This window comes from Xiphophorus couchianus, chromosome 20 (assembly GCF_001444195.1).
Source record: "Xiphophorus couchianus chromosome 20, X_couchianus-1.0, whole genome shotgun sequence".
Classification (NCBI taxonomy): domain Eukaryota; kingdom Metazoa; phylum Chordata; class Actinopteri; order Cyprinodontiformes; family Poeciliidae; genus Xiphophorus; species Xiphophorus couchianus.
The window spans coordinates 21021221-21246487 of NC_040247.1; the positions used below are offsets into that span (position 1 = coordinate 21021221).

General features: G+C 37.2%; 2 protein-coding genes across 9 annotated transcripts; both read right to left on the reverse strand.

The window, feature by feature from the left end:
- Nucleotides 1-5390: 5390 nt before the first annotated feature.
- cpne5b (copine Vb) lies at nucleotides 5391-132857 on the reverse strand. 3 transcript variants are annotated; one of them, XM_028003692.1, is made up of 22 exons: nucleotides 132714-132857; nucleotides 132283-132558; nucleotides 101571-101611; nucleotides 100838-100884; nucleotides 94218-94321; nucleotides 91903-91942; nucleotides 90033-90047; nucleotides 86189-86265; nucleotides 46550-46613; nucleotides 34147-34250; nucleotides 32093-32197; nucleotides 25621-25662; nucleotides 25361-25436; nucleotides 23978-24031; nucleotides 23346-23407; nucleotides 21780-21826; nucleotides 20523-20704; nucleotides 20115-20242; nucleotides 15678-15780; nucleotides 12428-12485; nucleotides 10998-11071; nucleotides 5391-9847 (listed from the first exon to the last, which is right to left on the reverse strand). In XM_028003692.1, the coding sequence occupies exons 1-22, from the start codon at nucleotides 132722-132724 to the stop codon at nucleotides 9656-9658; spliced, it is 1902 nt and encodes a 633-aa protein (XP_027859493.1). In that variant the 5' UTR covers nucleotides 132725-132857; the 3' UTR covers nucleotides 5391-9655. The 3 variants fall into 3 exon arrangements, with proteins under 3 accessions (XP_027859493.1, XP_027859494.1, XP_027859495.1); XM_028003693.1 differs by lacking the exon at nucleotides 90033-90047 and having other exon boundaries at nucleotides 132714-132855; XM_028003694.1 differs by lacking the exons at nucleotides 5391-9847; nucleotides 10998-11071; nucleotides 12428-12485; ... (10 more) ...; nucleotides 46550-46613; nucleotides 90033-90047 and adding an exon at nucleotides 74102-74814.
- Nucleotides 132858-146062: 13205 nt separating this feature from the next.
- Nucleotides 146063-216273, reverse strand: kif21b (kinesin family member 21B). 6 transcript variants are annotated; one of them, XM_028003047.1, is made up of 35 exons: nucleotides 215855-216273; nucleotides 191536-191758; nucleotides 190175-190357; nucleotides 188983-189132; nucleotides 187658-187792; nucleotides 187182-187361; nucleotides 186972-187087; nucleotides 186680-186875; nucleotides 184979-185168; nucleotides 184799-184862; nucleotides 184478-184708; nucleotides 182401-182524; nucleotides 182189-182327; nucleotides 181825-182013; nucleotides 181551-181750; nucleotides 181355-181462; nucleotides 180359-180675; nucleotides 179839-180016; nucleotides 179226-179429; nucleotides 179039-179140; nucleotides 178284-178449; nucleotides 177215-177275; nucleotides 176997-177045; nucleotides 176388-176632; nucleotides 175208-175276; nucleotides 174994-175104; nucleotides 170418-170456; nucleotides 164368-164504; nucleotides 163353-163533; nucleotides 162951-163115; nucleotides 161869-161986; nucleotides 160596-160766; nucleotides 156004-156203; nucleotides 155091-155225; nucleotides 146063-152966 (listed from the first exon to the last, which is right to left on the reverse strand). In XM_028003047.1, the coding sequence occupies exons 1-34, from the start codon at nucleotides 215893-215895 to the stop codon at nucleotides 155126-155128; spliced, it is 5082 nt and encodes a 1693-aa protein (XP_027858848.1). In that variant the 5' UTR covers nucleotides 215896-216273; the 3' UTR covers nucleotides 146063-152966; nucleotides 155091-155125. The 6 variants fall into 6 exon arrangements, with proteins under 6 accessions (XP_027858848.1, XP_027858847.1, XP_027858849.1 ...); XM_028003046.1 differs by having other exon boundaries at nucleotides 179839-180019; XM_028003048.1 differs by lacking the exon at nucleotides 170418-170456 and having other exon boundaries at nucleotides 179839-180019; nucleotides 215855-216272.
- Between the last annotated feature and the right edge of the window lie 8994 nt (nucleotides 216274-225267).

Sequence of the window (225267 nt, forward strand, 5' to 3'; positions counted from 1 at the left end):
ATCTACTGGCAGTCACTATGGGTCTGAATGTCTTAATAATTTTGAATGAGAAGTTTTGAAAGGTAATTATAGGATTATAAAACACACAACTTCAATTATTAAAATAATAACTGGGTTCATCAGTATGAATTCAATGTATGTTTTCACACTGTTATCTAGAAAAGCTTTGAAATGTTCATACATGCCAATAGCATTTGGTCACTCATCCCTTTGCAAAGTGTGCCTTTTGCAACTTGCACCTTCACCACATACTCTTACTTCAGTCAAAAAGCTCCTGGTATAAATATATCTGGATATTGGACGTAACAATTATAGCAGAAATGATACTTCTTTTACATTTATCGATTTCCTGTCACAGACACATTTTTGGGGCGTAGTGCACAAGAATTGAATAACGTTGAGGTCAAGTGCTTTCCAGAGCCTTAATGAACATCACAGGGTTTTTAAAGAAGGCCTTAGCTGATCCCATTAACAAAAATATTAATGAAGGATAAATAATAATAGATAAACATGAACTTCAGAACTTTACTTAATGTATAAAATAGACTAAAATAAACTAATAAATATTTATCAAGCTTTATTTTGAGCTCTACAATAAGATTGATTTGGAGTCTTTTGTTTCAGATCTGGCCTTACATTGATTTTGAATTAGGAAAGCAATGAGCCAATCAGAAGTTATTATAAGCAGATAAAAGACAAACCTTGTTTACTCCGGGGTTTTCTGTTTCTTGTCCAAATATCTGTAGTCTTAAAATGGATATCAACATAAATTCTAATCGTTGGTTTGATCAGCAAACCCCATTTAGATTTATGCTTATCATTAAACTGTTGTCAAACACAATTTCTCTCAGCTGGTAAATAATTTACTTGCTCCAGATTTTGTTCACACTTGTATGAATCACTGAGTAGAAAACAAACCTAGAGGCACAAATGAAATTTTCTCATAAGGGAAAAAAAGGAAAAAATGTTTACTTCAGCTGCACATCTGTGTGATCAGCCCCCCATCTGAAGAGTTCAGTGCCAAGTCATATATCAGACATTTTTGGCAATGAGCAGATAACTTGCCTCTCTGAGATCACAGACTCATCTGTGTGAGAATGCAAAGACAACAGCAGCAACAGAGAATACAGAACTGCCTCTGACTGACTATGGAGAGAATGCTAACAGATGCCCACCATGGGAAGAAACAAGAGAAGGGCCAAAAGTCATTGCCAAGAATTTTGACAGTGGCACAAAAGTTTTACACATTTAACATTTTTCAGATTTTTTTTTTCTTAAAGTCGTATTTAAATGAAAGAAAAGCATACATATTTTAGCCAAAAATCCACCCAACACATGAACAGTTTATCTTAAAGTTAAACTTCTTGTTTATACATAAGCTTCAAAAGGTTACTCTGTTGTTCCCATTCTTTGTCATAAGAATTGTGAGTATGGGTGTGAAGCAACCCAACACATGGACTGCATCAGAATACTTTTCTGTTCACACAAGGACTCAAGATAATTCTCAGCATATACAGAACAAAGCTGGTAGCACTGCTGCTCCACAGCAACAACGTCCTGAGTTTTGAATAATATCCTCTCTGCTTCTTTCCACAGTCCAACATTATTACTGGTAGGTTAATTAGTCTTTCTAAAACACTGCTGGGTGTAATATAAATATATGTGCATGGTTGTCTGTCCTGTGATGGACTGGTGACCTTTTTCAGTGCAAGGTAAGTTTATTTACATGGCACTTTTATGCAACAAGACAAGTGTAAAGTGATCCCCCCTCTCAGATCATAGCGGTTTGAGATAGACAGTGATAGACCACCAAAACATATAAGGTGGAAAACAGAATAAGACAATAAACAGAATAAGACATTTGCAATAAATAAATAAAAATATGGTTTGCATCTATATTCAGCCCGCGTCACTAAATACCGAAGAGCCGTCTCCCACTGCTATCCCATCTGCATGTACTTTGGGGGTTTTTCTCTCTGACAGTCTTATTAATCTGTATTAAAATATCTATGCTTTGCTAAGTTAATAATCAAACATCATTATAGTATTTTCTACATAAAATGGGCTAGTATTCCTACCACATACATATCTGTTCACTGTAATTTTGTGCATTTTTTAGGCAATTGCAAAACCGTAACATTCCTGCTGTTTTAAAGGCAAATTTACCATGACATATTGGCGCATGTCTTGATTCTGACACTGATTGTGACCACAGTAACTTCACATTTCTTGACTTTCTTGTGAGACACAGATCAGATGTATAATACATCTGATCATCTTGTGATGATATTCTGCCTTCAGACACTGTAAAAGGTGCATTTGAGCAGTAGATCATCTCAATTTTATATAAATTAATCTCACTTAATTCTTTTGCTTTAGTTATGACAACTTACATTTTTGCATCCAATTAAATTAAAAGTTACAAATCTTTAACCTGAAAAAACCTTTTACTTTGACTTTACTTAAAACAACTGAGTTCAATGCTAGTTCCTACGTCTGATCAAATTATTATATTTTAATCATAAAGACTCAATTCATTAGGTTTATCTAATTTAGAGTGCACTCTCAAAAGTGTATACTTTTGAGAATTAAGTGAGACTAATAAGTCTACAACATGAACTGCAATCCAAATACACTTTTGAGAGTATTTGAAATGCGCACTCTCAAAAGTGTACACTAAAAAGTGCTTTCTCAAAAAGTGTATCCTTTTGAGAGTGACTAGAGCATCTCCAGCTCTTCAAATTCAAGTGGTCAATGTTTGATTCTGCACTTGAACCATCAAATATTTACTGAAGTCTGCACTAAACAACGGAAAGTATCCTCCTGGAAAGGTAAGCTACTTATCCAAGGTTTGGTCTGCATGAATGATGGTACATCAGTAACTTAGCCGTCTTATGGGAAATTTTGGCTTGAGGCACTTTGCACTTATCACTGCAGAAACGATGGTTGGAGAGTGTGAAAAAATATATTTTTGAAGAAAGAAACTTGGGAGTACAATAAAATCAGTGATATACTGGAGACAAGTAAGCATCGCCTTGTCCATTTCTCAAATGTTTAACAACCTTATTATATAGTCACCTGCAGCTCTAGATGAAAACATGACCATTGTTTCTGAATTCTTCTTTGTGCTAATCAGCTTCTGGCTGTCATCCTTACCTTCTGTTTGCAGAGGCTTTTGTCTCTATTCTGGCAGGAAATTGGTCTCCTAACATGACAGACTCCTTGAAACAGTCTGGTGTGAGACCACTGTTGGTCTTGACTCTTGTTTTAATTAGACAGTTCTACAGCATGCTGAATGTCAAGCTGAAATCACATTTATTTATTACAAATGCTATGCATGTAAATCAGCTGAACATTTATATTTGGCATGAGCAACATTTTGGTATCACAGATACTTGTAATTACTATTGTTGCTTGTTAGTAAAAACTGTTTTAAAATGAAAAAGGAAAAAAAAAAATCAATGTTTGCGAGCACTTTACAATGACATTGTGACAGGTGTGACCAAAAGGATCTCAGATAATAAAGACATTTACATCTCTATGCAGCATAACTTTAAAGAAAAAAAATCAAACCTTTACTTGAATGTTTATTAGTATCAGCCTGTGTAATTTATCCATGTGCTGGAATGATAAGTTGTCAAATCTTTTGAAATAATAGAAAAAAAACTAAATCCAGAAGTTTTACATTCTTTCTCCACCTTGTTATTTTCTCTTGACCTAGAAGCTAAAAATATTCCCGTGAATCTCTCTACACTCAGGTATTTCAATTTCAGAAAGTAAATGACTCCCAAAAAGTGGCCAGCAAAGCCCAGGTAGGTGCCAGACCTTTCAGAAAAGAGAAGAGTGGGTGCATGAAGATTTCTTTTTAGAAAATAAATGAGCAAACTGTCTATGAAACAACATATTTGTTAATGCAGCAACTAAGTTATTATTTTAGCTACAATGCTACTCAGGATTTTATGAGCAGCAATGGTGAACATATTTTTTCACATTTGTTTAAAGGTTTGATTTATGACAGCTGTCACTGCTGCCACCCCCACTGCAGGTTGTCACATGCATATCCAGCATAAACTGAATAATTTAAGGAAGACAAACTTGCATGTGTAAACTGATGATATTTATAGGTTTCCATTTAGAGAAACCTATAAATGGTTTCTCTAAATGGTTTCTCTAAATCTATTAGAGAAAAGTAAGTCATTCAACATTCATAAGTTAAATAGCAGTCTGAGAAACTAATTATGTGATCTTTAATAAAAATGTGAAGAAATGTTTACACTGAACAAAAATTAGAAAATCTAGCAAAGCAATTTATTGAAAAATGTTACATTTATTGAAAAGATTTTGAATTTTAATAAAATACATTAAATGAAAGAAGCATTCCTAATTTTAGCAGGTAAAAAATTATATTTACTTATAATCTTTGCCGTTGTAAACAGAAAAAAGGTGTGAATTTAAAGGGAATATTTAGTCTCATCCTAGAGTTAGACTTAGAAGACATAAAAACTTTAAAAGTATGAAAACCTGGCAGCAACCCTCCTCTCCGCATGAAACATCCTTCTCAATATTTCAACTGGCTGACAGATGCTAATCTGACCTCTTCCCCAATGTGTTCCTGTGTCCCGTATCTCATCCTGTAAAGATGAATTCCCCCAACCACCAATTCTGCCTCCTTCTCCGGCCTGAATGTGCTGTACAGTCAAACTTGTGATGCCATCAACACATTGCTTAATTTGGCGCATTTTGCGAGCTTCTTAACCTTTTTTCATACAGCTTTTCTGCAACACCCCTGTGCTTTCTTCAGTAACTCCAGTAATCTCAAATGACAAAATCTGGTAACTTTGGTCAAAGAGGAGGCGAGGGGCTATGAAGGACCGAGGGGTTTCATCAGATTGGTCCACAGTCCTTCAAGTAAATTAACCAATGGGCTTTGGCAATACTTTACCGCGTCTCAGCTTATTGTTTTCTATTACTATTTGCCATAACATCTGTCAGATGAGCCTGAACAAAACTGAAAAGGAAAAGCTGAAAAAACATATCTGCCTGATTATAGAAAATGTAAGGTACTGCAGTTTTAAGGAGAAAAATATAGTAATAAAAAATTGTGCAAAGAACTACGATGATTTTTTTTTAGAAATAATGATCAACTTTTTTCAATGAAATTATGAAAAGGACAGAGACAAACAATGCAATTAGACTGAAACAAATAAGTCTGCAGCAGTTTTTCAGATTATAGCATTTTTATGACATCCAACTCACAGACTCAATTAGTTGTCTCCCACCCTGCTGTTCACGCAAACAGGTAACACACTGCGAGACTTAATTTTCTCTGCTGATTCGAAGCCATTAAACTGCAGTACTGACAAGTGACATCAAACAAACTCTTCACCAGCTTTTATAAAAGTAGTCAGGTTTTAATAATTTTGATTTAAGGCAATCCAATACAAAGCATTTCACAACCCACCATATGACACTAATCATGTACAATAAAAACTCTTGAAACGTGAAGCCGAGTCATGCAGAACAGAGAACTTAATAAACCTAAATAATAAAGATATAAACAGTGGAATCAGACCAAAAATAATGATAAACAAATAACAAAAGGTGTTAACTGTAACATGCAAACTAGCTACAGCTCTTTTATTTTATTCTTTATAAACACTGATGAGACGGGAAAGTTTCAGGAGTCAGGCACAAGAGAGAACAAATTCCTTGCAGTCCATTTTCACTGCCGCATTTGGTGCAGAAATACTGGTATTCTGGATGGACTGTGTATTTTTTCCTCCAACAGATGAAGGCATAGAAAAAAGAATGGCATGCTTTTGATAAAGATAAGAATTATCAGGGCTTGAAAAGATAAAAGGATCAATGGCTTCTCATGTTCTAAAAAATTTAACAAATATTTGTAATACAGCAATCTTTCCAAAAAAATATATAAAAACATTTACAGTTAGCATTCATTTTAGAGATTAGATGTTAATGGCTGTAGGAAATTTATGTTTTTAAAGTGTTTCAGTCAGACAGCAATTTTAAAGTGTGCTTTTTTTGTGTTGACTGTTTGAGCCCAAGACAGTCTTTTGCAAAGATGATTTAGATCCTAACCCTAAGAAAACTGCAAAATAACAGAAAATATATTCATTAAAAAGTCAAGTAGTGCAAGAACTTTTAGAGGAACTCACACTTTCCTACTAATGATCACTCTTGTTCATGATCGTGTCAAACTACTTTTGTTACTTTGTGTTTGTAAGATGTTAAAAGATTTGAAGGCAAACCTTAGTTCCAGTAGGATTTATACTTAATTGACTCTATATGCAAACCAGCTGTTGCTCTACTCCTCTGAACCTTACCCATCCATCTTAGCTGCGTATCAGGACAGGACTAAATAGGATGGAGTGACTACTGTTCAAATGATTAAGGCCTTAATAGTTCGCTACATTAAACAGTTCAGCCCAAGCCTTTTGAATTGAAATATATTCTGTTCCTTCAATACTTTGGTGTGTTTCAAAGAAACGGGGAACATTTTGTTTTATGGTCCATCAATCAGAGCCATCAGAGCTTTGACACAAACTAGAAAATGTGCTGTTATTTAATTCTTTCACTGCAACACAAAATAATTGGAAGTGCAGAATGACTACTATGTATAATAATGAGACAAAAAACAAAAACAATGGGATTAAGCACAAAACTAATACGGCCCCAAATTAAACATTTTCTAATTATCTTGTTTTTGCTTCTTCTTTTGGAGAACAAATTTGCAAAAAACAAAATTAAATTAATTTACCATAGCCATAGTTACTGATGCCAAGTTTTGTCCTCTAGATTATTCCAACCTGCAGTAAATTGTGTTCCAACACTTGAAGGCATTCACATACTTCTCAGGAGTGGTGGCTGAATACCACTGGAAAGAAAGAAGAATATATATATATATATATATATATATATATATATATATATATATATATAATATTGAATAAAAAATCTTAAATTCAGCAGATTATCATTGCTTTATTTGCAGAGCTTCTGCAATTGGTACATAAAGATTCATAGAATTTAGAAACAGATGTAGAAATCTGATGAAAAGCTTTTGCTGAAATATCTCAGCATGGCATTGACCTACATTTCTGCCTCTGAAGTCTGCATGCTGAGGAGGTTAAAAATGGAGCATCTTGCTTTGCTGCATATTTCCACCATCTCAGTGGTTTAACATCTGCAAAATCCTCATTATAACTTTTTTTAATGGAACCTAATAAAAGACGCAAGCTGAAATAAAAAAAACATAAAAAGTGAAATAATGTGTACTCATTATTATTATTAAATGTCACTTTCTTCTGATATTGCTCGTAAGAGAATGTTTTTTTAATTAGTCTTAACTTTTCTTTGAATAAAAAAAGATTTTCTGCTCCTCTTAAGTTCAAAGTCAAATGTCAAAGGTCTATTACCAGACAACATACAGTAGTGCTCAATGTAATGCTATTTATATACTTTTTTTCCTGATGGGATGAAGAAAAAAAACCTGCACCAAATGGCTTTTACTGAATTAAAGTCAATTTGAAAAAAACAAAAAGATTAGAAACTGATTTTTTTCTGAAATTGTTAAGTTTTTTATTAACTTGTTCACTCACTGAGGATCTAATTTATTTAGTTAGACATAAGTTAGAATGAATGAATGAATGAAATCCAGTTCATGACAGATTGTTATTTTTGTATGGTGTCTTTATTAATAGGTGTAGCACTATTTTAGGGTGATACTGCCAGGAGATATCAAACATTGTCATAGTTTTCTGTATGAGGCGTCCCTTTATAAAAAAAACTAACAAAACAAAACAAAAAAACCTATTTTACTTATTCCCATTAATATGATTTTGTAAATGTTTTTAGTGAATTCATTTGCATAGAAAATAAATAATGGCTTTCACTGTAAGAGTTTGAGTACAAATGATACTTTTTTGAGCTATAATGTGATTTTTTTCTCCACTTATCACAAGTCATCGCTTTGGGAAGATTTTCACTTTGTGTTTTCCTGTAATGAGCAACTTTAAAGCAATCCAGCACCACAATGCCATCCAGTATCTTACTTTGAAATTACATCTCAGTACGTTTTAGCTAATTCAAACTCTCATATACTATATACTCAAGCTTAATTCAGAGAGCTGCTCTGGGCTATTGAATGTAATCCTACTCACACATTGATGGCAGAAAGGAGAACATCTAATGACGATAACTTTCATTTTAACTTCTTTATGGGAACGGTTTGACTTTTTCATCCAGAAGCTTGGTCAGTGTAGTTTTAATATGTTGAGTTTAAAGTTTATTTGGATCTAAGTTTTACTTAGTTGTGTGTGCCGCTGACTGTAAAGAATTGACAATGATTTTTTGAAATGCATTTGTAAACAGTGGCAGTGCATGAAATATAAATCCCACTTCAGAAACTTAACAGAAAGGATTAGATTAAATAGTTCCTATGTTAAAAGATGTTTCTTTGTATATTATATACAGTTAGTATCTTTACTACTTCTGCTAAGATTAAAATATAACCATAACATTTATTTGTATTTTTTATGTTAACTCAAAATCTCTTGAAAGTCCTGAGACAGTTTGTATTACTAGTATGCTCACTGTCAAGAAAAAGAAGAAAAAAACTAAGATCTATGATCAGTATGAGAATTCAACAGATGCACTCCTGGTGATTTTGGGGCCCTAAGCAGCAGATTATTTTTGCATATGCCTTGGATTTGCTCTGCACATGTTTGTATAAACACTTTCAATAAACGTCCTACAAACAGTGTAATAGAAGCCAGTTTTTTTCATACTTAATTCTCCATGCTTTGTATTAAATGATGGTGATGGAAGTAAAATATTTGACAAGGATGAATGACTTCCTCAAAATTAATGATTAGCAGCACTCCAATAGTATATGGCCATCTGGTACAGTCATAGTAGTTGTGCTAGCTTTCATATTCAGTCACTTAAAAATAATTGGCTTTTGCTAAAATTCATTAGGTTTGTTTTGTTCAAAATTAGATGTAAAAAATATCCATGCCATTCTAAAAAATGCAAGTAAATCTCATACGACATGCTCATACCAACATTTAGTATTAAAGAGGAAAGGAGGCGGTGTCGTTTGGAAAACGCTAGAACTGTGATATCATCAGAAATTGAGATCAACCCCCAATACAAAACATATTCAAGAAGGAGAAGGTGGCTAAAAAAATATTACTGCATTAGGCCACACTGATGATTGACAAGAAGAGCCTGGGTCAAGTTCAAATGTCCTGATACACTTAAAGAAACAAGCACAGACAGGCACAAGGTTTAACCACAACATGACCTCCGAATCAACCTGCTGTCAAAAGTAGGCGTGAAACAGTCACTGCCCGAAAGGCTTTCAGCAACAAGTCCTGAAAAATTAGGTCAGCATCTCCTGAAGAGAGCCTACAAAGAAATATATCACAGTAGAAACAAAACCGAACAAATAGGAAAAGAAAAATACTGCTTCTGTAGTCAATAGGAGAGTACAGCACAACATTCTACACCCATTGCTTGGCCTCCTGTTCACAGCAAATTAGGTAAAATAAAATCAGGAGGTAGAGAGTTCCCACTGGACTCTGATTGGCTGCTGCATGCTATCTGTCCTCAGTGAAATGCAAAGAAAAAGGTCTCAGATTTGTGTGTGGTGGTGTGTGTGTCCAGGCGGAGTGTATGGCGGCGGCGCAGGATTGGGTTTGATCCCTCTGCTCTTCATGTACGAGATAAACTGGTCAGGGATTTCTGCTAGCACATCTTTGGCGAGCCGTGCCATGCTCAGCACGTGGTTTCCTGTCCGGTCCATGTAATCCCTAAAAGGAACAAACTGAAGAACAATGACAGACAGGGGAAAAAAATACAGCTTAAAAGTAATGCAAAACATGATGTAAAATGCTTAATAAATATGAAATTTGTTCTTTCATACAAGTTATATCATCACCTAGCTTTGTGGTGCATTCACACCAGCCCTGTTTGGTATGCTTTAATCGAACTTTAGTCCATTTGCCTAGAATGTCCCTTTCATTTGGGGAGGTGTGAATGCAACCGCACCAGATGAAAATGTAACATATTTTGCTGTTTTACTCTCCAATCAAGCTGACTCTTCTGGGCTATCAGAAGAGCCCAGAAGAGTCTCTGAGTGAAGGGACTCAGTCTGAGTCCCTTCACTCAGACTGAAATACTTTGGATAATACTTTAAAAAGAAATATCATTGAGTAAAAATGTTTTTTCATCTAGATAGGAATTAGAAACGCTGCCAAAAACATTGAAACATTCAAATAACAGGGACAATCCAACCAAGTCATTCAGGATTTTGTACTGGAAATACTGAATCCATGTCTGACGCTTCACTAACACCAATGTTTGTAAAGACAATGCCTTTTAACAGGACATTCATCAATGATGACAGAATGATCATTTCTGTGTGAGAAACCCAGATTACTCAGTTTAGCAATATAATTCGAATGACCTGGAACATAGATTAGCAAGCCGTGCACCTGAAAATGTGCTTCTTTAAATTGAGTGGTGGCATTGTTACGAGCACAAAGTCACAGTCTGCAGAATAGCAGCAGGCATTGGGAGTCGAGTTTAGTTTCACTGCAGATGAAACAACTTGACAGGTAAGACGCATCATGTTTCCTGGATTGGCATACAATACAAAACATTTGCAATGATTTGACCCACATGTAATCACATAAAACAAATCGACTCCTCATGTTGTCATCTGCCATTAGTGACAAATGATGTTTTATGGTATGCGCACGTCAGTAAGCACATGTCAAAACTAAGGAACATTGAAAGCACCACTGTTGCAACAATTGCACAATTACAACCCAAATATGTTGATACAAGGAACACATGCAAAAAAATATTAATTTACTTTAATTTACCACTTCGCAATTAGGTCTAATGAAGATTTAAATATTCACAAGTTTTCCCATCTGTGAGAATAAAATCACTCTATCTCCCACAGTCACCTGAACAATGTCTCTCTCTGCCAGTTTGCCCCGGGATGAGATCCTGATGTCGTCACCGTCCAGCTCCACCATAGCTGCAAGAAACAAATCATAAGCAGGCATGTATAAAATCATGTGATGTTAAGCATATTTCAAAAACAGCTTTCATAACAACAGAGATAAGGCAGATCCATACTTATGTAAAGATGTAGGTGACACTGTATTCATGCATCATAGTATAGCTGTAGTAAAGCTTAAACATATGTTGAGCTGTGCAGGTTTTATTGGCGGTCTAATCTTGTAATAAGGCCTTTATTATAGACTGTGCAATTTAGAATCATCAGCACTAAACATTGCAAACCCAGCAATTAACCTTAGTCGGTTCTTCTGCAATTATGCCTGCATCCACCTACACAGTCCCTTCCCTTCAGATTTAAGAGTTTGAACAGCAGTTTTCTCTGTAAAATACAGTCAGAGAGGTTAGCAACCATTACAGACTCAGAACATGGGTGTGTGTCTGTATGTAAATACACACACACATGCCATCATACTTACATATATATATACTGTATATATATATACATCTGTTCAAACATAGGCTCTAGATGTTAGAGCCTTTGTTTTCTTTTTCAAACGTGCGTTAAGCTACTTTGGTTTGCTGTTTTATGAATATTTTTCAGCTGCAGCCTTTGAACAAAGTGAGAGCAGACACGAGCCAGTGACAGAACGTCAGGGTGAGATGATAGTAGGCTGATGAGGAAAAACTCCTGTCTCTTTAATCTTTTCTTTGTTTTTGGAGACATCTGTGCAACACACACATTCAACTTAAAATGCTGCATTGAGTTTAGTTGTGCTTCTTAGCTCTGAAAAATTATATTGCATTACTTAGATTTTGTAGTGAATATGGCTGTATTTTTTATGAATCCCACTTTTGAAACTATTATAGTCAAAGAAAAGCCTGTGGAAAGCTCCATTTGCAATTGTCTGCATTTACAAACTTTTCAATTGTTCTTATGTTAAAGGCTTACTATTAATCTTTATTGTTGTGCATGTGTATTTTAATATCTTCTTTAACATTATTGGTGCATTGCAAATGTATTGATAATCCTTGAATCTTTATCACATTTTGTGACATTACTCTCACAAACTGAAAATATATATGGACTTTATATAATAAACTCGAAGAAGTGCATAATTGTGAAGTGAAAGGGAAATTATGCTTTATTTTTCACAAAAACAAATCTGTGAAACATGGCATATCTTTGTATAACATCTGATGCTATAAATTACCTTCAGACATCAGCTAATTAGTAAAAAGTCCACTTTTTGTTGATCTTGGACTTAGATTTTAAAAGGCCACATTAAAGTTTCTGATTGTCCCTAGAAGCGCAAAAAGAATACAAAGTTTGGCAAGGTACTGTATGTTTATAAAACAATCAAAGTTATTTTACCGTCAAACTCAGCTTGACCAACTCCTACGATGATTATGGACATAGGAAGTTTGGCAGCCTGTGAAGAAATCAAAATACCAAAAATGTAAAACATTGTTCCCAGAGAAAAACAATGTGAAAATGTTCTGTATGTGAGGTCTCCATGATCGGATTACATTAATATTGTGTGTTAACATATTACATGACAAAAGACCCCAATTTTACATAAAAGAAAAAAAAGAGAGAGATTGACGTTACTACAGTGTCATTATTAGGTAGTAAACAAACTTGTTCTCTAAACTTGGTTTTTACTCCTCTTGGCAGAAACATTAATGTTTTTATATTTCCAAGTAAACAAACTATTTCCTTATGAGCAGGACACTGAATGTAAGTTATCAGATTCGAGATAGTGGCGTAAATTGACTGCTCATGGTAAACGTTTAACTTGAAATGCATGGGGAGATTTTTTTTAAGTATTTATTTTTTTTGTGGCTGATGCTGTTTAGATAACTACACAACCAATCTAACTGTGGCAAGTCACTCACATAAACTGTTTTCACCTAAAAACATTATGATCTTATCTCGCAAATGACAGCCCGCCTTAGCAATATGTTCACCTCTAAGAAAGATGAGTATGTGGGGAACAAAAATGCATGGCTGGTTGGTTGAGATGCCAGCTTAGGAAAAAAAAATTGACAAATTTGTTGGCAGTAAGCTTGAGCATTTTGCAGCGGATGGATGAGCCATGAGAGGAAGGAAGGGGGGAGGTGCTGGACAAGTAATTACAGCCACCTTCCCCGTCACCTGCCAGTCGATTCCAGGCTCCACCTCTAATCACACGAGACAATGGTTTGGTATGCGAGATCGACATTTTGTAAACAAACATGAAGCAGAATTAGCAGGACTACGGTAAACCCCAAAAATTTAATATGAAGGGAAGATAAAATAATACACGGTTTTGAAATAGTTTTTCAAATAAAAACCTGATAAATGTATTTTTCATCAGTATTCCCCTCATTTAGTTTAATTCTAAGGTGAACTAATTGGTTCCAGATGTCACCCAATTGTTCAACAGAGACCAACTGTGTGTGACGTCATCTCAGAAGAAAAATAAAAATACAGCTGTTCTGCGAAGGCCAAAGAGTTTTGTTAGAGAAAATCATTTAACATAACAGAATGATGAGAATCACGTGACACAGCTGACTGTTCTGGGATTAAAGCTGCAGGAAAGCTTAAAGAGTGCTTAGGCCATAAAGCTATTTCAGAACCCTCCACCAAAAATTACAGGCATGATGAAGCAGAAAAGAGTCTATGGTAACTCTGAAGGAGCTGCAGAAATCCACAGCTCAGGTGGCATGACGTTTTGACCAGAGAGGGATTAGTTATGCATCCTACAAGTCAGTTCTTTGAAATTAACTTTCTTCTTCCTAGTCTTTGATAAATAAAACAGCTCTTTGCATATCAGGGAGTTCAGAAGGAACAAAATCCACTGTAACACAAAAGAAATCCTCATATTAGTAAATCAAATACAAGTTTGTGCATATTGTGATTATTACAGTACTCTAAAAAAGCAGATAGTTTTTTCAACAAATTTGCAAAAAACTCAAAAACATTTCGCCACATTGTCATAATGAGGTACTGGTGTAAATAATTTTGAGGAAAAAAATATTAATTTAGCACAAATATCCTGCCTCATGCTAACAACATAACCAAACAGAGTGGCGAGTTGTTTACAGAGTTGGGCATGTTTAGATTTTCTCAAACTGTGTCTGCTCTTATTTGAAAAATGAACTCAATCATGATTTAGTTTGAAGCACACATAGTGTATAACCTCAGCACAGAGATCGCTCTCGTCCCGAAGCCGTGGAAAGTAAAAGGGAAAGAGTGGAAGTGGCAAGCATCAGGAGTCCACAGGGCTGGAGGCTGTGAGATAGAGCAGCAGGCAAGATCTTAAAAGGAAGGTGTGGCTGTTCTAATGTTTTGATTAACAGTCGCAAATTCCCTTTAAATCCAGTCTGCTGGGTGTTCTGTGCCGGCAGCAGGCTGAGGAGGTGCAGGAAGGATGGAGGATAGAGGGACATACTAAAGAAAAAGAAAAGAGTAGCACACATTTGCCATTTACAGCTAAAAGACGAAAAAATGTGAGTGACGACAAGTTTCAGGAAAGCCTCTTGAGAGTAGCTTTATTTTTGTGTTTATAGAGGCAGCAAAAACTTCAAAGATCTGTAGCATATTTTGTTTGGTAGGAAGGTAGTAATCTTCAGATGAAAGTAAAAACAAATACTCTATATCCACTCTACTGTTCTTGTTCCTGTTGACACTGTTATACGAAGCCGTGGCTTTAGGGCTTCTTTTCTACATATTGCAGAACAGCTGTTGTTGCAAAGCTCCTGCTGTGTCTGGATTTGTGTGAAAACAAGAGAAAACTGAGGAATGTTGAAATTCACAGCTGATATGCTTTTTTTTTTACATTTGTGCATTATCTGCTTTTCTCTTTGCTTTTATATGCCAGCTAGTGTTTTTGTAAATGTGATTTTTGTTTGCTCAAGAAGTTCTACAGAGAGTTTTTAGTGCATAGTCTTCTATATGTGAGTTGCACAACATCTTCGCAATGTAGGCATGTTCATTAGTGATGTTACAAAATACTTTTTGAAATGCAATATTTGTTGTTGTACGTCATATATACACCTTTGCTTTCCAATGAAATATTCATTTCATTTGACAAAGTCTGGCAGTGGTAGATTTCATCATCTGACAAGATTTTGCTGGTAAAAGTTGGTGCTAAACGCATTCATATCACCGTCTCATTTGCTAACATTATTCAGCAATTTCAGCAATGTTACTTAACTAAATAAATATTAATGTTTCTAAAGGTAAAAGAGCTCTATTAGTTGCAAAGAGACTGCTGAATTGAGGGATGACAGCAAGAATTAAGACTAATTATACAGTTGAGAAAAATAATTAAGATTTTTATCACTTTTAACTGCTTTTGTAATAAATAATTATTTAAAACAATATCATCTAAAGCTTTAGTTTTCAATTTGCTATAGCTTTTTCAAGTCAGAATGACTATTGTAACCAGGAGTTTATCTTAATAAATACTCTGTTTTAGAGTTACTAAATTCAGTAGAAATTCACTGAGAAACATTAAGAAAAGAATATATGCCCACTCCAGCCTCAACACAGCTTCAGTACCTACAAATGTGTATCCTTGGATATGTTTAGCTTCACATAATGTAGGAGAGAATGAAGAATTGTCTTTATTTCTTACATTTACGATGGCTTCTTTGGTCTGGGCCATGTCTGAAATGACACCATCTGTGATGATTAGGAGGACAAAGTACTGAGAGCCGTCCTGCACTGCCGCTGCATATCTGCCCACAGATAAAATCGCACATTAGGAGATCATTTGTTATTCACTATAGAAACCAAACAAGTCTGAAATTTGGATTTACTCACACATTTATCAAAACAATCAATAAATCCAAAATTCTAATTCATCTGAAGAAGAACTTGTTTTAGTTCTTATCACACACAAAGCGTTTTTTGTGCTGATGTGTGAAAAAAGAAAAGGAATAGTCAAATATGCAATAGTCAGATAACACAGACATGTTTAAAGCAGGATGTTTATATTCTGGTTTACAAATTAGATTCATAGATCAAACAATTATTGGTGCATTGGTGCAAATTTTAAATACTGACTATTATTCTTTTAGTACCACAAAAGATTGTTGTGATTTTAGAAGTACAACTTACTTTAAAAACTCAAGTATCAAAAAACAAAAACAAGTTCAAATGATAAATAAATGTTCTTATCATTTTTGTGATCTAAAAAAAGATTAAAATAAACTTATAATCTGGCCGTTTTTCACATTTTGAAAACTATTTTAAAATGAACTAGTATTTCTGGCAAACACAATCAAAGAGATGGCTCATTTTCTCATTCTGAAACCAGATGTCCTCATCAAGGCAAGAGCTCCAAATTACAGACAGGCTGCCAGAGCGTCCAGGGCACATAATCCTGCTGTGGGAGGACACCGCCAGTGATGGGCTGCTGCCATTAGATGGATGTGCTTGATTATTAAGAGTGTTTTGATAGAGTGAATGTCGTGTCCTGAGACTTCCCAGCAGAGCATTTAATCGAAATGACCAACAATATAGTTTTGCAGAGCGGAGAAAGTGAAAATAATGACTTGCATTCATGGCTCAGTTAAAGCCGTTGACACAGTTTGATTGGAGAAATCAAACTAGATTAATTTCCTGTAAAATGGTTACACGTTTTACAAAACAAATCTTGTAACCTGGTTTCCATGGTGTTTTCTCATGTCTAAAATGACCTAGAACCTGGGAAAATATGTAAGCAGGGTAATTAAGATGCAAGTAGACGAGTTTAGCAAACATTCAGAAAGAGTATTTACAAGCAAATGGCCACATCCCTCAGACAGCTAAAATACTGTATTTGCAAAACCTTGATCGATTTGAACAACACTTATATTCAGATACATTCATCAGAGTAACATTTTCATGGACTGTTTTTGGCAGTAAAACTCTTGAGGATAACAGGGAGCGATAAGAGAATTATAGCAGACAACATTATGTGACACCTTAAAAAAACTGATGATTTTAACACAGCAGAGCACTAAAGCTTTTGAGAGTTTTCTGTAAGCTGCTCCACATACATTTAATATGCATGTACCATGTAAAGTTGACACTAATCCAAGTACAGATTACACTAAATTGAGAAGATTTTACAATGCAGTGACCACAGTGTTCAAAATAAACTTCATACTACAAATCTCTCACTCACACTGCATCCTGATATCTATCGATCAATAAGAGCTAGACTTGTGGAAGCAATGTTAAGAAAACAAAACAACAAATTTGTGTCCAGTCAGAAAAATTATTTTAACAAGGCTACTAACAGAACATTTTCCTTTTTTCTTCACTCAGATTTCAGGGAAATAATGGTTCATTAGTCATCACTCGCATCCTAAGCCGAGTGCTTTATGGTAGGATTTGCTCATTTTTCTGATCCCAGTCAAAGCAGTTATGCAAGGCAATAATATGTTTCTCTCTGTGTTCTGTTTTCAAGCACTGAAGAAACATGTTCACAAATATAGGTTGTACATCTCTATGTGTGACACTGGTTCAGTGTACATAATACAAAATAGCACCAATCAAATTTTCAACTTTTGCTTCATTTAATACATGTGGCAACCATATTGGCTACAAAACCCAGCCATATTTTCTAAATTAGAGCTCAGACTGTGTAAAAGGTGACTGGGAATAACATAAAAAAAACCTGACTTTATTCGTTTATTTACTAAACTTTATTTCACCAAGAAAATCCTATTGAGATAAAAATATCTTCTGGAAAAGAAATCCTGGTCAAGACTGGCAGCAGAATACAGAGCTGCATTCTGCACAAACACAATGCAACACAACAATCCTGCTTCAGGAGAGTCATGTCAAGTCAGTAGGCAGTCCTTCAGTTTGAATGTGTGAGGATTGTTGTTTAGACTGCTTAAACTAAAGCAGGTGCAGTTGTCACAGACCACTTCTGAAAGTGATCTGAAGAACTCTGACCTCAAATCAAGTTCATGCACATCTGGATAAAGGCTGGAAATTATTTGAGGCTAATGGACTTTAAGACCTTTTACCAATAGAAAGTCTGGGAGACTATTACTAACCTGGAGCTCTTGCCAACATGTGTCTGATTATGATGAAATATTTTTTTTTCTCTTTTCACACAATTGTATTTATTTATTGTTTTAATTTATGAAACCAAACTCAATTTACTTTTAATTTTTATAACTTATTTTGAATGAAAAAGAAAAGGCGACATCACTTCACTGGATATTTGATTTCAAAACAAGTCAAACATCAAATATTTGTTTAATTTGTACTCCAGTTTAGTGAGAAGAAAATTCAATTACCCAACGGTGCACCAAACAACAAATTGTGAAAATGTGTTTCTTCTTTAAAGAACCCAGAATCCAGATTGACGCATGATTTAAACAGATTTCTGCTGCTGACTGTTGGATGTCACTGTATGACTCTGTGCTTTATATTTCATTAATAACATATTCCTAATAAACAATTTGAGACAATAAAACTGCATTTTTTGGCAGATTGCAGAAAATAAATGAAAGTAAAATCAAAGTTTAAAAATGTTAATGTGCATGTATGTTTTTATAATTTGAACAACTGAAATGCATGTAGACTACTAATGACGGTATGTAAGACAATATAAATTACTCACATGTCTATTTAACAGTCTTAAAACCTTAAATAAAATGATGTTTGCTGTGTAGTGTTTCTCATGATGGTAATAACATAATTTAACTTATGTCAAAAATAATAGTCAAAGGAGCCACAAGGTTTAGCTTAGTTAGATTATCAAGTAGAAGTTAATTTATTTCAGTCAATTAAATGAAAATTTTAATTGCTTATTCAGTACACACACATTATCTACTCCAAGTCTTTTTTTTTCAACTGTGATAATTATAGCCTACAACTGATGCTGATGTGAAATTCAGTTCCACTGAATACTGACATGACAGACTTGACAGTCGTCCAGCAGGCAGCCATTGACACCCTCCTCAGGAACAGTTAACCACAATAATCATGATTAAAGAACCTGGTAGCTCAAAGCAAACGCTACTGATCTACATCTTAAGAGCATGAATGTAATGAACAGCATTGGCGTTTTGTGTTGGTGGATCATAACCAGGTTGTTAAAAAAAGAAAAGACCCAGAAGAAAATGAACAAACAGAAGAAACAAACTGAGCTGACAGTTCAAAAAGAACTGAGTGAAATGTCAAGCAGGCTTTTCATTGTACAAAAAGTTAAACTCAAGTGGAGGCTGCTTGACACAGGGAGGGCTAAGAGTCAAACATTTGATGCACTGAAGCGCAGGTTGTTTGAGTTTCTATTCAATTAATTACCTACTCAAAGCTTTTTTTCTCTCAGTTTCTTCTTTTAGCATTTTAAAGTGACTCTTGTGATGTGTTTATAATTAGTGCAAAATATAAATACTGTTTTTCCAAACTTAGGACTTTGTTATGAACTGTTTTATTGACAGGTGAAGCTGTAGCAGAGCTACAGACAGCCTGCCTCTATATCACACTGCAATAATCCAGCAATTAATTCATTTTATACAATTATTACTTTTTGATAGTCCAATACTTCTGTATTAAAATTTATTTCTTGTTGGTTTCATATGAACTCTGTATTCTAAACCTGAAATTTGAGTTGTCAGCTGTAAGCCACTATACACTAAATTAACTTTGTAAAGATATTTTAATTTATTCAGTTGCACTTGTCAGAACAAAAAACCTAAAGGAGCAGCAATACTGAACAAGAGCAAGCACTGAACAAGCACATCATATTTGTATTTGTAGGGATTACAGAATTCCTTTTAGCTCAATAATGATAAGCTAAACAAATAAAAGGGATAACCTTGGTCTACTTGCAAAAAAGTTTCCCACATTTTTATGGCTAAAACATCTATGCAGTATTAAATATTTGCACCAAATGAACTGAAATTTAATAGTGTTTTTCTAGTCATGCTGACTTGCTTCACCCTTGAACAACATGCATCCAGTATGCAACTTTTGTAAAAATTGCTACTCTACCCACTGAGTCACAGTTACCCATGAACAGCAGCAATACAAACAGGTGAAGATGTCACAAATAGTTCAACACCTGGCAACATGGTTCACTATTGGAGCAAAGTTGGTTGGCCCGTATAATTGAACCGTCTTCAGACTTTGATGGTATGCCTCTAGGATCCCTTCTATACCATTGCAATAAGGATTTTCTATGTTTCCATTCTGAAAATGATAAAAGCAAACACATGGTATGTGATTATTAAGACCTACAGAAACAATTCTGAAAGAAAACAAATCTTCACAAACTATTTCAGTGTAGATACCTTACACAGGTTCGTTATACTGTATATACAATATACAAGAGCTAACAATAGACCTAATAGATTAACTAAATATTTATGGCAGAAATAATATCCAAATCAATCAATTAATGTCTACAAGAAACTATTGACAGTTTGAAAAATCAAATGAATGGAGTTATTTTGAATAAAAGGAGATTCACCAGTGGAAACTCGTGAGACACTCGCCCATCAGGAGGCAGTTTTGCTCCAAAGCCTAAAGCTGGAAACATCTTGTCGCTGTCATAGTCCTGAATGATTTCCCCAACAGCCTTCAGGGCCATGGCATAGGCGTTCAGCTGGTAAGGGTTCATGTAGTGCAATGAAGTAGATTGGGAAGGATTACCTGTGGATAAATGAAACAGAATCCAATGATCCCCTCTGAAAACCCTATTGTTCGTTGGTTTGGACCTGTCCTAGTTTGTGGATGAGCTAAGCCATACAACAATAAATGTGCACTGGACAGACTGAATAATCAGCTCCCATTAATGATTGTTCCTCTTGAGTTGCTGCAGGAAGTAGAGTCTCTGCTGTAAGGTAAACCACAGTATAGTGTTGTCAAATATTCAACCATAATAAATGACAACAGGCTCATACTTATGGCTTAGAAATGCATTTTGGCAGTGAAAGGTTGTATGTACTGCAGCTGTTGATCCCACATCTTTGATAGGCCAGTCATGGTCTTATGGTGTATTCACACCAAATGCGTTTTGGGCGCCAGGTCTACATTCAAAGTCTATGTGGAGCATCGGACGTGTCAAACGCTCAAAATGCTCCAAAAGGCTCAAATTGCGCCACGCTAGAAGCTCAAAATGCGCCGCAACAGCCCTGAACGTGCCTCCACATAGAGTTTGAATGTAAACCAGAGGCGCCTGACACTCGAAACGCGTTTAGGGGGAACGCACCATTACACTGACCACCTGAATGATTCCTTCAGTGATGATATGCCACTAGGTTTTTACAGCCCAGCATTTCTGATATGTGTCAAATACAACCACTTAGATTAAAACTGACAAGAGTTTCAATTTTTATCGTTTACTGATCGGTAAAGAGTTGAAACTTATTTGTCTAATTAACTTTATTTTCTAATCGGGAGAGCTTTTCCCACACATAACTTCCAAGATAGAAGTACCTGTAAGAATTAATTGCATTGGTATTCAGTGGTTCCACAGTGTGAGGATTAAAACTTGTAACATCATATCCTTCTCCCTGATGAGTGCACCAGCAGAACATTTAGCAGGAGGAAATCCCCAGAGAAGGCTTTGACTTACTGAGCAGTGATTGTATACAGTGTCCATGACAGCACCGTCTTTCTGTTTGCGAGATTGATTCTAAATACGAACATGTCACAGTCAGATATTCCCCTCAATTTATTCCTGCCCTCCTTACCAAACACACGCTTTGAAGTTGTAATCACTCACCATTAGATGCTGTGAAATCAATGGCCACAGTGAAATTGATCTGCGTTCTGGAAGCGGCAAAAAAAAAAAGCAAATCAACAGGACCAGACAGTCGTATTCAAAATTAATGCACTCTCTCCCCCACAATCTGTGACACAATAGAAACTATTTTCCTCAGAACAATTAAAAGGGTATTGTACAAACCAGATAATAGCTTATCCAACAGGACTTTATTTATTATTCACTTTCCTACACCTATAACAACACTGTTACAGCGCAAACAGCAGCCACTCATTTGGCAATTAAAATTTAGGACATGATATCCAAGGTATCTGACTTTCACCTTCTCAATGAAAGACTAGAGGAGCATGTGAGAGACCAAGCCTGGTAACAAGCTATTAGACTGATGGAGCACTTAAGAGCAAATCATAATCCAATTTTCCCTGCTGACGAAGCTTTCCCCCTCTACGTCTTGCTAATTTACGACAAAATGAGGCCCTAAGGAGCTTAAATGACAGCCTCTCGTTATCTAGAAAAGTCACCAGAGAGAACAGCAAAAGAACGATGATAAAATGAACGTGTTTAATATTCCCATTAACCTTTCAGCTTGGCGTGAGGACTGTAATGTTCCACAGCCTGACCGTGCCAACATAATTAAAGTTAATTTTATTAATTAATTAACTTTTTTCTGAATGAGGTTAGCAAATGGTTCATCTGCAAGAAGAAATAAAAAAAAGTTTTCCCAGTGATTCTCTTTTTTTTTCCATCTGAATTTTCTTTCTTTTGCAGCTAACGGTTACTTTATACCATCTTTCTTTGAGATTTTTAGGGTTTCAGTTTTTTTTTTTTAAATTTACACTTTAAAAGTAATGTTTCTTTTAATAAGGATTATTTTTATGCATTTCAGAAGGGGGGAAAGCTAAATATCAACCAGTTCCCCATAAGATCAATTAACTCATGTTAGATGTTTTTTCTTTTTCATCCATTTGTATATATATCTGAAGTGAGGTCACTAAAGCTTAAGATTATTGTATCATAAATCCACCAAAGCTGAAAGCTGTCAGCAAAATCTGTCACACTTGTCAGTTCTGCCACAGGACATAAAAACCACTGACAGTTTCCCTGCTGTGAAGAGTCAGCTGAGATCAAAGCACCGTCCAGCCTGCTTGGAAAGTATCACTTTACCTGAGAAATACTTCATATGCACAAGCTATCTCTAGCGCTAAAGCTAACCTGAGGTTCAAGGGCTGCTAGACCCTTTAAGGAGAATTTAACTTTAATTCATAAAAATGATATATACTGTATATTTATGTGTACTTCTAAATAGGACCCACAAATTCAGACAAAACATTGTCAGTACAGCAGCATAGTGCCCTGCCTCTTTTCTCAAGAGTATGACCAACTGTGAGAATACATCTTAAGTCCAGATTGCCTTGCTCTAAGGCGTCACTGTGCAGAGAAAGATGAGGAAAAATCTGCAAGTAATAATGTGGATATCATTTTCCTATCATAGGCACAGCTGGAAAAAAATGTCTATTTGATGTTTGCTTTTTTTTTCCATTTGTGCAAAAAGTCATTCCCACTCACCCTCCTTTGATGTAATCTAGGAAGGTGAACTCTGACTCAACAGAGAACGAGAGTAGGGTCACCTGTGAATCATAAAGAAGGAGAAAGAATTGATTAGACTCATTGGCATTGGTGTTTTCCTCCTAATACATCCTACACCTCCGCATATTGACTCAAATCATCCCATCGAATCAGAATGAAAGGAAACTGCCTTTCAAATAATTGAATTATTTGCAATGCCAAAGGACAAGTTTGAAGAGTAGATGGGATGCATTTGTATGCATTACTCACTCCAGCAGATGTGTTTGGGTAAGCTGTGTGAAAAGTGATGTCTCATTCATCTTTCTGATGTCTTTCAAGTTCCTCAAAGTTTTCCTCAATTTGTGCCTCTTACATGTTTTTTTCCCCACAACCAGTCACATATAATTCACCATAATTTTTTTTCCCACGTAACTTTCTTTTCATTCAGCCTTACTGTCATATTTTCTATGCAATAATACATCTGAGCAAATCAACCCTTTAATCTTGTACATACTTTTTCCCCAGACAGAAGAAAATGTGCCTCTTTTAAGACTTATCAAATACAACAAAAGAAAACCAACACTGAAAAGAGGAAAGAGAAAAAAAGTCTTCGTTTCTGAAGCCATACTCACTGTCCCTGAGTTAACATATTTCTTTTTCTTCATTTTCTTCTTGGTGTTAATCACCTAAGTAGATAAAAAGATTAAAAAGCATTAGGTGCAGGTGATATTCTTTTACAACTCCTTAAAACTTGATTTGCAATACTATAAATATGTATACATTTTAGATATAATGATAGAAGTGTCTATCTCTACACACACACACACATATATATATATATATATATATATATATATATATATATATATGTCAGAAATAGTTCTAGATGATAGAAGTCTGAAAATTCATAGCTGAATGTTAAGTTAAAATGGATTCTCAAGTGGAATAGGTTTAGTGCACGCGACTAACATTAAGCTGCATTCTTGCGAATGAAGAACAAGAGAGAAATGCCAATTCAGACACCAAAGACGTCTCAGCTCATTACCTCAATTCTCAATAGCTGCAAGGCATGGAAGTGACAGCCCCTAATTTAACATGGAGGGATGGCAATTTGTCTGACACACCAAACAATCTGCTGATGCAAAAACTAAAGGGCCTTTCAGTCTCACTGGGAGGTAAAGAAGAATCAAATGCAGAGCATAATGGAGCTGACATCTAAAAGACAGGTATTTGTCCTTCGCTGAAGGCCACCAACCCACAGGGGCGCATAAGCATCGACACGTCGTTTATTCTTGGTAAGATTCTGACTTTTAATTCCCGCTCAAAGATTTCAGCTCATTTTGATTGGTAGATTTTAAAGCATAGCTCAAAGAATTGTGGTTGTAAAACCATCACATAATGTGATAAATTGTTAAATGTATATCAAAAGTCATGGTTTGGATAAACATGAAATATACTCATGTCATTTTTATGTCCTAAAATGGGATTTTCATGAAAGATTTTCAGATCTAAATTGCATCCTAAGCTTTCCATTGAAAAATAAAATACTCAGAAATGAACATTTAAAGCATCAATTAAATCACTGCATTGTTTTTCTATTAATTTTGCTTCATGCTGCTGATAATAATTATATTTATATGCAAGTAAGCAGACCACCAATTACAAAGAGAAAAACAAAAAAATAAAGTAAATCAGGTTTTATTGAATGTATTGCAGATCACGGAAGGTGGAGAGACATTAAGACTGACAATAAAAAAGCTCAAGAAAACACTAATAAAATTTTTCTCAGTGTTTCTCTTTAAAACATTTATTTTTTTTGGTTCATTTCATAGAATAGAGAATGTCCATGGAGAGAAAAGAACTAACGTTTATGGAAAGCAGTGTAACCTGGCTGTCAAATGATGGAAGTGTCAAACATATCGGTCACGAGATCCAGATATCTCCCACACTGGGATTCTGTGTTTCAGGATCGAACAGACATATTGCTGAACAGTGGGAACAGCGAGATGACTCACCTCATACACATTGAACTGACTTTGCCCTCGAGCTAGCTCTCGGTAGCTGGTCGTGAAATCCCCGATGAAGTCATGGCTTGGGAGGAAAAAGTGAGAAGAAAACAAAACAAAGAAAAACAGGAAAGGAAAAACAAACTTAAACTCCAGAAGTGAAGTTTTTATTCTGATCAGGGGGTGGGGGGGTTGTATTGTTTGCATGTCAAAGCGTGTTGTTGCATTGAATTGTTTGTGAATATGAAAAATAAGTATTTTACAATCACCTGCCATCCCGGTCCCAGTCATACACCTCCACCTTGATTGTTCTGTGCAAAGAAAACACTCAAGTCAGAAAACATTTGCACATGATTGTTTTCAAAATAGCATGTTCTTCAGCTCTGTTAGACATCTAAGGTCGAGCATTACATTTTATGCAAAGTTTTTGCAAATAAAATATATAATATTAAGTTATTTAATTATTATTTTACATGTTGGCCATGATATCAAAGTACCTATTCCCACATGATTAACAGTTTCCTTCTTAGGAAGCACTTGAACATTTGTTATTTTGTTAAATTACAGTCCATACAGCGTAAATTTACTTTATTCTGATTATATGTAGTTGAGGAATATAAAATAATGTATAATTTTTGATTGTAGGAAAATTTATACAAGCTTTCTAAAAAAAAAACCCAACAAAATATGAAAAGTGCGGTGTGGATTTGTATTTGGTTACTGTGATCCAACTCAACATTTAAAAATAACCTGAGAAGAAAATAATTCCTACTAAAACCACATATATTATATGAAGGCCTGAGAAGTGTGTTTTAGAACATTAGCAACTAAACATCCTCATGAAGCACAAAGACCATAACAGAGATGTAAAAAATACAACTAACAAAGCAAAGGTACATCTGGAGGAGCTTTAGAGAGACACAGCTCAGGTGCAGGAAACTACTTAAAGGACATCCACTGGTTGTGCACTCCAAAGATCTGGTCTTTATGAAACAGTGACAAGAAGAAAGTTATTTTTCTTGATAGAAAGCCAGGAGAATGTGAGAAGTGTGGAAGATGGGTCGCTGAACAGACCGTCCCCACTATGAAACATGTTGTTGGGAGTATCGTTCTCTGCAGCAGGGACAAGAAACCAGCAGATGATGGACCCTAAACATACAGCTAGAGCTACAGAACACAGGTTTATATTGAAGGACATGTAACGTGTAATTGTCTTTAATAGACTTTCTCTATCCACTCTGACAGGCTGAAGTTACTGTGCAAGGAGATCAGACAGAAATTTCAGTCTCTAGATGTGGATCTATAACTCAAGCAAATGTTTATTCTACAAAGTACAGATTCAAGTAGGTATAAAGTAGATGCATGTGTCACACACGCAAAATTAAACCTTTAATCTACTTTCCACTCATGTTTGCCTGTCACATAAATTCTCACTAAAATACACCAAAGTGACCTAACAATACTTGAAGACATTAAAAGGAGTATGAAAACTTTCCCAAAGTGCTGTGGAATGCTTCTAATCTTCTAATCAACAAAGACATGAAATGTTCTGCTGCAGCTGCAGAATAAGGCTGAACAGCAGGGTGCATCATGTGGGGGGGTGAAATTATATAAAGCTGTTGCTCTGCAACAGACTCTGCAGCACATGCTTGCTTCCACCACTCAAAACTCACATCAACATTTTACACAAATGCTGCAGAAAGTGCTTTTGCAGACATAAAAGGGACAAAACTTTACTTGGCACTTTCATTCTATAGTCATATTGATCCCGCTTCTGCTTCCCTTCTCTCTTCTTCCGCCTCAACCAAGCACCAACACCTTCCAGATCCAAAGAAACCAGAATCAAGTGATACATCATAGAGGCTTTCCTGCAACTAAGGGACTGAGATGCCTGTTAGAAGCTTAGCTTCCTCCTTACCATCTGGCACATGCTGTTTCACACTGAAGGTTTGTTCTTTTGAGGATGTGAGCTAAAGAAAATCCGCTTGTCATCCCAATACATACGTGGCCCTTCTCCACCAATGTGGGAAAGGAGAACATACAGACAGTGACAGCAGGAAAGAAGTAAAAATAACAGACTGAAGCATATTTCCTTTCACGAGCCTAAGCACAGGAACAAATCAAAAGCAGGTGCTGATGTTTATTCGCACACCGATATGTTAATGAAGGACCTACAGTAGATACTTCTATCGTCACTCAAGTCATTTATCAAATTTTCCTTTTCTAAGATCTGCGTATCTAATCTTACAGGTGCTTAGAAGTACTCTTGAGCTTAGATCCTTGAGTCCCTGTTGTGGATCCAGAAGATAATCTTCTCTAAATTTTTAAGACATCTTTCATTAATCATGACTGAAGTTCAATAAAAGGCACCAGTTGAAGGATTATATTCATCGGTGGCATCTATTTCCTTGTTTTTGTTTTTTCTTCTTGAACCAAAATGGTTTATTTGAGTAATCCAAGAGCGCATTATGTAAAATATTTGTTCAGAGTTTGCAGTGAATAACTGTATCACCCACACTAAAAGCAAGTAATTCTCCAGGTGGTTGACAATGGAGCTATAAAAAGATCCAGAACTTACTCCTTTCACTTGATAGTTACTGACCAAAGTAGTCAGCACTCTGAAACACTTCCAGCTTCGATTGTTTCTCTTCACCCTCCCACATGTATCTCCATTAACTCATCTGCAACAGGGTCTGTGACATATTGGATTTCTTTATTTCTTCTGTAACAGAGTAAATATCCTTGCCCTTGTTGTGTGCGATCTATTACTCCCCTCTCATTAGCTTCTATCTCCTTGTTTCAAACTCAGTCAAATCCTTTCCTGTCTTCTCTTGTTTAATACAACAGCAATGCACATCAAGGCAGTGTAAACACCTGAATGAAACATGCTTCCTTAAAACGGATAGCTGTCTACTATTGCACCTCTCTCAAACCATTAATATATTTTTTAATTATTCTTCTAATGAAGTCTAAAGTATTTCTAAACAAAACTGAAAGCCAACATAACAGAAAACAATTTGTGCATCAAATGTAGTTCCTTGCAAAAGTATTTAACTTAACTTCTTAGCATTTTGTTTTATCACAGCAACAAAATGTTATGTATTTTGTTGGTATTTTATATATTTCACTGACACAATGCAAAAGATCCCAAACATGCTGTCAACTTCTTAGTAACTTTCTTTTTGACCTGTCTGATGTGTTCCTTAGTGTTCACGATTCTGTTTTGTCTCCATTTCTCAAGGGTTTAACAAACGTCTAAGGCCTTCACAGAACACCCGTATTTACGCTGACATCAGCTTGCACTTTAGGAAGACTCTGTTTGCTAATTAGGTGATTTTAAAAGATAAAATGCCCAGAAGTATCAGGCCAACAATCTTCCTCAACGACTTAGGGGTATCAGTGAACAGATGGCAGATTGCAAATGTTTAACACTCTTCTGACGTGTAAAGATTTTTATTTGAAGCAAATTTGTATTCACTTCATAATACTGCAATGCTTTGTGTTGCTCTATCACATAAAATCCTAAGAGAATACTTTGAAGATATCAGAGCAGCAATGTATCTACTTTGAAAAATGTAGGGCACTTTTTGTTAACTCGTTCAAGCCTTAGATCTTACTCTTAAGTACCAAAAATAAAAGAGGCAAGTCCAAACCAAAGTATATCAATCTGTGCAACTCACTGCTGGGTGATGCAATACAATTGTGTGCAGCCTTGAATTAATTTGGTACGTATCTTTATTTTCTATTGAACATATCAGCGTTTTCAGTCAAAATTTGATTGTTTTTATTTGCATAGGTATGATGAAATAAAGGTGAGGACTGGTGAAGTCATAGCATGACTTATTTGATGAAGAGGTCATATTTTGATTCCAGAGTTTACAAGGACGAGACGGCATGTTTTGTTTGGTAGATTAAATTGCTTTTATGAAAACAGTCTGCATTGAACACATTTTTCACCTCTGCAGGGGAAACACAAACAGAAAGCTTTCCATTACTTGACAGACGTGAACAGCAATTATGCAGCCTAAAAAGCTGTGTTTGGCAAATACCTATGGTGTGTATATTATACACAGTTACAGTATCTAATGCATATATATGGACGGATAGACATCAAAGTAAAGAATTTGTGAAAATATTGGTGCAACATCTCAGGACATCAGCCAGTAAATTGAGAGACCTTGAAATAAATGAGACCCTGATCACACCGTGTACTGCGCTGCAACATTGCTTAAGGACATTAAATAATGTTTTGGAGTTTGACTGCATCATAAAGCCACATTATAAATGGGGTGTGTGAGCAGGGTGGCCTACAAACCTACTTCAGCTACAACAGATCTGGTGGGAAGAATGGGACAAACTTTCAGCAAGTAATATGAAAACTGTCTCTCTGTAGTTATTCTGGCCTCTAGCACTTTGAAATGATTATTGTAATCCTATCAGATCTAAAGCAGGAATAGTAAGTAAGAAAAAAAACCTTCATGTCTTCTAATACAGTTAAATGTACAAGTCAGGTATCATCTTTGTGCTTATGTTAACATGAACAAAAATATAACCAAGAACCACCAGGAAATTTAATCACAATCACACAAATTTAAAACTTCTCTTAGCCAATGTACTGATGTTTCAAGATGCTCCATGTCAAATTTCTTTCCACAGTGTATGGGTATGTGAGCATCTTAAGCATTTTTTTAAGTGTGTTTGTTTGGCACAGAAACATTTCAGGAAGAGCCTTTTATGCCCATGTATATCTGGATCTGACAAAATAAAAACATTTTGGGCTGGTGTACGATTTACCACCTGATACGTTTCATCCATTTTTACCAAAGCTTCATGTTTCCTAAATGTGGCAACCCTATATATCCATAAATTAAGTCTGTTGGGGATTTATCTCAGCTTTCTTTCTCGCACACCAGGCTCTCAGCAGTTTCCGTAATTAGTTTGACTGCATACAAACAAGATAAGGCAGACACCTTTGAGAGAGACAGAGATGAGAAAGGAAAGTTAGAAAAATGGGTTGAATATTCCTTGTGAAATATGTGCCCCCATAAAGGCAATCTGCCTGTCACTCTATCCTTTCATCTATCCTCAAAGTTCCTTCAAGATTTATCTTGTTTTCTTCACATCACTGTCTTTTTAAATTAGAAATATGCAGATAAGCTTTGAGAAAAGTGAATTCTTATCATCATTGACTAAACAAGTTTGCATTAATAATGTGCCTGCTGGGAAAAAAGCAACCCTGCATTTTCATTATTATTATTATTATTAATTTTTTTTTTTTTTTTTTTGCTGTTTTCAGTGACACATTAAAGCAAAACAACATTTAATAATTCTCCTCTGAACATTCAGCATATGCCGCTATTAAAGTATTTAACAGAGTGGGTTGAAAATGTTTCCTTTTCCATTAAACTTTTCCCTATTTTCTTACTTTACCTCCAAATGTCAGGGCATTTTACAAGATTTTGGTAATGGTTCAATAGAAAGCAGTTTCTGATTGTGGAGTAGAAGAAAAATATTCACTGGTGTCACAGAAACCAGTGAATCTAAAAAAATATTTTGCACCTCTGAGTAAATACTGTAGTAGAACATCAATTTAATTGCATTTACAGCTGCATGTTTTATAGTAAGTCCACACATAAACATATAAAAATGTCTGTTGAAACGTCAAAAGAGCTGCAAAACAACTCCATCCAGTCAGTCAGACTGGATGGAGCACGTCTCTGATTATAAACTACCATGTTCTGTCTCAGGCTCTAAATTTGATTTAGAACGTGGCTTTGATTGGAAAAACATAATGAGCTCCTATGTCCCTGTTAATGATTGGCATACCCACAGCGTGATGCCACCACCATAACGGTTTACAGTAAGGATAGTGTGTTTAAGGAGATGCCGAGGGTTATTTTTCTAGTTGGATTAGACTAGACAGACCCCTGAGGTGTTTATATGTTGTTTAACAATCAGGATTCTTTGGGTTGCACTTTTGATTAGGGGTATCAGAGTAAATGGGGGTGAACACAAATATATGTCATCATTTTCAGATATTCTTTATTAGATAGGCAAGACATAAAACACTTCAGGAAGCAACAGCTGATTATTTAAATGTAATGTCTGTCTCTTATTTTAAAGAAAGTAGCTTAGGATGTAAAAACAGCTAAATCGTTTTATGCACTTTACCTCAATCTTTCCTACTAGGCATGGAGACAGAGAATAGGTAAAACCATTAGCTTCTAAATTCATTCTAAAGAAAACAGATATTTATGGCTTGTTCTAATGTACCAAGTTGTAAAAAAAACTACCAATGCACACAGTTGTAGCAAAAATTCATAGGTTTGGATTCTTTTCCTTTAGTTAAACAGCATTTTCACTTAAAATAAAACAACAACAAAAAAAACAGAGTCATATAGACTAACAGATCTGAAATATATGAATACATAGCACATAGCTACTTTGAGGTAAAAATGGTTGCAGAATAATTGTTTAACAGGTACAGATTCCTACTAGCTAAAGTATTATTATATTTGAACAGAGTGTGCTAATCACTCCACTTAGTACACTCACTGTCAGTTAGAAAACGTTAATAAGAGCTTTAATGACAGTCGACGGACTGAGCCAGGAGGAATCAGTGACAGTAGACACCATTCATGGTTAAAATGTATTAATAATGTGGTAGAAGTAAAGGGGAAAGTGCAGTGTCAAATGAAAAAAACAGCAGAAGAGATAGAGCAGGGGGCAACTGTGTTGTACCTGTCATAGTCTCCATTGCAGAGTGCTCTCACTGGGATGGTAAAAGGCTGCCACACTGGATTTAATGTGTTCTTCACCACCTCTGTTTTGTGGCAGATAGTAAACCTAGAGGCAGAAGAGAAGGAACATGAAAAAAGGATATCGTCAAAAAGAGTGTCGGGAAGAAATTTGATTCTTTGTTGCCTACAAAACCTGGAGGGAATGAAAGAGAGATACACTAAATATGCAAAGAAGGGGGAGGAGTGTGTGGAGATACAGGGAAGAGATCAATCAGTCATATCTTGCAGTGACAGGAGAAATGCTTTAAATAGAGTTTTGTTTTCTTCTGGTCCCACGTCTCAGACCACAGAGACCAATTTAAAATTCTGCCCTGGCTTTTAAATTCTCCCTGTGGAGAAGAAATGTGACAATGACCTGCAAATGGATTTTTCAGATATGTAAAATATTTTGCAGAGAAGATACCACCCAAATACCCCCTTGAAAAGCAACAACATGTATCATGCTTTTGTTTTTGCCTTAATCCAAATCCCTGGCTTAGGTTGTTTGTGCTTGACTGAGTGGCTGCAACCTTTTAATGTCCAATGACTCCTTTAACCACACAACTCTCCAATTTACACCGTTGTCTGGGATTTGTAGGAGACACACTTTCAGCAAGACTAGGGGGTCTATTCATACCCTGGTAATTTCTATTGAAAAAGGTTTTAGGAAAACCTGCAGATGATCTTTAGCCAGATACAGCTGACTTTGCTAGAAATACAAAGCCCTATGATCGACTGGGGAGTACTCTGAGAGGAGTGCTCCTCCTGTGAGGAGATTGGAGAGTGTTATGCATCTCTTAGTAAATTGCTTCTGCAATTGGCTGCTTTTACCTCATTAATGTAAAATGCAGATGCCGAGGTTTTGTTGTCCCCTCTTTCCATACATTTTTACATTAATTGCCTCTTTTTCACGTTTGCAGTCCTGGATTCATTTATAAGTTGCACTATGAAAATTTTACTTGTGATTTGAAAAGGATACACAGGTCTTTTTATACATCCTCATATGATGTGCATGCCCCAATAACCACCGCAGATTTCCTCTCAGATTGTGCAAGAAAGGAACACAGTTTAGCACATTAAATTTCTTCCACTTCACTTACTTTTATAATTTTTTTATTAGAGACATTTGAAAATAGGGCTGCACAGTGGCGCAGTTGGTAGCACTGTTGCCTTGCAGCAAGAAGGTCCTGGGTTCGATTCCCGGCCGGGGTCTTTCTGCATGGAGTTTGCATGTTCTCCCTGTGCATGCGTGGGTTCTCTCCGGGTTCTCCGGCTTCCTCCCACAGTCCAAAAACATGACTGTCAGGTCAATTGGTTTCTCTAAATTCTCCCTAGGTGTGAGTGTGTGTGTGCATGGTTGTTTGTCCTGTATGTCTCTGTGTTGCCCTGCGACAGACTGGCGACCTGTCCGGGGTGTACCCCGCCTCTCGCCCGGAACGTAGCTGGAGATGGGCACCAGCAACCCTCCCGACCCCATTAGGGACAAGGGTGAACAGGAAATGGATGGATGGATGGATGGACATTTGAAAATTTAGAATTATTTTTTGAAAAAAAAAAAAAAACTTGTAAGGATATGATTTTTTTGTTGGAACAAAGTCCATAAACTCTTTATATTCTGAGACAGACTAGCTGAAAGTAATGCACAACTGTGAGCTGGAAGGAAAATAATTAATATTTTCAAATCCCTTACAAATAGAAATCTAGAAAGTGAATACATTTTATAAATAAAATTAAAGCCGCAAGTATTTTGGGATGTGTTTCTACCACCTCTGAATGTCTAGCGACTAAAATTATTGCCACTTCTTATTTGTAAAATAGTTGGCCTATTAAATTCAGGCCTATACTTTGATTGGGTGATTCTAACACACCAAATATTGCATTGTATCCTTTCACTTTATTTGTAGCTTTCACCATATCTAATCTAATGGTTAGAAAAGGGTTGCATGACATCCTGAAAAAGACAGTGATGCCAAACATTCTGACAAAGCAGAAAATGCCAAAATCAGATGAACTTACGTGCCATCCTCATTGCTTCTGTAGAAAACCATGAAAGGATCAGACTTGCCAAAAAAGTCCTTTTTGTCCAGCTTGTTGGCACAGAACTGCATGGTGGCACTGTCCTGCAGAAAAGCATAGACATTAGTGAATGAGAGGCTCTTTAAGGTGTTACATATAGTGACCTATCTTCCTCTTAGGTTCAAAATATCATGAGACTAAAGTGTATTAAGTGTCATCTTCTCAACAATCACACATTACCTAAAAATCTAAACAAAACACACATGTCCCACAATGTATTTTTAATGGAAATAAGCATTTTGGGATTTCATAATTTAAAATGCAAAAGCAACAAAAAAAAAATGTTTTTTACGACCTCAGATTGTAAAAAAACAATGTGAGGTCCTTGCAGGTTTCTGTGCAAGGATTTTACATGTGGTCCCTGGATTCCCTTTTTAAAGAAAGAGAAACTTCTCTATAAAAAACATGTCTATAACAAAGGTAATGTCTCCTGTGCCACTGAGCAGAAGGATAATTTGGATTCCCACCTGGTAGTCAAAGCTGTCTCACCAGGTAAGTGTGTGTATGTTCACAGATGATATTTTGTTTTGGCTGAAGTTCTGACAAATCTAATTGAAACATAAGCTTGTCATCTTTTATTTGTAGCTGATTACCTGTGTGTGTAAAACATCAAACGAAATTTGAAAGATAAAGGTAATTTTATTTATATAGCACATTTTCAGCAGCAAGGCAATACAAAGTGCTTTACAGAATTTAAAAGGAAATACAAACAAAATAACAAACCAAGAAGAGAACAAAAGAAGGAAAATCTAATAATGTTGATCCAAAGGAAATAAGCTAGAAATGGTTTGACTGTCCAGAACATCTCCTCAAACATGACAGACTTTAAAAGGCAAACAAAAACCTACAATTTCTTACCCAAAGAACTTTTTTGTGAGATGTTTGTCAGAGTTAGCTTGCACACTATAAATGTCACCTGCTTTTAAGCCTTTGCTTTGTAGACTGCAGGCTCTCAGCCAGAAGACCACTCTAACATTATCTACAAACACGATCCAAGAATCCACTAGTTATGTGTGTGTTTGTGTGTGTATGGCCTTTTATTTGTTACATTGTAAGGACTATTTTCCAAAGACACTTACTACGCTTTATGGACTGTTCCTTATGGAAAGACGTACTATGTGTATGCAGGGGTGTGCATGTGTGTGTTCATGTTTACCTAAACATAAAGAAGACATTTGAAATTTCAAAGCAGGCAACTTCATACACCAACCGATGGTCTTGCCAACATTAGTCTAACTCCATCATGAGTAATAGTCATCATGCTAACTCTTTCTGATGCAGTGCGTTCACGGTATCATATTCACTCTGAATGCATTAGATGCTTCTAGAGGATCTTAGAGAGAAAAACACAAAGCAGTGAGGATTTTTATTTTCTGCACCGAGTTCTCTTCTTGCATGTTAGCTTTTAGGTACAGTACTTTCCACTAAATGTTCGCAGTTTCATTTCAGGAATAATTTATGCTGGTAGGTACTTGTCCATAAGAGCTTCCGGAAAAAAGTAATTGTGACAGTTAGCATTATTTTAAAAATGATCAGGTTTTTAAAAAATGCTAATAGGACAAACTGATGTACTTTCATATGGTAGAAAAATATTCAAGTCACATTAAAATTTTTAAATTGAACAACTAATTTAACTTTGCACTATTGTAGTTGATAGCAATTCTTCATAAACACCACCACATCTTAAAAAGTAAAATACCTTGAAATGATCAAAAAATATATGATGGGTCAAATCCAATATTAAGCCTAGAGGAGGGACTTGAGGCTAATTAGAGCATAATGTGTCCATTTTAAATTTTACCTGGTGATCTGTTGATCTGAAACTTTAAACCAGATTTTGTTTCAATTAGCAAATCAACACAAACCAATGACTACTGGGTCACAGAAGCATTGACACACCCCATTGTAGAAATTAACATGACGTTAACAATGTTTACTTGGTATTGGTATCGGTAATTTGTTTAAAGATGAAGTCAAGGGAAGAAAATAAGCTGAACAAAGCTTATAGAAAAGTGTTTTCTACAGAGCTTATTCCAGCTATTCTTTCAGGCTCCAACAGGGCGACATTAACAGATATAGCAGGAAGCTAGATGCATTCCAGTGCCCCGTTTTATCATTTTTAAAAGTCCAGTTATTTGTTATGAAACATGCTGGATTAGAAAGATATAGGAAGTCATTTCAAAATCACAGAGCAAAGCAAATGGCCGTCTTTAGCTAGAGAATACACAGCAATGCTAAATATGTGCTAATTCTTAATGTAAGATGAAAAAAACTGCTTAAAATCTTTTAAATACTTACAGTTAATATAAAGGAATGAATGAATGAGAGACTGTCACTACAGATAGGTGGAAGACAAATGTTATTTTTGAAAGCGATCTTTGAAAAAAAATAAAATAAAAATGCATTGATACATGATATGCTGCTACATTTTGTGGTGTGTAAAAAAATTTACTGAGGTATAATCTGTCTAATAAAAGAGGTTTGTGCAGCTCACTGGATTTTTCTTTTACATTTGTCTCTACCCCTAGAGAATATTACTGAGTTTGTTGAGTCATGCAGAGTAAGAGAGCTCTGTAATATTATTTCACTAAAACATACATTTATTAAGAAAGTTACCATTTATTAAAAGATTAGAATTCTTGTTTAAATTAGGATAGGTAAAAACTGGAACCAGCATGTCAGAGATTTAGAAAATTAACAATGAGGAATCTAACACAAAACACTTACAAACTAAAGTTTATTCTCTTGTGGTACATATGCTCTTGCAAACAAATGAACCTCATGTGAGTTTTTATCTACATGTCTTTTTTAGTAAATGCTGCGTTCCAAATATACGCCACTTGGTTGCTGCTGAATCTCATCGCACTTGTCTCCACCCCTCCCTGTTTGTTTGGCTCACCCTGTGTAATGGCATCTGACTTATCTCTGGCTTTTAACCACTAATCTTTGAAACTCATTAGCTTGTTACCATACATTTAGATGTTGCATCACTGTGGATTTCTGTTTATAGCCTTAAAACATTTCCTTCTTGCCTGTCAAGTGTGGCTTTGTGTCGTGGGGCAACTCAGCAATGCAATGTCCAAATGAGTGTGTGACGGGGAGCATTTCTACACACATATACTGTACCTCGATTATTATTTTAGAGCCTGTGCGCATTTTGCTACCGTGTCTGCTATGTGTCTTTATCTGACACAAGCAGACACCGAGCAGCATACACTCCTGAACACATCACATCCACTCAGCTCCAGCAGAAAGAAGGGACCTATATCTGCATTCATGCCCTCACCCCGAGGACACGTGCACTCTACTTGACTGGCTTTTGACACAGCTCGCCTACGCATACTTCACTCTGGCTTGCGGTCTAATTTTTTTTTTTTAATTCTCCTTTAATCCATTGGGAGTCTGTAGGCTGCCTTACTGCTCAGTGATGGATGAATATGAATATTTTTTTTGCCTATATGTATGAAAGTATTGAAATATTTGCTGTAGCAACTGTTCTGATTTAATAATAAAAAAACTTGCACCGCATTAAGTAAACTGCTGAATCAAATGCCTGTCAGCTCATTAAATTGAAGCCTTGGCTTGGTGAACCTCAGAGAACTTGACAAGAAGGAGTCCCTTTTTTGTTATTTGTAAGTATTGCAGAAAAATCTACACCAAGGGGATAGTTGGAAACATAGTAACCCAGAAGACCCCAGGAAGAGAGGCAAAGTTGCCCACTTGCATGAATGCACCAGATCATCACAACATTGGTCGCAAAAAGCCAAAGTTTATTTATATAGCACATTTACAACAGACTGAGCTGACCAAAATATTTCACAACATCACAGGTAGACAAATGATAAAATAGAAAATAAAATTACATTTACCGTATTTTCCGCACTATAAGGCGCACCTTCAATGAATGGCCTATTTTAAAACTTTTTTCATATATAAGGCGCACCGCATTATAAGGCGCATAGAATAGACGCTACAGTAGAGGCTGGGGTTACGTTATGCATCCATTAGATGGAACTGCGCTAAAGGGAATGTCAACAAAACAGTCAGATAGGTCAGTCAAACTTTATTAATAGATTACAAACCAGTGTTCTGAAAACTCTGTTCATTCCCAAAATGAATAAACAGCTGTTTTATTATTTTCCCTGAGGTAAAGTAAGTGACGTGGTATTTTCGTGACACAGTTTATCTTTTAACAGCAAGGTATAACATATAGTGGAGGGGAACTTTTCCTCGATTCAATAAACACATAAAAAACAGTCTGATACTGTTACGGTAAATCAAACTTTAGTGCAATCACAATATATATCCACTTCCGCACCTTTGATTCGTTCATGTTAAATTCTCTCGCTGCTGCTCTATTCCCGTGTTCTACTGGGTGACTGATCGCCTTGAGCTTAAACTCTGCGTCGTAAGTGTGTCTCTTAATAGGAGCCATTTTAAAGTCTTTACACAAAACCCAGCGTGCACCGCGCGCTTCTTCTTCTACGGGGGAAAATGAAGTCGGCGGCTGCTTACCGTAGTTGCGAGACCTGTTGTGGCTCAATATTGGTCCATCTATACGCACTGGATTATAAGGCGCACTGTCAGCTTTTGAGAAAATTGAAGGTTTTTAGGTGCGCCTTATAGTGCGGAAAATATGGTAGTAAAGATAAGATACACAAAAACAAAACCAGTGTATACCATCAAGGAAAATAATAATGTATTGTTCGTGATTTCTTTTTTTCTCAGTGCAAAGTGTCTGGTGTTTAAAATCCTAAATGGTTAAAATGTAACCAGTTGTTTTAAGTCGTAATAGAGGTGGAGGTTAGATCGTGCATTAAGCTGTTACAAAACTGTAGAGCTCCTTCTGGGACAGACTGCTGCATCCTAAGTGCACAAAGGAGCGTTACTACAGATCCTTCCTCCCAACAGCTATTATACTTTATAACTATCTCTGCCTCCAGCAAAAGCAAAGAGTCTTTGCATCTCTGCTGTTTTCTTTTAAAAAAAAAATCATGCAGTTACATGGGAAAGACTCATTTAAATCTTTGGGCCCAACTGGACAAAGATGGATAAAACTCCCTGATATTAGATGTAAATGAATGTACTGTAGACCTGATTAACAATGTTCTAACCAGCTTTCACTGGCTTGCTTATTGGGAATTAATTGGACTTACACTAACTTTCCGAACACGCTGGTCACATGAATTTGGTTGTTTAACAGTGAGAGTTTGGCTTTGTTGCTGCTCTGAGTCAGGACTCATGAGACAATCTCCGCAAAGTTGATGGGGACATAAAAGCATTTATGGTGATGGAATGTGTTCGGGGTATTAAATATGCATCTGCTTCATGCTCATTAATGTTCTGCAGCACGTACACACACCCTCACAAAGCTCTGTGATCAACAGCCATTTGCTAATATGGAGAGAATCAGAGTATCAATATTTAAAGAGGGGGCAGGAAAGGTAGATGCACATTTAACCCCCTGGGGATGAATGAAAGATTGTTTGTGGCAAGAGAAAAGAATGTGTGTCACTGTACAGAAGTAAAGCTAAACTAATTAGGAAAGAAATATAGGGAGAAGACAGAATTAGTGCGGGTCTATGTTCTCTAGGGATTAAATGCAGAAAAAGGGGTAATTGGCAGATACAAGGTAGGGGAAAAATAATGAATCAGTTAAAAGCTAAACTGATAAAGTAGAAAGGAGATAAATAATGAAGGTGGACTTAACGGGATAGACAGGGATGAATGATATCATGCTGATTGTGTAGTTTTTCTGCATGCTGTGAATGTTTGAGTGCTCAGTCAGAATGATGAGAACAAACCGCTACGATCTCAGCTGGCTCTGAAATAAGTCTGTGGATTCTACTCGTGGGATTTCTGCATGAAGCTGTTTCTTAGCCAGCATTAGTTTACTCATGTCTGCTTGGGTTTAATGTGACAAGAAATCTTTATGTGATTTATATACAAAACAAGACTGTATATTAGTGAAACAGAGCAACTGTTGCCAAAACCATTGTGGCTTCCTTTCACTAATCACTGCATGACCAGCCACATTAGACTTTTTTTGCCTTTATTGGATATTTTTCCAACCTTTTACTTATTCTCAACACTCAGTGTGAAATTCTGCTCAGCTCTGGGTCGTAAACAATAAAGTCAGTGTTGTCTCTCAGACGCATAGCGCAGTGAGAAGCCAACTTTAAAAGCTCCCAATAGGACAACAAGTTCAATGGAAATACAGGAAGAGAGGCAAAGAAAGCAAGGCTTGGCATTTGAACACATCCAGATACAGTCCTGTTTAATATAAAAAATGTTTCATTGTCAGCAAAATGTTGTGGTTTTCCAGAGCTGTCAAAGACTAAAAATATAGGGCATGTACTGTATATGTCAGAAAACTTAATATATAAATTAACAAAACTTTACTGTTTCTTCTGCCTAAAACAAATGTCTATATTTTCTACACCCCAGGTTTTTCACAGGCAAACCCACAAATTGATATACAAGTAAACAAATAAAACTAAATTTATCTATTTGGTTTGTAAAGTCACTGTGTAGATTGATTATGCAGTGATGCATTTTATTTGTTTTCCTTCTTGTTAATTTTAATAATTATATCTAACAGCTCATGTACAACCCAAACTTCAGCTTGGTGACTTAAAGGACTTTCAATTGTATATTTTCTAAAGTATGTTATGTGCACTCATGCCATGGTTAGGCCTACTTTTGCCTAATTTCCTGCATCAATTTTTTGTAGCATGGAAATGGTTAGTCTGTGACTCTGCAGAGGTGCAAATGGAAGCTCACATTACTTTAATTGCAGCCTTTGGGTCATCTACATTATTGGATTTGGTGTCTGTCATCTTCTCTTGGCAATAATTCTCCATTGCTGACCATAAATGCCATAAAAGGGTTGGGACAAGGAAAGGTGGTTCACCCACGGCGTCAAACAGGCTAGGGCCGCCTCTGTTCACACTGGAACTTAAGCAGCATGTAACATGATCTCTCTACTCTTCCTCCAAACTCTCTGGTCCTCATTCCACAAAAAGCAAAATTGACTTTAATCTAAAAAGACTTGACTACTGAGCAACAATCCAGTCCTTTTTGTCCTCAAGACATTTCTGATGTTGTTTCTGGTTTAACATCGACTGCAACAGTTGTGGATACATCTCTAAGTTGCTTGTCTTGGCACACCGACTCAGTCTGCAGTGCATTTCCTGAAAATCTCCAATAAGCCTCCTGGACTGAAGTTATCCCTGTTGCTTGTGAACAAACTTCCCCTACGACCTGTCCTTCCACTCAACTTTCCTACAGTAATTTTGGAAATAATCTGGAAGTAATCTGTGAAGAACTATTTTATTAAGAAATGATTTTTAGCGACTTAACTTCTTGTCAATGAGTTTCGCTGGAGAACTGTCAAGTCTTCCCAGTTTCACTGACTTTAAGCCAATTGTTTGTAATGCATAGAAATACATGTTGGAAAAATTCACTCTGTGTGAAATAAATCTATGTAATTTAATTGTAACTTTTTGAATTCAATTACTGGATTAAACTTTCTGATAATATTCTAAATTATTGAGATTTACTTGTATAATGGAATCTTAAACGAATGTCACCAAGGAGATAAAAATTATTATCTAGACAGCATTGTCTTATGAGAATCAAAGTATCAAAGCCTATCAAAGTAGCTTTAAATTGCCTTGCTGTAACTTGGTTAGGAGTCATTTTAAGTGGGTTAATATTGGAATGAGACTTTCAATAATATTTCAACAGGAGCTCAAAATGAATTCATTAAACCTGAGTTATAATGTGACAAATGTATTTGTCACAAATCTCAGAAAATGTTTATATTTGCATAAAATCATTATCAGTTGTGCCTAGTGTTTGTTTTGAGTTAGTTTTCATGTGATTAAAACGTACAAATTGATCTATTTTGCATAAGCAAATATTTTGTTATTTACAATCCAAAAGGTTTGAGTAGCTTTCATGTTGAATTTGAGAATTGTTCAGATAAACTTAAATTGATACTTTTACTGCTCGGCTCATAAACCAGATCAAATGGGAGAAAAATATCCCTCTCACTGCCACCTGTGTTCCTCACATTCTCGTTGGATTGAAGCCATATGGTTGTCATTTATCACAGTCATTCTGCTTTGGAAATAATGTGATTCAAAATTATCTGAGGCATTTTGTCCCAATCTAATTTCGTTTGTTGAATCTACAAATCTTTAAGGATGGATGAGCTCATAATTAGAAAAAGCGGCAGGCAGGGACTAAGGGGTTGAATAACCATAAACATCTGGAGTTATTTACTTTGAATTTGTCTCACTAGTCATTTTCAAAAACCTTATTTGTGTTCTGGTGAAAATTAAAAACAAAACTATTCATTACCCTGACTAAGACTTAAAAATCAGTTGCTTATCAAAATCAGATGTATCAAATGTACAGTAATTATTGTGCCCCAAAACAATTAAATAATCCCATCAAAAAGTTTGAAACGTTGTCCTTAGAGGTTTTTTTTTCATTCCTATATATAATAGTATGTGAGAGATTGTGTCAGTGACATTCATTAACTTAAAATACTTTGCAGAATGGCACTTTACGAAGTTTGGTCCATTTACTTGTATTAGCTTGCTGGCAGGTAAGCCACTTTCAATATGGCAGACGCTATAGCGTATCGCAACAATGGGCCGACCGGTTCAAAAACACCGTCGTCCAATCAGCCATTTCTCAGGTCTCCAACTGGGACATACCCTTTCCATTTTGTTAATGTTGTAGTGTTTTTGGAAGTTGTAATTGTGCTTCGTTAATGTTGTTGTGTTTTTGAATTTGTTGAAGTGGTTTGCACCTCAGGGCCACCGTAGATCAGAGTATAAAACACAATAATGTAAAAAAGGAAGATTTCATTTCATAAATTGATGCTGACTAAAACAACAAATTGAGATGCTTAAAAATAATTATTTTATATTTTCTGAAATAAGTTTGTCCTCCTGAAATTAAGTTGTTTTCGAGTTTTGGTGTCTTGTAACTTGAATCAGCTGTTTTTATAATGACTATCACACAGCCTCAGATTGTTGTGAAGAAATTAGGTCTCACTTCTTGCAAATATCCTAAAATCATGGAGGTTTGCAGACATTAGTTTCTGCATAACCCTCTGCTGTAGCCCATTAATTCAGGTTAATGTCTAACTTTTGACAGGGTCATTGCCACATCTCAGCTTGTAGCTGGTTTTTGAAAGAACCACTTTAGTTTTTTCATAACTAAACTAAAACCCACAGTCTGGTGTCCCCATGAGCTTCTCATTCAGTATTCTTGCTCCTCCTCTATTTTTGTTCTTGTATAGGATCACAGTGCTTGGAGATACTTTAACTTCTCAGACAATATTTTCTCTGAGAAAGTCTAAATATCGCCAACATAATAAAGTAATGAGTACTGCATGTTGTTTTAAACACTTACTACTCACAATCAGCAGATCTCACAACATTTCAATTGGTTGGCACTTGAGTGGCTAATAAACTGATGAAAAAGCTTGGCAGTGTTTTCTCCTCTACAGTAAGGTTGATAGTAAAGACACTGAATCGTTAAGCAATTTCATAAACATTGTGAAAAGTTCTCATCTCAGTGGCAGACAAACAAATTTATGAAAAATAATGTTCCAAAGTGTTGGAACATTAGTCTGTTACATATTTATAGTCATTAATGTGATGTACTACATTTTTAAATAATGTTGTAATAGGACGATATGTGCAGAACTATGTGTCCTCAAATTCCATTTAAATACAATTTCAGTGCACTGCGGTGTCTCTTCCTTTTAATGATTTAGCGATAAAAAAGGTGCATAAAATCTGGTTCAGAAATCCTACTTTACTGCAATCAGAACTGAACTCTCACCAGACACATCTGAATATATCAGATCAAATTCTCGTGACATTCTCACAATTCTTAAATCAGAAAAATAGCAGTATTGATCTCATCTTATAGAGCATGGAGCAATTTGGGTTTTTAACACAAAATGTTATACTTTAAATATAAATGTTGAATTTACAATGTAAACACTATGAAAAACCTAAGGGCATAAATACTTTTGCACAAGAATAACAGTTGTTACCTGCTACTTTTCACCTAAGAGTAAAAATTCTAAAAAAAAAAAAAACTAATAATAATAATAATAATAATTAAAAAAAGCTATTCTAAAGTACCGTCTTACACCTACTCTCTCCTATTGCCTGACAAAATTAGAGAGTAGAGAATAACACGAGCTACTAAATGCAAAAATGATGTTGACCTCTCTAACCTCACCAGACCTGCTGGCAGTGCAGAAAAGCACCTCACATAACCTTGAGATATAGTTTATATTCTATTCAGGAATTAAGCATTCGAGGAAAACTGTTTCCAGCTAAATGACTGAGGGACTGGAAAATATGAATAATTATTTAAAATTAAAATAATTAGCATAGTATGGAGGTGGTAAAGAGGAATGTTTATAAGAGATCTTTGTTAAAACTTTTTCCTGATTCCGATATTGACAAATTATTTGCCGTCAAGATCTTCATGTTTGATGGTGGTTTGAGTGAGGAGTATTCAGTAAGGTTTAGCTTGTAAAATGCTCTTTATCTAAGAACATAAGAGAGGGTTAAGACCACAGACCTGCACTATGCTCTGTTAACTATTTATTTATCGTTTTAGTTGCTTAGTTTTGCTGTTTTTCAGCCATAGCAAATTTAAAGGTTAGAGGTTATACATGTTCTTTTTTTTATCTAATCTTCCACATTTCCAAACTTGGTGCCCTTTTAAGTTTTCTGCTGCCTCTGCTTTAACTGCAACATGTTAGGTGTGGACAGGGTGAGACCTGGAGGCAGAGGAAGGAAGTTGTAGCTTTTGTCAAATTGAAATTTTCTCTTGGTCCATCAAATGGGTAAGTACCCCCAAAATCAATATGAATGTTTCTAATATATTAAGAGAGTGACCAATTTGTCAGCTGATATGTTTGAAGAGAGTCAGGATTTTGTCAGAGGGGCAGAGCAACCTTTTTGCACATTGTACAAGGACTACTTTGGACTACTTTTACAGCTGAACAAGTAGTCCTAATTTTTAAATCAGAATTTCAGTGTTATTTTGATATATTACAATTTAGGTAGGATCATGCGTAAATGAGAGCACTGTTATTGAGAAGTCAGGCAAATTGAAATACATATTACAAAGAGAACAGTACAGAACTTTTAAAAATGTCAAATGTAAATAATCTGTCAAAGGCCAGTTTACAATTCAAGTGCTTAGAAAGCTAATGCAGAATTTATAAATGTTTGAATTCTTCAAAAAAAAAGGAAAAATTTTATGTTTGGACTCTTAATTTAGCTCAGTTTGTTATCTAGTAAAGTCTGAAAACGTAACCTGTGCAAAACAAATGAACACCATTATCCACCTTATTTCAAATTCCTTTCAGACAATCATTATTCTTAAGTTTATTTGATAGAGACAGAAACGTAGTAAAACAGTAGCCCCATGCCCTTATCATGGTGCTGATAGTGTGAGCTAACTAGCAGCATTTGTCCTTAGATAGGCTTTAATAATCTGTAATGTGAGAAAAATGTTCAGGCTCTGCCCTCATGTAGCTCTGTTTGTAAGCTCCAAATCAGAGAGAGGAGGTTGTAAGAGAGAAAGATGCACATCAATGTGTGTGTTTATCATCCAGCTGCATTCAAGTGTGTATGGGCCACAGGCACATATACTCATCCAGTTGACCATGCTGTGACTACCGAGACAGAATTAACACCAGCAGAAAGCAGAAGACAAGGTCGCACAGTTCTTCCTGGTAATTAACCTATGCTCTTCCTCCAAAACCAGCCAAGCATTTTATTTTTTTTTGTGGCTGGTTCACAGTGGCATGAAATGATCCTGTGCCAATTCCTTTTCGTGTTACTGTATCTCTCTAAGCCTATTTGAATTTTCCACCTTTTCTTTTCCACATAGACTCGTGCTCCTTTTGTTCCAGCTTTCTCTTTTGTTGTGCTCATTAGTTTTCTCACTCCTTTACATTTTTAATTTTGCTTTTGGTTCAATTTGATCCACATAATTTTGTTCACTATCCTACCCCAATGTGGTGTGAGAGGAGTTCAGTGTGGCATTCGCAGGAGCCCACCTGAGAAAATGGCACACATGTAAGGTTGATAGGGGGCTTTGGGTGATGTTTCTGCACAATTTCATTACACAGCAGGTCACTGCATGGAGTGAGGAAAGAGCTGCTGTATGCCTTATACAGGAAAACTCCAGTGTTGCCGTTTCTTGCCCCGACGTTAGGAGATGTTCGTGTACAAGCAATATTTTCTTGTTAACATGTATATTTGGGAGATTATCACAATTTACTCACTCGACAGTTGCTGAGCTCTTCTGCCGTCAGGATGATTGTGCCACATTTCTTCCCAGGAATCCCTCTGTGAGGAAAAAAAAAGAAAAGATGGGAAATCTTAATCCAAATTACAGAAAAAATAATCTTCTCTGCAGGATTTGTTCTTAGAGGACTAACGCAGAGCATTACATTAATTACTTATACTAACTGTGTCTTAATTCTCCTGACATTACTGTAAAATCCAGCAGAATGTGATATACCGTTAAAAATTAAGTGCTTTGAAAGGTTTCATGTGAACTAATCAAAACATTTAGAAATCTGTTTTTATTTAAATATTTACAGACTTTGAATCTTAACTTATAACCAGCAGATCTCGTCTATGGTGCATCAGTCATCACTGTAGTAAAAGTGTCTAAATATGACATTTTTATATGTTTTGCAACATCACTTGTTTCAAAACACATAATATCCTCAGGATTATTTTGTCCTGAGGATAAAACTGAGAAATGCACTTCAAACAAATAAGCTCATTACATGTGCATAAAAATCCTATTGTACCTATTCATACTTTGCAGTTTTACCCCAAACTGTTTTATTGCGACTATTGAGCCATGTATGTACGAGAAGAGTTAAATAGGGGAAAGTGAGGAAAAGTGAAAACTGATTTTGTTTGCTCCATCACAAACAAGAGGGAACTGAAGCTTCAACAAGTTAGATCTCCATGACAGCTGCCTGTTTAAAAGAGTGATGGTTTTGACGCTTTGGGATTTTAACTCAACACACCAAGGTCAGAGGCCCGAATAGTGTTTTCCAGTTGTGTAAAAAATTGTCTTAGGCTCCTCTACCAGGTTTGAGTGTTTTTCAGCAGAAGATGGAGACCTTTGATTCACACACTGAAAGACTCCAATCGATCCTCAGGTGAGAAAAACTGAGCTGTTCACACAAGTGATGGATGCATGAAACCGTGTGAGCGTTTATTTTTTTTTCCACCCAAAGTTTTCGTGCACACCATCTCAGACCCTTGGCACCCTGTCAGCTACAGATTCAAACACAAATTTATTTTCTCACCCTGCATGTCAGCCTATCAATTTCTTTTTCGAAGAAATTGCTTTTTAAAGTGAACCTATTAAGCTTCCTTAAACAAGTTAGAATAGGTCTGTGGGCTTTACAAAACATGGTCCTTAAAATTTTTGCACAAAATCACCAAATGGCATTTCACCTGGTTAATTCTGCTTATTTTGATCCCATTTCAGAATGAGCTGCATCACAATTATATAAATAAGCAGCAACTGACCTTGGCACCCCACAACTTTTTTGTCAAATATTTTAGAAATCATATATCAATTTCCTTCGACTTCAAAATTAGGTTCTTCTCTATGTTGTGGTTTAAGTGTGACAAAATGCAACAAAGTGTGCAAATGTTTTTACACACTTTGTATTGTACATTGTATAGTTTTGGCTGTTAGTAAACAATAATATATTCCTTGTTGTATGGAGCCCTTCTTATTTACCTTTTGCAAAAGAAAAAAAATAATTAAAGCTGTTTTTCTAAAGAAATGTATTTACAAAGATTTAATTTGTAATCTGCACTTTTAATTATATTGATTAAAATAATATGTAGAGTCCTTGGGAAGGTGCCACAAAACACACAACTGCATATTTGAAATAGTAACCAAGTAAAAGCACCTTTGAAAAAGCTGAAAACTATTTTTGAATGAAGCTGGAGCAACACAAAATAAAGGAGGGATTTATTTTTATTATATTAGGAATAACAAAGATCTTAAAAGACCAGCAGGGCACACTCTGAACGTTTTTGACAGAAAAACAGGAAGGAAGTGCACTAATAGATACTGCATGACACATAAGGAGAAGCAGAATATATCTCTTATGTGAAGATTCAAGATGAGCCAAGAAACTAAACTCACTATTCACACATACAAGCATGAATACTCTATTTTTACTCCGTAATGAGAACCTGCATTTAGAGAAGCCTTCAGGGAGTCACAGACCTGAGCCAATGCATGAAGATGCTCTGAGTAAAACTGTTACATTTATTTAAAATGGTTATTAGAAGCTAAGAAAAGAACATCAGGGAGCTGCAAGGATGGGCCCCACATGCAAACTGTACATTATTTCTTCCAGACAACAGTTTTCTCTGAAAAGATACTTATTTAGTGCATCTCTTAGACATGCTCCAGTCTAGATGAAAGGACATGCAAACATAGCTACAGATTTTTATGTGCGATTTTAAATTAGACTAATATAAAGATATAAAAGTGATTTAAAATAAACTGTGCTGAATGATTAGCAAGAAACATTGTATGGTTTTCAAGTTCTGCATTGAATGTCCAAAGTTTATTATGAACAAGTGTTTGAATATTTTCCTGACAACTTTCTTCTAGTGCAGCAGTTAAATGGCGGCACAGTACTTTCAAACAGAGGTGGGGACTCGAGTCACATGACTTGGACTCGAGTCAGACTCGAGTCATTAAAATCACGACTTGAGACTTGACTTGAAAAAATGCTCACAGACTCGGACTTGACTTTGACTTTCATGCCATTGACTTGGGACTTGACTCGACTTGAAGCTGTTTACTTGAAAAGACTTGATATTTTTTACTCAAAGTCTTAAAATTTAAAACACATTATTTATAAAGTGGCGTCATTAATTAATTTCACTCATTCCGTATCAATATGCGCAGACCGTCACTATGGTTTTCCTCTCTCCTTATGTATGTATGTGTACGTAGCTGCAGCACAACCAATCAAATTAACAGGATTTGGACGTTTAATAAAACGCGGCAAAGCTACAGAGCTCAGGGAACGAAATACGAAATAACCGCTCGAATATGCTTCCGCGAGTAATTTCTTTTGGCTACGTAGGTTATGAACTTTCGACTAAAAAACGAACTGCAACTTGTAAAACATGCAAGAAGAGAATATCGGATGGAGATGCCACGACGTCCAACTTTGTCCGGCATTTGAAGCTTCACAAAGATCGGTAGGTGGCGCTTTTCTTTTGCTGTAAGATAGTTGACTTTAGCTAACTTCGTGTTAGCATGTGTACTCCGGGTTAAATTGGTGATTATTTACCATAAATCCGGTCCTTCAAATGCCTCCACTAATAATGTGCACCGTGTTAGCTCAGGAAGCCGGTGGATAGTGAGCGGGGCTCCGGAACAGAAAGCAGATTCTGGACCTGAACACAGGGAACAGAGTCTCTCTGTCCCATCATGATGATGAACCGGGTCTAGTATCATCTAAGGATGGTTGGTGTGTTTGAAGACATCTACGTTGGGATATTATATTGACAATATATTGTTTACTGCAGTCAGTGCATTAAGTCAACTGTTTTTGACTTAATGCACTGACCGGCGTGACTGTCACATGTCGCACAGAACCCATTTCCAGATTTCTATCATTTGAGATAAATACATATTTTAAAAAGAACAAATGGTCTATTATTTGAATTTTATGTATAATTGCAAATTATAAAAAAAAATAAAATAAAAACGACTCGAAATGACTTGAAAATAAAGGTTCCTGACTTGAGACTTGACTCGACTTTTGCCTGTCTTTACTTGAGACTTGACTCGGACTTGAGGACAGAGACTTGAGACTTACTTGAGACTTGCAACACAGTGACTTGGTCACACCTCTGCTTTCAAATACAAAAGCTTGTGTGTAAGGTCAAATACTGCTGTACACATTCAGGCCTCTTGAGACACAAGGTGAACTGTGAGGAATCCAGGAGCACTCTGCCAAACAATGGCTCCTCATTGATTCAGCTGACAGACCTTGATCAATATTCAATAGATCAAGACTGAAAAATGAGAAGTGTGATCTGAGGGTGAAAGGCAGAGCGTTAAGGAAAAAAAAATACTTTAAAGGGCGTTTAAAGTCGAGAGACACAAGATTTGGCTAACTACATTACAGGATTATTTTTCAATTTGTTACATCAGGAAAGAAAATACAGCTTGCTTTTTTCAGAATACAAGCATATAATAATACTGACAACAGCAAAGCATAGAGCCAATATACCCAGTTGCATTTGATAAAAGAGCACTTCCTTAGGTGGTCTGATAAAATCATTTTCTGTCTTATTCTAGATGCATACGAAGATTATAAACAAGAGTCTTTAAAAGAAAAAAATATGTTATTTGTTTGAACTACAAGCCCAGGAATAATGGATGTTCTGGAATACTGACTATAAAACTTTTGCAATTTATTTATTTAAAATGTATTCTCATAACATTTCTCACTCAAGAAAAAAAAAATCTTAAATACACCCATTGCCTTAGACGAGACATTGAAATACTTACTGGCATACTACTGATAGATTCATTTTCATTCAGCTACATTTCTTTCTGACAGAATGTGATATAAAATTCACTCAAAAAAAGAAGAAAACAGTGTAAAAGTGGTAATCATTTTGAAAAAAACATGTTTTGACTATTTATTTTTAAATAAAATTGAAAAACACGTAATAAAAATGACCACATCAAGAATTAAACATACCCTTTTGAATAATCAAAGGAAACATCTGTTTGAGCTTTACACCATCAGAATTGCTAACCAGTTCTTTGCGCGTTTCCACAAGTACAGATTTAACTTTGGTGATAAATTTTCTGATCAAAGTCAACGCTTCAAGGAGAACGAGGCCTCCCTACCATTACACTAATACTCAGCTCACTTCACAGATTTTCTCAGACTAAAGATGGGACTTTGGCTGGGCAACCCCTAAATTTAATAATGAATCCATTCACAAAAACATCTTGGCAAAATGACCATAAATCTGTATGGATTATGAATAATTTTGGGTTTAACTATAAACACTGACTATTTGTAAAAAATGTTAATATTTGGGGGATTTTAAGGATTTGTTTGAACCATTCACTGTGTGTCTGCACTAAAAATAGTCAAAAAAAAAATATATATATTTTTTCTATTCAATAATCACCAACCGGATGATTGCTCATTTATCGTTGAGATTTGGTTGCTTGTGGGTTGTTCCTGAGCATGGTTTTCAGGTTAACATTAAGAATGGGCTGAATCTGCAGAAAAATTTATTGATTTTCCTAAAAAGCTGAGTCAAAAAAGTCAAATGTGTCCTAAAAGGAAAGCTGTCACATTTTCACCCAAAATTGTGTCAGAAGTTTTTAGTTGGTCAGAAATGCATTTAATTTCTCTGCAACTCGCTGAGAGACATTTAAGCAAACCTTAGCATGGGGGGTTAGGCATATTTGAACCTGTGAAGTTTCACATCCTGTCAGCCATTGGCTAGATTATCAAGACATGCGCATCGCCTGTAAAGATCACATCAATAACATTACTCAGCCCACTAGCAGGAAACAGACTTCTCACCATAACAGTGGGTTGCCATCATCACTTCCAGCTGAACTTTTCTGGTTTTCAGGCACTAATTAGCTTGCAGTAGATGGCTTCGTGTTCATTTACAACTCAGGAACAATGGTCATTCTGAAGGAGAAGGGTGATTCATTTAAGAGTGGGTCTGTGAAGGACTAGCATTGACTGCAGTCAGTAGAGTGGAAACAATATCTTTCTCATCAGGAATCAGACTTTTCTTTAGTCGCAACGTTAGTGCCGATATAATCAGTAATAAATATACAAATTAAAATGAATTGAAAGCTGTTTATGCTCCTGTGTCACGTTGTGGCGTTACAGCGGCTGCCTACCAATAAAGACCTGTGTGAGTCGAGTGTAGATAGTGATGAAACAGAATAGCTTGACAGCAACCTTTGTCAAGAAAATCCGAGCTCATCCCACTTCCCCATGCTGGAGATTTTAGTTTAACAGTAATAATAAATAAAGTTATCTTTAAAATGAATCACTCAAGTGACATCAAGGCCCAACAGTAGACTTAAGTGTCAATAAAGTTAGTTTAACAGTAATAATAAATAAAGTTATCTTTAAAATGAATCACTCAAGTGATATCAAGGCCCAACAGTAGACTTAAGTGTCAATAAAATAAATCTGGTTGTGTGTGTTGTTTTTGTCTCATGCAAACTTTGCTTTAATTCTACATTTTTCTATCTAATCATAAGAAATCATAGTCAGTCAGAGAGATTCATGAAACAAGAAAAGCAGGTTTCCTGGAAAAAGAGGAAGTTTCCAGCCTGCAGATTTATAAAAATAGCTGAGACTATTCCTTAGTTTAAAGTATGAAAGTTTTAAAGAATGAAATCTAAACATTATTAGTAATTGGATAAGATTCAAAGTAAAATACTTATATGAATATTGGTTTACTTGTAATAATACACTTATATTTGTGGGAACTACAAGAAAAACAAGTAACTGTAACTTTAGTAGTAAATAATTAGAATCATGTATTATTCTTGGTTTCTTTTCAGAAAAACATCTGTAATAACTCACATTAAGATTATAATAAGAATAATTAATAAGTTATGGTTATAAAATCATAAATGAATGATAGATCAGAGAAGCTGAAGAAAATAAATGTGATATAAGTTATGGTTATAAAATTATAAATGAATGCTAAATCAGAGAAGCTAAAGAAAATAAATGTGATATAAATGTGATTTTGACATTAAACTTGAAATGGTGTAAGAAGGTGTAACTGCAATTAAACATCACTGATATGTTGGAGGTAGAGAGTAGGTGAAAGGTTGTGCAGGCAAGGGACACAGGAGGTTGAGCAACCCTGAGACATTGGCACAGACATCAGGAAATGTCTGTAAGACAGTGATGGATATGAGATCATCTGTCTAAGCAGACAGCAGGCGCACCAGGGGGGTGGATGAACCCTATATAAGGTGAGTGCAAAAGAGGAACCGTTCGTTGGATCCTCCGGGCAGCTTCGAGCCAAGATCGAGATGGACAAAGAACTCTGCAGCTGAAGAAGAGCCGGGGCCACGGAGCCGGAGACTGTCCTGCACATGGAGACCAACCCGTCTGGCCCACAATCTGTGGCTTCGAATCGCACTTCTCTCATCGGCTGGGTTCTGACCCCAAAGACAAAGATGAAGACAAAGACAAGGAAGAAGAACTGGTGCCTTTTTTCCTGCCAGCACCAAGTCCTGTGTGACCTCAGCATCCATGCGGAGAGGAGGTTCATCAGACCTGCGGAGATCCTGGCCTTCATCGATCAACTTCCTCCTCCTGCTGCCGCACCTTCTTCATCATCGTGCCAGGTCTGGGGTTCGAAACGCCAAACTCCGTCCGTCTCTCTCAAAGGTTCCCTTTTTTAGTACTCAGTATCAGCAGTAGGGAAAGATAGACTAGATGATTGATTTTACTTATTTGATTATTTCTGCTACTGAATTAAGCTGTACTGACCCTTGCAAAAATGCCTTACTAATAAAATATTTAGCATAAAGAAAATCTAAAGATGTTGTGGACATTCAGTTAATGAGTCACCTTAAAGTTCTTTGATGGTTGTAAAATAGCTGTGATGTTTGATTCTGGAGAGGAAAAAGTGGAAAATGTTTTTAGGTTGCTGGTAGCCCATATTTAAAACATCATCCTTGGGACTCGCCCGAGTCACTAAAACCTACCTGGTTCAATAACAAATGCAAGTTGCAAAATAGAGAACGAGCGACCGTTAACAGGTGTGCTCTGTGAAACTAGTTGGCTATAGGCTGCTCAGTCTGGCTAATTCACAGGGGGAAGAAGGGTGGGACACCTGGATGTAGGCCGTCAGATAACCAGGCGAATCGTTTCTCGAAACCAGCTTAAACAGAGTTTACTTCAGTTCTGGACAGGGTAAATCCCAGCAGATTTAGGAAACTCAACGGACCCGTTAGACGGAGAGCTGGTAGCACATCTCCCCTCTCAGAAGAGGAAGTACGAGAGTGAGAGAGTAGAGACAGAAAGGAGGGGGGGGGTGTTGCGCAACAACACCTTATAGACAAACATCTGTTGCTTATTCCCTCCAGAGGGGCTGTATGGATGAAAGAGGATGCCTCCAAACTAAAGACAGCTTCATTGCAAGGGCTGACATCTATTCCACTCCCTAAAGGCTTTCAATTTCTCCTCACATCACACAGAGAACCATCAGGAGACAGATGCTATAGCTGACTTATTCATGCATTGTACTGCCCCTCAATGCTGCATAATAGATTTTGTCTGAATATCCAAGCTAGTGTACATTTAAAATTGAATTAATAGGAAATACTCTTAGGAATTTGGTGCAAATGCGGAGAGGAAAAATAATGAAGTATATTAAAAAAGTGAGAAACTCCACCATAACAAAAAAATGAAAAATGTATAATATTAATACTATTTATATAAGAATAAAAGATTTAGGTCAAAATGGGAAATGGGGGAATATTGGATAAAAAAAATTAGGCGAGCAGTGCTCAAAGAGTGCAGTCAGCTCTTTTGAAATCTGCGCTAAGCTTTCATCTGCAAGTTACCAAATTCTTCACAATCTACATGTCTGTTTTTCCAACTGGATGAAGAAGGCTAATGAGGTGATGTCTTGTGCTTCTCTTCAAGTCACAAACAGCTCGCCTTTACTGAACACCATGAGACGGAAGAAGTATTCAGTGAGCGCTCATAAGTGGTCTTAATAAAAATCTTGACGATTAAATATCATTAAAATGGACCAAATGCTCATCCGTATATGTTTTAGAGGACAGAAAGATACAAAGACAATCAAAGTGACGTTTTTATTAATGGCTGAATTAGCCTGCACTTAGCCTCCACTGACTTGTTTATTTGACAATGACTCCAAAATGGTCTTACGGTATCTTAATGAAGAAAGAGTGAAAAACACTTTAACTTATGCAAATTTTCTGTTGATATTGGGAATATTGAAGACTATTTGAAGCAGAACAATTTCAGCACAGTTCCAGACAGTGAAAGATACAGAGGACTTAAGGTTTAAGGAGAAGTAAGAAGTAGGTTACTTATTACCAAAGTGGAGCCCTGCATATGCTATTGCTTTCAATCTTGCTCAAGGCGAAATACAGACATGAATTTTTTACAGAAGAATGAGTAACTAGAGACAATAAGACTTTGTCAAAGCTAGTTCAAGAGTGTCTTGACAAGGTTAAAACACATCCAACTCATCTTCTATCATCAGATCATTTCAGGATCACACACAGGTCTGAACACTGTCAGGTCACATTCTCATTGTCCAGTCTGATGAGTGAAACCACAACAGTGGACACTTTGCACAGTTCATTGTCCTGTTGCCTGTGCAGGTCATCCAAAGTGAAGCATTAGAAAGATTTTGTGCAATTAAAAATATATGAATCTCTTATTAACTATATTTTTTATATTATTGATTTTATTTTTAATATTATACTGAATAGAAATAGAAACATCCAAAGACTCTTATTTAAAAGCAGACCAGGACACACCGATTTATCAAATATTGTTGACTAGTGTACGTCCATCTTTTAACAAGTCAAAAACACCAGACCCTTATAATGTTTTGGATCACAAAAGTAGTACACATCCATTTTCTACACAATCATGCTATTTCATTTGTTTTATTAAATGACTATATGTTTCAATTTATTGTTGAGATGGAAAAAATTATTGACAAAACAATTACTATCAGTTTATTAAAAACTAAAGTGTGAATTTTCGTTGCTTGTGAGTGCTTTCATCTTAAATGTTTAACTCGATGAGGGAAAAGTTTGGACACAACAGCTTTTAAGTGAAATGCAAAAGCGGCAAAGGGTGCTCTTAAATGTAAACAATTATTTGGTATCAGACTAATCTTACTGTGAATACAGTAACTCTGTCTCAGCTTACATTTTTTTCCTACACATTTCTCTTTCTACCAAAGTCAAAAATGTCAGAGTTTTATGCTTAATCCTGAAACTTTACTTGAGCATTTTTTAGTTTGTGTTTGAAATTGTCCATGCATGAGGAATTTTAAGTTCAGACAATATACAAATAAGAAAAACTGAGTAAAGACCAGAGTTCCCACAGAAGTTCTGTCATTAAAGTAAAGATGGTAAACATCAGGTGACTAGAAGAGCAGCTGCTGGACTCACCTGTTACCCAGAACAGAGTTGATAAGAGTTAATAGTTAAAAAGTTCATCAGTGCTTTCTTGTGTTAATCTAAATATACACTTAATTCAACTATTCTATTGTGAAACTTACTCTAAAAGAAAACATTGGTTGTTGCTGACTTTGCTTGAACACAAACAAACAAACATATGTGGTTGCATATTGCAACCACATATGCCATGTAAAAACTTACCAAGCTGGCAACAAAGGTCTAACATTATTTTCAGGACATTAATAATAATACCAAATTCTAATGCAGAATTAGTGGGGAAATAGTATATGCCTTCCAGAGATGTAACGATTAACCTTTTCATCTTGTTCCCATTAAAATGCATGTGCAAGTTGTGAGTACGTTTGGTGGGGCAGCTGATAATAATTTAAAAAAAACTCATTAAATCTAGACATTACTTTTTGCATCATGTAGCATAATTCCCATTTATGAACCAGGTAAACTACACTTTGACTAAGAAATATGATCCACTCAAGTATTATTGTTTATGTTATTGTTGGTGTATTGCTAGGAAACAGACAACTAGCACTGCTAATTCTCTGTGCATATGTATATGTCTCACAAGCAAAAACGAGTTAACGACAGCAGAGGCAGCTAACTATAAATTACCATAATCAGTCTTTTAACACACCCAAGATGGGGCATGCTGGGACTATTTCGATCCACCAGTGCTTCAGCTTCACCTGCTGCCAACTGAAAAGAGCGACCAAATCTGTGAGCAAAATATTCCAACTTTTTTGCATTATTTCCGTCCTAACATCTCAGCTCAGTTAAAGACAATTACAGACACCAGAGCTTTACGGCAAACAGGGCTTTCAGTGTCACCTGTGTATTGATGTGCTTTTTAAAACAAAAACACATTTTTTAAAGGGCTTGCTGTTTAAAGTTTCTTTAAATTGGTAGTGGTATCACTTTCTTGTAACACAATCAGTCTGTAACACTGATTATGAATTTAGAAAGCTAGAAATTATAAGGGAAAACATTTTAAACTATAATTTTAGATGTTTCATGACATAGAAAATGCATTTTGCTGATAATGCAACATGCATTATCAGCATTGTTACTGAATGAGTAACAATGCTGATTACTCATTGTTACTGAATGAGTCCTGAGCACATTTCCAGCCTGTCAGATTATTGTAATGTTGCAATATTATTGCTTTGATCTCTTGTAATTTAGATTATAAAAAATGTTCAGACCAGACTAAACCTAGTTGTCAAAGGAAACTGCTTAATGAATTGGACTTATTCAGCTGGATAGTTTAATTTCTTTCTTTCACTGCATCTAGCTGCACTTTGATTACCCTAAAATCACTAAATTAGGCTAAATGGTGATAAAGTTGTGAATCAAGTCCTGTAACATATTTTACCTCCCACACATGGTAGATGAATCAGATTGTTTGCAGTGTATTGAGGTGCACACTGTATCTGCTGCAGATTAGATTTACAACCCTACTGTATTCTTACTGAAATATTTCTGCAATGTGCCTTGCAATTCAGCATGCAAGAACACCTAACGAACACAGCAGTGTTTTTAAATTTGTACACATGCAGAGTGGTTATGTGAGGATGTCTTTGTTCTGCCGTGCATGTTTGAAAAGCAATACTGAAACAAAGCAGAGTGTGAGGACTCAAAGCTATACCTAAAGTCTGCTATGTAGGACTATTATGATGTGTCAGACAACTTTACATAAAGGGTTTATTCCAACAATGGTTAACAATGAAGAGGTAGCATGTTCTATTTTCACTGTGGGAGTCTTCATAGAAACAAACCAGATAATACTCCGTCTAAAACATTGTGTTAAGAGTCTGTCAGAGTGTTTCTAGGTGAGCTTCTTGTGTTTCAACTGCACGATGCATTTAGGTACAACTTGCACACTGAATTATTCATGTTAAAACAGCTACTAAATGATTCAGACATGTTTGTATTACTAAATGCCAGCATGATCTTTTCCCAAACTTCCTAAAAAACACATTCAACCATTTTATATGTATGCTGTTTTTAATAACACAAACTATGAGCAACACTGTCTACACAACTACTGGGAATTTAAAAACGGTTTAGATTGTGCAAGTAGCACAAAGATTTACTGTCTTTCACACTTAGTGCTAAATTCAGCTATTAAATCGTTTAACATTTTATCACATGAAAGAACAGAGGCAACCTGCTGCAATAATCCAGCACTCACAACAAACAATAATAAAGTCAAAATTCATCATGTAAGAAATGACAAATTCATGAGCCACTTCCCTCAATCTGGCTTGGTTTGTGTTTTGCAGAATGGACTGAATTTAAATCAGAGCTATTTTCCCAAAGGAAGAGGAGTGCTCTGCAACATCTATTGCCTATTAACTTTCCAAATAGACTATCTAAAAATCACAGACAATCCAATATTGCCAAGTGAGAAGAAGGATTACAAGTGTAAAGTGGATTTTTTTCTGCAATTTTCCTCTGACAAAATTTACCAGAGGAGGAAGAACTTGCTTCTTTTACGAAAGAGACGTGGCAACTGTTTAAAGAAGATACTATGGATTACACAGTTTCAGTGATCACTTCTCTGCATTATTCAGCAGACAATCTGGCCATGCTTTCATGTGTCCAGGAACCAGAAATGCTTCTTCCGCATGGTCGGCTCTGTAACCTTTAAAACAGTGCGTTCAAACAAACAGTGATGTGCATTGAAGCACAAACTCTCTAACACAATTACCATCTTCCCCAACTCCGCCAAAGGAGGTGGGGGGAAAGAGAAGTGCTACTTTATTGCTATAAGGACACAAAGCCACCTGAGACAACCACCTCCTCAATTACCCACTGCTGATTCCACAAAGCCTTAGCCATTCGGGACCTCATTTGACTTTATTACAACAACCACTGGAGGGGTGGTGTCATTAATCAAACAGAGGCAAAGAGTGAGCAGCCACCCAGGAAAGAAGAAATGAACTGTGGAGTCTCTGTTCGAATTCTGCCTGAGAGAGAACGATGCGTGAGCCTGCATCCATCATGGAGCCTCGTCCACACCTGGAAACAAAGGGAGTTACCGCCTCGGCAAACAGATGTTCAGAAGATGTTAAATAAATGTCTGCATTTGATTTAGATGAAGGCGTCCCAAGGTTGAGAAGTTTATTAGATGTCTGTATCCCACCAAGCTGATTTAGTAGATGTCCTGTGACAGCATCTTCATTGGCAAACCTTCACAGCAGATGACTGTTGAATATTAATTTTATAGCCCAGGCTCACGTTGCTCACACTGAAGGAAGCTGACAGAAAATGCCAGGCTGATTTACATAAATATTTATATTGAAATATCAGTGACAATGTTGTATCTGTACAATGTAATGTAATATACAATGTCTATCTGATGGCTTACATTTCCAAACTACATATAATGTCAGTCAAAGTTTATTATTTACTATATCTCTGACATGCAGTTGTGGAGATGTTTAGAGAAAGGTTACATTAGATTGTAAAACAACATCTCAAGTTATAAACATCTCATGGAGCATCGCACAGTTCACCATCTGAAAGATGAAAAAAAGAGGACAACTATAAACCACCCAAGAGATAGTCATAGTTCACCAATAGTTGTGCACTCAACAAATCTATTTAGAGATTAGTCTACAAAGATTCATCTAAGATTAATGTCTTCTTTAGTCATTCATCAGTGACTTAAAAAGAAGTTCACTGATGAATGACATTTATAAGAAGTCCACAAGTCATGTTTGGGACACAGCAAATAAGTGGAAGACAGCACTCTGCCAGATAAGAACAAGACTGAAACTTTTTGGACAATTTATGTTGCCTTAAATAAAATCTAACATTACCCATCATGTATAAAAAGATTTAAAGTATTTGCAGCTTATTGAGGTATCCTATCATTCAGGTTATTAATGCAAACCGTTAATAACCTGAGAAAAAAAAAAAAAAACAGAATTGAACGCCAACTTTAAAAAATAAGAGTTAATTTGTTGCATGTAATTGAATTAAGTTTGTCAAAGTTAATTTATTTACATTTGTTTAACAGTACAACTTAATAAACCTAACATATTTACTTGGATAAGCTTAATTTGATTACTTGAAAGAAATACTTTTTTAGTGCTGGATCACTGTTTTCTTTTTAAACAAAGCTAAGTGGAAAAGAGTGGGACATTAAGCTGTTGAATTTCAAATGAGAACAGATTAAAACGATCATTACAAATTTCAGAGTACATTACTTCTAAACCATCGTTTAGTTTAAAGCCCTGTGTATAAAAGGTGAACATGGAAGAAAAAAACAGCCTGTTTTGGAAACAAATGACACCACAGGCAATTAGTATCGAAACAATGGCAGCCAATCTTTGTAATGCCTTGTTTTCCATCAACACTGCTGAGTCCACTAATTTGATTTGGGGGGGGAAATCAATGTTATTTGCCAAAAGAGCTGCCTCCAAATGTTTAAACGAGCTGTGCTCAGTGCAAATGGAGTAACATGTTTCTCTGTTCAGTTACAGTCCGGTGACCACAATGTTTAAGAGTTGACTATATAATACAACATAACCTAATGAAATTGTTGATCTTTCAAAGACGACCTGAGTTTTCTTAATTTATTGCAAGAAAAACCCGTATGTCATCTTATAGCTCCAATTGAATCGACAAAGACAAAATAAATAAATAAATAAAAAATATCACTCTTCAGACAGATGGCTCAGCTTGGAGAGCAAGAGATGTGATCAGCTGCTGCCTGCTGGAAAAGGAATGGATTTCTGCACAGATATATTAGCCACTTGGGTGTCAGTTCTGGGAGAGCTGCCGTACAGACAACAGCTCCCTTCCTGCACCAAAGCATCAGTGGAGAGGAAACCTCTTTGCCGTTTATTGTGAAATGGCTCTGCAGAGGTTGTCTGTAGAACTTTAGCATCCAGATCTGTCTGGGTGGACAGAGTCAGTGTTCACACAAGAGAAAAATGAAGCCATACATTTTAACGAGACACAAACACATCATGCTGAGGCATAAAGGTGGGAGTCGGACAGCGCACAGGCAGAGCAGCTTTACTTTTTCTCATGAAGCCGTCTAGTATCCACATTTTCCTTATAATCATCAAAAACAAAATTAAATTCATATTTAAAATGTGTCATTCTCTTCATAATAACCAAGGTTGATGCTAAAAATATTTGGAGTATTGGGAGTGTATTTTAACAAACTTGTGTAAATCAGAATGAAGGCAGTACAAAACAAATCAAATTTTATTTGTGCGACAATTTTCTTACACTTAAAGATATTTATTTTAGTTTCCAAAAATTACTTTGAGATGCTCACAACATGTTGAAATATTGTAGATTGTGCACCTATACAATACTAATCAAAGAGTGAAATAATAAAATGAATCAATCAAAAAAAAATAAATAAATATTTGTTACTGCCAAAAATTTTGGCCATGACTGCATTATTTCCTCAACAGCACCATGCAGTTCTCATCCCTTCTGGCTCACAGCTGTGTCATGTAAAGTCTAAGCACTTGTTACCAGTCCTGTAAGACCTGGAACAACAAAAATTCTCATGCTGCCATCTGCTAAGTAGCTCCAGATCATTAGGGACTAAACAAGCAACATCATTGTTGAAACAAATTGCTAAGCTGCATTTTAAAAAGATGTTTGGATTTTATGTAGCTATGACACACTAGAAGAAATGCAGAGGGACAACAGCGTGGCCAGACTAATTCTACGTCCTGTCGTCCATTGCTAAGCCAAGGCCATATGTAGGACAGGACAAGACAACATGGAGAACAATGGACTGTGACATGTAGGCAAAAGTAAAGAAACCCTACCATTCAAAAGCTGACATGAGATGCAATAAGTTATTTAAGAGCATTAAATCAGCAACCCTATTTTGTGAAACAAAGACACACAAACCCAGTCTGATTATGAGCAAATCTCATTCCTTCATAAAATTGTTCATGTAAAGAACAATTTGCGTTTCCTTACAGTTGGAAAACATCCTGTCAAAAGTTGTCAGAAAGTTGTCACTGCAACCACCTGCAACAGCAAAACTGATGAGGTTTTCACTTCCAGGGCCTGTTTCTAGGTGGAATGTGTATTACTATGGCAAAGCATGCTTCCAGAGACACTCGCTAATGACCGAGATGCCTGTCCTTCTCAGTCAGCCAGATCATTTGGCTGAGCTCAGCAAACAGAGACTCGATTTGCTTTCAAGCAGCTCTTCAGTCAGTCCCAATTTATGCTCCTACAATTTTGGCCTTATTTTGTAAAGTTTGACATATGATTGGAAGCATGAATAAACTGATATAGAGTGTATTCTGATGTATGTTACACTGAAATCAGTTTCTTCTATACAACATTAGAAATGTATGTAAACATTACAGATGCACCAAGAAATGGGCATCTGTAATGTCGTTGTTATGACATTGGCCAAATTTCATCTCAACAGGACCTGACCAGGAACCAGCTGGTCTAAAATTAAAAGATCCAATCTTTTTCCAATTAGAGCGCACACCATGTGTATCAGATGGTGCTGGCAATAATACTTTACACAACAATACTGGTGTGGTAGTTGTTCATACTGTATATGTGGTATATATTATTTTTACATATTTTTGCATGAAATAAAAAAGCTCTCACATACTTGGGGACGTTGGGGATTTCAGCCCTATAAACAGAGCGGTGCAAAGCCATTTACTATTTTATATGTTAAAGAGAAAATTTTAGAAACCTATCTAGCTCCACTTGAAAGACGATATATTTAAATACAGTTGAGACCAGATATTTACACATGCCAAATAACAACACACACCTTTTCTTCTCTCAATCTGAAGTTAAATCAGACCAAACTTTTAGCTCTAGGCGACTTAAAAATGGTGTTTATCCAGCCTAACTTCATGACTGATTTTTTGCATTAACCTCACCCTCAAATCTCAAAAAGAATCTTTTTTTTTAATTAGCTATATGTCACCAGTACAACAGTTCTGTGTCAATTTTAATGATACATGGATGTTTTTAATTTTACAAACCCTCTGCCAATAAAGATGTGAATGCTTGTAGCTGCAGAATCGACTTTTGTGCAACTCATTAATCACATCTGAGTGAATTCAGATTAGAGCATGAACGTGGCAGAGCCAGTTGTTCATTTCTGAATGGTAAAACAGACAATGCAACACTTGTTGCAACCCAGGAGCAAAAGGGACTCATGAAGAAAAATCATTATCTCTTGTGCCTCGGCCCTGTTACTATATATGCAAAATAGGTTTGCTTATGAAACTTTTAACTCCCCTGCCACAGCCTTTCAACAATCAGATGCTTGCCTGGTCAGCATGGGTGTTTTGTTTTTCAGAAAGTTATAAAAGTTTATGGGTAAAGCTGCTTTATGCAGTAGCCATGCAGAAAATAGTTAACCCCACTTCAGTATTTAAGGATTTTCTATATTTTGTACTTTTAAAAAGCTTTTTTAGGAGATATAGAACTTGATTTTCTTTATTATTTTTTTAATTCATTCTGGCTTAGTCTCTGGTTGATAAATAATCATATTTTTTATAACAGAAAATTTTTATTCTATGAATGTTGTCTTGTGAGTGCAAATATTTTGACTGCTATATAATAGAAATAAGCATTTTATTACTCATACCGAGAGCCTAACAGGAGAAAATGTTGAATTTACTCATGGGAAAACACACCATGCTCCTTTTTTATAAGGGTTTCTTGGTTTAATTGAGGTTACACTTTGAATTGTGTATTGTATATAAATGAGTCCAGCATGAGGGCAAGACAACAAATTAAACTGAACAACCAGAGGGCTTATTATTCCCATTGTTTTCCCAGATGTAATATTCAGAGATTTTCTTTTATAATACATTTTCACCGCTTAAATGGTTTTTTGTTATTACCTTCGTTTCTCATGAAACATAAACAATTTTCTCTATTTATCTTCTGTCCTGGATCAAATTGAATAACTTCATTTAAGTTCATGTACGGTTGAAATCATACGTTTACATACACTGCATGGAAGAACATCCGACAATAAATCTGACCAAACAGTTTCTGCTTTAGGTCAGTATAAGGACAGCCTGAATTATTCCCATTTGCTAATTGTCAGATTAAAGAGAGGAAATTTTTTTCTACGATATCCCCATGACTCCAAATACACCAAATATTGTGAATTAACCTATTAAAACCTTTGAAAGCCTTGATGTTTAAGGGCATGCTAATCTTAGTGGATTTACAATTTTGACTTTAAGGGAAAAGAAAATCCTTTAAATTTATATTTTTATTATTCTGGTATGTAACAAACAAGAATTATGGTAATTCTAACTGAGCGAAAACAGAAAACCTTGGTCTGGTATAGGTTCAGACATTGAGGAAAAGTCATTTATCAGCATCTTATGTTGTTTCAGCTTTATAGTGTGTTTATATACACATAGTATCCACTCTGGAGCTTATTTTTAATTAAATGAAGAGATTAGTCACATGCAAAGTATTATTTTCCCTGTTCTTCATTAAATCAGAAAGAAATCTTATCTGATAAACTAATTTATAGACTGAGATTTTATTTTTGTTCTGTTTATGCATTAAAGAATCAATTGTAAACTAAATTCCTATTTTGTATTTCAGTCAGTGTTGGGTGGATATGCTACTACCATTTAGAGAGTCCAGAAGACAGACATGGAAGATGTTGAAGAAAATTAAGTTTGCATGCTCATATTGTCGCACATCTTTTATACAAAGTCTATAATATTAAGCCCAAATGTCAAGATGTACTTAAAAGAGGAGGTGGTGTGGCATTTGTGTGCCATGAGAGGATCACATACAGACGAGAGGAAATAACATCTGCAATACTGTCACAGTCTTTGTTTTTTTTTTTTATTGGATTTTGCTACAATGTTCTTGTTTTGTTACTTTAGTGTTATGTTTTGTGTTCTCTTTGTCTGGCTTCTGTTTCTCTGTTCATCTTGCTTTTATCTCTGTCTGCACACCAGATTCCATTTTTCAAAGTATAAGACGTGTGGTCTGTCATCAGTCTTTTAGCACTTTATGCATGTCTAGTCCCTTGTTTTTAGTGACTCTGTATCGGATCTTCATCCAAATGTATTTTTCTGGCAATAAAAAAAGCAGCTGCTTCACACACAACTGAAAACAGAACGACATCATGTGCCAAAAGTATAAATGTGACCCTCTGGTTCCCAAACCAGACACACTCCTTTCCACCACCTTGAGATTATGTCCATGAAAACTACAAACCGAACTGAAAGACCAGCCTTGACGGAGTCCAATCCACAACTGAAACAAGCTTGACTTTCTACTGAACATGCAGACATACTGTAGCTCTTTAAAGCTCATTTTCAATTGCCAATTCTACCAAAGGACAACCCACAAAAGAATCACCTCCAACATACATGTGCACTAAGTTTCAATCCCCTTCTTGGCAGTTCCAGTCATGCAGGAGTCTGCAGCCTATGGTTCTGGAGCTACATGTTGCTCATTCAGTTCTCCAAAGAGGCTATTATTCAAACAGAAAAGAACAGTTTTAAAACACAAGGGAAACAAAACTTATATTTTTCTATGTTTTCTCAGATAGAATCAAACCAGTGGAGCAAAAAAAAAAAACAAACCTTCATTCTTCTCTTGAGTTATGACATTTCTTATTACTTTCCATAAATATGGAATGCTCATTTGTCCTTTGTCCTTCGTTCTTCTTTTGTAACATTTTTATATTTTTCTCTGATCTAAAGTCAAATGATTTAAATAATGTGGTTGTTTGATCTTACTACAAAAACTTTACACAGTAGGTGCACAAACAAACTAATGAGTTATTTTTTTTATTTTGCAGCTCTTGACACTTTATTTCAATGTGTTGGAGCAGGGGCAAAAATGGCTCTTTGGACTGCAAAGGTTGCTGATCCCTGCACTGTAGTCAAAATCTGAGCCACTCTTCCAGGGACCAGTCCATGAATATCGATAGAAAAATCTAAACCTCCGTTTTAAAATAAAGTTTCTCCTTCTTTTCATGTATGGTATGTCTTTGGAGCCTGGTGTTCACTGAGGTCAACCCACATATTAATAACCTCTTCATAGCATTTGATAATTGGTGGAAAATATGAATGCAAAAACATCAGAACAACTCAACTCACTACTTTTAGATCTATTATCGTGTAACACTTTCAAGAAGCACAGAGAAGGAAAAACCTGCAAATATCATAATGAAGCAAGACACTAACTCGACTTCAGTTCGAATTAAAGTTCAGCTAGTAAATCAGCAGGGTCTAATTCAAACAAGGCAGTTGTACTTATAAGTACTTATAAGAACAAAGCAGATTGAAGCATCTGTGTAGCATAAAGCTGGCAAAATAAATATTGTGCCATTTATATTACTAAAAGACACCAAAATTCATAACTACACTCTCCCAAATCAACAATAGTTCTGTTATTTGGACATCTTCCCCTTTGAAGTTAGCATTGGCCACAGGTTCAGTTAATGATCCTGCAGAAAAGGGGTTGGAACCTCGCCCTGGTGAGCACATTTCCATGGAGCTCAGCATCTCTGAACTATCTGGTTCACTTCACCTGGCCCTGCAAACACAAGCTGCTCTGGGCACCGTAGCCGTCACTTTTCATCACAGCATCAAATACTTCTCTGTCAGCATAAGAGCTGGAGGGGTTAGTGGAAATAAATATATATATATATATATATATATATACACACATATATATATATATATATTTCACTCTTTCCTCCCGTGTACATCCATCTTTCTTTATGAAACACTTTTTTGTCATTTAAAAAAAAAGGAAAGATGGTAATGGGTAGACATTTTGCAGAATCCGCCACTACAAAATTGTATTCCATGCTGGTTTTTCTTTTTTATATTTTCTTCTATAGCAGGGTACTTTGGTCAATGGCAGAAATTTTCAATGTGTTTTTGTAGGGAAACCCGAGGGTAATTTATTTTTTTCTTATCAAAATAAAAAAAAAGGAAACAAACTTATATTTCTCATGTCTGCAGGATATCTGTAACATTGTCCTCTTTAAGATGTCATAGATTAAAGAGCACTTGACACATGGAGTAACACCTGACTAATTTCTTTCTAATAAACCAGTGTGGCTCCTTGGTCCACAATGTCTCTTCTCTGCCCATAGTTCAGTCTCCATGGCAACCAACAACTGTAGATCCCCACCAATTTCATTACTGAATGGATTTTAAATCAGACATCTACCATAGCAACAGGATATAGGTTTCACAGCTGAGCGAGTGCTTTGGCGTTTGGATGGAAAGGTTTCAGTTGCCAGCACTTCTAGCAAGTCCAACTAGAATTTAGCAATGTTGCCAGGGAGCCTGTTAATAATAAAAATAGAGTGGTCTTCTAGGTGCAATTATGTGTTTTTTTAACAGGAAAAGGCAACTGTAGCATACAGAACAGCGTTAAGCTGCACTAGACTCATGGCTCAGCTGCACCCTGATATCATTCCATAACTCCAACAAGGTCAGCTCAACTTGACCAGAGTTTTAGTTAAAATAAATTGCACAGTTTCCATGTGAAGAATATTCTAGCACACCCTCCTGCTAACTGACCATCTGTTATCTACACCCGCTTTTCCTTACAGAGTCGCGGTACACCTTGGACAGGTCGCCTGTTCACCGCAGGGCAACAGAGAGACATGCAGGAGAAATAAACATGCATAAAAACACTTCTACCTAAGGGCAAAAATTTCGAGGAAGCAATTAAGCTCAGAGCCATTACTTTAGTCTGTGGGAGGAAGCTGGAGAATCTGCACATAACCCAGCCATGCTGACAGAAAACTTGCAAACTCCACGCAGAAAGACTCCAGGCCTGAATTCAAACCCAGGAAATTATTGCTGAACAGGAACAGTGCTACGAACTGTTCGACCGTGCAGCCCACTGATAAGCACATATTGTAGTAGTTCCAATCACAGAAAGCTGGAACTTAGTAAGATGAGACAGAGCGACTCAGAAATCAACAGGCCACCTCTTCAACTTACAAGAACTGAATAAGCTATTTGTGTAGCAGTGCTGAGTGAAATTACAATATGTGAAGGATTAGTGTTAATCTTTTACCAAAAAGGAAAGATCTTATTCACTGTCCATTGTTACAATTATCTGTTTTAATGGTTGTTATAAAAAATTGAAAACTGAAGAGCTTAGTTAGTCTTGTGGCAATAAGTCAAATCAAGAAAAGTACATGGTGAAAAATACAAAAAATTGGGTTATTTTGGCTGGCTGGCCACTGTTGTATATTTGCTGTAATCTTAAGTTTGGTTAGTCTGTCTTAAAATTGGTCAAACAACACTTATGTCAAGTGTCTGCTTATAAGTAAGACATAAGGATTTTTGTCAGACATTTAAATAAGCATCTATCTTATATTGTGAATCCATAATGTGAGCTTAAGTTCAACTTCCTTCAAACCTCAACAATCAGAGCTTTAAGCAAATATAATTCAAGCTGACTTTTAAGCAGCATTTTAAAGTCTCTAATTAAATCAGCTTTACTCTCTAATCTTAAAAATAACAGTCTAAATATTATTATTCTAAATTACAATTATTTTTGTTAAAAAGAAGAATACGCCCATTGTCTTACCAGTTATTTCCTTTGTTGCACCAATAAAAATCACATTTCTCCTGTCTCTACTATTTGTTTTATAAGGGTTAAAATCACTTAAATAGAAAAACGTTCCTCGTTTACAGCTGATTACTATCACTAATACCAAGGGAGCAATTGTCTTAGGCAGAACACAATCATTAATTTGATATTTAATTAAGATAATGGGATCTAAATTGCAAGTTAATACTCTTCTAGACACACTACTATTCGAGTGAAATAATTTTCTGTTGAGCTTTGTGTCAATGAAAATCTTTTTATGGTGATAAGTTGCATTTTTTTTTAAAACTTGTTCTGCAAAGATATAATTAGTAATAGTTTCCCTCACTGTATAATCACAGTGATTATGTAAGTGTCTATTAAAAGTCACATCATTAATCACATTATTTTCAACTTTTTAAATATCAGTATTGTGTTCAAACTCTGCATTGTTTACTAGAAGATTTTTCTTAACACCTCAAGCATGTTGGTATTGTAACACAAACAGGTTTAGCTGTCTTTTGTTCTCTTACCTTGTCAGAATCTGTTTTTTCACCACAAATTTTCTCTGCCTTTAGATTTCTAATACTGGGCCTTTCCAGTCACAATCATCTGTGACGATCACTCTGAAAAGTTAGTCTATTACTCCTGTTATCCAATGTTTCTGGATGACATAAACAGCAGGATTCAGCCCTCGACTTTTTTGCCTACTCGCCAGCACAGGCATAAAGGAGTGCTATTTAGCTCACAAATCATTATTAGATATTGCATTCACTTGCTCTCAGACACTACTAGTTCAGATGGCATATAGAGCACATTCCACTCTGCAATTAAATGTGTTAATTTTGTAAGCATAATTGTTACTGTGAATAATGAATCAAAAAATTATGTTAATTTCTACTGTTTGTAGAAATAAACAGTTTTGTTAGATTTTTTTATGTTAAAAACAACTAGCTGATGAGACCAGCTTTTTACCTTCCCCCACTCTGAGGATAAATTCACATTCCTTCAAACTTCGTCTGATGTGACATAGTATGTACTAGAGGAAAAGGAACAACCACTTATAACTTCACAGAATATCACTCCAGAAAATCTGAACTATCCCTTCTAACACCAATATTATTATTCTAAATTACAATTATTTTTATTAAAAAGAAGAATAAACCTATTGCCTTACCAGTTATTTCCTTTGTTGCACCAATAAAGATCACATTTCTGTCTCAGATGCATAATGTCTCAGCACATCGCAGAAACAATATGCATGCATACATACATGTGTATATTTTAATGTAATCAGTAATGTAGCTAATGTACTGGAGCAACTGCAGCAATAGCCATGGTTGATAAAGACATTTCAGTGCATTTATCTTTCACAAGCTCAAGACATGTGTTGACAGAGGTGTTGCTGCTGCTGAGCTATTCTTAGATAGTTGCTGTGAGCAGCAAGTTGACATTAGTTTCTAAAACATGTTTTAAGTCTTCAAGTCTTAAGACATTTAGCCTCCTCTATGATGATCTGGTTTATCACAAAACCTTCCTTCCAAAACCAGTTTGTCATCTGATTGCGTTTCACTTACTTCTGATCTAACTATACACTTAGAAGACAAAGAAGTAGCTATGACCCTATAAAAACCTAACACCCCATCAACCCAGAGCTTTAAACCAAACAGACAGCATGGGAAGAGGAAGAGGTACCCATGTGGAAAAGAAGCCCTCCAGTAGTAATTACACTCCCAACCATCATTCTTTCCTGACCACTAAAACAACCCCCTGAAGGATATAAGGCCTATACCCTATATTTACTGTATGATACTTTGTCTCCAGAGAAACCTACACCTGCAGTGTGTTCATCTCAGCAGATAAATTTATTTTACAACAGCCTCCCAGGCCACCAATCAAGAGATCCCCCGAGAGCAATCAAAGCATTGCCACCGGCTCAGGAGGAATGCGGTCTAATCTCAGGAGAAAGTGTATGAGCACGTGTGTGGGAGAGATAAAGAAATGGTTTCTGAGAAGGGGAAAGTATAAGACATTATAACAGAATAACACAGTCAGAATCGGGTAGGTGTGGTGCCTTTGATAGTCATGAATAGCCACTGAGGCTTTTCATAACTGTGGCTGAGCTGAGGATCTAATGTAGTTTGTTTGTGATCTCTGTCGGCATGTTTTGAGCAAACATGTGTGAGCACATCTGTTGGCAAACAGAGGCCCCTTTGGTGGAAGTGTTGCTGCAAATGTAAAATGTAATGCTCCCAAGGCAAACAGTATAATCTTGAGCAGAGTTCTTTTTTTTTTTTTTTCCAGGGGTGCCATACATGCATAAGCTTCAACACGTAGAAAATATCACACAGTGAAGGTATCACCAAAAACTGCTAGAAACAGGGTTTTTTTTTCTCATTGCCTTTTTCTGTGGATCTGCATATTTCAGTTAGTCCTAATGCAGCCCAGCAGGGTAAAGCTTACTAAACGTATAGGGTAGAAATTGCTGGAAGCCCTGCTATGACAATGTGGTCTGAAATTTTATGTTAAGCAAGTGAGAAAAAGAGCTGAGAAGAAAATCTGAGCAGCAGCACACATATTCAGCCTACAGAGAAGTTCAAATTGTTCTATTTTCTATGTCTCAATGAAAGAAAAAAAAATTACATTAATTTTATGAGAAATACTTTGTAAAAAGCTTTTATTCATAGTGCAACAAACAGCAGAGTTTTTTTCACCTTGTAGGTCATATCCACTGTAATGTAGGGCTCTGTTGAAACACAGGAGTCAATCCAATCAAAAGAACCACAACTGCTATTTAATACAAAACCTGCCTGATGATGTCAAGTGTAGCACAATAATCTGTACGTTTGGCAGAGGTAACAGAGAAATTCCCCAGTAGCCATCACTGAGTCAAAACCAACTCCATGCCACTATACCGTTCTGGTTGGCGGTGTGATTGAGATTAACGACTCATAAGTGTCAGGATGTATTACTGTTTCCATGAAGATAATCCAGCATGAAGAGTGCTGTGCTGACATAGACGTCTGAAAGAAAGTTCATGCATCCACATATTGAGTGCTGATCTAGATCTTGTAGTGGTTGGTCTGTGCCCCCAGACAACATAACCAATTCTAGACTGGAAGGAATTGAATCAAAATGTAAATAAAGTGGAATTGAACCCACAGCTTTTCACGTGTAAGAAAACTATTTTTCCCTTTGAACCAGAGTCGCTCAGGATATGGACAATTTTAATTATTGCTGTGCAAATAGTAGGTTATACTGGGCTTCTTGTAATGCTATGTAAAGTCTTAGGTTGGTAGTTTAAAGTATTTTTTTTCTAAAATGTCAGGCGTTTCTCTCTTTTCAAAAACATTAGGTTAAAATTTTGTATTTCCAAAATGAAAACTGCAAACTAGTCAAGGTGCTTCAAGAAAGGATACAAAGAGAAAGGAAAAAAAAGAGATTTTACCCTGAAACAAATCTAAACATTGGGATTTGAAGAAATAAAAACACTGAGATTTTGGTCAAGAGCTCCTCAACTATCCTGCCAACAGCAGTGTTTAAATGTGTGTCATTTGTTCACAGACAAAAATTATTTTGACAGAAAAATTTATGTGGAAATTTGGTTTTTTGTCAGGACCAATGGAGAATTTCAGAGCGGCAAAAAGTCAATTTGGTTTTTTATTGTTCATTCATAAGATACTGTCATGCATACCAACAATTAAGGGACTTTGTGTTTTAAAATAATGACTCCCTATAACGTGATAATTTTACTGGTCTTCATTAGAAGCAGCATTTAATCCACCAACAAGAGCGTACACTACTGTAACTAAATGTCTTTCTAGGAGATCACAGGAGAACAGAAAGATACTATGATACAGAGTGATCACTCGTCTCAGAGTGCAACTGTCCAGTCTTGTAAACAAACCATTTTTCTTGACAAAAAAGGCCTTCAAATGGGAACATGCTGACTCAAAGCGTCACTTATTGGAGACACAGAAAAGTATAGGCTGTTATTTTCTCCATGCAAGAAAAGTGGATGAGATCTGTGAAAGTGATGAGGGCAGACTTCTCGTCTCCCACCAAAAACTGTCTATTCAAGACAGAATTTGCCCCAGGATTATGAAACACTTGGGAGCCTGGCTTCAAGCAAAGCAACAGTTCAGTGCTGATAGGCAAGAACACAATATTCCATCATGATGTTAGACAGCGCCAGGGGACTCAGTGGTCAGACTACTGAGGCAAACGCATAAAGTTATTTGAGAGCAAAGTTTTCCAGGTAAAATATGTGGTGTTTGGGGTGTTTAGCTATGTTTTTTATTGCCATCAGTAGCACAACAATACAATAGCATGTGTATGTCCATACATCATGTATTTAAATAAAGCAATAAACACAGTCTCCAAAAGTACCTACTGCATGTTTAGACGCAGTAAGTTAGCACATTAGTGACTAGTTTTTCTTTTTGTCAGTACCTTAGCTTAAAGTCACTTTTCAGGAACAAGCAACATGTTATAGTAAAGCAGTAGATGGACCTTTGAGAACTTGATATCTTCTCAGAATAATATATCACCAGCTGCATTAAAGTAGTTTAAAGACTAAAGAGTAAAACATTTATGAGTCAAAACAATATGTACTTTCAGCTCTTTCCATTAATTCCACAGGTAGATCACTGGAAGTATTGGTGGTTTCAGAATAATGTAAAAATGGAGCTGAAAATATTTATACCTTAATAATGCACAAATTTTAGTTTTGTGAACTACATTTTTTTTGTCAAAAGCAGCCTTGCACTGCTGTGGCAAATTACAGACTGAGCTCTCCAACAAGTGCTTTTTAAATCCACAGTAGAGTGCTGGTCTGTTAGGTCTGCAAGCTACAGTCCTGTCTTCAGAGGGCACACATTGCTATAAATATTTAACTTATGAACTCTCCCTTGGGATTTTATTTTTTTATGTATATTGCCAAGAAATTTCAAAAGAAGAAAATAATAAAACAGAGTCACAAATTTAATAATTTATTGAGCAATATAAATCAAATGTGGGCACCAAATCCAAAGACATTTGACTTGTCACACTTTATACATTACCTCTTAACTCTTAAGAACAAAATATCTAAGATCTAAGAATCTTTGGTTCCAAATGAATAAAGAAAACAAAGATAGTCCAAACCTTTTAACATCAAACAAGTCTAAACTATGGCTTTTGTTTTCTTTCCATACACCTAGGTATCCTACCTTTGCATGGATGCCTCTATTGACATTTAAAACTATTTTCCCTCCATTTCCCTGCTCTGCTCTAGTAATCTCCCCTGACAGTCACTGAATACGGAAACTAGTAAAAGGTCACACATGGTAACCCCCCCTCCCCCCATTTTTAAAAAATACTTTTGGCCTTTTTGTATTTTAATTTAAAATCATTATTTTTTTTTAAAGCTGGGTATTTATAAATCAATCAACATAATTGGCAATTCTCTATGTACTGGCTGCATATTGTGAATAGTTAGGCATTTCGTTGGATTTCTGAAACACAGACGGTCAATGTAAACATGTGATAATGTATGAGGCAGTGAGAGTAAAGTGATCTTGTCAATCAGTGTTGAATCCCAGATGGAGCCATTTGTGTCTTCTGGCATTGATCAAGCTGCTCAGGGGGAACATGCTGTTTGGGTTTGATGCTTCCCTCCAACTTTGAGGCTACATAGTTGGAATTATTTTTCTGCAATAAAAATTTAAAAATAAATATTAATTCTGTTTTCATTTGTCACTTGTACTGTTCTTCGTCAAGACATTGTCTATGTTAGATTGTAATCTTCATTGCACAGTTACAGATTTGCTTTTTCAAAGTATTTATTTTGGCAATAAGAATGATTCAGATTGGGTTTGACAAGTGAGACCCAGTTCTTTCTATGGCAAACCCTTAAAAAAGTAAAGTTATTCTCTGTTTTGCAGTGCTGTCTTGGTGCCTCAGAATTGGTAAATTTACAATGATGCCCAGACGTCCTGCCCTGCGACAGACTGGCGACCTGTCCAGGGTGTACCCCGCCTCTCGCCCGGAACGTAGCTGGAGATGGGCACCAGCAACCCTCCCGACCCCATTAGGGGCAAGGGTGAACAGAAAATGGATGGATGGATGGATGGGCCCAGACGTCCTACGGATCACTGTTAAAAACGTTCTAATTGAATCATTTACAGGTATAAACAATTTTATCTGCAGAACTGCAGAGACTCCATATAAACAGGAACATTAACACTAGAAGTTTTCATTCAGCTTTTTCTTCAACATATCTAGCAATCCAGCAAATGACTAGCAATTCTGCTGGGCATAATGACAGGCTTGTAGCAAACACATCAGAACAAAATGCGAAAAGTTAATTTCCCTTTTTATATCAATGCTTTTTTTTTTTGCAGTCACATTATAACAGAACCATCAACAGAATGCTAAGTTATCTCATGGGATGTGTGGATAATTGAAGGCTTATTTCTTATGGTAATATAATGGCCCATATTTTCATTTCACATTACGGAGGTGTTTACTCTAACTGCTGGGAAGCGGTTTTGTTTCCCTTCATCACTGAGCCGCACAGACACCAGGCTCTCTGACCAGCCTCTTAACAACAACTGCTCTGAGTAATTATGAGTCACAAGGCAAAGAAAAAAAAAAATCATTCTCCATTCTTCAAAATCAAATTACAGGCACACTGTCACCTTGTCAGTTTGATCATAAATGCCATGTCAGCAAGTGGGATTCCACTCATAGACAAAGCATAAACCCACGCTGAATCAACTGCTAGCTGTCAAATGTTTTAGTCTTTAGATATATCATGAAAAGTCACAGGCCAGGATCTCAAGATATGCCAGACCAGCTGTTATTCTACACAAGTGTAGCACTGTCATCAAGAAAAAACATCCTGCAGAAAAAAAATGTAACATTTTGTCAACCACAAACTTTGACATTAAGCGTTTCTGTTATAGAGCAACACAAACAAATTCTCTACCACATTGTGAACCTCCACTTCAGTCTCAAATCCATGCAGCATTATGTAAAATCAACGTTTTTGATCTTTATATCATGCTATAATGATTCCCTCATCCAAAACATACCTGGAGGACTGTTTTGATTCATACATGCTTAAGGAATCCCTGAATCTCCAATGGCAGTCATTCAGGAGTGCCTAATTGTTTGTTCCACAAAGCTCCTCCAAGCTGAGTTTCTGTCTCACCGACCATCTCTCCTCCATGCCTCCCACACTCAGCTCCACCAGACTAGTGGCAGTCTATTTACAAACACCTGGTGAAATGGCAAGTCTGCTGAGTTTATCATGCAAACTACTTTTCAGTCCAATGCTATTAAAAATGTCTAAACAGCACGATGAGAAGTATGACTGTGATGAGGTAATGCCAAGGTTCAGAAAGACCATGAGCTACTGAAAGAGACAAGTCAATTTTTTATTAAATATGTATGAGATATAAAGCATTTTTTCACGGTAATAGAGCAATTTGACTCTTATACTAGGGCAGTAACATAAATATTACTGCCCATTCAATAAGTTTTCTTCTGGTTGTTCCCTCTGTTTAGCTCCATTTATCTTAAAATCAAGATTCCCTGACTAGGCTATAACAAAGCATCCCCACTGCATCATGGGAATCGCTTCAGCATTGCTAAATGGGATGCCCGAACTTGGAATATGGTTATTTCCTTTTCTTGCTTAAAATTTTTCAAAAACTGCATCATAATGAGCAAGGAAAACACCAGATCGGGGGGAGGAGCCCGATCTGAACTTGCTATTATTGCAACTCCATGAAATAATACAGTCACCCTTTTTCTTTTGACTCTGCTTGAGAGAACTCATTTTATTAGTTTGACTCGCTTTGTAATATGTAATATCTTATGTGTTTTCTTATTTTTGTGTTTGTGTAACATCATACAAACAAATGTTGTATGATGTTACATACAACATCTGTTTAACTCTTTAATCACTCATCCTCTTTTTAAAGTGCTTATAAATAAAGACGACTCAGCTTAGACAAATTAATTGAGTTTCTAACCTAAATAAGTGAGAGTTATGAGTGAGTGAGAAACAGAACTGCCTTTTGTTGGAATAGAAAGTTTACGTCAGTTTGCCTATTAAACATAAAAGCGCTTACTCGTATAATCAAAATTATAATAAAGAAAAAAAACAAGAAAGCACTGTCAAATCTGAAGCAGTCATGAAAGAGCAAAGTGCCTTTCATCTTCACATGAAACAAATGTCTTGTTTGGCGGCTCGCCTCTATCTTTCTCTTCCTGTCAACCCGTCTTTCCATGGCGCACACATGTACACACTCATATTTCTGCAGTAATTTGTTACACTAAACACATCATGATGAGGCAATGAATATAGATTAACATCAAATATGTCAAGAAAATGTAAAATTAGACAATTGCTGAGCAGAGAATGCAGCCAGTAATTAAAACTGTTATCTTTTTTTATGTTCCACCTGTTGGTTAAATGAACAGAGAAAGTTATTACAGTTCCTTACACAAGTATTCATTCCCCTCACATTGTTTTCATATTTCATCATCACAGCCATAAACTTCAGTTTATTATAAGGAAGATTTACTTGATAGAGTAGATAACTTTTGTGTTTCTTTGGTCATTTTGTGGAGAAAAACTAATATGTGAACATGGTGTTGGCAGAATCATGCTGTGGAGATTTTCTTTGTTGCATATATTATATAGCCAGTATTATATTACATAAAAATGCAATACATATTCAATACTATGAATACTTCATTCCGTTTGTTAGCTCAGCAAAATTTTGTAACAGTAAGAGAAACAAAAAGGTATGAATTATAGTCTCTTCATCCGATATGTCTTTAGTCTTTTTGCTGAGTGAGTCAATGTTTCCATGGAAACAGACTCCAGTAAGGAGTTGTTTACAAACCTTCAGCTGAGCCAGATAATGGTGGAAGTCTGAACAAATTATTCAGCATCTTAATGAAACCTTGACTTTATAGGACTGGCGTTTCTTCTTTTGTTCAATTTAGCATGCTTTTTACTGTGATTATTCACATATAATTATGATGGGAACTGAAAAGGTCCAGGCAGCATGTGAAATAGAAAACTCTGGACATATTTTGAGTAGCCTTCACCACGTGTGCCTACAGTTAAGCCCAAATGTTTTTATGCCTATGGAGGGTTTTGATTTAAAATTATTTTTCTGTTAACCGGAAATTTTTTTTTCTGGTATTCATTTTTCAGAAGATGAATATAATAAAAAAATATATAAGATGAGCATCTGTTTAAAAAAAAAACAACAACAATTTATCTCTTATTATTTACACTTTGATAACATTTATATGCTAAAAACAAAACAAAAAAGTGTATTATAGCAGTCAAACCTTTCTCATAATTATGAACCTTTTCCTTTTTTGCATGTGTTCACAGGTGTTTCAAAGACAGTTTTGATGACGTGTTGAACGTCTTTGAGGTTGAAAGCTCTCCTTCCTATCAACCTTATTTTTTAGCTCTCTGCATAAACTGCCAAACAGATTCAAGTGAGGAGTAGCGGGGTCAATCCAAAGCATTAAGATTACTTTCACTCAAAAATGAATGAATAAATAAGAGCATACTGGTCAAATTAAAATGATATTTTACACCTACTATGCTGGGCTATGAATAATTTGGAGTTTAACTGCAATATACACAGATGTTAATAAAAATTGTTTATCTTTTATTTTCTTTAAATTATAAAAGCATTCCAGGAAGCAAAATCCTGGAACAGAGTACGTTATATTTAATTTTGTCTGATAGCCAAGTTTCTAGTTTGTAACTATGCAGATTTTGCAGTGATTTAATATTTAGAATAATAGTGTCTTAGATCAAACGTCCACTAAAAGTAAGAAATTTGAAAATGCAAGGAGAAATCTCTATTCTGAATGTTGTCTTATTTATGGATTAAATAGAATTAATACTGACGTGGTTTTCAGCTTAATTCAGAGAATCTGAAGCTGATTTATAGCATTTATTGTGTTCTGTGTAAATAATGACTCAAAGATGGCAGAATGAGAATCATGAATATAATGTGGGAGCACCTTTGTTGAGAGAGATGGTGGATGAATGTGAACAAAGCACAAATAATTCTGATCTGTTAAAGACCTATTTGGATTAGTTTTCTGTAAATATTTGAATGAATTAAGTAAGATTGAACAGCTTTATTCAGAGAGGTTTACTTGCAACTTGCATGCATGTCACTATTGCCCTGCGATGGACTGGCTACCTGTCGAGGGCGAACCTCACCTCCCACCACTGGAGATAGGCACCAGCTGCCCGTGAGATCCTGCTAGGATAAGCGGGCGGGCTGGAGGGAGGTTAAAATCAGATGGATGTTGGACAGACAAGCAAAGGGAAGGACAAATTGTGGATAGACAAACCGATGGATGGATGACATAGATGGATGGATGAATGTTGGACAAAGATGGGTGGACGGACAGACAAACTGGGGTGAATCTTAGGCAAACAGACAAATGGATGACAATGATATTATGAATGTTGTATCAAAGAGTGATTGATTGATGGATGGATTTACATGATTCTACATCCCAGTATTTAGTCCTTCATAGAGAACATTTTCCCCAGCAGTTTTATTTTTCTGTTTTGTTATTGATTGGTTTACTATTTTCAAAGAAATATTGTTAACAATTCATATCAAATGCATTCCATTTATGATTGATAAATCATAAATTTATCATGATTTTTTGATTGAATCCAACTACATGTGTTATCAGGCAGTCTGGTTTCCAGTTTATTTCAGATCCTTTGTGCCGAGTCATCACGTTTGTTAGACATTCACTCCTCAAATTCTGCTGTTATCTTCCTTTCTACTCTGACATTTATGTGCATCCCTGACTGCTCATTAATGTCACTCTTTGAACAATTACAGAAGCCTATTTCTCTAATGACAACCACAATGCATGCTGCCTAATTAAATAAGCCATAATTTGTGAAAGACCGAAGCCATTATGATTGAAATTAAAGACGATAACAAAGGACAAAATTAAAATTCATTTATGTGCCAATAAAGCAAAGTGCAGAATAATACATAAAAAGAAAACAAGAAGCTTAATGTGTGTTGGACTCACTCCTCCCATTCAGCTAGAGGGCTCTATAGTTGCTTTGCATTGGTAAGTGAGTTGACGTGAAGAGGAAGAAAACTGACAGCGGATCAGTAGTGCGCTTAGGTTGCCATTAGCTGAAACTAACGAGCTGAATCTGCCATAAAATCATATCTTACTGATGTTCATGAGTGTTGCCCAACGTGGTGAGTTATATTAATGTTGTAAGCTGTGAGGAGATGAGTTTTTGTTATCTGTTCTAAGAGTGCACTTGATGAATTTGCTAGAGCTAATTAGACAAATGCTAGCTGTTGTTTGCTGCACTGTGATATTTGAATGCCGATGTTTATTATATGACGAAGTGTTCTAAGAGTAAACTTTGCCATATAACCAGTTAGTCAAGTCAAGCTCCAAAATCTATGTTTAAGTTTGTGTTTATTGAATATTACAATACTAAGTATTGACGTTTTGTTTTTACTTTATTTACAGTTTAACCGGCATGTCCGTGTAAAGGCACTTGGCAATAAAATTGACAACAGCTATCTTATGTTCATTGTAACAATGTGCATATAGCATTTTAAACAGAATATTTCTGAGGGCAATAAGACAAGCAAATGTATCTTTGGATCTACGTTTTTGATGTTTTGTGGATTTGATGTATTTGATCATAAGGAAGATGTTCCTCTGGATTTGCACTGGAATACCAACATTTGGGTGACAGGAAGCATGTCATATATCACAGACGATGGTTTTTAGTGTTTGATGTATTTCATGAGCAGGTGGAAAGAGAAAGCAGAGAAATGGTTGAAAAACAAATAAATGGTCAAAAACGTTCTCCCACTGGCTCTGCACAGTTCAGGCAAAATGCTTTTCAATTTTCACAAACTGAAATATTAATCATCCTTCAATACTACATGAAACAAACACAAGCAGGGAGCATATCTACCACTGCTATGTCAGTCTGTGTATGTGTGTTTACGGCTCCTCCACCCCAGTGAAATATCCCTTCTCTCATGTGAAACACAGCATCTTGAGAATAGCTTAAAAAATTGCATATCTACAGTTTTTTTTTATCTTCACACACTGTTCAGAGTTCATATCTGTAATGTAGAAGAAGGAAAATGTTTAACACATCCACCAAAATCACACACTCATTCATCAGTCAGCTGAATGAGGCTGAGATGAACATTGGATTCATGAAACTATACGTATTGTTGTTGCGCAACACCCCCCCCCCTCCTTTCTGTCTCTACTCTCTCACTCTCGTACTTCCTCTTCTGAGAGGGGAGATGTGCTACCAGCTCTCCGTCTAACGGGTACGTTGAGTTTCCTAAATCTGCTGGGATTTACCCTGTCCAGAACTGAAGTAAACTCTGTTTAAGCTGGTTTCGAGAAACGATTCGCCTGGTTATCTGACGGCCTACATCCAGGTGTCCCACCCTTCTTCCCCCTGTGAATTAGCCAGACTGAGCAGCCTACAGCCAACTAGTTTCACAGAGCACACCTGTTAACGGTCGCTCGTTCTCTATTTTGCAACTTGCATTTGTTATTGAACCAGGTAGGTTTTAGTGACTCGGTCGAGTCCCAAGGATGAGGTTTTAAATATGGGCTACCAGCAACCTAAAAACATTTTCCACTTTTTCCTCTCCAGAATCAAACATCACAGCTATTTTACAACCATCAAAGAACTTTAAGGTGACTCATTAACTGAATGTCCACAACATCTTTAGATTTTCTTTATGCTAAATATTTTATTAGTAAGGCATTTTTGCAAGGGTCAGTACAGCTTAATTCAGTAGCAGAAATAATCAAATAAGTAAAATCAATCATCTAGTCTATCTTTCCCTACTGCTGACACTGAGAACTAAAAAAGGAAACCTTTGAGAGAGACGGACGGAGTTTGGTGTTTCGAACCCCAGACCTGGCTTGATGATGAAGAAGGTGTTGCAGCAGGAGGAAGACGCCGATCGATGAAGGCCAGGATCTCCGCAGGTCTGATGAGCCTCCTCTCCGCATGGATGCTGAGGTCACACAGGACTTGGTGCTGGCAGGAAAAAAGGCACCAGTTCTCCTTCTTTGTCTTTGCCTTTGTCTTTGTCTTCATCTTTGTCTTTGGGGTCTGAACCCAGCCGATGAGAGAAGTGTGATTCGAAGCCACAGATTGTGGGCCAGACGGGTTGGTCTCCATGTGCAGGACAGTCTCCGGCTCCGTGGCCCCGGCTCTTCTTCAGCTGCAGAGTTCTTTGTCCATCTCGATCTTGGCTCGAAGCTGCCCGGAGGATCCAACGAAAGGTTCCTCTTTTGCACCCACCTTATATAGGGTTCATCTGTCTGCTTAGACAGATGATCTCATATCCGTCACTGTCTTAAGAGACATCATGTCATGATGTCTGTGCCAATGTCTCAGGGTTGCTCAACCTCCTATGTCCAAATAAGGTGCTGATCATCTCTGCTCTCCTGTTAGTTCCCCTGTTTCCCTTAGCCTGTCACCTTTCACCTACCATCTACCTCCAACATATCAGTGATGTTTAATTGCAGTTTTATAACCTTTTACACCATTTCAAGTTCAATGTCAAAATCACATTTATATCACATTTATTTTCTTTAGCTTCTCTGATTTAGCATTCATTTATAATTTTATAACCATAACTTATTAATTATTCTTATTATAATCTTAATGTGAGTTATTACAGATGTTTTCTGAAAAGAAACCAAGAATAATCTATTATTCTAATTATTTGATACCAAAGTTACATTTGCTTGTTTTTCTTATAAGTGTTCTCACAAATATAAGTGTAAGTATTATTACAAGTAAACCAATATTCATATAAGTATTTTACTTTGAATCTTATCAAATTACTCAAAATGTTTAGATTTAATTTTTTAAAACTTTCATGCTTTAAAATAGTCTCAGCTATTTTTATAAATCTGCAGGCTGGAAACTTCCTCTTTTTCCAGGAAACCTGCTTTTCCTGTTTAATGACTCTCTCTGACTGACTATGATTTCTTATGATTAGATAGAAAAAAGTAGAATTAAAGCAAAGTTTGCATGAGACAAAAACAACACACACAACCAGATTTATTTTATTGACACTTAAGTCTAATGTTGGGCCTTGATGTCACTTGAGTGATTCATTATAAAGATAACTTTATTTATTATTACTGTTAAACTAACTTTATTGACACTTAAGTCTACTGTTGGGCCTTGATGTCACTTGAGTGATTCATTATAAAGATAACTTTATTTATTATTACTGTTAAGCTAACTTTATTGACACTTAAGTCTACTGCTGGGCCTTGATGTCACTTGAGTGATTCATTTTAAAGATAACTTTATTTATTATTACTGTTAAACTAAAATCTCCAGCATGGGGAAGTGGGATGAGCTCGGATTTTCTTGACAGTATTTACAGTCATTACCAGCCATAAAAAGTACACAGAACAAAGTGCATGCTGGTATTTCAAAGGCAGGCTTGCCCTACATATGCGACAGAAAGGTTGAGAAGGGAATCTTGTTTTAGCATTTTTGGCTGTGAAGCTTCCCACCATGGGGGGTTCTTCTTTGTAAGTTGTTTTTCAGATCGTTTTGTTTGTGTGATTAAAAGCTGTCATAAAAATACAGTTTAGCAGAGAGTTGTGTTATCTCTCAGCTGCAGAGTCAAATTGAAAGAAAATGACTTGTCAAGTATTGCATTTTGTTTTTGTTGAACCATTTCATACAAATTCTGAGTTTAAAATACATTTCAGCTTGACACCTGAAATAGCATTATTAAGGTTTATCCTCTCACTTATATTGATATTGCTGAAATCCCTTAAGGCAAAGAACAAAAATAAATCCATAAAAGGAAGAGAATTCAAAGTTACAACAATGTCCTTATCATTTTGCAAAATTGTCGGTGTCAAAGGTTTGCTGACAAAATATTTCCATTCGTTCAAAAAAAGTGCATACTTTAAATCTGATACATTTCTGACAGAGTATATAAAAACAATTATTTGAAAATATAACATTGTTGAGTAATAACTTAGGACTTTCTGCAAACTTGCACTACCAGATGCAACGTGGCACCAATCGCATTTTCTGAGTCACTGAAGGAAGTTTGGTTGAGAAAAGAGATTGGATAATTATTATTCCTAAATATTCACAATAGGTTATCTCGGTAGAAATAATAACATAGGATGATCAATTAAAGTGTGTTATTTTTATTATTGATTATTATTGATGTTTAAAACTGTCTAAGAGGAGCAGGCTTCAGGGCCATGAGTGATTGATTACACTGTTCAAACTTCATTCCAGTTTGATCACTGATAGTCAGATAACGCAAGACCATCTGTTCATGGGTACAAAGAAGCCTATGGCATAAATTACAAGTACTCGTAGCATTATAGGTGCAAGTCACTGAAATCGGCTTCCTTAATAGGACAGCTGAACCTTAGAGTTGGGGCGAAAAGCAAATTCATCTGGAGGAACGCTTGTAGCAGAGCCACTGCTAATTGGAAGGAGTTAGTTGAGGTTGTTCCAACATCTGACCAAGAAGTCTCCTGAGCACCTCAATTGTAGGTTTTCTGGGTATTTCCTCCTAGGAGACCCCAGGGCATACCTAAAATATGCTTGATATACAGTATACAGTATCCCTAATGGCCTGTCACTGCCTAGTGATATGCAGTACTTAGGAAGCGGGTGCTGCTCACAGCAGCTCTACTCTACTCAGGACAGAGCAGAGCTGCAGCAGGACTGCTTTCACGTGTGAGCATAAAAGTCTCCAATGACAGAAAAAAGTCACTAGATTTGTCATTAGTCACTTTTTTGTTAAAAATGTCTCTAGATATTGTGACAAAGTGGAAAAGTTGGTAACAATGTACTTCACACAACCCTGCTTACCTTTCCACTCATCCCCACATTTGGCCATGCCTCTCAAATCTTTAACCCAAATATTTCATGAATATTTAGTTAATATTTTTTTTTTGAACAGCTACCATTTTAGTGGAATAAACCCACATCAATGTATGTGGGAAACTGGTTTCTTATTTAAGAACATAAAAAAAATTCTAAATTAAAATTATTTAATCATCTCTTTAATCACAGCATTCTTAGAGTCCAGATCAAGTTACATTTGAAGACCATATATTTCAATTCACAAAAAGCTTACAATATCAATCAAACATATCCATTGACATACAGTAAACTTTGTGCAATTGATTAGGGGTTTTAAACAATTTGTTGGATGAACAATGAACAAATTATTGTACACAGCTCCGTTTTTATGAACCATTTGTTATGTGCCAGGAACTCTGTAATAACTGAGCCACTTAAGGGGCTGCAGATGACATACTCAGAAGCAAGTTGCATTGTATTGGGTTCAGCCTTAGTTAAACTTCACCTGAAGTGCACAATAGTCCAGGACACTAATGCTGATGTTGACAGTTGACAGATGTAAAAAGGCAGATCACAGGATGCTCCATTAACACTCCATTTTGCAGCGCTTGTGAAAGAGCACAGGCAGGAAAGGCGAGCTGTAATTTAGGTAATTTTGTTCTATGCTTCTTCCTTTTCTTTAATGACAATAATTATCTGTGGAAAACATCTGTAGATGTGTTGTCTCCTTCCTCACTCCTCTTTTCTGGTCTGATCAGTGTCTTTTCCTCACATCTCCGTCTTAATCACCCATGTTTATTTTCTCCAGCCTTTATTTAGACTCTCTTTTTTTCTTTATCTCATTCTCCTTCTGTTACTGACTCGGGTTCATTCCTCAAAAATTTGCATATGCTTCCTTCTATTTCTACCTATCTTTTAGAGAAAATGAAGCAGAGTTCCAAAAATTCACACCCAAAGTAATCCTTATGGCTGATTTAATACATTTCAATAGAAATCATTACGTTCGCTTCCAAAATATTTTTTTTCTTCCGTTTTGACTCCCCTTTTTAGCACAATAAACCATTTCCTAATCTCATTTGGACTCAGAGAGCATGAGAAAAATAGCATGAAATTTGTACTCACCCCAGTGGTTTTTCCAGTCGACTGGCTGGTGATCCAACGATCTCCCCAAGAGTGCAGAACATCTGACCTAAAAAGTCCTGGAGGGAAGCAAAAGGGAAAGTTGAAAAGAAAAAGGGAAGAAGAGCAAAATTCTGGAAGCAAGTAGAAAGAGAAAAATTTATGTTTAGACTTAGAGACTGACTTTCACCAGATTTCATGCAAGTGGCAATCTCTAGCACTGGTTTCTTCCAAAGAACTTGTACACTAGTGTTCATGAACATTTTGAAGATGAAAACCAAACTTTAAAATGTGCCTTGCACATGGTGCACATGATTCATGGTGTGACATTTTCTCACACCATGAGTGAGTGACTGATCAAAAGAGTTTTCAGTTTTTAATTCACCATGAACCTTTTAACATTTGTCAAGATAAACATTTGTTGTTTGGGGATTATGTGAAGAGGGAAAAATTAGAGTGGTTAACTTTTCAATAAAATTGAGAAGCAGAATTTTTTTTTTAGTCAGGCCTCTTTATTTTCCCATCCCTAAAATAAAACCAGTGCCTTCACAAGTCACATTAACAAACAGAGTCCTCCAGCGTATCATTTATTTACAGCCTGATTACTGCCGGACTTTAAAGCTCTTGGACATTTCTTGTAGACGATTAGTAAGCAAACAGAACCGTGAAGACAAAGAAGCACACCACACAGGTCAGGAATAAAGATGTGGATAGGTTTAAGGCATGGTTGGGTCACAAGCTGTATTAAAGAACATTTGCAATCGATCATCTGAAAATGGAACAAATATGGAAGAACTGAAAAACTATCAAACATGGCTCTTGACCTTTACTGAGAGGCTGGGTAGGTAGTGTGTCAATTAGAGGAGCAGGTACTTTGGAGGAGTTAAAGACATTGGAAACTCAGGTAAGAGAAACTCTTGTTCCACCTAAATTCTAGTGCAATCAAGAAAATAATATTTCAAAGGTCTACTACAAATTCCATCTATTGTTGGAAAAAAGTAAGTAGGACACAAAGCATGTGGAAGAAAGTGCTCTGGTTAGATTATGCCAAAGTTTAACTCACTAGTCTGCATGTAAAAGCTACGCCTAGTGAAAAACTAACACTGCTGAAGACACAATGCTCACCAACATTGAGGTGAAGGCATCATGCTTTGTGTGTGCTTGTTTTCAGCAGTACAAGCTGGTCAGAGTTGATGAAAAAAACTGATGGCACTAAGTATAGTAGGGGTTCATCTTTCAGCATCAGAGAAAACCTACACAGACAGACAGAGTTGTAATTCAATGGCTTAGATTAAATCACTTTCCTGCAGTAGACTTTCCCAGTCAAAGTCCAAACCTAAATTCAACTGGTAATATGTTGCATGACATGAAATGTGAGGTCTGCAGAGGCTTTCTATCAAAACTGACTACTTCAGAAAGATGTCATGGGCAAGAATTTCAGTCTCTATAAATGCTGGTAGAAACAACCTGCACATCTCTTTTCGTATTGCTTATCGGTACAAGTTGTGTGTAAATGCACACCACACTTTTTAGCATTTGTGGTGTCAAAAATCTTTAGTTCTTCAAAACAAATGATAATTTTTATGTATTTGGGGCAAGAGAGGCTTAGATGGTAGGGGTTTGTCATGTAACCAGTGCATTACCAGGTCAAATCCTGGCTCCATCAGTCACCACTATCACCTTGTGACTGTCCATGAAGAAGGGAATAACCGATTGTAGAGTAAAGCACTTTGGAGTACTCTGACTTGATAAAAAAAACTATACAAATGCTTCATCAAGTCAGAGTACTTGATGAAGTACTCTTATCCAAATAAAAATATAAAATTTTGAAGGATGTAGTTCTAATGTGAAAAAAGCTGGAAACAAAGGTCTGAGTATTTTGCAAAGTGCTGTGTCTGCTATTCCACACTTATTGTGTTGTCTTACTATTGATATTACTGTGAACTCCTAAACATTAAATTTGATGTGAAAAATTAAGGTTTACTGAGATCAAACACCACCAAAATCTGTTAAACTGACAGAACAATCAAAGGTCAAATGTAGCCCAAACACCTCCTGTAAAATATGCATAGTAATTGTTGTAAATGTTATTAAATATTGCGACTGTTAACAAATGATAAAGTGTCTATGACACTGTGTGATAATTTGGAATTCAGCAGCTGGTCAGTTGAAGGAAACTAAGTAATAATTGCAACGAGGAATGACCAAGAAAGGGAAAGCAATTGATGTGATTCTTCAAGAAACAAGTCCCAGTTTTACTTCTGACATGCCGCATTTCAGTTTGGTAAATATCTATTTTCTCAGTTTTCAAGTTACTCGAGTATGATGTGTTATTTTAATAGATAGAATGGAAACCTAGTCCAGGCCAGCTTTATTATGGTCAAGAGGAAAAGTTTTATGCTGTACAAAAGTGTATTTCACTCTCAAAACATGTTTTCCCAGGATGCAGAGCATCAGTTTTCTGCATGAAAATAAGTAAATAAGTGGCACCAAGTACACTAATGTGATAATAATATGTATACTGACCATTCTGGTACAATTTGTGGGAGCACTAGTAAGGGAAAGACGGTTAATGCCATAAGATGCAAAAATGGGAAAAATCTAAAACTATGTCCACAATAAAAAGATACAAATAAAACTTTCATTGTTAAAAATGTTTCTTGAAACCTTCACTGTTTACTCATGTGGGTGTCAAAAAATTTTGCCTATATGCACACGCAGAAGTTTAATATTTGCATAAATGCTTTATCTACACCTGCAAAAATACAGGCAGAGTAAAAACTGCAGTATGTTAGCTCCCAGTGGCAGAATCATGTAAACTCATGCAGATATCTGAAACCCAAGGCCAGGATTAAACAGTCCCCAATTCTTACCATATGAGGCAAAATAGTAAGAATTAATCACCCTGATCCTGGTGCGACCTTAAATAAAATTTTGTTCATAAATTTTCTTCCAACAAATGTAAATTCATATAAGATAATTTGATGATGAGTCCTGAACTACAACATGTTGTTACTGTGATACAGTCGGAAACAACCCACAGTTGACCTTTAAGCTTGTTTCTTCATATTGAACATCACAGCTGTTTCAGTGACTTGAAGTGAAAACAAGGACAAATATGTGTGTGTGGAAATAGTGAAACATGTTCTATGATAAAAGCATGATCAATGCGAGTGTTGGACATGGCTCGAGACTTCTTAGATAAATAATATTTTCTGTTGTGAAAGTGTTCAAACCCCTTGAACTTTTCCATAAACCTCCATGTAATCTGTTGTGGTTTTACTGTTTGACAAAATGTGAAAGACTCCAATTAGCATAAAAACTTTGGCAAGGCATCACATGTCCTTATCAGCAAAAGTTTCTCAATGATCACTTTAGAATTTAACAGGATAGCTGTAGAATCAGACTTGGAATTTGGTTTTAGTTTTGCAAGGTGAAGCAATCCAAACCAAAAGTCCTTAACTTTGGCCTTGGCAGGCAGGGCCCACTAAATAATTCATCATCATCCAGAAATGTTTTACATTTCACAGAAATCTCTGCTCCAGTCTGCCTACTGATTGTAGTCACTGTAAACTGTTGATGCCTGTAGCAAGTTATCATGGAAATAACTTTTTTTCTATTTATAAATTACAATAAAGGAAAAAAAAAAGACTTGACAGTTACATATTTTTCCCACACTGTGTCCTGTGTGTTTCTCTCTTGGGATTTGGAGATATTCAGTTAGCTTGCTTTGGTTTTCAGGTGTTCTGGCCTAATGACTGACACAGTCGTTCCCTCTGAGAGACAGATCATTAATGTGAGACAGCAGCCATGCAGTGTGAGTGTGAGAGGAGATGCAGGAACCTACATTGAGTTCTGCGGGCTTCCAGAAAGGTTGGGCGGCAGCAGCAACAACAACGACAGCAACAACAGTAACAACAGAGCACATCATATACCAAGGCACAACACTATGGCAAATACCTAAAAACTCCTGTTTAAATTGACACCATGCGGAAGAACCAAGACACGGAGCTCATCACAGGTGAAGCTAATGATGGAAAATGCAAACCCCTGTTATCCAAACACATCAAATAATCATTGACAATGATTATTTTTGTTCCAAACTTTTGTCAATGCTTTCTGTTACCAGTTTCCAGTCCTAAGTAAAAGAAAATCACAGCTCATGTGCTCCTAGTGATAGAAAATAACATGAAGTATAGCCTGTTGCACTGTTTAAAATGGAAACTCAAAATCAAAAGCATTGCACTATCAAAGTTTTTTAAAGACCCTGCCACTGCAGGGATGCTATCGCAACTCAAAAAAGACAGTAGGATAGGTAGGAATCTAAATGATCATTTAATAGAGGAGACAGTAGATTACAGTAAACACAAATGCCATTAAAATCTAAGCCTAACAGTGGCGGTTTTTGAAATGGGCAAAAGGGCTCTCTGCCCAGGGCAGCACAATGTCAGGAGCGCCGTGAGGCAAAAGAAAGAGGAAACTTTACAACCCATCACCCCCTTCCATGCATACACACTCACACACACCATCCCCAATGCTAAACAAGCGAAATTGTCTGTTTGCACCTTCTGTGTCATTCACAAAGTGAAGTGTGACGGATAACATTGACCTTTGTGTTGGATTCACAACTTGTGGTTCTGGGCTAAGTTCAATCATTATTTTAATGTGTTTTCAGGGAGCCTTGACTATCTCTGGTTGCATTGATATATAATCAGGTTGTTGGGTTATTCTGCTTACAGTACAATCTGAGATTCAACAAATCAACATGAACATTTTTGAAAACAAAAAAATCCTTTCAATGCTCTCACAATATTAGGAACACTGTATATTGAGATGAGTATAAAGAATCATAGACTGGTCAATCATGGATTTATTTATTCCTCAGTAATTCTAGACAGTTCAAAGAAGCATTTATAAATTATGATCATAAAGTGTGAACATGGCAGATGTGTTAAAATGACTTTTTACACTTACTTGTTAGATTTTGCCATGTAAGAGAATGAAAGTAAGATGAATTATTTTTTCTGAAACAGTTTTATGTGGTAAGGTATTTTGTTGTCTTTTCATAATGTTTGCAAGACATTGAAGCTGTTGATTTGAAATTTGTGTTCAATGTCATTTTGTTTGTATTTTAAGGAATACCATTAAGTCCTTTTTGTAATGTTTGTAAAGGATGTTTTTATTGTAATGTTTGGTGTTGATCCAAGGAAGAATAATCTGTAGTACAGTAGGGACTAATAGGGATTGTTAAATAAAAAAACAAGCTTTTTCTCTTAATGTTTCTCCATAGGACACAGTGAAAAATTTTTCTTTCCTTGTCAAATCAACTTTTTGTTTGGAAAAGTAGAAAGCGGGTCTCACCCAGGTCATCATTCATGCAAGAACCGCCACTGCCCAACAAGATTGTGTAAAAACAAAAAATTAGTTAGCATTTGGACGCGTGCAAAATCAGGCAAGTAAGGGGTTTGTTTTATTCCATCTTCAGGAAAAAAATAACATGCTGCAAGCAACACCCACTCAAAACGTGCAGAAAACAAAACAAAAATAATAATATGACTATTTCACAAGTTGACTACAGATTCATCAGGTTAAATTAAGCTTCAACAAGCACTACATTTTATCTGTGACAGAGCATTTCAAGCCAGTAGTTCAGATTTTACTCTAGATTTGCTTCAATTTGTCTGCGGTTCAAGGTTAAATTAAAAACAAGCACTCACATGTTTGGACAGGTCTGGGCTTTTAGAGTCCACATCATAGCTGAGAGAGAAAAAAAAGACCAAAGCAGAACTTTTAGTAGAGAAAATATGAACAAGTCGATATATTTAATTTAACATACTCTCAAACCAAAAAATGAAATGGAACTACAAAGGAGTGCAGTCGCTAGAAATAAAATAGGCGGTGTCATTTGTGCCATGTGCTGTGTTAAATTTTAGCCTTTGGTTTTTGTTTCTGAAATTCAAGGTAATGCTGTCACAAACAATCAAGTGAAGAAAAGAGACAACTAACTGTATAAAAGTATTATTTGAAACTAAAAAAAAAAACAAAGAAAAGAAGGCAACACAAAGACAAATGCATCATATTTTAATGTGCTAAACTGAAAACCAGTCTGTTTGAAGAGGTGACCAGAAAAGCATAATCAAATGTATCAATTCAGAAGTGGCCAAATGAAAAGAACCTGGATCTGAGTATCTTTTCAGATGTTCCCAATTGTGCTGCTCAGTAATTAAGGATTGGCTCAACCCGACCTTTATTTCCTGAGAGGTGAACCTAATTTGATTTGCATGTGAATATAAAATAATGAAAGTGAGGGAAAGAGAGTGTATGTGATGGCCAATATCAAACATATGACAGAAACAATGGATCCTTTTTTTTTTCAGTAATCAGGTATGGGTAACGTTGCATAAATCCTCTCATTTATTTTATGTTTGTTTTAACTGATGAACTTACAACAATTATAAAAATACAGTCAAACACTTTAACACAAGAGCTCTGAACTGAACGGTTTGCCCCATAATCAAGATGAACTAATCTGGAAGATGTTGTCAAGTGTTCCATGCTTTCTTTATATGTAAAGTCCGGTATTGACTTCTCATGTTAACATGAAGTCGTATAAAAAATAATTCACAACTAAACATATTTTCTCAGAGTACATTCTTCCTCTTTTTTGCTCTGTCTGTTTCATTGTTTGATGCACACTGTAGATGTTACTTCCTGAGGCTTTCTTTTGTAATTCATATAGATTTTGCCACTCTTCTGGGTTAATTTGTGAAGAACAATAAAACATGTCCATTCTGCAGATTCTCCCATCTGAGCTGTGAATCTCTGCACCTCATCCAGAGTGACTATGATCCTTTTGACTGCTTCTCTACTAAATGCTTACTTTTTCTTGCCTGTCAGTTGTCGTAGATGGCGACGTTTTGATAGTTTTGCAATTGTTTCCAGACTCTTACTACTACAATACTTTCCATTTTCAGGTGATGATGGATTGAGCAGAGCTTTGTAAGATGATCAAAGGTTGAGATGTTGTTGTATAACCTAAACTGGAGCATTATCCCTGCTTTGATCCTTGGCCTTCATGATGCCGTTTGTTTACTAATGTTCTCTAACAAACCTCTGAGGCCTTCACAGTACCACTGGATTTATAATGAGAACTTATTAGACATATCTAGACCATGACTTCTGAGGCTAATTCTTCCCCTGGTTTAGATTAAGGTGTATCAGAGGAAAAGGGGCTGAATAATGCACTACTTTGCAATGTTTAAACCAAATTTAATGTATAAAGATTTAATGTTGTAATGTTAAAAAAATGTAAAAGGCTGAAGTGGTTTCATTTTTACAAAACACAATATACAAAACCATAGTGGTTACAGGGGTGATTTATGTATGACTTTCAGTTTACATATTGTTTTTTTAAAAATGGTATCCAGCAATAAATATCAAGAACTGTCACTATATTTTAAGGTCAAGCTCATGTTTTCCTAAAGTCAGTCGTTCATTTAGTCTTTTCCCTTATCTGGAACTGGGCTGCAGAAGCATAATCTGAACAGTGATCTGCAGACCTCCCATTCCTCTGCTTTTAGCTTTCCCACTGGCATACAAAGGTGTTCACAAGCCAGCCATGAGATAAAATCTCATGCTAGACATCTTAGGTAAGGACATAGTTGGTTTGAGTACACAAGGTGTTTGAAAGACAATACCATATTGTTAGTTTTTTATGCTTTATTCTCACTTAATTTACTACAAGAAAGAAAATGCCTTTTTCAAAATATTCAACATTCAAAGACATAAAGTAGAAAATAACCTCTGCAAGTAAAACATCCAGCACAGACATTTCTATGCTATGAACCAGTTTTGAGGGTGTAAAGAAATCATGACTGAAATTTGACACATAAGTTTGAAGGTTTTGTACCATTTGAACATACTGATAACATGGCTTGCATTATCTTTTAGTTATTTTGGTTGGCATTCTCATCACTGATAGTAGACATAAAAGAGAAGAAGAAGACAGAACAGAAGATTATAAATAACTCACAAGTCAAAGCGGAGATTCTGTTTCTCCTCAAAAAAGTAGTCCAAGATGTACTTTCTAACAAAGTCGGGGTTTAGGGTGTTGTCTATCACCTCCGTCCTGCCGAACTATGAAGGGAAAAAATAGTTGAAAGTCAGGTGACAGAAATGATGAATGGATACAAAAGAAAACTGGAAAAACAAAATAGTAACAAAACCTTTGTGGTATTAAATCAGGCCTTATTATCAGTGGCTGCTGTGCAAAAAAAGCTAGTTTTCCTTTAATTCCCGTATCCCCACCTTTATCCCTAATTACAAAAAGATAACCCACTCATCAAAGCCCTACAGGAAGCAAGAGATAAGCAAAAGATCCTGTGAAAATGTGTAGGCAGAGATAAAAAGAGTCTAGGAATAAAAATGGCATAGGAAGCACAAAGAGTGGGCAGAAGAAAAGGGGGTATTACTCAAAACTAGGAGCTTTGGACAGAAAAGGTAAGAGGATGGGGTGGAAACAGCAGAGGTGGAGAAGAGTAGTGATTAAGGCTTCCTAATTAGCGGGATTTTCCCTTCCAAGTTGCAAAACGAAGGAAAATATGGCAAGAAAACGCTTTTAAAATGACATAAACCTTGCATGCTTAAACACAATTAGTTAGAGCAGAGTTTCACAGGAGATGGTATCAAGCACACAGAATATTATTGCAGAAATTTTATATAGAACTTGATCAAGAAATGTGCTACATGAAAAATGCTTACCACATTCTGTTGTATACAGACAAGTGTCTGTATATGTACATGTATATATACAGACTTTCTTTTCTTTTCAAAGTTAATGGGTGTGGCTTGTAATCAGGTGTGCTCAATAGACTGGAAATTACGGTAACCTGTTTTTCCACCCAATGGTGGTGAAATTGATCACTGTTGGATGTTAATGAGGATTTTTCACTTATTGCAGTAAAAACGCCGACAGTATAAACTCTGGGCACTTAGGAGAAAATGACACATTGTTTACTATCTCCTTGCTTGGTTAAATACCTCTTTTTCCAAAGAACCCACTAACTGAATCGCATAAGTGGGAGACGGAAATAAAAGGCAGAAATTGAATCTGTGCTGCACCTTGAATCTCCAAGAGACCCCGAGGTGTTGATGAAGCTGTGAGCACATGTTAGTAAAGAGGCGGGTGATGGTTAAAGATGAGTTCTGTAATGTGATTTCCCCACTGAGTGGAGGAGACAATACTGTTCTGCAGAGTTCATTAGATGCCGCTTGACTGCAGGAGTTGGCTAATGAGAATCTGGCATGGAGTCCCTCAGTTTTCACCCTCACTATCACACCCCTACACAAATTGAATCTCCACAGATGTGTTGCACATGTGTCTAACTTGGCTAACTGAACTCTTCAGGCAACAGTTAGATTTACAGTGTCTGATATTAGAATGTGAATATCCAAAAACACTGTCACACTGTGGGTGTTTTTTTATGTGTGCCCACCAAAGTAGGGCAATAAAAAATGCAAGGATAATTCTTTGCCTTGGTGGTGAGTCTTCAGTCCCAAACTTGACCAAAATTGTATTATCTTCTTCCCCAGAGCACACACAAACCACAGCTGGGGATTTGTGTTGTTTCTTTGACCAACACGGGATTTTACCGTCCTCATGGGTTGTTGAGTAGACGGTTGCATACTGCTGTGATAATGAGCTTGGCGGTTTCTTCTGCTTTTACAGGCAGAGGAAAATGACACTAGTGTGAATTAGCGTGAGACGAGCCTTTTTTATTCAGCTGTGGTCTTCACTTAAAAAAAGCTCTGTTGTGTATGCAACAATTGCTCAATATCAACAAAAAGAGAAACACACTGCAAACAGAAATAGCATTCTGTAAACCCCCAGGAATAAAAAAGCATCAGGAGCATTTTGGCTGGTTGGGGAGGAATTTTCATAGAGATGCTAAAAATGTTGTGTGTCTAAATGAGAAAAAAAATAATCCAGGGGTTAGCTTGAGCGTTGAGCTGTTTTTGTATGAATTTTAGACATAGGACACACAGGAATGTACACATACATTAAAAACTTAGGAATATGTTTATCTTTTCTGTAAGATGTATTTTAATAAATTAAATTTTTAGTGAGGAATAAATTTAGACTCCTTATGGCTTAGCCTTTTGGTGGCGGGTGTCAACATCTGCCTTCTGGATAGCTGTTTAACCATTTGGGGTGGATTCACACCAGCCCTGCTCAGTCCACTTTAATTGAACTCTAGATTCCAGATTTTTCTGTCTGTTTTAGAGAGGTGTGAATGTGCAAACAAACTCTAGTATGGACTAAAAAAGAAAACTCTGCTCTCAGTTCGATTGAAATGAACTCTGGCGTGGTTTGAATATGCAGATGCAAGTGGTGTCGGACACTGTTTTAAATGGAAGAAGTGAATTATAGTGCAGGACTTTGAGTAAATACTACCAAAACAAACGTGCATGTCTAGAGCTAGAGGGAGAAATTGTTTGTGGTCTTGTACGAAAGCCAAAATAAAATCCTACAAGCACTACAATCTGATGCCACGTCATTTCATGAAGAAGAAAGTTGATCTCATGTCCTCTTCAGAGGTTTTTGTGTAATTTCTTTCTAAAAATGTAACAAATGTTGCAATTTTAGTCTCCAAACCAACCAATTCTACCAGACTATCAGTCATAAAAATACCCTTAAAAGATCAGGAAACGTCTGCAGGTGCTTTGAGTTGATTACCGTATTATAGTATGAACCCATGAGTTTCCAATATTTAAGTTTTTACAATATTTACATTTTTTCAGACTTTCAAAGTCAGGTTTTTACAATCTGTGGTAGATAGACTGGTAGGTACTTTCTTTTTTCCTATGCGTTTGTCATGAAGCTGTAATTGTAACTTTTTTATCAAAGAAATGTAGCAGATAAACTCTACAGGGTATGCCAGTTAGCTGTGTGGGTTTAAAATGTATCAGCTATTAAACTGCAATGGAGTTATAAATATTTTCCACTGAACCAAAATTATTAAACTTTCTGGGGAAAATAGTTGCTGGTGGAGTGCCATCAGTCAAAGCAAGAAATTGCCTTAAAGTATTTTCAGACCAATCTCAAGCAGGGTACTGTGGTGTATGGGGTAATGTCCATCTGTAAAAAAAAAAAAAAAAAAGACCAGAGGGCATACACAAATCTTGGTAATTTAAGATAAGCCAAAAAGGATACACATAACCTTTATCAAGAATCTGCTGCATGAACTACCTCCTGGAGGAAATGTAAATAGTCATTTGTTGTGGCCGAGACTTGACCTGTGAGCTGCAGGTGCCGTCAGAAAATACTTTGCTTTACAGTGCCTTGAGAAAGTATTCTTACCTCTTGACCTTTTTCACTTTTGTGATAAAGATTATTGGTGAAAGACGGAGAAATTATTATTTTATGTGACGTTCATTTAAATTGTCTTTCTTACTCTGACACCACTAAATAAAATCCAGAAATCAGTATGTACCTAATTAGTAAATAGAAATTCAGCTGTTCTTTGTCAATTGCATCTCCAAAGGTAGTGAAAGGTAGCTATACAAAGTATTCACTCAGAAATGCAGAATACACATGCATCCCATAATAAGCTTTTATTTACAAAAAGAAAAAAATATTAATCAAATCATAGAAATTGATTTGATTAACTTCAATAAAACACTTTGCAGTTACGTCACAAAATGTAAAGAAGTTTGAGTGGTAAAACTGCCTTTGGGAGGCACCACATTTCCTGAATTAGATGTGTTCACTGTCATTTGTCAAAACTGCGTTGTTAGTGATACAAGGCATTTTCCTTAAAAATCCAATTAGGAATTCAAAGGTGTTGTAAAGAATAGTGTGAAGTTATTTTGACCTTACATAAAATGAAATGCTTAAAATGTATTATGTCCTTTTAATTATGTGATACATTACCTGAACTGAAAAGAGTGGGTGGAAAGAAGAAAAGTTTTAGCAGTGGAATCTACATCTTTTTACATAAATGCATTAAAGAATGCATAGGTTATGCTAAAGCTACACTTGAAACAAAGCCTACACACATACAGTCATCTATTAATTGTAATTAAACATTTGAGCAACAAATATGGACAATAAAATATCAGATATTTACATCTGGCTTATTTTAATGAGATAACATTTTCCTGTGTAAAATATAATAGTTTTATTTGGTGTCCTGTAAAAAAAAAAAAAAAGTATCTCTCACCAGATTGATGTTATTTCTGCTCTGCATTCAAAATAATAAAATTCAAACTAAGATGGCAATGAATAGCCAATATTTGTCCATAAACTTGGTCAAGAAGAAGTAGGTCACTCACCAGAGCAGTGAAGCTTGCTTGTGTTTTACACTGTTTGGATAACTTTGAGGTTGATGATTGTTAAAAGCTAAAAAAAAAATGACTTTGAAAGAGCCATTCAGTTCTTTAGCCTATTTTTTTGTTAGTTCTAAGAATGTCCAAACAAACATTCTGTATCAATGTTCTGATGAAATGTTTGTTACCTTGTGGGTGTGTCTTTTGTGGCAGCCATCTTGAGTTCCTGCTAGAGGAGGCCTGCCTCAAACCCAGCTCTTTTATAGGAAGTGTGGTGATAAGAGCTGGTGTTTGATTGGTTGAAACTTAAAGTAATTAAAAAATAAAATGACTTTTCTGAAACTGTGCATTTGCATACATAAGATGTTTGCCTGATGTCTTATTACTGATAAGTAATTTTTAGTGTTTACATTATGTATGTGAAAGTTAACTTTGTTTCCTCCCCTTCCTCCTTTCTCTTTCTCTCCTCCCCAGACTCTGGAAGGCTGAGGTAATTGGCCGATTTGAATTGAGAAGGCGGGGTTTGACTGCTGGATGTGGCATGAAGACTGATGGGAGGGAGGCTATTTTAAAATCTGCCGAGGTGCCTGAGAATAAATACACTGGCTTTGTTTGCTGTACAGCCAAGACTGACTGACTGACTTCTCTTTCCACAGCACACCTCCCAGTGTGTGTTCAAAATCACACAAGAACATATCTTCACATGTGAGTCTGACTGACCACATGTGAAATTTTACACATTAGAAATCACATGTGAGATGTGTCAAAAACGTTTTTCACATGGGTGAATAGAGTGAACTATTGTAGTCATAGTGACTACTCAAAGCATTTTCACACAAGGATTTTAATTCACTCAGCCTGACTCACACATGCACACCGTGATAACAAAGACAGTAAGGAACTGTAAGTTCAGTGCTATGGTCAAGGACTCTAACAATTGGCAGGGGAAGGTTTCCCAAAAGTGTTTTACATTTTAATGCACAACAAAATGTCCAAATACATTGTTCTGAAAATTACACATGTAACCAAACAGAACTTGTGATGGACAATTGTAGAATGTGCTCTTCACCTCTCTTTATCTTTTGGTTACTCTATGAATAATTATGAGATTGGTCACCTGGTGTCAAACAGACATACCCAAATTATACATTATGAGGCAACTATGGTTCTGTGGGTAGAGATGCTGTGATCGGAAGGTTGTAGGTTTGATTATAGCATCTTCCTGGCACATCTCAATGTGGCACTTAAACTGGCTATGTATTGGTGTGAATAGGTGATTGTGACTCTAGTGGAAAGTGCTTTGAGTGGTCAAAATGATTGGGAAGTCATTATATAAGTTCAGTCCATTTACATACCCACATAGTGTCTTCAAACAGCAGGGGACTGATTCTCGGGCCTAATTTTTCAGAACGTATCAAAGCTGTCCTATTTAACATCAAACACAGACCCCTTTTTCTTCACAAAAGGTAAATCCCAAGATGGCCTGTGCTGAGCTCCACAAAGTCCTTGGTGCATAACAATCCACAACTTCACACCTATACAGTAGCTCTGTTTCTTCCCTGTGTTGGGAAGCAACCCAACAGTGACAACCTTCTGTCACAAGATTTACTGACCAGAACAAAGACAGCCAGAATCAGCTGTTAGCTAGAGCAGACTTGACAGACTTGAAAGGTCTTAATGAAATTGTTGCTTCTTCTCATCAAAACTGATGTTAAAGTATTTTTTTCACAACTACTGAAGTTTTTTTTTTTCTTATTTATAACAAAGTCCCACTATAATTAAATACATAAAATAAGAAATACAAATAGGTATAGTTGCCCTCTTGTGCATGTTGCTTATGTGTATCAACTTTAAACCCGCCTCATTTCTGTTCCCTGGATGAGCAGCATCAATGTTGACACCCGCCTACATTATTAGGGCTATTTACAAGACAAACAAACAAATAGATCATTTGACAAAGAGAGAACTGGTGCTAATACTAAATAAGCTACATAAACTAAACAAGTACAATGAGAATAATATTAATCCCTCTATAGAGAGCGTTTTAGTCCCCAAAATGCCAACATATTGATCATTCCCTTCATTTTTATTTTTATTTTGCTTTAAAGCCCCAATTAGGGGGATGTTTCTCTGACATTTTCAGAAAAATGATGCTTGAGAAGCTTTAATAAATCGGTATAATAAACTGCTGTAAGCCCACAGTGAAACAGCTACCGAAATGATATGTCTTACCCAAAGTACTGCAGCTTAATTAGAAAGGATTAATTTCTTTTTCTTTTTTCATTTTTTGCTTTGACGTATGTGTGTGATAGGATGTACACTCACCTCTCTCCACTGTTTGGTTTCAACACCCTGCGTATACAGTACGCACACTGTGGGGTGAAAAAAGTACAAAACAGCAATAAAAATAATACATTTTGTGCAGGATACATGGGAAACAAAACAGAGAGAAAGACCAAATAAAAAATACAGCCAGTTCAAACAAAGTGGTAATATAAGAAGTTGAACTCAAGTAATAGCTCTTGAAGTAAAACAAAGATTTTCAAAAATGACAGGACGCCAAAACCTTTAACCTGCAGTATGCAATTTTTATAAAAGAAAAAAAAAGAAGTCTTCAAAATTATAATTATGTTGTGACAATAGAAGATAAGACATACAATCTGTGAAAAAAACTAATTATTTTCCTTTCTCTTAGTGGTAATGTTGTCATTTTCACAAATACACACCAAAGACAGTGGCTTTTTCTTAGCTTTAGCTTAGCTTTTTCTGCTAAGATAAGTTGTTTCTCTGCCATTATCACATTGAGCAGCACGTACACAAACATGATTGAAAACTTCATCCTGGCTCTGATTGGTTGTTTTTCACATGGGAGCGATGCTCGATCTTTTCACACATTATGTCTCATACCATACTGTCACAACTTGGTTATAGTGTTAACAAATATGTAAAAAAAAAAAATAAAATAAATAAAGTTACAAACATAGAAAGAAACAATATGAAAAAGGCCATACAACACAAGAATCTGACAGAAACATTGTTGTCTTTATGAAATACTTACTAGGATCGGACTTTGAGAAGGTGTCTTTATCCAGCAGATTTCTGGTAGAAAAAGAAAAGATAATTGAAACAGTTCATACTCATTCTGGGTAAGTAAGTAATTAAAGGTTAGTTTGTGAAACAAAGATGTATTTAAGATCAGAAAATCTGAAAAGCTTCTAATTTTTACTTTTAATGGCATTTATTGCTATTTTTGGTTATTGTAAAACGTCTAAAATTCAAATCCTGCATAAAACTTGACTGATAGGCATCTATTCTCATGTTTACCAAACAAACAAAAAACACAGATCGTAAGAAAATGATCTAAGAACAATATGGTAATCTGGAACACACGTGTAAATTTGTTGTGTATGCAAGAGAGGAAAGAAAAGTATAGCTCCATAAAGTCATTCTTGTTCTGTAATTCTGCCTCTTGTTCAACTTTCAGCATATTATCATTTGGTAAAATAGGAGTGTTTTCAGGCAGAAAAGGGGAAACTAATTTGCATGATGTATGGTTTTCATACTAGCTATTTGTTTCTCATCATTTTTTTTCTTTTTTTGGGGTCAGGCAGATGTTTTCAGTCATTCTGATGGTTGAACCTCTGCTGGCAATTCTGTAGGAGGAGAATAAACCTCTACAGAAATAATACATCTAAAGTCACGAAGCAAAAATGTAACTTGGAAATAAATTAAATGTGTTGAATTAGAGACACCACTGCTTTTCTTGGTCAAAATATAAGATGTTTTGTTTAAGGTTAGATTCAAGAACATATTTCCAAATAGGTTTGGAGGGACTTGTTTATTAATGTGTTGGACCAGCTCACTTTTCACTATTTCTCTGTAAATACTTGAGGCAACATTCCTTCAGATGTGCACAGTATTACACTCTGAGGGATTGTTAGGCTCTAAGATGTAACAATTTGTTAAATTGAGAAACAGACATGATAAAATCTTTTGGCACTGAAATATTTGTAAAAATCCATATTACAGATTAATCTTTGCATAGGGGGCTGGTTTTTCTGAGATGATGTTCTAGGTAAGCCTTATCTTTTGCTCCACAATATTAAAATGTGATCATTATTCCAAAAAAAAGCAGTAACAATAATGTTTAGAATATTCTACTATTTTAGATTGAGAATGAGAAATGATTAAATGCAATCCAAATTCCTTTAAAAAATCCCAACTTGGATCCAATGCGTCTTTTGTCATTTTTCCTTTCACTTGCATGAAGGACACTAAACAATAATGATCTTAATCTTTTAGCCTTTGCTGCAAAATAAATAAATAAATAAATACTAGCATAAGAATATACACTACTCCAACTAAGAAGTCTTAGCACATATTTGAGTATGTAATTGATCCCTATTAAGTCTCACGCCTGCTTGACTCTGTTCTGGATATGTTTCAATGAGCCTGGAAGTCCTACTTAATGCCCTTTGAACCTCGATTCTCTTTTGAGAATCTGTTACAAGGCTTTCTTAAATAGATTTACTCTTTTAAAAATTAGTTTTATTTTAAAAAAAACAGTAAAATAGTCCTTTACTAAAGGACCAAACTGAAATTTGCAGTTTCTTGTTCATATTTTCATACAGTTCCCAATGTGAACTTAACAGGATTTTAATTAAGCAATAGTCAATTTAATTTTCTTTGTTGAGAAAGAAAACTAAATTTGTTAATCTAAATAATAAGTGTACTTAGACTAAATATCAGGCATTCCTAACTTTTGTTTTATTTATATGCTCACATATAAATGTATATTAAGAAAACTTTTACTTAAGAATAGATAGCTTAGGTTATGTTTTTCCTGTTTAGGGTAATTATTATAGAAATATTAAGGTTTAAAAGTGCAAGTGGGGTTATTGCATCCCTACTGGGTCCGCGCATAGTGTAGAAAGCTAAACACAGGTTCCAGTCAACCCATCCTAGGACTGCTGGAGGGTTAAAGTCAAGAGAAAAAAACAATTGGTCAAACTTAGAAAATGGGTGTTTTCTCCACGCTTCACAGGTACACCAATTACATAGACATGGGAGTTTCAAATTTGCATTATCAAAAAACAATTAGCACTTACACTCCTTTGTTTATCTTGTTTTACACATCCAGTTGTATGTAAAAACCAAAGTGTGTGCCAATAAGCTCATTTGTGCATTCATGGGTTACAAACTAACATTACCAGCTGCAACATTACCCCAGTAGATTGCAGGGTTTGACATCCTGTACAATGGCTTCCTGATTGCTGTTGTGCTTAGTCTGTTTACTCAGCTGATTTGCTCATTGCCCACGTAGTGCAGTAATCCTAACTGCACTAAATTGGGATTACTAACTTGTTTTATACATATTTTAAATATGTATCCCTCAAAAAAGGAATAAAAAAAATGGGTACATGTAGCTCTTTTTCTGCAAAAATGTGAAATTTGAGTTTTGAATTAGAAATAGTTCAGTCTTTGTCTGATCTTAATTCACATTTCCTTCATCCTTCAACTTAGTCTGTGCCCATATTGGAGATTTCTCTACCTCCATCAGACTCACTAGACCTTTTTATAATGTCTGCTATGGGGTTTCAGAACCTGGAAGCAATGCCTTTCTTGTTTTGTTTTGTTCACAGGGTCACCACAGTGACATGAGAGCTCTCACTCCAGGTGCCAAAGCCTGCTGGCTCCTCCAGGTTTTAGTTTCTGCTTCTGTTTCTTTCCCATTTCCTTTTTCCTCCATTTGCTATAAACCATCAGCTGTGCTCTTTCATCAGCCTCAGTCTGTTTTGATCTTTCAGTTGTACCAGTCTCAGTCCCTCCTTCACAGCTTTTAAGATCAAACTCTGTGAGTTGTTTCAAGTCAGAAAAGAGGCACATAAAGAGTTAAGGTATTGTATTTTTTGTCTTATGCATCACGTTCAAAACGTCTGGTGTAACTGTGATGGGCTGTGACTAAAGCAAATTTGTCAGTTTGACTTAAAAAAGAAATGGTTGGTTTTATTCGAGTAACATAGCTATCAAAAATTCCTATCCCACATTTTTTATTTTATTTGCTCCAATAGAGGCCATTTCAAAAGAAATATTTTAATTGTCCAATTTTTAGGCTCACATAATAGAATGTCTCAGCAGTTTGTTTCTGATAACTGGCAGCTTTGCTAAGTTTAATTCATTCAAGTTATATCCAGATAAAAATGTTATTGCATTTGGACTATTTCCAAGCACCAACTCTAGCAGCTTTCAAATGTGCATAAGCTTTGCAGTGTGAGGCAATAATTAAATTCAAGTCATGCTTTATTATTGCTGTTAAATTCATACAAGTTTTTCCAATGTCACATGCAATAGAAAACTGTTTATGGCTGTGTTACATCACAAAATAAAGGAGCAATGAATTCAGATAAAAGTTTTAATGAAAGTTTTGACTATTTCAACCAAAATGGAGCTTGGTTGAAGCTCCATTTTGGTAAATAGATAAATAGACCCCTTTTTGCTCTGTGATGAAACTCTAGCTTTAGAGCTCTTTATCATAGATAATCTAGAAACCAGATATTGTTCATTACTGGGTTGACTTGCCCTAATCAGTGACTTCCAGGTTGGAAATCTAAAAATATAACGCTTTTCTTCTCTGCACATGCAACAACACTCTATGCCCTGGAAGTTGGTCCAGAAACTAACAAGAAGGAAAATGTTTGTTGTCTTGAACAAACACAAGGAGGCTGCAGTTTTAGTATTGCTGTTTGCATCATCCCACTTATTAAAGATAATAATGAGAGTGTAAATTTCCCACCACATGATCATTTTAGTAATAATCTGTTACCGACTGCTCCCTAACATAGCAGAGTGATGTTGTCTATGTTCACAAAATAAATTATTTGTGACGTCTCACTGAAGCATGGCTAAAATTCACCTCAGTGCTCTTCTGAAGAATTGATCAAAATTACAAAAACTCCAGATCTGGCCCCACTATTCTGATTGATGTATGAATACTCAAGACATTCGCACTGATATTCTAAGACAATCGGTCATAAGTCATTCAAATATACACCTGACAGAGGATTTTAAATAGGTTGCTTTCACCATGGTAACAACCAGAGTGCTTTCTTTAAAAAACAGGAGCAATACCATTGAGAAGAACTGATGAAAAATAGTGCAAAAAGTTGTCAATCGTGTTTTTTAAAGCAAAACAACAAATTGGAAAAATGAATGTAGTGTCAACACTTAAGTCTAGTTAAAGGAATTGTTCTCCCTTTCTCTGCAGAGCATAAGCAATGCTCATTAAAGCTCTTCTGCCTCCCAAGTTTACTCCATTTTTATCTACCCTTACAAAACCTCTGTGCCTGTTTGTAGCTTGTAGATTTCTACAAGATGCTGGATGTTGACAGCATTTAAATGACTGAAACTTGCTAAGAGCACGAGAAAAGCCTAAAAACACATTTAAGGATGATATAAAGCAAAAACGTCTACGTACTAAATGGTCAAAATTTGATTGTGCTGAGGGTTTAATAAAACTGTTTTAGTGGAGATGATACACTGTTAGCGAGAAATACCTTAAACAGATGTTTCATATAGAGTCAAATCGCGTTAGTTTCTTGTGAGTATCCGGTTGCTAAGAAAGGAATCTCACTCATGTCCATAGCAAGTCGCTCTATTGATTTGGCATCAAAAACCTTTTGTAGAGTGTCCTATGCCTAAATGAAAGTTGTACTTCTTCATCTGGGCAAGAACAAAAAGCTATTTTGGATCATTGTATATTTATAAAATTACAAAACACTTGTTTCTTGTTAAATCATCAGTTGTTTTTTTGTTACTAGTGGTGGAATATAGCAAATTGGAGATATTCTGGATGTTCAGTTTCTTTTTATTTTCAGAATGGAAAAAAGATGCTTCTACTGTTCCAACTTAATTTACAAATACACTAATACCCTAAAGGACGCATGAGACTCTACGTAGCATTTCATTTTTTACGTTTTTATTTTTAGCTCAGAATGCAGTCTGTGTTGAAATTTCCATGGTCTGTCATCACAGAGGGAACTGTGAGTTCATGTAAAGGTTGGCTCTGAAGCTGTCTATGTACATAGGAAGATTAGATGTAGAAAGTCTGTGAATGTGAGAAACAGCTTTTCTAATAAGCCTCACACCCACCTCTGTGAGCCATGTTGGAAAGGCTAATTAATGCTGTTTGTCTCGAATATTTTATATTGTAAAAATTTAAAGGAAACCAAAGAAGTTGAAGAAGAAACCTTTTTTTTCTTTATTTCTTGATATAACATGAAAACATGCTATTCCTGCTTCTAATTTCACCCTGCTTTTCAGAGTAATTTAAATTTATAGTACAACAATTTTCTCATTCAAGATAAAAAATGTTGATTTCAGTTTAGTCATCTTTATGTGAATTTGAGTTTAATCTTTGTGTTTTGTCTATCCAGACGTTATCACCCAATCATGCAAGAAGCAACCAGTTGTTCTTTTTCGTCTCTCCACGTGTTTCCTAATTTGGCTCATGTTGTTGGACACTTCCTGGTACAGATCGAACCGGCCCATATGTCCTCCACTACTGCCTCCTTTATCTCTGTCATTTCCACCTTCTGTTTATCTGCTGGCTGTTTCATTCCTCTAATGGCCTCACCATTATCTCTCATGGTAAGCAGAGCCTCAAAACATCTTCATCCTGCCACTACTCTTCAGTTTCCTTTCTTTTATTAACAGATATTTTAATTTTTAAGAAGAATACAAAAACAAGCAAATAATAAAAACAAGGTATCACATATTTTTACATCTGCTTTTTTATCATTTGCTTATTTGTCACTGCATGTATGAAAAATTGATGAATTATACATGCAATTAAAGTGTTGTGGAAATAAATATTTTGCTGTTCAATGATTTTGAATTTTTACTTCATAGTCACACTTAAATGTTTCAAACCATCAAACTTTTCATATCAGACAAAAATATTTTTAATAAACATAATAAAGCAGCTTGCAAACAGTGATTTAATTTCCCAGATGATTATTTCATTTGTTAAGGCTCAAATTCCTTTGAGATCAAAAAGTCATCCAAACCAAACTGTCCCAGTGTGAAAACGTAAACCTGAAATATGCTACATTTTAGGAAGTCGTACTAATGTTGCAAGTCACACCCAGAGATCTGTCGAATTAAAAATTACTTAAACACGACCCGTTATGACAACATGACAATGATCCAAAACACACCAGCAGCTCCACCTCTGAATGGCCAAAAATAGATTTAGGGATGATGTATAGTCAAGTGTGGAAAAAAGCAAACACAGAAGAAATCTGTAAGAGGGCAAATACATTTCCATTGAACTGTACATATAGATACAGAGAGTGGCAAATATTTTCCAAATGCATAAATACAGGAAATCTGTAGTATGCGAGTACATTGTTTTTTCTCTTGAGATTCATAGCAATATTTCAGCGTTTGTCAGAATAGATCAATGCTTTTTTTAAAGACAGCACATGCAATATCAATTCCTCAGGATCTTCACAATAACAAATGATGGTAAATGGTTAAGGGCGGTTTGTAGTTACATGTGCAAAAGCTGGTGTCAGAATTAGCACCTCCAAGTTTAAGGCTCGGCTTCTGAGACGGAAAGGCATCGACTGTCTGCTCCAGGTTGGAAATTAATGGTCTCCAGGGGTCGAGAATTTGAGGTGTATTGCAGTCTTATTTGTGAGTGGGTGAGAAAGGAAACAGTGGATTGACAGATGGAAAAATAAATGTCTGCGGGTTTGAGGGTGCTCCAGGCTGTTGTTAAAGATAGAGCTGCATGATGGTTTTGTCTCACTGGTCAAGTTCTTACCCTCACCCTCGGTTTATCGGTATAGGCTGTGACGGAAAGAAGATTTTGGGTCAAAGGTGCTTACAAATATCAACAAAACATTTTGCATTAATATTCATTCATTCACTTGTTTTTCATATTTTCTCACATTATGAACATAAACTTCAATTTATTCCCCAGCACAAAATTGTGCACAATTATTAAAGGGAAGAAAAACTGAGTCTTTATCTTTCATCTTTACAAAACAAAATCACAAAAATGTGAAACACATTTCTATTGAGACACTTTTAAACTTGCTAACTCCAGTACAACCATTTGATTTCAAAGTTCATGTAAATGTGAATACATCATTCAGAATGCAGTTTAATCTCAGTGTATGCATCTATTCAGTGAATACCTAAGATGTTTGTGAAAGAACTTGGTGAACAAACAGCATCATAAAGATCAAGGTACTACAAAGCAGACAGGTCAAGGTGGCAAGCTCTGAATATTTTGTAGAACTGTTCTGTCAATTATCTAAAAAATGAAAATGTAGGGCAAAACTACCACTAATGGTCATCACCCTGAACTGAGAAGGGAGAGCATTAATCAGCACCAAAAGAGGTGGCAACTCTGATGGAGCTGCAGAGATCCACAGCTCAGCTGGAAGAATCCGTTTGCAGGTCAACTTTTACTCATGCAGTCCACAAATCTGTCCTTCTTATAGGAGTAACACAAAGAAAACCACATAGAAAGAACGGTCTAAATCATGGTTTCAGTTTACCACAAGCATTGCAGAGAACATGGCAGCCATGCAGAAGATGCTGTGGTCAGATGAGACTAAAACACACTATCATCACAAGATGCTGGGGGCAGAATCATATTGAGGGGATATTTTTGACATTTTTACTGAGGGGTCAGATGCATCTGGCAAATTACAGAGCTAGAATACAACTAAGCATACAGCAATAGACATGATCTGCAGCATTTACTGGAGCAGAAATTGGTAGAAGCTGAATAGATGCTCTCATCATACTTTATATACTTTTTTTTGCAATTTTGAAAAACATGTAATTTTTATTCAACTTACAAAGTATATCTCACTTTGTCCTGGTTTGTCATAAAAATAACCATAAAATGTATTTAACGTATTATGGTTGTGGCATAGAAACATTTGAAAAATTTCAAGAGACATAAATAATTTTGCAATGCACTAAAAAAACAGGAATAAAGAAAATTTTTGCTGATTAAGGGGGTGTGCTATATGGACTAAATATGTTTTAAAAATACTAAACAGGGAAAAGGTTAAAAATACTGGAACAAAGGCTGCAATACCTGATACTTCCAGCACCAACAACCGACAAATTAGCAGTTTAACTTGGGTAAATTCAAAAGTAGGTCTGCTGAAACAAAACATCATCAAAGCAATTCTTTTATCACCATGTCAAGTGCACCCCCACAGCAGATGCCTTGCCTACACCCCAGCCCCAAGACAACAATGGTGCTGCCCTAAATCTGACAGTAAACCCCACCCGAAAATTCCTAACGAAGACGTGCCGACTCCAAATATTCTTCAGCACTTTATTGCACAGGTGAATGCAGCTCCTAAACGAGCCCAGAGAAAATCAAACAGTTGTTACTGTCGTTAAAAATGCAGGGACTTAGAGGCTTTCATCTGCAGGAAAACAGTGCATGTCTGCAAGCAGACTCCAGCAATTACTGTAAAATACAGTGCTCTCATTCCAAATGAGGTCTTTTTCATTCCCACAAGCCAACAGTCTTTGCAGTTTTAGGTTAGTGTTTTATGCAAAGCAAAGCAAAAAAGAATAATTTCATAAGAGTCATAAACCTTTGAAAGAAATCTTTTATTCAACAGGATTATGAAAGAAAAGGTTTTTGTTAATTAAGCGTCGTATTCTCAAATACACTATAAAGTTGCATCTGTTTTAGTCTGCAGTCATACAATAAAATATTTAAAATATCACCAAATGTAAGTTAAGTGTTGCATAGTCAGTTTCAAAGGAACTGGCAATACAAATAGGGATTTAAAACTAACTTTGTGAGGCATATTTTACAATGTAAATGAGTTTTGTTTTTGTGTTGTTTTTTTAAAGAAACTAGATCCCTTAATAGCAGGGTGCTAGATTTTTATATTTATGGCTATGCACTCATGGGAATTTGTTAAATCAAAAGAGGGTGTGAATATAAGGAAAAATAAAATGTAAGCAGAAGACTGAAGAGGAGGAAAAAATGTGTCAGAGAACGTGTGAGTGCATATGGAGTTGGAAAGAGTGAAGCGAATACAGTCCTAGGAGACTGTATCAGAAATAGACCGAGCATAACGGAGTTCCTCTTGCACAGGGAGAAGAAATGAGCGTCTGTTATACAGACCCAGAGACACTGCTGACTTTATTTACAGAAATCTGACACAAACCACAATAATTAGACATCCCCTTTCCTCTAACCTGCGGGAGCTTCCTCATCATTCCAACTCCAAGTGTTGAGAGAGCAGGCTGAGAGAGGGATGATAAATATCTAGGGATCAGTGGCTCTCTTTGAAGATGTGAATATTGAGCTGCCGAGATTCTTGACTTGGAACGAAGCGCAACTCAGCAGAAACAAGCTGCCACAGGCTAATAAGGAAAACTTTGGGAGCTAATGGATATGCTGCTCAGTTGTGGAGTGATTTATGAGCATGTGCCGATTCACATGATTGCTCCACATTATTGCGGCATATATGCATAGTTTTCCCACATATTATGGCAAAGAAGAAATGTATGACGTCATTTACTATAAATGAACTCCTCCACAAGTTAGAGATTAAGAGGAGCTAATTTTCTTGACAATGGAATACACTGAATGCTGTTTTTTCCATGTCTACATTATGTTGTCGACATAATGTTCAATAGAAAGCGGCATCAAAGATAAAGCTGGATATAAGCATCTGAATATAATAGCAAAGGGTTGCCATGTAAAATGTAAATTCCTAGTGAAAGAATGGTTTGTGGGAGTTAAACAGGTCTGTGCTGAATGCAAACAACCCACACTCTGTTCTTAACATCTTTCTTGTGCACATTACAGTTGAACATATTGAAAAAAATATGCAAAAAATGAATTTATATATATATTTGTGACAACTGATGATGTTGAGTAACAGCTTCATACAAAGCAAGATTAATGAAGATTAACGAACTGTAATAAAATGAATACTTTTGTCACAGGATACAATCATTAGAAAAAGCTACCAAAAGTTTGTTTTCTCTATTATTTCCCCATTTGTGAGTTCTAAAACAAATATTTGTAGAGTCATGCAGCATGTTGTAAACCCATGTACTTTATAGGTTAAACACATTTAACCATTACAAAAAAAATAATATAGAACCTTAAAATCAAACAAAATAAAAAACAGCAAGTAAGGATAATATGCAACGATTAAAAAAAGAAAACAACCAAGATGAGGAACTGAGGCAACACAATGATGTAGATTTATGTACATTTCATAGACAAACATAAAATCAGAAAAGTACATAAAACTCTAAGAGCTAAAACCAAGCATTATAATATATAAATAATAAATAACAAACAATAAAATAGAAAAGTTTTTTTAAAATTTACTTTTTTCAAATATGTAGCATATCTTTGATATATTATATATCAGTTCTTGTCGTGCTTATTGTCATACAATAATAAAAAATTCAAATAGATGATATAAACATTGCTACTTAAAAAAAAAAACAATTACAGGCCATAAAAAGCTGTAAAGACAGAAACTCTCTTCACAGATTTTATGAGGGCTTTACTCTTATGAGGTGATATGAGCCAAGACACAGCATGGAATAAGAGGCAAACCCAGCATGTTATTTTAGTTTATGTCCATAAACATTATGACTAATGCTTTTATTGCTTAAAATCCAAGTAGAATATATTTTACCCAAGAGGTGTTCCATTTTGACATGAAGACATGAAGACAGAAAAGATATTGTAGGTGGACCAGGTCAACTTTTAAAAAAAAGAAAAGTGGCAATTTTTTCTTTAATCTTCACTTTGCCATTTGCCAATCAGTAGACATTAAGAGCAGCCAGTTTAATGTTGTTTAAACTTTGTAACATTAGGTCATCTGGACCACTGCCATGTTGGTGTAGACATGACTGGGCTGCAACCTTGAAAATAAGCCAGTGTAGTCAGTTTTCTGTGATGAAGCTGCATGTTGGACAAGCATCATGAATAAGCTACTACTGTTACTAGCTCCTCTATGCAGCTATCAGTAACCAGACATGCTAATATGACAATGAACTGCACACAATATTTCTGCACCCTTAAACAAGTCGAGGAACACCTTATCAATCATTTTGAGAGGCCCAGTGATGCACCCATAAGACTTTTCCTGGATCGCACAGAGATCATAAACCAGAGCAAAGGTGATCAACAGAAGGACTTCTTTCTTTCGTTGTGAAATATTTGAAGTATGCTTGTCCAATATAGCAAACTCTCTGACTCCTGTTCCAGGGCAACGAAATGTGCTAAATAGGGCTGGGCGATGTGGTCTGAAATCAATATCATGATATATTGAGCAGCTCACTTCAATAACAATAAGTGGACGATAACACTAACCCACTTATTAGTGGGTTAGTGTTCACAATGAAGAATGCTTATCAGATTCTCCATTGTGCCCCCAACAATAGAGCGTGTGATAGACAAGCATAAATAATTCACAGCCACTTACATTGATGGTAGGATACCTCTGGACAGCAATTTTCTTCGCCACTTTAATGGACTTTAAAATCACAGCATCTTCAAATAAATGATAAAATTGTGTACTTTTTGTTGTGTTATTGAAAAATAGGCACAGCTGAGCAAGTTTAGTAGTAGGAAACACCTTAACTTTAAATGTCTGTGCTGAACCCAAAATCTTGCCAAACGATTGATTTTTGGAAGGAATGAGTTGCACAACTGAGACAGGTATGACTGCAGCCTGGAGACCTCCTATGTCATAGCACTCATCTCATGGTGTTCGTCTGGTGAATGTATACCACACTCCACATGCAGTTACATTTAAAAATACAAACTCACATCACATATCACCAGGAAGGGTTGTGGCTTAAGTTAACCAGGCGAACGCTGTGATACGAGCGCTCTGGCAACACAAGAGGTCTCCAGACTGCAGCCATAAAGTCTTGCTTCAACCAACTCTACTGCCACCGCTTCAACTTTTGAAATTCCCTCCATTTTCTCTACTTCATCATCTAACTTCTTGTCACATACTGGATGGTGTGGAGTCACATGACAATAGACTACAAGTAACGCTGCATCTTAAAGGGACATGAGCATAGTTTACCTATGCACAGCTAAAACACCAAAAACCACTTTTCAATTTTTTTAAAACATCGAACATATTGACATGAGCAAAATGTTGCCTCATTGGTTAATTTTCGGTTTATTGCCCAGGCATTTGTAGCTCCCATCCATCTTAGCTTAAAAAACAACCTCAGAAAGACAAAGGTGAGAAATAAATTCCAATGAAATTAAATTCAGTAGCCAAAGCTTCTGATGAATAATCATTCCAGGTAAGCCAATCAATTATTAAGCAAAATATCTGTTAAAAAGATGCAGAAACGATAACAGAGACCATTCTTTTGGTTTTGAGGAGGGAAGTCTTGGGAATATCAGAATCAGCCAGAAATTTTTATCTTCAATAAAAATGTTTCAGTTATCAAAAAGTGCAGTTATCCAGTGCTGTGAAATAGCGGGTGTCCACACCTGGAAATTGCACGTTTACCCCTGGAGGTATACAAATCTGTAGATATCGGAAAAATGCTGCAAAAAGTTTGCGGTTTCATTGAAATGGATATCAACGATATGATCAAATGAGGAGCTGTCAAGAACATTAACACATGCAAGATTGTTTTTACAGCCTCACTGAGAAATCCAAACTTTTACAGTGTCAGTCATCACAGTAGCTGCACCTGCAATATCAGGGTACTTAACCGAAGATGTCCAGTAATAAGCCTCCCTGGGGTAGAGCACAGTTGGTGTGAGAATGGCCTGACATAGAAAAATTAACAGCAAGTAGCTCTGTGAACAAAACTGCCTTGTTGATGTTAGGGGAGAAAACTGTCAGTATCTCAAGTAACCACTTTCTACAACCAAGGTATGCCGAATACCATCACTAAAAGCGCAACATGTTAAAACACTGAGGAAGATACTTTATTTATATGGCATCTTTTCACAGACAAAATTTACAACGAGTTTCACAAAAAGGGTTAATTCAAAAAACAGATAATGCAATTATACCTGGCAATAAAAAAAAACAAATCTAACAAAGAGACATGTCAGCAATAGTGCAACCTATGAGAGACTCGTAGGTAGCACTGTTCAGCTTTGGCAAAATGCCACAGGAGACCGCAATATGGTTGCTGACTATGTCCATCCCAATATAACCACAAAGTACCTATGTTATCTTTACTTCCAGCACAATAATGCACACATCTTAAATAACCTCAAACAGGTTTCTTGGACATGACAAAGAGCTCACTGTTCTCAAATAATCTCCATAGTCACCAGATCAAAATCCAACAGAGCAACTTTGAGATGTGGCGGAACAGAAAAATAACATCTTGTATAATGGACCAAAATCTCCAAGGACTCTTTGTTGACACCAGATAAATGAGGGCTGAGCTGGGAGCCAGGTGTACCTAATAAAGTGGCCGCTGAGTGTTTACGTAAAGACGAGAAGATGTATTATTTTGCACAAACCTGGGGTTTAAACTCAGAATTGGAAAGAAATCTGGATAAAGAAATCAATATGTTTTTCAAAAATGAGTTTTATATCCAGCATTGAAAATATTTTACAAAGTACATACAAGGACTCAGGACATTGGACAAAAACATTATTCTCAGAAGATGGATGGATTCTAACAAAAATGGTTGCAACACAAATAGATTAGCTGACATGGGAAAGCAAGAGATTAATGCAGAAATAGAAAAGGAAATAAAGAGAGAGAGGACACTGGAGGAGGACTTGTAGAACAGGATACCAAATAAGAGAGGGGTGAACAGATGGAGACTCAAGGAAATGTGTAATATGAGCAATATAGGGAGCTGTGGGGGTGGAAGAATGACAGTAATATGTTTATGAGCAAAAGAATGAAGCAGTGGCTTAAGCATATGGAGCACACTTTTATTAAAGTTAGAGGAGTTGTCCCAACACATTTCGCTTTCTCTCTATCACTTAAATTGTTTCTCTCATTATTTGTCTTTATTATTACTTTGGTGTCCTGTTATTGTCCTAACCGCAAAATTGAATAAAAGGGATGTAATTATTAAATAGAAAAAAATCTATATCACTTTCTCACTTCAAAGTTTTAAACGATAAAGAAGATATCTTCTCCATGTTACTTTTTCTTGTTTACCTGTCTTAGAGCTAAAACCAGAACAAACTCAATTAAAACAAAAATAGTCCACTCTGGGGCCCTAAAATCCTCAATCACCTATGTCCAAATTATCGCACTGGCATTGCGTTAGTGTCAGATCGATGACAGAACCAAGCAGGATCGTTTTTCCCACCAGCTGTTGAATTATTCAGACCGAGATCTCCTCCAGGGAGACTCCCGCCCTGCCAGCCAGACACACATTGGGAGCCTGCAACCTGCCAGGGAAGATCGGGATCATCAGAAAATTCCTAACAAGCAGCAGCACAGACTGTAAGGTTAGGACCCTGACAAAATGAGATTCATGGAATATTTATGGATTCTTGCACCTGCTGTGTGTGTGCGCGTGGGCGTGCATGTGTGCATGTGTGTGTGGCGTAAAAATGTGTTGGTTAATTTTAAGGAAAAAGTAATTTGAGAAAAACAATAGGTACCTCCTTGCAATTCATTTGCCAATCAGACAAGAGCCTTTTAAAGCTCATACCAATTAGACACATGTGGAAAGATGTGGATCTCTCTGCCTTTACAACTTCATCCATCCATCCATCCATTTTCTGTTCACCCTGTTTCCCTAATGGGGTCGGGAGGGTTGCTGGTGCCTATCTCCAGCTACGTTCCAGGTGAGAGGCGGGGTACACCCTGGACAGGTCGCCAGTCTGTCGCAGAGCAACACAGAGACATACAGGCCAAACAACCATGCACACACACACACACACCTAGGGAGAATTTAGAGAAACCAATTGACCTGACAGTCATGTTTTTGGACTGTGGGAGGAAGCCGGAGAACCCGGAGAGAACCCACGCATGCACAGGGAGAACATGCAAACTCCATGCAGAAAGACCCCAGCCGGGAATCGAACCCAGGACCTTCTTGCTGCAAGGCAACAGTGCTACCAACTGCGCCACTGTGCAGCCTTTACAACTTCATTTGTTAAATAAATTAACAAAGGAGAAATGCAACAAGAAAAGTTAAAGTATCTCTGACTTTAAAACTAATATCCTGGGGCAAAGCTTTTGGACACTCGATCAGACTTAGTTCATTGTAAACTGTATAATTATACTAGAGAATTGGGTCGCTGCTGAAAGAAAATTTTTATGTCAGCTTTCCACCTTTGTTTGCCTCTGGGATCTTTTCTCTGGGCTAATGAGCTTCTCCAGATACACCAAAAAGAGAACGTGGATCATTCTCTCACAGCAGTCATGAAGATCATCCAGACTAAGAGTCTGCAGCCATTCTTGTGAGTCTGTGAGGCTTCACTTCTGTGCCGTGGTACTTTAATCTAAATGCTAATGTTTACACGTGAACATGCAAATGTTTAGAAGGTGTAATTTAACAAGTTCACAGACATAGTCTGGCACAGTGTTTTGTTCATTTCTATTCAAAATACACTTGTGCAGCTGGGACAGATGTGGGTTTCATTAGTTTTTATTTAATAATAATCACAAACCAAAGAATTGGACAAATTGAAAGTTTACCTCAAACCATGTTGTTTCTGCTAGAGCCATTTCTGCTCATTTCAAAAATATCTTGAGATAAGTAACTATACAAATAGAGTTGTTTACAGCTACGCCTGTCACTGCTTTCTTAATAATGCAGCTGTGCATCTTTTCATGAACCGAAAATGATATATTCATTCTTTCTTGATCAGCCACTAGCATTTTCTTCAGAACAATCCCCCCTTTCAAAAAAAGCAAATACAGACCATTTGAATTTGGGATTGTTCATAAAAATAAACATCAATCTTTCATGTAGATTAGACAATATGAAGAAATTAAGCCTAAAAACTGTTCATTAGGCATAAAACGTCCTGGTAAATTACAGTATTAATAATTGTCATATTTTAGTTTGACTTGAATAATACTATTTTAAAGTAACACCACTCTTACTTAACTAAAGAAGGTCTCGCTATTCTACGTGTAAAAAACTTATTTTGTAAAAACATTAGATGCTGGAGCTTTGAGTGAAACATATTTTTTTATGGGTTTGAAGTACAAGTGGACAGAATAAAGGTAAAAAAGCAACAAGAAAAGCAAGAACACCAAATGTATTCCTAAAAACTATCTTAATTTTGTGAGCTAATTCTTAGTAAGCACAACTCATTTAAAAATATTAAGCCACATTGATCAAAATTACAATAAATAAAAGCCTGAAATGTTTAATTCTGTGTGTAATATATCTATATAAATGTCACTTGTTCTGAAAAAAGTGACAAAAAATCTTACATTTTTCATCACTTGTTCCATTTTTGCGGGTTGGAGGAGTATATAAGGCTTCTAAATATAAGCCTTACATTGTAGTCATTCAGCAATAATTCAGAAATAATTTTATCAACACTGGCTGACCAAAAATAAAAAATTATTTTTTTTTTCTGATCAAGTATCAGAGAGTGTGAAAAAGGTTCTGTTTCTGCACTGCATATGCAAATATCTGGTTTCAACTGTATAATGATACAAAACTGCTTGTCATAAGTAGAGAAGATTTTTTAAAAAGTAGTCTTTCTTCAGATGTGTGAGATCAAACAGCACCATGCGCCTAGGAGAGCTGCATAAGTCACATCTACAGTACTGGTGCACACCCAGCATGAAGTCAAGTAGCTCAAGATTGTAATTAGAACTTCTCCTTTAATCTCCAAACCGAGACCAGTCTCCCAAAGATATAGTACTTGAGTAACCCCACCTTTTTATCCATCATCACAGGTGGGCTCCCTCTAAAATAAAATAAATGAGTGCTGCAAAAAATTACACAGCATGAATATTGGACTTGCAGAACCGTGGATTCTACTGGGACAAGGCGGCAGGAAAGTATTTCAGACACTAATGTCTCTCAATCAAGCTTTCAGACTATGAAGACAGATAAAACAACACACAGAGGTAGAGTGAAGACGGAGGGTTTGCTTTGTTAGCAAAGTAAGACATGAAACGTTACTCTGAAAAAGAGAAACTGTGTTTTAGACATTGAACAAATGTTGTATTTTGTCTAAAATTGATCTTAAGTTACCTAAGTACGTTCACACAAACTCTTGAAGATTTCACCTTATCTCTTTCTCCATCACTCTACTACCTTTCCGACACTTTGATCATGTCTCTTCCAAGAAAAATACAATGTAGAATTTATATGAATGCAGTGATATTGTCACAAAATGTTCCTTTGCCCTTTCTCCATTGAGTTTGGCTGGTCAGGGATGAAATAGATTACTTGCTTCAGGGAAAAGGGAGGTCAGACTGATAGAAACCTGGACAAACCAGTGACCTGAACAGGCTTTCACCGAGTTCAACTTCTTTGAGGCCTTCACAGAACAGCAGTGATTAAATTACACACGAACTCTATGTGACATTATTAGGTGACCCTTAAAGACATTTGATTGTACTAGATGTGATGAAATTTGAGAGGTATCAGCAGCTTTGCAGGAAACTAGCAGTATTTAGAAGGTGATTTTCATTTTTGGAAGAAATTATGTAAAAGGGGCAGGTTTACAGATATTTGTTCAATGGAAATTGCTCCAGCGAGCATGTAACAAAATAAATCAAGGTTATTTCTGAAAGAGCCATGTTTTGAAACAGGATGTTGCATTATTACAAGCCTGTGTTGCCACTTTTTTAGTACTAATCCATTTGAGCCGCTGCACCAATGGGCTAATGATGACAAAGAAACCAGGAGAGTTTCAAATCCACTAAAAGTGATGTTGAGAAGATGAATGCTACTAAATCTGAACATAATGGACAGCACTGATTAAACAGCTCCAAACCTTCAGCCTGAGGCTTCTTCAGCTCCACTGCAATAAGAACCAATAAAGTAAGTCGTTCTAGGCCAGTGCAATAACCTCTTACAATAACTTTACGCCAGGAGAAGCAGCTTACTTGGGGTTGACAGCTTGATCTATCTGTCCCTCTAATTCCTTTTGAATAATTGATTTGTTTATTTTGGCAAAACAACTCAGTTTTCAGTCCTTTTTGATTTGGTTAGAATTTCAGTGACTTTTAAAACAGTGAAAACGGCCAATGACCTCTACTGTACAAACATTCAATACAGAAAGCAGTGTAGACATTAACTGTTATTTTGTTTAAACTTAAATCAGCAAAAATCTTTTCAGTAAAACTTTACAGTTTTTGTACATCTCTTCAACTTAAGATGAATACTTGATATTGGTCCTCAGTTTCTGATTTTTAAATATAAATTAACCCAGTTTTATATGGCGCTTTTTACTTTATATACACTCTAGAAATGCTTGGTGAAATTCACCACAGATACACAGAAGGAAAAGAAGAGCAGGCAGCGTTACCACACCTTTACTTGTGCAGAAAGTCAACAGAAATGTGAATGTACAGTTATGTTTGCTACAAAAATTGTCCTAAACCACTTTAAGATGCAATCAAGTTGTTATAAAACCAGGCGGGGAAACAAGATATTTTTTCTCACACTCAATAAAAGCCTTCTTTTTTCTCATTCATCACATTCTTCCCCTTAGGGCAAGTGGTTGCTCCATAATCAAATCGCCCCATCTCGCCCACACACTTTCACACATCCCGTCTTTGTCATAACCACACATGACCATCTTACCTAATCATCCCTTCCTGCACTGAAGAGAGCACAGGCGGGGCTCAAACGGATCTATGCGCTGAAAATGGACAAGCAATTTCGTATCTACTCTGAGGAGTAAACTCAATAATGCCTCTTTCGCCACAAGATGCTCTCTCAACAAGCGCTGCTCAAACTAAAATCCTGAGCAATAAATTATTCTTCCCATTCATTTTTCCGCTGCAATTATGAAATATAGTTTTCAGGAGGAATTGACAAACTGCAATATGAGGTTTTAAGTGTCAGGGGATCACAAGTTGACAAACTGATCCTCCGAGTTTCCAATGCTGCCACACAGTGTGCCTGTCGTCCAACCTTAGTTTTGTTTTGGGCAAGCCTGCTGCAATGCTCCCTCCTGTATTATGCAGTGTTAAGAATTTTATTGTCATTTTATGTGGTAGACTGATGCAAGGAGAGTTATACAAGTGTTGCACTCACATGTATTCAGCCCCCTATACTTTGATCCCGCTAAGTAAAATCTTGTGCAACTAATACCAATAGCCTACGATATCTTATAAGTAAATAGTGCGTTTGATATGATCTCAGCAGAAATACATGTTATGTGAATCTCTCAGATGTTTGTTGGAGAACATTAGTGGAAAATTGTCTACTAACAAAAGACGAGTCAGATTTCTAAAATTATTCTGAAACCATGAATAAATTCACTTCCACTTTAGAATTATGCACTACGTTGTAATAATATAACAGATAAATCCCGAATTAAATACTTTGTCATTTGTGGTTTGCATGCGACATAAACTGGAAACTTTCAAGAGATCTAGACACATTGGACTTGTTTGTTTGTGCCTTCATGCTTTTACTATAAGGGATTAAATACAATCTGGCTAAACTGGATTGAAGATAGCATGTTTGCAATAAAATATCAGAAAAATACCTTTAGGACTTCAGACTCCTGGTTTATCCTTGCTGGCTGGTTGCCAATAGGAAAATCAAGAGATCAAAATCTGCTCCTACCAACCAGAAGTGTGCTGAACTAATTAGCTGAAACATGATCCATATTATTTCTAATTTTTCTTTGCCGCAGATTAAATTCACCATGGTTGTTCAGGAAATTTGTTTTGATAAGTGGATTCTATTACTGGAAAGCCTCAGAACAAGTGCTGGCTGTAAGACTTACTGCAGCATGCATAGTGAAATTTGGTGGAAGGTTCACTTTTGACAGTAAGTGACTCAAAACAAATTAGTTCATTGTAGTGAATTAAAATGCGCCACTCGCCCTGATTTGGTCCGAGGGAGAAAAAAAAAGAATCTCTATTTGTCTGATTGCACAGGAGCGGAAGCTGTCCACAGCTGTGACTCACCTTCCTCAAAAGCTCTGACAAAGCTATTAAGCTTCCATTACTCCATCTCATACATCGTCAACAGATGCTTCTGGCACAGCACAAAGGGTGCAATTCACACAAGTGAATGACTCTTCATGCAACTGTCTTTTTTATCAGAATCTTGACAGCACAGAGGTTTGCCGCAGTCCATTTCCCATGGTTCATTTTTAAATGCCCCCCTTTGGTAGGTATATATGATTTTTAAAACTTCTGAGATACTTCTGCTAAGAACTATTGGTGCATATCACATGTTGCCAATGTGATTTATTGGACTGGAATGTTGAGGGGACATCAGGTCTGCAGCTCAGAGGGTTTATATTTTTTGATCTGCATTTATGACTCATTTTGTGACCCTGTTCTTTGCTTTCGTAAACAAGCACTCATGTTACCATTTTCCAACAGGAAAAAAAAAAGCACTGAAAGCTCTGTTTTGGATATTTCATGACAACAACAGGGTTAATGACAGAGGTTCGGTTCATCATGGTGATATGGAGTGTACCCTATCAGCACATTTTGCATATGCACCAGTTTATTGCAACAAGCTGTTGGATTTGGCCTTCATGTAATTACACCTTCGCCTGTATTCTTCCCTACATGCTTTCTTTTCCTTTTAATGACCACTGTTTGTCTCCATGCAGCCTTTTAGTCTTGTCTAATTTGTGACTTGTCAAGAGCCACAACAGAAAAACAAAAGTAATAAGCCAGAAAAATGAGAATCATAAAATACTGTTGACATAAACACAAATCCGCCCAATAGTTACGTTGGTAAAATCATGTTCATTTTATGGAAAACAGAAAATATCACTTTTACAAAAGCACACACACTTGAAACGTGACATTACAAAAATGATTTCTACTTGCTAAATGTCATGAGTTATTTCTGTTTTATTACTTCCTTCATAATCTGATTATTATGTACAATGCTTTTTTTTCTTCTTTTTACACAAAGATGAAGTTTTTGCTATATGATCATTTTTAGGTCATACACAGTGAGGTAGCTGAGGGCAAACCTGTGAATGTGTGAAAATTAAAATATCTACAACGACATGCAATAGCATGCAGCAGCAGAGTTTCCTGTTAACAGCATTATTGGCTGCAGCTCAGGGCTGGAATGAATGAATGAATGAATGAATGAATGAATGAATGAATGAATGAAGTGTAAAAAGAGCCACAAGATATTAAAGTGCCCCAATATTTCCCATCGAAAAGAAGTCAATCCAACGATTCACTGTCCAGTTGCTGTCAGCACTTTATCAGGCAAAGTAAGAGTAAGATGTTATTAGTAGAACATATATGTTTAAAGGGCAATTTTTGTATTTTTTCAACTTTTACTCTTTAGTTATGTTCAAGTTTGTCGTTGATGACGGTTATATTATTTTTTATGAGCCAAACATGTAAACAGTTGTGAAAGAAAACAAAATGTGAGCTCAAGGCAACCAAGAACAGAAAGTAGTTCTTTGATTAACATTTTGTGTTGTTGACTAGTTTCCTGTTGAGCTGGTTGACAAAACTATTTGACCAGCATTGAAAATAGCTTGACCACTTTTGAATTATTTTAGATGATTTAGCTGATATTCAATAGAGAAAGGGAACTGTGAGAACATGGCAGACAAAGATCATACATGTAGAAGCAACATAAGAATACCATGCCTGTCGGATTATTAGACACTACAGGTGCCCTCTACTTCAGAGTTTTAAACTGGTGATAAACTAAAGGCTTTTTCTTTTTTTTAATGAGTCTAATAACCTTAACTGAATAATTATGTGTTATGTGGGCCGTTGTCATCAGGTCCATATTTAATCGACTAATCAAAGCTACAATATTCTCTTTTAAAAGGAAATCAGGTTGTGAGAGAGAACACAATCGGCTTGTGTTCTCTCTCACAACCCAACAACTCATGTTGGGTTATGTTTGAACAGTCCATAATTTAAATATACTGATTTCAAATAAAAAATTAAAAAATTCACAGGAAATATTTTCCTTGTTTTCTGTCATTTTGAACACGAAGTACAGTAGAAGTTGCAGGGTCCCACCCCTCCCTGCCCAAATTGAATTTTTGGCTACAGTTATCCTCATGTTTACAAGCTTTCTGGTCAAATTTTCCTTAGGTCCTCTGGACAGATGGTGTTTCGGCTATGCTCCAGCCCTTCCCAGATAAATCTGACTTTGTCCGCCCATGACTTCTCTGTTCTCACCAGATACCCCACCGAGCCCTGTCAGCCCGAGAGCACAGATCAAAGCCTTGTCTCAGTCTCTCAACCACTAAAGCCAGCATGACAGTGAACCATCATTAACACTTCCAAAGAGTGTTAGCCTCCTTCCACTGAAATTGACATCACTTATGTTCAGGGGTGTCATCCGCTGGTGAGCGGCCTTGTTTGCATTCGAAGAGATTCTCTCACTCAGGGACAAGGGCTGCAGATACAAGCATGATACAAGCAAGCAGGGTGGAAGAATTTGATGGCTGCAGGAATTAGACGTCTATATCTCAGCTGACAGAGCTGATTATAGCTGCTGCTTTGAGAGCTCTGACACGCAGAGCAGCGGTTCTGTCCGGGTTGGTAGGGAACGGTTTAGGATGAGATGACAGGTGAAAATCAATTTATTTTTATGTGTTTTTAATCAAACCAAGCGCGTGATTTCCAGGTCAATGATTGGGATATTTTATTCATCGTTAACATAATGACACAAGTGAAGGCAGCCATGGCTTTTGAAATTGCAGATGCAGAGCTCTTGAAAAGAGCATGCTTTATCTTTCCAACATGCCCACAGTCCATTTTATTGATTTAGTGAAAGCATTAGTCACAGTCTGTCAATTAGAGTACAGACAGCAGTTGAAAAGGAAATTTATAAAAGCAAAAGGGGAAAAAAAGGAATGCACTGAACTGTGTTAGATAGCAAATGTTAGCAAATTGTTTGTGCCATCTATAACACGCTCAATCGCTTTGTTGGCAAATAAGTGTGGAAAATGTTCCAAAATTTGTTCAGCTGGGTTAAAAGAAAAGTTTCTCAGTGTATACATACAATTGTCTCTTGTATGTAAACACAATATTCCTGCTGTAGATCAATGTTGTCTCTTAGGCAGGAATGAAAAAGCCCAAAACAACAAAAACAACAACTTCGACACCCTCTTAACATGCAAAGATTCTGGCTTACTGTGTTTTAATTCAACTCCCAAAGGAAGCGCATTTGTCGGCTGTTGAGGAACCAGACCAGCCGAGTTAACCATGAAATATGAAACACAGAAGAGGTGAAACTCTAGTTCGCTCATCTGCTTTCTCCCTATTCTTTCTCCATCCGCACCTCTATCTCACACCCCAGAGAAGTTGGACTGTGTGACACTGGGCAGAGTGCCCATCTTATTGTGCCAAAAAATAAACCGAGGTTATGAGAGAGCTGTGCAGGGGGAAAGAGCTTAATCTGGCTTTAGGGGGTGGTGATGATGGTGGTGGTGTGTTGCAGGATAATTATGTTGTGATTTGCAAAGCTGAACTCATCTTTTTTCATATATATTATTCGTGTAGCTAATTAGTTTCTTTGGAGGGGTATGTATTTGCACCAGAAAAGCCGAAGCAAAAAGACATTCAATGTGAAAGAGCTATCATCAGAGCTATGATGTGAAGTGAGGGGGATCCCCCCTTTGGAGGTCCTAAACTCCAAAATATGCTTTTAAATCTACTTAAGATTCTCGAAGGAGGTTTTATGAGTTGGAAAACCTGGTTCTCATAAACTCAAATATTTATGCAAATGCAGGTCATCCGCCATTTGGAAAAGGGAAATGTAATTATAGCAACACTTGAACTGAATGCGTTAAGGAGAAAAGCTGCAGAAACCCACATTCCTACATTTAAGTTGCTCAAAAAATGAGCCATTGTGATACAAGAAGCCACAAATTATATTAAGATTCAAGAGCTATCTTCACCTTAATAAAGAACATGGATTACATGTCACGATTAGGAAAAGGACAATCCGTTATTAGTTTAATTGGTTCTCTCCTCTGCATTCAGTCAATGCGACTTTTGACTCAGCGCTCGTTAAGCGTTACACCTCACAGGCTCCATAACTTCCATTTTCCCCATTAATCCCACAGAGCTGCTCAAAACGCTTCTGGTACTTTGTGTGTTTAGAAATTTTTTCCTCGAACAGACCTTCAGGGGAGACATTACATTGATTCTGAGCTCTGGTGATGGTTGTTGACATGCAGCTGGTCAGAGTCATTAGGACCACTGAAAGCAACAGGAATTAAGCCTTCTGCAACAGATGGTTCCCCCCAGAGGCCTAAATCTAGTTTTTAGTTTGATGTTCTTATCTGAATGTGTAATAATAATAATAATAATAATAATAATAATAATAATAATAGTTTTGAAGGCAAACTTCCCTCCAGCTCAGAACAGAGCTATGAAGGAAAAGGTTATTTCAATTTTCATAGAACTAAGATGCAACATTTTACAAACATTCGCAATAAAAGCCTTTAAAAATACTTCACCCTGAACCCCAATTCACACTGAATAAACTGTCTTGCGGTTTCCTCTCTGCTCACAAAACCAACCTGAATGGTGTTCTGTGTCCAGGCTGTCATTTGTCCGTGACATAATTTAATGAACTTTGAAAATTGCTAATTGCCGTGGAGTGCATGCAGAGAAAAATAATAATGTTGTGTGCATCATCATTGGTGTTTGATAAATATGAATTTGTCATATTGTGAGAAGAAGCAGACCTACTCGATTTGTAGCAGAAAAAATGGAGTGTGTTCATGCTTGTCATGATCACACTGACAAGCATGAAGAGGGGCTGGTGAACAGAAAGATCTGACAAGGGAATGACTGAACAAAAATAGTATTTACAATGGGGAGGGTGATTACTAGACGTTACCTATGAGTATAATTAACAGAATTTGCTACAACATTGTAAGAGGATAAACTGAGGTACTGATGAAGCATGGCTAGAAATGACCAAGTAAACATAAAGAAATGCAGAGGAAGTGACTGAGCAAGACCAGCATGGGAAAACACAGGAACAAATAAAATAATCATTAATCTGACTCTGGTATGATTTCTTTTTGTCTATCTATCAAGAAGTTATCCCAGGTTCATTATGCATGTAATCTCACTGAGAAACAAAGTTTCTATCTCGAGAAAACCTTACATTTAAAAATTGATGTAATGTATAAGATATTCTGGGTGACTTTCGTAATATTGTAAAAATAGTTCTACTATTGTGAATGTGATAAAACTATCAATCTTTCTGCCTTCTCAGTGCTTGATTTGTTTCTTACCTTCCATACAGTTAAAGCCATAATTTGTTCTGAGTAAAGGCAGCCCAACTCCAACAAGTGGTTCGTGCGCCACAGTTTGAAAAATGTGATTTTAAAAGATTTCCTCAGCAACTCTTTCATCCAGTTACTCAAATGTAACTGGATGCTAATAAGATCAAGAAATTGGAGCTTATTGCATATACATTGTCTACAGTCCTAAAATTAGAATTTTATGAATAGGTTCATCTGTGAAACACTGTGAAACAGCAGTGAGTCATATTAGCTGAACTCAGTGCTTCTTGATATCATTTTAAGCAGCTGCTTTTCATCCATTGAAAGACCTGCCTTGGAATACACAAGGTACCCTGTCTCTCCTCAAAAGGCTTTGAGAGATTGTTAAATGGCTACAGGCCACTCTGGATGCATAAGTCATTCTTTGTGTTGCTGAATTGACTGGTAAGAAAGCAGAGCAGAGAGTGTAAAGCAGATTTTGACTTGCCTGTAAATGGGTTTACAGGGATTTCAAATGGTGCTGAATGCAGAACGGTGGCTTTGTGGCAGAAGGATTTACACCTCTGCTCTCCTGTCCACATTGCACCTTGTTTTGTTTTCTCATTTACCAGGACAGTCAGTGGCACTGGGAACCAGACCACTGACTGTCAAGCCTTGTGGGATTATAAATACCAGTTTAAGAGAATCCCCAAGAAAAAAGAAATGTGCCTTTTTTTGGGACTGCCAACCTGTACTCCCCGTTTTGTTTCTCTGACACATCTCTTGGAGGCCAGCTTCTTCACAAAACAAACACACACTCATAAAAGTGCTACATAAACAGTTTAAAAAATGTGAGCTGGGCTCTAAAATCTACACTTGCTGGAACAAATCCTTGTGTGCTTAAAGCCACCTTTGTTTTAATTAAACATCCTGTTGCTAATATTGTGGCTTGTAAAAGTATTCGTATTCCTCGCACATTTTTCCCCTTTCATCATGTCACAGCCAATGTACTTCAATGGGATTTTATGTCATATACCACAAAGTATTCTATAATTCTGAAGTGGATGGAAAATTATGGTGGTTTTCAATTTTTTTTTCACAAATTCAATTCTGAAAAGTGTTGTGTGCTTTTATGTTTGGCCTCCCTTTTTTGAACTGACTGCCTTCAGAAGTCAACTAAATACTACATATAATCCATCATTTTATTAAAGCTGATGGAAGCCTAGCAACAATAAATGAGATATTGGTGAGGAAAAATAAAAAGCCATAAGCCCGGTCAACTCATAAACTTTCTGGTCATGGGAACCAAAAAGGTCTAGTCTAGTCTACATGGGAACACAGCGTTCCCATGTAGACTACTAGCAGCACATCACTCTGGACTAACCATCCCCATGGCAAAGCTTGGTGGTGGCAGCATCATCTTGCATCATTAATAATATATCCAGACCTAAATCTGAATAAAAACCTGTGGTATGACCTAAAAATTGGTCCCACACTATCCAGTCACCCTGAGTTTTAGCCATTTTAAAAGCAGAATGACAGACTTGTAGCAGTAAATGGAGATAAAGGCAAGATAAGATAATTGCAACTGAACTTCTCTAGTTTCTTGAAGATGTTTTGCCTCTTATCCAAAAGGCTGCTTCTGTGTTTAGCTTGGTCGGAAGTAACAGGCGTATGTACTCAGAATAATCACAGTAATAGGGCCATGAATGTCACTAATAGGGTAATTAAGATATGTTGATCATTGACCCTAATTTCTGCTCAGTTCAGTGCAGCGCCACTGTTGGCTGAAATTCCAGGAATGTCACGTGAGTTGTTTTATATAACTTCACCAGTATGTAGTATATACTTTTCCTTCATCAAAAAAAATACCCATTAAGACTTGAAGGTTTTTGTTTGTAATGAGAGAACATTCCTAAAACATGAACATTTAAAGTGAATATTCAAAGTTTCTGCTTGTAGAAAATTGTAGAAAATGCATTACAGAGCCAAAAAAAAAAAGTACAGCATTCATTTCTAAAAGCCTTATTTTCATCATTTTAAGACCCAACGCTTGACTTGTCTTCTTAAACTGAATGAATGACCAACTAATTCCATATAATTTTCTCCCTATTTGCCTGATCAAGAGCCCACCCACCCCTCTCCGTTTGACACTGGTCCCGATAATGGTGCATTGTCAAAAGCGCGGCTGTAGCTTGTAATAAGGGGTATTTACCCTCAGGGAACAGCAATCATCATGGATGGGGGCATCGCAAAAAGCACACACTTGAAGGAGGTGCGAACACTACCAAACACAGACACTTCTTTCCTGAAAAGAAATCTGACTCATGGAACATCTGGGCGAAGGATTTGGGGGATTAACGAGGTTATTATAGGTGTCCGAATGTGACAGAAGGATGTCTGAGTTTATCTGCTCTGCTTCCAAAAAAAAACTGAAACAGCTACAGAACTAGCAGTTGTGTGAATTAAAAAAAACATCCAAACACATACTAAGGCATTTGTTTGGATGCATTTTGTTTTTAAGAACTAAAGACACCAGTTGATTATTCAGACTCTCTAAACCCTCAACAATCACCAAAAGAATTCTCAAAGTCTGATAAGAGGAATGCTTTATTTTCATTGAACAGAATAACCAGCACAGATATATGACCCTCATGGAGGACACATCAGAAGACGAACTGCAATATTTTCTCATCATAAGATTTAGTCAAAGAATTTATCAAACACCAAGCAAACTGGGAGCTTTAATAGAAATAAATCCCGCAGAATGGTTAGAAAATATTTTCACCACAAAGCATCTCAAACTCACATGGGTCAATTCTGCTTTGGGCTTACGCTGCACCACCTTGATGCCAACAATATTTATTCATAAAGGAATAAAAGTACTCAATTCAATGCTGAAATAAAAAAAACAAATAGCAAAGTTCTGAAAAAGATTTTTTTTTTTTTATTGAGATGTATAAAAAAAGTAACATAAGTTATGTTTTACTTACATCTAAATTAGTTATATTTTGGCTTGCCAGTCCATATAATTTTTAAAGATGTATTTTGTTCACTTTGTCCAATCTGGCAGTAATTTAAAAAGCTGCAGACTGCTTTTGTTCATTTCTAGGTCAAAACCTTGAATATTCTGACTGGTCAAACCTCAAATGCAAATTTTTCCATCTGAATGAGATTATTTGGAACTCAGTTCAAGTTGTATTGGCCCTTTATTTTTTTATTAAAAATATTAAAAGGAGTCTTTTTCCTATGCTTTTTTTGACATAACCTTAGATTTGATATAGAGCAGAGCATGTAGCAGGAATTATCTTTCCTGCAGATACGGTAAGTCAGGAACACTGACTGATTTTCTGAAACTAGACAATGTGGAGTGATGACTCCGTGTAATACAGGCACAATGATCTCCCAAGCAGAAAAGATAAACTCAGTCAAAAATGAACTTAAAAAATGTTTTGGGTTTTTTTGTTGTTTTTTTGGGCCAAACTTTTACAAGCCACTGCACTTCAAGCACAATCACAGCAGGAGCTGTGAGCTTAATTACTGAAAGCCACATGTTCTTTTTTTCACATGATTAGCATTGAAACTGTACATCTACTGCACATCAGATGGATGCTTTCCTACAGAAAACACTGGCACTGAAGCAGGATGGAAAAGCACCAACCACCCTCTTCCAATTACTGGTTTTGACTCAAACTCAACGTCTTTCTGTATGAGGGAATGATCAACACTCCATTATGTATCCTACCTTTCCAACATACGTCAACATGGGGATATATTCGGATGATATATTCAGAGAAATCATTTGCATAAATGCTGGTGGAGTTCAGGACGGAGCTCATCATTTACCTGAATGCTGTCTAATTGCACATGCTTGTGTATGATGTGATCCCAGTCAGATTAAGTTGGCATGCTGGGAAAGTTCAAATCCCAAACTTATGTCAGAATCTATCAGGTGCTCAAGTTGGCATTTCGCTACCCATCCGTTCTCCATTTAAACTAACTGCTTACTAAAGATTTCCATTTGCAACATAATTGTTGTTCATTCAGCAAATTTCTTGAAAGGGTCCGTATTTTCCTTTTTTCAGTTCTGAGCAGAGAGATGTTGAAGCAAGCTTCTCTGAAGGTCAGAGAGCCCATCAATAATGCACTCACAGCTTGTTATAACTCAAACTCACTCAGCTCCAATGGCTCACCAACCAAAAACCCAGCATCAAAGAGCAGAAACATATGTGTGCATGCGTGTAGGCGTGTGTGCGTGCGCGCACACATCCTGGAGTATTTAAGGGACGAATACTGTCAGCCCTAACATAAAAAACGCTTTCTGTTAGGAAGGGGAGTGACTGTCCGTATTAGGATGGCAGACATTCTTTTTTTTTTTTTTTTCATAAATTATTTCTGAAAATGAAATACTGTAGAATTACAGAACAGGAAGCAAGCTTGAGGCCAGGGACATGGGCACAGTGTGAATGTGATGCAAAGCTTTGAAAATTTAAGTCCCTTTTTTTAAAGAATGCAGCAGGGGAAGGGTTGAGGCTTTCAGAGGTCTGTTGGTGCTGAAAACAGCCAGTTACTGTACAAACCTGCACACCAGAGAGGCTTTAGGATGCAATGAGGCTATTGATTTTTTTATTAAAAGCTAATAATAATAATAATAATGCATTATTTTAAAAGAGCTGACCCAAGATTTTAAGGACCTAATCAGAGCTTAATTTGAGTAGCCCACTTCAAGTCTTCTATGCATGATGTATAGTGGCTGCTCTCGTTTAGGTGAATGGCTCTCCAACCAGGACTTGGCATGAAGAAGGGGCCACAGGTCAAATGGCAGTGATAAGTAAATGGGTACATAAGCAGGGATATGAAAAAAGAACAAGAACCGATATCATCCAGAACAAATAAGCCATATTTCAGGGCTAAATATAAATCAGACACTAATTTGCACCATTTGCTGGGTCCCATTTTCAAAGAAACAATAAAGAACACTTCTTCAGGGACGAATAAAAGTTAGCTTTTGTTTCCAAAGTCTTTCTACAATATAAAAAAAGAGCTTATGGCAAATAAGCAATACAATTTTCAGGCAGAAATGACAGGTAACTTCTCCTAACTCATCCCCTCACCTCCAATGCCCTAGACAGAGCCACACTAAACCCACAGCAATGTGAGGAGTTAAGCCCATTGAAGGGCCGCTGCTGTCCACCGGAACACCCCCACGTCCACGCAGGCACAAATCAAAACGAGCAACTTCGGAAGTTACATTCGCAACATTAGGCAGGATCGTTGTATCATCGTGGAATAGGCACATCTCACAGGAAGGGTGAGGCTCTCTCAGAACTTTCCCGGCACGCCGTCCCGATTCCCGAACTTTTCATTCACGCACGCAGCTTCGCGCCCACTCACCTGCAGGAGACGGTGATCTCCACTTTCGTGGCCGGAATGTTGCCGGTGATCGGGTCAAAGTCGTACACCGATGACATGTCCCCCAGCTTGTCCATAACGTCCCCCTCCATCATCTCCATGGCGAGAGCCCGCGCCGGCTCCGGTGTGATCCGAGAGGCGCACAGCCTGGCCCCAACGGAGCGCGTCGAGTCTCCCCTGCTGACTCCTGAGACCAGATCGGAGACCAGACGGCCTCCGGTCCGACCGGGTGAGGCAGCCACTTCACAGATGTTGAAGCTGGAGAGGATGGAGTGGAGTGAGCAGTGAGTGAATGAAAAAGAAAATAAAAAGCGCAAAAAAGAAAACTGTAGCGGACTTTGTTAACTCGCCAAACAGCGTGAATATCTGAATGCGGGGACAGTATCTGAGATTACTGTTGCGCCCTCACCGACCTGCTGCACATCGCATGGGGAGGTGGACCCGCTCTTTGATTTTCTCCTCAGTCTGTGCGCACAGCGGAGCGTGTGAGAAGAAAAGACCTGATAGCTGCACTTAAACCCATCCTCCTCCTCCCACATGGAATTACACTCAAGTGCTGCCAACCCAGCCCATGTACCCCGCTGCTGCTGCTGCTGTCACCCTAGAGAAGATGAGCTATAAGGGAGTAATGACAAATTAATTACGATGTGATGTTATGTTATATTGCAGGTGCTCTGCTTTCTTGCAAGGTGTAGCATTTCTTTAATAAAGAAAAATCCACTGAAGCTTCACTTAAAACATAGTTTTACCCCAGTTGTAGCCGCAGACACTTTATGTGAAACGGCGAAATCATAAATGGATGAATGAGATACACGTTTTTTTATCTTAAATAATTACATCCTAATCCCACTCTTCGAAAGTTAAAATAAAACTCTGCGGCAGTGATATTAATGAATCAACACATTTTCGGAATCACATTGTAGATGCTGTCATGCTTTATATGTCATTTTCAATGTTTGAAATGCCACTATTGTGGCATTTCAGCACCACAGCAGTGGAACAGCTCCATGAGCAGAGGGGAAATAAAAACAAGCTGGGGAATTATTTCCTTACGGAGTTAAAAACAGTACATTGCACCATTTTTATTTTCTAAATGATACTGCATTTTACTTCCAGTTGTTTCATTTGTACATTTTTGTGAACAAATGCAATTATCTCCTTATAATTGTTTTTGATACTGGCAAGCTGGGTCACTGAGGCAAAACCGAGGCGGCGCCATTAATGCTGTAGAGGACATTTCTCAAAAATGCATTGGTCATTTGCATTCAGATAATGAAAAACATTTTTGAAAACCTTGCTACACATAACGGTTATGCAAAACAAATTGAAGGTAAATTCAAGAAATAGGCATACTTTTACTTGTCAAATAAAATATATCAAAATTTGTATTATATCTTCGGGAAAAGGTTTGCGACCTAATAGCTAGTCATTTGGGCTGAAATCATTTCAGTGAGTTGCTTCTTGTAGCCATCTACCAGTTTCTCAAATCCATCTTAGGGAAGTTTCAGCCACTCCTTACTTTCAGATCTCTGAGAGGTTGGTAACATCTACAGCCCGGTTCAAGTAACCCCCCACACCATCTCAATGAGATGAAATCCAGGTTTTGATTCAGCTCAGAACTGTCCATTTCCCTATTCTCAGCAAACATCCCGAGTTTGTTTAAGTTCAAGTCACGGCGGCAGCAGCTCAGCAGAGAAGCCCATGCTTTCACCCACCGAGTGACTTGAGCTTTAGCTCCTCCTGGGGAGTCCCAAGGAACATGGTCCATCTCACTCAATTTTTCCCCTCATTCATGGACAAGACCCCAAGAAACTGCTCCCCTTAGGCCCTACCAGAATAACACACTCTACCTTGTTTTGGCTCAAGATCGTGGTCACTAATTTGGTGGTACTAATTTTCATTTTGACCGCTTCGCATGTGGCTGCAAACTTTCATGCTATTTAAAGACCAAATATTTCCTCTTTGCACACATCTTAAAAAAATGAATCCTCAGTAGTCGCTTTCTGATTTTATAGCCATGGTCTTTCAAATCACCAGTTATGTTTTATAATACAGCACAGAAAATGTTAAAATGACTTTTTCTTGGTTATTATAGTTTGCATACATTATTGAATTCCCAGATATTGCTTGAAAATAAACAGATAAACAGAAAATAAACAGTCCTGGGGGTCTTATTTTTTCATAACTCCACTGCTCCTATTAAACTTTATTTTCAAGCATATTGATTAGAATATAAAATAATAAAATGTACATAAATTGTTACAAAGATGTAATCAACAAAAATTTAAGGCTGCTTATTATTGCATGATTGCACTCTATTTAAGCAAGACGCCAGCAGTTCAGGCTTTAGGCTGCCTAATTTTAAAAATCAAGACTAATCACCAGGAGTAAATCACGTCCAGATTTAAAAGCCTGATGTATCTGTGAAACATGTTTAACATAATGTGCTAAACTTACTCAATTTTCCCACCTGCAGAGAAGGAAACCATATTGTCACTTTTGAATAACAGCTATTCCCAACTGTGTTGGTGTCTGTCTTCTTCTAACCCGCCACCTCACTGTTTATCTCACTTGTTGTGACACTGCTCATCCCTCTCTGTCTCTTCTCATGAATAAACAAAGGATTCACACACAAATGCACAGTAACACTTGTGGTCATGAATAAACCACTTACCAGCTGTTTGCCATAGATTACTGGACTGCATCTGGAAACAAATCACTTTGCAACAACTTGGAAAGCTGCAGGGGTTTTTTTGTCTTTTTTTTATGTTGGGATGCATCACATTTTTCTGTCATTGCACCTTTTGTTTTATACTTTTTTTCAGTTTTTATTTTCTTCCTCTTTTTCACACATATCTCTCACACACACAGGGGGAGACACAAACAGGCATAAAGCACTTCACCGCCTTTCATAAAAGGCTGCTGAGGCACACAGCTCTTTTTCCTGCGTAGAGCACCTAACGTCTGGATTCTGGAAATCAATTTACACCAGCACAGGATGCTTCTGCCCACACAGCCCTCCAGCTCTGCATCAGAAGCGCACACGCACACAGCCACACAAGGGGTGTGCGCAATCATTCTTTCAGAAGCACGCAGAGCTGTGCACACATAAAACCAAATTATTTTCTCATATGTCACTGAACGACCCATAAACAGAGATAAAGAGGCACACACATCCACAAACGCACACACACACGAATGTCTCTTTCCCCCTCTCTTCTGGGTGATTCATGTATTTTGAGGGTTGGCTGTTCGGTGTGGGTGAGCATGTTATTGCAGATGTTCCACAGAGTGGGCTGGCGGGAGCAGAGTTAGGGGGAGGGGAGATGTTGAAAAAGGATGAACAAGGCATGTCCAACATCCATACTGTCTTGTAGAGCAGGAAATTTAAATAGTGTTTAGGAACTTAAACTCAGTGTTTAAAATTACATTATCTGTCTGGTACAGATCCACAGGATGCGCTGATGAGAGCAGGAACAAACAACAGTAACTGTTTTGACCCATGACCACTGAATATTTCTCGATTACAGTTTCTTGCAAAAGTACTCACATCCCTTGAAATTGTCAAAAATCTTTCTTGTTACAACAACAAGCTTCTTCTATGTATGTTTGGATTTTGTTTGATAGAATGGCAGAACGTAGCACGAAACTGAGGAATGGACAGCAAACCCATCCACTGTACATGAGGTTTTCTTGTATGCGGTTTTTGTAGAACAAATGTATTTATACTGAGATCAAATTACACTAAGGTGAATTCTATTCACAAACTAGCTGAAAAGGCAGTTATTTATACTTAATTTTATTTGTCCACAACATACTATTCAATATTGCAGTTTTAGAAAGAACAAAAAGTCATATTCCAACCTTCACAAGTAAATACTACTTGATGTTGCTCTCTATCATATGAAAGTCAACATGAATTATTATGCGATTACGATTTGTTGTGTTGTAAATTGTCATTGAGTGTCAAAAAAAGCACTAATAAACAGAATATCTTATTTTTATTTAGGTAAAAAGATGTTTAACAAATGAGTGACTGCAACTCTTTGTCATCAGCTTCAGCTGAAAATACATTCAGAACTCAGTCAAATAGAAAACAGCTTTTTCATTAACGGCTGATATTTGAAAATAATGAAGGCAAAATGATTAGCAATCATTAACACCAGTAACCTTGGTGCATTGATTCAGTCAGTCACAGTTTCCAAACCGGGCAGCACTGCAGACTGGTCTGGTGTGGTAAAAAAAAAAAAAAAAAACTTAGAAAAGACTTTTTACTTTTAATGATTTACTGTTTTTAGTCAAATTTTCAACAGAAAGCACGTCCAAAGCAGATGTCAGTTTAAATGCTGCTGTCATCCGACAGCAGTGGACCAGGTCGTGGTCAACACGTTGCTCAGCTGGTGACATTAATAACACCACAGAGGATTCAAATGTATCCTCTGCTGCTTCCCAGTCCTTTTCTCTCCGGCTTCCTGCAGTTTTCTCAGCACTAATTATAGTGTTTATTCTGACTTGCGTCATGCCATCCAAAAATATTGCCTTTCTGGCAGCAATTATGCAAAAATAAACAAATGTCCTGTCAAGTAAACATCTGATTCCAATTTTCTTTTTTATGAGTGTAGTTTCAAAAAGTTATATACTGTATCTCATAGGTCTAGTTATGCTTTGACATCCCATCTTAAAGCTTCGCTTGGCTGTTAATTAAAGTAACTGGATTTCCAGCTGTCCTGAGACGAACGTGTTTTTTCTCACCAAATTTGACATCAGCAAGTCATTTGAGTGCCAAAAGCAGTTGCATTGCTGCTATTTGGTGTCGTGATTTTGTCATGAGTTAAACAAATTCAGCTTTGCGATAGACAAAAAGTTCCATCTTTGTGATAGAATTAATTACTGGCTCCCATTTGTTAATGAGTGCAGAACCTTATAACCAGCGAACATAATTTCAGATCACAGTATTATTGACGGACAAATGTTAACAGAGACTTTTAAAGATCTTTAATCACATTTAGAGAGCGACACCTGAGTGTCTGAAAATTCTGTAATAAGCCCATAAAAATAACGCATTTGATTAACTTAACATTAGCTTTAGCGAACCAGAACTGCATCATAAAACTTATAGAGAGCTCAGTGATTTTATCTGAACTTTAAAAGGAATGGCTTAATGGGACTGCTGATAGTGGTTAGATTTTTTTTTTTTTTTTTTTTCAGAAGTCTTTACAGATCTATATCTGAAGTGTTGCTACTAAAACTCTCATTTAAGAAAAGGGAAATGCAAAAGGATGAATACATCTAACCATGGATTCTCTTTTAATATTGCTAGGTTCTTAGATTAATTTTTAAATCCTTTTTCTTCCAGTTTCACACTAACTGAACCTGACTGGTGAATTTGTTTAGGATAAATACATTCCAACAACAGTGGCTATAAAAATCACATTGGCAGTCAGAAACCATTTTATGAAATAAAACATTCTTCAAAAAGAAAATCTTGTGTGATTATCAAAACAAAGTAGAATGATTGGAAATCTCTTTATCAGAAAGCTTTATTGGAAAGCATTATTTTTTTAGGGGAGGCACTTTCATGTACATTTGAAAAGATGGCTAACATTGTGGGCCCTGACCTGAACCCTGCTGAAAATGTCATGTGTGATAGTAATGCAACCAAAGAAATGAAAGAAGCAAATCCATGACTGATAGGAGAATGGTCAAACATCCAAGCAGAGTTATACCAGAATCCTGTTGGCGGCAACAAAGACTGAGTGGTTTGTCTGCAATTTGTTTAATACTGTCAAATATTTCTGGTCATGTCAATATATATTTGAGCCTGTGTGTATATTTTTAATCCTGTTTGGAATAGAGAAGAGCCACGAAAAAATTCAACCCTAACAAGCTCATTCTTGCTTTTAAATATTTTCAGAGCAATGTTTTGTTAAACCACTCAAATAATGAAGGAATAAATGCATAAAAGGCTCCAAATCAATTCAACTTCCATGCTGATAAAGAGAGTATGTAAGCTTCTGACCTGCGCTGTATGTTTCTCTCTGAACGATGCAAGTATGTTTCTCAGCTGTGCCCTGTAGAGAAGGAAGAGGTTTGAAAAATTCAGTTCAAAGGGCCACATGTTCCCTCCCAGAGAGTAATCCTGCTCTGTGAGCCAGTGGTTGAATCCAGAATCAAACCCTGTCCTCATCAGGTGGCAAACATCACAAAGGAACCTTTTATGAATGACTCCTTTGACTCTAGCAAGCAAACACACACATGCTGCCCCCGTGGTGAACCTGTGGCTCGGTGATTGGCTCAGGTGCCAAAGCGTCCTGAGGGTGCAACAGGGATTCAAACACTCTGCTGCGTTAAAGCTGCAATCAAACTGAAAATGACCAGATCTGCTCATGAGATCATTCACATAAAAAAAAAAAATAAACCAAATCAGATAGTCAGAGGCTGGTACATTCAAAGCACCTGCTTATGCAAAATCTTGAATAAAGTGCAGCATCGTTGGGGAAAGTTAGCATGTTGCCTGGACACTCTGGTTCTTGGCGTTTCTCCAGCCAAGCATGTCTGGTGAAAGTTTACTTTTCAACAAATTGGTGCGAGCTCTGTCTGAGTGTAAACGGAGGAATGTGAAATCGACTGGCTGGTGTATGAAATACTCACACACTATGACCCCATAAGGGACTTTTTAAAACATCCAAAGGAAGCACTCAGCTTTGGCTCAGGGTTGATGGAATAATTTAACTCCATATATATTTATTCAGCATTAGCCTGAAAGCATTTTTTTTTTTTTTGAACTATGCCTTTTATTAGCACCAGCAAGAAATGTAGCCAAATGGCTAAAGAATGAGTCCTATTTAACATTGGTAAAATGTATTTAATAAACCTTGTGTGAAAGTACGGTGAAATTGCATTATTAAGGCTTTGATCTAAATCTTGAGAGCTCCAATTGTATGATAAAAATTACACCTACATTATGAAGCTTTGATGGAATAGATCCTGACTTAAATGAGGAAATTCTCATTTGGTTTGTTAATCACAGGAAACAAGATGAAACAGCCAGACTTCTCCTTGATGTTTCCACTAATGGCTCGTATCAGTCAATAATATTATTTAGAAGAGAAAGATAGCTTAAAAGAAAATGTTTCCAAACTTAGATGGTAATACAAATGTTCTTTGAGTCGACATTATATGATGATTTCAGTTGATAAAGGGATCCTAGCACGACGCACTTTGAATGATACATGAATGCATGTTATTTGGGCCGACCAAGATGTTTCTTTGTTACAGTCCACTTCCTTAATCCTGAGCTCTGGCTGAACAGAGAGGAATATGACAATGACTTCAGCCTCTTATCTCCTCACATGAAAGCTAATCCTCTTCCAAAAAGCCACAAAAATACCAAATTTGAAGTCGACACTCCTTGAATCCTTTTACTTAAAGACTTGTCTTTTTTTTTATTTAAGCACTTTATTGTCTGGATAGTGAATTGCGGAGTCGTTCATACCACTCGAAATTTTGTCAGGATACAAACATAAACCTTAAAGCCGCAGTAGATAACTTTAACTAAAATATGTTTTATACATATTTGATAAAACTGTCATCACAGTATATGGTCAGAAATAACCAATCAGAGGCAAGAGGAAGGACTTAGCGCTGTCAGTCACATTGTCAATGTTAGTCATAGACCCACTGACCAACATATAAGTGACCTGGGGGTGACAGTCAAGGCGTTAATTAATTTCTTTCAATTAACAACTAAGGAATACATTGTGTTAGTCTATCACTTGAAACCCAAACAGAATAAACCGAAGCTACTTGTTGTTGTTGTTGTTGTTGTTGAAAAGTTGAAGTGGTGTGAATAATTTTAACAAGGCACAGTACATGCTCTAGTTTCAACAGCATGATCAATTCATGACATGTTATTTACACAAAGCAAGTTGAGGTGAAGCTTGACTGCTACTTTGATGCAACTGTTGAAGGAAGCTGGTTGTCATTTTGAAAAGATGCACATGAAAGCACGACGTAATTGGTTTGGACAGGTGGAGCATTTACAAGCTGGATTTATTCAAATTAAAAATGAAATAAAATAGTCTTCGCATGTCGTCGTGCTGATAAAAAAGGTTGAATGTCTAGATAAAGAGCCTAGCAGGTAGGTAATGTTTCACAATACTTTTATGGCAAAGGATCAAAGGTCCAATTCTGTGTTCCCTGTCACACCCGCCTTTACACCTCCAAGGTATTTCTGCCTGGAAGAGGGTGTAAATCACAGCGAGGTGAGTGTGTGTCCTGAAAAGTCTTTGTCTGGCTGGATTCTTAAAGCTGCCTTCCTAACACCTGTGCACCTTCATTTTAAAGCATTCCAGAGTGCGTGGGTGCTTCCTGTTCACCAGCATGGTGGAGCTCGCCTTCTACCCCGCTGTGGCACTGATCTATTTCTTTGGAGTGATGAAAGCCTCGAAGGAGGACAAGGTGGAGCTGAATGACGGGGCGTCGATGAACGTGTTCTGCCTGTTTGTGTTGGCGCAGCCCTTGTGTCTGGTGTTTGGAGGATACACCGGCATGGCCACCTACCTCCTCACAGCTTTGGTGTCCTACAACTTCCTACCCTGGAGAGAGACAACAAAGAGGGACGTGAAAAAGAAGAAGAAATGAGCACAAGAGAAGAAGAGATGCAGAACAGATTGCATGTGGAAGAATACATGAACGAGAACAAATGTAATTTGGCTGAGCACTTCAGTGCCGTTTGCTTCTATTGATAGTAGTCTAGACTTCTAATTTTCTCCCATGTATTCTGGGGCAACAGCCAAGGAATTATGTCCAGTTGCTTTTGACACAAATGCTTTACACATGAAGAGATTCTTTTTATGTGATGTATTGAAACCTCTATTAAACCTCTTGGGGGTTTAGAGTGGATAGGAGGCGAGATGTGATGCAACAGTAGGCTGCAGCTGACACGGTGTTGCGTTTACAAAGTGTCAAAGATGGATGCTGATCCTTCTCTCTTATCTTTCATGAATCCTTTTTGCTTTGACAGATGTACTACAAATGTATTTGGGGGCCTTGGTAAATAAATGCTGGACATAAACGTTAATGAAAAGCTACAAACCTCATGAATTTTCACAGATGTGAATAATTGTTCTGCTCATTTGTGAACTGTTTTTTCACAATATGTTGAAATAAACAAAAACATAATGGCCATGGGAGATACAGAGGTCTACTCATCATCAATATGAATTTCATGTTAATTTTGTCATTTTAAACCCTTTTTTTTAATAGGCCAATATAACAACATACAACAAGTATTTGCATTTATTTACAGTTTTTCTTAATTCTTTATATTGAGTCTCAGCATGATACAACCATCACTATGCTTGACAGCTGGTGCAGCATTCCTAAATAAGCCTCACATTTACTACTATAATCATAGTATTTGTCATTGGGACCAAATTACTCAAATTAATCTTTGTTTTGTCTCATCATAAAACTTTTTGTAGATGTTTGGATCGTCTCTGCTAATTTCGGTGGACAAAGGAGGTTTTGGGAAGAGCTCTGCCCTCAACACCATTGAAAACCCATGCTCTATGAATAAAAGCTAGGTCTCATTAGAAAAAAAAAACATTTTAAATCCATTTCTAATCAAAATAGTTGTCAAATATCCCATATTATTAGAATTATCCCACTGCTCATTGATGCCATCAAAAAAAAAAATCAGATTGTTATTTATTCCAACACAAGCTGGAATTTATCAATATTTTTGAGGCTCTATGTAAATGGGGTAATTCAAATGTCAGATAAGAAATTACTTACATTTTCAGTGTAAGAGTAGGATTTAAAATCTTTGTAATGCTTGCATGCAAAACTTCTGCTTTCTTTCAGATATAGTCAGTTCTCCATCAAATCTGTGTTCGCCTGCTCAGATTTTATGCTTCTTGCACACATATTTTCTCCTTCTGCTTGCTTTCCTCTCTTTGTGCAAAAAAAATTAGACTATATGTACATTAAAGAAAATCCAAAATAACTTCAAGCAATTCATGTTTATAAAAAATTATGGATGTTAGTTGCTATGCAATCACTCAACCACAAAAAATGTGAGTGAATGCACACATCTGACTGAAACAGCTTGCTTGGTTTGGCCATCTGATTATGATTCATTCTTGTAGGGTTCCTAAATTCAAAAGATTGTGAAAATGAATAGTTTCAGAGAATTACAGTGCATGTGTGAATATAATCAGTATACGTAGCAGACAAACCTTTGAGTTAAAATGAATTTGTTGGGACTGATTGGTCGCTCATTGTAATTAAAGCATCTTGGGGCAACAAATTGACCAAACACGACACAGTAAGTTGCTGGCTTTGAGTTTGCTGTGAGTCTTGCGACTTTTGCATGGTCTCATCTCTAAAACTAAACTAAACTAATTCAACAACTAAAAACAAACACTAATTCTTCTGCTTTTGACTGTTGTATTAGTTAAGTCTGCAATGGCTCAGTGCCACTAATTATCATTTTTACTTCAGGAAACTTCTCCTAAAGTGACAGATGGCTCATTTGATCAAATATTTAACATATTCCACACACTGTCAGGAAAAAAAATTAATTATTCTCAAAGACAAAAAAAAACAACATGTGGGGTTTTTAAATTATCCTCCTGTGTTCACGAATGACAGTGTAAGCCTCTGATGTGGTTAAGTCTGGTAACACAGAGAGGGTTGTGTGTGCAAACCCAGACTCAAAGAGCGAGTGCATAATGAGATTAAACTGCTATTTGCTCTGTAGTCATTTTGTTCAGAAGTTGTACAGATGCTTGCTGAGGCTCAGTAGGAGGTTTTTTTGTTTGTTTTTTTGAGGCATTGTTTATTATTTTGCTCCGTATTGAAATCCTCTGTGAATTCAAGTCATACAGTCAGGACGTAAACGAGTTATTTCTCTCAGAAGGATGCTAATTTGTTTGCCTAATAAAGTTAAGTTTATTATTTAAAATAAAGGCGATGGCTTTAAGCATCAGTGACTCCAGATTTATTGCAGTTGCTTTCCGAAATATTTACACCTCTTGTACACATTCTGTTACATATTAAGAAAAATGGCGCTTTTAAGCAATATTCACAATTTCTGAGACGTAGTAGGATTTGCACATATGTCAGTATGGTGTGACATGCAGTCAACAAATTGATAATAAAGAGAGCATGCCATAAAGTCTTAAAATTTAGTTTCAGACAAAGAGAAAATGCTACATACTGTATACCCTAGAGAGATTCGTCATCCTTCTCTTGCTGAAGGATGACGAATCTTCATTCTACTATACACCATGACAGAGTTTCAGCTAATAGCTCTTGTGCAAAGGTACTATTTTTATGCCTGTCAAATTGTGCCACCATTGACATTTATTACTGATGCAACTTAAGAAATGGGAACAAGTTATGTATTGTTGTGACAGCCTCATAGAAACAAAATGACTAAAGACAATTTAAACAGAATCTGCTTGCAAAGTTGTGATTTATGTGCAGAAAAAATAGAAAGCTTTTTTCAGAAAATAGTACAGACAATAAGGAGAAGTCATTAAAGCCTCACATGAAAATAATTATGGGTTTTAGTCAGTTGGACTGATGTAATCAAGTTAACTGTATGCATTACCTAATTTAACCTTTTAAAATATGTTAGAATGCCAACTTAAGAGAGAGAACCTAAAAATAATCCATTCTCTTTGCTTGGGAAAATGTGTCTAGATCGCCTACGTAGATTGTTAAATCAGCTTAATAAAAATGTAAAATCTTAAATTAACCCTCTGCAGCTATTTTTGTTAAATCCAATATAGCCGACAGACAAAAAAGCATGCCAACAGACCCTGTCCCTCCTACTGTAGACGACTCTTGCAGGTAAAAAAAAATATTGTGACATCAGATAACACCTAAAGAACAATACTACTGATGTATTTTTCAAATGACAACTTTGTATTTGGAGAAAATTACAATTGATCACCTAAAAAAAAAATATTATTTTTTTTTTTACAAAAAATCTTTCCTACCTTTTTTATGCCTTAAGAAAATTAAGAAAATTTTAAAAAATTGTAAAAGAAATCCTGACACAAAGGATCATAATTTATGCATGAAAAGGTTAAATCAACTTATTAAAAATGTAAAAATCTTAAGTTAAATCAACAAAAAAAAAACATACAATTTTAAGCTACAATCAACTTAATTCAAAGAAGCACAACAGCCTGAACACACCATCTGCAATGTCAAACATGGTAGTGGCTGCAGCATGCTGTGGGGAGACTTTTCTTCAGCAGGGACATGGAAGCTGCTCAGAGTGGGTAGAAAGAAGGAAAGTGGACTTGGGACAGGAGTCAAAGCTTGTCAAATACCTGAAATGCAGCAATGCCACAGGGGAAGAGTGTACGATGTACGGATGCCTCGGTTTTCAACACTGCCATGACAGGTTCAAGTCCCGGCCTGACTCTTGTATTTCCTCTCTCTCAACCCACTTTCCTGTCAATTCATTGTCAAGTAAAGTCCTCTGGGGCAACAAAAATCCTAAATAAAATACCTATTTGTGCAAGTCTAGACCTAATTCCACTTAAGAATATGTGCCAAGACTTTAAAGTTGATTTTGAGGGAATGCTCTCTATTTTTGCAAAGTCAAATTGGTAAAAACAGCAAATCAATAGTAAACAGACAAAACCCAGCTTGGTAAATAGCTGCCCAATTTGTGTATGTAAAGTTCTGACCTATGTGGAAAAATGACCTAAAAAACAGTTTCAGAAATACTGATGTAAAAATGAACAGGAAGAATGATGGATGTGTTTTTTCCTCTGTGCTAAGAGTAAAGATTTTTGAAGTTACAAGGTGATTGGCATTGTCTGTCAGACACTGATGGATCAGCTTGCACACACAGGGTTAGTGGAACGCCGTGTGTGTGTGTGTGAGAGAGAGAGAGAGAGACAGATTCAGATGCATTCAAGTGAATTTTCAGAAGTTTGTTTTTTGGAGAAAGCGGTCGGAGCACATGCAGCTGGGATGTGACTGGCTCTGTGCATGGCTGTTTGTTTGTCACAGGCATCTTCAGATGGGTTTTGCCTCCTCTGAGACGTTAATGGCCATCGTATATCACAGTGCTTGCGTCTCCCATTGTGGTTGAGACAGGCGCAGCCTGACACAAGTTAATGATCAGAGTTTGCAAAGGAAATGAAGATTGATGGGATTTGAGTCTGTATTGCTGCCCCTGAAATAGAAGGAAAAGCACCAGGATGAGAAATAACTCCTATATATACATGACATGTTTCATGGTGGGTTTGTCTGCTTATTCTAAGTGATATAAAAGATAAACACAATTTTATGTTATTAGCACCTTTCATATCAAGTTATGTAAAACACACAGTTAGGTAATTACTATAAAATAAACCATTTAATCTGATTATAAAGAAATTTATCTCCATCATAAAAATGGCATTACGTGTTTCTTTTTTTTTCCATAGTTAAAATATTAAATCTTTTACATTAATTATTGGAACACAAAAATCTAGCTTAAAGTCTTCTTGAAAAAAAATACAGAGCAAAACTGAAATGTTTTCATAAATGTAACCGTACCCTTTCAATTTTCTTTAATTGTTTTCATGCTATTATTTACATTGTTCCTAGTTTTATCCTATAGACGTAATTTTGGTAAAACATCCGACTTTACTTATGTTGGACACTATAAAGCTATACAATACCTGGTTACGAAAAGCAAGAAAAATATATTCAACATGCAAAATTTAAATGTCCAAAAAAACAGAAATTGGTTTGAACTCATTTATTGGATTCTTCATTAAATATTTATTTACATTATTCACAAATAATTGTACATGGCTTCATTACATGCATATTTATCATATATAAAAACTGTACACACATTTACACTACCGAGGGCTCAGTGCGTGCAACAGAAGACACACCTTGCCTCTGAACCTACATTTTTATCCTAAGTGTACATATTTCACATACCGTATATTGTCAGGTATTGTGTTAGCATGACACGAGATCCTGGAGGAAATCTACTGAAGCAGCTGTAAGAGAAGATGCGTGTTGAAGTGTGACAGAGTAGCCAAGTGCTCTCTCGATCAAGAGCCTCACATGATGGTGTGTAAACGCCATTCCATCCCCTCAGCAGCCCAAGGCAAAGTCGCAGCCCTTTTCTGCCGGGAAGATAAAGTAAGCCGAAGTACTTACCGGCTTAAAACAGAACTGAAGGACAATCCACAATCCCAAAAAGCACATCAAACTCAGATTCATGAGGTTTGGTGGATGATTGTCAAAGTCCTTAATACACTTTGTTTTTTACAGGCAGTCGGGAGAATTGGCTGAGGCACAACGCCAAGAACTTTGTGAAGCTTCAATTTTGTGAAACATTAGATCTTTCTATAACATACAAACACTGGCTACTCATATCACGTTGTTTTTTATGTTAGAATATGTCTGGAAGGTTGTATACTATCAATCTTAAATTTAAAATAACTATATCAATAGCAACTCTGTAAGGCAATACTCTAAAAAACCTAATTGCCTATTTCATCTGGAAATGGGTAATATTAAAGGGATAGTTGGTTTTTGCCAAGTGGGTTTGTTGTTTAGTGGTAGTTGAGTAGTAAGTATATTGCCTTTAGTAGACAACAGTGAGATTAATCTTAGCCTTGAAAACCAGGCTGAAGTTATCATGAGTGAATCAAGCTAACGCTACCAATAGCAGGCACATTCAAAAGCAGCATTCTGCCATATAAATAGTACTCAAGCTTTGTGGGACTTTTTCTTTTTTACCTAACAGGGTCGTCCTGATTTTTCAGCAAAAGCTCTTTTACTTCTTGTAGACACATATCATTGTGAGTTTGTTGGAAAATGAGTCGTGAGTAAGTCAGAATGTAGAATGAGCTGATGTTAGCAATTTCCAATAAATACATTGAAAATGTTAAAATCACTGGACACAGCATCACACAGGATTATCTTATCAGAGAAAAAAAGCTTCCTACAATTTCACAGAAGGCCAGTGTTGAGTTTGGTAGAACGTTTCCAGGCAGGCAACTTTCATATTACTATGTGAGGTTACATTGTGGATTTGTAGGTTGTCTTAATCAGCTAGATCCGCAGCAACTTGCCAGTCCACTAGGGTCACTGTATATATGGAGCTTTTGGTTTTTGTGTCAGTAACACAAACCATGATCAGCTGAAAAAAACAGCACCATACTTAGGTTTCTGTGAAGTTGTAGACAAAACATTGTTTCACATTTATATGAAAATGTTCAGTTTAAGTTGTTTAAAATAGCTGAAGTCAGCTAAAACAGTACATCTACTGTGCATAGCTTGTTAGTCATACAACACTCAGGATTTACATAATTTTTCTACAAGCTCATGGAGTTATGATATGTAAAGGAGCCATTAGTGATGATAACTCTACAGTACCTCACTTCTACACTCTGGAATTAATCATAATGGATGTTGCTAACGTTAGCACTATTTTTTTAACCTTAGATCTGTGTTGCTATGGAAACTGAAGCAGCTAAATGTTTCTCCAAACAAAACCCACACTTTCCCAGTTTATTCTTAAAACTTTACTAACGGGTACAATGTCTTCTTAAGACCAAAATTCCAGATGTAAAAGATTTATCTATATTTTATATGTTTAGATATTTTAGGTCCCACTAAAAGACCTAAAATATCCCACTAAAGGATTTAGTGGGATATTTTAAACAACTCCAGCTCAGTCAGCATAACAATGAAAACAGCAATGTAAACAAGTTTTACATGCAAAAATGTACTCATAACAAATATGCCATCTAAAGTAGAAATATTGGTTTTTGACATTTCAGACAATGAAAGAAATACATCTTTACTGAGCCTGTGCAGCATTTAGCTTGATTTCCCCCATAAAAATTTCTCACATTTTCTCCAAACTGTGTCAATCATTCAACCCAACCCTACCTTAAAACAAATTAAATATCCCTTTCAGAAGTATTCTGTTTTGGTGTATCTGTATTTGTCCAAACCTTTAAACATAAGTTTTCCGTGCTATTATTAGAAAATGACTGTGCTTCTCCAGACAGTGGAGTTCGTCATGTGTACTGACAATAAATCAGGATACTGAGGTTTACACTGAGCTGGGGGCGACCAGTGTTGGGCATTTAAACAAATAAATGCATGTTGCGTTCAAAGCCACCTACTACTTACTTCTGACCCATTTTTTAAGACTTGCTGCAGTATGCTCTGGGAGGCTTAACCTGTAAAAGGTTCCAGCAAGTATCTCTTAATGTTTTTCAAAATACGAGCGATTTGGATAAATTTGCATGATCTACCAAGGATGAAATTTTACTTGACAGTTAGATAAATTACATTACAATGTTTCTTTCATCAATTCCTAAGCTTTTTTCTTCTTTTTTCTTTTTGACCAGTCATTTAAGCACTTTGCTTTGCGGTTTGCAGCTAGTGAGGTAGACTGTTCCACTGCATACTGATGGTTTTTTTCCTCATTCCTATATTTTAAAATATTTCCAGCATTCTTAAGAAGTTGCCTATTTTGTATTGCCTGAATCAGAATGCAACATTTAGCAAGATTAGCATACATTCCTGATTGCGTAGTAGACAGTTTAACATGTGGTTTCTGGTCATTACTGACAACTGAACTTGAATATCAAGACACAACTAAGAAAAAGAAGATAAAGTCTCCTGAGCATCTATAAAGTTGTGTTATGCCATAAAATGGGATTAAAAAGCTAATCTGAAAGCAAGGACTACCTTTTATTTCCTTTTTCCATTACATAATATTTCCTAGAACTAATATGATTACTTACTTCTAAACCTAAACAGGTGTGCTTTTTTTAGGACAATGTCTGCATCTTTTAATAAGATAAAAACATGGCTTCATCTACATCTAGAAAACAGGGTGTAAAGTGTTTGCAGCAAGTTTGTTTCCCAAAGTGCTCGTAAATCCTAAATTGCAGAGATCAATCTGAGACCAACTGATCTGAATGAAGTCAGTTGAACTCAAATTCATTGCTACAATGCTTTAAAAGAAATCATATGGTACAATTATTTACACATCAAGTAATGGGATGGGGCTGAATAGTTTGAAGTGTCAGAGCTTGGGGTCAACAGAAAACAGTAAAAGGTGCATCTCAATAGCTTAGACTATCTTCAAAAAGCATTTTTCGTAACAATTTTTAAAAGTAAAACTCTTGATATATCGTTCTGTGAATCTGTTATGAACTTTGCTTTACAACCATGTTGAAGCTACACTTATCTCTGTTGCTTGTTGACCTTTTCTTCTTTTTTCTCTTTACTCAATCCTCCATTACTGATGCAGCACTCTGTAAACAGCCAGTTCCTTTAAAAATGACCTGACCTGTCTTAAGGTCCTTACTGAGGCTGTCCATGACTGTCTGCTGGACAACTCTCAAATATGCAGTCATATGACCATAACAATTTTAAATTAATCATTTTTTAAATTGTTGGCTTTAAAATAAAAATGTCTAATTTTCTGACAAGGTTTTTTTTTATTTTTCATTTTCAGGTCCCTTTCAGTTAAGATCTCTGTTCAAATAGTTCTGCACCAAAGTATATTAATGGGTGAAAAAAGTGTGGGAGAAAAAAATCCACACGGTATTCAAAAGATTGAGGCAAGTGTACAATCACCAAAATTAATAGATAAACCTGTAACAAATCCATAGAATACACAAGTTTCACCTTTCAATAATATTTAAATCTATTCAGATGCACCACGTAAACTCTTTGCATGGTCTGAGTAACTCTTATACTTGGCATGCTGTTCAGAGTCCAGGAAAAATAACCATGTCAATGGTAATAAATAATCACTTAGATCAGCAACATACAGACAATTAAGTCCCCCACTGAACAGCAATGTTTGCAGAGGTTAAATCAACCAATCAGCACAACTGACATTACAAACCCTTCAGCAAATGTACACACGATGGGCAGCAGATTATCTAAAGCCGTGGAACTACAAAGCCTCTAAAAAGAACAAGCAGAAGTCTAAAAGAGCAAGAAAAAGAAAGAGATAACCTTGTATATTCACTACTATCACTCTGAGCCTGGTGTGATGGTGAGCAGGGTCAGTTAGGCTAATTAGCACAGAGAAATGCAGTGAAGGGCTCAACAGGTTCATGGTCAAGGTTTCCTACTCTTTTGCTCTGTGGAAGTTCATTACCCTGCTAATGACCACATTATGTACCAGTCACTTCAGCTTTACAGGACAGCTACTTACATATTTTACATACTGTACACATTTTAAAGATGTCATTATGGTAAAAAAAACAACAACAAAAAAACAAACAATATATATCAGTGCACATTTTCAAGGCATTCAGTTTTGGCCAGTTTGGGAAGGTGCCGTGTAAAACTGGCACAATACATAGAAGTAAAGGGCATCAAATGGAAACATGAAACATGGAAAATGAGTATTTCACAAAGTGGTATGAAACACTGACAGTACCATTTCTGTTCAAAATAATAATATTCTCACAAACAAGGCATTTGGTTGGTAGAAAAAGCTAGTTCGCAGGGTCACATTATGACTAAAGTTTGAAATAATCCTTCCACATATACCTGAGTTTCTAATCATAACAAAATATTATTCAAGACAACGCTTTATTAGAATAATCATGTTTTATCCCCTAAGCAGAACACTACAACCAAGAAAATTGCTTTTGGCAAGTTTAAGCAGCTTCAGATTCATGTTGGACACATGAAGCAGCAGCAGGACATTTAACAGGAAACTTGTTTTTTCTACTTTCTTCTCCTCTGAACTCAGTTTTCTGATCCAAGCATCACTCGTAATTTAACTACGTACTGTTCGACTCTGGGTCTTCTGCGAGGAAAAGTGCACCAAATGAGCAAAACATGGTTTTTCAAAATAGATATTGCTAAGTAGAACATGACCAGCAGACAATAAACTGTTTTTTTTTGTTTTTTATCAAGCAGTAAGACATCTGAGTGGCAGGAAGCTTGAAGTTTGTCCCAGCTTCTTTTTTTCTTTTTTTTGATGGGGTGTTAAGCAAAAGGTAGGATATAATGGAATTATGTGGAGCTATTTTCAGTATTAGAAGGTGTCAGGCAACCAAAAGGCAATGGAGGCGACTTTTAGAGCATGCTGCAGCGCCTAGGAGTGTATGTCTCTGTGTTATTATGGAGACTCTAAATCAACACAGTGAAAGATGCCAAGACGCATCAAACAAGATGGATAGCCGAAACATCCTCTCAGACTGTTTATTTATCCGTGGCATGTGCATATGTGCGTGTTGCCCACACGCCTAATCTGCCACATAAACAGATTTGTACATCAGTGCACAGGCGCAGGAAGTTTATTCCTGCTTGAAAGTGTAGCAGCTAAATGGTGGGTGGAAGAAAACTGGGAATCAAAAAAAAAAAAAAAAAGAGGGGAAAGAAAAGAATCCCTCTCAGTGATGACCTACTTTCACACAAGAAATCTTGCCTGAAAAGCAGCTGGAAGAGCCGGGCTCTAATTAAATTGGCTTCTGGGAGAAGTTTAGAAGCTGGAAAAAGGTGGACTCCAAAGTAAGGTCAGTGTGAAGCGCAACCTTAAAAAGGAAAGAGACAGAAAGTGTTGGAGTGGGCGCTTGAATGATGAATGGCAAAAATGGCACCCGTGTTGCAGGTTGACAGCATTACAATCCAACATTTTGGCCGCAGTGCAATACCTGCCACACATCTCCGTGAGGAGTGCTCATATTGTCAGCAAACTGCACGTCTTCTTCTTACTTTGGCTGCAGTTAGCCTTTTACAGAACGGATAATGAGATTCAGTCAGGTCCTGCTGGACCGACACTACCTCCATATCTGTTCTGCAACCAGACGGTGTGATTGCCAGGGGGCCCACACAGGACACATCCATACAGCGATAGTGATTAAATGAATGACTTAGAGACATAAAGCACCAAGTGTTTCCACACAAAGACCTGTAAAAATGTTATTTTTTTTCTAGCCATCTCAGGTCAGAGTTTAAAACGAGTGAGGTAGAAAAACAATAAATTAGAAATTATAATAACAAAAACACAAACATGATAAACAACCAGTCATACAGCTGCTCAAACTGGATACCAATTAGTGGTAGTCTGTAATTTTACAGTGACATTTGAGCAGTAGTCCACCGATCCACTGCCATGACCATTTAACACGATTATTCAATGTGCTCAGTATCTAAGCAGCCACAATGTTTTTGAGACAATCCCTAATACTGCAGTCCAGCAGATACATGAGCAGATTCATCTCTCACTGCCTGAAACCTTGGTGAAAGAACAGAAGGACACTTTCATTTAGTACCCGGCTGCAGGTGGTTGTTTTCATGTCAGGTGAGAAATTGTTTGCTTGGCGGATGCTTCACCAGGCTGACAACATTTATCTCCAAGTAGCACCACAGCAGAATGGCACTTTGAAAGTTGGCAGTAAAATAATGAAAAAAGAAAACAAAAATTCTGAAAGGCATATTTTTTGACTTCCCGGTCCTCCGTTTTTCTGCATGATCCACACCTTGATTGCCTTGGAAACTGCGACTGAGGCGTCACATCGTGTCGCTGGAAGCGGCTGCTGTTGCAGCAAGATGGCTGACAGAGGATACACAGTCACTTTGCTTCTCACCTCTTCCTCCACACCTTCGACAGCCAGATCTTCACTGTCTTGTCGCTGGGGAGGAAGAGAGAGAGAGGAGGGACGATGAGCGAAGTAATAAAAGCAAGGAGAGCACAACAAATGGAGGAAAAATAACAGAAGATAAATCAGGCAGTCCTGCCTTCCACAACAACTGGTGTGTATCGGACAAATTAGAAAGACGCATATCTCAAAGTGCACTTCACTAATGTACTGTACATGCTCAACACACACATAATTAAAAAAAACATTTTTCACAAAGGCAGTGACTCTTCACTGAAAAGCTAGCCTGCATCGTCATGAAAACTCAAACAACAGAGCGTAGTATCATTCTCACATACACGTCCACCATCTTCTCGTAAATCAGATAAAGTCTGTCATTAGTTCTTTTGGAGAAGTTTGAACTCAGTAACACAATGAACTTCAAGAGAGAACAGTTCATCCATGTCATAATTAAATGCCCTCTATATGGCAGTGAATGCAAACTTTAACTGAAAAACTTGAAATCAAACTTTAGCTAATTTGCAAAAATATATGCCTCTCTGTTCACTTTAAACCAAACAATATAGACTTTTGGTTTATAACTGGATTCTGTCCAGTTCTCCTCATGCAAGAACCTTCTGCTGGTCTGCATCTGAAAGTTTCTCCAAAACGGCAACAAAGATGCCGCCCTATGTTTGACAGTTCTATCAGCTAGCATGTGAGAGCAGAAGGGGAACATTAACTTCCAGATTAACTGAAAACCTGGGCTGCTGTCACCCTGGATTTGTCCAGGAAGCTTTGTTCGATTTTGCAACTTTCATAAGTTCATTTAGTTTGGTTCCCTTTCACACTGCAGTGTTCAAACCAGATCCAGCACCTGGACATCATGCCGTTACAACAGCTGCTCATTGGGGCGCCATCACAAAACTTTGTCTGATGCGAGCAGCAGGTGAGGCAGTGAGGTATTGAGAATGTTGCTCTGTGTATGAGAGATCAATGCAGCAGCAGTAAAAAAAAAAAAAAAAAAAAAGACCGTGGGGAGTGAGAGACTACAGCGTGCTGCTGGGGTTACACAGATGATGAGTGCACTGTTCCCCATCTCCTTGCCCGCAGTGCCTGCATGGCGCTCTGTACAAGTCTGCAAGGGTCCAATTCATGAAATGTTATTAACAACCACAAGCAACTCAATTTTTGTGACTGCATATGCCATGTGAACACAAATCTATCCAAGAGGAAAGGGGAAAATGGTAGGAGTGATTGATTCCAGCAATATTTTGATCTGCTGCCTTTAAATTTCTACCCGACACCAACTCATTACTTTGCTAAAAGTTGAGTATGAAACAGAATGATACATACACAGCATATAAACAATTATTCGTGTACATGCAACTGGCATGTGCATAAAGATTTGACTCTTTAAAGGTTCAGTGATGCCCATCACCATGAGGGCCACTGGCACTAAAATATGGCAAAACAACACCGATAAGCAGAGCTTTCAGAGGCACTGTGATTCAAAAATAAAATTGTGCCAAGTGGTGTCCAGTTGACTCCATTTATTGTATTGAAATTTATAGTAACTAATACTAATAGCAAAGAGTTCAGATTTTTTTTATTCTCACTGTATTTATTTTGTTTGTTCTTATTTTAATCAATCTTTTTTATTATTATTGAAATTAAGTTTGTATTTAACTACAACTACAATTTGATAATATTGCAGTTCACAGAAATATGTATCTGATTTTGATTATCTGTTTTGCTTGTTAAATTGTAAAATAAATGTTTAGAGTCAAAGTTTGGAGCATGATCAGACCCATCAATAGTATCAACATTTCTACAAAGAAAAATATGTCAAAGTCTTATTATTGCCCGATCATGCAAAACTTTCCCTATAAACGTTTTTGGAACAAACTGGATTGAGATTGTTATTCCCTGTTGCCCTTGATGTCTCAAGTGACCAACAAAACATAACTACAAAAAGTAAAACAAAAGATTCTTTAAAGCCAAACAGAGAAGGATTTTGAAAGAAACCAAAAACGAAAAGAGCACAAAATGAAAAACAGGGCAGAAACACAAAGAAAAAGAATTAAAAGGGTGGATTTTAGGTACAAAGGTGAAGAAATTTCAAAGTTGGGGAATTACAAACAACAGGAAGAAAAGAATGATCGGCTAAGAGAATACCAGAGGAAAGGAGGTTCGGTGTGCAGAGGACACAATCAGGGGAGACTGGTGGCTCGGCCCTTGATGGCCAGGACCCGACGAGGAAGACATGGGGTCAAGCCTGGCACATAGTTCCACAACTTCACCCTGCAGTCACTGGGGTCCATGGGAGGAGGAGAAGTACAAGGAGGCGAGAGGAGAAAAGCAAAGTGTGGAGTTCCAAGACAGGAAATAGTTGGTCGTAGTGAGGATGACGATGGAGCAAGAGAACAACAGGAAATGATTAATAAAGTTTAAGATGTGATGAAAGAAGACAGCAAGGAGAAGACCCAGGCAGCTAAACCAGCACCATCTTTGTTTCACGCTATTGTGAAATCAAAGCTGCAGTTCAACACTCTCAGCAACTCTGGGCTGAACTGCTTATTAGCTCTTGAAATGATTCAGTCTTCCACAGAAAGATTACCTTTTAGGTAAAGGGCAATCTTTTTACTTCTGATCTTAACATTTTATATTGAGGAAAATTTGAACTTTATGTCATTTGGCATTTGTAACTCCAAAGCTCTCATTAAATCATTTCCAGAAGACTTCAATAAAGGACTACCTACAAATCATTTTACATGCATGAACAAGCTGGAAACAAGAAAATACAGGTTGAGGATCATTTCTAACATAAAGTCCCTTGCAAAAGTAATCACTAGTTTACATTTAGTGACATTACAACAGCAAACCTGAAGCTCATTTTGGAATCTTGGTTTGTAATGTTGCCCCTGACCCCCCACAAAAAAAATATATATATATTATTATTAAAGCTTGAACTGTGTGGCTATATGATGGGTAAAAAGTGAAAAACATTCAATAGCTGTTAACATATTTGCAAGAAACTGTATAGAGCTGTAATAGGACACAGTTTGTCCATATATTTCTTTAAACATACCTGGAGGCTGTAAAGATATGCCTGGAGTTGGTGCATATGGCATTAATGGGGCTGTCATGACCTCTGACCTCTCCTATGGGCGTAAAGTTTTCCATATTCCACACCTTGAGCATGCCGCCCCGACAGGCGCTCAGCAACATGGGCCGGCCGGGTACATAGGCCAGAGCGCACACCCAGTCCTTGTGGGCATTCGGGATTTGCTGTGAAGTCAGAGCAGACCTGCATTAGGAGCCGAATAAAAAAAAATATATCTGACATTTAATTCAATAATCTAGCAGCAGACACTCGACATTTGTGTTGCTGCATTCTTTAAATAACAGCAGATACACATACATGTTCTGTGTTTCATTTATAATGGAGCAAAAATGAATTATCTTGGGAACAACAACATATTCCTTGAATTAAAAGTGCACTTCATTGTTGCTAGGCAACATAAAAGTACAAGTTTTTAGACTGTGCTACAGCTATTCTTAGACTGTGTCTATTCACTGTGTGTTTTACAATGGCTTCAAACAGAATTCATAAGCAAGGAATGATCTGTTCACATCAACATGAAGGTCTGTTCTGCAGCAACGGGTGATGAAGGTGGGGACCCATGAAGCTTGGAGTCATTTATTCTCAGGGTGAGCCAAAAGCATTTTAGTTTTACTTGACAATACAATTCATGAGGGTTTGTACAAGTTAAATCTTTGCCCTCAAATGGTCTTTGCCATTTTATTTCGTAGGCTATGTTTTTGCTCTGAGAAAATCCAAGAGTGCCACAGGAGCATCAAACAAAACGCCTCTGATTGGATATTGAGTTTTTTAACACAAGACTGTGATAAATCACTGCAGAGGTAAGATGTCAAACAAAATCAGTTCACCCTTTTCCCCTAAAACACAGAGCAAACACAGAGAGAGCAATTTAAATTTTATGCAGGGCTTTATTAAACTTTTATGACTCGTTCAGTTTGGGTTTTAATGTTGTTCTATAATTGCATTCATCTCAGCCACCAGGGCTGCACATTAAGGTAGCTTGGAGCAGAAGAACACACACTGAGGAAAACGGCTTTTCTAAATTAATCCCCTTCTTTTTTTTGCATGTCTGTCATCTGTCACTGCTGATTTCATACATGTTTTTTATTTGCTTTTAATGAAAATACACCTAAAAGATTTTCAGAATCTGTCATGGTTGAGACTTGTGCAACAGATGTAATTTATTTTCCTGTTTAGTTTGAACCCACTATATGCACGTAGATGTAAAGACATGCTTTTTCTAATTTTAAAAACAAAAAAAAGTATAAAACACTGTATAGTTAGATCATCTTAATGCAGCACCTTCCTTGCCTGAACTGCAGGTAAAGATAAATTTCACGAGAGCATGAACTATAGATTAAGTACAAAACAAAACTAATTCTATCTTTAGGCAACAGCACACTTAATGTATTTTGCACACATAATCCCAATATATATTTACTTTACACGATTGAATGAAAAAGTGCATGAAATGTTACCAAATGCATACTATTGTTATTATTTTGTTTTTACTTTGAGCAGATCTGTGGCTGGTGCAAATGCAACACTTCCCTCCATTTCTGCAGAAGACATGGTGGTTGCAGCATCATGCTATGGGGATGTTTTTCTGTCTAACTAGGTAACCAGTCCATATAGGGGGTACGAGGACAATAGCCAAATACAAAGAATTTATTTAATAAGATGATAGAAGGCATTAGAAATGGGCTGCACAGTTTGTATTAGGATATCACACAAAATATCCAAAATCTTTGATTGTAACAATAAAATGGGACATGAATAGTTTTTGCTGCACATTAATTCATTTATTTAACTAGATTCTATTTAAAGAATTTTAAAACTTGTGTGAAAGTTAAAACTTGCCAACTATCAATTGCTGGCAAGGGGGGAAAGCATATGTGGTGCATGATTATTGATAAACGGAAATGTTGAGAAACTGCAGAACGACCTGAACAAGACGACTTGATAAATCCACATTAACACTCTCTGTTATAGCTTTACACATAAAGGTGAAAGTCTGTCAAATCTTTTAAACACTTTACAGCAAATAATACCACACAGCAATAACAACAGTTACATAAACACTTATTACTCGGCAAAGCCGCATGCACACTGTAAGCTGTTTGGGAAGGCAATATTGGAACATTCATCATGTCGGGTAGTGTGGGATCCACTAGACTGTAGTCTTGAGTAATTATAAGAATATTACTTCACATATTCCTTGAGGAAAAGAACAACAGAGGCTTCTTTTTATGGTGCTGGACAAGGCATAGCAGCTCCCAGTAATAATCCTGAAGAAGGCAGAGTTTCAGCGTCCACTGTAATATGTTACGTTATTATACCCAAAGCCACAATTTGATCCCATTACATAATTATACAGAGATCACTGAGTCGGGAAAGCTGTAAAATGGATGGTGTTGGCTGCTTCACAAATGTGGTTAAGGTCATATGCTACAGTCCGCAGCAAAGAGAGAGCTGATTTAATTTCAGCTTTGGAAAGAAATAATTATGTCCTGTGATTTGGCTTTGTCTGTTTGAATAAACAAAAGGCAAAACAGAAGTTATGCAAAACAAACTGGGAAAGTGATGTGCATGCAAATGAGTAAACCACATCCGCCCACAAGCTGTACGATTATGCATTATTAACAAACGCAGACAGCGGAGGATACACAGGAGACGGTGGAGAATCACAGGAACAAAGACACGCTCCTCCACCACTACCTGTAGCTGAGGTGTGAGCGGGCTCTAAGCTCCCTGCTGTTGACACGCCACTTTCCTGCCACATTACAACACACACTGCTGGCTAACTCTACACTGCGGGTAAAAGGGACATGAAGGGAGCACTCGGGTAGCAGGAAGCTGGCCACCAGCTGAGCTTGCAACTGGCTGCTCAGTTCTTCATTGTTATTACAAAGACCGTTTAAATAAGAGCTAAATCATTTTTAGGACTGTCTGCATAGAAAGCCTGTCTCTGAATATCCAAACTGGACAACGACCAAGAAAACAAATTATGCATTTCATATCTTCTCTTATCAAACACATTTTTGAAATACGCAACAGTTTTACAAGTAGCAGGTTTAACAAGTCAGCTGATAGTATTATTATTTACTTTTCTAATGACGTTTTGTAAATCTTTTAAAATCATGAAAACGAGAAACATCTGGCAAGACAAAAAACAACAAAAACATGTCTTTCAGGGCCTTTTTTATCATATATTGGTACCAGTAATAAGCAAACAATGTTAAAAGATGTAGTTAGCTTAACTTCAGTATGGTAAATTTAAAGTAATTAAAGTTATACCAATAAACATTTTATTTGTATTATATTCTTCATTTTGATGTTTAGTTTTTCTCTATAGTAAAATACCACCTTTTATAAATACATGTTTATTATGCTATGATAAATTAATGTCCAACTTGCTCTTCACTCAAAGAGTAAAACAAATTTATAATTAATAGCGAAAGAAAAATTCTCATCTGAACATTTAAGAATTTAACATGAAAAATGTTTTCTTTGATTTATTTAAGCTAATAATCGATAATCTTAATTATTAATGATACACCTACAGTTTATTTATAACATACACAGCGACATATCCTTGTAATTATGTCACAAAATAGACGAGTGAACAATCGGTTATAATTCAAACAGTGAAATATCTTTTTTTCACATTAGCGCCCTCCAATCACTGCTTTCTGAGGTTGTGGTTTAGCTCAGTAGGTTAAAGCAGCTACTTTGAAAGTGTTGCCTAACATTTTTATTTCATTCCTGCCTATCTCAGACACTTCAAATTGTTTGTACTTCACAGCTAGAGGCTAACCTAGAAGGTGTTTATTAGCATGATAAAAAATAATACTAGCAAGTACAACTCAAAGAAAATGGAGAAATTTCATCTATTATATCTATATATGCATGTTTACTCATCCTAAGATACAGAAATTATGCATTGCTGTCACCACATGCAGATAATCTCTGAGCAGCTTGCAGGTACTTAAACTATAAATGGGTAAATATGTCTAAGCTTTCAACCTAAATGATGTGGTGCAGAGTTTTACAGAGTCTTGCTAGTCAGGAAGATGAAGCACAGTTGTAATACTTAAAGAGTTGCTCCACTGATCAGGAGCTTATGCTTAGGTAGTGATGCAGTTCTTCACTATTATAACTAATAAGGGAGATCTTACTGCAGCTATATACCTTGTTAGCACTTTAATTGCAACACACACTGTAAGGAGCAGGCTGGACATTGCCCTGTAATTATGAGGGTCAAAAGATCAGGATTTAATTGCAATTCAAGACTTACTCATTGTTCAACTTGCAGACTCATGCCATGTTTTATCAAGAAAGTACTCCTCTAACTCCGATGTGTGAATTATTATCCACGTGATAATAAGACATCCCTCCCGCTGTTAACTCAACTTAGTGAACCTCTCAGTGTCAACAGGAGACAATACACTAGGATCATGTAGATTTCTGTTCAAGAATCACTTGGCAGCTGTTGACATGTATTAAACATGACAAATACATGTTTTGGGTTCCTCACACATGTGCTACACTCCTCATACATGCAAAACAACACAAACCTGTGTGAGCTCCTGCTGCTCCAGCTCCCACTTCTTGATACCGTTGTCTCGCGAGCCGCTGAACAGCACGTCTCCCTGCACGGCCAAACATTCAATGCCGTCATAGTGCGGAGGCTCAAAGTTATGAGCGGGACCCACATTACCCAGAGTTCCTTCTGCCACATCAAATATCTCAAGAGAAAAAAAGAAATAAGCATTATTTTGTGCACTTAGATTGTTAATACAGTATCTTTCAAAATTACAGCTTTCATACCACCCATTTCAAATTTTGTCACCGTATAACCACAAACTACAAAACAAGTGTGTGTCCCTATTGCCTCTATTCAGCCTTCGTACTCTAATAGGGTTTGTTAAACAACATTGCTGAATAAACAGCTTCATGGAGACCACAGACAGGTCATGGATAAAGCTGTGAAAATGTTTTAATAGGGTTATGTTAGAAAAAAATGTTGTACCATTGAAAACCGCTAGGACACTAATGCTAACTCTGGAGGAGCTGCAAAGATCCATAGCTCAGGTGAGAAAAATCTAAGTGTGATAACTATTAGTTTTATTCTAGTTCTAACTTTATTTCTAATGACTTGAAATAAAGTCATAACAAGTCTTGGTTAAAAAGAAGGTGCTCTGGTCAGATAAAAAAAAAAAAAACTTTTCAGTCAATACATATCAAAACATTCCAAATTACCCTGAACGTACCAAGGTCCAACATGATGGGATACTTTTCTTCAGCAGGAAATAGGGTGGCTGGTCAGAGTTGATGGGACAATAAGTAGAGCTAAATACAGGGAAATCCTGGAGGAAAATCTAGTGGAGACTGCAACAGATGTCAAACTGAGGTGGACGTTTCCATTCCAGCAAGACAGCCATAAATATACTGCCAGAGGTAACTGAATGGTTCAGATCAAAATATGTTTGTCTTTAAATGGCCCTGTCAATGGCCTGATCAAATACCAACTAACATTCTGTGACAAGACCTGAAAACTGATGTTCACAAATGCTCTCCATAGCAACATACCTCAAAAGTTAACTGGTTATAATTGCAGCAAATTAATTCAGTTCCGAGTCTTGACTAACATAGCTTAATACAAATGAAAGCCACAATGTTTTTATGTACAAAAAAAACCAACTTGCATCCTTTTTTCTACTTCCCAATTAATAAAATCCAAATAAAATTTGTTTTATAATTTGTGATTGCAAAGTGACAAAATGTAAGAAAAGTCAAGAGTGTATGAATACTTCTCCAGAGTACTGTATTTATATTTGTGAGCTGTACCTTGACGTAATGGTCTTTGGAGCCAGTGATGACCTGGTCTTTGCCCAGCAGAGACTGTCCCACTGTCAGACACATGACAGAACCGATGTGACCTGAGAGTTTGCCTGTTGCCTGCATCCTGCACAAAGAGACATCCACACTTGGGAGATGAAACAAAGGTCTGTGAAATTCATTACAAAAATGAAATCTGATTTTCAAGCTCTCTGTGTCACCAAATGAAGACACCTTCCCTCTCTTGCGTAAAGCTGAACTATTACGACACACTGATGCCTCCGGCAGAGAATGAAGAAATGCCTAATTTGTTCATTTTTCATTTCTTGGGGGGTTTCTTATGCATCATTAAATACCTTGGAGCCCCTCAGCGTGAACTGTCTGCTCCAATCTGTTGATCACTTATCTTTTAAGGCGTAAAAAAACCTCAAGAAAATGAGGCCTTACTAAAAAATGTCAAAAACTGATTGTAGAAAACACTGACTGGATTCTAACACATTTTGAGATGTCTGTACTTTTCCCATGTTAAATGGATGAGTGACAGACAGAGGGATAGATGAAAGAAAAATATACAAATGGATGGATGACAAAATAATCAGATAGATGTTGGACAGACAAGCAAAGAGAAGGACAAATGGCGAACATTGGATAGACAGACAAACCGACAAATGGACGGACAGATGGACAAAATGACTGATGGGTAAATTTCGGACAAACTGACAGGTGAATTATGGGTGGATTGGCAGCATAATGATATAGTTAATATTGGATACAAAGATGGATCATAGACAGATAAATTGACAAAACAATTGGAAGAATGCTATACAAACAAATTGACAGAAAAATTGACAGATCTGTGAATTTTGGGTGAATTGATAGATGAGAGTTGGAGAAAGTGATTGATGGATGGTTGCTCAAACAAATGTGAATTTTGGACAAACTAACATTACCAACTTGTTGATCAAAATCTCTCTTTTTTTAATAAACTTATCATAAACATAAAAACCGGTAGATAAACAGTGGATATCTAAGTGACTGATTACCTACATAAGTAACCAAAGAAGAAAAATGCTACGTTGTTACAAATGTACCTGTTAAGGTCCCACATCCGAACAATATTTCCAGCAGCAGCATAGAGCACAGATCCTAATGGGTTGAGCGCTATCTGGTTGATCTGACACTCGCCCTGAGCAAAGGTGATTGTCCGGGTGGTTGTGCCAGCGCACGCGTCTCCTGTAACTACCTGCCCTGATGACCTGTCAGAGGGTAAAGAGAGATCAAGCAGTGTAAAAGAAAAAGAAAAAAAAAAGATCAAAGTAAGATGCAGCCGCCGTCATTTTCTCTAAAAGCACTTCAGTTTAATTTGTCACTTTAATGCAACCTGAAGCACATCGCTGAAGGGGAAAAAGAGCATATTTGTACATCGTCTTTTACTGAAATGTTTCATCAATCTCAAAATGGTGCCATCTGGTTGATTTGGGAAACAAGCTTACGTGAGTGTGCGTATGCACTTTGCAGAGTCACGGATGTCCCACACCTTGATGTATGAGGTGGAGACGCTGAAGACCAGACCAGACGAGGGACAATATTTTACCGACACCACGTTGTTTGGGTGCCCTTTGAGGGTGGCAATCTCCTGACCTGTGACTAGATTCCACATCTTACAGGTGCGATCTGAAGACGAAAAGAGGAAAAGTTGAATTAGGATCCAAGGTTTTCTTCTAAATCTACAATACAATTCACTTTCTGTCTGCACACCCACTCTTCTGTGACATTTCATTCAGCTCTTCATTGTACGGCTGGAATAAAACAGAATAACTTTGGTGTTTTGTATAATCTGTAACATATTGGTGTTGGTTTTAATGCTGCAAATATCACACATGCAGCAGCTGCTAATCTTACTGACTCCTTAATATCAACAGCTTGCATTAAACTCTATTCAATGTGCATTGCAAAACATCATAATGCTAATATTATTTAAATCGCATTTTTTTCATATTTGACATTAAATATGGATTAATGCCACTTTATGGGTGATCACAGGGGACTTAATTTAGTACAATAGTGGAAAACAGAGCAGAAGCAAAAAGTGTGTTACAAAAACTGTGCACAAACCAGAAAGACAACGGCAAGCTGGAGAGAATTTGGAAGCAAAGTTCATTCAACTCATTGTTTCAAGAGCCGCAGCGCACAAACGTGTCCATGATTACACCTGTTGCATTCCTTATGTTGAGCCAATGGTGAGTCAGAGACATTATAGAAAGTGCAATATGGGATTGTTTTATAAAATATTTGCAGTTTATATTATTTTTGTTTTGTTAAAATTGGTTATGCAGTGTAAAACCCACATAATGTAGCATTTTCCTTCTACAAACAGGAACAGATTTTGGTTTCAAATCACTACCAAATGTAGTGATAACATTAGTAATATCGTATTATAATTATGTTAAGGTGACCTATTTGTGTTTTTTCAACTATGCATGCCTGTGTGAGTCTGTGTGTGTGTACCTTTAGATCCAGTGAAAAGCAGCTCATCTGTAGCGTCCACACACAGAACCGGCTTCGAGTGGCCCTCGGCAACAGAGACACACTGGAGGGGTGCTGTCCGACCCCCCTTTACACCTCCAATGGGATTGATCACACCCCTATGGGTCAAAAAAACACAGAAACACCATCAGTTTCTAATCAGTTTAAAGGAGAATGGTCAAATGCGTGTTTTTTTTTTAGATCAAAAGTGGATGCACAATAAAATAAACAAGCTCGCAGTGAGCATGCACACAACAAACACAAGAAACTTTTCTGTAACCAACAAGAAGCCAAGTTATGCTTGAACTAATTCCCCTAAGAAATAACTATAAGTATTGTTCAGCACTATTTTATTACATTTCGAGCACAAACCACAAATTATTTTGCTTGGGCATGAAAGACCAGTACAACGTAGTGCATAATTGCAGAGTACAAAAAAAGAAGTGGTTTTTACATTTCTTTATTTTTTTTTACAAAAACAAATCTGAAAAGTTTGGTAGATATTTGTATTCAACCCCCTTTAATGCACTGAACTAAAATCCACTGCAACGAGATGCTTTTATAAGATGTCATCTAATTAGTGGCAGAACTGCAAAATCTACCAAGACATGGATATCCATCTACGCTGAGAAACCGTACAAAGAGACAATCGAATAAGACCATGGTAACTCTGGAGTAGCCACTCTTCTTCAATCAATACAGGGAAGCCATTCATACATAAGGAAAACACAAAGCAATTCTGGAAGAAAACCTATTAAGACATATGAAAATTTTATGACTGGGGTAAAGGTTCAGCCTCAGAGGATGCAGTGCTATTATTGTTCAATAAAAGTCCAGTCCTACAGCCATGTATTTTGTTGTCAAAAACTTCTAATTTGTTCAACTTTTCTATTGCTGGATCTTTTTTTTTTCTGCAAAGTTGGTAGCGGAATAACCCAATAAAAAGACTTGTAAGTACAGATAAAGGCAGCACGTACCACTGTTGAATAAAGCAGCTCAAGACTCAGGCGTGGCACACCTGTCCACAAGGTGGTGGTCGACTGAGCTAATAATGCCATTAACTTCATGATCTCTCTCTATAGAAGTCAGTTTGCCTTGCCTTTGTGTTTAACCCTATCCTTCTCTCCACAACAAAGTCATTAAGCCAACCACTACTGCCACCAACTAAATGTTGGCAACAGTAAAATGCTCAGTGATCAGCTGCTTTATGCGCATTTCTCTTAAAAGAGCATCTCATTTTCTTTAACATAGAAAATATGACCTATCATGTGTTTCTTCTGTGTTTTTGGAGTGTCCGTTTGCTCTGTTCAAACCTCAATGGACTACAGGAGACTGTGTCTCAATAGAGCTGGAGCTTCCTTTATATTAAAAGGGAGTCTTTCCTTTCCCCTCGCCACATGCTAGCTCAGCAGGAGAGCAGCACAGTCAGTGACTCAATGTAAACAACCAGGCTTCCTTACATAAAAAACTTTATACCTGTTGGAAAAATAATCTTAGTTTGATCAAATTGTTTTTGAAACTGTAATTGAAATTGTGTGCCAACACTTTGAATACTTTTCCTACAATTATGCACTACTTTGTGTGAACCTATCACACCGAATCTCACTGACACCCAATGAAGGTTTGTGTTGTAAAATGACAAAATATAAAAAGTTGAAAGGTTATTAGTATTTTTGCATGGCTTTGCTTGTCCTCACGATATTTTGGAAAACAACACATTGATGTTGTCTGAAGCTCTCCTCGCTCTCTCTGGTCTGCTCCCTTTTTGTTGCAGAGCAACCCAATTAACTCACTACAGCAGTAAAAATCTGCTCCCTTATTTTACTTGTCAATGTGTTGCCTCTTCTTTAAAGCCCCACATACACAGACATGTATTATGTGCACTCAGGCTCTCGAGATGGACCGCCACAACCCCTGTCCCCTCCCAGCCTTCCCAATATATGTCCCTGTGACAGGCCAGAGTCCCAGAATGCCTGGAGAGCAGTCATCAGAGTGAGACAGAGCAGAAGGAGGGTGAGAGGAAGAGTTGTGGAAAAAAACTGGTCCCTGGTGGACTTCCTGGGTTGTATGTTGCACACAAGTGAGGGTGCATGTATGTGAGAAAGTGTGACAAGAAGTGCAAAAGATACAGGGATAACCAGAGGGTGTGGGAAAATAAAACTGTGACTTATACACCAAAAAATATTCTGAACAGACTTGTTTCTACACAAACATGGTTCACTGTCTCAAAGACGGCAACATGCTCCACTCATGTGCACAAGGAGATGAAGAAAACACAATTCAAATCACAAACATGAAAACATACTTCATAAATCTCGCTCAAAGCATGTAAAATGGCCAGCCAATAAAAACAGAAGTCTCATCCATGAGCCATTAAAAAAGTGAAACATGCATGCCTGCCAAGATTCATGAAGCACAAAAATTCAACTCATTGGCACAGAACAAGCTCAAAAGCAATTATTAGCAAAAAAAAACAAAAAAACGTTGCAGTCAAATGAACAACTCTACGAACAATGAACTCCATCTTGAGATCCGGGAATGTCCTTATTGACACATGCAATACACTGTAGACTTTTATCCCCCAAAACAGGAGGTAGAGTCTCAGCTCCTCCACAGCCAAATGCCTTTAGGGACCCAGAGAGAAAGCTATGTGGCACATGTAGGTTAGGTGGAAACAAGTTGTCCAGTTAGTAACTTCTCCAGGGATTACAGGGCAAATGTTCAGAGTGAAATGGAGAGTTATAAAATGCTTGTCTTGATTTTTTTGTTTTTTCCATTTCAAATAAAATTTATATTGTGTATTAAGCTATTTTAAGCTACACTCATTTTGCTAGTTCTATTTTCCTACTAAGTTTAGAGACTGAATGCTGTACATTTCAGCAAATACAGAAAATTTTTGATAGGACTCAAGAAATGCAAAAAGACAAAGATGCAGTGGCATCACAAAGGGAGGGATCTGGGTTAAGGAAATGAATAGCAATGCCTAACTCACCTGCCAGATAGTTTTCTGTGCATAATATTTTTATGGATATGAATTTAAAACCAAGCATATTCTATTTTAATATGATATACTTTCACAAAATTAGTACTTTAAAAAAGACAACAGTGTCAAATAAATATACTGCTGAATAGATTTTCTCCATTATTTATAAACAATATCAAACTTTTTTAGAAGCACTTCAATAATAATAATGATAATGATATAAATTTCTCCCCACTTAGATGGTGTGCAACCAAACTACTTTTATTTGACGAAAGTAGTTTTTGACAACTTCAATTTGAAAGCTTTCTATTCGTGTTGTTTTCTCTAAATAACAACCGGCACTGCTGCCTAATGCAGCACTTCATATCTTACAATAGAGCGACACTACAAATGACAGAAATAGTTCTGGTTTTATCAGCGTCTGAGGACAGGATATCATGGTCTACTGTGCTATGCACTCTGAGAGAGCTGCTAATGGATGTTGCAGGGCTAAGGCCCAAGAGACCAGCACTAATGAAAACATGGAGGGAGATCAGCATGTGCTCTCTGAAGTACAGAGAAAAATTGGCAGAAGGAACTTCAGGAAAGTCTTTGTGTGTGTGCTAGAAAAGATCAAAAATAGAAATTAATGATTCCGAGTGGGAAATATGGTTCATTATATACATATATATCTTCTTTTTCTAGAAGAAATACCAAGAACGTTTCAACATCTGGGTTGGAGATAAACATTCCTGATTTAAAATTGGATTGATGTTTTTTTTTTATCTAAGTGCCCGGCGTCACATCAAGGATTGTTTGTTTTAATGAAGTGAGCAACATTTTCTTAAAATGAACAACTTTTAATAATTCAAGAGAGAAACTTGAATCTCATAACTGAAAGAATAAAGAGGCACTGAAGACATTTTGTAAAGGAGCAAACTAACTGCTAAGTGTATTGTTTATACATCTTCTCTTTTACCCCACAATTATTGACAATTATTAAAACGATGCATCAAAAGCCTTAAGATAAAATTATATTATTGGAGTAGCATAATTACACATGGATAATTTTAAATCCAACAGTGAGTATAATTGTAAAGAAATGACCAGTGACACAATTACTGGCACCCTAGCAAACTCTTTAAAATAACTGGAACAGAAGAATTATTTATTATATTTTCTACTTAGTTAGCTGTTAATCAGCGTTTCCAATAAGCACATGAAAAAAAGATAAAGGCATTGACAAAACATTCCTACACTGCGAAGTATTAGAGGGCTGTAGAAAAGAGTGGCATCAAGTCTCCCCAATAACCATGAAAGATGATGGGGAAAAAATAACTCATGCCCACTGTTAGGTGGAGGATCTATGATGCTGTGGGCCTGATTCCCTTTTAAAAGCCCTGGGAACCTTGTTACAGTGTATGACATCATGTATTCAAAGCAAAAACATTAGGATAATTTCATAAAAATCTGGTGGACTTTGTAACTTTGAATAGGGTCCCTAGTCAAATCACCACATGATACGTAATCAACATTTTTCCTCTGACCATCTAGATAAGCAGGATAAGCAGAAGAGAAGACACAAGAAAGGGCCCAGAACTCTCTTCAGAATGGTCAAATATTTCTCTTTATACCCTCCGACCTTGTCAACCTTGTGAAATGTTACGGGAGACGCCTATAACAATGTGTTAATGGATAATAATTGTGCCTCTATCCAAAACACTTTTTAACAGAAAGAAATAGCATTCCTTAATAGGAATGTTAAGAAATAATTGCATTGTATAATAGATGTGTGCAAATTAAGATTAATATTTTTCAAAAAATTAGTCAATGTCATGCTAGTGCAATAAAAGATGCCTTAATTTCCATGCATTTAGCATTTATATGGAACAACAGTGAACTGCGTTGCACTGTATATGAACACTGTATATGAGTCTTGAAAGTAAGTTTCAAACATCCTCTTTAGCCGCTGCTCTAAATTACTTCACAGCTGGAGATTTTTCCAGCTGGAGATGTGCTCTCGCAAGTGGAAATCTACCAGTGTGTTGCAATGGCTGATTGCACAGAAGGCTTGACATGAAGATGTACTTTTTTTTTTCTTCACCATGGTCAAGAAAAGCAGATGAAACTCCTTGCTTGAACATATGCAAGACGTTGATGAGGGAGTAGAAAGCAACATGCTGGTCGGCAGAGTGGATTAGCTGCTGGCGTATCACACTGACTCACTCCATCATTCTACTAGCCTTACAGACCAGGTACTTGTTGGAGGTAATCTACCATGAGAAGTCCAAAATGAATGTTGTGAACACATGCTTTCTGACTTGTACTACTTCCACAAGATGCCAGAGTGGCGGATTGTGTTTGTGAAAGCAAACCCTTAGAAACAAAACTCCTGGTTTTCAAAAGAAAAGGTTGAAAGACCCTGCTGGTCATTCACCCCAAGACCAGCAGGTCATTAGGGTGAAACCAAATTGAAGGCAGATTTAATGTCTCAGATTTGACGGTTAATCTTTCATTTTTTGTACTATTAAAAGATACAAAAATATACAGTAATTAAGTTGCGTTACAAGATCCTGCACGTTGAGGATTTATTAGAGTGAAAGTAAATAGTTAACAGACAGCTGAATAGAAGAGTCCATCCCTTAGTTTTGTTTCAGCTTTTGGATCAACCACGTCAACAGCCATCCTTGAAAAATAAGTATATAGTGATATAGATGGGGGGGGTTTCTACAGGACAGCAAGCTTTGATTTGCTAACCTCAATTTTAAGCCTTTCAGCTAAAAAATAAACTAATATTCCTATGAGGCTTTGCAAATACAGATGTTTTGCCCCTTTATGCCTTTCAACAGTGGGACAAAGAAAAGCTGTATGACTCGTACAGGTCTTGCATGGAATCACAGAGAAACACAGCATGGCAAAGATAGAAAAAGCTACCTATAGTTAATGCATGCATTTCACAGTGACTTCAACCATGGATGACTTAAGGGAGAGGCGAAGGTGAAAACAAGACACCATACAAGTTAACAGGCAAAATGGGAAAAACGGAGAGCAACAGACACGATTCCTCTACCTGAGCACCTCGGAGAGCGAGGAGTCGCTGTCATCCGACCTGGAGGCAGAAGAGGAGCGAGGAGAAGGCGGGAGGTGGGAAGAGGAAAGGGTTAACCACGCTAAGAAAAGACAGAAGGGTTACTGCATGGCAAAGGGTTAAAAAAGGGAGCACAGACTAGTAGAAAGGGGTTCAGACATAAGTGCACAAACAGGCAGGAAAGTTCAGTCAAAAATAAATCTTGTTCAGTGAGATTAGGTAGCTCGCTATACAAGTCACTGAACCAGCTGTATTATTTGACCAATGTCAGTCTCAATCCAGCCACACCAACACTCAACATTAAATGGACTTTTAATTTTTGTTAAACAATACAGGTTAAAAAGTTTGGAAAAGAAAGACGTTTGGAGAAGTACAGTCATTTACATTCTGGTCAAGAGCTGAGAAGACAATAATAGAGTCGTACAAAAATGTTCACCTAGCAGCCTGTTAGCCTAGCTCATAGATAGTTAGCTTAGAAGGGTATCTGTCAACAACAAAAAACTGTCTGGATTCAGTCAAAATTTTATAAAAAATACATACTAGACTATATTGGCTTTCAACCTATGAAGTAAATATGATTCATGAAATCATGTAGTGACTGGATTTGGCCTTTTTGTTTTAGCTTAATAAGACCTAAGCAATGACCAGCAGGTCAAAGCCTCAAAGATCAGACCTTTGAGCCAATTGGCGAATGCGCCATACTTAAATAGTATAGGTCACTAACATCTCTTCAGTATGTTAGCTACAGTATATTCAGTTCTGTGTTCTCAAGGGAATATTTATTGAGGTACCACTGTTTCAGTATTACTGGCCATTCTAAAGACCATTTAAAATGCTGACCAGGGCGTGCCGTGGTGGCGGAGGGGTTAGCGCGACCCACATTCAGGCAAACGTAGCCTCGACGCGGCTGTCGCGGGTTCGACTCCCGGACCAGACGACGTTTACCGCATGTCTTCCCCCCTCTTATTCCCCCTTTCCTGTCAGCCTACTTTGAAAAAAGGGACACTAGAGCCCACAAAAAGACCCCTTGCGGGGCGATAAAAATAAAAAAAAATGCTGACCAAAGAATCATTTTATTTTTGTTTTAAATGAGTGACAGCTCTCTCACACACATAATGTGACAAAACATGAGCTTCTAAAATAAGTAAGGCTAGAGGAATCATTTTTAATCCCATTCTCTTAAATTCTTATTATTTTTTCTCAAAGCTTTACAAAATCTAGTTTTCAAAAATGGTCTATAAAACTCTGATTGTTGAGACTGTACCTTAAAGTACTAAAACGAAGATTATCTTTCTTTATTTTACACTGATTATAAAAGTTATTCACTAAAGCTAAACTAATAGCTGCTGCCTGTTCGCTTGTCTTTTGTGAACCAACAAGATGGATTAGCAGTGTCAACATTCTCACATATTGCTCTTGAAGAAAGCAAATAGTCGCATCTCCAAAAATGTCAAACTGTCAGTTGAAACAAAATAAAAACCTAAGGGGATTATCAGGCGAAAAAAGTGGCTGCTAAGGAGGAAACACTGATGCCAAGATAGTCACACCAAAGGTCGCAGATTAGTTGCTCTTTGACAATGAGGCCAGGGTCATCTCTTAAATTGAATCTTTGCTGACATTTTCAAGACATTAGTACAGAAAACGGATATTGTTGGAGGGCAAACAGGGTTAACAGAAGGGGGGAAAAACTGCTGAGTTAAGGAAAAACCCAACATCCATGCCACACTCAAAAGTCAAACAAGTTCTGTATGGAAAATGACAATATAATGTTGGAAATTATATTCAGTCATCTCCTATTTGTCACCTTGTGTTATTTATTTTTCTAATAAAAATAAAACAAAAAATAATCTAAATATTCTGCAGGCATGGGCTGGCAACTGATTTCCAAGTATGCCTGTGTTTAAAAAGATCTCTAACGCCTTACAGTTATCCATCAAAATAAGAAAGAAAAGAATTTACTTATTTAGCAATTATCACAGACAAAAAAACAAAGTGCTTTTTGTGGTTAAAACATGGATACCTACAGATCAAATGTTAGCTAGAAAAGTATAAATAGTTGAAAAACTTTATTTTGTTTCTATGGTTTAAGCTAAAAACAACAGTGAGTACCAGAGTTTTGTCTGGCTGTATGGAGCATTAAGCTCTGATTCTTCCCCTTTAGTTTTGTAGAAATTCCACTAAAATTTAGAATTATCCTACTGAAAGCATCTCATACCGGCTCATGCCTACTTCTAGGCTTGTGGAAGTAGCAGAGCTAAAAAAAAAAATCACTGCAATTTATCCATTTCTCTCTTTTTACAGTAACTTTCCCCAAAAGTCTTTAAAATACATTGCTTTTTCAGATGTAATGCGAATTCTGACTGCATTTGATGATTAAAGCCAAAAGAAAAAACAAGAAAACCGTTTCAAATTTGTTTATTTTAAGTTCATCAGCTTTTTTGAAACTCGTATAAGTTTCAAAAAACATTCTGTTTGCATTGATTCTAGTCTCATCAGCAAAAAAAGAACTTAAACATGAATGAGTGATTAGAGTGTAAAACTTCTTTTTTGCATTTCACGAGATGCAAAGGGATGTTTGAACTTGAAAAGATGTGGAAGAGCTTTATTAACACAATTCCTCATTTCTCATCATTTAAGAAGTTTTGTGCTTTAAAAAAAATATTAGATACATGTAAGCAAGTCTCTAATACATGAAGTGGTAGCAATGGAATAAAATTATTAACTTGGAATGAAAACACTTACACGTCTCACATATAACAGACAAAACAAACATATGATGTCCTTCCAAATAAATAAATAAAATTCCAAGACTGCCAACAACAGCACATGAGAAATAAAAAAAAATACACAATTCAATCCATCCTGCTGCATCATGCTGTACAAGAGTATTTTCCTGGAGCAACCTTATAAGAGACCTTAAACATTAACACCCTCTCACGCCGTGTTAACTCAAAATGGCTTCCATCAACAACAGCTGCACGAGCACATGACAAGTGCCATTCCATTTACCTACCCCTGGTCCAGATAATGAGGAGCCACAGGCTCCAGCACACACAAAGTCAGCCATTATTAACACATACCATACACACACACACACACACACACACACACACACACACACACACACACACGACACCCTGACTGATTCCTCAAAGCAATCTTGCTAGCAATTAGGGTTCTATAAAGCCAGGATATTCAACAACTTAATAACAGACGGAGAATAAAAAAATAAATAAATAAACCTGCAAATGCTGGCTGAAATTAACCACTGACATTTGTCAGAGTAGGATGTTGGAATTGATTGTGAGCAGGAAGGGAAGCAAGTACTCATTTCTGACTGGGCTCTCCTTCAGCTGACATTAGTCCCATAAGACCTCACCTCCTCAGTTTGATGCAACTAAATAATTGCATTGCAAGAAGTGTCTTTTTACACTTTTAAATGTTAACACCGTTACAGAAATATAGTAGACAACTTCAAACCAGATTTTGGGACGGTTTCATTTACACTTTCAAGATTACTCATATTTTTGTGCATAATCTTGTTCAAAAAAACAAAAAGAAAGTGACTTGAAAATGCATAAATACCCATTAAATTTTCTCAAATTTTGTTACTTTACAACCACAAACTTAAATGTATTTTATTGATATTTATGGAACATATGTTCTAAGTACTACATAAGTATAAATTTAAAAAGAAAGGATATATGATTTACAAAAACACTTTTGCAAATAAAAAATCTGAAAAATGTGCATGTTACATTACACCAAAATGGTGGTGACATTTTGTTGTTGAGAGGATTCTTTTTTTGGCTGAAACGGGGAAGTTGGGCACAGTTGATAGAAAGATAAATGGATCTAAATAGCAATTCTAGATGAAAACTAGCGTAGTTAGTAGTTGCAAAAGACCTGAAAATTGAGAAGAAGGACTTAAAAATATAATCATGGAAAACCCAGGACTGAAATCAAATAGACCTCAATTTTGATGTTCAAAGAAGCAAATACAGTTTTCTGATTTTTATTAATAAAAATCACATAAGTTTAGAACTTTATTGCTAAACTTATGCAACAAAGTTTCGGAACTTTGTTGCATATCTGATCACATCAAATTTGTTGTGATCTGATGTTAATCACATCAGATCCCAACAAACTTCAATAATGTTTCTGGTTGCAATGAGACAAAATATGAAAAGGTTTAAGGGAGATTAATAGTTTGGGAAGGAGCTACATTGCATCTGTCACTTTTACATTCTGTTTGCCAATTTATACAATAACATTAACCTGTTCTCCCACAATATTTTCAGCATTGCAAAAATTCTGCTGATCTGATTTTTTCAGTATCTTAAAGCCTTTCCAACATAGCTTTCTGTACTTTCTGCAACACTCAACAATAATGGGAGGAAATAAAGTGTGGAAGTGGGATTCAATTCTACATTGCTCTCCAAAGGCATTGCATTTAATGCATCTATAAAGCCTGACAACACATATAGCAGGTGAAGAAGAATGTGGGTGCAAAAAGTGCACAGCGTCTGTTCGGGTCTCTGTGCAGGATGGTACTCACTTGTCCAGAGCAGAACCTTGCGCTTGGTTACTGGTCAGTCTGGAGAAGACGTTGCGATCATTCCTTGTCCTTAAAGGAGGTGAGGAGGGGGGAGTGTAGACATCAGTGGGCCTGATGAGGAATTAAAGAAATAATAACATGTCAGTGAAAACAGTTTAGCTAAATTACATTACTCAGTAATCGGGTCTCCATCCGATCTTGAAATCATGCGTACCTGTACGAACGGTCGTAAGATTTCCTTCTTGTAATGGGGGAAGTGTCATAACCTCGAGACTGCCTGGGACTAAGACACAGACAACAGAAAAAATCTTAACTGAATTTCAACAGATTGCAAAGGTGCTGGCGAGACATGAAATGGATCAAATATAAGACGCCATTTCAGTCGATGGGTGTTTTCTAAACCAGAAAATTAAAAATAAAATCGCAGCTGGAATTAGATGATTTTCAGTTTAAGTAGCCAGTCAAAAACAACTCAAAAATGTGAGATTTTCTTGTCAGATGGTCATAAAATATACTTAAACACAACCACACCCTGCTGATTACCACCTTCAGAGTAGAAACTGTTGTTGGGGAAAGAAGTCTTAAGGTTAACCATTATCAATATAAGAGATATGTTTGGAAATTAAGTGAGACGGTGCTCAACAGCTGTAAGAAGTTGGTTGAAAGAAAACTGTATTTTCTTCAACATTTCAAGAGGTGTATGACGATCTGGCCATTCTTTGGCTATCATCTTTAGTGGTACTCATTAGAAATTTTATTAACTATTAGGGTTGCAAGTACTATTTGAACAAAAGAATTGTGCTGCAGAGCTAAGAAGCAATATGTGCATGGGGATTTTGAGAACTCAAAGTAGTACTTTTTCAGCTAAAGTTGGCAGAAAAAGAACAAATACTGGTGGCGAGTGTTGAAACTGGGAATGACATCTAATTTAACTCTATTCCAGTTGCTCAAAAACCAGTGAGATTTGTTCCCTGATATACTCCGTGTATTGCCTCATCACAGCAACATCTTCAGTAAAGGAAGTTATAAAGAATTGAGACCGTAAATGGTAAAAACTACAAATAAACATTAGATACCAAGTTTGGATCATGAGTTAACAGCCACTCACAACCAGAAGACTAGAAAAATGTTTTTGGAATGCTTGTTTTTTACATTTTCTTATAGAAATTAGTATTTGCAGCACAAAGATTTACAAACAAGATATTACAAACAAGAATTTTGTGAATCTGTCACAAAAGTCTGGTTGGGGAATCTTCTGAACAAAAAAGGTCTGTAGTCTTTAAGAAGTTCATTCCACCTGGACCGTGAGAGTAATTTCAAACATTCATCTAGGCTGGTCCTGTCACCCCTAAGATTAACAATTAATCACCACAGTTTACTTCTCCATGACTTACAAAGTGTGTCCTCTGACAGGAAGGCTGATTGTGCGGGACGCTCGTTCCCTGTGAAAAGGGTCCCGGAGGGGAACGCTCAGTGCCAGACTTCCTGGAATGAGACTTAAGCCATCCTCCTGGATGTCAGTCAGTGAGGCTAGGGACTTAGTGATGTGCTGCTGCTTGCTGCTTGATGAGGGATCCAGGATGGGACCGAGGTACTCCGCAGACACCGCCTTCATCTGGGCCGAGAGGCGAGGCTCCATCTGGGTGAATTAAGTGAAGCCATTGTGTTAAAAAGAACCAGAAAGGAGGGCAGTGGGATGACAAAATATCAAAAGATATAATACAAAAATGAATGCTAAAAATGATTCCAATGCATGTTTTGGTAAGGAAATGAGTGAAAACAAGGAAGCATAAGCTGCTTAGCAAATAAATATTAATGCTGAATAAAAACACGAAAGTCTAACATAAACAGAAGATCTGCGTCAACTCTAATGGTTTTCTAACATCACGGTTTAAGTGTTTGCTTCTACTGCCTCCTTGTGGTTTCAAGCAGTGAAAGCAGACAGACAAAAGCCTCAAGCACCAATACAAAGTGATATTGTTCTTCTATATAAAGACTTTTACCTTTATTTTAAAGTCATCCTGGCTGTTGGATTCCTTCATCTGTGAAACACTAATAGAATCACAGAAAGGTGAAACAATTTAAACAGATGTTACATAACTTTTACAAATGATTTAATGTATTTTTCCACATTAAGACAAAATAATCAATACCAAAAAATGTTAGCAGTGTGCTTTCAGATTTTTAGATGACTAGGAAGGTGGAGATGCTGACGGCTCACCTGCTGTCAGAGGCTTGGCTGAACTCGGAGGGCTCCTCGTCCGTGCTGGCGTAACCATTTTCTGATAATAAACAAAGCACAAAACCCAAAAGCTCACAGTAAACAGTGAGGATTCTTCAGGATGTGCACAATTTAAACTTCAGCACAATGCAGACAGCATGGGACAAATAATATGTTCAGACAAACAAGGTGACAGCCTTGGTGGTGAAATATCCTTTGATGTTTCATGTTCACATGCTAATGTGCTCGAATAGAGCCAACATGGTTTTCAGTATATTCAGTTTTTAGCCATGCTCATTCCATTTTCATAAGATGGATTGAACAGTGCTCTGGAAGATGTTCAGCGCTTGGGATTTATTACCTAAACATGCTTTAAACATCTTTATCTCTACCCTATCTGCTGTGTTCCTTGGTCTTTATGATGCTGTTTGTTAACTCTGAGGCATTCACAGAACAGCTGAATTTATTACTCAATTAGACTACACACAGGAGAAGTCTTCAATAATTAGGTGCCCGAAGGTGGTTGCACTGGATTTTATTTAGGTTCATCAGAGTAAAGTCATCTAAATACAAATGCATGTTAGAGTTATTTTTACATTTTTGTACACGTAAAATTTTTAAAGCTGTGTATGGTCTGTGTTGTCCTGTTAATTTTGATAAAACATCAAAATTTGATGCACAGACGTAGCAAAATGTTAAGAATTCATCTTAATCTTTAGGCCACTAATACATTTTTAAATTTTTGGTTTTGTCTAAATTAAACAATGTTTGGGTGAAAGGCGGTGCAGGGTTTGACCGATGGTGATTTTTAGACACATTCCTGAGCTTCACAACCAAAGTTTCAAGAGGAGGCTTGAACGGCAAGTAAATCCAAATATGTTCTGGTTGCTGATCTAAACTAAACATTTTGAACACAACAACTCTTAAGAGTAATGCTTTAACTGTTCCTAAAATCATAAGGAGAAATAAAGCAAACCAAACGCAATAAAAAACATGTGACATTTCCCTCATTTTATTTAGTTTATTTTTCTTCTTGCATTCAAAAGCAAAAAAAAAAATATCCTCTTACCTTGCTGGACGTTGTGGATGAGAGCCTGGAGCTCAGGGATGCACTCTGCTTTTTCTCGCAGCGCATCGAGGATCATGTGATTGTGAGACGAGCCGATCACATCAGTCTGCCTCAGCTGACCCTCGAGCAGTCGTACCTGCGCCTCCCTCTGAGCCACCTGTAAGCTCTATACAATCACACAGACAGAGAAAGAAATAGACAGATTTAATAACTTTCATTTGAATGTTTTAATTGGGGTCAAACTTTTCAAACTACGTGCTTCAAACTTCCTCCAAAGGTACAGACTGAAATGTAGAACTTTATGTGGAGCCTTTCTTTCTCAGACATGACCAGTCATTATAATCAGCAGCTAAAAAACAAACCCATGGAAGGTTTTAAGGAAGTAAATCAATGCCAGGATCATGAAGACTTTGTTTAGCACTTTTCTTGCAAGAGAAAATTTGTCTTTCAAAATAATCCAATATAGAATAGCTTGGAAATACAACTTTATCCTTAATTATCAATAAAGAATACAACTTTTTATACTTTTCAAACCTCCAATAAACCTGAACCATAGCTGAAAATTTAGCAATACAATTTTATAACATTAGCTTTTAATATTCAAGTTTGAAACCTGGCTGTAGTACAAAGAGATACCACTAGATGACATACAAGGAACTCTTTACAACTGCAACATGCAACACAGGCAACTATAAAAAGGTTTAGGAATTGGTTCACTTGTCTTTGTGCTTCCGTTTTGCCACATGTTAACTCACCTTATCAATGGAAGCCTTCAGGAAGTGATCCAGCAGGTGGCGTGCTTCAGCCAGGGAACAGGAACTGATCACCACTGAGGTATCCACCGAGTCCAGTTCATCCTGATTAAAAACAACACTCACATCAATGAAGGAATCACATCACTACACACACAGAGATGTGTTTTCATGTAATTATGTTTCTCACCTTGGTCTCCTCTATCTGCACGATGGTGGCCTGGCAGTCCGACAGACTGTCATTGATGTAGTCTATGTTGGCATTCAGCACCTCGATCTCCTCGTTAACTTCCTGAAGGAGGCGGTCCTCCGCCTCTGGCCCCTCTCCGTCGGCCATCAGTATCTCCCTTTTATGTGAGAGAGCTTCCTGCTGCATTGTCAGCTCTTCTCGCTTCTGACTCATCAAAAACACAAACAGCACAGGCATTCAGAAATTAATCATAATTAGCTAAAACAATAAAACCAATTGGAGTTTGTTTCACATCCATTTTTCATTTGGCCTGACAAATACTTAAACACCTTTGTTGGTTTTAGTCTTAAGTTGTTGCCATTTAGAGTGACCACAGCAGAGAGCTACTTTTACTCACACACTTTAACATGTCGGAAGAAGAGGAACAAAGGTCCTCACAGTGGTTTCAGTTCTTATCTACTGACAGGAATGAGTCAAAACAGCTGCTACCACCTTTATTTTCAATCTGATGCCTAATTTCTAATGACAGCTCATCTCATCTGGTGGCTAGATAACTCCAACTAAGGAAAAAAAATCCCCTTTATCTAAACACATTAAAATCGCCTTCCCACACCTTGATAAGGCGATCCATGTCCGCTTCCACGTTGGAGATGGTCATTCTCTGCATGACGATGTCCATGATGCGACGCTCAAGGGTTTGCCACTTTAGACGGGCAGACTTGGAGAAGTTGTTGGCTCTGCCTGCAGGTGCGGTGCTGCCCAGGCCCACTGGCTTCCTCTGCAGCTTCTTCCTGCTGTTGCAAAGTTATAATGAAGAAAAACATCCCCAAATGATGAAACTGTTTTGTTTCTAAGTACTAATTGAATTTCACTGCATTTTCTTCAGTGGAATCAGATCTAAGAGGACATAAAAACAACACGTTTAATTTTGTATTCATGAAACTGTTTTTAAATAAACCTCAACTTCACAATAGCACTACTTGGTCCAATGCATACAACCTTGATGAAATATACAGCAGTATGTGGTTGTAGCGAGACAAAAGGTGGAAAGGTTGGACAGGAAGGGGAGATGAATACTGCTGCACTGCATAGATTCAGCCCCATTTATGCAGCAAGACAAGACAACTACTTACCTAATCACCCGTGTTCCATCAATACTCCCCTCGCTCTCCGCCATGTATCCATACGCATTGTTCTTGTTGTTCCACTGGCGCACCAGCCCGCTCACGGTCCTCGCAGTTTCCGCCTCGGAGCTGCTTGCCGCTGTGCTGGCCGACAAATCAGCTCCGGAGTCCGTAACTGGAGGCGTCTGGTTCCAGCGGGCAACTCGACCCGCCACGCGGTCCGACATGGGCTTGGCCATGCGCCGCAGGGCCGTCACTTCCTGGGTCTTCCTGCGCAGCACCAGCTCCTGCTGCCTCTTTTGAGACTCCAGCGCCCGAATCTGGTACTGATGGCATCAGAGTAATACAAGCCTCAGCATCATTTAGAGTTCATAGACAGCTTTTTTCTTTTATTTAAATTTTATTTATGTTCCGTAACGCAAAGTGTTTATTTTTCACACAACAAGTTCACAAAGTACTGATCAAGAAGGGATTTAAGGCTTAAGATAAATCCCTAAATAAAAGGATTAGGACTGAGGCCTACAGCATCACTGTGTACGGTTTCATGCTCCTAAGAAACAAACAGAACCAAAATGGGAAGGTAATATTTTTAGAATATGTGCTAATGTGAGGAACAAAATGCAGAATGCAAAATGATTGCACATAAACCCCCATTTTTAAGTGTTTTACAGCTTTGCTTTTATTTTTTCTTCAGGCTTTCTACCTTCCCTTTCCCAAAAGATTCTTTGGTAAGTCAGCTTAAACAATGCATGTTGTGAAATATTGGCTCTCGTATCTCAAAGCTTCTTCTATTTCTGGCAGTGGCGCAAATATTTAAATGCATATGCAAAATATTAAAGACTGATAACTACAGTACAACCCAGTGAAGCTGATCCATGTCCTCGAGAGAGGACACAAATATACCCGCAGAGCAGACACATCTCCTCCAAACACACAATCTTTAAAATAAACATTTTATTATCTAAAATGCAATAACAGCATTAATTTTGGTGAAAGCTTCCTCACCTCCTGTCGCCGCTGCTCCTTCTTAAGCTGAGCAATCTCTCGATTCCTCTTTGCCTCCACCATCCTCCTTCTCTGTTGCTCCTCTTTCATTTGCTTCATCAGCACCACCTGCAAACAGACGGGAGGGCAGCCAACTCAAATACATTTCTTTACTCTTACCATTCTGCCAGAATAATTCTTCCCGTCACCCCCTTACCTTTGCTTTCTTCATCTCGTTGACTTCAGTTTGGAGCTTCTTCAGTTCCCTCTCGTACCTCCCCTGGTTTTTGAGCAGACGTGCATGCTCCTTCTGCGCTGCCTGCAGCTTCAGCAGATCACGGTTCATTTCTTTGAGGCGCTTCTCGTACTCCTGCCTGATTTTGCTGGCCTTCTCCTCAGTGTAGTTTTCCATGGACACTGCATAGGCAGGTAATAACGTTGAATAGGCGCTCCGAAGGGTTATTAATTGAGGATTACCGAGCCTCACTCACTGAGGTTCTGCAGCACGCGGTCTCTCTCCAGCTGCGTGTCTCTGATCTTGTTCTGCAGCAGGATGAGCTTCTCCTCGTACTGCAGCTTTAACATCAGCAGCCGCCGCTGGCTGTTCTCCAGCTCGTCGATCAGCTTCTGCTTGATCTCAATCTCACAGGTTAGGTCGGCAAGGTCTGCCTGGAAGTTGGCTGCAAGTTGGGAGGTTCGAGAAATTATTGGAACTCCAGTCTAATTAAGCACTGGATGCACAGTTTGAAAACAACCATCAGCCAAAACAATGAGTCCGAACCGACATGTTAAATACTGGACTATTAAAATGTCTTCATTGTGAGTGTAAATACTGAATGTAGAGTCTGCCATTACCTTTCTCATCCGAGTCAGAATCTGAATCCACTAGGCTCTCGTCACTGTCAAAATCATCCTCTTCCTCCCTGCCCTCCTCCTCATCTTCGCCTTCATCTTCCTCACAGCCACTCTCCTCCTGCAGCGGAGACATGATATCCTAAAGAGACAAACACTTCAGTTAAGATGTTCTGTCTGTATGGCGATGACATGGTAAAGCACGAAGACCTCACCTCGGTGTAATTGTCATCTGAATCGATCTCTCCATTCTGTCCATTTTCGCCGCTTCGCCGATTCTCCCCGTTTTCCTGAGTGTGCAGCTTTACTCGTTTCTTGAGACCTTTCTCCAACTCTGGGCTGCAGGAGATAGAAAGGTGTTTTTGGGTAAAAGGTTTTTATAAAATAAACACATAACCCTAACATCTAGGGTTGCAGCTATCAATTATTTTAGTAATCAATTAATCCATCAATTATTCTGACGATTAATCGGCTAAAAAAATTTAGACATTACAGATTTTTCATTTAACCACTACAGCCTTTTTTTTTACAATATTAGAAATAAATTAAAAGTTGCAAAGAAACAAATAACTTAATTGATTTTTTAAAATAAGAAAATAAATATTTTATTGTCTAAAATGAAATAACAGCATTAATTTTGGCAAATTCGAACCAGGTGAAGCTAAAATTAGGCCAATAGAGGAGTTTTGGGTGAAAGACATTTTCAGACAAGTGCGCTTTCATTATAAAATGCCAAATGTATGTACATTTTGTACAGCTTTGGCTCAGTTACTTCTCTGAATATGTTGCTTTTCAGTAAATCACCTTTTTCTTATTTAGTCTGTAAACTCCAGTTATCAAATAATCAATTAGTTGACAATTATTTCAGTAATTGATTTATCACGATTAATCGTTTCAGCCCTAATAATATCATTAATGTATTTCATCACCCTGCGTGATTGTTGATCCTAAAATGGTTGCTTTATGCTCCAGCAACCTTTGCAATACCGACTTTTTTTTTTGCCAGGAGAAAATAAGCCTTCTAATGTAATTGCCAAGTCCATTAAAGTACATCAACTTTTATCCTTCCCATTAGGTTCTTAAGTTTTATTACTTGCTTTATTTTCCCCTTTGCTCCTATTTTACAGATTTTTATCATCAATTCCATCTGCTACCACTTCTAAGCAATTAGTCTGCTGGATTCCTACTCTTGTCTCTTATGACCCCGCAGATAACTGTGTGAAACCTTTTAGTGTCCCTGCCAGCATTACAACCTAGCACTGATAGCACTCCAACTCTCCCTAAGTCCCAGAGTCATAATTGACTTGAATGAATCTCTTAAAGAGAAAGTGAGGCAAGGAGCGCATGTTTGCAGAGAATATTAATCCCTTTCAGCCTAAAAAATTCAGCACAGGTGAATCATCACAGGCTGAGTAGGAGAAATTAGGAAATTGTTTTACATAACGCTTTGGTGTTTGAAGACACTGTTTCAATTTTAGAAGGGTTTTATTTATGTTTGGATTTTCTACGTGTTTGTTTCTGAGAGGTCCAGCCAGATCATCTGGCAAATTCTTCATTTTGTTTTTGTAAACATTGCCTGTTTGTCTGCCAGCGCCATTACAGAGAATTTTTACTGTTTCAACTTTTCTGAAAAGAGACGTTTCTGTGAAACTCCAGAGAGATTGAGTTCTTTTATCAACATTTGTACCACTCCATGGTCCCGGCGGGTTTGCCGTCTCTTATTAATCAGAATAACCGACGTAGAGATCGAGATAAAGAGCTCAACCGTTGTCTCTCCCACCTGATAGCTGAGAGCCTGAGATCCAGTGAGGAAGTGGCTGGCATTTACAATCAATCATGGAAAATGATGTGTTACTCTGCAGATCTAGAACTGGATAAGAATGAATGTTGAAGAGAGAAGTTCAAACTCTTCCTCTATTTTACTTCTTAGGTCAGATGGAAAACCAGATTCAGAGGAGATCTTTTCTTATACGGATTAGTGAAAATCAGAGGAAGTCTGGATAACTGCAGGAGCTTAATCAGATTGCTGAACACTCACTCATTATTTTAGACTCCCTTTTTTTCCTATTATAAGTAGGTTGTTTTGTTGCCTGTATTGTCAGCAACTTGTTTTTTTAGCTGACATGTGTATAAAAGAACTAAAATTAAACTCCTGGTCTTTTTTGTCAATGGTAATCATGCTTCAATTAGCTAACTGCAAATCTCTACATCTATTTACAGGATTCTTCAAACTGTGTAGTTTGGGAAAGGTAAAGCAAATTGTAGTCAGTTTGAAAGTCTCCGTTCCTTCACCTCAGCCTTCTCTGCCGTCTTTCCTTCTTCTTCAGCCGCTCGATGTCCAACTTGGCACGCCGCAGAACATCTGTCATCTCGGCCTCCATGGACATGGATATAGGGGAGGAGCCAGGGGGATGGCCGGGGGCTGGGCTTAGAGCGGAGGCTGGAAACGAGGAACGAGAGGAGAGCCGTGCCACCTGTCGACGTAGTGACTCATTCATGGCCTCGCTCTCAAGGAGTTTGGATCTAACAGGGCAGGAAGAGTGGGAAGGTTTATTGATATTTACGCTCATACATCTCCTCTCAACTCTGGGGAAGCTGCAGCTAAGCCCCTACCTGAGTTCTTCAACTTCTCGGATGTAGTTCTGTATTAGCGTTCCAATCTCCTCATTGCCTTCACCTGCAGGTAAAAATAAAGTCAACTTTGTTAGATTATTTTTAACCAGTAAACATAGAAAGGGCCTTAAAAGTGTAAGAGACAGAGCTCAAGTGTAGAGCAGCTCTGCATTCACGTACTTGACTTGGTGAGCAGAGTGCTGACCTCATTGGCCAGCAGATGTGTCACCCGTGTGTTGAGATGATCGATGGTTTCCTGCATGGCCTTTACTCTCAGGCGCAGCGAGTCGTTTTCTCTCTGCAGCATGGCGTTCTCCTGGTACAGATCGCTGTAGCCTTCAGCCCCATCCTCACCTGCCACACGCTTACCCTGCATGGAAGTAAACAAAAACATGGCAGTGAATAAAAACAAAATCGGTCTTCAGTAGAATAGCAGTCAGAGCTGGAAAAAAACACTGTTGCTCTACATCCCGAACGAACACTGCGCCATTGTTCAGAATGAGTGCCATCGTCTGTGGCTCTTCAAGGAGTCATTGTTGGGTTTGGAAAAAAAAAATCTGTTGTTTATGTCTGAAACTGAGAGCCAGTATCTAGTCACAGCTCACACCACAGTCCATTACTAGACTACAGTCACATCACATCCCTTACCACTTAGAGGTCAGCTTGCAGTTTCTTGCTAGAGTCTCTTCCCTTTGGTAACCATGGTAACTTCAAGCTAAACAACTGCTTGTCTGTTTCAGTCACACAAGTCAAAGCTGAACAAAAATAGCCCCCACCTAAAGGCTCTGATATTATTATGTCATATTTCTATACTTGTGGTCCTTGACTGCATTCAGAACAATAGATTTTTAAAAAACATCTCTATGTTACATTGTGACATGAGGACCTCTTGCAGTCTATAACTTTCTTCATGGAAATGTTGTTTTTTTCATACTTTTGTCACCTAAAACAACAAACTCTAATATGCTTTAGTGGGTCTTTATTTTGTTTCATAGACTTATCAAACTGTGGTGTGAATTTATCTCATTTGTTGAGTTCAGCTGTGTGTAATATAATATAATCTCAGCATAAATCCAGGTTTCTCAGAGAACATTAGAGGGGGTAAAAGATTTAAGATGGATGGAGAAAAATGTTAAAGCCTGCAAAACAACTTGACATTGGGGTAAAAGTTCATATTTTAGAAGGACAACAGCCCTGACAATAAAACCAGAGATACAATGGAACGCTTTAGATCAAATCATATTCATATATTAGAAGTCAGTCAAAGTCCAGAACCAAGTCAAAAGCAGAGTCGGTGCCAAGAAGTGAAAATTAGTGTTCACAGATGTGCTCCTTCTAATCTGAAAGAGCTTGATCTATTTTTGCAAAAAACAGTCATAAATTTTAATTTATATACAGAAGAGATATCACAGAGCCCGAGCCAAAAGCCTTGCTGCTGTAAATGTAGTGAAATCTGTTTCAATTGACATGGGAAGTTCATTGATACACACACCACACTTTAGATCATGATTTGAAAATATATCAAGTTACATATCCTTTTATTCCAAATGCTGAGAAGTTCAATTGGTATTAATATTAAATCTGTGGGGTTTTTTTGTTCGTTTTTTCTTTTTTTTATTAATATGTTACTCAGCTTAACCACAAAGTTCTTGTTTCATTTTCTTATTATGTCCAGTTAGTTTCCTCAGTTTCATTCATCTTGTCACCTCCTTTGCTCTCTTTTTAGTATCCGTCACACTGACGAGGCGTTATCACTTCTTCTTCAACCTGCCACTTTCCATTTTGATCTTCTTCCCACTTCTGCTTAATCCAAATGGCTTCTTGCATTTCTGGTTCACCTCCTTCTCCCCCTCCAGCTCCCACCTAACACCCATCACTCACCGCCTTGTACTCCATCAGCTCCATCTGGAGTCGGGCCACCTCCGCACGCAGAGCGTTGATCTGCTGGCTGGTCTTGTCTTGGTTCACCACCACCTTGTTCTTGATGTTTCGGGCACGGTTGGCGTACTTCAGTGTGTTCAGCGTCTCCATGAAGTCCCGGTCCGACGGGCTGACGCAGGCAATCATGACTGTGTGGCTATAGGGGAGAGGATCAGCAGCTCAGTTCATTTCAGACATATCAGATAAATGAGAGACTTTCTTACATTTGAAGATACATTTGAAGTTTGAGTACCTGTTGCCTCCCAGCGAGTCTTGCAACAGTCGGGTAAGTTTGGAGTCTCTATATGGGACGTGTCCGGCTTTCTTATTCTGATCACCTAAAGCGCTGATTACATTTCCAAGAGCCAGCTAACACAGAGAGGAGAAGATCCCAAACAGCATTTAAACAGAGCAAAATGTTTAAATGCACTGATGATCCAATCTTGTTTTGTTTCTGACCCACCAGACCACAGTTAATAGAGATTCCCTCTCGGGCCCTTTCTCCAGTGGCCCCCGTGCGTTTGAGCCTTTCTGAGCCGGCCAGGTCCACGAAGTGAAACTTGGCCATCAGGGTCTCGTACTCCGGCTGGGCGATGGGGGAGGAGTCTACGCCGTTCACTTCGCCGTTCTCTTCTCCTCCATTCTGCTCCAAAAGGCAAGCAATGAGTTCAATGAGTTCCAGCATCTTACTTCAAACTGGTAACTATTTCACCAGCTTGCATGCTCCTTACAATTATATTTTATTCAGTTATATATGAAAACACATTTATCTATGCTATTTTTGTCTTCTCCGTCTGCCCAGTCTCATTTAGAGAAACGATGTAACTGATAAACACCGTAAGCTAGACCTCCTAATTATGCTTTTTGAAAATGTTTTACTTATTTCTCTTTCATATTTAAGGCTCTCTCTACATCTCTACTCCAAACCTCCAGTCTTACCATTTGCTGCTGCTGAAAGACCCTCATCTGACAGAGATGGATGGTGAAGATGGCATGTGAGCGGGAGCTTTGTGCATTCATCTGTGTGCTGGCTGTGGTACGGGACAGAGCCCCAAGCTTCAGGCACTGCAGCAGCTGCAAAACACGGCAAACATACAGGACATTTGCAGACTTTTCATTTAAAATTAGAAGAGAAAATTGTTAAAGCAGACACAATTTTGAAAAGAAAATCTAATTTTACGCTAATGCTTATCACCATTGCCCAGGGGAATTGAAAACCTTGCATATTTATTTAATCATTTAGAGAAAAAAAATTGTTATCTGGCCGTCTCCAAACTCAAACCCATCTCTGCTCATTTGAATATCTGTCAACCATGTTTTTTTCCCCTCCTGGTGCTTCCTCTCCTAACTTTTTAATCATCCTGCCTCCATCTGTCTCCCTAGCTCCTTCATTGCCACATTCTCTCCCCCTCAACCTGTTTTGCTGCTTTAAGTCTTTTGTCACAAAAGGAGCATCCATTCATCTTCAAGGGTCTTTAAATAGATTATATTTTTGGAAAATTAAAGCCCAGGTGAGCTGAAACAAATAAGGCTATCATTCGTCTCTATTCAACACCCTGGATAATGATTGAAATAGCGATGCAGACTGAATCAGCAAATCATGACAAGGTCATTTGATTCCTGTGATCATTCTGCAGAATCACCACCTGCCCTCTTTGTCATTGTGTTTAACAAATATACGTCAATAAAATAACATCTGAAGTCTTTTCCTCACACAATCACTGACTACTACTGGCATGGTATCATTGTGGAACTGATTTTTTTTTCTACTTTTTATTTTCAGTTGAAGAATAAAGTAATGATTTTGTACTTTGCAACGGTGCTGTAGTATTTCCAAAAATATGTGAAATAATTTACATTTTAGAGTGGAGTGAAAATATATAAAACATAAACTTTAAGAAATCACCATTTTGGGGGAAACAAGGAACTGAGTAATATAATTATTTAAGCAGCATTGAGGTAGGAAATTAAGAAAAAGGAAGAGATTTAATTTGAAAAAAGTCTTCTATATGTGTTTAGATATCAATCAGCTAACGCTCTTGGCTTGTGCAGCAGGCAGTGTCTGATGGATAAACATGAAAGTGATAAGATCATACAAAATTTGGTATATAAGCAAAAGAGGGTTTCTAACTGAGCAATGATGGAAAACTGATGCATTTTTACATAAAAAATTGATAGAATCTCACCAAAAAAAAAAAACTTGGTGAACTCTTGCCCAGTTTGATTGGCTACAAAAAAGACCACCCATATAAACAAGGACCCACCTCGTCCTCTGACTGCACCAGTCTGGAAGTGACTCCTGTGGTGTAGATGCTGCCGTTGGCGTCCTCGTGGATTCTGATGTTGGACTTCCTGCTGCGATTCTCTGGATCTCTACTTCCGTCAAACAAATCCAGGATCTCCTCATTGTACAACTACGACAAGTCACACAGGCACTCATCATTATGAGTTATGGTATTTACTGTCAGAGTTTCTGCCTCTTTTTAGTTGTTTAAATCACAAAATTCAATTTTTTTTCTAGATTCAAAAACAACATTACTGATCTGTAGTATGTTAAAGATCAAAGCGTGATGAAGCAAATTAATGAAAGAATGTCAATTTAACGTGATGTAAAAACCCTGCATCTAGTGGGATTTTTTTCCTAAAAAAGTCTAACATTTTTCATACTTATTTTTTTTTCCATGCTCATTACAACCTAGAAAATAATAAAAGCACTTTTTCAGACTGCACAGGAACCCTGAATAACACTAAAAACAACAAATCTCCAGGAACAACATTAAAAATAATGACCTCTTTCCAACAAGCCAAGTCAAAGGTCACAGAGGGCCACTGAAAGCTCAGCTGTTCCCACCTAATGTCAAACACACACATTAAGTGTCTGTTTACCATCAACACGGATAAACTTTTGACCCAAAAGCAAAAAGAAAACACACCAATATCAAGGCATAGGATAGACTAAAAACGAAAGTAGTAGAAGCTATTTGCATAAGATTATTACTTTTCTGGTTTTATTAGGATTTCTATTATAACCTGATCATTAAAGAAACCACAACACACACGCCCAAACGTACAACAGAACCCTCCCTACCATGCCCCTCACATTTGCTCTCCAGAAATCCCCAGAGGAAATGATTAGTAGCCGTATGTACACCGTATATCTAATTTCTCCTACACAAGCATCCCGCCCTCTCTCTGATTCCTCGCTCTTATCCGTCTTCTGCTCCTTAGTGATGAGGAATAATGTCAGAGGTAATGGCAAACATTAATCAGGTCCCACAAAGCACACATAGACATCACAGCCCATCTGTCTTCAGACTGTCACATGCTGTTTGTGGATGAGAAGGCTGATCCTGTTGCTTCCTTTATGTTCTGGTTGGCGTTAATATGGACCAACAACCAAATTTATTGATCCAGGACTTTTCAAAATATTGGATCAAATTTTTTCGTGTGTCCCACCTCCAAAAACTGGGCGCTGACTTTAAACTCTGGTGCCTGGATGCCGATCTCCTGGGCTCGATCCCTCCTGCTCTGGATGCCCTCAAACAGGTGGTGAACGGCCCGTGGGATGATGCCCTGCTCCTGCAGGCTCGGATTCACATCAAAACCCGTCCCCATGGTGTAGGTCTTCCCTGAGCCCGTCTGGAAGACATTTTATTAAAAAAAGAAAAGGAGAACATTCTTACCATGCCAAGATCTACATACCATTTCTTATCCATCCATGAATAGGCAACGAGGGCTCATTTAAACCCCTTAACCAATTAATGTACTGTGAAATCAACTGGTCGTCTGATTTTCACTTTGACTGGCCATGACTGGTGGTCTAAACTTCAAAAAACGATTTTATCAATTAGTGAGCTAAAGAACTAAAAACACAATGTGAAAGTTGTTGCTGAATAAACTCAGCATCTGCAATATCAGTGAGGTGTTTAAAAATTAAGGCCTTTTAAAAGGAAGCCACTTTCCCTCTGGCATAAAGACAAAATTAATTAACAGAATATCTTAGCGCCAACTCAAGTCATGGCTGCAACCGAATAAATTAACAATCCTGTAATCATCACTGTTGAACTTCAGTAGCTCTTTCTCATTACACAATTTAAACATATTTTTATTTATGTTGCCTAGCTTACATTGTTTTTTAAGATTACATGTAGATTTTACTATTCTGCTTTGCACTTGTAGGGTCTAAACCATGTTTTGTTGCATAATCTGCAATGAGGATTATCAGACTTTGTTGAGAAATGCTTGTAGTTCATTCAGACTGTAAGAGAGAGAACAGCAAGACTTTAAACCCATAACAGGAAAGCTATTCTGTTTCATCCATTTAGCCTTTTAAATGTCATCTGTCACGGGACAAGCTGGATTTAAAGATGCAGACAGCATTTTGGAAATCTTACAGTCAAAGTAAGAATCTACATATTGAAAATATGCAGGGAAAACTGTGTTTTAGTAATTCAAACCCCACCAGAAGCTAATCCAGGTTGAATTTGAATTTAGTCATATCAACTACGAGATCAGTATGTCTTTAATGACATCTCACATGAGGAAAGGTAGAAAAATAATCCAAAAGCCATTCTTACATCTTATAGATCATGAAAATAATAATAATAATAAGCCACAAATTTTTGATCAGTGCATCTCTTGTGAAATATGTTAGCTATCATCATTTGCATTGACACTGATTTTTTATGTACTTTGATGTGCTTGATGTCACCACATCAGTGGCTGACATGCTTTCTGTTGTCAACATGCAATGATATGTGAATGCGTAGTAACTGTAGCCTAAATAACTCAAAATCTACAAATCCTCATGGTCGCACCTGTCCATAAGCAAACACGGTTGCGTTGTAGCCCTCGAAGCAGCCCTCGATGAGCTTGTACACACAGGTCTGGTAGATGTGCTGCTGCTCTGAGTCAATATCGAACACAAAGTCGTATGTGAAGGCCTTGTCCTTTCCCAGGAGGACCTGCGGTTCTCCAGGTGTGACCAGCGTGCACACGTGACAGCCCTCGATCTTCTCCTTGGCCATCTGAGGACGAATCCTAAAAGATAGGAAGTCAACGATATGGATATAAAAATCAAGCAAGGAGGAATTTATGACAAGATGAGAGTTTTAAATGTGGAAATTTAGTACATAAACAGAAGCTAAGCAGACAAACCACTGATGAAAACTGAGTCTGAATTGTTTAAATGCATCATGTGGCTAAAACACGATCATTTGAGAGAGACCAGCTGTAAATGGGAAACTAGGTTAAAAAACATTATACTTGAAGAGCTAATGAAATGAACAAGGGCTCTTTCAAAGTAAAAAGTGAAGAAGTTTAAACATCTTTCCATTGAAAATGTGCACCAAACAGTATACCAAACTAAATCTGAATGTTTTACTCGATCGCATGACTGGAATATGCAAATATCTGCAGAACTTCCTCCGGACATCTTAAGGACACAGGTAGGCAGTAAATCTTTGAAAGCATTTGCTGCAGATGAGAAGGGAGTGCCTAATGGCATCTGCTGACTTGTGTAAACCTTTTCACCCATTCATCACTATTGTAGCTACATTTAATTACAAGTGAAGCTGATGCAAAACAATCACCTAACAGCCTCTGCTTTCATCCCTGACATGAAATGTTGCATTATCTTCCATAACAAGATCATTTCATTAGGTATCGCGTTATATAGCTGCTAAAAAAAAAAAAAAATGTTCTGGGCACCCCGTCTCACGCAGCCATGCGGTGAGAATGCATCCCAAGTAGAAAATCCTCTGCTGTGAAATATACGTGTGAACGGCAGCTGTGGGAAAAGTCTGGACCAAACTCTGCAGGTTTCTCCTGAAAAATCTGTGGGGGTTATGTGGGAAAATGGCTCAAGATGCTTTAGCAGAAATAAGGGGCTGCCCAAACTCACTAGGTTATTTAAAGTAGCATGTCAAAATAATTTATTAAAGTTAAATGAGTGACTAACTGATATTGTGAATCATACTAAATTTAACTAATTAAAAGAAAAGTTTATGGTTTGGGACATTTTAATCAAAATCTTCTAAATTCAGAAACATTAATACTTTTTTCCATGTACAGTGAGTATCAGTCACTATCTCTGCTGACAAATCAAATTGATTGGGGTTTTTTTATATATAAAAATGGTCATTTTTACTGTTTGAAAATCTATGAAACCAGATGCCAGAACAGTTTTTTCCTGACACTAATCAAGATAAACAGTGCGAGAAAATGAATGAGGTCAGACTCCGTGGCACTGTCTGTTCAAGCTGTGGTCTTGATTCACATGTGTGTGGATGTCAGCTGAGTCAGAGTAAGTCTACTGGTCAAAATACAGCAATATCTACACTACATTTCTTAGTTACCTCACTAAATTATATGTTTGGTCAAATTTATATACATACCAAGAGAAAAGTACATCCCCACAAACATACAGATTACTATTCAACGCTTTTTCAGATTTATTAGCCCATTTTAAATGTTTGCAAATGAAAACTTCAAATAAGCTGAAGATACCTTTTACAGCGATCTTTTTTTTATGAACACTTAGGATTAAAAGAACATGAAATGTTTTTAATTATACGTCTTGATTTGCAGCACTCTACCACCTTGGGGGGGAGATCTATCTCTGAAATAGATCCAAAAATCTCACTTTTAATTAATGATAATACCCCGTGTTTTTAATGTTTTTGTCTTAATTACTCTTAGTCAAAGACATAAACTAACTCTAGAGTTTGTAACAAGGCGGCCTTTTGCAGCTGGATTTTACAATAAGGATGAAAAGTCAGGTGGAAACAGCAGTGGTTTATTCTTCACACAGCATCAACAATCATTTCACAGGTGAAACTGCAGCTTTAAATAGTCCCAGCTGTGACAGACAAAATCACCTTTAATTCACAGGGGGATCTCAATTCACCAATCTCTACCTATTTAAATAAATACCTTTTACTAAATACAAACATTTCCACTTACTTTTTATAAATATTTTATGTTTTATCATTACACCATAATGAAACACCACAAAACCCATAAACAATCCCCCACCCAATACTTTTGACGTTAGACGTCAGAAATGAACAGGAAAAACTAAATTATATTTCAATTGAGTAGGAACAGTTTTACATAGTTCCAACACGGGAAATGTAAATGACGTGCCTGACCATTTACAGAGAGCAGACTGAGGAGAGTTGGAGTAAGTTTAGGTAAACAATATAAAAGAAACACTTTCACTTATCTATAAGTGATGAAACTGAGCAGAAATCTGAAATAAATCCAAAACATTATAAGTAGTAGTCACTTAATATCAGACAATGTGGAAACTCGGGAGAAAAACCTGCATCTGAGTTTATGTAGAGAGACTCAAGTCACTATTACAAGCATTGTTGTCAACTCCTCTAATCAGGACGGGTTTCCATCCTGACAGGTAGTTTGCTGAAGTTAATTACTTTCCCCTAACATCCCAGCTGGAAAATAATCCCTGATAAGACGAGAGTGAAAGAAAGCGGTCCCTGGCCAAGAACAGCTTTGATGTCACTGACAAATGATGTCTGAACATTTGAGTTCAGGATAATTTAGATTTTCTTGACAGAACAACGGCATAAATCCTTACGGGCAGGATAAAGTTGATTTACTGCAGTTAAGACTTCCCACAAATACATGCTTCTGCATTAGTGCTGAGTCACTGAAGAAAAACTATCTGAGAACTTTTACTTTTCTTTAATTTACTTTACTATTGAAGAGCAGGTCTGCTGGATTGCATCTGGAGCTTTTGGAGAGACGGTAGAGCTCCGGTGGGGAGGACGGGTAAGAAGAAAGGTAAGCAGTTGACATTTACTAAAGCAATATTTTATAAAGTCTTTACCTGGTGTAAATAAACCTCCTTATTCAGACAAACGCACTACAATTGCAACACAAAAACATACTATGTTATAAAGCTGGAGCGATTCAGAAAAATCCCCAACAGCTGTCATAGGATGGGACTAAACTACAAAAACATTAACACTGGAACTTCTGTAAATACTATACATAAAATTAAAAAAAAATCAACAGTACTATCTTCAGTTCACACATGGTTCCTCTCAAGCATGCATTAAGTACCACACCCTCCACTGACACACACTTAATCCCTTTACCGCAAGTCTTAATGGTGCTGCAGAAACACACACCGGGGCATTTTTTCTGGCTCTCCTTCAGGCACAGAGGCATCTCTGAAGAGAGATTCTTGCAGCGAGGGATTAAACACATTTGAATTGTGCGATTCAGCAGCCGCATATGAGCCCAGGCCAACCTTATTATAAAGACAGAGGCTCAAAGCAGTTAGCAGACAGATGAGTTTCCTTTATTCCTGGATGTGACCTTGACACAGGTTAATGGATCTAAAAGTGCTGTTTAAGCCAATTATAAACATAAAGTGGATATGGCAAAAGAGCAGTGCACTGACTTTATACAATAGAGTTGTCTGCTGCAGGATAGAGAGTGTGTGTGTATGTTTGTGTACTGCTTTGGGAAGAGGAAGAGAGTAGGTAATACACATAAAACAGCTTAACAGCTTAGATTTATGCTTAACTGTTCCTTTGGAAGAAATTATACTAAAGAATATTGAAAAACTGAATAGAGTACATAAAGAACTGCTTCTTGTGTCCCGCTATGCAAACGTACTCAAACCTCGATGTCTTGTATTTGGATTTTATGCAGTATTATTATGTACTACTTTGGATGTTTTTTTGCTTATTTTCAGCAGTGTCAGCAAGCCTGGACTCCATACTGAATAAAGTTTCCACAGAAAATGAGAAAAATCAAACAACTGGGGAACAAAAGAAGAAACCAAGTGGTTAATGAGCCAATCTGAAATAGCTTCTTTATAGAGAAAAAATTTACTGTTCCCTAGAGTTTGGGTGCCTTCCAGGCAAAACAAAAACATGAGGAATGATTCTAAATTAACTACTATAAGCAAAAGTTAATCAACAGTTAATACCATTGTGAACAAATGACACATACATGGCAGTGAGATCCCATCAGATGGCCTATGGGATGAAGAACTAACAGCTTTCAGTAATCAACCAGCACAAGGGCTCAGCTGGATGAGTGTTTAAGACAGCTGCAGCAACAAAAGAATAGATCCATAGCATTGATCTCACATGTGCACAACCAACCAGACTCAGACCACACAATCAATAAAGAACATCTGATGCTAAAATTAGTCCAAGTCACCATGAATACATGAAATAAAACAAGAGAGACAGAAATTGAGACTATATGATTCCATCTGTTCTCACCTTTGGGGTTCTAACATAAAAAAAGGTTTAAGTACCTCAGGTGGGATCTTCAGAAATGCTAATAGATAGCTGCTATATCAACCTCAAGTGCATTAGTGTTCAGTGATGCAAAGTAAAGTTACCTGAAACATGAACAAGGCAGCAGGCTTCTTCAAAATACAGTCATGAAGACTCAGCTTTTCTCATCACAGTCCTGCTTTTCAAAAGTAATGGGATTTCTAGCCTTACAAGAATACTGAGATTGGAATGTGTCATAAGCTAAAAACAACCACTGTTTGAAACTTGACATGTCAGCAAGAAGGATGAGGCATGCCACAAAACATCAGGAACTCACACATCCACAAACACAGCGATTTAGATGGCCTATTGATTCAACAACAAAACAAAATGCCTCATTTCATTTAAAATGCTACGTAGTAAAATAATCCCCTTTACATGGTTTTTGGCCAATTAAAAAAAGAGACAATGGTGATGTGCAAATGATAAAAGGAATTAAAAATATATGTCCAAGTCACTAAAAGTCTCAATATTTTGATGTATTTTTCCATTTAAATAGCAGAAACCCCATAAACTAAATTGACTGAATCTATCAGCATAATTTAGAGCTTTAATTACTGATTCATTATAATTCTTGTGGTCTTTAAATTGTGAACTACAAATCGTAATAAGGTACCACATCCATTTCTGCACTAATCTCTGCTGTAACACAAGTGCTGACAGCATATCCATTTGCATTCCAGAAAATAGCCCCATCCAAATGACAAGTCTGCTAAACAACTGCGGGATGGGAGTGGGGGTGTGTAACCACAGAGCCAATAAAAATCAGTCTGTGTGATCACTTCCAATAATAAGTAAGTGCCATTTTCCCCCATGTGTGTGTGTGTGTATGTGTGTGTCTTGGCAATTTTGTGTGTTCATGCTCAATCAACCTCCAAGACCAAGCGAATGATAGCCACAGTTCATTTTCCTAATGTAAACACTTCAGTAAAGGCACAGCCCACACACACGCAAGCATACACACACACACAGCGGCAGTTAATAGTATTCACTGGAGCTGTGAGTGTTTCAGACCTCTCTTGTCTCTCCTCTGGCACAGAGCCAGCAGAGGAAGCAACTCTCCATTTATGTCTTTTGCAAGACCCTTTTTTGTTGTTTTTAAGAGGATTAACATCTTCTCTTCCTTAATAACTCTTTAAAATAACTCACTTCCAGTTTTCTCTCTGCCATTTGTGATATCAACTTTACAATCGCTGCACAGCAAAGTGCCTAATCCTTTGTGCTCTTCTCCATCATCACATCTTGCACCGTTTTCAGCTAAGCTTCGGTTTACTGCCAATGAAAAACTGCAGCACAAAAGATTGAATAGCAGAGGGAGTTAAAGGGCCTGTTCCACTTTCCTCTTCCTTATGATAACAAGAGAGCCTCTCCAACACTGACTTTAGCTCTCTCTCTCATTTCCTCACCCTCTGGCTGTCTTTCTTTCTAATAATCAAATGCCTCCCTGCTACTGAAAAAAAAACATTGAATTCTTTGTGTCTGCTCTACCAACAACTGTTTAAAATACAAACACCCCGTCCACCCACTTTGATCCAGCAGCACATCCAGAAAAGCTGTTGACAGATACCTCTATAGTTTTTTTGTGTATATTGTATTATGTATATTGTATTTTTTTGTATTTGAAGCGTTGAGCTAACAGGTAGACAATAAAAGCAGGTGATCCGTCTTCACTGTAAATAAATACACAGATAAAAGAGGATATTCAAAAACGCCACTGTAAAAACAACAAACTATCTCCACGAAGTCCAGACGATTGGGATTGATTTTGTTAGTAACAAGTATTTAAAACTTAAGATCTAAAGATGGTGTGCAAATCCTTAAATATTTGCTTTTAACATATACATTCTGATAATCTCTCCAAGCAACCAGACCATGTGCACTTTGGAGGTGTGTGCCCTTCACAACAACCAGGAGGTCTGTTCCACAGACTGAAGACTGTGTACACATTTCTATGTAGAAGGAGGATGATCATGGTACAATGTGCATTGGCAGAAAGATTGTGGACCAGTCCTTTTCAGCTGTAGTGAAAATTATTTGGCTGCAGCCAAAGCAGCATTGGTTCACAGTTTGCAGGGCAGCTGCAGCTGTTCACATGGAGCTGCATTCAATTAAACAGTGATGTTTAAAGAAAATAAACCTTGATTTTTGCTTTTGACCCAGAATAAAGTTAATTTTTAAACCATATTGTGACATAATTTTTATGTCACTTGCTTATATATAAGACAAAAGTGTTTCTATGTTTTCAATGAAAAGAAAGTTGGCAGTAAGAAGTATTCATACATATTTCTTAGAGAACAGACTTAAAATCCATTAGCTCCACTTTAAGCCTTGCGATGCAAAGCATGCTTCCATTTCGTACTATCATTATCCCTTTTCATATTTTCACTCAGTGCTTAGCGTGTAGAACAGGACGTTTGACAAAGAAGGGGTTTGTTCTGGAGAGTTGGGTAAAAGAAAGTCAATACCTCTTTTCAGGTCATACTTTCAATTCGTGATGTACATGTTCAGCTTGACAATTTCAAAAATTGGTGCAGGTGGCTGTTGAAGTCAGCCCACCACCGCTACGCCTCTGATCCCCGAAGAACAACTTTGCTTGTATTGGGAGCATTTAAAAGATTTGGAAAGCCAGGTTGCAGATAAACTTGCATGATGTGAATGACGAAGTGATCGGTACTGAGAGGTTTGTGGTTGTATATTTTTCAGAGGAATCATGATCTGAAAGGGGCAAATAAACTATAAAAAGCTCAAATGTCTAAAGCATTTTTTATCATTCATAATAATGTAACCTATAATATTTACTGCTGTTTTTATTCTGAGACACCTTCAGTAATGACAGTTCATTTTTTCACAACCCATTTCTGTTCAACATGATACAAACTATGCAGAGACATGAAAGCCAGAGTCTAATGATTTTCCTGAGAAAACTTAATGTGCTTTGAGGTGTTCTCCTCTTAATTTCAGGCCTGTCATCACTTGTTTGTGGTAGCCACCATTCCAAGCAGCTTCATGATGGATCCCTGCTGTTTTGACTCCACCGCAGCTCAGCCACACAGTCAGCTGCTTGGGTGTTGTCTCTACAGAAACACCACAGTCTTGGTTCCTAATAAACTCTTGCAGTCTTATGCTACCAAATAATAATGAAGCATGACATAGCCATTTATCAACTTAATATTAAAAGAAGATCTCATCAATGAAAGTGCTTATTGAACAGCTGACATTCAAAGATGTGCAAAAAAATCACAATGCACTCAAGGTATGTTAGCCATAACTGCCTTAAGGGCAATCAATTCAACAAAACTTCAAGAAAATGATGTTTTTTAGAATTTTCTGCAATTCTGACTTTTTTTTTTTTTTTTTTACTGTTAAATTGTACTAAACTATACTGGAGGAGACCTCTATGAGCCCCCACCTCTAGTCTACCAATTATGCTTCACAGCAAAAAAAAAAAACGAACATGGACCAACAAAAGAAAAGATGTAGTAAATTTAAATCTAGCAGAAAATTCAGAAATTACAAGGTTAACCCCATTGATGCATCAGATAATATCTATTTCAACAATGCCTCAAAGTACCTGATGTTGATTATAGGCACAAAATTGGGGGGTTTTAGTTTTGATGCAGCCTGTCTGATGGGTGTACTTTCATAATCCAACCCAGTAACAATGACGTAACAATGATCACCTGAAAGAGCCTTCCAGGCTCAGTGTTTTAATTTTGGTTTACTGAGCAGAAAGAGGATTTTTTTTCCCTGACAGATTACCCAGCACAACAAAGATTACATAAACAGGAACACATGTCCGTCTGGTTGTGTTCAGTTTGCCTGTGCCATACCTCAGAATAGGGCTTTGTCATGAGATCTCAGATAAGGATTACCCCAACTGACTGTGTTTGGCTCTCTCCACATAGGGATACAAAATGGTGAATTACAAAATATCTGTATGTTCAACCATGCATTTGACTTGCGACAACCGTATCATGAAAAGTATGAAAACTACATGGAAAGATGCCATGAAGCATTGTTAAAACTAAGAAACTGAATTTTCAAGAAGAAATAAAGGTGAAAAAAACACCTAACAAAAATGAAAAGGTTCCTAGCCTGTCTGTGTGCTCTCTGACTTTCCAAACCCAGCTGGCTCTTATCTTTCTGCTGTATAAGCACGTCAAACCCATGTCCCATGGCAACCAGAAAAAGATAACTTCACGCACATACTTTCAAAGAAGTTCACCTCTGTGAATAGCAAAACAGACCTCCTTGAAATTAAAAAATAAATGGACCCCATGAACCTTTTCTCTTTACACTAATCCCTTATGGCAATTTAGAAAGCAGAGACTGAAATGTTGACTGGAAACATAAACTTAAGTTGTAAGTGAGTCAGCGCATTTAGCTCCTGGGCTACATGGTTGTGGTTCTCACATTTGCCTAACAGTTGGGAGTCTTTCTGCATGGAGTTTGTATTTACACAGCGTGTTTGTGGGTCATATCTGGATACTCTTAAAGGCTCCAGAACAATTTAGCTGCAAAATGGTCAATAATCTCCAATAATTGTCTGCTTTTTTTTGTAAATGCTTTACACTTTGTATATCCTCTGTAATATAGTGTTTATATTACAGGACTTGTATTACAGCTTAATATAAGGGCTATTTGTTTTATTCATTGTGGAGGAAGGTCTGGGTTTCCCTCCAGGCCTGCCCCCCTCAGATAAGCTGGAGATTATGGGTGGACTTTAATAATCACCAATAATCACCAATAATAATCATCAATCAGTTGGACAAAATGAAGGATTTTGAACATTTGATTGTCATAGCTAAAATAAAGAAGCATTTACCTGCACCTTTGTTGCAGCTGCAGTCAATTACTTGACTATCTGTATATGGAAAATGATAAAAATCTGACCATTAAAGCAGAAAATATGAGGTGGTGCACCAATTCAACTAGAGCAGAAAAGTTAGCCTGGAGCCACACTCTGAATTCCTTTCCCTGTCCAACAGCGTACAGTTAAGCCCCAATTTATTTACACGCCAGACGGATTTAGATGTAATTATTTTCTTTCAACTAAGCTCATTTCTGACAGGAAATAACACAGGCATCTTCCAGAACATAAGACATTGCAAAAAAGGTATCAAAAGTAAAAAAAAATAAAAATAAAAAATTATTTTAAAAAGTTAATTTTTTAGGAAAAACTGTCTTCTTGAAAATTGTTTCTATATTTTTCACTAATCAATAGATTTTTTTTCACTCCCTTTTCCACCAGTGTTTCAAATGATTTGTTTTCTGTGATGAGCTCCATGTGGCTGAGTCTGGAAGTCCTCTTTGCCATCACCCTAATCTTTTGCTCCCTCAACAGATTCTCTATCAGATTCATGTCAGGACTCTGGTTGGGCAACTCCAAAATGTTTATATTACTTCCAGTCAGAAGAAACATGTTGGTCAAATAACCTAACAGGGTTATGATTAATCCAGAATTTGTCCTGACTCGACATTAGCAAAAACCTCTAATGTGTCATGCTTTATCTTGACTGTAAACTGATCCAGATACCACAGCTGCCACCTTAACAGATACAGAAAACTAAAATGTGATTGCTAAGGTACTAAATGTCGGTGGAAAGGGATGAGGGATCTACATTCAACAAAGACACCTTTGAAGGCCGACATCCTTTGTTCACACAAACCGATACAAAACTTCTAGAAAGGTGTAAAGGTGGAATCAAATAATGTTCTCTAAACAATTTACCTCTCTTTTGCATTCATACTGTATCTGCCTTGGCCACAATGAAGAGCCTGAGAGAACGAAAATAAGGACACAAGAGGATGGCTGCAATGGGAACTTAAGGAGGTTGCAGCATGTTTGACATGAAAAGCTCAGAAACTCAGGAAATTACCCTGGCCCATTTAGGGTTGGGAGCTTTGGGCATATCAGTGACTCTGGAATGAAATGAGAGAGGCCCGGTGGAGTGGGAATGGATGAAGGAGAGGCAAACCAATGGCTGTTAAGGTCAAAACAAAATGACTAAGAGGGAAGAATGAGAGCAGAAAGGGGAGAGGAAGCAAAAGATCAGATGGGCAGAGGGTAGTTCAACGCCTATTCCATCTAAACTTACATACAAAACCTTAAAAAAGGACACTGAATATCACCCTGAACACATCGCCCTCACTGTGAAACACAGTGCTGGCAGCATCATAATGTGGAGAAGCTTTTCTTCAGCATGGACAGAGAATCTGGTCAAAGCTAATTGAAACATGAGTAAAATTGAGCAAAAGCACATGTTTAAAAATAATTTAAAAGTTAAATCTATTTTAGTACATTACACTTAATCCCCATTTCAGTCAGTATTTGACTGTGAGAACACTTAATGGTTCAAGCTACATGCAAGCATTGTTTGTGATCCAATAATTTAAAGAAAAATATCAAATACAGCTGTTATAGCTGGTATGATTCAAAGTTTTGTAATTATTTAGTTCTAAAAATAATTCTCTCACTTACTGACCTATTTTTCAGTCATCTCTGATCTATTCCTTATTAGCACTATTTCAGTATCTGAGTAGCTCAATTTGCTTCCGTAACAAATTCAACTTTCGCAGTTAATATTCTGAATACAGAAATAAAAAGCTCTTGGTATGTTTAAGGTCCCAACCATTTATCGTAGTGTTAACACCAATTTCCTGCCATCTGACAAAGAGGTCCCGGCACAGTGCAGCTAAATGTTTGGGATTATTGAGCTACAGTAGGCATTTCTGTGCTGTTGCCCATTTAATCAGTGCTGACATTGATTTTCTGGATCAGCAAACTGCAGTGAATCAGCACATAAAACCATCAGCGGACTCTTTCTCTCCAATGCACCGTCTCTTCCTCTGTTCGATGCTCTAGCCATCGCAATCAATCGCAGATACTCTTCCCATAATGTTCGAGCTATTCTCTTGTTGCAATCAGTTAAGTGTTGTGCATGAGTGAAATAGCAGGACGCTCTCTGCCACTCAGGCTTATGGTAGCGGGACGTTCGCTCCAAAATCTGTCTCACTTCAGCTTCCAGCGCTTCCCGCTGACCCAATAACACAGCAGGGTAACGGGCCACAGGCCAAGTGGTACGGTGCTCACATTCAGAGTTTCTTATGTTGGTTCAGCTTATGCAAAGTGAATGAGTGAAAATCTCCCATTCATTCATCTATAATCAAGGTAGTCCTGAAGCCATTCTGTAAAATACCAGTAATCTAATTAAAATAAGGCCAGTTTGGAAGCACTGAATTTGGCTTTTCAATCTGAATCAACAAGGTAAATTCAAGGACAACTGAAGAGATGAACACACATAAAGGCAGCAGTTTTATAAAGGTATATGATTGGTTTAATACTTTCCTCTCACAAATGAGAAAGTTGTGCAAAAATATTTGTCTGCATACAGATTTTTTGGGAAATTTTTTAGTTCAGTTTGATTCACCACACTCTGACCTGATAACTACCAGGCATACTGAGTTAAGAAACAGCAGTGCCTTGATACCCACTCATACGAAGCGCCACCAATTTACCCAAAGCTGCACAATGGAGCTTTAATCCCCAGCTAAGATTCAGCCCGACATAGCACCCAAACCCCACCCACACAGCTCCACCAGACTAGCAGCAGCAGCAAATACCTGGTGGAACTGCACGTCTGAGCTTATCACTCAAACTACAACGCTTCTAAGACCGGTTGTAAACAGCATAAATGAACAACATGGAGAAGCGTTGTTGTGATGACATACTGAAGTGGGAGTGTCAAAAGGGGGTGGAAGTTCTTAAAGAGACAGAAACCCAACTACAAGAGATTTGAAGCCATTTTGTAAAGTTATATAATTTTCATAACAACTGTACGTAATACAGTTATTTGATTGACATAAAATGGCACTATGTATATTCCTGGAAAATACAAAATACCTGCCCTTTAAAATGATTTAGTCAAAGTCTGGACTTCCAGCAAATCTGTTTGAGATGTTGAAGTATCAACAGGGGGGCAAAGAATTGGCGACAGGGTTAACTGACCTAGAACCTCATCAGAACCACATATCTACATATTTTGGGTTCATAGTTGTGGATGTTATTACCACCTATTGGCCCCAATAGTGTCCTTATCTGGATGGAGTGTTAGTAGTGTACTGAAAACCAAAAATAAAACTCTGAACCTGGAAACAAAACACTCCTAATCACCATGTTCTATACCACACCTTCCTTTGTTTAATTATTTTTATTCACTCTTAAACACAAAGTATGCAGTTCTCCTTTCCTCTTTCATGTTATCCCTCTCTATCAAATGATCCTTGCAGGCTGGCGACCCCACTGCCAGAGGCAATGATGCCAATCGGTAATCGGCGATGAGAGAGAGCTGGACTCACATACCCTCTGAACATTGGTTTGACTGGATTTGTTAACATCCAGTATCAAACTCTGGAGAATAAGTGGGCAAACTGGTTCATGGACATTAACATGAACATTTCCCAATCTGAGCCAGACTTCAGAGAGAGTTGTCCTACATTTACTGGAGCCTAAAGCCAAGTTAACTCCTCAAGATGTATCAGATAAATAAAAAGATATATTTATAAATAATAAAACAATGGATCTTCAAAAAGAAAGTGGTTATAAAAAGTTTCAGTCGAAATCCACAATCCTTTTTTGTTTTAACCGTTTTTAATAGTTTATCTTTACATGGACTAAAGTCAATATGTTTGTTTTTACTTTGAGACTAAAAGATCTAAACTATCCTTAACTATTGCAGAAAAAATCTACTAAATTAGGACAGTGCTGTATGGAACAGACCATGTGGGAAGCCTTGCTGTGATAGATTTTGGCAAGAGATTAAAAAACAAAGCCAACAAAGATTGCCTTGATTGGCTGTCGGAGTAATTACCCTGAAGGTTTTCATCACGAGATGTTTTTTTTTCTGTCTTTGCTTGAACAGTTTATTTTAAATACATTTGCACTGCTCATGCTAAAACTGTAAAAAAAAAAAAAAAATCAGATACTGTGCCATTCAGGAAGAAATATACCTTGTTTATACAAATGCAGTAAAATACATGCATCCATCAGTCAGTTTCAGCTCATTGTTACCAGACTACATCAGCACGCATCATAAGAACCGATTCTGGGTCAATCCTCACCCCATTTCCTCAGCCAACTCCCCCTTCCTCGTTTCCCCCTTCCTATCCGTCTCATCTGCTCTGTCGGCTGCAACATGGGGGAGGTGGAGGCGTGACAAAGAATCAAATTAGCTTCCTCTCCTACATTTTCATGATAGACAGTGTTGTCAAGGTCAGTAAGTATCCATCCGAGCTTGATTCTAACAAATTTCAGCCATCAAAAAAGAAACAAAAACTAAAGGAACTGAAAACTAAAGGAGAGAAGATATTTTTGACATACTCTACAGAGTAAGAAAAATTGATAGATCAAGCAGAAAAAAATCTAATAATATCTAAGATTTAAAACAAGTCATTACTAATATGATACAAAATGGATGTTTACAGCCTGATGTCGTCTATCCAGGGTTTACTGTCAATAAAATGCATGCAAATCCTGACTTTGCATCCCCAGCTAAAAATTCTCTGATGATACATTTTAAATTCATTTGGTTAAGCATAGGACAAGGAAGTGTAGCAGTAAAGTTGCAAATTTAAAGCTAAAAGAAAATAGGGCTTGATGGGTTTAAAAAGCTATTTGAATCCTGGACGAGCCAAGAAAACTCCACCAAAGCCACCACGCTGTGATGATGTTAGACAAATAAATTGAAGGTAACAAATCCAATATGGGAAAGACTGGGAGCAGATGCCTTTGTTAAACGTACAACAAATACAGTAGAGTGGCAGACTGCTACCATGACTCTGCTCGTCTGCCTGGCTCCCTTGAGGGCTGGTTAATATTACCACCCACCCTGCCTCCTACTGTCAGACAGCATTTACTTTGAGTGCTAATGCATTCAGCCAGCTTGTCTCTGTCTGTAGGTATGTGAACCTTTATGTCAGATATCTGCAGAAACATATGCATTCCTTCCAATACAGCAAACATATGTAATAAATCAACCTAAAATGACTGCAGCCTAAGAAATACTAATTAAAGAGAGAAATGAAATAAATATATACATATATTTATCAAAATAAAAAAATATATTTCTAGCTTTTTTTGTCTTGAATGGTCTTTCTTTTTTTGTTATAAGAAATTAGCTAAATGGGGTGTTGCGGTGGGACAGGGGTTAAGCACAACCCACATATGGAGGCCTTAGTCCTTGACGTGGCTGTCGCAGGTTCGATTCCCGTCCTAGTGACCTTTTCCGCCTGTCTTCCCCTTCTCTACCCACTTTCCTGTCAATTTACTATCAAATGAAGGCCAGTAGAACCAATAAAAGCTTTAAAAAATAAATTGGCTAAATTAGTAATTGCTAGACTATTTTGCAGAAACCACTAAATCTGCAACAAAAAATAGCAAAGGAGTAGAATGACAAACCTCATCAAACTTTCTGTTTTTCTTCTGCAGTGACAATTTCTACACTGAAGAGTGTTGTCAACATTCACTGGCCATTTCAATCACCACCGGTTTCCTCACTGTACCACTTAATAATGATGCAATGATGTAACAGAGTGACATTGGAGTCACTCTGACTTAACAATAGGTCCTACAATTTTAAACTCCCAAATATTATGCAAATTACTTCCGCGTTGGGCCAGGGGAAAAGTCAGTTAAATTCCTCTTGTCTCATTCTTAAACTTGGAGCTTTTCCAGACGCATTCATCTTTTTCACATTGTTTTGTTAAAGAATTAAAGGGCCAAAGAAAAGAACACATCATTTACATGTGCAACTTTTTGAACATAATGACAGAAGACATTTATTCAGTAGAAGGTAGAAAATAACCGGATCTGCAATGTTCATCTTGTAAACAAATTTCATGGAGGCTAATCTGAAACTGGAATTAAAACACAACAATGAGTGATGTGATCACCTGGAAAAATCGGCTCTTAAAATCTGTCTTTTGTTAAAGAGTGATAAGACAAAGAAGGGCAGAAGATCTTTTGTTTGCCACAGACCATGTAGCAGAGACAATAAACGTGTAAAAGAAGATGACCTAATCAAATAAAACCAGTAATTGTTTTCAACATAGTGGTGGCAATATCAAACATTTTTTCTAAAAGGGACAGGGAAGTGAGTCAATAAGAGGATAAAAGGATCTAAAAGATTTCCAGAGCTAAATCAAATCAACAAACTAAGACTTAAAAATTGCTATTCAAACACAAAGCACGAAATAAGCTTCTGCTATTTTACCATCATCAATAAATGGGCAAAACTGTTGGTATCTAGTTGTGTGAAGCTGGTGGAGATGTATCAAAAATGAAATGTGGTATTTAGAGTATAGTGGCTGAACAGTGTATTAATTTAGGGTAACTACATTACTACATATGAACGCTACACTTTTTTAATTTGCAAAGTAAAAAAATTGAAAACCATGAAACCGTTTCCTTCCACTTCACAGTAATAAGCGACTGTGTATTGGTCTTTTCAGATTTTTTTGGATTCTTTGATCTGACAGAGTTTTAATCTGGTTAAATAAAGGCTGAAGATGTGATTCCTTTTAAAAAAAACATCAGGGCTTACGGTTCTCATATGAAACAAAAATTAAATAAACCAAGTCTGAATACTTTTGCAAAGACCTGCACTCCGTAACTACTTAAAGTAATGTTTTAAAGATATTATTTTCCTGCTGACTCCTCTTTTTCTTTCAAAGACGTGACACAAAAACACGTAAAGACAAATGGACACCAGCTGTGATTAAGCTACTTAATGGTGGAGGTGATCATGGGCCAGCTGGTCACAACATACACACACACAGCAAATTAATATCGACCTAAGAGTCCAACAAAAAGTGCACTGTGTCTATGTGAATACAAAATAAGGCTCTAGATATAAACTTACAAAAAATAAAAGCAGAACACAATTAGATATTTTATTTCAAAAGGGTTACTGGAATTAAAACAGGGAAGTAGATAAATACTTTATAGTCTAGACACACCTGAGGGCTTCCATTCCGCTGCCTCTACTTCTCTCTCCGGGAAAATAGCAAACACGTGCAGCTGCACTCAAATTATTCATACGCGCACACATGGGCACTTCATATTAGCTCGCTACAATAACCCTTTTGACAAAGGACAAGACACTTGCTCTTTTTTCCCCCTCACTTCACCCACCCTCTGCCCACCATCCTCCTCAGCATCTCCACCTCATTCTTCCTTGTGCTTGCCTGGCTAAAAATCAAGGAAGCGTTATTCTCTTTTAACATAGGAGGAGCAGTTTATGAAAATAAGACAACAAAAGGAATGCACTCCAAGCACATCTCTTCTCTACACAATTTAAAAATTACAGCCTGAACCTCTTCCTCTTTTACTAGTCTCTGTATGTGTGTACAAGCTCAGCAGAGAGCACAAAGACCTGCAGTGACATCAGACTCATTCACACTGTGTCCTCTGTCTACACTCACCCAAGAGGTGCTCTGTTTAAAGAGCTACAGATGAGCCCCTTCCCCCTCAACACACACACACACACACACACACAGAGCCCCTTGTGATCTCCAAATGACCACAACAATGTCAACACACACATGATTTATCAAAATATGCAAGCATCAAAGGACACTAAAAGAAAAGCATTTATTGTTTCCCCGAGAATACAACACAAGGACGTCCATTATTATTTGTTTTGGCCACACAAGCAGCAAAAAGGGTTTCCTTGAGCCAAAGCTGCATAAATAATGATAAACATGTCTATTTAGAGGGCCAGTGACATATGACGATAACAGTAAAATACTAATGCTGGAAGAGACTGAAGCACCATTCATTCCTTTCTAAATTCGAATGAGTGCATTCAAATAAATACAGATCCGAGTGATTGTGTCTGTGTTTAAATGTTCAAGTACTAAATAAGAGGGGCTGACCAAAAAAAATTATTATTTGGCTACAGTTTCCCACTTTATTTCCCCAGACTGTGTAAACAAGCATGCACAAGAGAGGAGAAAAGTGTTTAAAAGAGGCGTATTAAAATAAAATAAAGTGAGCTCGCTAGTCACACTCTGAATGCATACTGTCCAGCTTCAGTCAAGTGAAGGCCCGAGGCTTGTTCTCCAGTCTGTTTCACCTCCGAGTCACATACTGAATCGTGTCAACAGCAACGGCTCACAAAGCAGGAAGCAAACAGGAAGTGTGGATAGTTCAGCAGCGGCCTTACAGGAAGTCATTCTGCAACAGCAGCACACCATTTGGGAGTACCCATGCACTGAATCAGGAGAAGTTCATCAAAAGACTGCTGACGCAACTTAAACATTTGGAGCAAAAGCATGAAAAAGTTGACTGTTTCCAATACACAGCTTCCTTATACTGTAATATTCACCAACAAATCCAAAGGACATAAAAAACCACTCTCACTGCAGATTTAATTATATTCTATGGTCATTTTAGGAAATCTAAAATCTTAAAAGGTTGAATATATATATGTCTTTCCATTGTTTGCAATATTACTTTTAGACATGGTGTTCTGACACAAAAATTGTCTTTTGAGTCACCCTTCTCTAAAACCAAGTCCTCACTAAATGTTATAGCACATTTGCAAAATGATCTAAGCACCTTTACTGATATCTTGACAAATTGAACTTTTTCAAAGGGGAATTTGTTTAACAGTTTTGTGGTCATTAATGAGAAACACAGGAAAAAATTATAGTGAGCACAGTTACTTTCCCCAAAGCCCTAGATCTAGTTTAAGTAGCTGAGTTGCATGAGCCAAGTAAACAGTACACTGTAAAGCAGTATTTTGATTGTATAAACTAAAGTGGCTTTTCAAGACAAAATTACATGACCCTGTGAGAAAATTAACTGTAAACAGACTTAAAGAGTTTACCTGTCATGACTAGGTGTCCTTAAAATTACATTTGACAGCTAATATTGCAACTATAGTTTCACAAGACTAAGAGGATGATTATGTGGAGGAAAATGTGACTTTCAGCTGCTTCCATTTACTGCCACACAGCACTTATAAAACCATTACAACAGTTGGGAGAAAAGGAAGTACTACCCAAGCACATGAGTGAACCAACACCAGTCAGAATCCAAGCAGAAATCAGAATGTCCACCTGAAAATGCTCAAAAATTTGAGCTGGATGCTATGAAACGCCAAAGTTTGGTGCACTGCACTCATTACAGTTCTTTCTCAACAACTGGCTGCCTTGTGATAAGTTCAAGCCTATTTTTAAATAATACATTTTACATCCATGTATAACATTTTAAAAAGTAATTATTTATGCCCTTAAAAGTCCAAAGGACAGAAAACATAAAAAAGTGCAGCTTCTAAACTTTAACACCCTTCTCCCCACGTTTAGCGATGCAAAGAGGACCTTCACTAAAACATCAGTGACCATGAGTGCCCCAATACATGGATGTTTATGAAATCCTGTTTTGAAGCTCAGTTTATCTTTGCACTCATTATCTGTTTCTTTCCGCAATCACATAAGAATACCAAAAAATAATCTGCAATACAAAACAAAAAAAGCACAGCGGGTAAGAAGGAAGTGATGCAGAGCTGTGGATGGTACACTTGGGTGTGTGCTCTGCTACATTTCCTGCTCCTCTTCCCTCCATGGAGTTCAAAAATCAGTGACCAACTGTTTCAGCAGCGACTCATGTCAAACAATGCTTTTACTTTTGTCAATCAGTGTCAAGCCAGTTGCAAGGTGGGGGCGCGGGGAAATATCAAGGCCAAGTGTATGAATGCTTTTATGAGGAGATTAAACTGCAGCAGCCAAACCTTATGACCAGTAAATCCAGCAATGTAAGCCTGATATCCTTGACTTTTTCCCACCAAACCCAGCCTTTTAGAAGTGACCCCCATGGGAGGTAAGTAACCCAGACAGTGTGGCAAACTATTAACACACACAGGAAACAGGCGAGACTGGTAGCCTACACAGGACAAATGTCCAACAACAAAACACCTTTTTTGTTGTCCCATTTAAAGCCTTTGTGTATCAGCTGTGAGAAGGGTCACTTCCGCAGTTGTATTCTACTGCTCTTGTTTTGTTTCGCAGGCAGTGGAGCAGTAATGGATTTATGAGAGCCTTCTCTGTCTGAATGGTTCCAGATTGATTGATCATCACCTCATCAGCTGAGCTCCCTCTGCCTCTTAGCTAAAAACGCTCTGCGTCATAAATGCTGGTCATCCATTTGTAGGCTAATAAGGAACACTGAATATTTTATGCTCCGTTTTGCAGTTTTCCTTTTTATTTCGCCTCATTAAAGTCATCCCCATCGCACTCCCCCCCCCCCTAAAACCACAATAGCAGGAAGCACACAGAGGTTCGCTATTTGGTAAGTTCTTGAGCAATGGCTGCAAATTGAACCAGCAGGACAGCCTTAAGGAGAAAGTGTGTTAAGGTGAGAACATCGCTGAGAGGCCACAAGTTCAAACGCCGCATTAAACAGATTTGTCTTTGTGTTTATTTATAAGGAGTGCCAGAGGCTGATGGAGCAGTTCAGCAGGAGACGACTCACTCATTGGTCTAATTGGAGGAATGGTGGGCTAGATCAATATGTAGAAGGAATTTCACACGGAGTTCATAACTCTCAAGTCAGGCTCCAGCCCGCATGCACACAGATGAATTATTGGCTTTCATAACGATGCACAAAACCACTCAAGGTCAGTTCTAATGTAAACCTTTTAAAGCACTCGACATAAAGTGATACTCCATGTGTGTGAATAAAATGTTGTGTTTGCAAATTAATCTCTTTATCCTTACAGCCCCTGTGCTTCAGAGTAAGGTAGTTTAGTAAAAGACTGCAGGACCATCAACATGCAAGTTCACCAAGTGGAGGAGTCACATTTAGACATGGGCCGATATGAGATTCCCCATGTTATGATGACCTGAAATAAAAATACCATGGTTTTAATGGCATAGTATTCACACAAAGTTTTAAAACAAAAAATGTATAACATGAACTCATTATCTCCACCATTTTTCCCTATTCAAAACCCCTCAAGGAGCTTTACATTAGTTGATTAGTCAGTATATTAGCTATAGCCAGCCATTTTCACTAAAAGAAAAAATGATGGGTGGCACTTCTGTAAGTTTCATATCATGGATGTGTTTCTTTCAGTAATAACTATTTCAGCACAGCCACATTTTTTTGTGCAAGTGATGGAAAAGTGCAGCCGCCTTTCTTCAGCCAGCTAACCGGCAGTGTGCAGCCACAAGTGGGGAGGGAACAGTTTAGTGTCAAAAACAACAATTTCAAACCAACGGAAAGATGTAATTAAAGATTTAAGGATATTGAAATTGTTCATTTAAACCTTGGTGCACCAGTAGTTAGCTTATGCAGATAGTGTGTATCTCTATTAATTAAAATATAATTGAGAAGGTAATTTATTTCAATAATTCAATTAAAGTAAAACCTTTTACATTCTATATTCAACACAAAGTGACACATTTCAAAAGTTTATTTCTGTCGATTTGTAACCTATATCATGTATACGTTTCTGTCTGGGTTTTCTGGGGCCCCGTTTAAACAGAACCGCTCTTTAGTGAAACCATAACATTTGATGCAGTCCAGTCGCTTGTTTATACATCTCCAGCAATCGCAGTCTCTGACATCAACGCTTTTTGAAACCAGGTCTCAGAGTGAAGCTTTTCGGGAATAACTCCACGAAGGTGTGAAGTACTCCAAAGGTGTGAAAGTGAAAATGCAGAGAACAAAAGGCTTGAGGATTCACTGTTCACATGAATGGGCAGATAAACAAAAACAATTTTAGATGGCTTTGTGCTGTGTTGTGCTACTTAACCTTTTCGGTTTAACACAACTTCTGAAAAAGAATAAAAGAATATATATGTGTTGCGTAAACACTTTGTTCATCAGAGATGGATTCTTGTTTTCTAAATGAGGTGGAAACTAAGGGTGCACGCACGTGTTTTGATGACATGTTAAAAATCCCAGCGCCATGTAGACGTTGGCATGACAACTACATCCGATTCACGGTGAATTGGTAGTGCAGTCTAAACGTGGAACATTTCCCCACAATACATCCAAAAATACAGGCAGTTTCCATACAGCGGTCTTGTGCAACCTGGGAAACAGCTATAATTATCAAAATTAACAAATAAACAACTGAGACATTTCACTCTGTGCATGGAATATATAACCAAAAAGGTTTCACCTTTTCATAGGATTTGTTTTAAAAAAGTAACTGTTCCATTAGGTGCGTGGGGTCGTGCCCAACTTGACAGCGCTGCAGATGCAGTGTGAATAATCCGTCCCTCAGGCAGTCAGGTCTGAATGCAGGATTGTAGGCCATGTCACTGGATACAGGGACATTGTTTAGGGAAAGCAGAGCAGACTCTGAGGAAGCAGGTGCTGGCAACTTCAGTCGCAGTGCTCCTTCAGCCTCACGAAGACCTGACTGACCCCCAAATGCATGCTTGCACATCAGCACACAAACTAAAAAGTAAAACGGTGAAACTAGTGAGCCTACGGGCAACACAACATGGGAGCAATTAAACAGCAGCCCCCTCTTATCGGCAGGCGACTTTCTCTGGGAAGAAAAAGAAGCTCAGAAGGTTGTTAAGCGGATATGGGGGGAAAATGCGGCAGGAAGTTATCCTTTTACGTGTGTTTATTTGCCTGTTTCCCATTTCCTGTTAAATACACAGACACTTTGTGTGCCACTCACTGGGTGTATAAATATAGGTCACTCATGATGAAAAGCTTGAAAACGAAACCAGTCGTGTAATTAGAAAAAAAGTCTTGAGGACAACATTAATTAAACAGATTTAACGGTTTACTGCGGTTTCTGCAGCACTCTGAATTGATTTGGTCTTGTCTTTAGCTTGCAAAGGTCTTAAATACAGATCTGCATCAACTCTGATCGATCTATCCCTTGTTCGATAAGACCTGTTGTAAAGCAGTCACTGGTGGTTTATACAGTTTCTCTTTTTAAGCAGAATCTACTCGACTTCCTGTTGCAGTTGGCGGTGTGAACAAGCTGAAAGAGAGACACTCAGCGACTGAAACATACCCCCTGGGGAATGGAACTATTTGTTTTAAGTCTCAGCTGTACCAAGCAGTCCTACAGAACCACAGTCACCTCCCTTCCCCAAGTTTAATCCATGAACCTCAAATGGGTCCTTAATGAAGATTGTTAAAATTCACAATTTATGGCTTACATCCTCTGACCTCCTCCAAGTGGCACGATGAACCTCTGAGAACCTGGCAAAGAGTAAGACCTGCCAATGTCCAATGGAGCATAATTCACTTAGGTCACTTATGCATTGTATTACTATGAAAAGCCGAATCACACCATGAGCTGGAAAGCCAATAGTCATTTGAATCAGCTTTGCTTGATAGTCCTTGTGCTAGGATGTCCCCTATAAGAAGCCAAAGTTATCCTCATCTGATCAAACTATAAAATGCGGAAGATTTCCTTGACCAATGGATGAGGCATACCAAAGAAGGGAGTCCAAAAGTGAATTATAAAACATACACTCTAATAATATCTGCAGATTCTTGACAAGCACCAGAGTCCATACAGTGTCTGAAGCCTCCAGCCATTTGTATATTGGATTCCTTCTGGTTGGTATCAAAGTATCAATAAGCAGCAGAAATGCACCTAAGAGTGCCACCATAGTGGTCTCATGCTCTTTCCAGATGAAAGAAAGAATTCTGGGTAAGCCTTGATGCTTATTGATTGCCTCTGAGCACACACTGATTAGTGGTAACTACTTGGATACATTGGGGGTGGCAAAGGGACAATTTCAAGTATCATGATGGACAAGACTTTGAATCGTGTAACACCACTGGTGCCTAATGGACACACACTAAGAAAATGCAGGAATGATGTAGCGAGTTTTTACTCAAGAAAGCAAAGCTGATATTACAAAGTTTTAAAAGTTCTAAGATTAAAAGATGTCTGGGGATATGTCACATTACTGCTTCACTTATGCAAGATTGTTTTTTGCTTGTTTTATTTTATAGCATGATTTCAGAATACACCTAAAGTCAGAATTAGGTCCTGCCTGCCAATTTCAAATGCTTCAATCCTAAAAGTGCTAAAACATAAAAGCACATTTGTACAATCATCCTTGAATTTTCAATTATTTTTAGCACACAGCTAAACATCTATCTGTCGTCATGCAAATCAAGGAGAGCTTTGAGTGGAGCTTTTGTACTTGCATTTTCAACACTGAGGGGTGCAATACAGGTCCAAGAATGGGAGGCATGTCTTTGTGCTTATGTCAGGAACAATAAGAAAGTAAAGACCGCTGCTTTTCACACTGCTTTGTTAGAGACTTTGCCATGCACATGTTCAGAGTTGATTAGATGCAAGGTGGCAATGCAGGGAGAGGTCTGTGGAGATGATTAAACTAATACTGGCGTGAATAGAAACGCCCATTGTCCTCCCTATCCCTGCACCTGGCTGTAGCTGTCCTTTCTTGTCACCTCACCCAGTCTTAAAACCTGAATGCAACATTCAGCGTCCACTGTAAGCATACCGGTGATGAAAGGAAACTCCCAGCCCTGCATCATGAAATCAGTCATACAAAGATCGTATGGCACAGACACGTTTTCTCTTATCAATAAAGTGAGGAGCACCACCCATATGTTGCAAAAGAACATACGGGTGTATTTGTGATCAAGCACTGAGCTGTGACATCCAGGCGCGTTTTGTGATGAAAATGATACCAATGGATGCCTCTGATCTTACTGACCGCCTGCAGGTACAGACACAATGTGGTCTGCCAAAGTCGGCAGATTTCCAGCAGCGGACAGACGTCGGAGGCTTACCTCAACGCAACCTTCACACAGCAATCGCTCTGGCTCGCCATGGTCGCTCTCAAGGTTGTCGTGGACTGTTCCGGCTGTGCTGTGTTTTTCAGCGTGGGTAACGTCCTGCTGCTTTCAGCTCGGCTCTCTCAGGTCACCGGGAGCAGCCGTCAAGACCTGCCAGCGGCGGCGAGGTGCCTTCTCACCGGGACCCCTCTTGTCGTCTTCCTCTCCTCCGCTGAGGCGGTCATTTCTGTCTGTCTGCTGATTGTCACATCACACAGTTCGAGCTGCTCTTTTCTTCTCCGTCTGCCTCTCTCTTTCCGTGGTCTGTTTCAGTCGCTACATCCTGTTTAAACTGCCTGTAAGCGAAGCATATGTGCACTTCTCTGCAACCACAGCGCTTCTCTGGGCGATAAAGCTGAATGAGCGCTCACACCGTGCACGAGAGAGGGGGGTGGTGCCGCGTTCATGGGCCGTCGGAAATGTAGAGTTGTCTCTCCCAAATCATTCCATTCCAATACTTATATTTGGTTTCACTTGTAGATGGTTTTAAAATATATACATCGAATACGGTGAGCTAATAGCCATCTTTCATCAGCCAGATTGTTTTATAAAGACTCTTTAAGCTCCTTAGCTACACTATGTTTCCTATGTTATAAAACTAATGCAAAACACATGTGGCTATACCCTTCTGCCAGGGCCAGTCCAGGGCTCTTTGGGGCCCTTCCAAGCAACCTCAGTCATCACACATTATGGTTGTGTTCATCCATTTATTCGTTATGCACCAAATCTTTACTGTAACAGTTTGTTTATACTTACGTTAAATAGGTTTTACTAGGTAGAAAAGGTGGAACATAATAGCCAGTATACTAACATAGTCAATGGCAAAAATGTTTACTCAGAAAGCCTGGTTATCCTTATTTATATATAACCACTTGCTCACTGTTAGTCCTGACACTATGAGAAGTTGTTCAGCTTTTGTTTGGGTTTTTGTGCCTTGGATCGACTCTAATCTCTGCAGCAAACTGCAGAACAAATAAATCTATCACAAATAAAAATTTATTCTGATCTTATTACGATTAAAAGAAATGAGAAATAATGCAATTACTGCAGCTGGCCAAAATAAAGTACATAAAAATGTTCTCATACTTTTATCTTGTTAATCTATTAGATTTGCTACGCTGCTTTTTAGCTGGTTTAGTAACATTTAAAGTAGTTCTAGCAAAGTTAAATGAAGTTAAGTGTATATTATATATGTATTTATATTCTGCCATAGTTATGAAAGTAATCTGGTAAATATCAATCAATCAATCAATCAATCAATCAAGGGGAACACAAAGGAATTTACTCCAGATAAAAGTTAAACTAGCAAACAACAAAATATACTTAATTAAACATAACATGTGGATATCAAATCAAAAGTACAATAAAACTAAAGCTTTGTTAATTTTAATAAGGTTAAATTAGGAATAAATAATCTAAATCACTACAGATCATCCGAAAACCAAAGCAAAAAGAAAACCTAATAAGATTTATACTGCCCTCATTCACTTTTGCACCTTATACATTTGTTTTTAAGAGATTATTTACTTTGCTTTGTCCTAACACCAAATGAATGTAGTATTTCCTATAGCAGTAATAAATAATACCCAAAGTCAGCGAAAGCAGCATAATCGCGTTTGATTGACATGACATAAAGCCATAGGCTTGATTAGTCCCGCCTTCTTTTAAAAGTACGCACCTATCCGCAGGCTGCAATCACGTGTTGGTCCCGCCCACCAAACACACCCACCGTCTGCTGTAAAGATTACCGGGCCTTTCTGAACCCTCTCTGCTGCAGCGGCGACATCTGAAGCCCAGGAAGCTGCAATAAAAAGATCGTGATGGTGAGGAGGGGCCATCGGTGTGATCACCTTGGGGTCAAAGGCCAAAACTTGTTAAAAGCCCATTATGTGCAAGCTGAACGGTAAAGTCTGGCTGGGTGCATTTAAGGGAAGTCACACAAAACACTCTTCCTTCTCCTGACTAACATTTATTCAAAAGGGGAAATTGGAGCCTTTTCTCTTTGTTGCGTCAAACAATTTCATAATGTGAATTTTTTTCAGTTTTGTTTTAACATTCTGATCTTATGTATGTTCCTCTCTTACTAAATTGAATAATACATGCAAATAGAGCAGGTTTGAGATGGAATGGGGCTCTAAATAGATCGATTACATGTATGATCACACCCAAAGTCACCAAATCTAAGCCTATATTCCCTTTTAAATTCTCAAAGTTTGACTGTGTGCTGCAATCTTAACATCCCTAGTCTCAGTTTGCAAATGTGCCAAATCACAGAATGTTTTCCTCAACACGAAAATTAGTTACTCCACATTAGTAAATTACTAAAAGCAGTAAATGCATTTCGAAGTAGGTCAGTTTTGCTAGGGAAGAAGGGGTCAAGTTGAATCTGTTTTGTATACAAAATACGTATTTTTATTTTATTGACATTTATTTGTACTTGTTGCAAAAGGAGCTTACAACAAGTACATCTGTAGTAAATTTCAACTTCAAAAAATCCTTAAAATATGTGCAGCAGCAGCTTAGGTTGCCAATACCATGAGCCAGCTATGTATGTAAAATTAATATTCAGTACCACACTTCACTACACTGATAGCAATGCTCTAACTAGTGAGGAACTCACATCTTTACAATCTTAATCCTTGGAGTCTGTCAAAAGCTTTGATTCCCCAGAGGAAGTGATCATAATTGACCAACAGCTTGCAGCGCAATACTTTCACTGGGCTATTTCACAATATCATGCTGATCCGTGAGCTGAACAGTGAGGAGTTGGCACCATCACCTGTTTCCTGATCACAGCAGCAGTCTCACTGGATTCAAAAAATAGGCTGAAAAGTCACTTTTCATGACAAAAATACAGTGTGTGAGCACTAGCATGAATTATAAACCCATTTTGTGTAGCTAAAGAGAAGCTTACAGTGTTTGTGTGTTGGTGTGCCAGGGACCAGGTGGCAATATTAGTGTTGCACAGGCAGCGGTGCTGGATTCCACACAAGATTAGCAACCAGATATAAGGATAAAACTGCAACTCTGCCAGATCTACAGGGAAAGGTTGCAGCCACCACAACTGGAATGACGGCACACAGTCAAAGGGTGATGCACCTAAACGAACACACATTTATGCACATCATAGACTTTCAGACTCTATGAACCGTTATGTAATTACGCTACCCTGTTTTCTTCAGCATTCCTCCTCATGCATTTCTACAGTATGTAATCCATGTGAGATCTACCTTAATAGAAAAATCTTCAGCATTTCGATAATATAAACAGCATATTTCATGAGCGTACACCGTGTGGGTTAGAAAACCCTGACAATGGTCTAATTTGGCATCTGTAAGACCAACACATAATCCTGTTATTTACAGATACATACAGTTAAATTACCAGCAACCTAATACCATCAGAGGCACTGAAATGAAGTAATCCCAGTTGCCCTAAGGTTGCATCAGCGAGGTTTAGAGGTTTATTTCTTCAGCTCTGGTTAAATGCTTTGCTTCCTACAGAAACATGATTTCAATGCGAGCAGACTGCTTTCTGGAGAATATCCACCAGATCCTGCCTTCTGAAAACAAAGATGAGTCATGTGTGTTCTGTACTGCAGTTTTTTGAGAGTGTTTTTAAACACTGAATGTATCATTTTGATTATGACACATTAAACGGTGAAATACATTGACTTGGTGCAATTTTCATTAATCCTTTATTGGAGCTAAAGGAGAAAAATCTCATTAAATAGGTTTGTGTTTTAGCTAAAACTAGGATGTTTTACCCCTTTAAATTGTGTTTCTTGGGATAGTATGTCATAGATGTACACAAATTAGGATATTTTTAAATAAATGTTTAAAAATATCCTAGTTATTGTTCCGTATTTAGACTAGTACATCTGCAGGATGTAAAACTGCAGGACAGCATCCCTCGAGGACTGGAGTTTGAGACTCCTGATCTAAAGAGAAGAGGGACAGTGAGAGGTAAGCAACTTTACAGAAAAAGGCCAGGAGGAAATTAAATGAAGCTAGTTTAGCAATGAAGTGTGGAACAATATCTAACAGTTTTCCGTCTCCTCTTCCACTTCCTTAAAGCTGCCTTGATGTGATCGGATGAGGTGCAGCTGGAACTTGTTAACCTGACTGCCTGCAAGCAGGAGGAAACACAGCGAACACACACACACACACCCCACACCCCGTCTTTCTATTTTCACAAGGACTTTGCATTGACTTCTGTTCATTTTTCATTCATTTCTACAGCCTAACCCTTACTCTTACCCTGGACATAATCATTACCAATGTATTCCTAGCACTAGCCTTAACCTTATTCACATGTTAGTCCTAAACCTAACCTCTAACTGTTACCAATGCCTTATTATCCCTAAACTTCATTTTCATCATGCCTCTAATTCTAACCCACAGCACAAAAACAGGGTGTCATACTTTGTCCCCCAAAGTTCCCATTAGTCTGGAGAAGGTTAGGACCTTCTCTTTATGTAAATAGATTACATAAACAAGCACACACACACACACACAGATTTTGCAGCCAGCACCAACAAATACGACATCCTTCCCCGGCCTGTCCATTCAGGTAGACAGCCAAGTCATAGTAGGTGTGGAGTTGCCCCGTGTATTGTCAGAGAATGGGTTGAACTTTGTTTGCTGAGATGTTCAGATTTTAATAACCTAACCCTGCTTTAAACTTCCTCATATCTCACACTCTGACCAGTTTGGAGTATTGTGGTGTGTATATTTAGATGCATCAGAGTTTGACTTCATCTTCACAAGTTTGCACTACTCTGTGTTGGTCTATATCATGGGTCTCAAACTCCAATGGTTGGTGTCCTGCAACTTTTAGACGTGTTTCTGGCCCAACGCACCCAAGTCAAATGGCTAAATCACCTTCTAAGTTGGCGGTCAAGTTTTGCAGAGTCCTGCGAATTAGCTCATTATTTGACTCTAGTGTGTCAAAGCAAAGACAGTTCTGAAAATTTCAGGACACCGGCCCTTGAAGACACCTGGTCTGTCCCAATTAAGTGAATTGGAGTTTGTGGCTGTTTGACAAAACATGAAGGATAGAAGTACTATTTTAAAGCTGTGTATTTTGTAGACTTGCTGGCTGGAATAAGAAGAGGTGCACTGCTGAAATAGAAATAAAAATGTTTGCCTCCATTTATGCTCTGAACAATGTGAGTACTTGGCCGAGTGTCATTAAGCATTCATGGATGTTTGATACTGGCTGTGTTTCATGCATGTGTGCAACAGAGGAGCAGTGTTTTAGATTTATCTGTGTCAGCTGCAGTGGTGTGAAACAGAACAACCTGCTGCTAGAGCTTGGCAGTGTTGCATTTTGTCCCATCATGCTGCACAACTCTACTCTACTCATCTTTCAAACACGAGAAAGCCTTTAGTGGGTATTTCACGAATTAACAATAGCTCTAATTCCTTTCCAACATCTTGTTGTCAATATACAGGGATCTCAAATGGATGAAGAAGTCTAAAAGATGAATCAGAAGAATTTAAAAGTGAGTTCAGCACTGCAGTATCACTGAAATATGTGAGTTGTACAAAGCTATGGTGTTTCTTGATTTATGCATATGTTTTACGATTAAGAAAATCCAGCATTTGCTTCTAGGGAACACACTGGATCAAGTTTATGTTGAAATTACTTGCTACAAATTTGAAGTGTTGGCATGAGGTTGGGAGGGGGTCTGAGCTTATTTTTCATGAGACTTACTGACTGCTTTAAAAAAAATAAATAACCATGAAAATGAAAAAATGATTTATTAAAATGAAAGGCTTTCGGTGAACATTGCCGTGCCGAAACCATTTCCACATTATTCATTCTGATCAGTGGATTCTGATGAAATCTTCCTAGCATACATTATCTCAAAGGGAAAAAAACAATTCGCTATTAACATAAAACTTTAAGACTTATGGTGAGGGGTATAAATATATACCTGATATTTGCACAATTGTTAGTGGAATGGATCTAGGTCACACGTTTTCTGCACAGAAGGAATCCAGCTTGTTTAGTTCTAATCAGGGATTACCCTAAAATGTTTTTTACTAACAACAAAAACACTAAAGTGGCTGCAGTGGATGATTACCAACAAGAAACAGGTGTAAGAGACAAAACACAGTTGTCAAATTATTGTTCATTTAAATTCAAAGGTTTCAGACCACAAGAGCTTTAAATCCAAGTCTGCACAATAGTCTGTCTTTCATGTAATTTCCTGTCAGGCATTCACTCTCTCATGACTCCCTGGTACCAAAGGAAAAAAGGGCCTTTGTCGTTGAACCTGCCAGGATTGTCAGGCTGCATGAGCAAAGGCGCCTTTACTGCCAAGGTTGCCCACAGTAAGACAGCCCTTTTAAATTCCAGAGGACTAAGGGACAAAAAAAAAAAAAAAAAGATTCTCCTGTGCTGATCTGGAAGCTCCAACAGACTGGAGGTTCTCAACCTCAATCCAAATTAAGGCCTTTACTGATGCTGACTGCAGTCCAATAAGATGGGATGTGCAAAAGAAAAATAACTGTCTTCAAAAGTCAAATCTCTTTCCAAGCCACCAAAAGGTGGTAGAAAACATCATGTTTGACCAAAAAATACACAACATGAAAAAGAAATCCCATTGGCGGGGTATCATGATGTGGGAGCTTTTACCTTCAATAGAAGAATGGAGCTGCAGGTTGTGCAGAGTATCTGAATATGTTGCAGTCTGAGGGTGGCCATCTGTGAGATGATGATAGGGCGTTTCAAAAGGACAACATCTAACCCCCCCATCTAACCCTGCCACTGTCTGGTATTATTTGCATAATACATTTCTAAAGAAATTTATGATGCCATTAACAGGAGCAGTTAGATCAGTCAATGAACAGCCTGCTTGAGTTCGTAAATATCTTCATCCTCCTGGTCATGCTTCTTTTTATTTACCATTTTACAGTCTGGTTTAAATCCAGCACAAAAAGAGCAAATAAGTCACAAACAATCCAATATTTTACGAATAAACCTCCTCAAGCCGATTGAGATCTTTATTCAACATTAAGAACACTGCCAACAAAAAAAAACAGCTGCGCAGTGGAAGGACTTGTACAAATAAAACTTAAAAAATGTGCTCTGCCGTGTGTGTATTCAAATACTCTGACACTGCTACATGAAAAGATGGTAGAGACATTCCACGACGAATTTGCAGCTGCAAGAGCTGAAAAAGACAAACAGCGAAAACACGATGTGGATACTTCTGCCACACACTGCATTTATGTATCGTACCATGACAGAGAGAACAGCTGTACAGTACAAGACATTTCTGAACCCAGTTAGTGCTGAAACAGAGCAGAGCTAAACAGCAGCATCTGAAAAAACGTTGTGGAAGAACTGAACAGAAATGCATATTTCAAGCTGCGGAGCGGTATAATTAAAATGTAAATCTGTGGACATATCTGTAGAGCAGCGTGAAAGCAGCGATGTCAAGAAAAGATACGTGGAAGGTTCTGGCTGCAGATCACTTGCGCATCCCTGAGCAGATTACTAGGCCAAAAAGAGGGGGGGATTTATTGGTTGTGACTGATCAGAGATGATTCCACCACAAAGCGAACCTACATTTCAGAGTCCTTTCCCGCAGGGCAACTTAATGACCCGCAGTATTTCGCTCCGGTCTCTGACTCTCCCTGATGGGCCACGAGCAAGAGGCGGACGGGTGGAGGCGTGAAGGTGGCTCACAGTGGTTGGTCGCTGCAGGAGAGGAGGTGCGAGGAGAGAGCATGGAGGTAGTGACCGAGACAGTGGTGCAACACAAGCACATCGAGACCAGCCTGTGATTGGATAAGGACGGTGGAGTGTGGCTGGTTATGAGTCCAAGGGTAACTGCAAGCTTTTTGCATTCACTCATTCAATCACTTTGCGATCCTGACTGACCGTTTTTTTTTAAAAGAGAAATTAGGATTTATTCATCATGAAGCAGACACATTTATTTCTGTTGCTTATTTGTAATAGTACCTCAATTAATTGTTAAAACATTAGAGGGATTGTCTCCTTTATTGATGTAGTTAACAACCAGCAGAAAGTAGTGTATAGTTGTGAAGTGGAAGAAAATTGAAAAATAAAAATTTGAAAAATGTGGAGTGCATTTGTATTTGCCCCTAAATATAATCCATGTTTGTGTGATTTCATTGCAGTATTATTGCAGCTGTTCTGTCAAGTGAGCATAATGGAGACCACGTATATTATAACTACATGGTCCGTGCGCAAACCTTCCAACACCACCTTGCAAAATGACAGAAAAGCATTTTCACTCTCTGATGTTCTCAAAGTAAACCAGCCAATAAAAATGTAGAGTTAGTCCCAAACTCACAAAACCAAGTGAGTTTTGTGAGTTTTTCCCTGCAAAGACATCTTTGCACGCCTAAATGTTGTTTAACAAGAAGCAATGACCTGCATAACTGCTACTGCATGTGGAAGAGTGTTTCTGCCATAAATGATCAGCCTCAGAGAAGTTTTGTTTTCTTTTTCTCATTAAGATTCATTACAATTCACAGGTGCAATCAAGTGAACTCAGAGTAACATTTTATATCATCTATTCACCATTTTGGGCATGCAAATAAGGATTTGCACAAAAAAACTCCACTAAATCCACTCCCCCTCTAAACACCGATGTCCATGCCTACACACACGCCCACACACCCCCACACACATTTAATATCACTCCATTCTGTATAAGAAAATTGGATTTCTTCTCCAGATAACTTGATTATGAGCAGCTTCTGCCTCACACCAGGGTCTGTATCACTTAATAAAGCTCGAGTACAGTGCCCTGTTGGTGTGTCAACATTCAGACAGAAAGAAAAACTATTGCATGATCATAACTCACAACTCCTTTTGTATGTACATTGAAAGAAGCATGACTAAACCATACTAAAGGTGAACAAAAAACATAGCTTCATTCTAGGTGGTGACAGGATTAGAAATCTTGTGACACAATAAATCTGTTAGGATTAACAGTATGAAAAGACGCCTTTTAGTCTACACATTCCTGTGTTCTCTTTGTGCAGCAACATGAAAACAAACACTAAGAACAAAGATTTGAAACTGAACTGGAAAACTACAGAAAAAAATATTTGTTCACGTCAGAAAATGTTAAACTTCTAGCTAGCTTACATGACACAAAACTTTAAATATATGACAGCATTGTTGGTTTCTAAGCAAACTGATTTGTTGCCACTTCTAAAATTGCTTCCATTGAATTACTGTAGCAGTAAATAGAAACCGCCTGTTCTAACATGACAGAAAAAGAGCTTTTAGAATTTAAAATAGTTATTTCAAATACTCAGGTGCATACTTTGAGGAGAAAAAATAAGCAGTTGAGAGTTTCATTGGCTACTGTTCTTCAC

Coding starts and splice junctions, on each gene's coding strand:
- kif21b (XM_028003046.1), bottom strand. CDS start 215,895: ATGGCGAGCCAGAGCGATTGCTGTGTGAAGGTTGCGTTGAG. Junction 190,358..191,535: donor CCGTGTTTGCTTATGGACAG/GTGCGACCATGA, acceptor AATGTCTTCCAG/ACGGGCTCAGGGAAGACCTA. Junction 187,088..187,181: donor TCTCTATTAACTGTGGTCTG/GTGGGTCAGAAA, acceptor TCTCTGTGTTAG/CTGGCTCTTGGAAATGTAAT.
- cpne5b (XM_028003692.1), bottom strand. Junction 94,322..100,837: donor AAACCAAACAGTGGAGAGAG/GTGAGTGTACAT, acceptor TTCCCTTCATAG/TTCGGCAGGACGGAGGTGAT. Junction 20,705..21,779: donor TGATTTCACAGCATCTAATG/GTGAGTGATTAC, acceptor ATTTATCCACAG/GTAATCCTTCCCAATCTACT.